Source organism: Heptranchias perlo, chromosome 1, assembly GCF_035084215.1.
Source record: "Heptranchias perlo isolate sHepPer1 chromosome 1, sHepPer1.hap1, whole genome shotgun sequence".
Classification (NCBI taxonomy): Eukaryota; Metazoa; Chordata; class Chondrichthyes; order Hexanchiformes; family Hexanchidae; genus Heptranchias; species Heptranchias perlo.
The window spans coordinates 139,867,553-140,155,910 of NC_090325.1; the positions used below are offsets into that span (position 1 = coordinate 139,867,553).

At 44.7% G+C, this 288,358-nt stretch overlaps 1 protein-coding gene and 1 long non-coding RNA gene across 5 annotated transcripts; one reads left to right on the forward strand and one right to left on the reverse strand.

Moving 5' to 3' along the window:
- Window positions 1-8,096: 8,096 nt before the first annotated feature.
- Window positions 8,097-184,157, reverse strand: trim2a (tripartite motif containing 2a). Of its 4 annotated transcripts, none has more exons than XM_067991851.1 (12): window positions 184,055-184,157; window positions 51,578-51,756; window positions 46,536-46,773; window positions 44,277-44,428; window positions 31,067-31,247; window positions 28,359-29,091; window positions 25,118-25,221; window positions 24,110-24,277; window positions 18,104-18,284; window positions 15,158-15,228; window positions 10,239-10,379; window positions 8,097-9,993 (listed from the first exon to the last, which is right to left on the reverse strand). In XM_067991851.1, the coding sequence occupies exons 2-12, from the start codon at window positions 51,709-51,711 to the stop codon at window positions 9,841-9,843; spliced, it is 2,256 nt and encodes a 751-aa protein (XP_067847952.1). In that variant the 5' UTR covers window positions 51,712-51,756; window positions 184,055-184,157; the 3' UTR covers window positions 8,097-9,840. The 4 variants fall into 4 exon arrangements, with proteins under 4 accessions (XP_067847952.1, XP_067847937.1, XP_067847961.1 ...); XM_067991836.1 differs by lacking the exon at window positions 184,055-184,157 and adding an exon at window positions 101,743-101,908; XM_067991860.1 differs by lacking the exon at window positions 184,055-184,157 and adding an exon at window positions 101,743-101,907 and having other exon boundaries at window positions 18,116-18,284.
- LOC137326601 (uncharacterized) lies at window positions 82,880-108,484 on the forward strand. The gene is made up of 3 exons (XR_010964233.1): window positions 82,880-83,467; window positions 107,088-107,205; window positions 108,194-108,484. It is a non-coding gene; the product is annotated as an uncharacterized lncRNA (long non-coding RNA).
- Window positions 184,158-288,358: the final 104,201 nt, after the last annotated feature.

Below are 288,358 nucleotides of genomic sequence, written 5' to 3' on the forward strand. Positions count from 1 at the left end.
TTGCACAGTGTTCAGTTCCATTCGCAACCCGTCAAATAATGAAGCAGTCCGAGCCCGCATGCAGCAAGACCTGGACAACATCCAGGCTTGGGCTCATGAGTGGCAAGTAACATTCACGCCAGACAATGACCTCCTGACTCCCCACTTGCTTGGATGAGTGCAGCTCCAACAACACTCAAAAAGCTTGACACCATCTAGGACAAAGCAGCCTGCTTGATTGGCACCCCATCCACCACCCTCAACATTCACTGCCTTCACCACCGGCACACAGTGGCTGCAGTGTATACCATCTACAGGATGCACTGCAGCAACTCGCCAGGGCTTCTTCAACAGCACCTCCTAAACCCCCAACCTCTCCCACCTAGGACAAGAGCAGCAGGCACATGGGAACAACACCACCTGCACGTTCCCCTCCAAGTCACACACCATCCCGACTTGGAAATATATCGCTGTTCCTTCATCGTCGCTGGGTCAAAATCCTGGAACTCCCCAACAGCACTGTGGGAAAACCTTCACCACCCGGACTGCACAGCTCACCACCACCTTCTCAAGGGCAATTAGGGATGGGCAATAAATGCTGGCCTCACCAGCGACGCCCACATCCCGTGAATGAATAAAAAAAAAATACCCAGCCTCTGACCTGCTCTTGTAGCCACAGTATTTATATGGCTGGTCCAGTTAAGTTTCTGGTCAATGGTGACCCCAGGATGTTGATGGTGGGGGATTCAGCCATGGTAATGCTGTTGAATGTCAAGGGGAGGTGGTTAGATTCTCTCTTGTTGGAGATGGTCATTGCCTCGCACTTATCTGGCACGAATGTTACTTGCCACTTATGAGCCCAAGCCTGGATGTTGTCCAGGTCTTGCTGCATGCGGGCTCAGAGTGCTTCATTATCTGAGGGGTTGCGAATGGAACTGAACACTGGGCAATCATCAGCGAACATCCCCATTTCTGACCTCATGATGGAGGGAAGGTCATTAATGAAGCAGCTGAAGATGGTTAGGCCTAGGAAACTGCCCTGAGGAAGTCCTGCAGCAATGTCCTGGGGCTGAGATGATTGGCCTCCAACAACCACTACCATCTTCCTTTGTGCTAGGTATGACTCCAGCCACTGGAGAGTTTTCCCCGATTCCCACTTCAATTGACTTCAATTTTACTAGGGCTCCTCAAAACATACCTCTTTGACCACGTCTTGTTATCTCCCCTCATTAGTCTCACTCTACTACGTAGCACCCACTTTTCCTGTCTTGGGAAATTTTTCTACATTAAAATGTACTATATAAATGCAAGTTGTGTTTGTGAAGGAACTTGGACCATTTACTACGTGATATAAATGCAAGTTGTTGGGAGCTGAGGGGAAGTCAGGAGATATCTCTCAAACTACTCACATATCTACCAGTAGCCAGCATCAGAGTTAGCTTAGCTCAGTGGCAGCACTCCAGCAGGTTGTGGGTTCAACCCTTAAACCTGGTCTTGACATCAATGCAAAACTGAGAGAGTGCTGCATGGTCAGATGTGGATGAAACATTAAACGAAGGTCCCATCAGCCTGTGAACATAAAAGATTCCATGGCAATTTTTTTGAATAAGAGCAGGGATTTCTCCTAGTATTGGCAAACATTCTTCCCTCTATAAGTACAACCAAAAAAGACTAACTGCTGGGTCTGGGACCTTGCTGGGTGCAACGTGGCTGCTGGGTATACCTACAAATATTCACTGACCATACTTCAAAAATTATTCATTGGCTGTGAAGCACTTTGGGACGGCCCATGGATGTGAAAGTTACAAGTTGTTTTATTTTTCTCTCTAGCCTGACAGCCTACATCATTATCTGAGGATGGTATCTGCTTGGGGAGAGGAGGAAGGAAACAATAAATAAAAACCTTGGGAAAATTCACCATCAACAGAGTGAATAATAATTATCCAATCCTGCATTCACGATACCCTCATAGGGATGTAATGAACTTACATGCCAACCAGCAGCCTTTGCTGACAAAAATCAGGGCAAACCAGTTCAGTCATGCCTCTAGTGCTGTTTCTATCAAAGTACAGCTACTGGTGTACCAGACTTGGTCACACACTCGTTTCCTTACTGCTTCTAGCTTTGCAGCAGAAATGGCAGATCCTGTAATTCTAGTCAGCAACTATAGCAAGAATGGGAATTCTACCTACAATATACAGAGGGTGCAGTTCCTGCCCTGCCCCTACAACCCTCTTACTAAACACTCTATTCCTCTGACTCTGGCTTCTTGTGCATCCCCCCTCATTTTACCACACCATTGGCAGCTGTGCTTTCAGCCACCTAAGCCCCATGTTCTGAAATTCACTCCTTGTACCTCTTTGCCTCTCCAGCATCTTCTCCTCCCAGTCAATCAGCGCTCCCTGTGAGTGCTACTCCTCACTGGGAATGTGTAGTCAGGGAAGCACTGGTAACAGAAAGTCAGTGATTAAAACTCCATGGTTCCATTTGAATATATATGAGTGGAGCTCTGCCTTGTCCACATTCTTACCAATGCAAGCACTAAGTAGATACAGAACTTATGCTTGCAATGGTTAAATAGAGCTGATGGTGCATTCTTCAATGCAAATATATTTTTCTTTCCACCCTCTTGCCTCTTTTCTTCCCTCCCTCTTCACTGATAGTTGTAGCTATCTCAGTGCTCCTCGAGGTAGAGAGGGTCACATCACAGCTGGATGAGGATTGTTCAAGTTTTTTTCCCCTTGTTTTCCCATCTCTCTAGCTATTGGGAGTTCTTCATTTGAGTATATTCTGGTTTAATATATTTTAATATTCGCCTGCCTCAGCAAGTTGGTTTGGCAGTCCATATGTTGCCTGCAGTCTCCAGCGAGTCAGATCTTTGTGTCCATGCAAAAAAAAAGTCCCTGCCCCTAGTGTAGAGGAGTACACAGGTCACACGTCATAAGTGGGAGGGCACAAGATTTCAATCTAATTTGCAAGACCCCTACCAAATGGAGGGGTTGGTAAAGCTGATTATACCAGCATTTTACTGCCCACCCTCAGCCAGTTTTCCATGCAACCCCGTGGTACACATGACATGTACAGTACTGAGCCCAACTCTGCTTAATAAGTGTCGGATCTTGCTTACTTCTTAAGTCTGGATTTTAACATGGACCCAGGAAGAGGGGTGTTTGTGCATGGGAAACCTGGAAGTAAGGGTTTCCCCGCAGATCCCACTGAATTTAACGGTAGGATCTGTTTTAAAGTTTTTCGGTTTCCTGCCCGTTAGCTAGCTTGATTAACAGGCTAGCTATCTGGCAGACGGGAAAGCAGCCATGGAGCAGATGGAAGGTAAATCGCAATTTGGATTTGGGGGGGGGGGGGGGGGGGTGGTGGTGGGAAGGAAGGAACAGTCGGAGAAGGTCAGGGGAGGGGGAAGGAAGGAACAGTCGGAGATGGGAGATGGAGGGGGAGGAAGGAACAGTCGGAGAAGGTCTGGCGGGGGGCCTCGGGATATGTCGGAGGGAAGCGGGCAACGCTGGGGGCGGTTAGTCAGACATGGTCGGGGTGGGGGGGCGCGGTCCTTGGGCAACGGATGTCATCGGGGTGGGGGGGCAGCCAATCACGGGGGTCTGATCATGGTATGTAAATTGTTGCGCCTCAATGAAACACTCCTGCTCCTCTTGGCCCACAAGCAGTGCAATAAAGGAACTCACCTCATGATCCGGCCCTTCTCGCCTCATTTTCACTGTCGAGATTCACGAGCTCCAGGAAACCCGCGCTGGAGGCATTAAATTTAAAGGTCGGTGAAAATCAATTTAAAAATGGACCTAACTGCCTTCTCATAAGGATGTTAATTGCTGCGATATCTACCCACCCACCTGAACTAATTCGGGTCCTAACTGCGGCGAGTAGGATACTCACACGCGTCCAAATGCACCTCAGTTCAGTGGGCGTGTTGGAACCGGGTTGCGGTTGATCTCGAAAAATCAATTAGTTTAACTACCCATCCGCCCCAAACCCACCTGTTCTTGAAGATTAGAATTCCGCCTATTCCTTCTCACACCACATACCAGTACATGGTAGCCAACTCTAGGGCTTTCCAACTGCCAGTCTTGTATCTGCTGCATCATGTAGCTTGCTCATTGACTTTCTTTCCCTTGATGGAAGAGCCTTTCAAGGTCTTCAATATTGAATATTCCGCACGAGAACATAATAGTCAATCTCAATCCTATCCTCAAGTAACATCCACACAATGTTCACCTCCATAAAAATCACTCAGGAGCAGTATCCCTGGCCATTTTTTCCTTCCTAACGCAGGGTACTGAGGCTAATTTTACGATCACCTTCACTAGGATCAGCTAACTCAACAGAGACCAGAGATCAAATCTGGAACCTTCTGTGTGCGGATTTACCTAACTCAGTGGATAAACGCGCAGCCATCATTGGAACCTCACTGGCACATTTTACATTATTCCTCTTAGAATTTGGTCTCCATTAGTTGCCAGTGACTCAGTCCTTATAAAAGCCATTTATATATCCAAATCACATGTCAAAGGGCTACCTAACATTCAATACTTTGTTACCAGTCTTTCCAGCTGAGCTTCAGAATACTTTAAAGCCATCCTCAATTAAAACCTCATGCACCTGTGGCCTTATGCACCATGTTTTGCTGTGGGTTCTACACAATCATCATAGATTGACTTTCATAAAGTATGCCCTGATGATACTTTACTTATTGAAGGGCTCTTGTACCACCTTGATTATTTATTCCTTACAAGCCTAAATTTGGAATCACACTTCATAATTGAGATCTTCAGTCGAATCTATTCAAATGCAGCTTTAAATCTGTTTATTTTTTTTCCGATGAATCCACAATTTAAAGAAGCTCCATGTTAATATGGATTATTTACAATAAATGAGGCTGAAAAGGCTAATAATGAGCCTCATATTACAAAAGCTTGAAGAAAATATATATATTACAAAAGCCTCCTAGAAGTGTTGGAAAGATAGTTGCAAGTAATCAGTAGGCAAATTGTAAAATGTCCAGAATAACCACAAGTTAATTTTAAGACTAAAGTAAATGGTTAGGATCGGGGATGTCTGGAAAAGAATATAGCAATTTGGCTAAAAAATTATGTCAAGACCAAGCCAGGCCCTGCTCCTCTCCTCCCATTTGTACCACATTAAAATACATTCAAGACAAAAAAAATGTTCAATATCTCACTGCCATCAATAACCTTTGCTGTAAAGTAATAATTTTGGTTTTAAGAGTTTATCTTTTTACTAGATATATAAGTAATCTTGTTAGCTTGCATCACATCCTACATCAGCTGGTCAGCTAACTCATATTCAGAAATACCATTACAGAAGTGCATTTTAAATAAGATACAAAAGGAGAAATGCAAATTGGAAAGCAAATAGCATTACCATGAAGCACTCTATCCATTTATAGTGGCAAAAAGCAGTTGAAGCAGATTTTTAAGAAGTTAATTCAACTGCGCCATTATAAAAAAATGACCTGAGCTAGCCATCTCTGAACTGGCACTTCCATGAATTAGGAGAAAGGAATGCTGAATTTAGCAACAAATCTCAGTGTAAGCAACCTGGATTCTCATTCAAACCCATCTTCCTTTCATTGGAAGAAGGTCATTCATGCTCAACCAAACTACTTAACAGCAAGGGTCTAGAGGCACACCTCCCATTAACCAATAAAAAAAGAACAAAAATCACACCAAGGCCAATAAACAAGGGTTGCAGTCAAGTTGAAATGATAGTCTAAGCTGAAATTCTAACAGCAACCCTCTGGATTCAACATACACTTTCAATTAATATGGGATAGTTTCAGAGAATGCAAGAAATAAAATCTGGATTTTACAGTTAGCCCTTTTAAGGGAATTTGTTTGAGGAAGTTGAGAAAATATTTAGGATAGCAGTAGTGGTACTTTAAACAAGCTGGTTGCATCTTCAGTGATAAACAATAAGGAAACAGCATCTGTCCAAATATCGCACAGTGCATAAAATAATCAGATTGCAGGTGAGCAGCAATTACAATCATAATTCAAATGTATTAAATATGGTGGCTCTATAAGCGAGGTTATAGGAACAATACTTTTATAGTTACATTTGGTAGAATCATATTGTATTTTACATTGAAAATTAAAGCTTTATTATGCCTAGAAAAAAAAAGTAGAGATTTAATTTTGTGTGCGTGCTACTGGAGCAGACCAAATATTCTGGGCCATTGATTTCTTCATACCTATTAATCAGTGCTTCAGTGTACCTAGCTAATGGAGAAAATAAAACTGAAGTGAGGAACGGTAACATCAGCAATTAATACCCACTTTCTTCTTCCAGTCATGGGAATATCCCACCATAACTTGTTGCTCTAATTCAAGAATTGTGTTCCAAAAGCAACATTATTTCATTTGTCTCCATATCAGACAAAAATTATTTTAAAACATTTCTAAAAAAACTTATAAAGACTGTAGACAAATAGTTGGGGGGGGAGGTGCATATTCCAGTAAATAAAGATGCGGCAGGAGATGATATTATTAAGGCTATAGATCCAGAGCACAACACTGCTACTATTTTTAAATCTAAAATGCACAAGAAAAACTGGCTAACTAAACTAACCAATACCACTCAAATTGGACAAGGCAGTGTGATTGCATATGTACATGTCTGAAGATGTTTGAATTAGTTTATGTCTGCAACTAAAATCCTGCAATTTCACAGGACTTTATTTTATTATCTCTTCCCCACCACCTTTTCAGTGGTGGAAAAATAGGTTTGTTTAATAAGACAACAGCAAGTGTGTCAGTGTTGGTTCAGTGGTATTACTCTCATCTGAGTCAGAAGATTGTAGGTTCAAACCCCCACTCTAGGATTTGAGCACATAATTTAAACTGACAGTGCAGTACTGAGGGAGTACTGCACTGTTGAAGGTGCTGTGTTTTGGATGAGACGTTAAATAGAGGTCCCATCTGCTTGTTCAGACAGATGGAAAAGATCGTATGGCACTATTCAAAAAAGAGCAAGGGATTCTCTGTCCTAGCCAACATTTGTCCTTCAAAAAACCCCACCAAAAAAATAGATCATCTGGTTATTTACCTCATTGTGGTTTGTGGGACCTTGTTATGTGCAAATAGGTGACTACATTTGCCATTAAATAACAATGACTACTCTTCAAAAGTAATTCATTGACTGAAGCACTTTGAGATGTCCTGTAGATGTGAAAGGTGGTATGTAAATATAAGTTCTTTTTGTTCAAGGGCGTAGACAGATCAAAACCACCCCACTGCAGAAAAACCATAAATTTATCAAGAAAAAAATTAAACGTCATTGCTAAACCATAATTGAGCTCCTTAATCTGATTTAAGCAGTGTATATTCTGCTCAATTCAGACAGAATCCTAAGGTTTTAAAAAAAATCAAATATTTACACAATACACACTTAAAAGTGCAAGACAGCAGTATTGTACTTGTCCCATTGATTCAGATCAAGTTTGCCTCAACACATTAACCAGAAAGAACAGGATCCAAAAAGTTTTAGCATGTAGTGTATTTTCATTAAGCTGAAGGACAGGAGCACAAAAAAAATCAAGTCAAACTCAAATTCTTTTTTGGAAGCAAATGCTAGACATTTAAAAGAACACAGTATATAGACATATTGAGTGCATGACTTTTTAATTTTTTCCCATGTGCTGTACACAAACAAGTTTTTTTTTTAAAACTGAATCACAACGATGGAATGTTTGTAACATTCAAATAATGCATAAGTTGTCCCTCAAACATTAGCAGAAGCATTTAACATGGAATTTACAACAAAAAATGCCCAAGTTGATAAACTGACTTTCAGTTTTGTTGCACACTCAATGCAGAATCCTCAAACTTATCTTGTGGTAAACTCTAATTATTTTTTTATGGTTTTTGACAGAAGAGTACATCTGTTAAGGCCATGCTGTTACACATCATGCCAATGTCAGTGGTGGGGGAGAGGGAGGAGAAAGGAGTCACTTAGTCACTTATTCCATTCTTTGAACCACAACATAAAATACAACTTAAGCACAACAAAAAGGAGCAAAAGAGGGCTTACATTGATACACAACACATCCAAGCTTCAGCTATTCAAAATACTACCTTTAGCACCACTTTTTATTTAGTGTTTTGAACATATTCCCCCAAACAATTTCTATGGGCACTTAGTTTCCCAAACATTTGGCAACAGAGGCATTTGTTAATACATTAGTGAGATAAAATATAAATAGTTTTGTTGAGCATTTTTACAGACAAAATAATAATGTTAAATTTACAGACTAGTGCAGCACTTTGTTCTTTATCCCTTCTCAGGAAAGATCAGTTACTTATTGGTCCAAATAAAGTATTGCTAATCTACACACATTACTAACAATTTACATTAACTTTGTTTCTTCTCCTCCCACATCCCCACATGAAAAAAAATGTGCACGACAGCAATTAAACAGTTCTAAAACAGCAGCCACAAGATTAAAAGAGGCTATATTTATGTGAAGTGTAAATCAGCTCTCAATTTTCAATATTTTAGTGCACTTCAAAAGATTGACAAATTTTCTCCAATTATGCAATCTTAGCACAAATTAGAATTATGATAAATAGATGCAAACTAAGTACCTGAGTAGACTGCAGGAAGAACTAGCAAATCATACAATAAATCTAGCAAATTCAATAAATAGCGGCAGTATGACATTTATCTTAACGAAGGTGTACACGTACTTTCATTATGCCTCCTTTTGCTCAGCAGGATTATACCTGTGCCCGATTTAATTTAGGATACACTAAATAACTCAAGGATATTATTAATGTTTCATTTCTTTCAAACTTTTTTTCTTACATCAAAAATGACAGATTGCACAGTTAACAGAGTAGCACATAGCATGCATCATGGACTTTGGTTAAAACTGGGAATCTTAATAAAACAACCAGTTACCTATATTTGATGCCACTATTCTAAAAGACGTCAAAAAATTAAAGCACGATATATACTAGGCTGTCGATTCCCTCATGAATTTGCTTCAGAATTGCATAATACCATTACACCCTGGTGCAAAACAAGTGGCATTATTCTGGAGTTAGTATAGTAATAGCTAGTCAAAGTATTTGATGGATTGCCCGCATTAATGTGATGCAACTGTCAATGTAAGAAAATGACAACGCATTCACTACAGACGTCCAGCGATTTACCCTCCTTATTAAAATACGAGGATTTAATTGTAAAAGCCAGTTGGAGAGTATATATAGTTATAAAAAATAAAATGTAGCTGTGAATGAGGGCATAGGCAGTCATTTAATCTAAGGATCAGAAAGACGTCCATAAAGCTCAAAACCAAATGCTCCATTTACTTGTGAATGTCACCCAGACCCCCCCTGCTGATTTCTGCCATTTGCTCATTTGCAACCACATACTTGAGATAGATATATATATCTATCTGAACATATGATGTGAAAGCTCTCCATACAGAATGAATGCAGTTTGTGTTTAATATGCCAGAACGTTTTATTCCTAAATTCATGAGCAGCTAGCTACATACTCCATTATTTATATCTGCATATTCAGACGTGCAATCGTCTGCTTATTAGTTTTATGATAACATTATTTGACTTCTGTGAAGCTGGAACATACAGCGTTATGAAGGGTAGAGGGAATCCTTGGGTATAAAATTGCGCATATTCTTCCACATGTACAGTTTACTTAAATAAACTGGGGGCAGGAAGAGGCGCCAAATAAAAACAATCTTCAAACAAGCAACTCCCATCCTAAAGGGAAAATGAACTAGTTCTTTAACGCAGTAACTCATCCGTTTCCAGTTCTATCAATGAGATTTGTAGATCCAAAGATCAGCTGCTACTGCAAATAGCGATAAACTTTAAAGCAGTGATTTCCAGAATCAGCTACCACCACATGACCGTCTGAAGTCAACGCCAGACCTTGAGGGCCATACAGAGGATCAGCAGAAGTGTTAATATAAGAGAGGAATGACCCACTTCCATCAAACACCTGTTTAAAAATAGAAACAAACCAGAATTGAAACCAAAACTTAAGTCTGAAGATCAATTTCAGTTTTTCTTCTGTATATTCAAAGCTGCAGAAATATGTATGTAGTCAATGGGAAGAATTTTTTGAATGATATAGTTCAATCTCTTTACCAATCATTTATGTAGCATCAATCATTAGCTGAAAAGCAAACTTACAAAAAAAGTGTGAGATGTGTGTCTTTGTTATTAAAACTTTATTTATATTACCTGTATACGACTGTTTCCCCAATCAGCAACTATAATATTTCCATTGGAATCCACTGCCACTCCTGTTGGAGCATTAAACTGACCATTTCCTTCTCCGTTAGATCCAAATTTTAACACAAACTCGCCATCAGTGTTAAACACCTATGTGTAAAATGAGAGTACATTGCACATATTAAAAATGCACCATTAATCTTAGATACTTTTCAGCTAATGCTTAGTGTTCAATAAAATTATTTTGTTTTTAAAAACTGAAAGAGAGAGTAACCAAATTAAAATCCTGGATGGGCTTTATTTTTATACATGCACAAATCTTTAATTCATTGCACAGTGAACTCAACCCACTGAAAGCCAAATGCAATTTTAAACCATATTAAAAACAAAGACAATCATTTTGTTTCCTTGATTATTTCCCCCCCAAATAACATTAGTTTAACTATGTTACAAGTATAGCATTAATGCAGTTTAACAGTGTGCAACAAAGTTATTTTTGTTCCCAGTGGCATAGTTTTGCAATGTGCTGCTGCAGAGCAAGAATAGAAATTTCCTTTAATGCCAATATCAGTATTTAATTTTTCCTTAATGTCACCTAACAGTGCCAGCTCAAAAATCAGGCAACATATGATCAGAAGGACAGGATGCAGGACGATAGCATTAATCTATACTAGCATTAATCTATTGCAATCAGACCAAAATTAAACCTGACTTAAGGAGCTTATGGTCAGAGTAAACAGATCAAAACATCCAGGTCCTTCAATATTTGAACAGGGCAGTTAAGTCAAATATTTCAGATATTTTAGTTGAGCATTCTACACTGGAACGAATCCCTGGGACATTTGTCATATGCAAATTTAGAAGCCTAGTGATCCTGACCTCATTTTAAAAAATCTCTAAAGAATTCCGATCTGAAATGTTCAAGTTAGAGGAGATACATACAGAATATGAAATGGGGATGAGTTTATTTCACAAGTGACCACGGTGGATATTCTCCTGTTCCCTACTCTATATTGTTGATATAATGGGTGAGGGAAAGTTTGTTATTTAAGTTTTATAATTTTAAAAGTCAGTTAATGGTACAGGGCACTTTAATACTTCCTGCTGTAAGACACAAGCAGCTCCCTTTCAAGGCATAACTGGCTGAAATCTTGGAGGGAGTGAAGTATCAAGATTTACATGAGCCTTTAGTTCCCAAATACTAATGTTTTCATGAATAAGTCCTAGAGAGATATAGTACATTGCGCTACACAGGGCTAAACAAAATTGTTCTTGCGAATGAAACAGTGCTAAAAATGTGGTACTACCAGTGTATGACACTGTAAATGGCAGGTTTAGAGCTGTAAATCAGATATTTTTTTTTATTTGTTCATGGGATGTGGGTGTCGCTAGCGAGGACAGCATTTATTGCCCATCCCTAATTGCCCTTGAGAAGGTGGTGGTGAGCCGCCTTCTTGAACCGCTGCAGTCCGTGTGGTGAAGGTTCTCCCACAGTGCTGTTAGGAAGGGAGTTCCAAGATTTTGATCCAGCGACGATGAAGGAACGGCGATATATTTCCAAGTCGGGATGGTGTGTGACTTGGAGGGGAACATGCAGGTGGTGTTGTTCCCATGTACCTGCTGCTCTTGTCCTTCTAGGTGGTAGAGGTCGGGTTCGGGAGGTGCTGTCGAAGAAGCTTTGGCGAGTTGCTGCAGTGCATCCTGTGGATGGTACACACTGCCACCACTGTGCGCCGGTGGTGGAGGGAGTGAATGTTTAGGGTGGTGGATGGGGTGCCAATCAAGCGGGCTGCTTTGTCCTGGATGGTGTCGAGCTTCTTGAGTGTTGTTGGAGCTGCACTCATCCAAGTAAGTGGAGAGTATTCCATCATACTCCTGACTTGCACCTCGTAGATGGTGGAAAGGCTTTGGGGAGTCAGGAGGTGAGTCACTCGCTGCAGAATACCCAGCCTCTGACCTGCTCTCGTAGCCACAGTATTTATATGGCTGGTCCAGTTAAGTTTCTGGTCAATGGTGACCCCCAGGATGTTGATGGTGGGGGATTCGGCAATGGTAATGCCGTTGAATGTCAAGGGGAGGTGGTTAGACTCTCTCTTGCTGGAGATGGTCATTGCCTGGCACTTGTCTGGCACGAATGTTACTTGCCACTCATGAGCCCAAGCCTGGATGTTGTCCAGGTCTTGCTGCATGCGAGCTCGGACTGCTTCATTATTTGAGGGGTTGCGAATGGAACTGAACACTGTGCAATCATCAGCGAACATCCCCATTTCTGACCTCATGATGGAGGGAAGGTCATTGATGAAGCAGCTGAAAATGGTTGGGCCTAGGACACTGCCCTGAGGAACTCCTGCAGCAATGCCCTGGGGCTGAGATGATTGGCCTCCAACAACTACTACCATCTTCCTTTGTGCTTGGTATGACTCCAGCCACTGGAGAGTTTTCCCCCTGATTCCCATTGACTTCAATTTTACTAGGGCTCCTTGGTGCCACACTTGGTCAACTGCTGCCTTGATGTCAAGGGCCGTCACTCTTACCTCACCTCTGGAATTCAGCTCTTTTGTCCTTGTTTGGACCAAGGCTGTAATGAGATCTGGAGCCGAGTGGTCCTGGTGGAACCCAAACTGAGCATCGGTGAGCAGGTTATTGGTGAGTAAGTGCCGCTTGATAGCACTGTTGACGACACCTTCCATCACTTTGCTGATGATTGAGAGTAGACTGATGGGGCGGTAATTGGCCAGATTGGATTTGTCCTGCTTTTTGTGGACAGGACATACCTGGGCAATTTTCCACATTGACGGGCAGATGCCAGTGTTGTAGCTGTACTGGAACAGCTTGGCTAGAGGCGCAGCTAGTTCTGGAGCACAAGTCTTCAGCACTACAGCTGGGATGTTGTCGGGGCCCATTGCCTTTGCTGTATCCAGTACACTCAGCCGTTTCTTGATATCACTTGGGAGTGAATCAAATTGGCTGAAGACTGGCGTCTGTGATGGTGAGGATATCGGGAGGAGGCCGAGATGGATCATCCACTCGGCACTTCTGGCTGAAGATGGTTGCAAACGCTTCAGCCTTGTCTTTTGCACTCACGTGCTGGACTCTGCCATCATTGAGGATGGGGAGGTTTGCACAGCCTCCTCCTCCCGTTAGTTGTTTAACTGTCCACCACCATTCACGACTGGACTTGGCAGGACTGCAGAGCTTTGATCTGATCCGTTGGTTGTGGAATCGCTAAGATCTGTCTATGGCATGTTGCTTCCGCTGTTTAGCATGCATGTAGTCCGGAGTTGTAGCTTCACCAGGTTGGCACCTCATTTTTTAGGTACGCCTGGTGCTGCTCCTGGCATGCTCTTCTACACTCCTCATTGAACCAGGGTTGATCCCCTGGCTTGTTGGTAATGGTAGAGTGAGGAATATGCCAGGCCATGAGGTTACAGATTGTCCTGGAATACAATTCTGCTGCTGCTGATGGCCCGCAGCACCTCATGGATGCCCAGTTTTGAGCTGCTAGATCTGTTCTGAATCTATCCCATTTAGCACGGTGGTAGTGCCACACAAACATGTTGGATGGTGTCCTCAGTGCGAAGACGGGACTTCGTCTCCACGAGGACTGTGCGGTGGTCACTCCTACCAATATTGTTATGGACAGATGCATTTGCGACAGGTAGATTGGTGAGGACGAGGTCAAGTAAGTTTTTCCCTCGTGTATATAGTATTTTAATCATGCTACTGTATGATACAATCTCATCTCACTCTGGATTGTGATAATGCCATATTATAGATACATCAAAGTCAATTATTGAAGATACTATTTAAATGTAACCTCACACAATTGATAGAGGTGTCCAAAATCAAGAGGGGTCTAGACAGAGTAGATAGAGAGAAACTCTTCCCATTGGCAGAAGGGTCAAGAACCAGAGGACACAGATTTAAGATGATTGTCAAAAGAGCCAAAGACGACATGAGGAAAAACTTTTTTACCCAGCGAGTGGTTGTGATCTGGAATGCACTGCCTGAAAGGGTGGTGGAGGCAGATTCAATTCTGGCTTTCAAAAGGGAATTGGATAAGTATTTGAAGGGAAAAAATTTGCAGGGCTACAGGGAAAGAGCAGGGCAGTGGGACTAACTGGATTTCTCTTGCAGAGAGCCGGGATGGGCTCGACGGGCCAAATGGCCTCCTTCTGCGCTGGAACCATTCTATGATTCTAATAATGATACATCACCTGTTAAAAGACAAGTACAGTGGCATTATCCCCAATTATTAAACTGAAAAAATGCAGCATATCTAAGGGACACAAAACAAGTCAGTGGAACCAGTGCCCTAAATCTAAAATGGCTCAAAATCAAGCTGGAAGAATAGAGATGGGGCTAGGTGCGGCAATGACTTCGCACACGGTCCTTTCAACTTTGGGACCTAAGTTTCAATCCAGCCCACAATGGTGGAATAAAATGCTCCCCCTTCTCTGTTGACTACAAGAATCAAAAGTATAGTAAGTGAGGATAGTCCTAATCCTTTCCTGGTATCTATGGATGCATAGTACTACAATGCCCATAATTCAGCACAAGTTGGCAATTTTACAGCCTGTAAGGACAGTTAGTATGAGAAATAGAATTTTAAAAACTGTAGTAGAAGTGCTCTGAAGTTGGGGTTAAGGTATGTTGCCAGTAAGTGACCACAGTGGCAAAAGATAGCAATGATATCCATCACCTCAATGAGCACAAAAATTCACAGGTCAATTTAGATCTTTGTGAATAATCCACCACAGCCAATTGAGGCCACTTTGGGTTTCCATTTCAGATAGGTGCTCACTCTTGTACCTAATGAAGTCTTCACTTTGCCAAGAAGCTCGATAGGAGAGAAAAGCATGTTGCATTTGCTCATTCTTAATGCAAGTTACGTATCACAGATTACCAACATGGAAAACTTTCTCTACCTTAACAGAATGGTTATGAAAATCAGTAACAATGATTTCATTATTGTTGTTGACTGCTGCAAAATGAGGACCTGGAAGAGAAAGGCAGAAAATTAGCAATATAGTCAATATGTTTTTAAGAATAATTTTTTAAAAAACATTGAACAATGTGTTTGGACTCTGAACACAAAATGTATTCTAACACCTTAACCACATGGTGCATTTTTTGAAACACTGGCTTGGGTAGGTATAAGAAAACCTATAATAACCAGATGAAAAACAAATTATTTTAGTACTAGTAACGTTGTATTCTATAAAATCTACATAGGAGGAACCAAAGCTGCATTTCCAACAATTTGCATTTTAACAAATTTAATTACAAAATAAAAAGCTCCTGATTTCTTTTAGAAAGGAATTAAAATCTTTTCCTGTTACTAAATCAAAAGAAAAGATTTAAGAGTTGCTGAAACTTGGAATGCTTTGTTACAGGGAGCAGTTGAGGCAAAGATCGTTACATTTTTTAAAGAGAAAGTGGATAAATATTTGAAAAAAATACAGCACTAAGGGGAGAAAGCAAAGGATTGGGATTAGTTTTTGATTGTCCTGGCAAAGAGCTGGTACAGACACAATGGGCCGAATAGCTTTGTTCTGTGATGTAAATTTTTACGGTTCTTTTAAGGCCTGGAAACTGTCAATTAGTAACCAAGGTCCATCTACTCTAATTAATGGGAATATAGCAGTACAAATTAGTTGATAGAGAAAGAGCAAGTAGCACTTCAAGTGAGGTCCAAATGCCAGCAACTTTTAACTTCAGCTTTTGACAGTGTAATTGTTATGGATTGGTATGGTTTCTGCCTGACCCCTTTCTCTTTTACATTTCATGAAACTTTTTAAGCTCATTCATTATTGAACAGGCCATTTAGCATCACTATGAATGTAGCTTCTGATCCTGGAAACAGAAACCCTGTCAGAGCTCTGCAGAATAGATGTGGCCTGTGCCAATAGGGCAACTGCAACATCAAAGAAGTTGAAGAATTCCAAATATGAGGTGTATATTTTTAAATGGGTCACATCGGTGAAAGATCTAGTGTAGCATTTAGTTTATCAGCACTTCATAGATGAGGCTTGTATGGAATGGCCAAAAAGACTTGTGTGGAATGTCAAAAAATGATTGGCAAGTGTGGACATGGTACTTTTGTGACAGAAATACTGGCAATATCATAAGCATCAAAAAATTACCAAATGTCAAAATTCACTTGACCTGAAGAATATTAGATCCTGTAGTATTACTATGTAGAGTAAATAATAGGCCATAATGAATTTCCTCTACATAATTTTTTTTAAAAATACTAGCCCAAAGAAAAGATTTTTGTCATAAATCATGCAGCACTGCTTCTCCTAATGGTGTCATCAGAAAACCTTTAAACCAAACCAAAATAACAAACCCACTTTTGGGGAGGAGAAGGAAAGTCATACCTCTATGTGCTGTTGTGAAACAAAAACAAATTAAACTTCAGTCAAGGTTCATATATTAATAAACCAAATCAAAGCTCAAGCTTCACTGATATAATTTCTCTCTGGTTACTGTTCTCTAATTCTCTTCGAGGGGTATCAGTTATTCTGAGTAGCCCTATGCTACTAACACTGAACTAGCTCGCTAGGTTCTTGCCCAGCAATCACAAAGCACCATTTCAGAAGTTTGACACCTCAAGATAAAATTGGTTAACTAGTTACTCTGTTCAGTAAAGTGCAAAAATGTTCAGGCAACTGTAATCATTCAATAAAGAAGATCAAGAAAAATAAATTAATATATATATATTTTATACAATGCATTGTTCTTAAGGTCAATATTCTGGATTGAAAGTTCAATTATTGAAAGTTCCCGACAACAACAAAAAATAATGACTACTATAACCTTTACAAAGGAAATGGTTATTGTGTTCAGAGTGTTTTTTTGCTGGGAAGGAAGGTCGAGAAGAATTTATTATTCAGTAAATGGTTTGGAGAATGCCCCCAGAATCACGACAAGCACATTGTAATTCTATATTTAAAAAACAAGGTCTAACATAACCAGATTAGCAATAGACACCACAAAATCTCAGTATAAATACAAAAAAAACAAGGGAAACATTCAAACAACAGGGAAAGAAGAGGGAGAGGCAGACGCAAGGGAGGTAGAGGCATGTGTTGGAATAGATTATGGAGCCTGTGTACTTTTTTTTAAAAAAAAGAGTAAAAATATTAATTAAATTAAAATAAGTGGATCTATAATAAATTTAAGCACATTTTGACGAGATAGTCACTATAAAACTACTTCAGATGCCAATCGCTGTTATAGTAATATATAAAGCTGCCACATTAGGCTACAGCATGATGGACTAGGATGAAGAGCATGCCGTTCCAGCATGGCGGCATGCTCTGGGATGAAGAGCATTCTGCCATCTAGACCCTTCATTCTCTAAGTGTACCACAACTGGAGGCACAGATCATAAGGATACCACTGCTATAGTTCACAATGGTTCCCCACATTGAGAGTTTGCAATTTCAACAGTATTAGAGGCATACACTAGCTACAGGGATGGATGGTCCCATGTTATGGGACTACAACCTGAACAATCAATTTGTAGAATGTCACAAGGAAGTTCACTTTAGAATAAAACACAAAATATAAGTTGACTAAGTAGGTGAGAGTTGAGCTCTAAATATGGGATTTTTTCCCTCTATTTGCTCTCCAGAACACAATTTTCTGTACTTTCGGTAGCTCTTAAATCGACATCTATCTTTTCTTGAATATATTCATCTTATACAGATGACAACTGGTAAAGTACATTTGGCAGGAATCATGCATTTATCATCTTGTTCAGGGCGAGAACAAGCATGCGTGCAATTTATGCAACAAGTTTTGAGCATGCTGAGTCTTCATGCAAATGTGTGCAGAAGAGGCAAGAAAGGGGGTTCAAGTATTACCATCAAGTGTACCTGCAAACTGCTTGTCACTGTTTCCTCGATTACCAAATTTCGTCACCAGCTTCCCGTTAGGCTGGAAAATGAACACGCAGCAAGCCTTGTTGTCCACCACAATTATATGACCATTCCGATCAACTGCTACGCCTTTTGGTCCCAAAAGTTTCCCAGAACCTAACTTGGTCTGTCAGGAGAGAACAGAATGTAACCATTTTAAAAGTAGTTTTACATTTTTATCCCCCATTTTTCCCCTCAGCCAAGGGGATGGGCAGGACCTCAATCTCCAGACTTCTTCTAATGCCCCTCTGCAGTCATTAGGATGCGTGCAAGAGCATCCTGGAAAGACTGATCCCTCAAATTTTGCTCCCAGCCCATAGCCTCTGGTTACCACCCTTCCACGGTGGCAAAGCTATACTGAGGAATTACATGGACACATCTACATTCTACTGCACTGGGGTTCCAGTATGGTGTACCACCTTAATGTCCTATTATGGTTTGTTTTAATTTTTGTCAATGGAGATATAGATAATAGTATTTTACTTTGACTAAGTTGAAGATTGCCAAATCAAAAGCAAAATACTGCGGATGCTGGAAGTCTGAAATAAAAACAGAAAATGCTGGAGAAGCTCAGCAAGTCAGGCAACATCTGTGGAGAAAGAAACAGAGTTAACGTTTCAGGTCGAAGACCTTTCATCAGAACTGGAAGATGTTAAAGAGTGAAAGTAGTACAAGCAAACCACTGTTTCACCTGGAAGGAGTGGTGGGAAGGGAGGAGGTGAAAGGGCAGGTGTTGCATCTCCTGCGCCCGCACGGGAAGGTGCAGTGGGGAGGTCAGTGTGTGTTGGAAGAGTGGACCAGGGTGTCGAGGAGGGAGCAGTCCCCTTGGAATGCTAAAAAGGGGAGGGGAAGATGTGTTTGGTGGTGGGATCGCGCTGGAGGTGGCAGAAATGGCGGAGGATCATACGTTGAATGTGGAGGCTGGTGGTGTGGAAGGTAAGGACAAGGGGGACCCTATCATGTTTCTGGGAGGGAGGGGAAGGGCAGGAAATAGGACGGACATGGTCACGGGTCCTATCAACTACAGTGGAGGGCAATCCTTGGTTGAAGAAAAAGGAAGACATATTGGAAGCACTGGTGTGAAGGTGGCATCGTCAGTGCAGATGCGATGGAGATGGAGAAACTGGTAGAAGGGTACAGTGTCCTTACAGGAAGCGGGGTGGGAGGAAACGTAATCAAGGTAGCTGTGGGAGTCGGTGGGCTTATAATAGATATTAGTTGACAGCCTGTTCCCAGAAATGGAGATAGATAAGTCGAGGAAAGGAAGGGAAGAGTCGGAGATGGACCATGTGAAGGTGAGGGAAGGGTGGAAATTGGAAGCAAAGTTGATGAAACTTTCGGGGCAAGAGCAGGAAACGGCACTGATACAGTCATCAATGTACCAGAAAAAGAGTAGGATTGGAACAAGGAATGTTCCACATATCCCACAAAAAGGCAGGCATAGCTGGGACCCATACGGGTTCACATAGCGACACCTTTTATTTGGAGGAAGTGAGTGGAGTCAAAGGAGAAGTTGTCCAACGTTAGAACAGGTTTCAGCCAGGCGGAGGAGGGTGGTGATGGATGGGGATTGGTTGGGCATCCATTCAAGGAAGAAGCAGAGGGCCCGCAGACTGTCCTGGTGGGGGATGGAGGTGTAGAGGGACTGGGCATCCATGATGAAAAGGACACGGTTAGGGCCAGGAAGCTAGAAACCGTTAAAGTGGCAGAGGGCATCAAAAGAGTCACGGATGCAGGTCAGAAGTGACTGGACAAGAGGAGAAAAAAGAGTTGAGATAGTAGGAAATAAGTTCCGTGGGACAAGAACAGGCTGAAACAATGGGTCTCCCGGGGCAGTCCTGTTTATGGCTCTTGGGAAGGAGGTAGAAGCGGGCTGTGCGGGGTTGGGGGACTATGAGGTTGGAGGCCGTGGGGGGGTTGGGGGGGGGGGGGGAAGATCTCCAGAGGAGATGAGGTCAGTGAGAGTCTGGGAAACTATGGCTTGATGTTCAGCCGTGGGGTCATGGTCCAGGGGGAGGTAGGAGGAGGTGTCAGAGAGTTGGCGTTCAGCCTCCACAAGGTAGAGGTCTGTTCTCCACACAACAACAGCACCGCCCTTGTCAGCAGGTTTAATGACAATGTCAGGGTTGGACCTGAGAGAACGGAGCGCAACAAGTTCAGAGGGAGGAAGGTTAGAGTGAGTGAGTGAGGGGAGTAGAGAAATTGAGATGGCCGATGTCACACCGGCAGTTTGCAATGAAAAGATCAAGAGAGGATAAGAGGTCAGAGGGAGGGGTCCAGGTGGGACGAGAATTCTGAAGACGGGAGAAAGGGTCTGCTGTGCGGGGAGGAAGAATCCTGGACAAAGAAGCGGGCGCGGAGGTGAAGGCGACGGAAGAAGAGCTCAGCATCGTGTCAAGCTTAAAATTCATTGAGGTGGGGGCGTAAAGGGATGAAGCCTTTGCTGAGGACTGATCGTTCAGGATCAGAAAGGGGAAGGTCAGAAGGGACAGTGAAAACATGATAAAAGGTGAACCCAACTCTCCCTCCAATCTCACCCTTTGTCGTGTTGCTTCTTCCTTGAACGGAGGCCCAACCAGTCCTCATCCACCATCACCCTCCTCCTCCACCTGGTTGAACTTGTTCTTACGTTGAACAACTTCTCCTTTGACTCCACTCACTTCCTCCAAATAAAAGGTGTCGCTATGGGAACCCGTATGGGTCCCAGCTGTGCCTTCCTTTTTGTGGGATACGTGGAACATTCCTTGTTCCAGTTCTACTCAGGTCCCCTCCCTCACCTCTTTTTCCGGTATATTGATGACTGTATCGGTGCCGTTTCCTGCTCTTGCCCTGAACTGGGAAATTTCATCAACCTTGCTTCCAATTTCCACCTTTCCCTCGCCTTTACATGGTCCATCTCAGATTCTTCTCTACCCTTCCTCGACTTCTCTATCTCCATTTCTGAGGATAGGCTGATAACCAATATCTACTATAAGCCCACCGACTCCCACAGCTACCTTGATTACACTTCCTCTCACCCCGCTTCCTGTAAGGACTCTATTCTCTTCTCCCAGTTTCTTCGTCTCCGTAGCATTTGCTCTGACGATGCCACCTTCACATCAGTGCTTCCAATATTTCTTCCTTTTTCCTCAACCAAGGATTGCCCTCTACTGTAGTTGACAGGGCCCTCGACCGGGTCCGTCCTATTTCCCGCACTTCTGCCCTCACCCCTTCCAGAACCATCATAGGATCCCCCTTGCCCTCACCTTCCACCCCACCAGCCTCCACATTTAACGTATCATCCTCCGCCATTTCCACCCCCTTTAGCGTGATCCCACCACCAAACACATCTTCCCCTCCCTTTTCAGCATTCCGAAGGGAATCGTTCCCTCCGTGACACCCTGGTCCACTCTTCCATCACCCCCAACACCCGCTCTCCTCCCCACGGCACCTTCCCGTGCGAGCGCAGGAGCTGCAACACCTTTCCTTTCACCTCCTCCCTTCCCACCGTCCAGGGCCCCAAACACCCCTTCCAGGTGAAACAGCGGTTTACTTGTACTTCTTTTAATTTAGTATACTGTATCCACTGCACACAATGCGGTCTCCTCTACATTGGGGAGACCAAATGGGCGATCGCTTTGCTGAACACCTCCTCTCTGTCCGCAAGTGTGACCCTGACCTGCCGGTCGCTTGCCATTTTAATTCCCCTTCCCACTCCTGCTCTGACCTCACTGTCCTTGACCTCTTACACTGTTCCAGTGAAGCTCAACGTAAGCTCGAGGAACAGCTCCTCATCTTTCGTTTAGGCACTTTACAACCGTCTGGACTCAACATTAATTTCAATAACTTCAGATCATAACCACTGCTCCCATTTTTTCGGATAGCAAGTGCTGGTAATGGTTCGGCTGTTGCCAATTACAGCTACTCCTGATCAATCTTTTGTTTCTTAACCTGTCCCATTACCACCTTCCTTGCCTTGAACCATCATCCCTTTTGTCATTTAATCACTTTTGCCCTCTACCCTATCACAGACCTTCCCTTTTGTTCTTTCCTCCCTCCCCCCTTTCCCTGGCCCTGTACTTGCTTAAAAACTTAAACTCTAACATCTTCCAGTTCTGACGAAAGGTCTTCGACCTGAAACGTTAACTCTGTTTCTTTCTCTGCAGATGTTGCCTGACTTGCTGAGCTTCTCCAGCATTTTCTGTTTTTATTTATTATTGAAGATTGCCAATGCAACTTGGCTATTTAAAACGATAATTTAACAATTTTAAGTTTTTAAAATCAGAATACACCAGTGCATCAAAATTTACCGAGAATGTGGAAAAAGTTTTTTTAAAAAAGCATTTTATGTGAAGCAAGTATTTTACGTTCAGGTTAGAATCATACAGTACAGAAGGAGGCCATTTGGCCCATCATGTCTGTGCCGGCTCTTTGAAAGAGCTTTCCAATTAGTCCCACTCCCCTGCTCTTTCCCCACAGCCCTGAAAATATTTCCTTTTCAAGTATTTATCCTATTCCCTTTTGAAAGTTACTATTGAATCTGCTTCCACCACCCTTTCAGAAAGTTTATTCCAGATCGTAACAATTTGCTGTGTAAAAAAAATGTTACGGTGTTAGATGTTCACAAACACCTCTAAATAACTTGCTTCTAATTTTTTTTCCAGGGAGGAAAAAGGGAGGACAAAAGGGTTGGGAAATCCAGCTCAAGACCACAAAGCTGGATAAGGTCTACCTGCACATACTCTTGATTGGGAAATTGTGCAATAAGATTTGAAGATGGATTTTTTTTGTTCAGAAGATAAGTAAATCTAAATTAAAATCAAAGGTTATGAAAGGTTAAGTTTTTAAAAAATCTCCAGCCAAAGCACTGGGGGGGAAAAAAAATTAACACTGTGGCCAGGATTTATTTGTCTCCACCTGAAGAATATTATGGACATCAGATGTCACTTGCATTCCGATTAAAGGGAGAGGAAATCATTTCCACTGGGTCTCCTGGAGATGTGGTCTTTTAACTTCTGAAGGCAGACAATGCAACATAAGCATTACAAGAATTGTGTGTGTGTTTGTAAGTGTGTGTGTACACGTGCGTGCGTGCTGGATACTGTAATCTTGCATATGTCCCTACACGTGTTTCTCCTATCTTCTGAAAGGCAGACTGATAAGCACCCTAGTGAGACAAGACCAATTGTAAATTAACAAACTAATTTATTTTATTTGAACATATATTAATGAACAGAACATATTCTTCTAGTGAAATACAATCTATTTCATATCACTCCTTGTAATATGGAAAATAAAAATGATGCCATTCTGTAAACGAGCTAAACTCACTTTACAAGCTAGCAATCCTTGAAACTAGCCTCTTTTATTGTAGGCTGCATGCATTCGTGCCTTGACTAGTGCTTCTTACAGTCTTCCTTTGGCTTCAGAAAAAGCAAGACCTCTCCACCTATTTCAAAACTCAAACCAGACTGCCTTTTTCCACCTCCCCCAACCAAGAGAGGCAGACAAAAGCCCAACCCCAACCCCTTTCTCAACTCTTGACGATTGCCTCCCCTCAGACTAAATTTAACTTCATAGCAGCACATTATAAATGAACCCAATATCCCTTCTCGGGCAAATGGGCAAAAATCTCAAAACAGGATACGTTTAAAGCTGATTTTTGCCATACGTCACTTAACAAACGAGAAATGTTCTCATATCATAGTGGACTGATTATGTACACTTAAAGCACATAGATTGCACCAATATCACCTATATGGTCAATAAATTACAATAACATTGTGCACAGCCCTTACAGGAATGGTCTTGATCAATGGATTCATTGAGATTTCATTTATAGTTATTATAGTAGTTTAAGGAACAATGAGCAAAAATATGACAAATATTCAAAATGTTTGGTCATATTTACACCCAAGCTTGCATATGACTCAGTTGATTATAACTGGCTAATTACAAAGACTACCTGCTCACCTTGAATTTCCCATCTGGTGAGAAAATGCTCACCCACTTGTTATCATAATCAGCTATGATGATGTCACCACTTGGGTGTACAGCTACTCCTGTTGGACGCTGCAGCTGCCCAGGAGATCGTCCACGTACACCAAACCGGTTTTTAAATTGTCCATCATTTGAGAAAATCTAGAAAATAAGTTTATTACATCTTGTACAATGCTGAAGTTATGAATCAAGATACAATATTTTGTCATTTGTAAAAGAGGAACATTTATTTCTTAAAAAAATACAGGACACAGTATCAGTCAAGCTGTGTGAAGAATGCAGAATGATAGTCTGTACCACTACAGAATGATAGTCTGTACCACTACAGAATGATAGTCTGTACCACTACAGAATGATAGTCTGTACCACTACAGAATGAAAATACACTTAGTGTAGCACATTCACAATTCTCAATCCAATTCATCAGTAAAGAGATTTGATGCATCAAACCATGACTGTCAGACTCTACTGTGCAACTGGGATATCATCAAAGTCACTTCTACCCATTGTTATTTCATTCAAAATGATAGATTTGAAAAATGTAAAAAAATACTACTTTTATTTAAATATTGCCAAATGTAGTACTTTCCAGATTAAGAATAACATTGGAATTATGCTTGAAATTTGCTTCCAAGTTACCATAACAATGTTATTGCTTGGATGCCCAGTTAGAAGGTAACCCTGTTTTATAGGACTTTGAGCCCAATTGTATAGTTCTACATGATTAATCCCACATTTATGGTTAATAATGTTTGTCAGCTTGAATAAATTGTGTTTCAGGACAGATGGTTATCCAGCATCTCAATCATCGCAGATGATTTTTTTAAAAATAGTAAAAATCATACTCATTTAGTAGTTCAGGAGAATTTATTGATGCAACCGTGTAATGGCAGCAGAAAGGAGCAGGACACACACCGTAAGGATGGAGGCAAGGGAAGGGGGGCTGATGATACCTTTTGAAATATATCCAAGTCTCCTTACCTGCACACATTGATTGTTACTGTCTGCAATCATGATCTTTCCATTGGTAGATGTTGCCACTCCCTGCAAATTGGTGAATTCCCCTTTATTTCTTCCCTTAGTACCTGCAATGAAACAAAATTTATTAAGTGTGCACAGCTTTATTTGAAAAGACAAATGCAGCATTACCTGGAGTCACAGTATATCATTAGCAAACATAATTTCTACCAAGATATTTGTAGTAGCAAAACAAAACAGAGAAGCACAGTCTTAGTGACTCCATAATTGTTATATCCCTCAGGTACAGACAGCATCTTAGCAACACATTAGCCAGGAAATTCCTTGCAGCTGCTCCCGTTCTGCTTGTATTACTTCACTGGAAGTGCAGTGGAAATTTTCAGCTGCACTTCCAGCAACATAACCCCAGCAGAGAGTTAGCAGCTCTGAGGAATTTCCCACTGTAGCAACAGCATCAGACCACACCATAAGGCTCCACAGGGCTGTATTTGGTACACTATCACTGAAGCAGGTACCTTCATTTAAACTGAATCTGAAGTATTGACACAGAAATCTGCTTTTATGAATGATACTGACATTTTTTAGCACCTTCATCATTGATTGAAACAATAGCTACTTATAAAAAGGGAGGTTTATTCAACTTAACATTGCATGGCACATGTTTTATGCAGTCAGATCAGAGCCAGGAGGCAATCTCTAGATATATACCAGCACAAAGCAATGTCGTGGGATCAGATCAGGATATGCACCTTACCCTCAGCTATGTAGCTACTAACCGATTTTAGAGAAGCAAAACAATTTTTAAAAAATATCTCTTTAAATTCTTGATGAATGAGCACATCAATTTCTGGTTTCAAAATAAAAATCAAATCTAAAATACAGTTTTTTGACAGATAAATTATAATAGTTCATAGATAAAGGGAGGATGTTCCCGATGGCTGGGGAATCCATAACCAGGGGTCACAGTCTCAGGATACGGGGTATGCCATTTAGAACCGAGATGAGGAGAAATTTCTTCACTCAGAGGGTGGTGAACCTGTGGAATTCTCTACCACAGAAGGCAGTGGAGGCCAAGTCATTAAATATATTCAAGAAGGAGATAGATATATTTCTTAATGCTAAAGGGATCAAGGGATATGGGGAAAAAGCGGGAACAGGGTACTGAGTTAGACGATCAGCCATGATCATTTTGAATGGTGGAGCAGGCCCGAAGAGCCGAATGGCCTACTCTTGCTCCTATTTTCTATGATTCTATGATAAAATCTAAAAACTTTTCAATTAAGTGGTTTAAACAGTTTAATTAATTTGCTGATGCTCATTGTCTGAAGTTATCTATTATTTATTTCACTTTGCAAATGTAATTCTGATGTCTTTATGTTTGCAATTCTTAATTTTATCTACCCACATTGTACTGATATTCCCTTCATTGAAAAGTTAATTTCTTACCCTGGTTACTATCACCATATATTTATATAGCGCCTTTAACATAAAGAACATCCCAAGGCATTTCCAATAGGCACAAGAAAAACTGATAGAGCCAGGAAGTGAGTGGTTAGGAGGGGTGATCTAAAGCTTCATCAAAAGAGATTCTTTTCGAGGAGGGAAGTGGAGAGGTGTAGGTTCGGATTTCCAGAGCATAGAACCCAGTCACTTGAAGGATCTGCTACCAATGGTGGGGCAATGGGAAGGGAGTTGCACAAAAGGCCAGAGTCAGAGTAATAAAGGGTTTGGGAGGGGCGATATAGGACTGGATGAAATTGCAGAAATGGGAGGGGGTGGGGGAGAAATTGGATATTGTTGCGTCTGTCTTTTGAATTAAAAAAATGAAGGTTGGGAAGATTCGGGTCACGATCTCTCACGCCTGATCTCCTCTGGAAGTGCGTCGGTGGCCACATTGAAAGCTGACTACTTCCAAGTGTACAGGGCACCCACCAGAAACAGGCATTAGGCACCTTTAAAAAGCAGATCAGCGTCCTATTGCCCGTTTAAGGACCCTGATACAAAATTGGTCATCAACAGGGCAGAGCATGCGCTGTGCATGCATCGCCCAGTTGTTCAGGGCCTTCAGCGGCCTAATCAGTGATACTTAGAGGAATAGCTGGAGCCGCCCACAAAAAGCTAAGTAATTTTCATTGCAGTTTAATTCCTGTGGAGCTAGCAGCTACCTATGGGCCGGCTTGACCGGAATTCACCGAACTGCATCAGGACGCCTGATTGGTGAGCGCAGCTCGCTAGTTTCATGCAATTTCCATTGGGCCAATGTCTCAGGTGTACGATCGCGCAGTCCATCTTGCAGCGCAAACTGGCATTATTCGAATTTCTCCCGCAGGCTGTAGTGAAGCCATGAGGGGATTTAAAAGGTACAGTCCAGACAATGGTTTTAAGTGATAGATGGATGGAAGTTGGTGCAGGACAGGATGTGTGCAGCAAGGTTTTCCACAAGTTGGGATTTATGGAGGAAGGGATGCTAGCAATGACAGCTGGTGGATCTTTTCGGCAGGTGAGGCACATAATATACATGCCTAGCCAAGCCAGCTTGTTACCATGGCAACGGGCCCTTCACACATGCGCAACGTCTTTGAACGCACGTGCTGCAAAATAGGAACGGAACCCCAGTCACCCAGAGAAGCTTAAAAGGGTAAAATAAATCCAAAGAGAATGCAGTTTTGCAAATGGTCATTCACCTGCAAGTTGCAGTTTTGCACATGGAATATTCTAAAACAGAAATTCCTTTTTTCATTTATGTGCCATTCTGCAGTTTAACAATTCTAGGTGAGGCAGCACTTCAATTTCCTCACCTGACAAGCTGCCTCTGGATGCTAGCAGGAGGGCATTACAGTAATTGAGTCTGAAGATGACAAAGGCATGTATAAGGGTGAGAGCAGCAAAGGGGTTGGAGATGGGGTGATGATGGAAGTGTCAAGAGAGAGTGTTTTTTTTAATATAAAAAGGTGGTGATAATATGGGGTTTTGAAGGAGAGGGGGGATGTGCCAGAGGAAAGAGAACTATTGACTATGTTAGCTAGCATGTGAGCCAGGAAGGGAGCTGGGTAGGAAGAAAATTAAAGAGAGCAACAAAATCTAGTAGCTTTCAGACATTTGTGTGTTCCAGGAAAGCACACTTTTTCCAAATTGCACAACATAAAACGGGCTCATCTTATTGGAATCCAGTAGTTTGGTACTAAACACTGGGTGGGGGGGGTGGGAAAGAAAGGGAAAGCATTTAAAAAAACAATCTACATACCAATTCTAAAGATTAAGTCATCTTCAATTGGATTCTCTTTTCTTTTTCCAGTGCTGTACATGCTAGCTGGTCGTTTTACAGCCTTCTGTTTCACATGTCCACTGCCAGGGGACTTCACACGTCGTTTGACTCCATCAGATGTTGGAGAAAGATCAGTGGGTTTGACAACCTTTAACTTAAATGGACTTCCCTTAATATGCTGATCATAAAGTCTGAGAGTAAGTGTAAAGTCACCCTCCTTCTGCTCTTTCTGAATGGTATAAAGGAAGTCATAGGTGCCATTTTTATTGTCAAGTATCTCCCCATCGACCACACTACCATCAGGAGATGCAATTTCGGCACTTAGACATGCATTTCCAGTTTTCACAAGTTCCCCATCTTTATCCTTTGTTGTTATAGTAACAGATGTGGGATGGCCAATCACGCACTGTCTCAGACCCTCACCTGTTGCAACAGTCTCATAGGCCACTGCATTTGTGGTGATTATGGTACCTAAATTGTGAATGGATTTCTTAAGTCCTTCAGTTTCCACCACAAACTCCAGCTGATCATTTTCTTGTGGTTGTAAAGGAAACTCCTGAACAGCTAGTTCATTCAACCGATCACCCATTTGCTTCTTAACTAAGAGAACTTCAGTTTCTGTCCCATGGTTTAGAGCTTGTTCAGTGAAGTTGCAACTACTCTTGATACTTTCCTGACCCTGCAGTAATGCATCCAGTTGTGCTTGAAGGACCTGTAACAAAAATTGAAAAAAAATATATCTACACACAGCTTTTATTTTGGAATGTCAACATTTGCTCAAAAGTCTCAGAAAATTGCATTTATTTCACTGAAGCAGTGAGTACAACCCACAAAACAAGGACTCTTAACTCCCACCCCACCACCATTGCAAACATTGATGCAAAGGTTACTGGCTAGTTGATAGTTAATGGATCAATTGAAAAAGGAAAATTATTGTTCAGATCTAACAAGGCAATACAACTCATATAAAGATAATATATAAATCAGGGTTCACAAACAACTAAGGGCTTGAGGACATCAGCACACCAACATATTACATAAGCACCATGCCACCTTCCATTAAGGCAAGTTTATAATAATGATATGCGATTTTTATTTCCACTTGAAAGTGTTGTCTTGACTCTCTCATGCCTAAAACTGGTTGTAGCCTATTTGATAGCGATGCCTTGGTTATTAAATTATTGAGTGTGAATGTGTTATTCATATTGTTGACTTAGAGATTCCCATCTTCCAGGGGGGTCACCAGTTGAAGAATACAGGTTACCAGATCTACCAAGAGTTTCAGAATTACTTCTATCAGAAGTAGGAGTTAGTTATTAATGAATTCTATAAACATTTTCATACTACACAGTATTGAGATCTCAAGATAAAGTTAAAAAGAATGCTGTACATCTGAAATACTGCATTTATGTAATACTTTTAATGCAAAACAAAAAATTCTAAGGTACTGCAGAGGCAAGGAAAGAGATATTAGGAAGGGTAATCAAAAGCTTGGTCAAAGAGGTGAGTTTTAAGAAGGGTCTTAAAGAAGAGTGAGGTAGAGAGGCAGAGAGGTTTAGAGAGGGGATTCCAGAGTGTGGGGCCTAGACGGCTGAAGGCACAGTGACACGATGAAGCACTACTGTAAGTGACTGGGATTGATTTTCCGCACATAATTTGTTTTATGTAACTATCCTCCACTTTCGCATTTTGCTGGAGAAATAATCTTGCTTTTATCGGGAGGCTGTGCAGTAGTTTCAGTCATGAGTTCTGTTTACTGTAGTTCGTAGAGACGCCATTTAAATAGACTGTTTGATGTAAAATAGGCTGTTTGCAGAAGGTTCTGCCGTATGTCCCGCCCCGCCTCCAACTCATTGGCTGACAATGGTGTCAATACACACTCCGTATATTTTTACTCTTGATGCAGAATAATTCAATTTAATTAATTTTTTAATTGAGCTACAGTAAATGTAGAGGACTGATGCTTCGAAGGGAGCCAAAGGCAGTGGAGAGAAACCACCTGCTGTAAAGGATGATGTTTCCTTATCAGCATTGGTATTCCTTTCCCTTGAATAATCTCTACCCAGTTTTGTCTTTAATATCTGTGATACAGGTTTTCTAGTCTCCCACACTAAGGGTGCATTTACACAACCATAACATCATTGTGAAGCACAAACTCTACAATGCAGTCTATCAGCTCACACTAGACTGAGGCAGTGTGACACTTCCTGGGGAAGAGAGACAGTTTGAACCTTTGCACCCGATTTCCACTCGAAGTTTAGCGTCAGTACAAAATAGTTTTGACTTCACACTGACCTAAACTTAAACTTAGTTATCAAGGATTCTCAATTTGCAAGACAAACATTCTTTACACACTTAAATGTCATGTTTCAATTGGGGTACATCCTTTGCCCTTCATGCTTGCTAGGTCCTCAACATAGCAACCATCTTGATATCACTGAAAACACAAGCTGCTATTACTTTGTAATAGTTACTATTATAGCGAGCAGTTACAATTGTGCTATTTCTACACAGTCCTGGTGAGACAACCATGACGTAGCCCATTTACTGCAGATATTTTCCTTCATCTGTATATAAACCAACCATGAGAAAATACTATTTATGAATGAATCAGTCTACTTAAGCAGTCGTAACATTTTGTGGCAAGTTACTCAAAATTAATTTGGCAAGTACTAAAGTTCTCTTACTTTTTGTTTAACACCATATGTGACCTCCAGTTCCATAAGTAGAACACTCTTCCGTACATTTAAAGTTTTTTGGAGCTCATCAAATGTAGCATGGATTTCTTCTTCAATGCTTACTTTCTCATTGGTCAAATCCTGCAAGATTTCGGACAGGAAACTGAGAGCAGAGTCCAGCTCAGGCAGCCTGTGAAAATATCAAATGTTATTTGTGGGTTCTATTCACCACTTTCCAAAATTATTAACAGAATAAATTGCGAGCCTTCAGCCACCTTTGAGCTGCACCTGAACAGGGTGGGACCAACGTCCTCGCTGGAAGAGTAACTAAAGCTGGAACAGAGAAAAAACCCAAAATGAAGCAGAAAGTAATTTAAAAAAAGGGGCAAGAGATGTGGGCAGGACAAAAACAAGAGAAACAAGTATGAAAGTAACAAAGAACAGCTCAGAAGGAGGGTGAAAAAAAATACTGGCAAAAATGTAGTCAGGATTGAATGGCAGGTATGTGAATGCACAAAGCATTCAAAAACAAAAGTGGAGCGTTAGAACCACAACTCTGGAGGGGTACAACAATAATAGTTATTACAGAGACTTGGCTTAGGTTTAGGCAGAACTGCGAATGTACATATTGAGGAAAGAAAGAGGGAGAAAATGGATAGTATCATAGTAGGTATAGCACAGGAGGAGGTCATTCAGCCCATCGTGCCTATGCTGACTCTTTGAAAGAGCTATCCAATTAGTCCCATTCCCCTGCTCTTTCCTCATAGCCCTGTACATTTTTCCCTTCAGGTATTTATCCAATTCCCTTTTGAAAGTTACTATTGAATCTGCTTCCACCACCCTTTCAGGCAGCGCACTCCAGATCATTACAACTCGCTGCGTAAAAAAATGTTTCCTCATGTCGCCTCTGGTTCTTTTGCCGATCACCTTAAATCTGTTTCCTTTGGTTACCGAGCCTTCTGCCACTGGAAACAGTTTCTCCTTATTTACTCTTATCAAAACCGCTCATGATTTTGAGCACCTCTAGCAAATCTCCCCTTAACCTTCTCTGTTCTAAGGAGAACCCAAGGCTCTCGATACAACTGAAGTCCCTCATCTTTGGTACCATTCTAGTAAGTCTCTTCTGCACCCTCTTGAAGGCCTTGACATCTTTTCTAAAGTGTGGTGCCCAAAACTGAACACAATACTCCAGCTGAGGCCTAACCAGTGTTTTATAAAGGTTTAGCATAACTATCTTGCTTTTGTACTCTAACATACACCCCCAGGTCTCTGTTCCTGCACCCCCTTTAAAATTGTACCATTTAGTTTATATTGCCTCTCCTCATTCTTCCTACCAAAATGTATCACTTCACACTTCTCGTGTTAAATTTCATCTGCCACGTGTCTGCGCATTTCACCAGTCTGTCTATGTCCTCCACATTGTTTACTACATTTCCGAGTTTTGTGTCATCTGCAAACTTTGAAATTATACCCTCCATGACTAAGTCCAGGTCATTAATATATATCAAGAGGAGCAATGATCCTAATAATGACCCCTAGGAAATACCACTGTATACTTCCCTCCAATCTGCAAAACAACTGTTCGCCACTACTCTTTTGCTTTCTGTCCTTTAACCAATTTTGTATCCATGCTGCCACTGACCCTTTAATCCTATGGGCTTTAATTTTGCTAACAAGTCTATTATGTGGTACTTTATCAAATGCCTTTTCAAAGTCCGTATACACAACATCAACCACACTGCCCTCATCAACCCTTTCCGTTACTTCATCAAAGAACTCAATCAACTTTGTCAAACACGATTTTCCTTTAACAAATCCGTGCTGACTTTCATTTATTAGCCCATATTTTTCCAAGTGCCAATTAATTTTGTCCCAGACTATTGTCTCTAAAAAATTTTCCCACCACTGACGTTAGGCTAATTGGCCTGTATATGCCGGGTTTATCCCTCTCCCCTTTTTTGAACAGGGGTGTAACATTTGCAAACCTCTGGTCCTCCTGCACTGTCCCCATATCTAAAGGAGGATTGGAAGATTGTGGCCAGAGCCTCTGCAATTTCCACCAGTACTTCCTCAGTAACTGAAGATGCATCCCATCTGGACCAGGTGACTTTTCTACTTTGAGTACTGCCAATCTTTTAAATACCTCCTCTATCTATTTTTATCCTACCCAGTATCGCTACTAGCTCCTCCTTTACTGCTACAATGGCAGCATCCTCTTCTCTAGTGAAGACAGATGCAAAGTATTCATTTATTACCTCAGCCACGCCCTCTGCCTCCACAAGACGATCTCCTTTTTTTGTCCCTAATCAGTCCCACCCTTCCTTTGACTACCCTTTTACTATTTATGTGTTTCCTGGTGTTAATAAAGGATTCTATCACAATACTAGAAGATAAGGATCTTCTCGGGTAGTTATGTTAACATAGATTTCATATTTATTATGAAGGGAAATAGTACAATCCTCAGTATACATCAGAGGCCACCTAACAATGGGAAGGAGATAGAGGTGGAGAACTGACATGACAGGCTGATTAGCCTCATTCTGGGCTGTAAACTTCTTTGGTTCAAAAGATACTAGTCATAACAGAAACCAAATAAATATTTTATACATTAAAGGAAATAAGCCAAATGCAAGGTGTGAAATTTGTTTTCAGCCGTGATTGGTGTTGGAGGCAGTGGCATATTGTTCTTTCAAGGTTTTTGTCACGTTTTGGGATTTTGTCACAAAAAATCTGCTGTAGCTGTTGAGACAAAGAGGAGTTTGTGTGTTAATGATCCAGGCAAAGAGGAGTTTGTGTGTTAATGACCCAGACAAAGAGGAGTTTGTGTGTTAATGACCCAGGCACTGAAAATGTGTTTCCAAATCAAATGGGGACAACAGTTAAATTCATTATCTCCTCCCCAGCCCTCTACAAATATTCTCACCTGTTATCGTTGGGATGACCTATTCGTCTCAGCACACTCACTTCTTGTAGTCAGGGGTTTGGGAAGGGAGCTCAGCCTGAGGGAAAACTCACTCATCTTAAACTCAAAGCAGGTTAGAACCAGTAGGCTGACCAGAAAAAGTTACGGTCAGCACTAAAATGGGATAGTATAGTGTGGTTTATTATTTTTCTTACTTATAAAAAGGGATGTGAAATTAAGTGAAGTGAGTAAGTTTTGGATTATAACGGGTACACTGTATGTTTACTTGATTTCTGTAAAATAAGCAGCTCAACAATTCATATCTGGATTCATCCCAGTATTTAGAGTCCACCTTCTAAAAGACTGGAGAAGCATATCAGAGGGGTGCATGTGAAAGACAATATCCAATTCAGATCACAAGGGGATTCTATTATTGTGCCCCTGATTATGCTATTGTATAATTAGATATTGAACGCAAGATGCAGGGATCGCTTAAGGGAATAACCAGGACCACTGAGCCTGACAGACTAGCTAAGGCAGACTTAAAATTTATAACATCCCCGTGTCAACCTTGGCTCAGTGGTAACACTCTCACCTGAGTCTGAAGGCCGTAGGTTCAAGTCCCACCCCAAGACTTGAGCACGTAATTTAGGCTGACACTTTAGTGCAGTACTGAGGGAGTCCTGCATCAGCAGAGGTGCTGTCTTTCAGATGAGATGTTAAACTGAGGCCCTGTTTGCCCTGGGTGTAAAAGGTCACACAGCACTATTCAAAGAAGAGCAGGGGAGTTCTCCCAGTGTCCTGGTCAACATTTATACCTCAACTAACACCAAAAACAGATTATCTGGTTATTTATCTCATTGCTATCTGTGGGACCTAGCTGTGCAGAGGTTGGATGCCACCTTTCTCCACATTACAACAGTGACTATATTTTAATGGCTGTGAAACACTTTGGGACATCTCAAGGCCAATGAAAGGCACTATATAAATGCAAATTCTTTCTTTCTTTCCTTCCATAGATGGAGATAGTTTAAGGGATGCTTGGAATGACAAAACCATTATTTTACAACTTGTTTTCTTCAACTAACAACAGAAAAGCAAATGCCAGGAAATTATTTCTATAGAACAGCAAAATGTATACATATTGACATCTATAGAAAACTCAGCTATTGGAAGCCTTAGTACATCTTTAATGAAGAAATCTTAACAGCCATTTGGTTTCTCTGCAGTAATATAACAAACTGGCTTGTACAGACAGATTATGCGGCATCTAATTGTATGCTGCACTACCACAGTTGGCTCCTGCGGTTTACCATCTAGTGAGTTGCTGACTGAAATAGTGTTGAGCAAAAACAAATTATTCCTTCAGAGGAAGGGAAATTGGAGGGGTGGTCAATCAAAGTCCTCCTTGTAACCTTTACGTAGCCAGAATGGAAGAAGCTAGGAAATACAGTCAACCTCCTTCTGGGCTAGGAATGGCATGCAATCCAAAAATCTAATCCAAGAAAGGACTAGGGAAAAAAAAATGGGGCAGGGGAAAAAATAACAGGACAAGGATTTTTGGAAAAAGGACAGAGTTATACTTAAGGATTAAGAAGATTATGGGAATAAATAATAGATATGATGGTATGAACAGAGATTTACGAACCAACACCTGGATCATAGTCGAACAAGTTACTCTTGCAATTTGGTATTGCATCACTGATGTTTTACTAGTTAGAATCAAATGTAAATAAAACACAATAGTCAGGGATGAGCAAAGGACATTCAGCCCTTCAAAGTTCATCCCTCTTGTATTGTCATTCTACCATCATGGCATTTAATTGAGTTTTGAAAAACCCCTGTGCTTTTACTTCCATTACCTTACTTGGTAGATTATACTAAATATTTATCCCACTTTGGGTAAAGAGGATCCCCCACTCAGTATTTATTATAAATTTACATTTCATTAAGTTCCATTTATGTTTTCTGGTCCTACTTTTGATTCACATTTGTAGTAATCTGGGTTCACTTTATCTATACAAATTGAACATTTCACAAAAAGAATGAATGGACAAACAAATTTACAATTGTATAGCACGCTTCACCTTTTTGTTGACAGCAATGCCACACAAAGAGCAATGAGATAAATGACCAGTTAATCCATTTTGGTACTGTTGGTTGAATGATAAAATATTGACCAGCACACAAGGCGAACTGTCCTGCTCTTTTGCAAATAGTGCCATGGGATCTTTTACATCCACCTCAGTCTTAACATCACATCTGAAAGATAGCACTGCCTCAATACGGCATTAAAGTGTCAGCCTAGATTATGTGCTCGAGTCTTGGAGTGGAACTTGAACACCTTCTGACTCAGAGGAAAGAGTGCTACATGGGGCCAAGGCAAGCTGATACTGTGCAGTGAAGTCGTTCCTAAACTCTAAAACTGCAACTTTAACCTTTCCTCATAACTCATCCTTTTTAAACCAGGGAACAGTCTTGTTGCTGTTCTCTGTACCTTTACCAAAGTGTATATTTTATTTTCATATATATATATATATATATATATATATATAAAAAAAAAATTTTGTTTGGTGATAACTAGAACTGAAACATGGGGATAAATTTTAACCCCCAAGACTGGGTGTGTTGGGGGCAGGTGGGAGGTTAAAGTAGCAGCTTTTTGAAGCAGGACCGCATCCCGGCTCCAACTCGCCCACTTCTGGGTTTAATCCAGGCAGGTTTATATGTGTGTGGATAGCAGACACCAGGAAGACCCGCCCCCCCCCCACTTAAAGCCAGTGAGCAGATACTTAAAAGGGCAATGTCTCTCATTGAAATACATGAGGTACTTAATATTTTGCATATTGGGACATTAAAATAAATTTAACCTTACCTATTCGGGTTAATACATCAAAAACATGTGCAATAGTTTATATTAGTTTTTAATTTTCCACATGAGCCTAACTGCATAGCTAATCTAAATCCCTTTTCCTATTGAGGAATAAAAACTCCATGGGAAAAGTGATCCATTAGTGGCTAACTAAAGAAGTTAAGGATTGTATTAGATCAAAAGAAGAGTAGTAGTAAGCCTCAGGATTGAGAAAGTTAGAAGCCAGCAAAGGATGACCAAAAAATTGATAGAACATAGAAACATTTTCTCCCTCTATGTAAATAGAATGAGAGTAAACTAGCAAGAAATATAAAAACAGATTGTAAGAGCTTCTACAAGTATGTAAAAAAAGAGTAGCGAATGTAAATGTGGGTCCCTTAGAGACTGAGACAGGAGAAATTATAATGGGGAATAAGGAAATGGCAGAGACGTTAAAAAATTATTTTGTATCTGTCTTCACAGTAGAAGACACAAAAAACGTACCAGAAATAGTGGGGAACCAAGGGTCTAATGAGTGTGAGGAACTTAAAGTAATTAATATTAGTAAAGAAAAAGTATCAGAGAAATTAATGGGACTAAAAGCCAACAAATCCCCTGGACCTGATGGCCTACATCCTAAGGTTTAAAAGAGGTGGCTGCAGAGATAGTGCATGCATTGGTTTTGATCTTCCAGAATTCCCTAGATCCTGGGACGGTCCCAGTGGATTGGAAGGTAGCAAATGTAACCCCGCTATTCAAGAAAGGAGGGAGAGAGAAAACAGGGAACTACAGGCCAGTTAGTCTGACATCAGTAGTCAGGAAAATATGGAATGTATTATTAAGGACATGGTAACGAGGCACTTAGAAAATCATAATATGATTAGGCAGAGTCAACATGGTTTTATGAGGGGAAATCGTCTTTGACAAATCTATTAGAGTTTTTTGATGATGTAACCAGCAGGGTAGATAAAGGGGAACCAGTTGATGTAGTATATTTGGATTTTCAAAAGGCATTCAATTAGGTGCCACATAAAAGGTTGTTACACAAGAAAAGGCCCAAGGGGTATATATTAGCACGGATAAAGGATTGGTTAACGGACAGAAAGAGAGTAGGAATAAATGGATCATTTTCAGGTTGGCAGGCTGTAACTAGTGGAGTACCTTGCTTGGGCCGCAGCTATTTACAATCTATATTAATGACTTAGATGAAGGGACTGAGTGTAATGTATCCAGGTTTGCTGACGATACAAAGCTAGGAAAGTAAGCTGTGAGGAGGACACAAAGAGTCTGCAAAAGGATATACACAAGTTAAGCGAGTGGACTAGAATGTGGCAGATGGAGTATAATGTGGGGAAATGTGAGGTTATTCACATTGGTAGGAAGAATAGAAAAACAGAATATTTTTTAAATGGTGGTGTTCAGAAGGATTTGGGTGTCCTTGTACACAAAACACAGAAAGTTAACATGCAGTTACAGCAAGCAATTAGGAAGGCAAATGGAATGTTGGCCTTTATTGCAAGGGGGTTGGAGTACAAGAGCAAGGAAGTCTTGCTGCAATTGTGCAGGACTTTGATGAAACCACTCCTGGCATACAGTGTACAATTTTGGTCTCCTTACCAAAGGAAGGATTTTAAAAAAAAAATTCATTCAAGGGATGTGGGTGTCGCTGGCAAGGCCAGCATTTATTGGCCATCCCTAATTGCCCTTGAGAAGGTGGTGGTGAGCTGCCTCTTGAACTGCTGCAGTCCGTGTGGTGAAGGTTCTCCCACAGTATTGTTAGGTAGGGAGTTCCAGGATTTTGACACAGTGACGATGAAGGAACGGCGATATATTTCCAAGTCAGGACGGTGTGTGACTTGGAGGGGAACGCGCAGGTGGTGGTGTGCTCATGTGCCTTGTCCTTCTAGGTGGTAGAGGTCGCGGATATACTTGCCTTATAGGCAGTGCAATGAAGGTTCACTAGGCTGATTCCTGGGATGACAGGTTGTCCTATGAGGAGAGATTGAATAGAATGGGCCTATACTGTCTGGAGTTTAGAAGAATGAGAGGTGATCTCATTGAAACATATAAGATTCTGAGAGGATTTGACAGGGTAGATGCCGAGAGGTTGTTTCCCTTGGCTGGAGAGTCTAAAACTAGGGGGCATAGTCTCAGGATAAGGGGTCAGCCATTTAGGACTGAGAGGAGGAGAAATTTCTTCACTCAGAGGGTTGTGAATCTTTGGACTTCTCTATCCCAAAGGGTTAAGGATGCTCAGTAGCTGAGTATATTCAAGACTGAGATAGATAGATTTTTGGACTCTAAGGGAGTCAAGGGATATAGGGACCCGGCGGGAAAGTGGAGTTGAGGTCAAAGATCAGCCATGATCTTATTGAATGGCAGAGCAGGTTCAAGGGGCCACGTGGCCTACTCCTGCTCCTATTTCTTATGTTCTTAAGTCTTTGGTATATTTTCTATATCTCCTGCTCTCCCTATTTTTGTGTCATCAGCACATTTGACCAGTTTACAATTGGTTTTAGTGTCGAAGTTATTTATGTAGATTATATACACAGTAGAGGTCCATGTACTAATCCTTACGAAACTCTACTTGATGTTTCAACCCAGTCTGACATTATACAAATACACAGTTTCTTATTTGTTTCAAGCCAATTTTAAAAAAATTTAGTCCCATACTCTAATCTAAATTCTTGTAAGTTTTAATTTAATTAGAAATCTCGCATGTAGAACTAAAGCTTTCTGAAAATGTGTTGCTTGGAAGCTTCCTGAAGTCAGCACTAACATATGAACCTCTTATTTTAAAGTGAATTTCATCACAAATCATTAGGGATTAGTGTCAGAAAGGACGATTAGAGTAGCCTTTTTGGCACGTAGAATAAAATTGCAATACAGTGGCAATGACTGAATAATGTTAGTCCTAAAAAAGGCAACCACTTCTTATAAAACCCTTTTTCCACTTCAGCTCAAACACAAAAATCAATACCTTCAACAAGAATATTATTACTTTCTGCTGAGAGACCTATGCTATCTATCACATTGACAGAGTTGCAGTATTTAGATTACAGTACATTTTGCATTAAGTGTGTCACTTAAATCCGTGTAGACTATGAACTAGACTAATAAAACAAAGAAGAACAATATAATCCACTGCTGTCAGAGCAATTCATAAATTGATCTTCACCACTCGCAACAAAATCACTAAATGCAAATACATTTATGTTGCAGGAAGTTAAAATACAGTCCATTCATCTGAGAATTGGGTTAAAATCCAGTGTAGACTAATAAAAATAAAGGGCTAGAAATTAGGCTGCCTAGCGCCCGTTGTTCCAGCGCTATGCAGCCTTCCAAAGTGCCAAGATGGCGTCTTGGCTGTGCACGCACATGACCAGCATGACGTGCGCCGGACGCCATCTTGGTACAGATAATAGCGCATGCGCAAATACTGAACACCGGTTGTATGTAAAGTAAGGAGAAAATGGATATAATCAGTGTGCAACTCTGATTTAAAGTGATAGACAACATTTTGGCACAACGCTCAACTCAATGCACAGTCTTAACCACGAGCATCTGAACATGTCTTAAGAGTGCCTGGAGGACCCCCCACCAATGCTACTTAAAGGCACCATGCAGGATTTACAGGTTAGTGGCTGGATTATTGCTTTTGACTGCTGATGCATTTGTAACTGTTTTTGGTGGTCTCCTAGACTTCAACACTGTGAAGCAGGGACATAGCCTAAAATTTAGAGCCAGGACGTGCAGGAGTGAAGCTGGGAAACACGTCTAGATGCAAAGGGTGGAAGGAGGTTGGAACACTCTTCTGCAAACAGCAGTTGATGCTAGCTCAATTGTGAATTCTAAATCTGAGATTGATAGATTTCTGTGAATCAAGGGTATAGGTTATTAAGGGATATGGGGCCATGGCAGGTATATGAGGTTAGGTCACAAATCAACCATGATCCCACTGAATGGCGGAAAAGGCTCGAGGGGCTAAATGCCACTGCCACTTACTGCCTCATGTTATGCGCCACCTTCTCCTGCAAGAAAGCAGGACGTGTGTCTGGGTAGTGTGCCTGTCATGGTTGAAGAGCTGCCAGTGTGTGTGGCCTGTGAGTTGTGGGTGGGCAGCTTGCAACAGTGTTAATGTGTAAGGGTAAGAGGAAGCAACTGATTGGAAGAGTGGAGTACTGACGGAAGGAGTTTGTTGGTAGGTGCGTGATGGGGGTGTAGTGTGTGGTGCAGTTGGTAGGAGACACCACTTGACAGTTGACCTCACACACCTTGACCACTCCTGTCAAAGCATTGAACTTCTTCCTGCACTGCATCCAAGTTCGTGGTGCCATGCACCTGGCGTTGACTTTTTCCTCCGCTGCCTCCCACTGCCTTTTGGGCATATGTCTGGAGGGCCTTTTGTTTCCTCCCCTCACCCCCATGATTTAGGATGTCTCTCCTTCTGTCCACCTCTTGTACCAAGGCCTCTAATGCATCATCCGAGAACCTTGGTGCACACTCTCTCACAGGCCTGGTACAAACTCAGATCAGCAGATTGGTGAGGTCTGGCATGCAGATTGGAGGATGTGGGATTTAGTAGTGTGCAACCTTTATACAATGATTTAACATAACTCATCAGTTTGTAAACAAAGGGACAGGAGCTGCACCTGTGTTTTACGTGCGAGATGTCTGATCTCTGTTCAAACTCCACGCAGACAGAAGACTGTTATTTTCAGCAAATAACAGGTACTGGCTACCTTTAAGAGATTTTAAAGAGTGACTGCCTTTAAGAGATTGGGGCTCCCCCTGCTGGTGGAAAGTGAGAATTGCATTAAATCTTCATACCAATGCTGATTTCCAACACTGCTTGAAGTCCACAGGCCAGACAAAAGTCTCATCCTGCCTGCGCAGGGGCCATTGGGCGTGGGTTAATAGCGGATCATGCTCCCGCGCCCAATAATAGGCCTTATCCAATTTTTTTTCCCCCCAATGTCTCCTCCATTGGGCAAGTGTCTTACTAGTTTGCTAGGGTTAAAAAATGTATAGCACAAACAGATCTACTAGTCTCAGAAAAGCAAAGAATGGCTGGTATGGGAGTGGCAATGAAATACTGGGTGCTTTTCTGAGGCTCGGATTAAAGCTAGTTGCAATGTAGTACAAGATGACCTTTGTGCTTGATGGCTGAAAAGGTTTGAAAATGTATTTGCCTTCAGACATCCCTCAGCTTAAAAAGAAAAAAAGCAAATCACAAGCAAATACATGATGGATGGGAAGAGTAAAAGGGTAGGGAAAAAAGGGAAGGGAAAACCAGAGAAGAGTGGGGAAAACCAAGTGAGCAGTACTGTTCCAATTGAAAATTGGATTGAAAATCCTGATTCTCTGGGATGTCCTCCTAAATTACTGGCGATTGTGTTTAAAGCTATCTTATTGGAAAGGCGAGGAGTGTTCAATTCCCAGTTTACAGTAGCAGGTGTTACTTTTCAAAACTAATGTTACATGACAACTCTTTCTAACATTATATGGCCTGGTCACAGCAGCACCAATAGGCCTAACGGGCGCTACAGGTAAACATGGACACTTTTGGATGGAAAAGTCTGATATAGAGGGTTTCCATTTATTTTAAAATACAATCCCACTCAGCAATATATATCATAGATTTCCAGCATTTGCATTTCTTTTCTTTTTATGTACAAAGAATGTATTTACAATTTCACTATAAATTAGTGAATAGTGAAAATTTCCCCCTATGATCACTACAGTTTTATGGGTCAAAAAGTGACATGATGCACCGCTAAGAGTTACTTACAAAAGATTACATCTTGGCTGTTCCTTGTGGCTTGGAATGACATTTTACGTTAAAATGATTGCAGATTTACAGCGTGCTAATTAGACAGTGGCTGTGTTGGTAAAATCACACATTTTTCAGCAATAGGCTATTACGCCAACCATTTTAAGATCTTCATATGAAGTATACACATGTGATGCCAGTGTCAAACAGCCTGGTAGTATCACTTGCTGTGGCTGTCATGGAGAAAGTGGATAACTTCTGGTACTGAACAGATGGCATGTCATGACCAGTGCTGAGGCAAATGTTTTGACACTAAATGATTAGTCAAATGTACAAAAAAACCACTTTCTAACTCCTTGCTTTCACTATCCTCTCTGTTCTCATATCAGAAAGAACAAATGAGTATGAACCAGCAAAGCTGACTGAATAATTGCTGAAGGAGTACATTTTGTGCACAAACTTTTCACTTCAAAAATCCGCAGCCAATGGCAAACATAGAAACGACCCAACATGTATTGAATGAATTCAGAATGCAGCAAGTTCTGTCCATGAAAGATGCATCTGTACGAAAGTAGAGTCTTTAGTACAACATCTGTTACCACACAAGACAAAGTTCAAACCATCAAAACCACAGTGGGTAGATTTCACAAAAAATACCTCCTTAATTCACATTTCTATTCATTGTGTAATGGTATGAGTGCAGCCAACAGCCAAGTACATGGTTATCTGACCATCTACGTATAATCAATTCAGCCTCTGCTGTTCTGATGGCAGCAGATAACTAGATTTTCCTGTGAGCTGCCATCGAGTCCCTGTTTAAAAGAAAAGGCACTTGAATGGATTCCCTCAGTTTTAACAATGGGAATCATTGGTCTCTGGTTTTGAACACATGTGGCAACATTAGGTCAGTAGCATATGGAGGTTGTGGGTCACCAATTGAGTGCCACTCTGGGCCGCTTGGAAAATTTAGAAGCAGCATATGGCTTCACTAAAGACAGAGCACATATGTACAATGATATACATCCTGGCTAATGCACTAGTGACATTCATAGCCTCTCTCTCTCGCCTTCCATGGTGAATTATTCTAGCTTCCACCTGCCCCGTGGGCAATACACACACCCTCAGAGAGGGAGGAAACAAAAACAAAAGCTGGAAATGCAAAGTAGCTTATTGAAATATTGATTAATGCTTCAGGTGTTTGACCACTGACCTTTTCCTTCGGATGTTGGCCGGCTGTGCATTTTCAACATTTCTCTTTTTATTTCATTCACTGCTTTCCTTTTTAATCCATGCAGATGGAAAGTTTCATCGCCATATACAGGGAAGCATTATTTGCATTGCACGTTCATCTTGAAGTACAGTCCATTCAATTTACTTCTGCTAAGAACTTGGCAGTATAAACAGCTTTATGAGGTGACTTGGCCTCATTTATCACAACAGATGCATTATGGGGATTGAGAACACCCAGCCTATGAAAAACTGCAGCATTTCCACCCATGTAGATCTATAGGGGTCTGAATAAAATCATTCCTCATTAGAGGAGGATTACAAATCTATCCTTGATAACCTAATATCTCAGTGTTGAAGAAGTTTGTTAACCCCTATTAGCCCACAGGACTAATAAATCATGTGCCATATACAATACTAATATTGTGGTGAACAATGTTCATGCTGCGTGCACATAGTAACTTACCTCTGTTTGACAGCCTCCAGTTGAGTCTGCAGGGAAGCTTTGTGCTGTTCTACCACATCCTTGAGGGGAACAGTTGGGTGCTCGGCATGTTCACCTTCTGTGCATTCATGACACATTGCTGTCTCACAGGACTGGCAGTAAAACTCCATCACCTAGAGAAAGACAGTAACAGATGTGTTATACATCTGGGGGGGGGGGGGTAAACACACATTGGTGTTTATTGTAGCACTTTCCAAAGCACTCATTTGCTTCCCAACTTTGCTGCAAATATACATATTTGATCCATTTACCCCCCAATTTAAAATTTCTCCATTCACAGTCTCTGCTCAAGAATCAAAACAAAAATTGCACATTTCCAGCGCCACCTTAACAGATTAACCAGTCAAATATTAAACATCCATTAAAATACACAAATTGGCCTCATTGTCTGACATTATAGCATGATTATTGGCCTACAGCAAGCTAAATATCAAAATGACCATGACCTACATTTTAATAAAAATTATCCACTATTTATTTATAAATACTATGGAGCCAAAGCTAATTCCCACCACTTTCCTTGATCTGGTTTCCAACACTGTCTCCCAACTGTACTTTCCTTCCCTTCTTGGTTTCCCCCACCACCACCCCCCTCCCAACCACAAGAGACAATAAATTTCTAATAAACATAAATGAATTAATGGCAGAATCATTTACAAAGATAATTTCCCCAATGGTGAATGACCTGATTGACACTCAGTCAAGTTTCACACCGGAATAATCACCATTTAGGTTGACCCACATGGATCTGTAAATATTTTTGGGAAGGGGGAGGATAGGGAGGGAAAAAATTCTTAAATAACGCACTTCCTTCCAATTTTCCTGCTCACATGGGCTTAAGGACAGCCAAGTGACCTGACCAACTTGATAATTACAGGTGAGAAAGGCCATTCAGCCCATCTTAATTCATTAATTCAGTTAGACCCTTTCTTAAGTGATTCCAAGGTTTTCAACTCTCACGGGAATGTTATTCAATGTGTGAATAACTTCCTGACTCGTGTTGCTTTGAAGCAAACTGTTTCCTCTAATTGTCCTTGACTTCTGCAGCCAAGATGGTGAACTCTGCATGATGCAGATTGTATATGTGTTGTTCCACAGTGAAGAATATCAGTTCGACAACACCCCAGCTTTTTGAAGTTAAAACTCCAATGTTTAAAGTTACTGTTGCTTAAATGAATAAAAGCTCAGTTAAGAAAAAACATCCTAATCTGCATCAAGTACAACACTCATTTCACAGCCATATCATTTTGTTAGGAATAAAAGGCATCATCCTGCCCAACAGTTTAATCTATAAGAGAAGGGGTTACTCCCTCAGCAGAATAAGCCAGTGAATAATTGACCCATACACACCAGGAAGGTCCCAGGTTGATTCATTACTGTGCCAGGTTAGTTGATCTCAGCCAGTTAAGATTGTTGTTATGGTAATTATGGTGCTACAATTGTCCTCAGTGGCCTCAAGTTTGGGGGATGCAGGAAAAAGGGATAGTGGGCAAAAAAATAGAAGCCGGGGTTCCCACCCCTAATCACCATCCAGTACATTGTCAGTTGTAGAGGACAGAATAAAGCTTGACTGTGATTCTCTATACAGTTGAATAACCTGATGACACACTACAAGGCTCACACAAGACTAATGGCTATTTGGGCAAGATCCCAGAGGGTGACCAGCACCTATAGAGTCACTGTTTTCAGGAGACAAGAGAGATATTTTATCCATTAGTAGGTGGTACATTCCCTACCATTTCCCCCCCCATAAAAACAATTGTTCATTCCATCCACTGAGGAACACTGCCTCTTAGCTGCATTACAGCACACAGCTGTCCCACTGATAACCTGGAATGAGAAAGCCTTCACAGAATGGAGAATGCAGTTAATAGAGAAAAGCAGACAGTAAAGAAAGTATGGTACAATTCTCACAATGTGCTTTAGAATAATTTTTATAGTTATAAGAGGTCTTGCAGCCTCATTTGCTTGAATTTTTTTCAAAACTGTTTATGAACAGCAAGTATAGGATATAACAATATAACACAAGTTATAAAGTAGATCTCTTCTTTGTGCATGAAAAAGTGAAGCAAGCCTACTAATCCAGTCCAGTTGATTGAACAATGCATCCAACTTGCCTTCGATATATCTAATCTAGCAACTCATTATCAAGAAAGAGTAAATAACCCTGATGAAAGCTGAAGCAGAGTAGAGCTGCATTTAATACCAAGACTAACTTACATTTCCATCGTGATTTGGGCAGGAAATGGGTTTCCCTGCTGCTACTGCTGTGACAGTCTCCAGAATGGAGGAGTCCTCGCAGTTGTTGTCTGGAGTCCGCTGAAGAACATCCATCAGGTTTGTAATGAAAAAGTTATTCTGTAGTGCAGAAACTCCCTTTTCAGGCAGGATAGAGGTCTGACGGCAGATTGGGCAGGAAAGAGTTAAACTGTAAGCAGGAATGTAGTTTTGTAGACACCTGATAAGGGAGAGAAAGAATCAAAAGTCATTTAACTCTCTTGATATGATTTTGAAATTAATAGACATTGGAAAGGAATTTCACCTCCAAAATTATCAAAAAAAACCTATAGTAAAACATACAATATTGTCACAGAAAAGCATATTGAAATGTCAAGTCTGTATTCCTGAATATTAATTCTTCTCACAACAGAATAGTCTTGCAAATTGCAACTATTCTGGGACCCCAAGTGTAATCATATGCATTTAACGACTATTCTCAATAAACAAGACAAGCCAGACAAAAGCTCCTACACTTCAAGACTGAGAAACCAGTTCAAACCAGTACCATTCCTTTGTTTTATAGTGCATGATCATTGATTTTGAACTAACCAGTAGCTTTCCTGCTACTAATAGCTATTTATCAAAAAATTATTGCTTGTTTCCAGCTACTTTTTCTAATCTTCAGATAGTGGCAGGTCTAACAACTGTGAACAAGTCCATTTTCCCCAGAAAGGATTACATGTAACACAGCTAGCTCTGAGACACATAACTAAATAGCCTATTTTAATTGGAGCAATAGGGGTGCCACTGAGTTGCCCCAGTGTCACCTGACAGAAATCAGCAACACAAGTGCCCCTTTTGAAGGGCACCACTAATACGATAGTCTAACGTGTGGTCCAATTAAACTGAAAGACGCTTAAAATAAAACGAAATCAGCATATTGTCATAATCAACTATGTAGTGTATGCCTTTTTTAATTGATCCATAAAGATGGCACTGGGTTGCCTCAGTCTCATCAACAGAGAAAAAAATTTGCACTTGCCCCTTTGTTTTAAGGATGCACAACTAACAAGAAAAATTGAAACAATAAAGTTCGATTTCAACTGAACCAAAGGAAACTTATAAAAATAAATCATAATATTATTCCATGTGTCTATTAGACGCTTTATTCCCTGCAGTGCCCACCGGTGGCAGAAGGCCTCAAGCATACCGGTGGACACTGTGTGCTCCCTCTCCAGAGCCAACCGGGTGCGGACAAGAGAGGCAAGCTGTCAGAGTGACCCTCCCCGAGGATTGCACTCATTCACTAAAAGACAAATGCCCAATTGATGAGTTCAATGTTCTTCTTTTAACTTAACATTGCAGAAAGCATTCATTTCAAATATTAGAATCTTGTTCAAGTTGTTTTAAAGAATCAAAAAAGCCAATCATTGATTTACATCTTCAGACCTAGCCTCGAGTGTAAAAGGCCCTATGGTGTCCTGATGGCAAGATTCAAGGATTTGCTGACATAATGTGAACTGGCCCAGTCTGAATTTGGAATTCGGATCTGTACTCATCCCTACTCAAAATTAGGAATTGTTTCTTCTTGGCTCATACAGCACAATAAAGTACTTTGATCCTTGGGAAACAATAGTTTCAAAACAGAGGCAATTATTCTGTGTTTTTATCAGTTAAAATTAAATAGAAAGAAAATAGCACACTGGTTCGTTACTGATGGCCTCATAAAATGTAGTGACAACAGTTTGGAGTAAACTTATTTTTATTTCAGAGCCCTTCAAATAAATCAATGTGCTTTTAGCCTGCTGATGCAATCTCAGTCAAAGTCAGTTTTACTAATACTGCCATGTATAAACCTGATCAGTTGCAAATCAGAAAATCATTCCCTCGTCCATGAAATGCCCCGTTGTTTTCAAATCAATTTTTAGATATGTACAATTTACTGAATCCTGGATCCTGGAGCAGGGACTCTGCAAGATTCTGTACTCTAATACACTGTACTGACACACAATTTTATAAAAATCCCAATATTTAATGCAAAAAATTGATCTTTTATTTTTCAGGTTTAGCTAATAGTTTAAAATGGATGCATAAGAAACACAGTATTACTAATTACCAAGAACACTGACTTGCAGTTTTGACGGAAAATTGGACAGAATCACAGAACACCGTTGCCAAAACACCAATAAACTCCCATAATTCCATGTAATAAAACTGGAATTTGAGACAGTTACCATAAACCCATGGAAGTAATTAAAAATGGGAAAAATATCATACAATCCCAAAAATAGTAAAAATCCCAAAATCCTGCGTAACAAAAATGGAACTTGATTTATTCAGTCATCGTAAAACAGTGACCCTGCTAATAATATATCTTTGAAAGCATTTTCCTTGACATTTCATGTAATAACTTATTACATACACTGTTAAGGAGAACCTTTTAGCTACAAAGACAACAAAAATCATCTAAGCACTCGCTAATTACCTACAAATAAGCAGGGCCTCGAGACAAAGGCGAGAGAGGGTGGGGGAGTGGGACTAGCTGGATTGCTCTTGTAGAGAGCCGGCACGGACTCGACGGGCCAAATGGCCTCCTTCTGTGCTGTAACCATTCTATGACAAGTAACACTGTTCAAACTTCACCATTGTGTGGCACCATGACATAGAAACTCGGCAGTGCAGTGCCCATTTTTCAGGTGCTAAATGGCCTCCGAAGCCTCCAATAAGGTGGGCAGGAAGTGCCTGCACTTTACGAGCTGGAAGTGCGCCACCTGCCATATTGGTAAAAGCCAAAAAAAATCAGTGTGCAGTGCCCACGCCTGAAACAGGCATTAGTTCCTTTTCATATGCAAATAAATGGCCTACCACCTGTTTGAGGCCCCCACTGCAAAATTGGTCTGCCCTGAGTGCTGGCTCCACTCAGGAAAACCAGGTCTATAACAGAGGTGCTCCTCCCAACCTCATATCCAAAGAAAGCGAGCTGCTGCTGGCTACTGCCCCACCCTCCACCATTGCCACCTGCGCTACCTCCCCCACCCCACAAATTGCACCTGTTACCTCCCCCTCCCACCTGATTACTTTACAACCTTCTGGACTCAATCAAAATATATGAGGTGCTTTTCCTTGAGCTTCAGTTCCAATGAAGCTCAACAGAAGCTCGAGGAACAGCACTTGTGTACGCGTGCGCTTCCCGAATGCAGAAGTCCCGCCTGCTCCAAATGTACCTCATTGAGGTACTTAAAGTACTTTATTTCTTACATAGTAGATAGTTAAAATGATTTTAAACTTACCTGGGTGGCTTTCCCACGGCTTCCAATTCACGCCTGGTGAAACCAGGCAAAAATAAAGTAAATAAATTAAATAAAAAACCATTGCAGAAAGTTAAAAAACAAAATAAACTTACCTTTCTACCGATGTCACCTGCACCCCCCGCTCCGATGTCCCCCTCTCTAATGTCCCTCTCAGCCCCCGACGTTTCCCTCTCTGATCTCCCCTCTCTCTTCCCCCACCGATCTTCAGCGCCCTCCACTCTCTGTTCCAGTGGCGGATGACGTCTCTCTCTCTTTCTTCCACCCCCCCCCACCACTCCGGCGTTACAGCTCCTGTCGGCAGCCAGCCTGTCAATCATGCTGGCTGCCGGGCAGGAAACCCAGAAAGAACTTTAATTGCCATCAATTATATCATGATCGCGTCGGAAAAGGTAAATTTAAAAAAAAATTCGGGTTTGCCATGCGCACCTTCACTCCCGCACCGCCATCCTGCCACCATTTCAAAATTGAGCCCCAGATCTCAATTTGCTTTTCAATAGTTTGAATTTGTGCCCCCTTGTCCTGCTGTTACAGTTTACTTTGCAGTCATGTTCAATATTATTTATTATCGTCTGCACCTCTATAAAGTCACCTCTCAATTTGTTGTAAGACTAGGTTTTTGTTCAATGGGCAGATTGGTACCTTTACTTAAGCCTTTATGTTTCAACCTTGCATTGTTCATGGGATTCTTCAATCTAATTTAAAACATAGTACTATAAAACTATAGAGTAGATCACGACAACAAAGTGCCAGTTTTATTTGTTTAACGGAGAAACTAAGTCTTGTCATTTCAGAGTTTTCCCTGAATGATTTCAATAAAGTCCAAGGTTGAAAACTCAGTTTTTGCAAAATAAAATACAATTTTATTGTGCAAGTAGTCAAATCTTGTGGCAATTCTAAGAGGTGTCTAAACCCAGTTTTTCAGCACCAGAAACTGCACTATGATTTTTAAGCACCAGTCTGTCACTTGGGTGGGTCTCAGTGGACTCAGTGCTGCTGAAGCAGAATCACGGACAGGAACTCGGCACTACGATTTTCAAGCTGAGTTTACACCTGAAACAGTGTAATTCACAGTTTAACAAAGACATTAATGTTTCGGTAGTGTTGGGGAGTCGTAGTTGCCATTGAGAAAGCAACCCGTGTACGTGTACAGGTTACTGGACTACATGCTTTAAAATAAAATGTCATCTTATGAACGAAGCACTCACAAGAGGTTGGCCCAGAGTTAAATATCCATAAATCCATGTTGATGTCAGCAGAACTGTCAAGAAGGAAACATTTAGCCATATCCTTTTTTTCCCGGAACCCAGACTCCAGACAGATATCTGACACCTTGTATTGAACCAGTTTAATGGAAGAAACAAGAGATTCATAGGTCACAAAGGTTCATTCATGAAATGAAGAGGAAGCCTTCATTACCCAGAACATTGCATTACATACATCGAGTTAACGATCCAGTAGAAGATGTTTTGTGCTACTCCCTCAGTAAAGACCTTACGTGCAACAACCGTTAATATCGGATTCCAAAAAATTCTCTGCTTAGAAAGCAAAAACCTAAAAGATCTGATTTTTGATAATTTTTTGCAAATTTTCTTTCATGTGCACCTGCAAAAAGGGACACCTAACTTTAAGACAGCACCTTAATTTCTAGAACTTTTTTGGTGCAATACAAAATATAAAAAAGAAGAGCCTTTGAGGAAATTTTTCAGTTAAGTGCAGAAGGGGGTTACCTACCTCTCACAAAAGGTGTGTAGACAAGGAAGAACTTTAGGAATTTTGTAACGATCCAGGCAAATGCTGCAGATCAGAAACTGTTTGTCAATCTGGCGTACCACAGGACTGGTAATGTTCGAGCTGTCACTGGCCATCCTAATGCACTGACATATGGGTCCAGTTTGCCCTCACCCAGCACACTGAAAGGGGAAAGAAAACAATAAACTTAAAAACGAACTTAAAAAGGTAAAACTAAATTAACTTGCAGCTCAATTCAAGTAACTGAAAATCTTGTCACAACTTCAATCCAAGTAAAATCTTAAATCTAACAGATAAAACCTATAATGATTTTAATGGATTTCTGATACAATTGTCTGATGTGGTATAGTCTGTAATATATTAACCACGGAGGGATAAAATCATCAGTGAATCACAGATGTCAGTCTACTACAACCAGCAGCTAACTAAAATACAGCTAAAAAGGTTATAAATATTAGAGAGACTGAGTGTTATGCCATCAGAATTTAATGTGATAAACAGTGGGATGTAGCAAATAATAAGAATGTAGATTAATGTAGAATATGAAGCAGTTTACATTTAAGTCCATATAGGACTAGAGAACAAATAGCCATTTGGCCCAATAAGTTTGTTTTCTTATTAGAATGGACAGCAGTCAACTCCTATTAGAGTTATCCTTTGATACCCTATTGTACAAAACATCAACATCATAAAAAACAGACTTGCTTTAACTTAAGCCTAGAGCCATCAGGTGTGGGTCTTGGATACAGAACAGTACTGCTGCTTTCCTGCGCAGTACCACTCAGTGGTAGAATAAGAACATAAGAAATAGGAGCAGGAGTAGGCCGTACGGCCCCTCAAGCCTGCTCCACCATTCAATAAGATGATGGCTGATCTTCAACCTCAACTCCACTTTCCCGCCCAATCCCCATATCCATTGATTCCCTTAGTGTTCAAAAATCTATCGATCTCAGTTTTGAATATACTCAACAACTATGCATCCACAGCCCTCTGGGTAAAGAATTCCAAAGATTCACATCCCTCTGAGTGAAGAAATTATTCCTCATCTCAGTCCTGAATAAATTATTCTGGGCACAATGATTTCTCTCATTTCTGCTCTTTTGTAATTTTTATTTAAAGGTAGCTGTCACGGGTACAGGCAGAAGCCTAGCAGGTCACCGGCCCACTCATTTGGGAAAGAAATGACGGATCGTGCAAGGAAATATTAAAAGTGAAGCGGCAAGTACAAACAAAATAACTCTCCCTCCCAAAAAAACTAACAACAACAACAACTTGCATTTATATACTGCCTTTAACGTAGTAAAACGTTCCAAGGCGCTTCACAGGAGCATTATCAAACAAAATGTGACACCGACCCACATAAGGAGATATTAGGACAGGTGACCAAAAGCTTGGTCAAAGAGGTAGGTTCTAAGGAGCATCCTGATGGAGGAGAGAGACTTAGAGAGGTGGAGAGGTTTATGGGGGGAATCCCAGAGCCTTGGACCTAGGCGGCTGAAGAAACAGGCACCAATGGTGGAGCGATTAAAATCAGGGACGCGCAAGAATTGGAGGAGCGCAGAGATCTCGGAGGGTTGTAGGGCTGGAGGAGGTTACAGAGATAGGGAGGGGCGAGGCCATGGAGGGATTTAAAACCAAGGATGAGAATTTTTAAATCGAGGCATTCCCGGACCAGGAGCCAATGTAGGTCAGCGAGCACAGAGGTGATGGGAGAACCGAAATTGGTGCGAGTTAGGATACGGGCAGCAGAGTTTTGGATGAGCTCATGTTTATGGATGATGGAAGATGGGAAGCCAGCAAGGAAAGCCTTGGAATAGTCAAGTCTAGAGGTAACAAAGGCTTGGATGAGAGTTTCAGTAGTAGATGAGCTGAGGCAGTGGCAGAGATGGGCGATGTTACGGAGGTGGAAGTAGGCGGTCTTGGTGATGGAGCTGATATGTGGTCAGGAGCTTATCTCAGGGTCAAATAGATTGTGGACGGTCTACAATTTTACACTATCCCAGAACAGAAATCTTTCAAGTTCCTTTTTGAGAGCCTCTACCCAATAAACAATGGCCTTCATTAAATTATGTTAATTAAATTATGGTCAACCACCATAAGTAAGAAGAATTTCTTTTTTTATGTTTATTTAGCTCAGATAAATTGTACATCATGGCATCTGGTCCTAGATCTTACATTCTTTCCAAAAAAATCTTTCATTTTTTCTGCTTCTGGCATTTTAAAATCTTGAATGATAACTGTTCTCACTACTATTTCTCCAAATTGAATAATCCTACCTCCCAGATATCAACCTTGGCTCAGTAGTAGCACTCGCCTCTGAATCAGAAAATCATGGGGTTCAAACCACACTCCAGAGACTTGAGCACCTAATCTAGACTGACATTCCAGTGCAGTGCTGAGGGAATGCTGCACTGTCAAAGGTTCTGTCTTTCGGATGAGACATCAAACCAAGGACCTGTCTGCCCTTTCAGATGAGTGTAAAAGATCTCATGGCACTTTTTGAAGAAGAGTACAGGAGTTCTCCCAATTCCTGGTGAACATTTATCCCTCAACCAACACACACTGGTCATTTATCTCATTGCTGCTTGTGGGACCTTGCTGTGCACAAATCAGCTACCGCATTTCCCTATATTACAACAGTAACGACATTTTATAAATCCTTTGTTGGCTGTGAAATGTGAGACTGCATCTGGAGTATTGTGTGCAGTTTTGGTCTCCTTATCTGAGGAAGGATGTCCTTGCCATGGAGGGAGTGCAATGAAGGTTTACCAGGCTGATTCCTAGGATGGCAGGACTGACGTATGAGGAGAGATTGGATCAACTAGGCCTGTATTCACTAGAGTTTAGAGGAATGAGAGGTGATCTCATCGAAACATATAAAATTCTAACAGGACTAGACAGACTAGATGCAGGGAGGATGTTCCCGATGGCTGGGGAGTCCAGAACCAGGGGTCACAGTCTCAGGATACGGGGTATGCCATTTAGAACCGAGATGAGGAGAAATGTCTTCACTCAGAGGGTGGTGAACCTATGGAATTCTCTACCACAGATGGCAGTGGAGGCCAAGTCATTAGATGTGTTCAAGAAGGAGATAGATATATTTCTTAATGCTAAAGGGATCAAGGGATATGGGGAAAAAGCGGGAACAGGGTACTGAGTTAGACGATCAGCCATGAACATTTTGAATGGCGGAGCAAGCCCGAAGGGCCGAATGACCTACTCTTGCTCCTATTTTCTATGTTTCTATAAAACATATAAAATTCTGACAGGGCTAGACAGGATGCAGGGAGGATGTTTCCCCTGGCTGGGGGGGTCCACAACGAGGGGTCACAGTCTCAGGATATGGGGTAAGACATTTAGGACTGAGATGAGGAGAAATTTCTTCACTCAGAGGGTGGTGAACCTGTGGAATTCTCTACCACAGAAAGCTGTGGAGGCCAAGTCACTGAATATATTTAAGAAGGAGCTAGATAGATTTCTAGACACAAAAGGCATCAAGAGGTATGGGGAGAGAGCAGGAATATTGTACTGAGATAGAGGATCAGCCATGATCATATTGAATGGCAGAGCAGGCTCGAAGGGCCGAATGGCCTACTCCTGCTCCTATTTTCTATGAAATACTTTGGGATGCCCTGAGGTGGTGACAGGCTCCATATAAATGCAATTTCTTTCTTTCCTCTTTGATTGTTCTGAGTATGGAAATCATCTGTGCTGTGCTCTTCTGCGCTACTTATTTCTCACTCTGGTCCATAAACCGGAACAGTCCACATAGTTACCACAACAAATACTGTGCCTTTAAGAGTTTAATCATCACAGGCTGAACTTTCCTCCATTCACCAATTTTAGACATGGATATAAAAGGGAAACGCCACTTTATACTTGCAGCTACTTTTTTGCTAAAATTAGCAAATGAAGGAAAATATCCTTCTCCATCTTTTTGGAGGAACAGACCAAAACTTGAGTTTTTGGTTTCTTCCAACATATCTTAATATTTTGTTTAGTAATTTAATAATAAGCATCTCACACTGAAGGGAGATTTTCAAAGATAGTCACCTTATTACTATCATTTTTGATATAAGCCCTTTGATGTTCTCTATGGAAACTAGTATTTAAAAATTAAATGTCTCTGGATCTCTATCTTTTTAAAAAGAAAAGTTATATTAAATTCATTGTGATCATTCTCTTCGTCATTCGTCAATGTAATGATCTTGGAACTGGCAAATAACTGGAAATACAATGGAATTAAACAACATGTGCATTTGCCTCCATGCTCATATTGATTTAGAATTTAACTCATTGTCTTCTAAAGACTACCCAGGCCAATGGAAAAGGCTTACTAAGGGATTATTACTGAGGCTGTGCATAAGGATTAGGAATTGGCACCACACTAGTAGTATGTAGTGAAGAAATTAGATAACCACAATCAGTGTCACAATAACAATTCTGATTTAATATTTAGTCATAATACAAAAAGAAAACTGATTTAATTTCCGAATAGATTAAGAGGGTAATAAATGAAATCTTCTGATTCAGCATGACATACAAAACACACCAAGCTACACTCCGTTCCCAGTTTACCCTCTATCCGGCCTCCCACCCTGTGCAAAATAATATGCAGGAACTGTGCTGGAGAGCTAGCTGTGATTTATTATTCACCAATAATAGCTCAGACCCACCCACAATCTCACAGAAATGTATATTCTTTAAGGAAGAGTCCGATACTCTGCATTCATCAAACAAACTGATAAGACTTACAGCTATACTCTTTTAGATAGCCACTAGATAGTCAAAAGATCTTGCTTCTAACTATTGTGGAGTTTAATTTTTTTTTCAGGCAATAGCATGCAGCTTACTATCTGAAGTATAATCCTACCATAGTACAGCCATTCTTAGAGCAAAGACATGTCTTGCTACACGTAGTGATGCTCCATGTAGAGAATAGAGAAAGAAGGAAAAAAAACAATGGAAACAGAAAAGTGGTGACCCTATTATCTGCTATAGCAATAACATTTCTAGGTCAGTAACAAGCATTATTTCACTGGCTGGGGAAGACCCAGCAGAACTGAAACAAAATCAATCTTTATTTAGTGCATGTTTCTTGCTCTGTGCTAGGAGATTGCAGCAAATCATGCAAAGGATGCTGGGATCGGGATGCAGCAGTCTGCTGCAATAAGATTTGCTGGTTTGCTGTAAATCATCAATCAGCAGTCTTAAAGGCCCACTGAGTCACTGAATTTGATCAGTGGGGTGCGATTATGGGATAAGCGAGTGAAGCTCATATGGACATAGCTGCTACGGTACACCAGGCATACTATGATTGAAAATCTACATAAATAACTCACACAAAAAAAAACTAATGAGTTCAAGAGAACAATAGGGAAGTGCTATTTTTAATATTTGCTATGGCTAACACAGACAAATGAGGTTATCCAGAAAGGCTCCTCACAAGAAAGGAGGTTCATTGTATGGCTGTTAATGAACAATGTATTGTGGTGACCTATTTTGAATCCTAATCTGTTTATATCATCATGAAATGTTCAATATGCCAAACCATTCTTACATAATGTATATCCTCTTTTGTGTCCTTTTTTTGCTAGTCAAAGCAGTGCTACCAACCTGTTGAATTATTACATCTAACCCAAGTATGATAGGCTCTTTAAGCAATCTTTGCGATAATCATTTGGAAATATTAACATATAATGAACTTTGACCCTTGGAGTTAGCTCTTTGGTTTTTACAGTTTATTCAACCCTGTTTCTCATTTCTGAAACTTCGCTTTCTTTCAGAATATTCTCTCTTTTTCATTTTCTTAGATTTGTTTTCCTTTATTTCAGTTTTGGTTTTCTTCCTATTTTGACTGGTTCTGTAAAGCTAAATGCCATTCATTTGGCTGGAAAACAGCCTGTGATAAAGGTTCTACTCCATAACATTAGAAAATAAACACTAACATGATAAGTAAGTATCTGACAATGTGGATTCTTGTATAACTGTATATGAATCAAACAAAATATATTACACGCACACACACTCTGTAATCTAACACTGCTGTTCCACATATCCACTCCATCACCAAGTCCACCTACTTCCACTTCTGTAACATCACCACTCTCCGCCCCTGCCTCAGCCCATCTTCTGCTGAAACCCTCATCCATGCCTTTGTTACCTCTAGACTCGACTATTCCAATGCTTTCCGGCCGGCCTCCCATCTTCCATCCTCCATAAACTTGAGCTCATCCAAAACTCTGCTGCTGTATCCTAACTCGCACCAAGTCCCGTTCACCCATCACCCCTGTGTTCGCTGACCTTCATTGGCTCCCTATTCGGGAACGTCTCGATTTTAAAATTCTCATCCTTGTTTTCAAATCCCTCCATGGCCTCGCCCCTCCCTATCTCTGTAATCTCCTCCAGCCCTACAACCCTCTGAGATCTCTGCGCTCCTCCAATTCTTGCCTCTTGCGCAGCCCTGATTTTAATCGCTCCACCATTGGTGGCTGTGCCTCCGGCTGCCTGGGCCCTAAACTCTGGAATTCCCTCCCTAAACCTCTCTGTCTCTCTATCTCTCTCTCCTCCTTTAAGACACTCCTTAAAACCTACCTCTTTGACCAAGCTTTTGGTCACCTGTCCTAATATCTCCTTATGTGGCTTGGTGTCAAATTTTGTTTGATAACACTCCTGTGAAGCGCCTTGGGACATTTTACTATGTTACAGGCGCTATATAAATGCAAGTTGTTGTTGTTTCTGAACGGCTCTACTCATCGCAGCAGGAGGAGAAAAATCAGTGTTAAAGCGGCAGCTTTAGAGAAAGAACTGGCACTGAACGTGCACTAATGTTAACTGTGTAAAAATATCACAGGAACAGTAGTATACATTAGGATGAGCTTCTGATGGGGAAGGTCATTTTTTGATGCTTCAATTATTAACAAGCTGAATGAGTACAAAATCATTGCGAGGCCAGCCTGTGATGGGACTTGATTATTTTATTCTCTCTCACATTACAGTCCCCCCGCCACACCCACCCCCCCCCCCCCCCCAAACTAATAAAAGGACTCCACTTAGTTCTATTTGTTTCTCTCTAATGCCCTCTCCATTCTAACAATAACAGTTTTCAGCTCCTTTACAACTCCAACACGCTACAGAAACACACTGCTCTGTTCGAAGTCGACTCCTCATCGTTCTTTCAATTGCCTCCATCACACATCTCTACATCTGTGTTACATTGATCATTACTATCCCAATGATCTGTTCCACCAGTTGCTGTATACACTGAAACTGTTCGCATTCCCTGTGATCTGTTCAGTCAGATAGAACACAGTGTGTGATCTCTGTGGTTCAGCTTTGACAGACTATTACCATGGCAACTCACATGCTTGTTGGGAAAGGCGCAACTGCTGTTACATCATCAGGCAATACTGCTTTGTTCAATAAGATTAATTACTTTAACCAGCGTTCCCTTCTTAATAGGTTCCAAAACATGTATACCACTCTAAATCAATACCAGACTTTCATTTGGTACTGGTTACATTCAGGCAATTTTCCAAAGTATTTCTAAATTTAAAATTGAAGCTTCTTCAAACTAATGCAAAGAGATACACAGCCATGAATTATGGAAATTCAATGGGGAGTTCTATCAGGCCTCATGAAAAAAAAGTTAAAAATTACAGCTACAGAAAGCATTTTTTATGTTCCTTTTCCTGGAAGTATATTGATATTTGCAAAGTAGAAGGGTTTTATTGTGAGCTTTTTAACGTTTGTTTATAACAACTGCCTCTAATATTATGATTCATTACATCACAAAGGAGGGAAAGTGTGTGACTATTGCGTGTGTTTCACAGAGCGTTTGGGTTTATTAAAAGCAAATCATTGTGCTCTGTTGGATCTTAAAGCTACCAACACTAGTTTTTGTAAATCTGTGATTTTTTTTCATGCCTCCAAATATCCCTTGTCTATGAAGATGGGTAGATCATTTGCTCTCAGATCTCCACCATTGCTGCTTGGGTGGCACACAAGAACACTGAGATTTTTCCATCCCTTCCCTTAGGGAAGCGCTTTGTATATCTGCCCTTCACAGTCAGGTTAAGAACGGCAACTTTGCTGAGTGAGTGATGATGGGGAAGAATTGTCTCCTACCTACAACATGCTGGTACACTAGCCAGCAGTACTTGAGCACTGCCTTGGTCTTCTGTTCTATCCATACACACGTTACTGTGCATGCTCTTTATTAATTCTACAGATTGAAACTTAGATATTTGATTTACTTTTTGTAATGTGCTATTTTTACAGTAATTGCATAACATTTAAGAGCTATAAGGGTTTTTAACATCTCCCAACGGCTACATGGCAGACAACTGTAGAATATGCCAAATATTCAAGGACAGATACAGGTCTTGAAACTACATTCTGATATTAGCACATAAATGCTTAATATATTAATATTAAACCCTTTTGGCCACTACTGTAATATTTAATACAAGCACTTCCTCTTTCAACTTGGAGAATGGGTTGGATCTGGATGCGTAGACGCCGATTTGCATTAAACACTGGGGAAACAGGACTGATATGCAGTCAGACCCAAGGCTGACAAAGAGCAGATCTGCTCATTTCTATCCAGGCAGGTAGGTCAACAATTTCTTCGTGTCAAGTACTTAGCAATTTTTAAAAAAATAAAATAAACATTGTTGCAGCTGCAAGCATTTATCTTTATAAAAAAGTGACAACGGGCTTGAAATTAGGCTGTGGGATACTAGTGAGATAGAGAGCAGTTAACCTATTTATTTTAATTTAGTTAATACCTCTGTTATAACAGTGGAGGAAAAAAAATTATTTAAATGCATTATATGTTTGCAAGTAGTATCTTACGGTATAATTTCAAGGACCCATGAGATTTTGCCATGATTGGAGAAGGAAGCATATCAAACCAATATCATGAAAACATGTTTGTAACAAGATGAAAAATGGAAAAAAAATCAATTTTTTGTAAATTCATGGCAGAGCTAAAATGTATTAACAAGAGCATAAATAAAATGAACAGATTTAAAATAAAATCTGGCTAATCAATATATGGATTATAAGAATTTCAACAGCTAAGTAAGCAAATAATCTGTAATTATAGAATTTTTATTGTGCATTTTTATCCCATGTTTCATTCTGTTATGACTCCATTTTTCACACTAGGGCCATAATCATTCTTTACCAATATCAACTTGCTGTTGCTTGAACAGGGAGGCCGCAAGCTCTTTACCGGAGATCTTACTGATGGCAAGTTTTTAAAAAGAAAATGAAGTAAAATCTGCTATTAAAGTAAAGAGACACCACCCAGTTTTCCATTTGAAAATATAATTTTAAAAGTGTGAAAAGGAGGATTTCACCAATGAAGCTAGTAAATGGTTCAGTAAAGTTTTTTTAAGTCATTTTCAGTGATTTTAAATCAGGTTACTCACAGGTGGACACTCCTATTAAAAATGCTTATTTTTTCAGCTGTAATAATAAAACTGCAGCATGTCACCACTCTTAAATACATCAATGAATATTTTTCTAACGGAATGAAAAATAAATAAATGATTACATTCTGTTAGGCTGCCTGATTGCGCTGATTCATGGAAGATTTTACATTTGTGATTATGCAAATACGTTTTATCAGAAACTTGAACTGCAACCTAACCAGGGTAATTTCGAGCACATTTTGGGCGCAATTTCCCGATTGCGCCCAAAGTCTTGAAAATAATAGGGTAGATAGAGAGAAACTATTTCCTCTGGTAGGGGAATCCAGACCAAGAAGGCATAATCTTAAAATTAGAGCTAGGCCATTCAGTAGTGAAATCAGGAAGCACTTTTTCACACAAGGGGTAATGGAAATCTGGAACTCACTCCCCAAAAGGCTGTGGATGATGAGTCAATCGAAATTTTCAAGACTGAGATCGAAAGCGATGTAGATAAATATTTGAAAAAGAATAATTTGAAAGATTATGGGGAAAGGGCAGGGGAATGGAACTAAGTGGCTGCTCTTTCAGAATGCAGGGCACAGGCTTGATGGGCCAAATGGCATCCTTCTGCTGTAAATGTCTACAGTGGTAACTTTCAACATCGGTAAAAAACTGCCAATATCAGATCAGTCGCTTCTCCAAGACTCACAAAGTCATGGCCTTCCCTGCCCTAATCTCCCCCCTTCCCTACCTCGAGCCCGTCCCAAAACACCCTGCCTGATACTTACCTAGAAGCCGGTGTGTGGAGAAGGATCCCTCCAATCTTCGCCTCCCTGCAGCTGCTCTCCACCCTCTTCCCACCCATTTTGGGCAGGATGTGGAGCAATGGCATTTAAATGAGGCCCAGGAGTTAATATACCCTAGGCCTGAATCTTAGGCCAGCAAGTGCGTTTCACACTTAAAATCAACTCCTGAGTTTCTGAACTCAGCTGGGTCATTAATGGGGAGGAGTGGGGAGCTGGGGGTTAGTAAGATCTTCCCCACATGGAGGGAAAGAAAATAAAAATGTAATACAGAATCAAAATGTAATGAAGAAATCAAGGAGAGAGTTATCCAATGTTACTTGCACACAAATCCTATCTCAAGAATGCCATAGGCAGAGGCTTAGAAGATGGATAGCAGCTTGCTATCTTTGCTAGGGAATGGTTCATTACAGAGGGAAGAAGACTGTTTTAAAAAAGGGCAAATATGAACATGAACTTTCTATTTTGGATGCTAGCTCTGTGAATATTAAAATATGGCTTTGTGAGTCTGCTGACTGACATACTTATCTACTTACACAGATGGTACAGGAAACAACTAATCTCCTAGTGACAAAGTAATTGTCTAATTCTCCTAGGATTAGGGCCAAATTGATGAAATTTTCTGATGCAATGGATTATTCTCTAAATATTATCTGGTACTGTGAAAAGCTTAATGGCAAAAATGGTTATTATCAAATTGATATTTCCTTATATATGGAGTTACCTAATGAAGCTGGGATAATTTTCTATGTTCTAACTCATACAAATCAAGTGTTTCAAATGGTAGCAATGTCGAACAGACTCCTTTCTTAACCTTAGACCTCGAGTATAAAGATTAGACCAACGGCATGAGTTGAAATAGAGCTTGTTCTATGTGACTGCTAATTACAAAAATAAACACTCAAATCGTAATACATTCCTATCAACTTGAATACAGACAACAATCCCGCAGTCATTCTTTTGTTCTACATCATGAGGCTGAAATTCCTTGGGACACAATCCTGACCAATGGATCCTCTAAGGAATATCAGTCCCCATGTTCTTTCAGGTTCCGAGCTAATATGAAGAACACTTCCCAAGCAAATGGTTCATAAGGAACAAAGAGTAGTGAAAGAAATAGTCTCCATCTTAGAATACATGAAATCACCTCATAACACCATTTGTGACTCTGTGGCCCGGTACCAGTAGCTTTATAGGCTGACCAATTTCGGGAAGAGGACCTGAACCAGGCATTAGGCTCCTTATCTGCATATGCAAAAATGCCTAATGCCCGTTTCAGGTGAGGGCCCTAGACGTCTCTTTTTCTGCCTTCACCAATATGGCAGGCAGTGCACTTCTGGCACGAAATACACATGCACATATCTCCTGCCATATTTGACACTGTAAAACGGGCGTGGCATCAACCAATTCTATTTTATCAAATCCAAACTGAGGGTGCCGATTAAAACTGGACACTAAACCAGTGTTTCATATATTCCACCAAGAAAACAGAATACTATTACAAATCAAAAAGACAAGATTATATGAAAACTTCACAAAATCTTAAATGGGGGGGGGGGGAAATCATGCTGTGTGATATTAGTAATGAATGTGTTAAATAATTTGTGCGAAATTCATTTGTCCACTTTAACAAAGACGCTAACCAAACAGTTTTATGCCTTCAGTAAGACAACAAACAAAGGAAATTCATATAAATCTGTTAATATATTGATTTATAATACTGCACAGTACAATTTCATACCCAAAGTATACATTCCTTAAAGCAGTCAAAACTCAGATCATGTTTGATAGCATCACAAGCGTGATGGGAGAAAGAGAAAGAGTTTGCCCAGTGGGAAGGGGCTGGATTTAGGTCGGATGCCCGTTTTACATCCCTCGTGATTGTATGCTCCAAACGAAGCGTAAAATCGGGCGGGATAAAAGGGGCTTCCGACCCGAACACACCCCATTCCTGTTGAGCTGGTTAGGTTAAAATTACCCTCAGAATGTCTACCAGCTCTCCTGTGCATTACCTTCTATTACTGTATTAATTATTAACAGATTAAAGAATCAGTATGTGCACTTTGGGACAGAACATACATTATCAGCCACATCTTTTCTGTCCGCACAATGCTGCTGGCTGCCCGTTCTTGCCAGAATGAGGTCTTGGCCTCATTTGCATTCTGTTGGCAACCTGTGGGTGCCAAATGGGTGCCCTGTTGCAGCTCACCAGTCCTGAGAGGGCAGGAATTCTGCCAGCACCCACGATGAGACATCCAATAGTCAGAGCGTAATTGGGTTGGGGGAGGCAATCTTGGAGAGGGGCACACAGATGGGCTGGATGTGGACCGGAGTTTTTTTTGTGTGCCCAGGAGAAGCACTCCTGCTCCTTCAGGCCTCACCAAAAAAAAACATTTCCTGGGTCGTTTTGCGAGCGGCCACCAGAGGCAATCAATAAGTAAAGTGGAACTGACAGGATCTATGGTGGGTAACATGATCCCGCCTGTCCTGGAAGAAGCACCCAATCCTTGATTGGAAATTTTGGACCCCATGGGGGTAATTTTAACTCCCACGAATGGGTGGGTTCAGAGCGGGTGGGCAGTAAAAATTGTTTGTTTTGGAATGGGACTGCATCCCGGCTCCAACGCGCCCATCTCCGGGTTTAACCCAGGCGCATTTGGATGCGTGCGCAACAGAAACCCGGAAGTCCCATCCCCACTTAAAGCCGGCGGGCTGATATTTAAAGGGGCAATGTACCCCATTGCGATAGTCGAGGTACTTAATTTTTTGTGTATTAGAAATGTCAAACAAATTTAACCGTACTTGTTCTGGTTTCCCATCGCTTCTGATTCACGTCAGGTGAAAGCAGGCAGGAAGGGCTGGATCCATGAGGTGAGTGCCTTTATTGCACTGCTTGTGGGCCCAGAGGAGCAGGAATTCTTCAGGGCCCAACAAGCTCAACTGGCGTGATCGGACCCTCGCAATCAGCCGACGACCCCCACCTCCGATGATGGTGGACCCACCCCCACGATCTTCTCCAAGGCACACCCGATGCTGTCCATGTCCCCACACCACCCCTCCCTTCCCCACACCGATTTCTTCCACGGCCCATGATCTCTCTTGCCCCCTCCCTCCCCTCAGATCCGTGGCTCCTTTCCCTTCCGACTGGAGCCAGCCTGTCAATCTGGCTACCTGGTGCGTGGAAAACCCGGAAGCAAAAATACTAACCTTCAATTGAGTTGCAATCGCAGTTTGCGATGGACTCACTTGACTTCCGGGTTCCCCATGTGAATATCCACGCACGCGCTGGGTTCCCCACTCCGAGCTAAAATCTTGCCACATGTATTTCCCTGCTGAAAAATCTGGGACTTGCTTAGATAGAAATTATTACCCAAGACTATACCCTGCTATGCGTTGATGCTCCAACTTAGTACATTGGCAGCCGTGGCTCTGTGGTAGCACTCTCGCCTCTGAGTCAAGTTTGCGGGTTCAAGCCCCACGCCAGAGACTTGAGCACATAATCTAGGCCGACACTCCAGTGCAGTACTGAGGGAGTGCTACACTGTCAGAGATGCCGTCTTTAGGAAGCGATATTAAACAGAGGCCTTGACTGCCCTCTCAGATGGACGTTACGGATCCCATGGCACTATTTCGAAGAAGAGCAGGGGAGTTCTCCTCGGTGTCCTGACCAATATTTACCCCTCATCAAATATTACTAAAACTGTTTATCTGGTCATTATCTCATTGCTGTTTGTGGGAGCTTGCTGTGTGCAAATTGGTTGCTGCATTTCCGTACATTACAACAGTGACTATACTTCAAAAGTACTTCATTGGTTGTAAAGTGCTTTGGGACATACTGAGGTCATGAAAGGTACTCCATAAATGCAAGTTTGTTCTTTCTTTACACCTCCAATAGAACAATAAATGTTGATACAGTTCTTTTCTACATCAGCATACATTGGATTTTTGAGAATTAAAGGGGCATTGTCTTCCTGAAAAAGAATTTCGCAAACGTTTTACCATTTGTTTGTAGACCCCCACATAATGCAATGGCGTAAGTCAAATCAATTGCAGAACTTGCACATGATCGCACTGTGACAAAAATGGTGCATGGTTCTTTTTCCTCCTTATAGACGTTTCCCAAATTTTCAATGAAAATGGTGCCTATTTCGTAGCTGGACCACTATTTAAGGCAGCTGTACCACCACTCCCACCCCCCATCCCCACCAATCTCACCTTTTCAATGAAAGAAATTATTTTTCACGGGAATAATCGAGGAGAACAGTAATTAAGTTATCTTTCACCTTTTCCAGCCTCAGCTGTACTGTTTCCCAGAATCTATCAGTTCAGTCGTCTGCAATATCCACAAAAAAAGGCTCTTACCAGCTGTTCACTCTGACTGTAAAAATGTTCATCTAAACTTGACAGAATTCCCATCCCTGTGCAATACCAGTAAAGGACAGATTTCTTGCGTGTCTGTAATTATTACTATCACAAATTGCAAAAATAATATTGTAGGAACACTTAACCAAAGCTCAAGGTAATTTCAATTTTTTTCAGAGATCTTGGAGTTCAATTTTGCATTTGGATTATCTGAGCTGAGAAGAGTTAACCTTTTAAGTGTTACAGTATTTTTATTTGCATCACATTAATGAATGAGATTTAAATAGATCACTTTTTAAACTGTACAATATTCCATGCAGTAATAGTGCTTTCATTGTGTTTTAGGTATTCAGCACATCTTATAGTGTCAAAGCTGTAAGAAATTCCATAGTTTCTAGCATGGTGAGTTCCCATCTCAGTCAGGCTATCAATTATAAGTGGGAGAGAAAAAAATGGAGGGAAAGTTGCCCTAGGTCACTGTTGCACACACCTGCCAGTAGTTGGCTCAAGAGCAGCTTTGGTAGAGGCCTGGGCAGTTCATCCTCACAGCCGCATAATGGTGCATGGCTTGGAGAGGATAAAAAATTGAAGTCAACATTGAGGTTTTTGAAATTTTGATGAAGTAAATAGGAAATGTAAAAAAGTTATTTTTTAAAGTTATTTTGAATACATTGCCAAATGCATGGAATAGATGTGACATCAGTAGAGGTATCTGTGCACTATTGATAGTGTTAGTACCATTCAATACTCCTCTCCATTCTAGAATGCATTCTCCAAAACACAATGCCCAGGTATTAGGAAGCTAATACATCGACTAACATTAATTTTATCACCCAATTAGCAGAGTGCAAAATTACACTTTAAACGATTAGGGTGCTGGTAGCAGTTTTAGCTCTGTATTCCTTATTTTCCCAATGTAGGATTAACATGAACTGAAAGCATCAATCTGCCAATAAATTAGGGAGTCGATTGCATAAACTTCAATAAAGTACATGTTATCTGTACGATACAGGCACTATAAGTTAATAATGAACTAAGTTATATTAGGTGAACTGTAGCCAAATACTAATGAGATCAGTTAAGGCACACAAGACTGTTTATTTAAGCAGGATAATTGAAATACCCAAGGTCAGCACATACCTCCCTCATCTTGACCTGATATTGTATGCCTTGTTTATTAAAGTAGGATAAGTGATTCCAAGACTGGCATTTGAGACACTATCGGTATGACTTGAAAACACGCATTGTGATCCTTATGGTGTAAACCCCATAAAGCAGAGCACAGCTACAACTGGACACACAAACCTTCTGTGAACTTTGGCTTGTTTAACAGCGATTTGGTGCACTGAAAGCTCTGTGGCGCCCATAAACCAAGTATGCAAAATTTGTGTGCCGTATTGCATGCTGCATAGCCTTATAATTAAGGGCCACCTTACCATCAGTGAAGAAAAGACCCACACACTGCTATGGACGAGGAAGAATTCCAATAGTCTATGTGTGTGGCACCCCAGCATGAACCACATTGATTTGTGACATTATCATTGAACAACATTTCAAATGATTGTATTTATGTTGCCAGTTACCTAAGTTCACCATTTTGTTTCATTAATTCTGATTTAGCAATCTCACCTACTGGAAACTACTGTCAACTAACATTGGACTTAAAATTACATTGTGTAAACATTAGTAGACAAACTTGATGTGTTTATTTTAAACAAATTAACACCATCTTTAAAATAGAGGCAAAAAGAATTGCTTATGAATGCCTTGTTTCACATGCTAATCTTCATAGTATAATTTCATGGCCTTTAGCCATAAAGTATGACTGTACCTACATAGAATGATTACACAGGATTACAATTATATCACTAACTGCAATGCAGAATGAATCAAAATGACTGGAGAACAGTATAACAATGTGCCTTTTCATTCACATGCTATGGTTCAAAATTTTATTCAATTAAAGTAATTAATGAAAAAATACACAAAATTAAATGTCTTCATTCAAAAAAATCTTAGTGAATATTTGTATTAATGTCTTGCTCTGTGAAACCCTTGTAGTTCTTCTAACCTGAGTGTTCCTGATTGTGACTCTCATGATTCCTCTGTGGCAGCAGTACCAATTGAGGAAGGAGTCACATCCAAATGGGGATGTGCATTTTGTGTGTGTAAATGATGGAGATAAATGCCACTTTCCAATATTTTTGCCTCAGGGGAAGTAATGCCTTGAACCATTCTAGGGAGGGTTCATTGTCTTCTATGCAGGATTCCAAACAAGTTGCTTGGACTAGCCATTACCACAGGCAAATCATTAACATAAGACCCAGCACCATGTCTTCCCAACTTTTGCAAATTAATGTTATGCAGCTGCTCAAAACTATCGCCCACTAGGCTGAGGCCAGACTGAATGGCCTTCCTAACCTTCTGTGCTAGATGTTGCAATTGACAATTACTACACCTTGCATTTATACAGTGCCTTTAATGTAGTAAAATGTCTCAAGGTGCTTCACGGGGACGTTTTCTAACAAAATTTGACATTGAGCCACATAAGGAGATACTAGGACAGGTAACCAAAAGAGTTACCTCTTTTAAACTTACCTGTTTTAAGGAGCATCTTAAAGGAAGAGAGAGAGGTAGAGCAGCAGAGAGGTTTAGGGAGAGAATTCCAAAGCTTAGGGCCTAGGCAGCTGAAGGTGGAGCGATTAAAATTGGGAATGCGCAAGAGGTAAGAATCGGAGGAGTGCAGAGATCTCGGAGGGCTGTAGGGGGTTAGAGATAGGGAAGGGCGAGGCCATGGAGGGATTTGAAAACAATGATGAGAATTTTAAAACAGAGGCGTTGCTGGACGAGAAGCCAAGTTAGGTCAGCGAGCACAGGAGTGATGGGTGAACGGGACTTGGTGCGAGTTAGGATACAGGCAGTTTTGGATGAGCTCAAGTTTATGGAGGATGGAAGAAGAGAGGACAGCCAGGAGAGCCTTGGAATAGTCGAATCTAGAGGTAACAAATGCATGGATGAGGGTTTCGGCAGCAAATGAGGTGAGGAGGGGTGAAGACGGGCGATGTTATGGAGGTGGAAGTAGGCAGTCTTGGTGATGGAGCGGTTAATGGGGTCAGAAGCTCATCTTGGGGTCAAATAGGACGCCAAGGTCCAGACAGCCAAGGTTGCGAACGGTCTGGTTCAGCCTCAAACAGTGGTCAGGGAGAAGGTTGGAGTTGTGGCGAGGGAATGGTGTTTGCAGCGGGGACCAAAGTCAATGGCTTTGGTCTTCCCAATATTTAGTTGGAGGAAATATTTGCTCTTCGGACAAGCAGTGTGACAAATCAGAGGCAGTGGAGGAGTTGTGAGTGGTAGAGGTCAGGTAGAGCTGGGTATCATCAGCGTACATGTGGAATCTGACGTTGTGGTTTCGGATGATGTCGCTGAGGGGCAGCAAGTAGATGTGAAATAGGAGGGGACCAAGGATAGATCCTTGGGGGACTCCAGAGGTAACGGTGCGGGAGCAGGAAGAGAAGTCTTTTCAGGTGATTCTCTAGCTACAACTGGATAGATAAGAATGGAGCCAGGCGAGCACAATCCCACCCAGCTGGGCGACTGAGGAGAGGCATTGGAGGAGGATGGTGTGGTCAACCATGTCAATGGCTGCAGACAGGTCAAGAAGGATGAGGAGGGATACTTTACCATGGTCACAGTCACATGGGATGCCATTTGTGACTTTGATAAGGGCCGTTTCAGAACTGTGGCAATGCTGGAAACCTGATTGGAGGGATTCAAACATGGAGTTGTGGGAAAGAAGGGCACAGATTTGGGAGGCGACAACATGTTCAAGGACTTTGGAGAGGAAAGGGAGGTTGGAGATGAAGCAGTAGTTTGCAAGGATAGAGAGGTCTAGGGTGGGTTTTTTGAGGAGGTGGGGTGATGACGGCAGATTTGATGGGGAGTGGGGGGGGCGGGGGGAGGAGGACAGTACCTGAGGAGAGGGAACCATTATCAAGATCAGCTAACATGGGGACCAAGAAGGGAAGTTGGGTGGTCAGTAGTTTGGTGGGAATAGGGTCAAAGGAGCAGGAGGTGGGTCTCATGGTCAAGATGAGGTCGGAAAGGGAAAAAGGGGAGACAGGAGCGAAACGAGAGAAAGATGCGAGTTCAGGGCTAGGGCATGGGGGAACCTTAGGGGAAGCTTGAGTTGGTGGGATAGGGGAAGGGAGGGAAGCGGCAGAGGCAGTTAAGTGATGGTCTCAATCTTAGTGACAAAGAAGTCCATGAGCTTCTCGCATTTGTTGGAGGTGAGGGTGGAGGGGGCAGGGAGATATCTCTAATATCTGCAAGCCCTGCCCTTGAAATTGCTTATTGAGTTGATCCCCACATCATTTACAGCTTCAGATCGGTCAGTTTGCAACTCAGCCCTTATGCTACTTAATTTACATAACATTGAGGGCTCGATTCAAGGTACCATGTAAGTTGGCAGTCCCTCCATAATTGGTAAGAATCCAATGAATCTGTAGTTCAGCACATCATGAATCTCAGAGATTTTGATAAACTCCAATGACCAAAAGAAGTGATCATATAATATTACTGCTCCTACACTTTTGCCTTGAAGGTGTATTGCCTGTCTGCCATACCCTTCTGCACCTTGTAATCAGGGCTTTCTTTGAGCTGCACAACTCACAAGTGTAGCACTGAGTTATCAAAATAACCTTGCCACATGGCATTTTTGGAGAAGAAAAAAAAAAGTCCTCAAGTGCCTCAAGCCTGCAATGGCTCCAAACTAAAATGAAGTTTCTTGAATTCAATTTCCTCCTTCACAGCGGCTGTGATCTCTGTCCTGCACCGACAACATCACCTGGAGGCTGGAGGTGATGTGATACACTCCACTCCAAATAAAAGACTTTTCTTCTCTCTACAGATGAACCAGGATAATTTGGGGTTCAAAAGTAAACAGCACAACAAGAGAGAGTCTAACCATCTCCCCTTGACATTCAACGGCATTACCATCGCCGAATCCCCCACCATCAACATCCTGGGGGTCACCATTGACCAGAAACTTAACTGGACCAGCCATATAAATACTGTGGCTACGAGAGCAGGTCAGAGGCTGGGTATTCTGCGGCGAGTGACTCACCTCCTGACTCCCCAAAGCCTTTCCACCATCTACAAGGCACAAGTCAGGACTGTGATGGAATACTCTCCACTTGCCTGGATGAGTGCAGCTCCAACAACACTCAAGAAGCTCGACACCATCCAAGATAAAGCAGCCCGCTTGATTGGCACCCCATCCACCACCCTAAACATTCACTCCCTTCACCACCGGCGCACTGTGGCTGCAGTGTGCACCATCCACAGGATGCACTGCAGCAACTCGCCAAGGCTTCTTCGACAGCACCTCCCAAACCCGCGATCTCTACCACCTAGAAGGACAAGGGCAGCAGGCGCATGGGAACAACACCACCTGCACGTTCCCCTCCAAGTCACACACCATCCTGACTTGGAAATATATCGCCGTTCCTTCATTGTCGCTGGGTCAAAATCCTGGAACTCCCTTCCTAACAGCACTGTGGGAGAACCGTCACCACACGGACTGCAGCGGTTCAAGAAGGCGGCTCACCACCACCTTCTCGAGGGCAATTAGGGATGGGCAATAAATGCCGGCCTTGCCAGCGACGCCCACATCCCGTGAACGAATAAAAAAAAATAAAAAAAATGTTATTGGTGGGTGTTGGTGTAGCAGCAGGAGAGTACCTGGATTTGAAAACATTCTGGGTTCTTTACAAAAAGGTAATTAAAAGCTTAATTGGTGGGTATCCATAATAGTGGTCATTAACTACAGAGCAACCATTTCAAGTATTTATCTTCCAGGAGCTCCTCATGCTTCCCTCTTCTGTTAAACAATGCCAATACATTGCCCTTATCAGGTAATAATTAAAAAATGTTTTAAAACTGATTGTCCAGGACATCATTCTTTAATGTCTGGAGCCTATCACACTTTATGTTGTTTCAATAATAAAATGTTCTTGTGGACTGACTTAGCAGCATTCAGCATTGAATGGCGAATGATACATTGTGTTGAAAGTATCCCTTCTTTTTATTGTGCTTAACATAAAAGTGACCTAAGGTCATACATTATACTGTTTGGGGTAAACTACTTGTTTACAATTGTAATCTAGAACTAATATTTTGAAATAAAATGGACAATAGACTAAGAAATCTCAACTGCTTATCAACAAAGCTTGAGTTTAACTGATGTGCAGTCAATGCCAATCAGTTTTAAAACACCATTTAAAAAAGACTGTTAAAATGGTGGGAGTACAGCTTGGTATCTTGTGGTTGAAAGCACATTTACCGTTCAGTTATACTAGAGCCTGGCTGCCTGCCATTAGTGTATTGTTTTTTTTAAATCAGTGATTGGAATAAATGTATTTAAACAGAGGGATATGATTTCAGTTGTGTTTGCATGATGATTGCCACATATTGCTGTTCTTGCAAAAATATCAGTGGCAGTTTCTTCTGGTCAAGATCAGAAATTAAATTAAACTTATATAAGAATCAGCTCTTGTCCTTTATATTCGACAAGTGTCGATGTGTTTGGGAGAACGGTAGAAACAATGAATTCGTGCATGCGACAAAGTGAAGGATCATAAAAGCCTCCACAATATGGGCCCAGTGAGAGCAGTGAACAGGCAGCCATTATAGTGACAGTGGATGATATTCATTTCTCTGTGCAGGACAGTAGTCTGGCAGCTGGAGTTGTACGACTGCATATATGGGATAGAACACTTTAGATACCGTAGCAGAGCAACCCTTTTATTAATTTGTGCTCCTTTTTATATGGCATATATAATCATACATTACCCACATATATAACAAGGAACATGACTAACAGTGTGCACTTTCCAACTGCACTGTAAAAGTTAAAGCAACTATGGGGATTTAGGAGTCTCTGCCCAGTACACTGAATAAATAGTAAAAATGAGTCATTGAATGCAGTATCTAGAATTACTGACCAAACATCTTGCCTGAGCTGTTTTCAGTTTCTGGGTTTTGTTTGAATTGGTACTTTTTGTACTATGGTACTGAGATGTCAATGACAAAAGGAAACCTGGCAGTGTCACCCCAAACAACTGGAACACTGAAGTCCCAAGCATATTTGAAATCAAGGCTTTCTTTTGAGCTGCTCAACTGACTAGCGTAACACTCAGTTGTTATCAAAATGCAGACAATGTCCTTGTCACATGGCATTTGTGAGAGAAGAAGAAAAAATGTGTGTCCTCAAGTAAATCTCTTCCCGAGTCTAAACTGCAGATTATGCTGAAGGCAGACAGTGAGCCACAAGGCAACAAATTATATCAACTCCAGCCATAAAGGAAAGGGAGAGCTTTGAACATTTAATAAGAAAAAATGTTAGACTGACTTTACATTACTTCTGATTTACCAAGACCTTAAAACCGTTACTGTTTCTGATCCCATCATTAATTTGAAACCTATATAAACTACCCTCTTTCGAACTCATTCCCATTTACACATACATATTCTGAGCACGTCTCTCAAAGGCAATTTATTGTATCAAAGTCTGCTGCTTTATAACTAGTTGCAAGCCTCAGAGCAGAATAGGGTGAAAAAAAGCATAATCCTGAGCTCACATATAATAAATTATATTCAATTACAAATGTGGTCACAAAAAAGTAAATTACAGCACTAAGTTTACATTTCATCATAACCCATTTTCACAGTATAGACTATTGCACCCATTGCAATTCTGTTATGATTGTGAAGCAACAAAATTCTCAAGGTCCACAGCTGTCCCTTCTACAATTAAAAACGTTGGTAGGTTATTGTTCCTAGAAATGTTGGAAATAATCTAAAACACCTGCCAATGACCTGAAAAAATTCAAATAGTCTTCACCGCCAAGGTGCCCATGGAATGCCCAGCAGGCGTCTGCAGCTCATTTGCCTCATTTAAATGAGGCCTGAGGCCCAATATCAGGTGGGCCTCAAGCCTACCCGTTCCAGGGCAGGGTTCACTCTCTGCACCCAGTTCGTGCCGGCTTCCAATTTCTAGACCATAGATTGGATTTCAACTGCATCTTTCATTTAAATAGAAAAGCACAATTTCAAATCTTGCATTTTAAGTGATCAGTGCTCTGATTTTTCTAACTTGAAATCAGCTTTGGTTCTAGTGGATATTCATTTTGGGTTTGAGAAGATTCTGGACTAGGAGGGAGCCCATGTAATCCATCAAACCATGGTAATTGGCATCTTACAAAAAGAATATTTCAATGTGCTCCAGATCTGATTCCAGCTAAACAGAGGCCAAATGCCATTTTGCATTCTGAAAACACACAGAAAATTGGAGTATGGAACTTGTCCCCATTTTGCATCCGATGAAACTATGGAGTAATGCTGGGCAACCAAGTATGGCAAGCCTGAACCCGCAGCCTCACAAGAGTGCAGTCATCAACACAATGCAGGAGTCTGCTCAGTGAAAGGAAAGCTGGAAGTTGTACAGAGACTGAAAGCAGCCATTATTCCCTTGATCTTTAACATCCATCAATGAATTTAGCAAGCCACTTTTGAAGTGGAGATCAGTTAGCTTCGACCCTTAATCCAACAAAATTATTATGCAAATAATGATAAATAAAAAGAAAGTCAAAAGTATGCACTGCACCTGTACAGAAAGATCTATATCCTCAGGTTTGTAAATGTTAGTGAAAAACACAAAATTACACAAAGTGATGTTAATAGATGATAAATATGATCATATTTATTAACATTTCAAAGTCCTTTCTTTGTGAATTTTTGTGCTCATCAATCGAATGTTGTCATTCAGTGTCATGTCAAGCATAGCACAGTTTGATTCAAAGTAAAGCTCCTTTTAATGTGTCCTAACATCTGTCTTAACTCCAACATCAAAATGAACACCCTTTATGCACCAGTATGAATTTTTCCACTTCCCTCACCAACAATCCCTATCAGAATTCTTGAGATTGCCAATTTTGTACTAATCTGCATCAAATTGTACAATTCACAGGAACTGGATTGAGACTCCCCAAAGTAATTTCACAGTGGACCCTTACAGCCAGCAGAGATTCAAACCTAGGTCCCAGAGGGGAAAGGACATGTGCTAACCTACGAACTGGTTATCTTGAATTCTGGAGGAATTATGTTCCTGAACAAAGTCCATCAAAGCAGTTTATTCATTTGGAGAAACCACAAAAAATATTGCCTCTAAGTCACTGGAGAAGCAGAGCCACAGGAGAGTAGCCAGATCATGATAAACGGGTAAATATAACGACAGTGATATTCTGCCAGTGAACTTATTACAAACACTTAGTTGAACATCGTGTAAATGAAGTTCCATATCTGATTTCGGAGGGGAGGAGGAGAAGGAAAAAGAGGAAGCAGAGGGGAAAGTTCTTCTAACTTGCAGTTATAGAATGATGTGTATCACAGAAAGAAAGAAAGACTTGCATTTACATAGCGCCTTTCACAACTTCAGGACGTCCCAAAGCAGTTTACAGCCAATGAAGTACTTTTGAAGTGTAGTCACTGTTGTAATGTAGGAGACACAGCAGCCAATTTGCAAGGTCCCACAAATGGCAATGTGATAATAACCAGGTAATCTGTTTTTAGTAATGTTGGTTGAGGGATAAATATTGGTCTGGACACTGAGGAGAATTCGCCTACTTTTCTTCAATCGTGCCATGGGATCTTTTACATCCACCTGAGAGGGTGGATTGTCAATCCAATTTTAGGGAAGATTCTATGTCACATCTAAAAATTTGGGCTCTGAGTCTAAAAAGAAAGTCGACAAACTTCTTTGCTTTCCATATGCATTCAGCCTTCAGTTGAAGCCAAGTGTTGTTAGTTCCAGTCTCCATAGCTATGCATTCAAAAGGTGTTTGAACAAACCTAGTGCACAAACACACTGTATGGTCTGATCTGGAGCCTAGCTGCTTAAATTCCAGTGTTCCCATAATTACTGAGAGTGACAGATTATTAGTCATCCACTAACAGGTTGGAGACGCTTTAAAAGCAGAACATTACAGCAGAATGCATGATAATAGACAGGAAAAATATGAGCATTCTCTATGAGGATGTGGTTACCACCGAACTGCAATTTTCAGGGCATAGGGCGTATTTCAGATGTGGTATTAGTAGTTAGTGGTGTATGCTACTCGTGATCAAGCCGAACAATTGTTCTTCTCTACTATTTAGGAAATAGTTTCATTATTTCTTGAAGTGTTTTTACTCTAGCCACCACAAAAAGAAAACACAATACAGAGAAAAATATCCAGAAAACATTGAAGAAAAAAATCAGATCATAATCTGGATGCACTGAAAGCTTTTTAGACTCAGAACTAGGCACTGACTTTGAAGATCCTTTTTTTAAAAACTGTTTATCTACCATGTTTGGGGTTTTCTCCAAAGTGCAATTTAATCTCTCACTGCAGAAGGATTTCCTTCTCTGTAAGATCCCATAGGAGCCCAGAACAACTATTTGTCAATGACAGGGAAAGGGGAGAATTATCAGTTTGACTCAAAGTAATGCTTTTGAGTCAACAGTAAACAGTGCAACCTTCAAAAAAAAAGGTGCAGAGTCATTTAGGTGCTCATCCTTGAATACTGGCAACAATAATTTTTAGGCGATTATGTCCTAGGCCCAGTTATAGTCCAGTTTTTGTGTTGATGTGATGTAGTATTTGCACAGCATCGAAAAAAGGGAGAAAGGCTTAGACCGACAGGCTAGTTAGCCTAAACTCGGTGGTGGGCAAATTATTAATCGTCATTTAGAAAGGCGCAGATTAATCAGGGACAGTCCGCATGGATTTGTTAAGGGAAGGTCGTGTCTGACTAACTTGATTGCATTTTTTGAGGCGGCAACTAGGAGGGTCGATGAGGGTAGCACGTTTGATGTAGTCTACGTGGATTTTAGCAAGGCTTTTGACAAGGTCCCACATGGCAGACTGGTCAGAAAAGTAAAAGCCCATGGGATCCAAGGGAAAGTGACAAATTGGATCCAAAACTGGCTCAGTGGCAGGAAGCAAAGGGTAATGGTCTACAGGTGTTTTTGTGACTGGAAGGCTGTTTCCAGTGAGGTGCCGCAGAGCTCAGTTCTAAATGTTTTCACTCAGAGGGTGGTGGGGGTCTGGAACTCAGTGCCTGAAAAGGTGATAGAGGCAGAAACCTTCGTTGAATTTAAAAAGTGGATATGCACTTGAAGTGGTATATATAAATGATTTAGACTTTAGGGGGATTGATTAAGAAGTTTGCAGATGACATGAAAATTGGCCGTATGGTTGATAGTGAGGAAGAAAGCTGTAGACTGCAGAAAGATATCAATGGACTGGTCAGGTGGGCAGAAAAGTGGCAAATGGAATTCAATCCGGAGAAGTGTGAGGTAATGCATTTGGGGAGGGCAAACAAGGCAAGAATACACAATAAATGGGAGGATGCTAAAAGGTGAGCAGGAAATGAGGGACCATGGAGTGCAGGACAGGTAGATAAGGTGGTTAAGAAGGCATACGGGATACTTTCCTTTATTAGCCAAGGCATAGACTATAAGAGCAGGGAGGTTATGCTAGAACTGTATAAAACACTAGTTTGACCACAGCTTGAGTACTGCGTACAGTTCTGATCACCACATTACTGGAAAGATGTAAATGCACTAGAGAGGGTACAGAGGAGATTTAGGAGGATGTTACCAGGACTGGAGAATTTTAGCTGTGAGAAAAGATTGGAGAGGCTGGGATTGTTTTCTTTGGAATAGAGAAGGCTGAGGGGAGATTTAATAGAGGTGTATAAAATTCTGAGGGGCCTAGATAGAGTGGCTAGGAAGGACCTATTTCCCTTAACAGAGGGGTCAGTGACCAGGGGGCATAAATTTAAAGTAATTGGTAGAAAGATTAGACAGGAGTTGAGGAGAATTTTTTTCACTCAAAGGGTGGTGGGGGTCTGGAACTCATTGCCTGAAAGGATGGTAGAGGCAGAAACCCTCATCGCATTTAAAAAGTACTTGAATATGCACTTGAAGTGCCATAACCTACAATGCTGCAGACCAAGAGCTGGAAAACGTGATTAGGCTGGATAGCTCTTTTTTGGCTGGCACAGACACGATGGGCCAAATGGCCTCCTTCTGTGCTGTAAATTTCTATGATTCTATGAATAACTGTGGATTCAAGTTATCGAACCAGTGGCAAATCAAATTCTAGCAAGTTGAATTCAAGAGAGTTGTGTCACACTGCTTCGCAATGACTATGGTGTAACTGCAGCTCAAGAACAGTAGAATGCAGATTTGTGCTCACCATTCCCCACTGTCTAAATTTCTGAACCAGTGGTGCAGTCATTACTGGCAGAGGCCTAGGAGCCTACAAGCCAGTATGGTGGCTGGCACGGAGAAAGAATAAACTATGAAATAATATATGCTTCATGAAAGACAACTATTTTGCCAGAGTGAAGTTACAAGGGTAAGTTTTCTGAGACTTCACCCGCCCACAATATGTATCAGTAAAATTGCGAGCAGCATTTTAGCGGTGAGGGAGGTGTCCCACCCTGGCCAAAGACTGGGAACATATACCATACAACATCCAGGCAAGAGAAAATCCTATAGAATGTCATAAGCACACTATGGACACTTCCCATCATGCTTTATCTAGTGGTAGTGCAGTTTGCAGAACCAAACCAGAGACCTGAGTGAACTATTCTCAATGGTAACTAGATAATTTTGTGGCAGACAATATTCTGTAAAACATTCCTAGTTCACGTTCTTTTCCCAACTTTTTGTTTAAATTTTTCCTCCATTTTTATCCCTCTTCTCATGAAGGCTGTGACTTCTTCTAGGGTGAGAGTCTACAGCTCTCAGTAATTCTCTGGGACAATGTCCACGTGTTTTTTCTTAAGTGTTATTGTAGACATTCAGTGTTAGAAGGCCATTCACCTGTGTAGGATATGAGGGGCACCACATCTTCTTCTCCCCTTTCAGCAGGGGTCATTCATTATTGATCAAAAGTGGGACCCCTGGCTGATTTCTCCACCTCCTAGTCCAATGATGTTGATCTTAATCTTTGCACTTCTGCCCCTGGCTTGTGTCTAGTTTACTAGAATCATAGAAAGGTTGCAGCACAGATGGAGGCCATTCGGCCCACGAGTCCACGCTGGCTCTATTCAAGAGCAATCCAGCTAGTCCCATTCCCCCGCCCTTTCCTCGTAGCCCTGCAAATTTTTTCCTTTCAAGTACTTATCCAGTTCCTTTTTGAAGGCCATGATTGAATCTGCCTCCACCTCCTCTGGCAGTGCATTCTAGATCCTAACCACTCGCTGTGTAAAAAAAGTTTTTCTTCATGTCAGCTTTGGTTCTTTTGCCGATCACCTTAAATCTATGTCCTCTGGTTCTTGACCTTTCCGCCAATGGGAACAGTTTCTCTCTATCTACTCTGTCTAGACCCTTCATGATTCTGAATACCTCTATCAAATCTCCTCTCAACTGTCTCTGTTCCAAAGAGAACAACCCCAGCTTTTCCAGTCTATCCATGTAACTAAAGTCCCCAACAATGTAACTCCAATTTGGATCAATACAGGTTTTGTCACTTATCGCTACAGCTAATAGGAGAAAAGATCCTCACAAGTGTTGGTTAACTTTGATTTTGTTAACAAAATACATACTACACAAGGCCCTGGCCTTGGTTATTCTTCACTCAATTGTATGTAGCCCTGAGGAAACCTAGAAGAAGCAAAATCTGATGGATGATAAATGAGATTGCTGGCTTTGTAAAACAGAAAATAACTGATGCTGTAAATAAACAATTAGCTCATTCATGCACTGACCCTGTAAGTGTGCTTTAGGAAAGCTCTGGTTACTTGTGGGACCATCTTTGATGAAAGTAAAACTGTATTTACAGTCTAGTTTAGATTTATTAATTTCTTGAGGATTGTAATTTGGGTATTTGTGTTAAATTGCTAACAAAGATGCCGAACACTGACAAGCACTTATGCCCATTTATTCTTCTAGGAGAATGAACACAAGTCCCAGTCAGAAATCCGAGGCAATCCCAATTGGATTAATTTCGTTAGGCAGAGCCAAAAGTGTTCTTTATTTTGGGCTCAGAATGATTGCACAGAATAGCAGAATTCTCCGATGCAGAAGAAATCTGGTCTCATTCAATTGTACCATTGATTTTTGTGCTAATTTCCAGTTTGGATACAACTCTCAGTACACTGGGCTTGGGTCAGTTCATATTAAGCTGATATCTGATATCAAAATAGAGGTCAGATCTTTTGTTCCTGCTGGTACAAAGCTTACATCAAACGCACAGGACCAGTGGATTAATATGACCCTATTACTGCCAGAGACGTTTGGCTAACATCCGCAATAACATTAGGAGTCACTAACTGGCACAATTGTAAATGTGTCAGTGGCACTATTCTCTGCAGCCCAAGGAAGTGGCATAACAGTCACAGTCAGGAATTTGAAACACATTGGGGGAGAAATTCAAATTATGGCTGCCCGTTTTGTGCAAGTAAAATGGGCGTGAAGCCTCCAAATTACATGTTGGGTTCTGATCTGGACCAGACAGGCACGGGTGATTCCAGGGTGCCCACCTAAAACAGGCGTTAAGCTCCTTAAATATGCAAATCGGGGTCCTATGCCAGTTCTAAGACGGCAAATGCAGAATTCAGATACAAATGAGCAGCGCTTGCGCTGTAAATGCTCCGCCTAGTCTACCAGGTCTTGAGCAGTAGAACCAGCGTCCTTAAAGGCATATGTTCTGCTTGGTTTACCAGGTCTTGAGCAGCAGAACCAGCATCCTTAAAATTAAACTGTAGGACCAGTGTCTTTAAAGGCACATGCACCACCTATTGTATTAGGTTTTGAGCAGCATAACTAGAGTCCTTAAAATCACATGCTCCATCTAGTTTACCAGGTCTTGAGCAGCAGAATCAGCATTCTTAAAGGCACATGCTCCACCTAGTTGTACTAGGTTTTGAGCAGCATATCCAACGTCCTTAAAGGCACATGCTCCGCCTAGTTTCCCACGTCTTGAGCACCAGAAGTCGTGTTCTTAAAGACACATGCTCCACCTAGTTCTACTAAGTCTTGAGCGGGATAACCAGAGTCCTTAAAGGCGCATGCTCTACCTAGTTTCCCACATCTTGAGCACCAGAAGTAGTGTTCTTAAAGACACATGCTCCACCTAGTTCTACTAAGTCTTGAGCGGAATAACCAGGGTCCTTGAAGGCACATGCTCCACCTAGTTGTAACAGGTCTAGAGCCGGATAACCAGCATCCTTAAAGGCATATGCTCCGCCTAGTTTCAGTTTTTATTTTTGGAGAAGTAGGAGTGTTCCTCCTATGCCCACAAAGAAACCCCAGCCCGCTGCCGCTGTGTTTGAGCCCCCCACCCCAGGGTTGCTGCCCACCTCAGGCCCAACCTGCCAGCCGGCTCATCGTGAAAGCCGGCCAATTACCCACCTCCCCAGACTGATGAGCTGCAGCGGGATGTCCATACGGCGCCCGCAGCTCGCTGGTAACATTTGAACGAGGCCAGTAGCCAAATTTGGCTTCAGTCTCAGGCAACACAGACTGGCACGCTAAGCGGTCGCCCCCCAACCCCCACCCCCGACTTCGTGCTCGTTTTGGGTGCACGTTGAATATCTCCTCCACTCACTTTTAAACCCACTTTGAACCATTTCAGTTCTACTGTCTGCTGCAGAAATGATTGGAGCGCAAATCTGCCAACATAATAGGATGGCCCTTGTTTGACCAATTCATCTCACATCAGAAGATCATTACTGACTATGTGTGTTATCACAGGCACTGTTTCCACAAATAAAACAGAAATTTTAACTCGAAGGATGGTAATTGGAGGTCATTTTCTTTTTAATTACGAAAAGGTTAATGACAACCTAGGGGGAAGATTTCCTCTGCATGCTATGTGCAATGAAAGTGACACTTCAATTAAATTGGGTTTACAATTTTGATACACATAGCAAACAAAGAAAATCCCCCCTCGTGCCAAACTTTGTTTTAACATGGCTTAATGTGACAAAAAAATGTATTGTCCAACATGATTAACAGCCAATGTTGTCTGAGTTATCACAAAACAGGAATAATAAATGGACAAGTAGTATGTATATGCATGTATAGGCCTGTACATATAGATAGATACTTGTTGGTACTTAAGTGCATGTTTGTGGTTAATTATTTTTACATGTAGAGAAGGATATGTCAAGGCTTTATCGTTGGTTTAACTTTAACTATGTATGAAAACAATCCTCACCTTTTCCTGGCAGACTCTTGAATAGACATAGGCAAGACACGCGTACTGTAGAAAAATAAAGCAAGTGGTAGTATTTCCAGCACCTCTCTTATTCCCCAATAATTCCATAAAGAATCACTTGAAACTTGCTTCTACTTTGCAGGATTTTCCAAAGAATATGAAGTTGGCAGTTTTTGTTTTAAAATACACAAATGCTGGAAAATATGAAACAAATTGAGTCTTCCTAGGTTTAGTGATACTCAGTCGAAGTTAATTTACTGTTGAAGTGACGTGACTCACTGACCTGCTCAAATAACAATCCCCTCCTTCAGAATGTACCTCGTGATTAAAGGCTGTTGACAGTCCTGGTGAGCCCCTAAAATACAGGCCAATGGCAGTCCACGTCTGACTAAACACGTAGCCTACTGACTGTGTGGAGCTCGACGAGGTTCAAAAACAAGTCAGGACGAGAGCTCTGTGCAGCTGGTTCACAGGACACAATGTGCACAGGCCAGCTGTATTGTGATGCGAACCCTGGAGCTCCTTGGGGAAATCTAAAGTTATTTCTAATCCAAAACTTTAAATAACTGAGATTTCCAGTCATTTTAATAGTGCAATTAGTAACACATGGTTACTGAGAAATGTTATAGTTGGTAGAGGATTGTGCTTGATCAGGACTTCTACAAACAGCAAGTAAAAATAGCCACTTGGCAGAAGTTCCCTCTACAGCTCATTTAACCATTCACTCAGACAGTCAAGTTAACAGAAAACACTCATCAACAACATATTTTACACAATGATTACGAGGTCGATTTTAACTCCTAGTGCGAGTCAGTTTCCGACCCACAACATGAGACCATGGTGATTCCAACCGCCGGGCTTCATTATCATGCTGCCACTCCATTTCCGCCCATTCCGATTTTAACCTGCTCGACTGAAGCATATTTAGAGAAGGATTCTGTTCCGGGCGGAAAGTGAGCGGGAAGCAGCTGCCAGCCTGCGAAAATTGGACGCCCATGGCCATCTGCTGGCATGCAGGTAGGTGTGGGGAAAAGGGTATTGCAGGAGAGAATAGGGGGGCATCTGGGACAGGGGAGGCCTAAACCTTCCTTGTGGGGCCTGGCAAAGCACGTCTGCTCCCTCTGGCATCACAAAGGAAAGTAAAAAAACTTATCTTTTAGGGCCTCTTCATGTCCCGATCCTTTTCTGACTTGATTTCAGCCTGGCAGGAAAGCTGCAGCAGCTTCTCCGCTCAGGCCTGAATCAAAATGGCGTTGGTGTCCAATTGATATCATTGTATCCTGATTAGCATATTTAAAGAAGCACCCCGTCGACTACAAGCAGATGCCCACCTGCTCAGAAGAGCAGGTTAAAATCGGACACGATGGGATCCAAGAGGTTTTCGGGCAAGTAAGTAACCCGGGGCATTTTAACTGCCCACCCACCCAGTTTCTGCCGAGTGGGTAGGGTTAAAATCTCCCCGCACATATCTAAAATGTTTTGATGTCTCTCTAGGTGCAATGTGGCTGTAGATTGACTTATGTTTATTGCACTGAGCATTATGAACAGTGAACATTTTATGCTTGGGACTCTGATTCTAAATCTAAGGGGTTGAAATCATGCTTTGTGAAACTAGTAATGAATTAATTACTGCATTCATATAAAATTCCTTTGTCTGCTATTATAATGAAGATGTTAATCCAATCATTTCAAGTTGTGATTTCAACCCCAAGCGTTTTGTGAGAATCATGAATTTTATATGGTGTGAGTAAGGGAAGTAGATGCATCCTTGGATTGAATCTATCAGAGAATACAGTTGCTACAGAGATTCACCAGTTATGCATACAACACAGAGTGATGCAAGGTTCTAATTAATCCACTAGTTTATTTTTAAAGAAATCCTGAAGTATGTTATACGTTGAGTGATAATGAACTGCAATAATATTAATGATGATTGCACACCCTAGGATGTGGGGGCGAATTTTCAAGCTGCCAGGCATAAAAGTACCTTGGGCAATTTTAAGGCATCCGAGCACCGCCTAGCTGCTAATGTTGCATATCCGATCCACTGCCTTTTAACTTACCGCAGATGTTAATGGAAATTATCAAAATTTATTGCTCTAACAAGTAAAAACAAGTTACTGGATCTAATCAATGATGTGACAAGTAATGCAGGTGGCAATAAGGGGTGCAAAATTACTGTAGAGTCCATGGGCCCGATATTACCATGGCGGCGGGTTCGCGGCAAGGGGTCTACTGGGCGCGTGGGTAACGCACCCGGTGAAATCAGTCAGCTCCGCGCGCAATTACAGGATAATTGGAGCCACTTACCTTTGGTTCCGGGTTTCCCGCTAAGCTGTGCGTCAGCAGGACTGCGCATGCACAGTAAGGTCTGACAGCTGGAGGAGCTCTATTTAAAGGGGCAGTCCACCAATGCTCCTCCTGCTGCAAACAATGAATGCGACACCATGGAGCACTCCAGGGGGAAGGCTGCCCCATGTTTCCCTCCTCCTCCTCACTCCAGCTGCTGCTGGATGGGGTGAGGAGGAGGAGGGAAACATTGTTCCCATCGGATGGGAGGAAGTGCCCTCCCTCCACTGCGAGGAAGGCATGGTTGGAGGTGGCAGAGGAGGTCAGCAGCTGCGGCAACGTTGCACGAACCTGGGTCCAGCGCCGCAAGAGATTTAATGATCTAACCAGGTCAGGCAAAGTGAGTATACTTACGCATTCTCACACACTCCGTCTTCCACATCACCTCCACCACCACATAACTCCTTCTGCACTGCCACCACAACGTTCTCGCATCACTCCTCACATCCACTCAACCATCATCCTCACCTTGCCTGCACTTACTCACCGCTCCAGTTCCCATTCGAACACTACCATGCAACCCACTCCTCATACAATATCATGGCTATGTTGCACACGCACCCTCCCATGCATCTCCCTCACGCTCAACCCACCCACACCAATGCATGCAGCGTCTCACCATGCAAGCATCACTCAATCACGCCTCTGTGTTCTGCCTCGATAGGAGAAGAGATGCAAGAACGCCCGGGAGAGGGCACGGACTGGAGGGGGCCCGCCACACCAGGTGGTGCTAACGGACGTGGAGCAGCAGGCGTTAGAGATCAGCCGCACGCTGGAGTGCCTGTCCGTGGCGGATGCCGAGGCTGGGGCTGCAAAAACGGCCGGTGACAGAAAGCTAACACTCAGCACACATGATAGCGAATGATCTTAGCATCACTTGGCATCTGCCGCACCTCAACATCTGTCCACATGCCTAATATTGCTTTCTGTTCTCTTGCAGGGCCGTCTGCGAGTGCTCAGGCCTGAATCAAAATGGCGTCGGTGTCCAATTGATATCATTGTATCCTGATTAGCATATTTAAAGAAGCACCCCGTCGACTACAAGCAGATGCCCACCTGCTCAGAAGAGCAGGTTAAAATTGGACATGATGGGATCCAAGTGGAGGGCGATTCCTCAGAGGACCTGCCGGCCTCTGAGGGTCCATCGTCATATCCGAGCCATGCATCCACCAGCGCAGATACGCACACGTCGGTGGGTCCCCATCCTCACTTAGTTGGGCTTGCACATGGTGAATCACTACGCACGTGAGCACGAGCAGACCCTGGTGGCAGGGGCAGCCGTGCAGAGTTCGTGTCGGTGGGAGCACTCTTCTCCAGGCTCAGCTCAGCTGGACCTAGATGCTGAACCCTGGGGGCCAGCCGTGAAAAGGAGAGTCGTCGAGGGGCAGCAGCACATTGCCGAGGTGCTGGAACAGGTGCCACGCACACTCTCCACAATCGCACAGGTGATGGAGGAGTCCAACTCCTGCATGAGGGGAATGGTGGCACAGGTACAGGAGGGTATCTGCGAGATAGTGTCGCGGGTCGGTGCGGGAATGTCTGCGAATGGAGGAAAGGCTAGCCTCCCTCAAGCGTCAAGCACGGCTCAACAATGAGTCTATCCAGGCCCTGACAATGGCCGTTCGGACTCAGGGTGAGCAACATTCTGCCGCCTTAAACAGGCTGACAGATACTTTACAGGTGGCCTTTCAAGGCCTCACACAGGTCCTCCATACTGCCGTCTAGCAGGGTGGAAGGAGTGATGTGGGCCTGCGCCACGAGAGGGATGATGGTGAAAAGGGACATGGAAGTGGGGACGCCACTCAAAGTGCTCCCACGTCTCACCCATTGCCCCCCTCTCAACCAGTACCTGCAATGCTGCCCCCTCTATAGGTGGCCGAGACTGCCCCTGCACAGGTGCAGGTGGAGTAGTCTTTGGAGGGACCCTCACGGGCACCGAAACCCAGAGGGCATCGGCCCAAAGCATCTAATCGGTCAGGGCATGAACAAGAGCAACCTGCCACTACCTCTGCTGAAGCCACAGGGGTAGCACCACGTAGGGGTTCCCGGAAGCGCAAGGCGAAGGTGTTTTGAGCACAAAGGGAATGCACAAGGGTGTATGACGATCTGTCATGTTTTTTATTTATATTTGTTTAGTTCACATCCACAATAAACCCCATTGTTATCACCACTACTGCCACGTCTTGCCCATTCTTGACTGGCTTGTGCAATAGGTCCCCTTCGTGGGGCTCACCATGAAGACGAACACCTAGTCCCACTCATTGGGTCATACTACAGTAGGTGCAGGTGTAGTTGCACCACTGTTCTATGCAGAGGGCAGGGGAGGGGGCTGGTATGGCCGCTCCTCTGTTCAGGTGATGAGGACTGGACTCTTCTGACAGTCTGATGTTAGGAGAACCGTTCACATATCAGTGACTCCCTGGCCTCACAAGCAGCCAGGTGAGCCGCTGTTCTGCCCATGGGTCGTTCCTCCTCCTCCTCCTCCTCGTCCTCAATATGGGTGGCAGATGTGGATGGAGCCTCCTCCAGCGGCACCCCTCTCTGTTGTGCCATGTTGTGCAGGTGGAAGTGCCACAGCACTGTGTTGTGGAGCTCCACGTGTCAGGGGCGGACGGCGTGGCCGGCGAGGCTGGTGATGCTGTTCGTCCTCTGAGGAGGTCATGACTGCAACTACGGCGGCCCCCACCCGAAAGGTGTATGTCTGAGGGGGTCCGCAAGGTAGGTAAGTGTGTCCTCACACCGGGGTTGAGGTTCCAGGTCGGTGAATTTTCTTGTTAGGAGGAGGGTGGTGGAGGCCAAACTTTGTCCAAAGTGACGGAGTGGCCTCCTGCAATGGTTAAGGGTCTCTCCCTAGCCTCCACCTGTCGGATGGACCTTTGCAGCTGCCACAGGCTGCTGGCTGCAACACGTCCGTTTCAACTAGGAGTGTTTCCCCCAGTACGGGAAACAGTCTATGTCAATTGCAAAATCCCATCCTTCCTAATATAACAGGTCAATCAGGTTTGTAAACGACCTGAAATACCAAGATAAATACTTTAAGTGGCACCCCGCTGGCTTTAATTGCTGGCGGGAGTTCCACATGCGGGGGCTGGGCGCGCACGTCGGCGCGTCTGTGGGAAACCCGGAAGTGGGCGGGTTGAAGCCGGGCTCCCAACCCGCCCCGGGAATCCCCGATTTTCGGAGCCCCCCCACCGCCAGGAACGCACCCAATGGCGGGTGCTAAAATCGACCCCCATGTCTTCATGAAGCTGAACTCCTTGTACAAAAAAAAAAGCAGTGCATAAGACTCACTCATACTTTTTTTACACCACAATGTCATTAGCCACAACAAAAGGCTGTTAAGATGTCTGGAGCTGTCACTATACATAAAGTTAACACATTTCCAGATTGATAAGAAATGTTGAGAATTGCAGAAAGTGAATCAACAACTTAAACCGTGGATTCAAATTTAAGATATCACACAGTGAAATACTTTGGGCAGTCACTTGCCACACAAAGATACTGCATTAATTAAATGTTTTAATGTTCTAGGTGAGAAGGCCAGCACATCTTCTGAATCTTCTCATCCTGATTAGGGTACAGTTTTTTTTTGACTCTTAAATAAGAAATAAGAGGAGCTGCCATTAAAGGAAGCGGGAAGCACTGCGAAGATTTCCAGTGAAATTTTTATAAAGGGCTCAGAAAAGGCTGAGGCCTACTTTAGTTAAGAGATGGGGGCAGAAGAGGTGGAGAGGTGGCCACTAACATGTTCTCTCCCTCCAACAGGGCCTTCAGCAGCCTTCTAGTTGCCATTCTAGTCAGTACCATCAGTCCTCTTCAGGTGATATTTGGGGTTGGCAGTACAGCGACAGGAACACAGGAAAATCGGCCAGTTTCCCTAGCTCCGTTCTCCATCGTCATTTACATGCAGGGAGGTCGTCAAGGATTGGGTGGCCGAGATCCCTGGGAGGATAAGAAAACTAGTGATCAAAGGTTCTAGAGTCAGGGATCCAATGGGATCCACCCCATTTTCCCTCCTTCTCTGCCACTATACCACCCGATAGTGGTGGAAAATCCATCCTGATGTGTGTGCAAAGAGAGACACACCACATATTCACATCTACAATTTTTGCTAAAATTAGCTAATGGAGGCAAATATGTCCAAATGTTGTAGCAATATTTGTATAGTCTTCTATATCAGATTTTCCAATAATATGTGCCTTTCACGACTTTGGGACATCTCAAAGTGCTTCACAGCCAATGAATTACACTTTGAAGTGTAGTTACTATTCTAATGTAGGCAAACTCCACACCCAATTTGTACACAGCAAGATCCCACAAACAGCAATGAGATAAATGACCAAATAAACTGTTTTAATGATGTTGGTTGAGGAATAAGTGTTGGTCAGGACACCAGGAGAACTCCTCTGCTCTTCTTCAAATAACGCCATGGGATCTTTTATGTCCACCTGAGATGGGGCCTCAGTTTAACATCTCATCCAAAGGACGGCACCTTTGACAGTGTAGTACTCCCTTCAGTAATACACTGAAGTGTCAGCCTAGGTTATGTGCTCAAGTCCATATGGTAGCTGATGCATATAAATAATTTTTAGCTCTTTGTCTACTGAAAAAGTCTTACTATGAAAAAAAATGCAGTTCATGATTGGTTAAAGTCAACTAATTAAAATATCGTAGTAACTTCTCATCTTCAGCGCTCCCGATTCACCACTCAGGAATTCAGGCATGTGGCCCCTGTGATTTTCCATTAATTAAATTTAATGGATGGGAAGCTTTGTGCCAGGAGTGCTGAAGACTGGATTTATCCCATTTGTTCTTATCTCCACTGATGATTCTTCCACATGTAGTTTGTTAGAACTGAATTCAAAAGTCATTGACATCTCAGGTGAGGAGACTGAGAATGAGGAGGATTACCAAGAGACATCTGGTGAAATCATCCCCAAAAACAGAGGATCAATGGTCCAGGCCCAAGAGTGTACCACTTTAAGGTGGGGGAACTGCATCTGTGAAAGATTCTCTAAAAGGCCATCTTTGCATTCCACAATACCAGCCGGAAGGTCAACCAAAGCAGATCCAGGAGACACATCAGCGACATTCTCCAGGTGCTGGCCCTTCAAACATCCCCAGCACGGGCAGAAAGCGTGCTGGAGGAAGATATTCAGCTGCTTACATCCAGTTATTCAAATGATCCACAGCACAGTGTAGTCTGGTAATGCGAGATGATGTTGCATAATACTATGCAATTTGAGTGGGTGCAGTTGAGGTAATCTGCTCATTACACTGCGAGAACCAGCGGCTCTGCTCCCCACAGCTGCAGGATATTTCCATTCAGAGAAATGCAATCTGCAGGGTTGTGAGCACAGTATCAAGCCCTTCTGAGGCTGATGTGACCCCAAACCCAGACTATGACCCTGGCTTGTGCCAGATTTCAGCAGCCAGTCCCTTGGAGTATCTGTAAAAAGAGAAAATCTACATAGTTTTAGAACATAAACCTTGTTACAATTCATTGCATTCTATAGTAAAATTCCTTCATTAACTTGTCTGTTAATTTTACACATTTTTACAGTAATAAACTTAAATTGTTAATTTCAAACAATGTGAATACGCTTTTATGTTTTACATTTATTCTCTTTCACTTAGTAGTGTAGTAGACAAGTTAACTATAATTTTCAGAATAAACCTTTTGAGGTACAAGAAAAAAATAATTACCTTTGTAATTTTCCACAGTCATTTGATGAAACAATTTCTGCTAATTATTTTGACTGGTCTCTTCTTTTCTCGTTAAGCCAGTTCTCCAATCCCATTTAATGAACATATTTGAAAGCTGCAGCATGGTCCCTACTTAACCATAATTGACTTTGATGTAATCAACTTTCCTCTCAAAGTACTGCATTGGGAACAAGTCAAGCCAGGTGTTGTTATGGTCTTCTTACTACAATACAGACTGGACACACTGAAGAATGCAAATAAGCAGTTCCATAGGTTAATTATTTTTGAAAACCTCCTTAATAACATCTTGCCATTTTACTTCTCCTGATTTCTGAGGTAGTACCATTTCATTTGATTTTATGAATAAATTTGGGCATTTTGATCTGCAGTTATTTGCTGATAAGATTAACTCTGAGCAGTCTAGCTAGAATTCAAAATGCTCAGTGCGTCAATTTAAATTGAATTAGGCTGGCTGGGTTTTCCTTGGTCTCTTAAATACATATTTTACAATTTCTTTCCAAATGTCTCCAACAAATTTTTCCATCACATTGAATCCATTTCAAATGGTACAGAGATGGAGCCACATATAGTTTGAGTTAATTTATTTATTTGCTTCTCAATATGCATATTTATAACAATCTTTAATTGCATACAAGAAAAGAATTTGACGGATGGTTTTGAAAGATTTGACCTGTAGTTATTGAATATTCTCCCCTTCCATCTCCCTCTAAATTTTCCTTTGTTTTGTTATTGATTCTTCTATTTTCATATTTTTATCTTCTGCATTTTTTTCTTTCTCCCTATTTCTTTCCTTACTCTTAGGATTGTTTCTTTTTCTACTTTCCTCACTTACAACAATCAAGAGTAGCTGAGGGAGGCCCTTCAGCCCATCTGGCTCAGGCTTTCTTAGAAACCTACAGTCCCTCCATCAGAACATCCAAGTGCTTCCTGAATGATTCCAGTGTTTTTGCCTCCACTACCCTACGCAGATCAGTCCAGGTATTAATCACTCTTTGTGTGAAGAAATGCTCCCTGACACCAGTTCTGAACTTGCCTTTTACTAATTTGTACCTATATTGGCCTATATTTGTGGTTCAACTTGAAATAATGTTCCAAAACAATCATCTGAAAAGGTGACCCACTTACATTTCAATTCTGCTTCCAAATCATTTATATAGATTAGAAACAGTAGCACAGATGCCTGGGGCATTCAGTGCATCTCCCAAGCCTGTCATCATTCCCCTAACCAGTACCCGCTGCTTCCTCTCTTTCAGCTTTTCATAGGGGATTTTATTGAAGGCTTTTTGGGAATCTAGACACATTACATTATAGGGCTTTCCAATGTCCACTTGGGATATCATTTCTCAACAAATCAAGGAGGTTGGTCAGGCAAAATCTTCCTCCTCTGAAATCACATTGGCTAAATCTGTTTTGTCACCTTTGTTTTTTTTTCCAAAATAGATATGTTGGCCAATCTCCAATCCTGTATTTATTAGGGGTGATTCTGCAATCCGTCACTCCCAGCAGGGAGCGGCACTTGAATAGGGCACATCTTAGGAAATTACAGGCATGCAGCCTGTGATTTTCTGGGTTTTTTTATTCGTTCATGGGATGTGGGCGTCGCTGGTGAGGCCAGCATTTATTGCCCATCTCTAATTGCCCTTGAGAAGGTGGTGGTGAGCCGCCTTCTTGAACCGCTGCAGTCCATGTGGTGAAGGTTCTCCCACAGTGCTGTTAGGTAGGGAGTTCCAGGATTTTGACCCAGCGACGATGAAGGAACGGCGATATATTTCCAAGTCGGGATGGTGTGTGACTTGGAGGGGAACGTGCAGGTGGTGTTGTTCCCATGTACCTGCTGCTCTTGTCCTTCTAGGTGGTAGAGGTCGTGGGTTTGGGAGGTGCTGTCAAAGAAGCCTTGGCGAGTTGCTGCAGTGCATCCTGTGGATGGTACACACTGCAGCCACTGTGCGCCGGTGGTGAAGGGAGTGAATGTTTATGGTTATTAAATTAAATTAATGAATCAGAATCCCAGGCTGGGTGCCTGCAATTTCTAGAGATGCAATGTTTGGAAGTGCTGCTCCGTGTTGGGACTGCTGGATCATGACTCATCACCACCTATTGGGCTAGAAATTCATTTTGGTCCGTTTTTGGTCATGGAATGTACCCAGGGAGCGTGTGCCAGAAGTTGGAGGCCTGAGGCGTGACCGAAATTGAGCCTCGGGCCTCATCAACATATTTCCGATGAGCTGCGGACAACAATCAGATGTGCAAAGACAGCTCACCGGTTTGAAAAGAATCAATTTGGGCCAGCTGCCTCACTGGCAACGGGCCCCAGGTAACTACTGGGAGGGTGGGGAGGAGAACGTGTAAGTAAGTTAAAAAGAAAATACTTGGTGACAACCTCCAACGGTCCTCTAAATGCTGGTTAGATTGTTGAAGAACCCAAAAACATGCCCAGTGCAAGTCTCTGTGCCAGCAGAGTACAGTTGGAAAATTTACCTGATGCTATCTAGGCTCAGCCACATAGATTCTTACCAGGGTTGCAAGGGTTATTATTACCAGTAAGGTTTAAAGGGAGAACCAGAAACCAACACTGACAAAGAAAAATAGGCCCGAGAGGCAAAAAGGAGGAAAGAAACAGAGGCCCAGCAGGGAAAAGCAGAGACTGGACGCTCTCAGTGGATGTACAATGGAAAACATGCAGGCTTATTTTAAATGGGCTTTGGCAGACAGCATTTGATCTTATATCTGCATACTCAGTACAAGCATCAGCCACTACAGTGTAGTGCCTGCTTCAAATGAAGTGTAAAGTCAAAAGTAATCATTTGCTCAACATGATCTTTTGTGTGTGGGGGATGTGAAAAAGTAGTTTTAAAAAAAAATGCAGCTCAGTCTTTAACAAAACGAGTGCTCTTACTCTTCTACTGGATATTTGATACTCTAAAAAGGAAGACTATTTCTTTCTCAGAATCACTCATTCTCAGAGCTTACTTGGTTTAGTAAACAGCTCCAAATGATGACGTTGTAACAGAAAGCTTTTCTGCTGATTTAACACCCAAAGGGGGTGATTTTCACCTTCACTGCTTGGGCGCTGACCGGCAGAGTAAATCGGCCGCCTGTTATAGAACCCATCCAATTTCAAGGGGAGTGAAAAATCGGGCAGGTTCTCTAACGAGCGGGCGATCTGGTCCACCAGCTTACTGCCCAAGTGGTGAAGAGAAAATTATACCCAAAGGCTCAATTTGCAGCACCAAAGAATATGAACAAAATAACAATGAGAGACTCTTCAGGAGGTTGTTATATCAGTGACGAGCAGATAAGCCTTTAAAAAAAGTACACAAAGTACACACACTGGATTATCACTGACCCAGCTGGAGATGGTGGTGCGGAAAGCGTCTTAAAATATAGGTCTTCTGAGTGCCCCGCCCTACACACTAACTTATTTGTGGTTTCTGAGAATCCAGCGTAAATGCTGCAGTAAGTCTCTATCTGCTCACTGCAGAACTGCTGCTCCCTGCTTTATAGGCATTTATTTCAAGTCCTCTGAACAATTTAATAATGGAAAGGAAAGAGAGAGAGAAAGATGACGAAATCTGATAACCCCCTTGTATGCCTAGAATAAAGGAATCCGGTAACTTTAAGAGCTATTTGTTTGAACAATTTCAATGTTTTTCAATATATTTCATTCTTATCATCAATAACAAAAATACAAATAAAATGATATTGTGCTTTTGCTGCAATTATTTCCATCATTGACAGTAAGACATCTGTCAGAGAGGAACTTTGTAAACTTAACAATAAGCATAGTAGCTACTGAAAGAAATCCCTTAAATAGCAACGGTATCATTGACAACCAAACTGCAGTTTTCATTCAGATATTACGAAGTACGCCAGATCTGTCTGTGACATACTGGAGATTTTGTATAAAATAGTACACTACTAAACACAAATTATAGTAGGTGCTTGCTGTATATATCTGTAGTACATGTATAGCAGCCATATTATGAGGGTTGCACACTCACTTGTCTACCTGAGGTTTCCGCCCCTGCCACAGCACAAACAGCCCTTATCAAAGTCACAATGGCATCCTATGTGACTGTGGTGAAATATCCCTCCTCATCCTTCTCGACCGGTCTGCAGCCTTTGACATGGTTGACCACACCATCCTCCTCCAATACCTCTCCTCCGTCATCCAGCTGGGTGGGACTGCGCTCACCTGGTTCCATTCTTATCTATCCAGTCGTAGCCAGAGAATCACCTGCAATGGCTTCTCTTCCCGCTCCCGCACCATTACCTCTGGAGTCCCCCAAGGATCTATCCTTGGCCCCCTCCTATTTCTCATCTACATGCTGCCCCTCGGTGACATCATCCGAAAACACGTCAGATTCCACATGGACGCTGACGACACCCAGCTCTACCTCACCACCACCTCTTTTGACCCTTCCACTGATTTGTCACGTTGCTTGTCCGATATCCAGTATTGAATGAGTGGAAATTTCCTCCAAATAAATATCAGGAAGACCGAAGCAATTGTCTTCGGTCCCCGCCACAAACTCCGTTCGTTAGCCACCGACTCCATCCCTTTCCCTGGCGACAGTCTGAGGCTCAAACAGACTGTTCTCAACCACCACGTCCTATTTGACCCTGAGATGAGCTTCCATATCCACTCCATCACTAAGACCGCCTACTTCCACCTCCGTAACATCGTCCGTCTCCGCCCCTGCCTCAGCCCATCTGCTGCTGAAACCCTCAGCCACGCCTTTGTTACCTCTAGACTTGACTATTCCAATGCTCTCCTTGCCGGCCTCCCACCCCTCATAAACTTGAGCTCATCCAAAACTCGCTGCTCGTATCCTAATTCACACCAGGTTCAGCTGTCCCATCACCCGTGCTCACTGACCTACATCACCTCCCGGTCCAGCAACACCTCGAATTTAAAATAGTCATCCTCATGTTCAAATCCCGATACGGCCTCGCCCCTCTCTATCTCTGCCTCCTCCAGCCCTGCGACGCTCCGCGATCACTGCACTCCTCCAATTCTGGCTTCCTCCGCATCCCCAATTTCCTTTGCTTCACCATTGGCAGCCGTGCCTTCAGCTACCTAGGTCCTAAGCTCTGGAATTCCCTCCCTAAACTTCTCCACCTCTCTCTCCTCCTTTAAGTCACCCCTCGATGACCTAGTAGCTCTTTATGTGGCTCGGTGTCAAATTGGGTCTAATAACACACCTGTGAAGTGTCATGAGACGTTTTACTACATGAAGGGCGCTATATAAATGCGAGTTGTTGTTGTTATGTGCTATAGAGATGTAAGTTGTTGTCACCTGCTAAGAAATTCTTTGGGGCAGCAGGTGACCTCCACCACTGTCTAACCACCTCCACTTGACATTCAACAGCATTACCATTGACAAATACCCCACCAGAAACTTAACTGGATCAGCCACATAAATACTGTGGCTACAAGAGCAGGTCAGAGGCTGGGTGTTCTGTGGCGAGTGACTCACCTCCTGACTCCCCAAAGCCTTTCCACCATCTACAAGGCACAAGTCAGGAGTGTGATGGAATACTCTCCACTTGCCTGGATGAGTGCAGCTCCAACAACACTCAAGAAGCTCGACACCATCCAGGATAAAGCAGCCCGCTTAATTGGCACCCCATCCACCACCCTAAACATTCATTCCCTTCACCACCGGCGCACCGTGGCTGCAGTGTGTACCATTCACAGGATGCACTGCAGCAACTCGCCAAGGCTTCTTCGACAGCACCTCTATCACCTAGAAGGACAAGGACAGCAGGCACATGGGAACACCACCACCTGCATGTTCCCCTCCAAGTCACACACCATTCTGACTTGGAAATATATCTCCGTTCCTTCATCGTCGCTGGGTCAAAATCCTGGAACTCCCTACCTAACAGCACTGTGGGAGAACCCTCACCATATGGACTGCAGCGGTTCAAGAAGGCGGCTCACCACCACCTTCTCAAGGGCAATTAGGGATGGGCAATAAATGCTGGCCTTGCCAGCAACGCCCACGTCCCATGAATGAATGAATTAAAAAAAACTCCTGCATGGGAGCTGCACTGGAAGGGCTGAGGATTTTCAGCCCATTGTGTCCCAGAGAATTGACTTTAAGAGTCTCTTCCTCACCTTCAAATGCCATATGGCCTCACCCCTCCCAATCGCCACTATTTCCTCCAGGCATTTGTCACTGACAGCATTCTATAATGCCAACCCACTCCTTGTTCCCTGCTTTCTCCGTTCCAGCATCAGTAACCTTTTATCAGCCAATATGACCTTATCCCCTGGACCTCCCTCCTCAGCATCTCCACCCTGTCACCTGCTTCCTGCATTCAAAAGCCTTTTAAGGATCCTTCCCTTCACCCATTTTTTTGCCCCTTCCAATCACTTTCTTCTCTCTCCTTTTGTTATTCATTACCCATTAAATGATCCAAGATAAACACTATTTATAATGGATCTGCACAGTGTTGGTATAAGAGATGTGTGTTGTTTATATGGGGGTGTATACCACTTGTACAGCTGCTGCATCCATCTGAGACACAAGGCAGACAAACAAATCTCCATCATGAACACAGCTTGGGCTGTTTTCAGACATTTGATCCTTTGCTATTATGGTCCTGCAACTCACCCATGTCACAGCACAAAGGTGTGTCAGTCTAAATCTGCAGGGTTTTTTTTTTGAAGTTGGTGATGAACTGCTGGAAGTTGTGCTACAACATATTTACACACAAACACAAATGTCCTAATTTCCATTCTTTGCTGGCATAGAAAGTAGCACAGACAGGGGCCATTTTATTATTAGAATGAAGGATAAATGAAGCAAAAGATGCGAGAGTATTGTTTGTATCACTGCCACTTCCAGCAGAGGTTGTGAAGATGGGGCACATATCCCAGACACCACAAGTAGAAGGAAACAATTTCTCTTCCTTATCGGAGTGACCTACCCAGACACTAACACCAGTAAATACCTCGGTGTACTGCTTTTTTGTTTAAAAGAATTCCATATTTTGTACCATTAATATGCCAGAGCTTTTCATGGTTGAACTACAGTGGCAGAAAAGGCTGGTTTGTAGCACTGTATTTTGTAAACTGCTGAACAAGACACTACTGTGCTAGCCCGCTCCCCCTCCCCCCTAACACCACCACTCAGAATCCGTACCAGTTTTCAAACATTCAAAGCCAGATGAAATCACCTGAGAAGTCACTTGTGCCCCCTTGAACTAGAGCCCAGTGTTTCTACTTGAACAAAAGCATCCCCAGGGCAGCATAATCCCCTTCATTCTGGTCTGTGTGATTTGCTTCCCATTTTATCCAATCACTGCAAGGTCACACCAGGCCAGCTCTGTGTGAACAAAGAGCTTGTGAAAGGAATGCAACACAATGGTGACCTCAATACTGTACCAGGAACAAATGTGTTTTTTAAAAAAAAAACACAATCAAGAAAATGGATTTTCAACGTCGGCAGTGTTGTGTGGAGAATTTTTCAAAAAACATGGAGGGCTGAAGAAGTGCTTTCATTGAAATAAACATTTAGGCCACAGTCGAGAAGGTTCAGATGGTTTTAAATCTGAAAACCAACCAAATTATCTTACCCTGAAAATATTCTGCTGTTCCAACATATATCAATGTATTCTCCTGTAAGTACCATGTGACAAAACAGAACAGTGATTTCATGTATTTGTCTGACACATACAAAGACCCTCATCTCCATGTTTAGGGGTCTCCAAACTACTGAGAAATCGAGAGGTAGAATTCCTGTTTGCCCCATATGGGCTGTGTACTCTCTCCCCATAGAGACACACCTCACTTACCTACATCTAGAAAGCTTGTGCACAGATTGGCAATGGGCTTAGGCATCCCAAGTGTGCACAGAGGTACTGCCGAAGTTTAACAAGCTACAACTGCATTGGTCAGCTTCCCCTGCTTTACCAGCCAAGACCACTCTACCGATTGGGGCGTTGGCTTGCAGGGTTATTTATTTGGAGGTTATTTAGGGCCTGGTCATAATAATCCCAACCCAGTGACAGGTCTGCGCCTCCAAGTACCATTAGTGAGCCAGGCTGGCTCATCAACCAACAGTGCCCTGCAGTACTGCAAATCTGCATGGTTCAAGTATTGAATCACCGAGTCTACTGCAGAAGGTTGACCTCATTCTGAATTTCCATCACCAGGCCCCCTCAATCTCAAAGAGACCCTGCTTACCTCCCTCCTCCAAGGAGGATAGTCAATAGCTGGTTGCTGGACAACTGACAAGTGTGGGTTTGAGCAGTCATGCTGTTCATCTAAGTATTATTTATGACTATAATAATAAAGCAAAAGTTTCCTACAAAAAAGTTGCAAATGGATGACGTCTGTATTGTAATCAGAAATAAACCGAAAATTGTCACCTCTCATCTTCCAATTTTCAGATTTGATAAGGATCCGTACAAATGTGTAACACCCCTTTTTTCTGTATGTGCCCTGATCATTTGTTCAATGACATATTCCTGCAGGACACTGCTGGATACCCCAGGTCTGTTTTTGGAATCCATAATGTAATACCCCGAAATTGCTGGGTTCTCGCTACACTGCCAGAGGTGGGGCCACCGTCTGCCAACTGTCCCAACCATTGACCCCAATCCAAATCTTGAGGGTGGGTCATTTTAATATTTGGAGTGGATGGCCCCACACGTGTAGAGCACAACAGGAGCGTCTGCTCCTTGTTGCCAGCGAAAAATTGGAGTGAAATCCTCCCAACCCTTTAGGGGGATGTCCAACATTCTTCATGGGTCGAAAACACAAGAAAAAGAAAACTTCTTTCTCCACAGGGCATCAGAGAGGATCCTCTGGGATCGACTACCATCGCTCCTTTACTAGGCTCACAAAGGAACCCAGCTCTCAGGAGGCAAGAATCTGCTGGGCCTAAGAGGGGCGAGCTGGGCAGCATTCCCAAAGTAGCCCGTGAACACCCCAAGATATTCCTCCAAACAGCTGCCAGGACACAGGAGGAGTGGGCAGAACATGCACCACTTCCCCCATCCCCATCAAGATTTTTGATGGAGGGAAAATGGGGCAGAAATCCATATGGATTCAGGTTCTGCCCCAAATTCAAGCTGCCCTCTGGGTGATGCACCCAATTTTTACCTTCCCCAAATTCAGGAATTTTGAGCTCTATTGGTTTTTCACTATACATTGAAACTGTCATTATCAGATCACAACCAAATCAGACAAAGGGGAAGCAGATCAAGAAGAATGTATCAGCATCTATGATACAGTACCGTACCCAACGTGATGGCCAAAATCAACTTAAGGAAAAAGTGATCTCACAACCAGTGTGATAACATGTCTCACAGGGCCACACAGAATTTTCACAATATGCCATAGTGATATGTGTCAGATATCATCAGTCACTTGTTGTCTTGTGAGATGGAGCTAAGCTTCCGGCAAACCAAATAACCAAGCTACGGGTTACTTTAAAATTACTGTGTATACATGTAGTTTAAATAAGTGAAAGCTCTCACATTGCTCAGCAATATTATTTATTAATAATAATAATAATCCAATTAATATCTTGTGAGCGTAACACAGTGATGCAAACATCCAGCTTTGTTGCTCATGCATTAGTGCATTTTATTTGCCTAAATGTCATATTCCAGCAATAGCCCATGGTTAGGGCAAGTGATTTGGCATGGAACGACATCCATGATCTTCCATACTGCCTAAATACTGCAATTTTACATACGAAATCTCAGAGGAAGTGAAAATGTCAGTGTTTGATTGGAGTTAAGTGAAAGTCCTACCCATGGCAATCTTCCATTGATCATTGAATGGGGGATAATAAAATCTATTTATAATTGCTGTAGGTAAGAAAGATATATAGGTTACTGAAGAACACCCGTACAAGAACAGTGCTAGTGAGAAAAAACTGCATTAATAGCTACAAATTTCAAAGCAAGTTACAGTGCTCTGAAAACTGTACAAATGCTTTGATGATGTAATAAGGCACTATATAAATGTAAGTACTTCTTTCTTATTTGGTTGCTCCTAATTGTGGTATTGTTCTCATTAAGACATTTGATATTTACTACATTTTGTTCAATAAGTTACCATTTGGAACCCTTTCATTATTCAAACCTCCCTCTACTAATCAAACTCAATGTTTGTGTCATAGTACGCATAGAAAGTACAGTCCCAACATTCCAGGTTCCCAACTACTGCTTGGACAATGGGAATGCTACAGTATTTCACTGCGTCCCTGTCTGTGGACATTAGAAAACTGACATGCTCTTAAACAAGCTAGTTTGAATATTTGCTCACTACAATGATATACACAGTTAGAAATACAACTTCTGCATCTTTATTTTCAATCCTTTCCTGCCATCTTCAAGCTTAGCCTTAAAATCCTTTCCTGCCTCAACCCCAACATTCATACACACACTTTGGGTCGGCCATTTACATTCCTCTAGAAGCAGCCTGAAATATTTCCAATAATAATTGGCAATATGAAAAGCTGTGAGGTGAGCGTGAACAGATGACATCACCACATCAGATTACTGTGTAATTTTCTTACTCGCAAGCAAACAAAATACAGTCCATTAGGGGCTTCATGAACTTTGTGAAACAGCTTCCTGACGGGTTCAGTGAAGGTGAATAATCGAGTGTGTCTCCAGTATGCGCCTAATTGATGGATACTATACACCATTTATATATTGTTACATCTTTCTACAGCTCTTGAAAGAAAAGTTCGAATAGCTGGCAATTAGAATTGGTTTTAATGTTAGCATATATTATTTAAAATTTCAATTCATTTTATAAATGTTTATGAATGATAAACCAGATTAGCTAAAATTGCAAATTTATATAGCAGCTCTGTAATAAGACTTAACAATAAAATACAATAAAAATCATATGTAAATATTAAGAGGAAAACAATGTCAGCAAATAATGTCGTTAATTACCATAATTATTTTGTCATAATAAGGCAAAACGAGTTACGTTTGTGCTCAGTAGAATGATTGCTTGTACCAAACCTGTTTTTATGGTTAAATTGAATTATTGGCTTTTTATTCTTCCTAGTCTTCACTGAAACTTTTTGACAAAAATACTACAGGCAACCCAGTATTTGATGAAAGGTTAGATTAGAAATATGCTTAATACTAAATAACATGCCAGCACCAAAACCTGAAGATAAAATTAAAGATCCATCAGCTTCTCAGCTTTCAATAATTTACTTCTTACTCACATGTCCAGCATGATTGTTTTTTTCATGTACTACACAACCCAAAGAAACATAATCTTCACTGTGTGAAACCCTCTTTCTACTCAGCACTCGGACCTTCCATTTCGACACAGATGTCAAGCTGCTGGGTCCAGAGTGACGCTCCGACAACTAAACAACCCTTTCACAGCACAGCAAGAGCAGGGGAGCAGTCAGAGAGGCGCAATTATCCAATGACTGGGCGCTTGAGCCCTCCTGGCTGTTGTAAGCTCATGCGTAGTGTTCCTGTTCAGGGAAAGAGGGTGGAGCTAGTACGTTAAAGCAGAGGTTACAGACAGCAGGAACTTACAAATCATTAGCTTAGCTGAGCAAAGGCAGCGGTCTGCACAGGGAAACGCAGCAATACAAGCACAAAATTACACAGCAAGCTAAAAAAAGATCCTTGTACTCCAGCAATAAAGAACCCCGAATCGTAGCACTGGTGGGCAAGGTGGCTAGCTAGCTCAAAAGGAAGGAGAAGCAGCCTTCCCACCCAGAAGGTCATGGTGAGTTTGAGTTTCAGGGAGCTGCCCTGCCCCCTCACTCAAAATGTGGCAGCTTTCATTAGGAGAGTTTCATCGGTGCTCTGCCAGAACACTAAATGGAGAAATGCACAGCAGGGGGGGGGCGGTGGAAGTGTAGGAGGGGCAGAAGCTATTTAATCCCGTATGAATGCCCTTTTTGTCAGGCATTGCCAAGCAATTTTAGCACTAGTCTGTGATCTAGCTAATCCTGTGCTCCTGTCTGAGGATGGAGTGTATACTCACATGGGAGATTCAGTCTAAATAAAACAATTAGCAATAACCAAAGGTTATCACTGGACAGAACTTCTGAACGCAATTTATTACTTGAAGTGGACATGTACTGTGTAAACAATTTTTGTGTAAACAAGAATAATGAAGGGGTGATTGACAGGTCACCAATTCCAATAACACAAAGATCTAAAAATCTTGCAAGAACTCCACAACATGCATTCTTGCTTTTTAAAAAACTGCTACTTTTGCATATGGGGAGATCAGTGGGAGACATCACAAGCCCTGTTCTTCTCTCTATTTAGGCTTTACAGTGGGGCTTCTCTCACACTTGGACCAGATATTAGAAGCTAGCTCTTCAAATGACTCTGCTGGTTAAGTAGCTGAGCCATACAGACACAAGGATCCAGGTTTGATCGTTAGTCTGTGTTAAACTGAGTTGGATTAGACAGGGGGGAATTACCCTAGGTTCCCACTCGTGATTATTATCCAGTGACCTGAAGAGTGGTGAGGGCAGGATCAGGCTTAGCTGTGAGGCTCCTCCCACAATCAAACAGCCTGCCAACACTCACTGTCTAGGCTCTTACATAAAGAATAGCCACAGAAGGTGACCAGCACTCATTGAAATGTACCCCAACAAGATAACAAACACCTGCAGGGGAAAAGGAGGAGCCAAGAATAACAAATTGGTGGAAAAGAAAGGAAAGATTTTTTTTGGAACACATAACAGTAGCTACACAGATCTCCTATCAAGTTATTCATTCAATTTTTAAAAATCCAGCAATACTCAAGTTCTATAAATGCTACTGCAGGCAGGCCTTTCAAATCTTTGAAAAGCAACGATATGTATTAGAAATAATTCAAAAAAGCCAAAAATAAAGAATGAAAAAAAATCAAGTCTCCCTAGGCCACCCTTGCACATTTGTAAACAATTTTACAACACCAAGTTATAGTCCAGCAATTTTATTTTAAATTCACAAGCTTTCAGAGGCTACCTCCTTCCTCAGGTGAACGATGTGGAAATGAAATCCTCGAAATGAAGTCGCATTTATAATTCACAGAACAATGCTTGGTGAGTACAGACAGTTTTTTCAACTGCCCGTTGCCAAGGCAATCAGTGTGCAGACAGACAGGTGTTACCTGCCAGGTCTCACAGAATATACAAATCACCAAAAAAAAACAAACAAAAAAAAACAGAGATAGAGAGGTAGAAACATAGAAAAGACAGCAACTGACCCGTTATATTAAAAACAGATAACATTTGTTCGCTGGTGGGGTAACGTGTAGCGTGACATGAACCCAAGATCCCGGTTGAGGCCGTCCTCATGGGTGCGGAACTTGGCAATCAATTTCTGCTCGACGATTTTGCGTTGTCGTGTGTCTTGAAGGCCGCCTTGGAGTATGCTTACCCGAAGGTCGGTGGCTGAATGTCCTTGACTGCTGAAGTGTTCCCCGACTGGGAGGGAACCCTCCTGTTTGGCGATTGTTGCGCGGTGTCCGTTCATCCGTTGTCGCAGTGTCTGCATGGTCTCGCCAATGTACCATGCTCTGGGGCATCCTTTCCTGCAACGTATGAGGTAGACAACGTTGGCCGAGTCACAGGAGTATGAACCATGCACCTGGTGGGTGGTGTCCTCTCGTGTGATGGTGGTATCTGTGTCGATGATCTGGCATGTCTTGCAGAGGTTACCGCGGCAGGGTTGCGTGGTGTCGTGGACGCTGTTCTCTTGAAAGCTAGGTAATTTGCTGCGAACGATGGTCTGTTTGAGGTTGGGTGGCTGTTTAAAGGCGAGTAGTGGAGGTGTGGGGATGGCCATAGCGAGGTGTTCGTCGTCATTGATGACATGTTGAAGGCTGCGGAGAACATGGCGTAGTTTCTCCGCTCCGGGGAAGTACTGGACGACAAAGGGTACTCTGTTGGTTGCGTCCCGTGTTAGTCTCCTGAGGAGGTCTATGCGATTTTTTGCTGTGGCCCGTCGGAACTGTCGATCGATGAGTCGAGCGTCATATCCCGTTCTTACTAGGGCGTCTTTCAGCGTCTGTAGGTGTCCATCGCGTTCCTCCTCGTCTGAGCAGACCCTGTGTATTCGCAGGGCCTGTCCATAGGGGATGGCCTCTTTGACGTGGTTAGGGTGGAAGCTGGAAAAGTGGAGCATCGTGAGGTTGTCCGTGGGCTTGCGGTAGAGTGAGGTGCTGAGGTGCCCGTCTTTGATGGAGATTCGTGTGTCCAAGAAAGAAACTGATTCTGAGGAGTAGTCCATGGTGAGCTTGATGGTGGGATGGAACTTGTTGATGTTATCGTGTAGTCTCTTCAGTGATTCTTCGCCGTGGGTCCATAGAAAGAAAATGTCGTCGATGTATCTGGTGTATAGTGTTGGTTGGAGGTCTTGTGCAGTGAAGAAGTCCCGCTCGAACTTGTGCATGAAAATGTTGGCGTATTGGGGTGCGAATTTGGTCCCCATGGCTGTTCCGTGTGTTTGGGTAAAGAACTGGTTATTGAAGGTGAAGACATTGTGATCCAGGATGAAGCGGATGAGTTGTAGGATGGCGTCCGGAGATTGGCTGTTGTTGGTGTTGAGTATTGATGCTGTCGCAGCGATGCCGTCATCGTGGGGGATACTGGTGTAGAGTGCCGAGACGTCCATCGTGGTGAGAAGTGTTCCTGGTTCAACTGGTCCGTGGGTACTGAGTTTTTGTAGGAAGTCTGTAGTGTCGCGACAGAAGCTGGGGGTTCCCTGTACGATGGGTTTCAGGATGCCCTCGATGTATCCAGAGAGGTTCTCACACAGGGTTCCGTTGCCTGATACGATAGGACGTCCGGGTGTGTTGGCTTTGTGTATCTTTGGGAGGCAGTAGAAGTCTCCCACGCGGGGAGTACGTGGGATGAGAGTGCGTAGGATGCTTTGAAGGTCTGGATCGAAGGTCTTGATCAGTTTGTTGAGCTGGTGGGTGTGTTCTTTGGTCGGGTCTGTGGGTAACCGTCTGTAGTGTTCCTGGTTGTCCAGTTGTCGGTATGCTCCTTTCCTGCAACGTATACCTCATACGTTGCAGGAAAGGATGCCCCAGAGCATGGTACATTGGCGAGACCATGCAGACACTGCGACAACGGATGAACGGACACCGCGCAACAATCGCCAAACAGGAGGGTTCCCTCCCAGTCGGGGAACACTTCAGCAGTCAAGGACATTCAGCCACCGACCTTCGGGTAAGCATACTCCAAGGCGGCCTTCGAGACACACGACAACGCAAAATCGTCGAGCAGAAATTGATTGCCAAGTTCCGCACCCATGAGGACGGCCTCAACCGGGATCTTGGGTTCATGTCACGCTACACGTTACCCCACCAGCGAACAAATGTTATCTGTTTTTAATATAACGGGTCAGTTGCTGTCTTTTCTATGTTTCTACCTCTCTATCTCTGTTTTTTATTGTTTGTTGTTTTTTTTGGTGATTTGTATATTCTGTGAGACCTGGCAGGTAACACCTGTCTGTCTGCACACTGATTGCCTTGGCAATGGGCAGTTGAAAAAACTGTCTGGACTCACCAAGCATTATTCTGTGAATTATAAATGCGACTTCATTTCGAGGATTTCATTTCCACATCGTTCACCTGAGGAAGGAGGTAGCCTCTGAAAGCTTGTGAATTTAAAATAAAATTGCTGGACTATAACTTGGTGTTGTAAAATTGTTTACAATTGTCAACCCCAGTCTATCACCGACATCGCCACATCATGACCCTTGCACATGTCCTGGTGGTGAGCTAAAGAACTGTTATTGGTCAGAGCCTGGGAACCTTTTGTGCAACTGCCAAGTATGGTGTGTATTATGGAGTGATCAAACAATGGGCACCAAAAATACATTTAAAATTGGTGGGTGAGAATAAGAGAAATAAATACAAAGAAAGTTGTCACCATTTTTTGAAATAAATATATTTTAATCACAATGTGTAGAGAAGTAGTAGCTGAAGTGAGAAGGTGCCATCACAAACCAATAAGAAAATATACTGTGAAAAGTACATGGTTACTATCAGGATTATAACAGGTGCTACAGCCATTTTCGGAACATTATCAGATCCATACTTAATAGCCCAGATTTTGCAAAGCCGCACCCCACTGGCACAGCCTCAGAGACAGTGGTTGGAGACCGTACAATCTGGTGTGCGAGATCATGTGACCTATTCACTGTACACCCATTGTTCCAATGTTATGATGAGTGATTAATGAGACCATTGCTACCAACACTTAAATTATGGCCCGGAATTTTCTCTGAAAATTTTTTTTTTATTTGTTCATGGGTTGTGGGTGTCGCTGGCAAGGCCAGCATTTATTGCCCATCCCCAACTACCCTTGAGAAGGTGGTGGTGAGCCGCCTTCTTGAACCGCTGCAGTCCGTGTGGTGAAGGTTCTCCCACAGTGCTGTTAGGTAGGGTGTTCCAGGATTTTGACCCAGCGACGATGAAGGAACGGGGTTCCAGATCTTTCTGTTCCAGAGAATTTATTATTTATTACTATTCTAACTAACACTTCCTGGTTCTGTGTCTGCGCAGCTTGTTAACGATGCTTCAATCTGATTGGTTAAGGGGATACACAGTTCCTTGCTCCGCTCATACAGCTCATAGATGCCCGGGAGAGGACGTTACACTTTCTCGGCTCCCCATTGCAGGAAGTTGACGTCAAAAGCCCGTGGATAGTTTGTGGGTAAGTTTAAATCTAATGAGTGGTGGGCACCATTCGTTCACTGCTCAGTACAAAATCCAGGCTATTAAAACCTAATGTTAAACTTTGGGCATCCAAATTATACATCTTCGAGCAAGGCTTCACCACAGCTCCAGCCTCACTCATAAAATCTGGGAGCATGGGTTTTCTCCCACACCAATACTTTTGATCATTATATTGGTTTCTGATGGCTTTGCCATTGAAAAGAGGTGAGCATGGGTATTCCTTTGGGGGTTCTGAATATGCTGTACTTTTGAGATGAGGATGAGGAATTTGTGATGAACCAACAAATGACCCCTGAGGTATTTTGGCCACATCTGTCACTACCTTGAGAGCTGTACCTGGACTTGTCAAAGGATACCTGTCTTTGCCATGCCTACTTCACAAGACAGGCTGCCACAGAGTTGTGCCACCTGCTGTACAATGTTCTGCACACAACATCTGGATCAAAGACAGCTCTTCTCATTGAGTTAAAGATTGCCACTGCACGAAGCTTTCATGCTACGAGATCTTTCCACCACTCCTACTCTTCCTGGCCCCACAAAAATCATTTTCTCACCTGCCTTTGAGGGCCTCCACGTCTTAGCTGACAGGTTCCACTGGGTGGAGTGTCCATGGTGGATACTCCACTCAGTAGGCCGTAAAAATGGCTTTGGGGCCCCAACTACATAATAGTACCCTGCTTTAAATGTATTCACGAAGCTCCTGCCTGAGTAAGGTGAGCGCCTCAGCGCCTATTAAACCAGCGGAAGGAAGATGGAGGTGGGGCGGCAAACCAGCGGTAAGTACTGCCCGGTTTCCGCCGGACGAAGGGAGTTAAAATCACTCCATAGTTCCATCAAATGAAATAGGACCATGGTTCACTTATCAAAGCCTCAAGCCTGTCTGTAGCAGATGGTGTCATTTTATACTTTCCTGTTGTAGAAAGATTCTGCTCTTACTGGGATGCTTTGTTCCTTTCGACTTTCAGAGCAAACTTGGTGAAAACAACTGGGATCCGCTAGATAAGCCAATCAACCACTGCGAACTGCTGAACAGAGGAGATGTCATTGTTCATTGGGAAACCTGCCAGATGCTCAGTCACAGATTCGATTCAGCTAAACAAACACAATGTGCCCTCTCAGTGTTTTCACTAATGCATTGTCCTGTTTGTTAAAAAAAAAATCAGACAATTCTCCTTGTAGGACACTCTACATCTCTGAAAGAAGGAAATCGTACCTTCCTAAAGTCTTGAGATTATTTTCCCACTCGGTGATATGATTATTGTAGTAAAATTAAAAATTTGAATTTTCTGCACTTCATGAGGTTTTCTATATTTGTTATTTATTTTTAAATAGTACTTGAGTATTCACTATCCTTCACAAAATTACATGTATAATAATGTAAGAATTACAGAATAAGAAAAGGCCATTTCTTCCACAGACGTACAATTTGTTCCATCATAAGAGCCTACACAGCCCGCTTTGATTCACAAGGAAAGGTTCTGCCAAGTTTCTCCGTCTAAAAATATACTTAAAATTAGTGGACAGGAAGAAGAGAAATAAAGTAAACAAATTACAAAATGAAATTGTCACCATTTTTGAAATAAAAGTAATTTAATTAGCACGTTTAGAGAAATAGTGGCTTAGGTGAGAAAAAGCCATCTCAAACCAGTACAAAAACAAACATAGTGAAAAATACACAGTTACTGTTCGGATTACAGTAGGTGCTGCAGCCATGTTGTACATCATTGCCTTCCCTGGCATAACTTTTCCAAACTCTCAGCAGCTCAGGAATCCTCCTTAATTAAGACTTATTGCACCATCTCCTGCTCTAAATCATTCCTTTCCAGCATCTCAAAACTTTGCAAACATTCCTTCCCTTGGTCCTCTCTCCATCCTACAATCACAGGCTTTTAATAGATAGATAAGTCACCTGGTCCGGATGGGATGCATCCTAGGTTGCTGAGGGAAGTAAGGGTGGAAATTGCAGAGGTGCTGGCCATACTCTTCCAATCTTCCTTAGATATGGGGGTGGTGCCAGAGGACTGGAGAATTGCAAATGTTGCACTATTGTTTCAAAAAAGGGAGTAAGGATAAACCCAGCAACTACAGGCCAGTCAGTTTAACCTCGGTGGTGGAGAGGATTTTAGAAACGATAATCCAGGACAAAATTAATAGTCACTTGGACAAGTGTGAATTAATAAAGGAAAGCCAGCACGGATTGTTAAAGGCAACTTGTGTTTAACTAACTTGATTGAGTTTTTTAATGAGGTAACAGAGAGGGTCGATGAGGTCAATGCGGTTGATGTTGGGTAATCGACTTTCAAAAGGCGTTTGATAAAGTGTCACATTATAGGCTTGTCATCAAGATTGAAGCCCATGGAATAAAAGGGCCAGTGGCAGCATGGATACAAAATTTGCTAAGTGATAGGAAACAGATAGTGAATGATTTTTCGGACTGGAGGAAGGTATACAACGGTTCCCCAGGGGTCGGTACTAGGACCTCTGCTTTTTTTGATATATATGAATTAATGACTTGGACATGGGTGTACAGGGCACAATTTCAAAACTTGCAGATGACACAAAATTTGAAAGTGTAGTAAACAGTGAGGAGAATACTGATAGACTTCAAAAGGACATAGACAGGCTGGTAGAATGGGCAGATACATAGCAGATGAAATTTAATGCAGAGAATTGCAAAGTGATACATTTTGGCAGGAAGAATGAGGAGAGGCAACATAAACTAAATAGTATAATTCTGAAGGGGGTGCAGGAACAGAGACCTGGGGGTATATGTGCACAAATCTTTGAAGGTGGCAGGACAGGTTGAGAAAATGATTTAAAAAACATATGGGATCCTGGGCTTTATAAATAGAGGCATAGAGTAGAAAAGCAAGGAAGTTATGTTGAACCTTTATAAAACACTGGTGCGGCCACAACTGGAATATTGTGTCCAATTCTGGGAACTGCACTTTAAGAAGGATGTGAAGGCCTTAGAGAGGGTGCAGAAAAGATTTACCAGAATGGTTCCAGGGATGAGGGACTTCAGTTACATGGATAGACTGGAGAAGTTGGGTTGTTCTCCTTGGAGCAGAGAGGGTTAAGAGAAGATTTGACAGAAGTGTTCAAAATCATGAAGAGTTTAGATAAAGTAAATAAAGAGAAACTGTTCCCATTGGCAGAAGGATCGAAAACCAAGAGGACACAGATTTAAGGTGATTGGTAAAAGAACCAAAGGCGACATGAGGAAATACTTTTTTATGCAGCAGGTAGTTATAATCTGGAATGCGCTGCCTGAAAGGGTGGTGGAAGCAGATTATACCTTGGCTTTCAAAAAGAAATTGGATAAACACTTGAAGGGAAAAAATTTCCAGAGCTATGGAGAAAGAGCAGGGAATGGGACTAACTGGATTGCTCTAATAAAGAGGCAGCATGGGCTCGATGGGCCGAATGGCCTCCTTCAGTGCTGTGACCGTTCTATGATTCTATAAGGCACAAGCTTGACATCACTACTTTCTGATTTATATCAGGGGCGGAGGAATTTCATCCAGGCTTCTTCCTCTCCTCCACCATAACGGGGTTTCTGCCAAAGCTACGGTGAGGAAGCAAGAGACGGTCAAAGGAAATTCAACCCCAATGTCTTGTCAACCTTGGTGGTGTCTTGAGCCATGGGTCTTGGCTCTACCTACCTCCCTCAAAAAATAGTTCAATTTTGTACTTGCCAATTTCTATCTATATTTATCTTAACCACCTTCAGCACATCCTTAACTAATTATTTTTTAAAGGAATTAATCAACACAGCATTAACTAGCTTTGCTGGAAGCCTGTTTCACATACGCTGTGGGGAAACAATTCCTATTCTCAAGTCTAGTTTGAGGCTTGATAATTTGATACTCTTGTTCTTTATTTCCAATCCCACGGTCCAAGTTAAATAATCTGTTATCGTCTACATTATTTCTATTGGGCATCTGTAAGTAATTTTTCTCCCATTTAAAAAAGAGAACAAAAATCTCCATCTATTGGTTTTCTCCATGCCACACACCCTGACTTCATTCAGGACACTACGCAGACAAGCTGCTCCCAGTGCCACTCTTCCAGGGTTTGAAAAATCCCAAAGAACTGGCTGCATTAACATCTGTAGAACAGACATAATGTTGGATGAAAACTGACAAGTGGCACTGCTGAGAGAATAGCACAGCTTCTGTTATAGATTTTGTTAAATATTCCTTTCCATTTTTCTTTCAATCAATTTTCTCCCCCTCCTTCCACCCCTCCTGCAGGCATTGGCTCATTTACTGGGGTATGGTTCCACAGTGGACAGGTATCTCACTAAGGTGGCCAGTTTTCAGATCTGAGTCTAGACAATAAGTGACAGCTGATGTCATTCATGAATCAGCGGCAAGAGTGGTGCAGGTGACTGACTCTTTGGTGTTTGCTCTTTTCCTGCAGGACAATATCGGGCCTCCACTTGATGCCTCCCCGTGATGGTACACAAAAATTGGAAGCTTACAACTTGGGGCTCAAGGGTGGCAGCACAACAACAATGTTTTCTTACTTCATGTTTTACAGCCCTGAAACATCGATATGTTGTTCTGGCCACACAAGAATTGTTAGGAGCATATTTATCAAAATAAAATTAGAGAACTGTGCAGAACTATAGAATATTTCCTTCCAATTTTGTCCTTCCTATTTTCCTGAAGACAGTAGTTCATGCTGAGGTATGGATTCCGTGGGCACTGGAGCCCTCCAGTTGCTTGTCTAAGTTGCCATTCTTCAGTTGTGAATCTAGACTGTACGTGCTGGCTGAGCACAATCCTGTCCTCGTCCAAATTTCCACAGATACTCATTTTCCAGCTGAGATGACTGGATGGCAATCAGGAGCAGGAACCACAACTTACTTTCTCCTTTTTAGCTAAGAGACTATGGGAGTATTTATAATCCAACCCAATGGGCAGGGAAACAGGCGGCTACAGGTTGGACACCTGTTTTATACCCTGCCTGATTTTACTCTCCATTGACCTGAATGGAGAGTTAGATTGGGGCAGGGTGTCAAATGGGTAGTGAACCCAAACCTGCCTGGCAGCTTAAGTTAAAATTACCCCCTATAGCTCAGGCATCTGGGTCTTTTGGCCAAAGAAGAAAATCAGGCAAGGAGGAGCACACGCCTTAACCTGATTTTCTGTCCGTTCATTTAAATGAATGGAAAATCATCTGGACTCCCTTATGGGCGCATGCAAAAAATCCCCGCCCCACCCCCCACTCACTTTTCCTGTTTTGGTTACACCCAGGCAGTCCAATAGCCCAGGCGCAGAAACTGAAAAAATTGTCCTTATGACCCCAGTTGTAGTCCCCCTACTACCTTAGCTAACTCAACACAAACTGGGGGTCAGAGCTGAAATCTTCCTGGTCTGTATGGCACAGTATGACACCATGAAGTGGATTTACCCACTGGTCCATCAGAGGAGACACAGAACATTTTTTTAATCAAAACATTCTTGGAATAAAACAAGGAAATGTAAGGTGATTAGATTAACGATCTGGGCACAGAAGTGGTCCTGCATTCCTGAACTGCGCAGTCTTTACAGTTCTGCACAGTTCTCTAATTTTACTTTGACTCTGTAGTACAAGGGATGTCACCTTTGACTTCTAGTGGCTAAAATATTTAACGAGACAAAGGTAACATAACATGGCCAATGCAGAGTGCCATTGATTCCAGGCACATGAGAATTCCATCTTCAGTCGGGGTGAGCACAGCTAGTCTTGTTGGAGCAAAATGGTTTTGTTTTTGTAATTTGTGAACCTGCCTTTGCAGACAACTCCAATCTTGAGAGTAAATGGCCAAAACCACTATCTGGCCCAGCATGTACCTGTGGTTTTATCTCTCTCTCTCTCTCTTTCTCTCTCTGTCTTTGTTCCTGTGTATAATTATGTTTTTATTTCTCTCTCTCCCATTGTCTAGCTACAGTTTTGTATCTCTCTACCTGTTCCTGTGTATATATGTGCCATTATTTCTCTCTCTTCCATTGTATACCTGTGTCTTCATCAGTCAGTCTCCTATTGCGAATCTCTCTACCTCTCACTCTCTCTATATATCTGTGCTTTTCTCTCTCCCACTTTGTCTATATCTGTGTTTCTACCTCAGTCTCTGTAGTTCTCTTTTGTCGTGTTGTATATGTATGGCTATGAAACTGTCAGTGTGTATGTAATTGGCAGTGTGTGCGGGGTTGGGGGTATTTGTGTGTGACTGGTGTGTGTGTATGAGTATGTGAGTTGGAGTGTGTGTGTGTGACTGGTGTGTGTGTATGAGTATATGAGTTTGTGTGTGTGTGTGACTGGTGTGTGTGTATGAGTATATGAGTTGGAGTGTGTGTGTGTGACTGGTGTGTGTGTATGAGTATATGAGTTTGTGTGTGTGTGTATGAGTATATGAGTTGGAGTGTGTGTGTGTGACTGGTGTGTGTGTATGAGTATATGAGTTTGTGTGTGTGTGTGTGACTGGTGTGTGTGTATGAGTATATGAGTTTGTGTGTGTGTGTGACTGGTGTGTGTGTATGAGTATATGAGTTTGTGTGTGTGTGTGACTGGTGTGTGTGTATGAGTATATGAGTTGGAGTGTGTGTGTGTGACTGGTGTGTGTGTATGAGTATATGAGTTTGTGTGTGTGTGTGACTGGTGTGTGTGTATGAGTATGTGAGTTGGAGTGTGTGTGTGTGACTGGTGTGTGTGTATGAGTATATGAGTTTGTGTGTGTGTGTGACTGGTGTGTGTGTATGAGTATATGAGTTGGAGTGTGTGTGTGTGACTGGTGTGTGTGTATGAGTATATGAGTTTGTGTGTGTGTGTGACTGGTGTGTGTGTATGAGTATGTGAGTTGGAGTGTGTGTGTGTGACTGGTGTGTGTGTATGAGTATGTGAGTTTGTGTGTGTGTGTGATTGACAATGTGTATGGTTGGGAGTGTGCGTGTGTGACTGGTTTGTGTGTGTGAGCGATTGGGAGTTTGTGTGTGGGTGGTTGGGAATGTGTGTGATGAGTATGTGAGTCTGTGACTGCACGTATGTGTGTGATTGAGAATGTGTGTGTGTGACTGTTGTGTGTGTTTGTGTGTGTGTGTATGAGTGTGTGAGTTTGTGTGTGTGCGAGAGAGAGAGAGATTAAGAATGTGCGTGAAGTTGGAGCAAGAGGGAGAGGTTGAGAGAGCCTCAAACCTGGAACTTATGATTAGTGTTATTTTAGCACCAATGACAAAATTCAGACTTTGGAGTTTATGCGAAGCAGGGAGTTGTATGTTAACAGTTACAGCTTTTTATAAAAAATCATGTTTTGGGTTATATCTGAGTTTAATGACCTGCATGTCTTCCAGATGGAGCAGATCCTGACACTGTTTTATTTACTGAATGAAAGCTAATCATTAAAATTCCAACAAGAACGGCTTTGTTCACACAAAAAGACTAAGATAAATAAAGATGATATATAAACAAAAATGTTTTCTAATCAGTGTTTGTACAGAAACTACTGGAGAGGAGTGGGAAATTTGGGGAGGGGAAGAGATTAAAACCAGCACAGTCAGAGAATTTAGAAGCACAAACTGCAAAAGAATATTTTAAATTCGCATCAGGTGCTTTTAAACCCTATCCATTTTTGCTCCATGCAAACATCATTTAAGATGAACCTGTATGTGTAAAGAATTTGACAGCTCAACAAAGAATTTAAGCTTCACAATTTCCTTGACTTTTCCAATTATCTGCCCATTCAGCTCTAGTCAGACTCCCTTGGCCCCAACCTATTGTTTTGCTTGATAGATTAATACACACACACTTCTTCCTTTCTCTCAAATTAGGCACCCTCAGAACCTCTACTGTTTTTTCCTGCTGTAGAAAGTGACCAAATGTTTAAATTCTCTATTAATTTACAGGCTTGGCCTTTCAGCTGGATGGCTCCATAATACTGCCTGGACCCACTTTCTCCTTCCTGGCCGTACTCTCATTGCATCTCCTTCCTATTCCAGCTCCTGCCACTTCTCTTTCCTTACTCCACTCTCCCTAAATCCTGTGTTTTCCATCCTGGCCCTCCTCTCCTTAGCATCTAGCTTCTCCTTCCTGGCCCTGCTCTCTCTAGATGCTGACTTTTCCTTCTTGGTGCCCCTCTTCGCAAAGACTACTGCTCTGATCCCCGTTCTCCTGCAACACCGGCTGTTTCTTCCTCCGCTCATTTTACCTGTTCGAATTTTTGGGATTGGAAAGGGCTGCTATCGGCCGATTTAGAATTTATCCATCAATAGCAGCCCTTTCCAAACCTACTAAATATAAAAATAGAATCACCGAATCTTACAGCACAGAAGGAGGCCTTTCGGCCCATCGTGCCTGTGCTGGCTCTTTGAAAGATTTACCCAATTATTCCCACTCCCCTGCTTTTTCCCCAAAGCCCTGCAAATTTTTCCTTTTCAAGTATTTAACCAATTCCCTTTCGAAAGTTACTATTGAATCTACTTCCACCACCCTTTCAAGCAGTGCAGTCCCGATCATAATAACTCGCTGCGTAAAAAAATGTCTCCTCATCTTTCCTCTGGTTCTTTAGCCAATTATCTTAAATCTATGTGCTCTGGTTATCGACCTTCTTGCCAGTGGAAACAATTTCTCCTTATTTACTCCATCAAAACTCTTCATAATTTTCAACGCCTCAATTAAATCACCCCTTAACCTTCTCTGCTCTAAGAAGAACAATCCCAGCTTCTCTAATCTCTCCACATAACTGAAGTCCCTCAAACAGATCAAATTCGTTGAGGGAGGAATAGAAGCCAATTTTGTAACATTGCAAATTTGCAACAAGAAATGTGAATTTCTGACACGACTGATCCTGCTCAGACCCTGGCTGAAGGAAGAATATTAAAAAGTCAGCAAAAGAAACTGATTAGAAATTCACATCCAAGTCCATTGAACTCATCTGTGCAGTGAGCAGGGGCTTAGAATAAATGGTTCAGTAGTCAGGTCACAATCACTGAATGCCTGAAAATGCTCAGTGTAATTTTCACAATCAAAGCCAATCAACTGCAACCCACTTCTTGATTTATACAAAGCTATGTGTAACAGTAGGGCTGTAATCAAGTTGAGGAAATTGTTCCCAGCTCCTGAAGGGTGCTACAGTGAAAATGGTGAGAGGCTGCATTGAAATTAAAATACTGCAGCAGCAGACATGTGAGAAAGACGTGGGTGGGATCGTGTCGCTGCTGTATTTTGTAAAAGGATTCAGAAGTGGGGACCAACCGTGAACTGAGCTCTGTAATTATATATTTTTTTAAACTGGGAAAGAAAGAACCCAATCTCCTTACAGAGTCTCCACCACTTTTCAGATAAAACAGATGGGAACACTAGGACGAGATTACTGCAGAATACTTTGACTTATATGCTCACTATATGCAGTATGAGTTCTGGCATTTTATTGAATTTTAACCACATTGTATAATCACTGACTCTGAAATCATCTGAAAGGAAAGATATTTGCGGGGATTTAAATTCTGTGGAATTTTTTTCTCCACAGAATCAACAAAATTAATATGATGTCAGGGGGGAAATGTTGTTATACAGACTGGTACAGAAGAATTGTATCACTGCTGCACAGGTTCGATTTGGGGGCCCTACATTTTATGAGACAATGATAATAAATTCTACCTGCTTAACCTGAATCTGCTCGGGGTCCCTGACTGGCTCAGGGCCCTGTGTAATTGGTTGGTGCTACCTCCACCCCTGCTGCTGCTGCAGCCGTACATGTTAATATTAGGACCTGAATACCGAAGAAAAAAGCGGAACAACCATCAATAAAACCCAATAAACGAGCTATTCTACCCTCCCTTCCCCACATTTCCCTGCATTGGTGTAGGTGCAGCACACTACCCAGCAACCACCAGGCCAGGATCAGAGGAAAGAACACTCAAAACATTCATGTACTGCAATGACCTGTGATATCAATGCTTTGTAAACGTTCTCCACACAGTGCAGGCCTCAGTTAATAAAATAGCTCAGTGATGGCAGCATGGCTCTCTTTTATCCCCATCAAAATAAATAACAATATATAAACAGGATCCCTATCTTTAATGAGGCACATGGTTCACAACAACCTTTAGCCACAATTAAACTTTTAAAAAAATGTCAGTTGTTTACAGTGGAGGATAATCATCCTTTTAAAAGAGCGCTGTCTTCATGAAAAAGCGTTTGGGAAACCTTTTTCCATTTGTTTACAAAAGCAAGTCATGATTCATGTCATTGTGAATGATGTCGTTGGGACAAAAATGACACAGGTCCGTTCTCTCTCCACAAGGACACTGCCTCTTTAATTATCAGTAGATTGTTTAGCTTCCTTCCTAAATGTTCTGGAACAAAGAGGGAGGTGCAACACGTCAGCATGCCAGATGGACATAGAAACAGAAATTTGCATATTTATCCCACACTGCTCAGTGACATATTGCTCTGCTTAAATACATGTTACCTACCACAGCACAGTGGGTAGCTATTAGTGTCTTACCCTACCGGCATCAACAGCAATAGTGAGGTTCCACCCAGAGTCCATACTGAGGTAAGCCCACAATGTCAGAAAGGTCAATACAGATCAGTGGGCTTTATTAATCATCCACAGTAAGCCCCTCCTATTCTTCCTTCCTCACCCCACCCTATAGTCTGGTGTGCTGCAGCTTTAATACAGCTAACAGCTGCAGCTGGAAAAGTTAGCTTTTGTTTTAGAATCTCATTTCTATTAAAAAGGACATCAAAAGGCAATCCACAGTCAATGAGACAATGCCTGCTAGCTCAAAGAAAGATGCCAGTGTGCTTTGATCCCCCAGAATAATAAGTCTATGGTGAACAACTAGCCATCACCCCATGCTGGCTAAAAATAATGGATAGTCACAATCTCATTGAGGGTAGATTCATTATATTTTTCACCCGTTATATTGCACAAACTAGTTTCTTTTTATATAAAAAAATCACCATTAGGAGTGTTACATTGTTTTTTTTCCTTTTTTTGTAACTTTTCCTTTGGATTCAAATTTAGCTAAACAGCAATTACCAGTCTCCAAGTCTTTTTGTCCAAAGTTTGATCACCCACGTTTTTGGATAACGTGTATAGAGTATGATGTGGAGATGCCGGTGATGGACTGGGGTGGACAAATGTAAGGAATCTTACAACACCAGGTTATAGTCCAACAATTTTATTTTAAAATCACAAGCTTTCGGAGGCTTTCTCCTTTGTCAGGTGAGTGAGTGAGTAAGCAGTCACTTCCTTAGCAACCTCCATTCTAGAATATTCCTTTTATTGGTGTTGAATCTGAGATTGGTGAGCCCTTTGATTGTGTTCTGTGCCATAATATTTATGCACAGGACATAGACAAATAATAAGCAGACATATCAGAAATTTCTCAGTCGGAAGGGTTTTCTACCCAGTAAACATTAAGTAAATAGTACCCATTTCATTCTTTCAGATGTTGACTGATATATTGCTCTATTCCAGCTTTTATTATGTTTATATTTCTGAAATGCGATGATGAACCATCTTCACCTCCCCCCTCTCCTTATACAAATCTCTTTTTCTGGGGAGAGGGAGCTTGGGTGGAAACCAATTGGAAAGGTACCATTCCCAAATATATTCTGTAGGCAGTTGCTTTCCTGATTCCTTCTCAACTTCCCTGTTAAATGGAAACTCTTTAATAAAACCTTTGAAAGAGGCTGGGTGCTTAGCCTTAGCACCAGGTGAATGCCCAGCTGCTCTTTGCCAAATGAGGGTTAAAGCACTCATTAAAATTTAATGAGTTTGTGGAACTATTAATTATGCCTGCTACTGAAGTGTGAGTGCACCTTGCCACTGCTTGCCCATTCCTAGTTCCTTTCAATGGGTCCTCATTCAGCATTGATCAGATAATGGTGTTTTTGTTGTTGTTAATTGTTAATTCCTGTCTCATTCCATCCTCGTATACACTTTATTATTTTTTTCTTGTCACTTCAATTTAATTGTGCATCAAGCAACATAAAAAGCAGCATAAATGCAAGCCTCTTCCCCAGATTTCTTCAAAAATAATGCTTCTGACTATTTAGGGATTGCTGCATTTTGTAAGATTTCTAAAATTAGGCTTTTGCTCAATGAATGAAGCTCGCCTGCGCATTCTAATCATTATGCAGCAACTAGAAATTGACTCATTCTGGCTATTGTCAACCTCTTCTGGGGTCTGAGGCATTGTTTGTAACCCTGCCTATGTGGTGTCCATTTACGAAGTATTATACATAAGCCACAGCCTCTTCTATCTGTTCTGGTGCCATTTTCCCCAAAAATGCAAGTTTTTTTTTGGAGGGACGTTGGGCCTCATCTTAGTCTCTATCTTTAACCAGATGGCCAGGCAGATGAACTGATATTTTTTACTCAGCTAATTGAGAGATGCACAGTGCAGCAGACCATGGAGCTGTTTCAGATACTAATGCTCAACATTGATCTTCATCCAGTCGGAAGACTGAAGCCCCCCCAGGCATCCTGTGGCAGTTTAAAATAAAATGAGAGAAATATATGAAAGAGACTTGCATTTATATAGCACTTTATCACATCTCAAGAAAAGTCTCCACTTACAATGAATTACTTTAAAATGTAGCAGTAGCTGTTACATCGGCAAATATAACAGCCGTTTTGCAAAATCATCAGTGAAATCAATGACCAATTAGTTTACTTTTGATGGTGTTCGCTGAGGGAGGAATGCAAGTCAGGACATCAGGAGAACAACCTGCTCTTCTTTGAGCAGTACTATAGGATCATTAGTATTCACCCGATTCACTGGAATCAGCAGACTTACCCTCAAATTAACATCTCATTCAAAAGACAGCATCTCAAACAAAGTAGTACTCCCTCAGTGCCAGCCAAGATTATGTGTTCCAGTTCCGGAATGGGGCTTGAAACCATAATCTTCTGACTCAAAGGCAAGAGTGTTGCCCACTGAGCCATACTGACACATTGAGAAATCTAGGTGAAGGGCCAAGACCAATAGAACAGGACACCAGTGGGAGAGAAGAACAGATAAACAAGGAAGTAGTGGTTAGATGATGTCAAGCTTGGGATTTAAAAGCCTATAGTTAGTCGACGAAAGGGAGGTAAGGAGTCCTACAATTTTGAGATCCTGAGAAAAAAAGAGCTTTTGCTACAGCCACTGAAGCATTTCAGGCTAGCAGCTCCATTCATTTATCAGAACAACAACAACAACTTGCATTTATATAGCGTCTTTAATGTAGTAAATGTCCTAAGGTGCATTATCAAACAAAATTTGACACTGAGCCACATAAGGAGATATTAGTACAGATGACCAAGAGCTTGGTCAAAGAGATAGATTTTAAGGAGCGTCTTAAAGGAGGAGAGAGAGAGGTAGAGAGGCAGAGAAGTTTAGGGAGGGAATTCCAGACATTAGGTCCTAGGCAGCTGGAGGCACGGCTGCCAATGGTGGAGCGATTAAAATCGGGGATGCGCAAGAGGCCAGAACTGGAGGAGCGCAGAGATCTCAAAGGGTGTCGGGCTGGAGGATGTTTCAGAGATGGGGAGGGGTGAGGCCGTTGAGGAAATTGAAAACAAGGATGAGAATTTAAAATCGAGGTGTTGCCAGACTAGAAGCCAATGTAGGTCAGTGAGCACAGGGGTGATGGGTGAACAGCTCCAATCAGCTATTATATTACTTATCAAAATACCAATCAAACATCTAGTAGCTCCACGCGAGAGATGCTAATCCATCAGTGACAGGGAGGTATCCAGTCTCTGACTAGAAAACACCCCGAAAACACTTTGATTATTGAGGTGGCAACCTGGCGAAGCTACAACTCAGGACTACATGCACGCTAAACAGCGGAAGCAACATGCTATAGACAGAGCTAAGCAATTCCACAACTAACAGATCAGATCAAAGCTCTGCAGTCCTGCCACATCCAGTCATGAATGGTGGTGGACAATTAAACAACTAATGGGAGGAGGAGGCTCCATGAACTAGCTGCGCCTCCAGCCAAGCTGTTCCAGTACAGCTACAAAACTGGCATCTGCCCGCCAATGTGGAATTTGCCCAGGTATGTCCTGTCCACAAAAAGCAGGACAAATCCAATCCAGCCAATTACCGCCCCATCAGTCTACTCTCAATCATCAGCAAAGTGATGGAAGGTGTCGTTGACAGTGCTATCAGGCAGAACTTACTCACCAATAACCTGCTGACCGATGCTCAGTTTGGGTTCCATCAGGACCACTCGGTTCCAGACCTCATTACAGCCTTGGTCCAAACATGGACAAAAGAGCTGAATTCCAGAAGTGAGGTGAGAGTGACTGCCCTTGATATTAAGTCAGCATTTGACCGAGTGTGGCACCAAGGAGTCCTAGTAAAATTGAAGTCAATGGGAAACAGGGGGAAAACTCTCCAGTGGCTGGAGTCATACCTAGCACAAAGGAAGATGGTAGTGGTTGTTGGAGGCCAATCATCTCAGCCCCAGGACATTGCTGCAAGAGTTCCTCAGGGCAGTGTCCTAGGCCCAACCATCTTCAGCTGCTTCATCAATGACCTTCCCACCATCATAAGGTCAGAAATGGGGATGTTCCCTGATGATAATAGAGTGTTCAGTTCTATTTGCTCCCCTTCAGATAATGAAGCAGTCCGTGCCCGCATGCAGCAAGATCTGGACAACATCCAGGCTTGGGCTGATAAGTGGCAAGTAACATTCGTGCCAGACAAGTGCCAGGCAATGACCATCTCAAACAAGAGAAAGTCTAACCACCTCCCCTTGTCATTCAGCTGCATTAACATCGCCGAATTTCCCCACCATCAACATCCTGGGGGTCACCACTGACCAGAAACTTAACTGGATCAGCCTTATAAATACTGTGGCTACAAGAGCAGGTCAGAGGCTGGGAATTCTGCGGTGAGTGACTCACCTCCTGACTCCCCAAAGCCTTTCCACCATCTACAAGGCACAAGTCAGGAGTGTGATGGAATACTCTCCACTTGCCTGGATAAGTGCAGTTCCAAAAACACTTAATAAGCTCAACACCATCCAGGACAAAGCAGCCTGCTTGATTGGCACCCCATCCACCACCCTAAACATTCACTCCCTTCATCACCGGCGCACCGTGGCTGCAGTGTGTGCCATCTACAGGATGCACTGCAGCAACTCGCCAAGGCTTCTTTGACAGCACCTCCCAAACCCACGTCCTCTACCACCTAGAAGGACAAGGGCAGCAGGCACATGGGAACAACAAGACCTGCACGTTCCCCTCCAAGTCACACACCATCCCGACTTGGAAATATATCACCGTTCCTTCATCGTCGCTGGGTCAAAATCCTGGAACTCCCTTCCTAACAGCACTGTGGGAGAACTTTCACCACACGGACTGCAGCGGTTCAAGAAGGCGGCTCACCACCACCTTCTCAAGGGCATTTAGTGATGGGCAATAAATGCTGGCTTTGCCAGCGATGCCCACATCCCAGGAACAAATTTTTAAAAATTATATAATTACATCTTTGTTTGTTTACAAAACTCAGATCAGCTATTAAATATTTTATACTTTTACAATATGGGGGGCACAGATGGTCACAATAAAATGTAAGTGCGGGTGTGCCTCCTGTGTGAACTTGGCATTAGGAAGATGACGGGTAAGAAATTGATTTTTATACATTCCCTTTACTAAATTAACATGCAGCCTGTGAACTCGGGAGAGAGTGGCTGCATCTGCTTAACCATTTCAATTATAGATGCCCGGGGAATTACAGAACTCTGCAGATTTACTCATTAGACATTTATTCTGCTGTATTCTCCTTATTAAATTTTAAATAAATAGATTTGCAACATACTGGCAGTTCTGAGAGAACTAAGAACAAAGTATTGCCACAGCGTCAATGCTCCTTCACATAGTATATCAAAGGCATCAAAATTCACCCCTACGGAGCCTGGGAGTTACACACCCAGTCACCGTTCGATCCTGTTCTTTTTGTGATCATTTATAAATAATTGTTCACTCTGGTTTATCTTGCATTTGCAGCCAACACAAGTTAAGGTGCTTTAAGAACATAAGAACATAATAAATAGGAGCAGGAGTAGGCCATACAGCCTCTCGGGCCTGCTCTGCCATTCAATAAGATCATGACTGATCTTTTCCCTCATCTCCACTTTCCTGCCCTATCCCCTATCCTTTGATTCCTTTAGTGTCCAAAAATCTATCGCTCTCAGTTTTGAATATACTCAACGACTGAGCATCCACAGCCCTCTGGGGTATAGAATTCCAAAAATTCACAACCCTCTGAGTGAAGAAATGTTTGCTCGTCTCGGTCCTAAATGGCTGCCCCTGCCACTTTTACGTGGATAGGCTGGTTTCAGGACAGCGGTGCTATCCCGGCCTCCTGCCACCACTCTCTCCAATGCACTTTTCCAGCAGGTGCCATACAAGAGCCAGAAACAGAGCCAGCAAATCCAGTAGCAGTTCACACAACCAACAAAAGAAATGGCCATTTGCTGCCCCTGGGACAAGGTATGTCGGCACTTTCGTATTTCAAAAGTGAAGCCAGACCAGTCATGACTATTCTACAAACCAATTATGCCAGAAAACATCCACACGCAGTTGACAGGGCTCCCTGATGGCTCGGTGGGTAAATGTGCTGCACGGTGTAGTGATGAGTCAGACTGATTGGGAAAGACTTTGGTTTGATCCCCATTCGGTGCTGAGTTAACTGATCCCTGCCAGAGCAGAAGTTGGGGTGTTATAATCGACCTCATTGGTTCCTACACTCGTGATCCCTGCTGAAAAGTGCATGTTGGGGAATATTGGGTGAGGATAGGATTAGCCCTCGCTATTTTGCCTGCCAGGGTTGCAATGTACATCAACACTCAATGGGGGGAAAATTCAACTTCGGCAGGGGCACAAATCATTCCTTTCTGTTCATGGTCATTGGGGCGTTGGTGGATCGGCTGCCCATCAGACACCTTGCCCGATTTTCGGCCGTTGTGTTTAACAGGCTGCCAAACTGCTACCACCTGTTTTGCACCGCTGCTGAAGTTGAATTTTACCACCCTCTCTACCCCCCACTTCCTGTGTCTACAAGGTGGTTAGCAGATCTGATATGACATCTTCCCATAACAACAACCTGTACAGTGCCTTTCACTTACACGTAGTCTATGAGTGAAAGTAGCTCCGGCTCAGAACAAAGGAGAAAATCTGGAAATAAAAAACTGGTGTCTGTAAAAGTGACCACGAAGCTGTCCGAATATTGTAAAAAAAACAATTGGTTTTCTAATGTCCTTTAGGGAAGGACACCTGTTGTCCTTACTCAGTCTGGCCTAAATGTGACTCCGGTCCCACACAAATGTTGTTGATTCAACTGCCCTCTGAAGTGGCCTTGCAACCAATCATTGTATCAGGGATGAGCAATAGATGCCAGCCTTGCCAATGGCGCCCAAGGATGAATAATGAACAATAAGAGAAACGGTGTTGCTCAGCTATTCTGGGCAGGTAAACTGGAAAATACTTTGACATACAAGGAAATAGAACAGAAGTGGATAATATTCAAAACAGTGATCAATAGAGTTCAGAATCTAAAAAGCAAGACAAACTTGCTAATAATGAAACACCATGGATGAATAAAGAGATAAGGGTAAAATTGAAACTAAAAAAAGGCATGCTGTAAGTATATAGACAATAAAGGAGAGGATGACAAAAGGGAATTCGAAGAGGAACATAGGATCATAGGATTATAGGACCAGGAGTAGGCCATTCAGCCCCTCATGCCTGCTCCGCCATTTGATAAGATCATGGCTGATCTGTGATCTAACTCCATATACCTGCCTTTGGCCCATATCCCTTAATATCTCTGGTTGCCAAAAAGCTATCTATCTCACATTTAAATTTAGCAATTGAGCTAGTATCAATTGCCATTTGTGGAAGAGAGTTCCAAACTTCTACCACCCTTTGTGTGTAGAAATGTTTTCTAATCTCACTCCTGAAAGGTCTGGCTCTAATTTTTAGACTGTGCCCCCTACTCCTAAAATCCCCAACCAGCGGAAATAGTTTCTCTCTATCCACCCTATCTGTTCCCCTTAATATCTTATAAACTTCGATCAGATCACCCCTTAACCTTCGAAACTCCAGAGAATACAACCCCAATTTGTGTAATCTCTCCTCGTAACTTAACCCTTGAAGTCCGGGTATCATTCTAGTAAACCTACGCTGCACTCCCTCCAAGGCCAATATGTCCTTCCGAAGGTGCGGTGCCCAGAACTGCTTACAGTACTCCAGGTGCGGTCTAACCAGGGTTTTGTATAGCTGCAGCATAACTTCTGCCCCATTGTACTCTAGTCCTCTCGATATAAAGGCCAGCATTCCGTTAGCCTTATTGATTATTTTCTGCACCTGTTCATGACACTTCAATGATCTATGTACCTGAACCCCTAAGTCCCTTTGGACATCCACTGTTTTTAACTTTTTACCATTTAGAAAGTACCCCGTTCTATCCTTTTTTGATCCAAAGTGGATGACCTCACATTTGTCTGCATTGAATTCCATTTGCCACAGTTTTGCCCATTCACCTAATCTATCAATATCGCTTTGTAATTTTATGTTTTCATCTGCACTGCTTACAATGCCACCAATCTTTGTGTCATCGGCAAACTTAGATATGAGACTTTCTATGCCTTCATCTAAGTCGTTAATAAATATTGTGAATAATTGAGGCCGCAAGACAGATCCCTGCGGGACTCCACTAGTCACATCCTGCCAATGTGAGTACCTTCCCATTATCCCTACTCTCTGTCGCCTTTTGCTCAGCCAACTTCGTAACCAAGTCCGTACTTTTCCCTCAATTCCACGGGCTTCTATCTTAGCTAACAGTCTCTTATGTGGGACCTACTCAAATGACTTCTGGAAGTCCATATAAATAACATCCATTGACATTCCCCTGTCCACTACTTTAGTCACGTCTTCAAAAAATTCAATCAGGTTTGTCAGGCACGACCTACCTTTCACAAATCCATGCTGGCTCTCTCTGATTAACTGAAAATTTTCGAGGTGTTCAATCACCCTATCCTTAATTATAGACTCCAGCAATTCCCCACAGAGGTTAGGAAAGAAGTCAAAAAAACAATTGGGAAAGCAAAGGGGAATTCTGAGGTTAAATTAACAAGGAATATAAAAAAGAAATAGTAAAGTATTCTACAAACACATAAATACCAACAGAAAAATCAGAATATGGATCAGGCCACTAAGGGATGCACAAGTTAAACTCACAGGTAACAACAGCGAAATGGCAGAAATATTGAATAATTACTTTGCCTCCGTATTTGACAGGGAGACTAACAAGGTGGGAAGAACATTAGAAGAAGAGATCGAAAAAGATATTAAAACATTTAAGATAGAAAGGGGGGAGATAATTGGTAAACTAATTAAACTTAGGGAGGATAAAACCCCTGGTCCAGATGGATTGCATCCATGAATTTTAAAAGTAGTTAGGGAGGAGATAGCAGAGGTACTATTACACATATATATATAAAAATTCACTAGAAAAGGGAATCGTGCCAGAGGACTGGTGGACAGCTAATGTTATTCCCATATTTAAAAAGGGAGATAGAACAAGTCCAGGAATAGAAAAGTTAGCTTAACGTCGGTGGTAGGAAAGATAATGGAATCTTCACTCAAAGATGTAATAGAAAGACATCTAGAGAACAATGAGCACGGATTTCAGAAGAGAAAGTCATGCTTGACCAACCTTATTGAATTCTTTGAAGAAGTAATAGAAAGAATAGACTTGGCTAATGCAGTAGATATAATATATTTGGATTTTCAAAAGGCCTTCAATAAGGTACCACATTGTAGACTCATGGCTGAGGTCAGAGCACGTGGCGTTTTTTTTTAATTCGTTCATGAGATGTGCGCATCGCTGGCAAGGCCAGCATTTATTGCCCATCCCTAAGGTGGTGGTGAGCCGCCATCTTGAATCGCTGCAGTCCGTGTGGTGAAGGTTCTCCCACAGTGCTGTTAGGTAGCGAGTTCCAGGATTTTGACCCAGCGATGATGAAGGAACAGCGATATATTTCCAAGTCGGGATGGTGTGTGACTTGGAGGGGAACGTGCAGTTGGTGGTGTTCCCAGGTGCCTGCTGCCCTTGTCCTTCTAGGTGGTAGAGGTTGCAGGTTTTAGGAGGTGCTGTTTGTGGGGGAGTCCAAAACTGGAGGTCATAAATATAAAATAGTAGCTAATAAATCCAATAGGTAATTCAGGAGAAACTTCTTTACCAAAAGAGTGGTTAGAATGTGGAATGCGCTATCCCAAGGAGTAGTTGAGGCAAATAGAATAGATGTATTTAAGGGGAAGCTGGATAAAGCATATGAGGGAGAAAGGAATAGAAGGATATGTTGATGGGGTTAGATGAAGTAGGGAGGGAGGAAGCTCATGTGGAGCATAAACACAGGCATAGACCAGTTGGGTCGAATGGCCTGTTTCTGTGCTGTAGTTTCGATGTAACTTGATGTAACTCGATGAAGCCTCCTGCCGACCCATTACAATCTAGCCTCATTTAAAAGAGTTCCTGGGTGACTCTCACTCCATGTGTTCTTTTTCCTTTGTTTTTCTCTAATAGTCTTGAACACTTTCAGTATTTGTGAAAGGTCTTGGGTCAAAATATTTAAAAATATTTTAAACATCTCAAATTCTCAATAAAAAATCTTTACCTCTATTTTTTTTTAAGTTTTGTATTTTTATTTTTATTTTTCCCCATCAATTTTCCCCATCCTTTCCTAAAGGCTTTACTTGTGTTGGTGTCTGGTTTCACAGGTGCTGGGTCCCCTCCTTTACTTGTGTTGGTGTCTGGTTTCACAGGTGCTGGGTCCCCTCCTTTACTTGTGTTGGTGTCTGGTTTCACAGGTGCTGGGTCCCCTCCTTTACTTGTGTTGGTGTATAGTTTCACAGGTGCTGGGTCCCCTCCTTTACTTGTGTTGGTGTCTGGTTTCACAGGTGCTGGGTCCCCTCCTTTACTTGTGTTGGTGTATAGTTTCACAGGTGCTGGGTCCCCTCCTTTACTTGTGTTGGTGTCTGGTTTCACAGGTGCTGGGTCCCCTCCTTTACTTGTGTTGGTGTCTGGTTTCACAGGTGCTGGGTCCCCTCCTTTACTTGTGTTGGTGTATAGTTTCACAGGTGCTGGGTCCCCTCCTTTACTTGTGTTGGTGTCTGGTTTCACAGGTGCTGGGTCCCCTCCTTTACTTGTGTTGGTGTATGGTTTCACAGGTGCTGGGTCCCCTCCTTTACTTGTGTTGGTGTCTGGTTTCACAGGTGCTGGGTCCCCTCCTTTACTTCTTAACAAATGCATTTTGCTGAATTTCAGTGTCTTTAACATCACTTTTCAAACGGTCCAGTGGGTGGCAATATTCAAACAAGACAACCAAGAAGTCTGTGCCACCCTCTTTAGAACCATAGAAGCTTACAGCTCAGAAGGAGGCCATTCGGCCCATCGTGTCTGTGCTGCCTTGTTCCTAGAGCAATCTCAAACTGATCCCAAAGCCCTGTACCTTCCTCTGCTTCAAATATTTAGCCAATTTCCTGTTAAAAGATGCAATGGTCGCTGCTTCAACTATTCCCTGTGACAAACCATTCCGTGCTTCAACAACTCTCTATGTAAAGAACTTTCTCTTAACCTCTCGCCTCACTCTTTCAGTGACAATTTTGAATTGACGTCCCCTGATCACTCACTCCCAGCCACAGAAAATAGTCTTTCCCCATTCACTCTATCAAAACTCTTCATAATTTTAAAAACCTCTATAATCTCTTCTTAGTCGTCTTTGCTGCAGTGGAAATAGTCCCAGTATCTGAAGTCTCTGCTCATGACGCTGGTTTCCCATCCTTCACATCATGCTGGTCAATCTACGCTGTAAACTCTCTATGGTTTTAATGACCTTTCTGCAATGGGGTTGCCAAAACTGTGCACAGTACTCTAACTGTGGCCTAACCAATGTTTTGTATAAATTCATAATGACTTCTTTATTCTTGGATTCTCTGTCCCTATTTATAGAACCCAAAATGCAGCTGGCCCTTTTTATGGCTTTATCTACCTACACTTGCACTTTCAAAGAATTACATATTTAAACCCTTAGGTCTTTTTTTTATCCTTGGCCTTCAGTGTCTTTTCATTAAGTGTGTACTCCCATTCCTTGTTTTTCCTTCCAAATTGCATTACCTCACACTTATCCGCTGTAAATTGCAACTGTTATATGTCTGCTCATTCCGTTAACCTGTCCTAAATTCTTTTACAGTCCTCACATTGTTTGCTAAGCCTCCTACTTTTGTGTTGTCAGCAATTTTAGGATTGTGTTCCCTACACCCAAATCCTCTATATGTACCAAGAACAAAAGTAGACCAAGCACTGACCCCTGGAATGTACCAGTTCCAACCCTTCTCCAGTCCCTGCAACACCCATTTACCCTAACTCTTTATTCCCCGTCCATTAACCAACTTTCTATCCATGCTGCTACATTTCCTCTTATACCATACATCTGATTTTCTAACAAGCCTCTTATGAAGCACCTTATCGAAAGTCTTATGAAAATCCATATGAACTACATCAGCCGCATTCAATCTTTATCTATCCAATCAGTCACTTTTTTGAAAAAAAATCTGTTAACTTTGTCAAATATGATCTGCCTTTAATAAATCCATGCTGGCCATCCTTGATTAAACCATGCATTTCTAAATGCTTAGTAATTTTATCTTAAATTATGGATTCTAAGAGTTTGCCCACAACTGATGTTAGATTAAATAAAGCTGTTACTACTTCATATATTCATGATCTGAACCCCCTGCACTCAGCCCTCTCAATCCCATAAAATGTGGATTGTAAAGAATTTGGTGGTTTTACAGTGTTTTATCTCAATCCAGAACAAGGGGGCACTTGTTATCTTAAAATAAAACTAGGCTATTTAGGAATAAAATCAGGAAGCACATTTTCACGCGAAAAGGTAGTGGGAATCTGGAACTCGCTCTCCCAAAAGGTTGTGGATGCTGGGTCAATTGAGATTTTCATGACTGAGATTAATGGATTTTTGTTAAGTAAGGGTATCAAGGGATACGAAACAGAGGTGGATAAATGAAGTTGAGGTACAGACAAGCCATAATGGAATGGTGGAACAGTTTCGAGAGGCTGACCGGCCTACTTCTGTCTCTGTGTTCAATGTATGCAATTTGGGGTTTGATTCTGACAACTTGTTTGCAAATAGCATTACTGGATTTCAGAGGAGGTTAGCATGATTGGACCTGTCATCTATGTCTAGGTGTTTAAGATGAATTGCGTCCATCCAGAATGGGCATGCAGAAGTCACTGAAATCCTCGGGGAGCCACTTTGACCATTAGCAGTATCACTTTGGTGATCTCTGAGGTACAGAGATGTGTGTGCATCAGCCAAAACAGAAGCCTGAGTGGCAGCTGCACTAACATGCTCTGAGACTGTCAAGTGTCCAGCTGCTGAGTGCACAGCAAAACCCTATCAGGAAATGTTCATTTTCTAAAAATATCTCAACTGAAGCTGCACCAACACCTGAGCCTTTTTTTGTGAAATGGTTACTTTATGTGGGAAGCCTTAAAAATTTATAACCAGCTCCCTTAATGGCTTAATCAGTGGGCAAATATGCTAGATGATGTGGTACTAACCCAAAGATCAGGCCTAATCTCAACCAGGGCAGCAGTTGGGCCATTATAATTGGCCTCACTACCCCTGGACAAGGCAGGGGGAAAAAATCAGCCAGGGTTCCCAATCCTAATTGCCTTCCAGTGATTCCTACAAAAAACATTTCTGCAGTCATTGTTGGACATATTAAGGGTTAATAATTGAAGAGCTGGAGAGTTAAGGGTTAATAATCGAACTAACTTGTATAGCTCACTGAAAGCATCAGGCATTCTAAGATAAACAGGAAACCAGTAGAAGACTGGGAGAAGAGACAGGGCCTACTTCAAAGGTCTAATAACGATCTACAAGGGATGCTTGTAAAGAGATAGGGGGTAATTTTAACCCTCAAGAACGGGTGGGTTGGAGGTGGGTGGGAGTTCAAAATAGTTGTTTTTTGGGCTGCGACCGCAACCCTGCTTTATTTCTGGGTTTAACGTCGGTGCGTAAAAGTACAGGCTTCCCAATGGGAATGCAAAGTCCGAGAATTTTGCGGTTGTGACCCAAAAAAATGACTATTTTCAACTTCCACCAGCCCCCAACCCACCCGTTCTTGGGGTTTAAAATCCCAAATGTGAGACTCAACATTGTGTGTGGCCATCTATTCAATTGTGGGTGGGATCATGAATCCTGGCTGACTATTCCCTCCTTACCTCAAGGACACAAAGACTTGCCTCATCTATATGGCTCAATTTCATACTGGGCAGCGCATATAGCAACTTGGCCATTAAGGTAGCTAATAATCAATAATGATAATCATCTATGGGACGAAACAAGAACATAGCATATACTAACCCCACCATTTACCAGTAATCAGCTGTTGACTATCACTGAGTAAAACTGCAGTGGTTATGTCCCAGTCATTAATCCCTCAGTGTGACTATCATTTCACATCATCAATGTCCACCACAACAGTCACTAGTACAAAATGCAGACCCAACACTAAATAAAGCATCCTCTGAACTTTACAGTACCTATTTATTATAGAAATAATAGATACTCTGGTGTGATGTCAAGGCTTTAATCTAGTCTTGAGGCCCAGATGATTATAAATCACTTCTCAGCTTCTGACTCTTTCCTTAGTCAACCATGTCTTTGTATCCTCTCCACAGCTCCTGCCTCTATCTTACATTAGAAATGTCTCTTTATACTTTCCCCACCTCCTATCACTTCCTTACCTTCGATATATCTCTTTATCCCATCCTCAGCACCTGCCTTTTTTAAATGTTCCCAGGCCATTAACAGTTTGTTAGTCAAACCCATCAGCCGATTGCACAAGAGGACCACATAGGGTTGGATTTTCATCCATTTGGTCAGCCATTTTTTGGCATACCCTGGACGGCCAATGGAAGAAAATCCCAGTACCAGGTCTCCACCACAAAAACTTTCCAGGTGCCTTTTCCTCTGGTCCTGTTGGGAGTGGACATCTTGGGCTGCTGCAACCTTGCCCCACGGCACGTAAATTACAGCAGGTGGATGGGGTTTGATGCGGGGCCACATTTCTCTCAGTTACCACCTGATTGCCGCCAGCAGTAGAGAACACCTCAGGGAAAGAGGCATTGGGGCCTGCTTGTGGTCAGCCAGAGATGCCCCAAACCTGAAGGTCATAGGAACCCATTAAGTATTATTTTTATGAGTATTATTTTATGGTTTTGTAATTTTTTGTAAGGTTTCCTTGAGGTTTTTTAAACTTTCTTTAAAATTTATTTAAGTTTTTTTAAGGATTTTAAATTACTTTGAAGTATTTCTAAGGTATTTTTACCATATTTTAAGTTTTGAGATTACAGGCTGGGCCATGGGAATCAACGGGGTTTTCATTAGACCTCCCCTGTTCCTCCACTTTGAGGAGAAAGAGGAGAAGGAGGATCAGGAGATTCTTCACAGAGATGCCAGGCAGCTTCCAACCCCTACACACTGGTACCCAATCCTCCATGTCTGCAAATGCAGGTGGACTACTTCATTACTCTCAGCAATGCTTCAACTGAGTTGCCGAACAGCTGCAGTCACACCTCATAAGGGAGACCTAATATCTGAGATCACTGCCAAATGAGTCCTGTCATCACGTCCCCTGTTGGCAATAAACTGAATTCAGTCGCTGGCTAACATGAAGCTCTCCTCTACAACTTCCAAGCCTTTTGGAGATTAGTCTGCTAGTCCTGCAGGCATTCCTCCACCTTGCACCAAATTATTCTGCATATATCCTTCAGTGACAAAAACATCTCACTGACAAGCAATCTGACAACCTTTTTACTGTTTAAGGCCATTGAGGTTCTCCTTGGTGCCTACTCTTGTGCCTGTTCAATGATAGCCTCCTACTTGCCCTACAGTGGCAGAAGGTTCTGAGGTGTTCGATTAATGATTTGCAGCAGGCGCCAAGAGTGATTGAGATGATGCATCCTTGACTTTGGTTGTTGACTGTTTCCCCTTTAAGCAGAAAGTAGAGAATGTGAAAGCACTCTGCATGCCTTCTCATGAAATGCAACCCAGGTTTCAGAAGACTTCCTTTAATTGGGGAGGTGGGGGGGGGGGTGAGATAGCACTCTGCCAAGTCCACCTCTCCATGAGCTTGGATCATGCCTTCGTGTGATTCCTTTACTCAGGGCCAAAAAGCTGGGTTGTACTTTGCTGGATTATAGGCAGTAACACCTTTATATTTGTGGTTTCAGTGCCCTGAGAAAGCAGCAGCCAGAGGCCCCTCGAGCCTGCTCCACCATTCAATAAGATCATGGCTGCTCTTCGACCTCAACTCCACTCTTCCACCCGATCTCCATATCCCTTGATTCCCGAGCATCCACAGCCCTCTGGGGTACAGAATTCCAAATATTCACCATCCTCTGAATAAAGAAATTCCTCCTCATCTCAGTCCTAAATGTCCGAACCCCTTATCCTGAGATTATGTCCCCTAATTCTAGACTCTCCAGCCAGGGGAAACATCCTTTCAGCATCTACCTTGTCAAGTCCTCTTAGAATCTTATATGTTTCAATGAGATCATCTCTCATTCTTCTAAACTCCAGAGAGTATAGGTCCAATCTACTCAATTACATTGAGCCACATTGTTACAGACACAAAATGGCTGCTTTGAGTCTTTCTGCTGCTGTAATAGTACTGGGCTTCCCTCCTCTAGGGCAGGCTGCCTACAGAGGGTGCTCATATGTCTGGAAGCCGCCATGAATATATAACCAAGGTCCACTGAGGAAAATTGGGCTGGTTGTCAGCATCATAACACCAGCGGGTTGAAGAAGAGTTCTAGTGCAGTGCCAGTGGTAAACCTCCTGATGAGGAGAATCTATTATTGATATTCTTTTGTAATTTTTACGTTAATTACACAGAAGTTTAATTTCTTTATCATTATAAAATCCAGTCTTGTTACGATGAGTAAAATCAGACATTTTTGAAAAGTGTTCTTTTTTTTAAAACTGCATTAGTGATGGTTTTCAGCAGCAATTACTAGAAACCAGATAAGCCCTTTGGCAATTGAAAAACTCCTCTGTGTAGTCTGTCCGGTGCGAGAGGTGGACAGACTACACAGAGGAGTTTTTCAATTGCCAAAGGGCTTATCTGGTTTCTAGTAATTGCTGCTGAAAACCATCACTAATGCAGTTTTAAAAAAAAGAACACTTTTCAAAACACTTTTATTCTTTAATACTGACTTTTAATTTCGCTCTCAAAATAGTGACTTTAAAAACCATGCAAATCAATGGCATAGGCAACAAATTTAGAATAGTGCAGACTCATTCCAAAAGCTGCCCTGCGCCTGCAGCCACTGGCAGCACCTTTCGAGGGAGGGTTCAGAGCAATGCTAACTTGGACCATATCCAAATTTTACCTTAAAAATGGTGCATTCGCTTTTTTTATTTCCCAATTAATAATTTTTTAAACTAAAAGACCAGGATAAATAAGTGACATTTGAATTTATCTATATTCATCATAACAACCAAATGATCACTGTTAACTGAAGAATTACTGTCCTTCCCTCACAGAGCACTCGTTCCCTCTCACAGGGGCCCCCTTCACCTATAACCAGTCCGCCAATTCACAGAGGTACTCTCTCCCTCTAATCCCCACTGCAAGGAGACACTCTCCCCCTCCTATCCCCAGTGCAAGGAGACACTCTCCCCCTCTAATCCCCACTGCAAGGAGACACTCTCCCCCTCCTATCCCCAGTGCAAGGACACACTCTCCCCCTCCTATCCCCAGTGCAAGGACACACTCTCCCCCTCCTATCCCCAGTGCAAGGAGACACTCTCCCCCTCTAATCCCCAGTGCAAGGACACACTCTCCCCCTCCTATCCCCAGTGCAAGGACACACTCTCCCCCTCCTATCCCCAGTGCAAGGAGACACTCTCCCCCTCTAATCCCCAGTGCAAGGACACACTCTCCCCCTCTAATCCCCAGTGCAAGGACACACACTCCCCCTCTAATCCCCAGTGCAAGGACACACTCTCCCCCTCTAATCCCCAGTGCAAGGACACACACTCCCCCTCTAATCCCCAGTGTAAGGAGACACTCTCCCCCTCCTATCCCCAGTGCAAGGAGACACTCTCCCCCTCTAATCCCCAGTGCAAGGACACACTCTCCCCCTCTAATCCCCAGTGCAAGGAGACACTCTCCCCCTCTAATCCCCAGTGCAAGGACACACTCTCCCCCTCCTATCCCCAGTGCAAGGAGACACTCTCCCCCTCTAATCCCCAGTGCAAGGACACACTCTCCCCCTCTAATCCCCAGTGCAAGGACACACACTCCCCCTCTAATCCCCAGTGCAAGGACACACTCTCCCCCTCTAATCCCCAGTGCAAGGACACACACTCCCCCTCTAATCCCCAGTGCAAGGACACACACTCCCCCTCTAATCCCCAGTGCAAGGACACACACTCCCCCTCTAATCCCCAGTGCAAGGACACACACTCCCCCTCTAATCCCCAGTGCAAGGACACACACTCCCCCTCTAATCCCCAGTGCAAGGACACACTCTCCCCCTCTAATCCCCAGTGCAAGGAGACACTCTCCCCCTCTAATCCCCAGTGCAAGGAGACACTCTCCCCCTCTAATCCCCAGTGCAAGGACACACTCTCCCCCTCTAATCCCCAGTGTAAGGAGTCACTCTCCCCCTCTAATCCCCAGTGCAAGGAGACACTCTCCCCCTCTAATCCCCAGTGTAAGGAGTCACTCTCCCCCTCTAATCCCCAGTGCAAGGAGACACTCTCCCCCTCTAATCCCCAGTGTAAGGAGGCACTCTCCCCTCTAACCCCCAGTATAAGGAGACACTCTCCCCGTCTAACCCCCCAATGTAAGGAGACATTCTCGCACTCTAACACCACAGTGTAAGGAGACACTCTCCCCCTCTAAAACTGCCAGGGTAAGGAGACTCTCTCTTGCTCTAACCCCCCAGTATATGGAGACACTCTCGCCTCCCCTCTAAAACTGCCAGTGTAAGGAGACACACTCCCGCGCTAACCCCGCCCCCCCCCAGTATACGGAGACACTGGCCCCTCCAACACCCCAATGCAAGGAGACACTCTCCCCCTGTAAACACTCCAGTGTAAGGAGACACTCTCCCCCTCTAAACACTCCAGTGTAAGGAGACACTCTCCCCCTCTAAACACTCCAGTGTAAGGAGACACTCTCCCCCTCTAAACACTCCAGTGTAAGGAGACACTCTCCCTCTATCATCCGTGAATGTAAGGAGACACTCACCCCTTTTAACCCCCAGTGTAAGGAGACACTCTCCCCTTTTAACCCCCAGTGTAAGGAGACACTCTCCCCTTTTAACCCCCAGTGTAAGGAGACACTCTCCCCTTTTAACCCCCAGTGTAAGGAGACACTCTCCCCTTTTAACCCCCAGTGTAAGGAGACACTCTCCCCTTTTAACCCCCAGTGTAAGGAGACACTCTCCCCTTTTAACCCCCAGTGTAAGGAGACACTCTCCCCTTTTAACCCCCAGTGTAAGGAGACACTCTCCCCCTCTAAACACTCCAGTGTAAAGAGACACTCTCCCCCTGTAAACACTCCAGTGTAAGGAGACACTCTCCCTCTATCATCCGTGAATGTAAGGAGACACTCACCCCTTTTAACCCCCAAATGTAGGGAGACATTCTCCCCTCTGAACCCAATGTAAGGCGACACGCTCCACCTCTGACCCCCAGTGCAAGGAGACACTCTCCCCCTCTAATCCCCAAATGTAAGGAGAAAGTTTTCCGTTCTAACCCCTTCTCATCCCGAGTGTAAGGAGAAACTCTGGCCCACTAACCCCCAAATGCAACGAGAAACTCTCCCCTTCTAACCCCCTGTGTAAGGAGACACTCTCCCTCTATCATCCATGAATGTAAGGAGACACTCTCCCCTTTTAACCCCCAAATGTAGGAAGAGTGGCAGGGGGATGGGAACCTGAGCGGGGAGTCAGAAGGGAGTAAAGTTGAGAGCAGCAAGAGAAGGGAAGACCCAGGGGAAATTTACAATACAAATAGTACAAACAGTTGTTCAAGAACAAGTGAAAGGGAAAAGCGTAGAGCAGCAGGAAGTGTACTTTAGACACTACAGATAAAGTAAAAACTAGAAAGTGTAAGGCGATTAACCCAGCATCAAAGCTGAAGGACAGGCTAGGGTGTGTGGCCCAACTAAGAGTTCTATATACAATTGCACGGAGTATAAGGAATAAATTAAATGAACTACAGGTTCAAATTCAAATTGGAGGGTATGACATGATAGCTATTACTGAGACATGGCTGCAGGATGGTCAGGATTGGGAACTAAATATACAGGGTTATAAGGTCTACAGGAGAGATAGGGAAAATGGATGAGGGGGAGGAGTAGCCTTAATGATTAGAGATGAAATCACTTCAATGATAAAGGGGGATATAACGAGAGGTAAGCAGCCAACAGAGACCTTATGGATTGAATTGAGAAATAGGAAAGGATCTAAGACTATAGTGGGAGTTGTATATAGGAGCCCTGCCAGCAGCTCTGAAGTGCTAGATTGCATAAATTCAGAGATCAGACAAGCGTGTAAGAAAGGCATAGTGGTCTTAATGGGGGACTTTAACCTTCACATAGATTGGGAAAAGCAGACTAGCAACTGTCAGAAAGGTAGCGAATTTCTTGAGTGTGTCCGGGATAGTTTTCTGCAGCAGTATGTCCTGGAGGCAACAAGGGGGCAAGCCATACTAGATTTAGTAATGAGTAATGAACCAGATTTAGTTAACGGCTTAACTGTGTGTGAACATCTATCCAATAGTGATCATAACATGATCGAGTTCAATGTAGTGTTTGAAAGGGTAAAAAGTGAATCAGCTGCTAAGATTCTAGACTTGGGCAAGGCCGACTTCAATGGGATGAGACAGAGACTGTCCACAGTAAACTGGGCAAATCTGTTAATGGGTAAAACGACTGATGATCAGTGGGAAATGTTTAAAGAAACATTTAATGTGATACAGAACCGGTTTATACCCCTGAGGGGCAAGAACTCTACTTGCCAAAAAAAAACAGCCATGGACAATTAAAGAGGTAAAGAACAGTATAAGACATAAGGAAAGGGCAGACAAAAAGGCAAAAAATGGCACAGATCCTGGTGAATGGGAAAGATACAAAGATCAACAAAGGGTCACAAAACAGATAATAAGGGCTACAAAAAGAGAATATGAAAAGAAACTCGCAAGGGATATCAAAACCAATACGAAGAACTTTTATAGTTATATTAGGAAAAAGAGGGTGGTCAGGAGCAGTGTTGGCCCCTTAAAAACTGAAAGTGGGGATATTGTCATTGACAATGGGGAAATGGCGGACATGTTGAACAATTACTTTGCGTCAGTATTTACAGTCGAAAAAGAGGATAGCATGCCGGAAATCCCAAGAAAACCTTTATTGAATCGGGGACAGGGACTCGATAAAATTAACATAAGTAAAGCAACAGTAATGAAGAAAATAATAGCACTAAAGAGTGACAAATCCCCAGGACCAGATGGTTTCCATCCCAGGGTTTTAAAGGAAGTAGGTGAGCACATTGCGGATGCCCTAACTATAATCTTTCAAAGTTCTCTAGATTCAGGAACTGTCCCTCTAGATTGGAAAATTGCACATGTCACTCCGCTTTTTAAGAAAGGAGAGAGGGAAACCGGGGAATTACAGACCAGTTAGCCTAACATCTGTTGTGGGGAAAATGCTGGAGTCTATAATTAAGGATAGGGTGACTGAACACCTCGAGAATTTTCAGTTAATCAGAGAGAGCCAGCATGGATTTGTGAAAGGTAGGTCGTGCCTGACAAACCTGATTGAATTTTTTGAAGACGTGACTAAAGTAGTGGACAGGGGAATGTCAATGGATGTTATTTATATGGACTTCCAGAAGGCATTTGATAAGGTCCCACATAAGAGACTGTTAGCAAAGATAAAAGCCCATGGAATCTAGGGAAAAGTACGGACTTGGTTAGGAAATTGGCTGAGCAAAAGGCGACAGAGAGTAGGGATAATGGGAAGGTACTCACATTGGCAGGATGTGACTAGTGGTGTCCCACAGGGATCTGTCTTGGGGCCTCAATTATTCACAATATTTATTAACGACTTAGATGAAGGCATAGAAAGTCTCATATCTAAGTTTGCCGATAACACAAAGATTGGTGGCATTGTAAGCAGTGCAGATGAAAACATAAAATTACAAAGCGATATTGATAGATTAGGTGAATGGGCAAAACTGTGGCAAATGGAATTCAATGTAGACAAATGTGAAGTCATCCACTTTGGATCAAAAAAGGATAGAACAGGGTACTTTCTAAATGGTAAAAAGTTAAAAACAGTGGATGTCCAAAGGGACTTAGGGGTTCAGGTACATAGATCATTGAAGTGTCATGAACAGGTGCAGAAAATAATCAATAAGGCAAATGGAATGCTGGCCTTTATATCGAGAGGACTAGAGTACAAGGGGGCAGAAGTTATGCTGCAGCTATACAAAACCCTGGTTAGACCGCTCCTGGAGTACTGTGAGCAGTTCTGGGCACTGTACCTTCAGAAGGACACATTGGCCTTGGAGGGAGTGCAGCGTAGGTTTACTAAAATGATACCCGGACTTCAAGGGTTAAGTTACGAGGAGGGATTACATAAATTGGGGTTGTATTCTCTAGAGTTTCGAAGGTTAAGGGGTGATCTGATTGAAGTTTATAAGATATTAAGGGGAACAGATAGGGTGGATAGAGAGAAACTATTTCCTCTGGTTGGGGATTTTAAGAGTCGGGGGCACAGTCTAAAAATTAGAGCCAGACCTTTCAGGAGTGAGATTAGAAAACATTTCTACACACAAAGGGTTGTAGAAGTTTGGAACTCTCTTCCGCAAATGGCAATTGATACTAGCTCAATTGCTAAATTTAAATCTGAGATAGACAGCTTTTTGGCAACCTAAGGTATTAAGAGATATGGGCCAAAGGCAGGTATATGGAGTTAGATCACAGATCAGCCATGATCTTATCAAATGGCGGAGCAGGCACGAGGGGCTGAATGGCCTACTCCTGTTCCTATGTTCCTATGACATTCTTCCCCTCTAATCCTCCATTGGAAGGAGACACTCTCCCCCGCTAATCCTCCATTGGAAGGAGACACTCTCCCCTTCCGACCCCCAAGATAAGGAGACACTCTCCCCCTCTAACCTCCCCTTCCCTCCCATTAAGGAGACACTCTCCCCCTCTAACCTCCACTTCCCTCCCAGTAAGGAGACACTCTCCCCCTCTAACCTCCCAGTAAGGGGAAACTCAACCCTCTAACTCCCAGTCTAAGGGGAAACTCACCACCTCTTATTCCCATTATAAGGCAACACTCTCCCCCTCTAAACCACCCTTTAAGGAGGCACTCTGCCCACTAACCCCCCAGTGTAAGGAGACACTCTTCCCCTCTGATCCCCAGAATAAGGAGACACTTTACCCCACTAATCCCTAGTGTAAGGATGCAGTCGCCCCCTCTAACCCCCTAATGTAAGGAGACACTCTTCTCCTCTAAACCAGCAGTTGAAGGAAACACACTCTCCCCCAACCCCCAGTGTAAGGAGTCACTCTCATTATCCAACCCCCAGTGTAAGGAGACACTCTCACCCTCCGACCCCCAGTGTAAGGAGACACTCTCACCCTCCGACCCCCAGTGTAAGGAGACACTCTTCCCCTCCAAATCCCAGCGCAAGCAGACACAATCTCCCACTTAAACCGCCAATGTAAGGAGACAGGCTCCCTCTAACCCCTGATATAAGGAGACACTTTCCCCGTGTAACCCCCCAGTGCAAGGCAAAACTCTCCCCCTCTATCCTCCCAGTGCAAGGAGACACTCTCCCCCTCCAAAACCCCAGTGTAAGGAGACACTCTCCCTCTCTAACCCCTTCAAATCTAAAGACACATTCTCTTCTCGAATCCCCAGTGTAAGGAGACCCCCTCCCCTTCTAAACCCCAGTGTAAGGAGGCACACATCCCCGCTAATCCCCAGTGCAAGGAGACACTCTCCCCCTCTAACCCCCAGTGTAAGGAGTCACTCTCCCCCTCTAACCCCCAGTGTAAGGAGACACTCTCCCCCTCTAATCCCCAGTGTAAGGAGACACTCTCCCCCTCTAACCCCCAGTGAAAGGAGATACTCTCCCCCTCTAAACCCCAGTGTAAGGAGACACTCTCCCCCTCTAACCCCCAGTGAAAGGAGATACTCTCCCCCTCTAAACCCCAGTGTAAGGAGATACTCTCCCCCTCTAATCCCCAGTGAAAGGAGATACTCTCCCCCTCTAATCCCCAGTGTAAGGAGACACTCTCCCCCTCTAAACCCCAGTGTAAGGAGACACTCTCCCCCTCTAAACCCCAGTGTAAGGAGTCACTCTCCCCCTCTAACCCCCAGTGTAAGGAGACACTCTCCCCCTCTAATCCCCAGTGTAAGGAGACACTCTCCCCCTCTAATCCCCAGTGTAAGGAGACACTCTCCCCCTCTAACCCCCAGTGTAAGGAGATACTCTCCCCCTCTAATCCCCAGTGTAAGGAGACACTCTCCCCCTCTAACCCCCAGTGAAAGGAGATACTCTCCCCCTCTAAACCCCAGTGTAAGGAGACACTCTCCCCCTCTAACCCCCAGTGAAAGGAGATACTCTCCCCCTCTAAACCCCAGTGTAAGGAGATACTCTCCCCCTCTAATCCCCAGTGAAAGGAGATACTCTCCCCCTCTAACCCCCAGTGAAAGGAGATACTCTCCCCCTCTAAACCCCAGTGTAAGGAGATACTCTCCCCCTCTAAACCCCAGTGTAAGGAGATACTCTCCCCCTCTAATCCCCAGTGTAAGGAGACACTCTCCCCCTCTAACCCCCAGTGAAAGGAGATACTCTCCCCCTCTAAACCCCAGTGTAAGGAGATACTCTCCCCCTCTAACCCCCAGTGAAAGGAGATACTCTCCCCCTCTAAACCCCAGTGTAAGGAGATACTCTCCCCCTCTAAACCCCAGTGTAAGGAGATACTCTCCCCCTCTAAACCCCAGTGTAAGGAGATACTCTCCCCCTCTAAACCCCAGTGTAAGGAGATACTCTCCCCCTCTAATCCCCAGTGTAAGGAGACACTCTCCCCCTCTAACCCCCAGTGAAAGGAGATACTCTCCCCCTCTAAACCCCAGTGTAAGGAGACACTCTCCCCCTCTAATCCCCAGTGTAAGGAGATACTCTCCCCCTCTAACCCCCAGTGAAAGGAGATACTCTCCCCCTCTAAACCCCAGTGTAAGGAGATACTCTCCCCCTCTAAACCCCAGTGTAAGGAGATACTCTCCCCCTCTAATCCCCAGTGTAAGGAGACACTCTCCCTCTCGAACCTCCAGTGTAAGGAGACACTCTCCCCCTCTAAACCCCAGTGTAAGGAGACACTCTCCCCCTCTAAACCCCAGTGTAAGGAGATACTCTCCCTCTCTAACACCTTCAAATCTAAGGAGACATTCTCTTCTCGAACCCCCAGTCTGTGCAAAAGACAAGGCTGAAGCGTTTGCAACCACCTTCAGCTAGAAGTGCCGAGTGGATGATCCATCTCGGCCTCCTCCCGATATCCCCACCATCACAGAAGCCAGTCTTCAGCCAATTCAATTCACTGCACGTGATATCAAGAAACGGCTGAGTGCACTGGATACAGCAGAGGCTATGGGCCCCGACAACATCCCGGCTGTAGTCCTGAAGCCTTGTGCTCCAGGACTAGCTCCGCCTCTAGCCAAACTGTTCCAGCTCAGCGACAACACTGACATCTACCCGACAATGTGGAAAATTGTCCAGGTATGTCCTGTCCACAAAAAGTGAGAGTGACTACCCTTGACATCAAGGCAGCATTTGACCGAGTGTGGCACCAAGGAGCCCTAGTAAAATTGAAGTCAATGGGAATCAGGGGAAAAACTCTCCAGTGGCTGGAGTCATACCAAGCACAAAGGAAGATGGTAGTGGTTGTTGGAGGCCAATCATCTCAGCCCCAGGACATTGCTGCAGGAGTTTTTCAGGGTTGTGTCCTCGGCCCAACCATCTTCAGCTGCTTCATCAATGACCTTCCCTCCATCATAAGGTCAGAAATGGGGATGTTCGCTGATGATTGCACAGTGTTCAGTTTCATTCGCAACCCCTCAAATAATGAAGCAGTCCGAGCCTGCATGCAGCAAGACCTGGACAACATCCAGGCTTGGGCTCATAAGTGGCAAGTAACATTCGCGCCAGATAAGTGCCAGGCAATGACCATCTCCAACAAGAGAGAGTCTAACCACCTCCCCTTGACATTCAACGGCATTACCATTGCCGAATCCCCCACCATCAACATCCTGGGGGTCACCATTGACCAGAAACTTAACTGGACCAGCCATATAAATACTGTGGCTACGAGAGCAGGTCAGAGGCTGGGTATTCTGCGGCGAGTGACTCACCTCCTGACTCCCCAAAGCCTTTCCACCATCTACAAGGCACAAGTCAGGAGTGTGATGGAATACTCTCCACTTGCCTGGATGAGTGCAGCTCCAACAACACTCAAGAAGCTCGACACCATCCAAGATAAAGCAGCCCGCTTGATTGGCACCCCATCCACCACCCTAAACATTCACTCCCTTCACCACCGGCGCACTGTGGCTGCAGTGTGCACCATCCACAGGATGCACTGCAGCAACTCGCCAAGGCTTCTTCGACAGCACCTCCCAAACCCGCGACCTCTACCACCTAGAAGGACAAGAGCAGCAGGCGCATGGGAACAACACCACCTGCACGTTCCCCTCCAAGTCACACACCATCCCGACTTGGAAATATATCGCCGTTCCTTCATTGTCGCTGGGTCAAAATCCTGGAACTCCCTTCCTAACAGCACTGTGGGAGAACCGTCACCACACGGACTGCAGCGGTTCAAGAAGGCGGCTCACCACCACCTTCTCGAGGGCAATTAGGGATGGGCAATAAATGCCGGCCTTGCCAGCGACGCCCACATCCCGTGAACGAATAAAAAAAAAAAAAATTCTTACCACTCTCTGGGTAAATCCTAATAGTTCACTGGTTTAGACCTCTGTGCCTTCCTTGCTTCCTTTCTTTGAAACCTTATTTAAAATATACCTCGTTATTTATTTGTAATTACAGTGACCCAATTGGACACAATGGGCACAATTTTGTGTCGCTCCACGCCCATTTGGTCTTAAAAATAGGGGCGGTAGTGGAACCAAATTTACTCGACCGGTGACACCTACTTACCGCCAGGTTGCCGTCTGTCCCGATTTGTTGGGCGGACCTCCATTCTGACAGCTGGAGCACCCGTCATAAACAGGCGAGATGTTCATAGATATATGCAAATTGGGGTCAGATGAGGCAGTTAAGACTCCTGACGCCATTTTTGTCTTGGCCCACCTACTGCCACCTGATCCTGCTCCCGCCCACCATCTATGGACAGTACACGTCAGGAGGCAACCATTTCCAGCAATTGCTAAAGGGATCCTCAGCTGCAGTCAGGCAAAGCTAGACGGAGGCTTGAGAAACATTTTTATGGCACTTGCTTGTGGGTTTGAGCGTTAAATACTTTCAAATTTATTTTATTATTTGCTGCTTTAGGTTCTGTACACATGTTGCCTACTGCTCTAAACTGCTGCTTCTTTTCATTACTGATGCTAATACCCCTCCCCTTTAAAGTGCTGCTACAGGCTCTTTACATTCGGCCGCCCCGCCCAATTTTCCACCTCCAGATCGGTGAACTGCCCATTGGGGAGGGCATTTGTGCTGGCAGCTCAATGACCACATTCTAATTAGGACCAAAATCGATCAATTCCCACGCTGCCATGTATACCCTGCCCACCGAAAATCACCCCAATACTCCAAGTATGATCTCGCTAGTGCCTTATCGTTGGTCAGTTTACCTACTTGAATTTGTACTTCATGCATGTTATTTGTCTTGGCAAATGCTGCGAAACAATTTTGTTACATATTCAGTCTGGCTGTAAATATCTTTTCAGCAGTGTCAGTCACTCCTGTGAGTACTCTGAGCATCTTATTGTTACGGGAGTTGACAACACTGATCTATATCTACTTGTAAAATAGTGTAACAATAAGTACTATCCTTTTGCGACCTGAATAGAATAATCGCCCCGTTTGTGCTTGCACTTCTTCAATCCAAAGGCAGTTTGAGCAAACACTTGGTGAGACAAGGCTTGATACGAATCGATAAATTGTTTTGTTCCACAATGAGTGGGCAGACAGAGCAACAGTTAGGATCAGAGTCACATAGTTCAATCAATACAACTTGTCTTTGTGCAATGGTACAAAATAATGACAACGCCAGGCTTCCCCACAGCAGTGAGTCAGGCTTAACTTAAACAAAATGATTTCTGACTGCTCTCTCCAGCACTGCAACCTTCTCACAACCTGCTGCCTGATTGCCTCACAGCATTCTGTTTCAAAAACCTGACTTACTGCCTGTGTTTGTTTCTCTTTATTTAACGTCCTCTGTTCAGACAGACAGCGATCAAAGACTTTCCAATTCAATGGGTGTAAGGTATTCTTTTGATTTTTTGACAAGCTTATAATTTTCTAATCATTTACAGTCTTTGGGGAAAACAACTTACATTAGCAATTAACCACCTTTTGTCTAAGTGCCTTTTTAAAATAAATTGTGAGAATACACTCTGCTTTCAACTCCCAACACCACCACCAACAACAACAACAACAATTTGCATTTAACATAGTAAAACGTCCACAGGCACTTCACAGGAGCATTATCAAGCAAAATTTGACGCTGAGCCACATTAGGAGGTTTAGTACAGGTGACCAAAAGCTTGGTCAAAGAGGTAGGTTTTAAGGTAGTGAGGTGGAGAGGTTTAGGGAGGGAATTCCAGAGCTTAGGGCCTAGGCTCTCCTCCGTCATCCAGCTGGGTGGGACTGCGCTCACCTGGTTCCATTCTTATCTATCCAGTCGTAGCCAGAGAATCACCTGCAATGACTTCTCTTCCCGCTCCCACACTGTTACCTCTGGAGTCCCCCCAAGGATCTATCCTTGGCCCCCTCCTATTTCTCATCCAGATCCTGCCCCTCATCCGAAAATACAATTTCAGGTTCCACATGTATGCTGATGACACCCAGCTGTACCTCATAACCACCTCCCTCGACCCCTCCACTCTCTCTCATTTGTCATATCGCTTTTCTGACATCTAGTACTGGATGAGCAAAAATTTCCTCCAACTAAATAAAGGGAAGACCGAAGCCATTGTCTTTGGTCCCTGCCGCAAACTGTGTTCCCTAGCCATCGATTCCATCCCTCTCCTTGGCCACTGTCTAAGGCTGAACCAGACCGTTCGCAACCTTGGCATCTTGTTTGAACCTGAGATGAGCTTCCGACCATATATCCGCTCCATCACCAAGACCGCCTACTTCTACCTCCATAACATCGCCTGTCTCCGCCCCTGCCTCAGCTCATCTACTGCTGAAACTCTCATCCATGCCTCCAGACTGGACTATTCCAATGCTCTCCCGGCCGGCCTCCCCTCTTCCACCACCCATAAACTTCAGCACATCCAAAACTCTGCTGCCCATATCCTAACGCACACCATGTCCCGTTCTCCCATCACCCCCGTGCTTGCTGACCTACATTGGAGGAACGCCTCAAATTTAAAATTCTCATCCTTGTTTTCAAATCCCTCCATGGCTTCGCCCCTCCCTATCTCTGTAACCTCCTCCAGCCCTATAACCCTTCGAGATCTCTACGCTCCTCAAATTCTTGCCTTTTGCGCATCCCCGATTCGATTCGCTCCACCATTGGCGGCCGTGCCTTCAGCTGCCTAAGCCCTAAGCTCTGGATTTCCCTCCCTAAACCTCTCCGCCTCTCTAACTCTCTCTCCTCCTTTAAGATCCGAGTTAAAACCTACCTTTTGACAAAGCTTTTGGTCATTTGTCGTAATATCTTCTTATGTGGCTCGGTGTCAAATTTTGTTTGATAACACACCTGTGAAGCGCTTTGGGATGTTTTACTACATTAAAGGCGCTATATAAATGTGAGTTGTTGTTGTAGTAGTAGTAGTAGTAGTAGTAGTGGTAGTAGTAGTAGCAGGCAGCTGAAGAGACAAGAATTGGAGGAGCGCTCAGTTCTCGAGGGCTGTAGGACTGGAGGAGGTTAAAGAGATAGGGAGGGGCGAGGCCATGGAGGGATTTGTAAACAAGGATGAGAATTTTAAAATCGAGGTATTCCTGGACCGTGAGCCAATGTAGGTCAGCGAACACAGGGGTGATGGGAGAACGGTTCTTGGTGCGAGTTAGGATACGGGCAGCAGAGTTTTGGATGACGTCAAGGGTGGAAGGTCGGAGGCCGGCCAGGAGAGCATTGGAATAGTCAAGTCTGGAGGTAACAAAGACATGGACGATGGTTTGATCAGTAGATGAGGTGAGGCAGGGGCGGAGATGGGCGATGTTACGGAGGTAGAAGTAGGCGGTCTTGGTGAGGAAGCAGATATGTGATCGGAAGCTTATCTCTGGGTCAAATAGGATGCCAAGGTTGCCAATGGTCTGGTTCAGCCTCAGACACTCAGATAGTGGTCAGAAAGAGGCATGGAGGCGGTGGCTAGGGAATGGAGTTTGTGGCGGGGACCAAAGATACTGGTTCCAGTCTTCCCAATATTTAGTTGGAGGAAATGTTTGCTCATCCAGTGTGACAAATGAGAGACAGTGGAGGGGTCGAGGGAGGTGGTGGTGAGGTAGAGCGTCAGCATACATGTGGAATCTGACGACGTGTTTTTGGATGATGACGCTGAGGGGCAGCATGTAGATGAGAAATAGCAGGGGGCTATGGATAGATCCTTGGGGGGCTCCAGAGGTAACAGTACGGGAGCGGGAAGAGAAGCCATTGCAGGAGATTCTCTGGCTACGACTGGATAGATAAGAATAGAACCAGGTGAGCGCAGTCCCACCCAGCTGGATGATGTTGGAGATGAATGGTGTGATCAACAGAGTCAAAGGCTGCAGACAGGTCGTGAAGGATAAGGAGGGATAGTTTACCACGGTCACAGTCACATAGGATGTCATTTGTGACTTTGATAAGGGCAGTTTCAGTACTGTGGCAGGGGTGGAAACCTGATTGGAGGGATTCAAACATGGCGTTGTGGGAAAGATGGGCATGGATTTGGGAGGCGACAACACGTTGAAGGACTTTGGAGAGGAAAGGGAGGTTAGAGATGGGGCAGTAGTTTGCAGGGTCAGAGGGTTCAAGGATGGGTTTTTTGAGAAGGGGTGTGATGACGGCAGATTTGATGGGGAGGGGGACAGTACCTGAGGAGAGGGAACTGTTAGCCATATCAGCTAACATGGGGGCCAAGAACAGAAGTTGGATGATCTGCAGTTTGGTGGGAATTGGATCGAGGCAGCAGATGAGTCTCATGGTCAAGATGAGCTTGGAGAGGGCATGAGGGGAGATAGGAGAGAAACTCGAGAAAGATGCGAGTCCAGTGCTAGGGCAGTGGGGATCGTTTGGGGAAGTTTGGCTTGGTGGGCTAGGGGAAGGGAGGGAAGCGGCAGAGGCAGCTGAATGGATGGTCTCAATCTTAGTGACAAAGAAGTCCATGAGCTCCTCGCACTTTTTGTTGGAGGTGAAGCTGGAGGGGGCAGGGGAGAGGGGTTTAAGAAGATGGTTTGTCGTGAAGAGATGCCGGGGATTATCTTTGCATTCCAGGATGATCCTGGAATAGTGAGCAGTTTTGGCGGAGGCGAGCAGGCCTGATAGTGCTTTATGTGGTCAAGCCAGATCTGGCGATGAATGGCTAAACCAGTTGTCCGCCATAAATGTTCAAGTCTGCGTCCCTTGGATTTAGGGGAGCGGAGATGACGGCCATACTGGGGGAATGACCAGGATGAGAGAGACCATTAAAAGAAACTCATTTTTCAAAACTTTTCTGTGGAAATATAGTCATAAAATCTCAAAATGTGACAATTTTATTGAACAAAATAATCTCTGCTGTGCTATTTTTGTAAGTAATTGGTATTTCCTTAATTTTTTCAATATTAGATGCCATTTCACATTCTTCTCAGTTGATAAGTGGCTGAAAATCATAGGGGTGATTTTAAACCCCAAGAACGGGTGGGTTGGGGGCGGGTGAGAGTTGAAAATAGTTGTTTTTTGGGTCGCGACCGCAACCCGGTTTTATTTCTGGGTTTAACGTCGGCGCGTAAAAGTACAGGCTTCCCACTGGGAATGCAAAGTCCGAAAATTTTGCGGTCACGACCCAAAAAAACAACTATTTTCAACTCCCACACACCCGCAACTCTCCCGTTCTTGGGGTTTAAAATCGCCCCCTTTATGTCTCCTAGAGCATTCCAATTTCCTGCATTACTTTGCTCCATCTGCAAGGTTAGAATCCACTTATAATAAGGTCAAGGTCACTGTTCAGATTAGAAAAAACAGCTCCCAGCACCAATCTTTGCATGAATCCAATGGTCATGACTGCCCAATTAAAGCTATAATCATTGATAATTATTCTTGGATTTCTATTATCTACCGATTAATAACCTAATTTGTCTTGGACCCCAGGAGCTTTCAATTTAATCACAAGTCTTCTGAGGGGGATCTTATCAAATATTTTCTAAAAATAAAGATATGTGGGCCTAGATTTTAACTTGGAGCTGGGAACTCAGTGGGTGGGTGGATTTGTGCGGGGGGCCCCGGAAGTCAAGCAAGCGGATGGGCCTACTGCGCACAAGAATGATGCGGCTTAAAGTCCACTATTTAAAGGGTCAGTCCAAGAATGGATTTTAAAGGAGAAAAGAGAAATGGAGTACAGGAAAGCAAAGGCTTCCCCCGGATTTAAGGATGCCTCCCTGGATGTACTGCTGGCTGCAGTGAGAACCAGGGGGGAGGTAATGTTTCCAATGGATGGCAGGAAGAAACCTGGCTCTGTCACCAAAAATGCTTGGCTGGAGGTGGCAGAAGAGGTGAGCAGCAGGAACATGGCGCCCTGATCTTGGGTTCAGTGCAGGAAGTGGTTTATTGACCTAACCAGGTCAGGAAAAGTTGCTGATTCACCCATATCCTGTCACATCCACCCCCCCACCATCACTCTTTGTTGGTACGTCTACCCCATCACATAACTGCTCACACCCACTTAAGTGTCAGCAGCAGCAACCATCCTTCACTTTCTGTGCACTTCCTCAACTGCCCATTTATTCACCCACCACTGCCACTCACCCCAATCCTAATGCAATGTGATATATCTATCTGATACTCACCCTCTGAAGCATCTCTTTCATGGTCAGCCTCACCGAAAGCAATATATTCATAGGGTGAATACGTCATCTTTAGTCACTCACAGATCTGTTCTTTCTCCCATTGTAGGAGAAGACAGCACAAAACGCAAGGGTGAGGAGCAGAATTGGAGGTGGCCCACCACATAGTGGTGGTGACAGATGAAGGGGGCGGGAGGCTATGGAAATAAGTCGGACTGTCACATGCCTATCCATCGAAAATGAAGAGACTGGCAACCCGCAGATGGCTGGTGACAGAACTTTAACATCTTTCACACACATAATGAATTGATTTTCTCAATGACGTAACTGTGCCAGATCTCGGTATGGTCATTGGTAAGTTTGTCACTTTTGCAATGAATCATTAATATTGCTTTCCGTTGTCTTCCAGGGCCTTCACGAGGAATCAGCAGAAATGGAAGAAAGCGATTCCTCAGAGGAGCTGATTCCTTCTGAGGGTGCACCGTCACAGGACATACAGCCATGCGCCAGCGCAGATACTCACACTTCTGTGGGTCCTGTTAGACAGTTTGTTAGGTTGTCACCTGGTGATTCATCATTCACAAGTGAGCACCAGCAGACACTGGTGGCAGGGACATCTGTGGAGAGTCTGCGTCAGGGGGGCGCACTCCTCTCCAAACTCTACTTAGCTGGACAAAGATGCTGAACCCCGGGGTCCATCGTTGAGAAGGAGAATGATAGAGGTGCAGCAGCAACTTTACGAGGTAATGGAAAAAGTGCCACGCACACTCTCCACTAGCAGAGAGGATGGAGGAGTCCAACTCCATCGCTAGTGGATTGGTGGCGCAGGTAAGTGCGAGAATGTCTGCAATGGAGAGAATGGAGTCTCCAATGAGCTTCAAACACGGCTTTCAAATGAGTCCATGCAGGCCACGACAACGGCCGTGCGGACGCTGGATGTCAACATGTCTGCTGCCTTAACCAGGCAGACAGATACGTTACACTTGCCTTATAACGCGGCACATCTGCTCACCAACCTGCTGGCCAGTAGATGGGAGTGATGATGCGATGGCCCGGGAGAGGAATGATGGCGAAAGGGGACGTGGAAGTGGGGGCTCCACTCAAAGTTCTCCCATGTCTCACCCGTTGCCCTTTTCTCAACCAGTGCCTGCAATGCTGCCTCTTCTCCAGATGGCCGAGTCTCCCCCAGCACATGTGCAGGTGGAGCAATCTTTGGTGGGGCCCTCACAGGCTCCAAAACCCAGAGGTCATAGCCCGAGAGCACCTCAGCAGTCAGGGCAGGGATATGAGCAACCTGTCAAAACCTCTGCTGAAGCCACAGAGGATGCACCACATAGAAGCGGTAGAAAGAGAAAGGCTAAGTATTGTAATTCACCAAGGGGATGTATAAAGATGTTTAAGAATCTGTCATGTTGTTAGTTTATATATTTTTTTGTTATGACATGTTAAATTTAATCATTAACACCGCCACTGCCACGTCTTGGCCATTATTGAGTCCCTTTCATGTGCTTCATCATGAATACCATGACATGATGCCACCCATTGGGCGCATGTGCAATGGGTGTAGGTGTGGCTGAAGGACCGTTTTGTGCTAAGGGAGGGGAGTGGGGTTGGTGGTGGTGGTTGTTCCAGGTGGCCTGAGTATTTCAAAGTCTTCAATTTGCACATCTCATGATGAGAGCCTGTTAGAGATGAAGGCATCGCTGGCATCACGGGCAGCAATGGGCATGGTTGGTCTGGTGATGGGTTCCCCATCTTCATTTTCTTCCTCCTCAGATGTACTCTGGAATAGATCTATTGCGCGCCCACCCCCACCCCGATCTTGTCAGTTTGAGGGGCTCCAAAATGTAGGTAAATTTGTCTGAACACAAGAATTCTCAGTCACAACAAAAAAATTTCAGCCTAAACACAAAGAACTCCCAACCGAACGTTTGTCTGAGAGAACTGAGTGCCCAGCTGCAATACCTCACCTTTTATTGCGATGTGTCAATCATTGGTTAAAGGGCCAAATGAGCTTTGGCTGCAACTCGCCTCCATTACAATGGCATGTTTCAGAAGCCACGGGAGACACGTTCAGGACTAGTTAAATCTGTTTCTGTTGCAAAATCCACAAGTATCTAAAATGTTTCAACTACCTGAATTGGCCTTTTAAATATCAGCCCGCTGGCTTTAAGTGGGGACAGGACTTCCGGGTTTCTGTTGTGCGCGGGCATCCTAACGAACCTGGGTTAAACCTGGAAGTGGGTGAGTTGGAGCCGGGATGCGGTCCCGCTCCAAAAATCTGTTACTTTGTCCTCCCACCCGCCCCCAACCCACCCGTTCTTGAGGGTTAAAATTACCCCCTTGAAATCCAATATACTCTATCAACTCTAATAAATTTGTACCCATACCCGACCTGTCATAGGTGCAAATTTACTTGAACATTTTGCCCATAATTTTACTGCTCCCTTTATAATAGACTCCAAAGCTTGTTCCAGTTAAATTTTGACAAAACTGTAACTGTCAGGGGAAGTTATAAGCTGCTCCACATGACGAGAACGGGCAGGCACACAGTTAGAATAGCTGTACAAAGATTTACTGCTTTGTTCCTGTACAATCCCCACCCACCACCACCTTAACTGAGCCCTTTGTTTAGGTGGCCATGGGTGCCCTGCTCAGTAAAACCTCTAAGTCAAGTCAAAAACTTTCCTTAATGGGGCCAGGAGGAGCAGGGGTACTTCTCTGGGCCCCATAAGGTATCTCTGGACCTCTGCTGCCCCCAGCTCCTCATACCCGTGAAACGGCCCCGATTTCTTCCCCCGTGACTTACCCTGGTGCCAGCGGGAAGCTCCCAGGCCCTGTGATTTTCACCTGCTCAAAGCCGGCCAGTTGCCACTTTCTGCCTGCTTTGGCGGTCAGTTGGCCAGTGAGATACAAATGAGGCACGGGAGTTAGAATAGTCTGGGCCTCAAACTGATGATGCGGGCAGGTTTAATGGTCACCCCCCCACTGCCTGCCTGAAACCCGCTCCCAGTTAAAATCCCCCCCTCCCCATCCTTTTGGGCTTCTGCTAACACCTGTGTGCCTCTGGTCTCCCAAATGCCACCTCAGGCTGAGTCACGAGGTATCAAACTTTGGCATGCTGTTTGACCCCAAATTAACTTCCTCCCCCACAATCACTACAGTACCAAAACTGTTTACTTCCATCTCCAGGAGTATTGTTGTCCTCTGCTCCTCCCTCTCTCCCACTGCTGCTGAAACTCTAGTCCATGTCTATGTCACCTTGAGGCTCAACTTCTCCAATGCTCCTATAGCTGGCTTCTTGCCCAGATCCTCCATTTAATTCAGAATACTGAGGCCCATGTGCTCCCTGCACAGTCTCGCACTCAACATCCCGCTCTCCTTAAATAAGATCCACTGGCTCCCCTTCAAATCTGCCCACAGCTCAGTCCACCCTACCGTTGCAACCTCCTCCAGCCATATATCCTCTGCTCCTCTGATACTGGACTGCTCCTTGTTCCCCACTCTTTCTGTTCTACCATCAATGGCCATTGCTTCAGCCACTACACCTCTGCCCTTGGGAGCTTCCTCCTTAGATTTCTCTGCCTTGCTACCTCCTTTCTCTGCTTCCAAAAACTTCAAAACCCTCTTCCTTGATTGTGCCTCTGGGCCCTGCACGAACTCTTTCCCCGTTCCCTTTTTCCCTTCTGCTCCGTGTCCGCTATTTTTCCTTCTCCTTGTAAAGTACTTTAGAGGTGCGTTTCTGTTCATAATGAGCACTATAGAAATGTAATTTGTTATTGTTGCTATTAAAGTTATGATTAAGCCTATGATTCTCAGGATCAATCTTTGAACATGTTGTTAAAGACCAGAATCACACCAACAATGCTCTAATTCTCATGGTCCACTCTCATGTCTAATGAGCTTCTCAAACTTCCCACCACTGAGCTATCTGTTTCTATCCTCATTTCCTCCTGGATTCATTCTATTTGGGCCTGTTGTTTTCTCAGCCTTCAAATATAACACTTTTTTATGCCAATTTTCTCCTATCCCCTCCCTCCTGAAGTCATTGAACTCCTCGTTGAGGCACGATTCCACAGGTAGCAGCAACCCTTTGGATCTTGAATGTGGCCAATCATCAAATATGACACTAGATAATGAGTGTCCATAGGCTATTCAATCATGGTGAGCATCGCAGTTGCGCCCAGTCCCAATCCTTGCCTAATGTCCACCCATGTGCACATTGCAGCAGAGATCACTGGATAGTTAATTTTTTTCTCACTCTCTAGCTCACAGGTGTTGATACCAATTGTAATACTCTTACCCACGCCTCTGCTGAGACCAGTGAGTTCAACATATTCAGGGGATCAAACCTGGGACCCTCCTGGTGTCTATTGCTCAGTACAACACCAGGTAGCGAATTTACCCTCCAGTCCATCAAAGGAGCTCAGCTTCGTATTTCGTAAATTGGTTCTGTCGCACTACTCTCTCATTAACTCAAAAAGCTGTCTCTTGACACTTGTAATTTTTGACCCACATGTTGATGATTTGTCCCAAGTTCAAAATAACAACGTCAAAAAGTAGTGGCGGAGATAATCACATTATTTTTTTTAAGCCTTTTGTCTGTAGAGAGAGAAAGCATCAGCGATGTCATGAGAAAAAAAATCACTGGTTCACACAGTCCTGCAACACAATACAGTGACCTTGATCTGCTCGATCAATACAGCCTGCAGCAGTGTGCTTGTAGAAAAACTCAATAGCAGATCATTAACTGTTACCTAAACTGATATCATCACAAAGAGATGAAATGCTGACCTCTTTCCCAGTGTGAGCCTGTGCAAATGGCTTTCATGGGATTATACTAGCGTATCTCTAAATATTACAAACCAACAGAGCCCACCTTTCAAATCAGAATGAGCTGCAAGGCTAAGTACAGAATGGCTGTGTTGCTGCAGGGAGATGGGGAGCTTGCTTCATCAAAGTAATTGTTAATAGAAAGGTGCTACTGGAAACCTTGATTTGATTCAATGGTTCAGATATAAATATCTTTCCTCTGGTTCTTTTTAATAAATTTATTCATTTTTTTGTATTCAGTTAGGTGAGGTTTTGGGCTCAATTTTGAAATGGTGGCGGGGGGAGGGGTGGTGAAGGTGCATGTGGCAAACCCGAATAAACAAAACTTACCGTTTCCCACAAGATCGCATTGTAATTGATGGTGATTAACGTGCTCTCCGGGTTTCGCGCCTGGCAGCCAGCCTGATTGACAGGCCGTCAGGAGCTGCAACGCGAGGCAGGGGGAGAGAAAGAAAGAGAGCGAGACGTCATCCAGCGCTGGAACGGAAGATCGGGGTTGGGGGGGGGAGTGGAAGATCAAGGGGGTGATGAAAGGGAGATCGGGGAGGGTGAAAAGGGAGAGATCGGGAGGGCATCGGGGGGGGCGGTGAAGAGGGGGAGATCGGGGACATCAGGGGGTGAAGAAGGGGAGATCGGGGGACATCAGGGGGTGAAGAGGGGAAGATCGGGGGGACATTGGGAGTGAAGAGGGGGAGATCGGGGACATCAGGGGGTGAAGAAGGGGAGATCGGGGGAGGACATTGGGAGTGAAGAGGGGGAGATCGGGGGGACATTGGGAGTGAAGAGGGGGAGATCGGGGGAATATTGGGGGGTGAAGAAGGGGAGATCGGGGGACATCGGGGGGTGAAGAAGAGGAGATCGGGGGGACATCAGGGGGTGAAGAGGGGGAGATCGGGGGGACATTGGGAGTGAAAAGGGGGAGATCGGGGACATCAGGGGGTGAAGAAGGGGAGATCGGGGGACATCAGGGGGTGAAGAGGGGGAGATCGGGGGGACATTGGGAGTGAAGAGGGGGAGATCGGGGACATCAGGGGGTGAAGAAGGGGAGATCGGGGGAGGACATTGGGAGTGAAGAGGGGGAGATCGGGGGGACATTGGGAGTGAAGAGGGGGAGATCGGGGGAATATTGGGGGGTGAAGAAGGGGAGATCGGGGGACATCGGGGGGTGAAGAAGAGGAGATCGGGGGGACATCAGGGGGTGAAGAGGGGGAGATCGGGGGGACATTGGGAGTGAAAAGGGGGAGATCGGGGACATCAGGGGGTGAAGAAGGGGAGATCGGGGGACATCAGGGGGTGAAGAGGGGGAGATCGGGGGGACATTGGGAGTGAAGAGGGGGAGATCGGGGACATCAGGGGGTGAAGAAGGGGAGATCGGGGGAGGACATTGGGAGTGAAGAGGGGGAGATCGGGGGGACATTGGGAGTGAAGAGGGGGAGATCGGGGGGACATCAGGGGGTGAAGAAGGGGAGATCGGTGGGGACATTGGGAGTGAAGAGGGGGAGATCGGGGGAATATTGGGGGGTGAAGAAGGGGAGATCGGGGGACATCGGGGGGTGAAGAAGAGGAGATCGGGGGGACATTGGGGGGTGAAGAAGGGGAGATCGGGGGACATCGGGGGGTGAAGAAGAGGAGATCGGGGGGACATAAGGAGAGTGAAGAAGGGGAGATCGGAGGGACATCGGGGGGGTGATGAATTGGAGATCGGGGGGCATCGTGGGGGGTGAAGACGAGGAGATTGGGGGACATCGGGGGGGTGAAGAAGGGGAGGTAGGGGGGTGAAGAGGGGGAGATCGGGTTGGGTGAAGAGGGGGAGATCGGGGGGACACGGGGGGTGAAGAAGGGGAGATTGGGGGGACATTGGGGGGTGAAGAAGGGGAGATCGGGGGGACATCGGGGGGGAGTGAAGAGGGGGAGATCGGGGGGGACATCGGGGAGGTGAAGGGGGAGATCGGGGGGTGAAAAAGGGGAGATTGGGGGGACATCGGGGGGGTGAAGAGGGGGAGATCAGGAGGGGACATCGGGGAGTGAAGAAGGGGAGATCGGGGGGGGGGGACATCAGACATCGGAGCAGGGTGGAAAGGTAGGTTGATTTTGTGTTTTAACTTCGTGTAATGGTTTTTAATTTAATTTATTTTGTTTCTTTTTGCCTGATCTGGCCCTTCACGCCTGGTTTCACTCTTTAACTATCATCCGGCCGGCTTTAATTGCCGGTGAGACTTCCAGATTCGGGACGCCCACGCGCACACTGGTGCGTCTGCGGGGAACTCGGACATCGACGGGTTGGAGCCGGGCTCTGAACCTGAATGGGATTTCCCCGATTTTCGGAGCCCCCCCGCCCCCAATGCACCCGCAATTTCCCAGAAAAATCGAGCCCAATAGTGTTTGCAAATAAATTTGTTTTTCCCTGCTCTGTGAGGTTAATGATACTACTGAGTACTGCCTGGTCAGGTGTAGCATAGGTTAGCTGCAGTACGGAGCTCCATCTGGGTTATCCCAACAACTTGCCGTAATTCGTTTTTTACTGCAGTAGTATGATATCTCTGCTTTCCATACATAATTTAGCACTAATCAGAAACACCATACCCATATGGTGTCCCTGATTAGGAGCTGAATTATGAGCAGTTTGGTGCTTTGTGACCTTTCATCCACTGGGAGTTGGGTTGAAACTGCCGAATCTAAATTTACTTATTTTACTTGGGACCTTTAAGAGCCATCAGAGAGTGAGCAGACTTTCAGCCCATCTGTCTTAGCTTGGTTACATCCAAACCAGATGGTAGAAGAGAAATGATCTAACTTCTGCACCACCCATGCCATTAATTTGTTGTCTTTTCCTTCACATTTCATAAAAGTTAACTTCAACAAGGTAGCTGTTTTTTAAAATTGTGAGTATGCCATTAGGCAGCTAAACCATGTCTGGGTAGTTTTCCATTTGAGCACTGGATAGAGCCCTATGTGGCAGTCAGGTAGCCCTCTTGTATAAGGAGAAAGAAACACTGACGGGATCATTGCTACCCAAGTTGACTACTGCTGCTGTCAGTTGACCAAATAATGTAATCAACAACAGGCCAAGAGACTCCAGCCTATGCATGAGTCGCCCAGTCAATGGTCAAATGTTCATTTTCAATCCATCTCTTCCCCTTCTGATATGGCTGAACTTGGCCTGAATCAGACAATACAGCGTAACCGTACATCTATTGAACCTTGTACATGTACCACCACATTATTCAGGAACTTATGCAAATTAGAGCGTTTTTAGATCAGCCTGCATATTCAAGAGGTTGTTTGCATGTCCACTTGTTTTTTTTTTAAACTTTAATAAAAATAAGCTGAATCTGAAAAAGTTCAGATAGATTCAGTTTCATCAATCCCCTTGCAACACCGCCATTGTGGTTCACTGATAGCCTAGATCATCCAGTCCTCCCACTTGAAAGAGGAAGCATAGTTGTAGGTACCAACAGTGAGGGAATGGCAGAAAAAATTGGAAGATGGTGAAGCTTGGTAGCAGTTTGGCCACCTAAATGCTCAGTCACAAGAGACACGAGCCTGGAGAGACCAAAAGGAAAAAAAAGAAGGGAGAAAATCAGAGGTTTAGGGACTCCCAAAAATCTTGCAAAAATACCTTGCAAGATGGAAACTGTACTGGGCTAATCACTTGGAGAGTATGCAATATCAGTTTTGTAATACAGCAACCATTGAGATTTTATGATCTCAAATCTGAGAACATCCTTTAAGTGAAATGTTTAGGAAGCTAATAAAGTAAAATATATGAAAAACATTATATATATATATATATATATATATAAGAGAGAGAGAGAAAGACAGAGAGAGAGAGAGGAGAGACACAGCAAAAATTATCCATTTTGCCTAAAGATTATAGATAGAAAAAGGGGATGAAGAAGAAATCTAAGATTGATAAAATTTTCACAATCTATGAAGAGAAACTATCCAGTTATAATAACTGCATTTTACAATTACATTTTTATTTACTATGATTAGACAGTACAACAGGAACACGCGAGTATATTTAATGAAGAAAAAAATTTCACATTTCAGACAATCTTTGCTGTAACATCTAATATCATTTCAGTGAACACAACCGTTCAGTTTTATGTAAAGCCTCTTATCATTGTACTGCACGACAACATTTCAAAACAACATCAATGAACATGAAGGAAATGAGCGTCAGCACTGACCGTGGGCTATCAGTATGGATTATACAGCAATGCACAAACCTCACCCATCTGTCGTGACAGATTTTAAATGATGATCTGGATTTGCTTTGATGTAAGCATTCTTGCTCACGGCTGTTTGACCCTATGTGACACACAGGGGCAGCTGCTTCTCGGCCATCAGCAGGAAAGCACAACTGAAAGGTGTCTCTTGTCATAAAAAATAACGCAATAAAAATGGAAGCATCTACTAACCCCATCCTCCAAACAGCATGGACCAAGCCTGTGTGTATCCGCAACCTCCTCTGCATCCCTTTCTCTGAGCGCAGCAGAGAGCTGCTGATCGCTTATTCGAAACACGTCTTACCAATCATCTGTATTGTTGTACTGTGCTAACCGAACTAAAAGCCAGGGCTGAAAGGCAGGGCTTTTTTTCTAAATAAACTCTTATATTTTCTAATATTAGCTGACACCACCCCTTTGTTTTATTAACTCCTTCCTACTTCTAGGTAATCTTTGTAAAACTTGACTGCTTTATACCTCTCAGTGCTCTGCAGTCTTCTTCTGACCAGTGATGAAGGAGGGCAGCATGGTCCAAATACTGACTATTAGTAGCATTAAAAAGAGCAATGGATTCTGAAAACCACTTAAAACCCAATCGCCTTCTGTCTAGTTTTCCACTTAAAAAAAAAATACACATTCTAGTCAACTGCCACATCCTACATAACCACTTCACGGCTCATTTGCCAATTTTTTCCCATGATCTCACTACAAAACATCTGCCTGGCCAGACTGAACTGCACAGGAACCCCCCCCCCCCTTCACCCCCCCCCCCCCAAAACAAAACATTAGCAGTCTGAATGCATTAAACAGTCCAGCGTACTTACATTTAGAAATGTACTAGTGAAAGTTGTGCACTGATCCAGCAAAAGCTAATTACAAAAGGAAAAAAAGGAAAGAGAGAGAGTTGTAAGTCTGTCTTTCAGCACGAGAGCACAACAAAGCTGCTTCCTGAAATCTACTGTTTTCCATATGCTCGGTCCCCATGTGTATCATGGAGCAGCTGCCAGCTTTAATATCCACGTCATGATGCTTCTTGGAGGGGGGGAGGGAGCAGAGATAATGAAAACGAAATTACCTGCATAGTAAAGAAGATGGAAGGTTACCTGGGGGAGAGAAGTCCAATCACTTCAACTGAAATGTGCACCAATACTTCTTCAACTGTTGAATGAATATTGCACCGCACAAATCGGTGTCAGAAATCTGCAGTTTATTTTTACAATGTTGAAGATCACTTACTAATGTCCTACATTTGTAATGTCGGTTGGTTTGGCCCATTTTCAGTAAGGACACTGGCGACTGACTGTCCTCCAATTCAGCTGTGGAGTGGAAGACTCCATTTATGTGCAAGAGGGGTTTCTGAAACCATTACTAGATAATGCAGCAACAATATAGCTAAAAAAAATGACTTATTAATATTCACCCCATTTCCTACTGAAGAACCTGTCTTTTCAGAACAGTTGCCATAGAAACTATGGGCAGCTAGTTGCTCCTCAGTTAGGCTGTTTCCATGGCAATTACACATGCATCCGTTTAACAGGGCGACAAAAAGGCCTTCCCTCCTATGGGTGCATTTTATTTTCTTTACAAGGAAGAAAATATGGGAAATATGCCTACTTAATCTGACTAAAAGTAGGAACGACATGTGATTTGAATATGTAGCTATCTCTGTATCAGAATTCTAAACATTACAGGATGAAGGATGAAGAAAAAAGCTATCAGAGTCACAGAGAATGTACATCAGACAAACAGTATATATAATTATATCCATGATTTCTCTCTGCAAGTATGACTGACCTTGTACAAAAATATGTTTGGCATCAAAGGATCTGATGTGATGCAGAGTGGCATTCGGAGTATTACCATTGCAATCACACAATAAGAGTTACTGAAAGCTGCATTATAATGATAATTGGAGCATGTTTAATTTCCAGTAAAGTCAGCTATGCTGTAAATCTGAGTAATAATAGAAGACCTCTATTAACATCAAATGCAATGAAATGGAGGAAACTTCCCCAACCCAACAATACTAAAGCATTGGGAACCTTGTGATGAAGATTTCAGTTCCACCAGAAAGGGAAATCCTTCAATTAAGAATTGATGATGAAAAGCAAATTTTCTCATCCTACACTTGAGTTGTTATTATTTAATATAGGTTTTAGTCATAACAAAATGGCAATCAAACACCAGTATTGAAGAGGTATGGTGCAAACACACATACATAGGATTGACAGGCTTGAAATCTCCTCAGGCTGCAATGACTTATAAGGTCGAATGCAAATTAAAAGCATTTGCTTTTCTCACATCAAAGAGCTTTTAACATCTTTTCTTTGTCAGTTAGAATTAAAAGCAGCTAACCCTAGACTTCAGTATCTTCCTCATCTCTATCCCTTCTTCCAGCCTCTCTTTGTCTTATAAAGATAAACATACTGTCCTTCTGTCCCTTTTACTCATTTAGAGGACTGATGGAAGTAAAGAAGTCCATCACAAGATTTACAGAAATTATAAGAACATAAGAATATAAGAAATGGGAGCAGGAGTAGGCCATATGGCCCCTCGAGCCTGCTCCACCATTCAATAAGATCATGGCTGATCTTCGGCCTCAACTCCACTTTCCCGCCCTATCCCCATATCCCTTGATTCCCTTAGTATCCAAAAATCTATCGATCTGTCTTGAATATACTCAACAACTGAGCATCCACAGCCCTCTGGGGTAGAGAATTCCAAAGATTCACAACCCTCTGAGGTAAGAAATTTTTCCTCATCTCAGTCCTAAATGGCCAACCTCTTATCCTGAGACTATGCCCCCTAGTTCTAGGCTCTCCATCCAGGGGAAACCACCTCTCAGCATCTACCCTGTCAGGCCTTCTAAGAATTTTATACGTTTCAATGAGATCACCACTCATTCTTCTAAACTCCAGAAATTATAGGCCCATTCTACTCAATCTCTCCTCATAGGACAACCCTCTCATCCCAGGAATCAATCTAGTGAACCTTCATTGCACCCCCTATAAGGCAAGAATATCCTTCCCTAGGTAAGGAGACCAAAACTCTACACAGTGCTTCAGATGAGGTCTCACCAGAGCCCTATATAATTGCAGCAAAACCTCCTTACTCTTATGCTCCAACCCCCTTGCAATAAAGGCTAACATACTATTTGCTTTCCTAATTGCTTGCTGTACCTGCATGTTTAATTTTCTGTGACTCGTGTACAAGGACACCCAAATCCCTTTGAATACCAACATTTACTGGTCTCTCACCTTTTAAAAAATATTCTGCTTTTCTATTTTTCCTTCCAAAGTGGATAATTTCACATTTCCCCACATCATACTCCATCTGCCACCTTCTTGAGCTTAACCTGTCTATATCCCTTTGCAGCCTGTTTGCGTCCTCCTCGTAGCTTACCTTCCCACCTAGCTTTGTATCGTCAGCAAACTTGGATACGTTACACTCGGTCCCCTCATCTAAGTCATTGATAGAGATTGCAAATAGCTGAGGCCCAAGCACTGAACCTTGCGGCACCCCACTAGTTACAACCTGCCAATCCGAAAATGACCCGTTTATTCCTACTCTCTGTTTTCTGTCCATTAACCAATCCTCAATCCATGCTAATATATTACCCCCAATCCCATGAGCCCTAATCTTGTGTAACAACCTCTAGTATGGCACCTTATCGAATGCCTTTTGAAAATCCTAATATACTACATCCTCTGGATCCCCCTTCTCTACCCTGCTAGTTACACCCTCAAAAAACCCTAATAGATTTGTCAAACACAATTTCCCTTTCATTAAACTGTGTTGACTCTTTATTCTTTCCCTGCCCTTATTTTATTTTAACTTTAATTTTACTTTTTTTCTAGCTAATATACTCTATTTTATTTTAACTTCCCAGTGGAGAAAATGGTAGAGTCCCATTCCCCCCCGCCCCCACACAAAAACCCACTTTCCCTGGCTGCTCTCACACACCTCCAAGTAACTGGTTTCAGAGCAACACTGGATAAAGCCTGGGAGCAGGTCACCCTACCACTTCTCTTGATCAAGGTTGATGCAGGGCAAGAGGAGACCAAGAAACAACAACAACTTGCATTTATCTAACATCTTTAACATAGTAAAACGTCCCAAGGCACTTCACAGGAGTGTTGTCAAACAAAATTTGACACCGAGCCACATAAAGAGATAAAAGGACAGGGTGACTAAAAGCTTGGTCAAAGAGGTAGGTTTTAAGGAGCGTCTTAAAGGAGGAGAGAGAGGTAGAGAGGCAAAGAGGTTTAGGGAGGGAATTCCAGAGCTTGGGTCTAGGCACCTGGAGGCATGGCGGTCAATGGTGGAGCGATTAAAATCGGGGATGCGCAAGAGGCAAGATGGGAGGCCGGCGAGGAGAGCATTGGAATAGTCAAGTCTGGAGGTAACAAAGTCTTGGATGAGGGTTTCAGCAGCAGATGAGCTGAGGCAGGGATGGATTCGGGCGATGTTAAGGAGGTGAAAGTAGGCCGTCTTGGTCTTGGAGCAGAAATGTGGACGGAAGCTCATCTCAGGGTCAAATAGGATGTCAAGGCTGCGAACAGTCTGGTTCAGCCTCAGATAGTGGCGAGGGAGAGGGATGGAGTCGGTGTTTAGGGAACGGAGTTTGAGGCGGGGACCAAAGACAATGGCTTCGGTCTTCCCAATATTTAGCTGAAGGAAATTTTTGATCATCGACGGACAAGCAGTGTGACAAGTCAGTGGCAGTGGAGGGGTCAAGGGAGGTGGTGGTGAGATAGAGCTGAGTTTCGTCACTGTACATGTGGAATCTGACGTTGTGTTTTTGGATGATGTTGCCGAGGGGCACCGTGTAAATGAGAAATAGGAGGGGGGCCAAGGATAAATCCTTGGGGGACTCCAGAGGTAATGGCGTGGGAGCAGGATCAGAAGCCATTGCAGGTGATTCCCTGGCTACAACTGCATAGATGTGAATGGAACCAGGTGAGCGCAGTCCCACCCAGCTGGACAACGGAGGAGAGGCGTTGGAGGAGGATGGTGTGGTCAACCGTGTCAAAGGCTGCAGAGAGGTAGAGAAGGATGAGGAGGGATAGTTTACCATGGTCACAGTCACATAGGATGTCATTTGTGACTTTGATAAGGGCCATTTCAGTACTGTGGCAGGGGCAGAAACCTGATTGGACGGGTTCAACCATGGAGTTGCGGGAAAGATGGCCACGGATTTTCGAGGTGACATCACGTTGAAGGACTTTGGAGAGGAAAGGGAGGTTAGAAATGGGACGGTAGTTTGCAAGGACACAGGGGTCAAGGGTGGGTTTTTTGAGGAGGGGATGATGATGGCAGATTTGAAGGGGAGGGGGACAGTACCTGAGGAGAGGGAACCATTAACAATATCAGCTAACATGGGGCCTAGGAAGGGAAGTTGGGTGGCCAGCAGTTTGGTGGGAATAGGGTCGAGGGAGCAGGAGGTGGGTCTTATGGTCAAGATGAGCTTGGAGAGAACATGAGGGGAGATAGGAGAGAAACTAGAGAAAGATGCGAGTTCAGTGCTAGGACAGGGGGGAATCTTTAGGGAAAGTTTGGCTTGGCGGGCTAGGGGAAGGGAGGGAAACGGCAGAGGCAGCTGAATGTATGGTCTCAATCTTAGTGACAAAGATGTCCATGAAATCCTCGCACTTGTTGTTGGAGGTGAAGGTGGAGAAGGCAGAGGAGAGGGGTTTATGAAGATGGTTTGTAGTAGAGAAGCTGGGGGTTATCTTCACATTGATCCTGAGACGGTGAGCAGTTTTGGCGAAGGAGAGCAGGACACGATAGTGCTTTATGTAGTCTAGCCAGATCTGGTGATGAATGGCGAAACCAGTTGTCCACTATAAACGTTCAAATCTGTAGTCCCTTGGATTTAAGGGAGCGGAGATGAAGACCATACCAGAGGGAATGACCAGGGTGAGAGAGAGTAATGGTTTTAATGGGGACAAGGGAATCAAAGGTGAAGGTGACGGTGTGATTGAGCAGATTGGTAGTTGCAGAAATGTCATGGTAAATGGAGGGCCAAAGGTTAGACAGTTGGGAATTTGAAAGTGCTGTTGTAAGTGACTTGGGGGAGAGCTTTTTCCAAGGGGCTAACACAGAAGGAAGTGGGGTTGAGAGGGGGAAGGGGATGTGGGTGGAGAGGGATACAAGGAAGTGATCAGAGATGGCCTTATCCCTGATTGGCACGAGGGGAGTAGAGAGGCCACGTGAGATGGCAAGATCAAGGGGGTGGCCGTGAATATGGGTAGGGGAGTTTATATGGAGGGAGAGATTAAGGGAGGATAGAAGGACAGTGAACTCAGAGGAGAGAAAGCATGATGAGTTGAGGTGGATGTTGAAATCACTGAAGATGAGAAGTCGCTCGGGGCAGAGGCTAGGGGCGGGAAGCAGTAAAGATACCTCGGTGAGAAACTTGGTGAGGTACTTGGGTGGGTGGTAGAGAACAAGGATTTTAATGGAGATGAGAGGGGTGAAATAAGGTGAGATGCTCAAAGGAGGAGAAGGTGCTAGAGGAATAGGGGGACAGACCAAGGTGTGATTTGGTGATAAGGGCCACACCGCCACCGCGGCGGGCTGGACGGGGCAAGTGGTAGAAGATATAGCCAGGCAGGGAGGCTTCATTAACGGAAAAGGTGTCATCACCCGTCAGCCAGGTTTCCGTCAAGGCCATGATGTCAATGCAATCATCCACAATAAGCTCATGGATGGAAAGGGCCTTGGTCACTAATGAATGGACATTCTGGAGGGAGATGCGGAGAGGGGCGGTGATAGCTGATCCGCTGGCAGAGTCCACAGGGTCAGCGCTTGGAGGGGTGAGTGGGACAGGAAGGATATTGGCAAGATTAGCCCCTAGTGGGCACGCTGGGGTGAAAGTCAGTGAGAGGGCAGGGTGGGGCAGTTGGGGTGGCTGCTCGTAAGGAGGCGCCGATGAGTGCATCGATGGGCCTTTCAGAGGATGCCAAGAGAGGCACAGAGGGAAGCTGCAGGCTTATCTAAGAGGGAGTAAAGCCTGGGAGGTGGCAGGAGAGTAGGAAGGTGGATGAGTGCTGAAGGGTTGGGGTAGGGATTTTGGGGGGGAGGTGAGAGTACCTGAGAGGGGAGAAATGAAAGCGGGCATGATGAGTGGGGCCCAGGAGGGGTAAAGAGAAAAGAAAAGAAAAAGTGAAAGAAGGGGAAATGGAAGCGATGGGCTCGGTCCGGAGCGGCATCCAAAACATGCACATGAATGGACACAGGGAAACTCAAGTTACATAGGCATGGTTACATAGGAAGATTGGGATAGATATGCTCTGGTAATAAACAGGGAATAGAGAGGAGACAACAGGAGGGAGTCCAAGGTTAAAGTCAGAGGTCCAGTGCTGGGATAAGGTTGACGTAGATAAGGTGGAGTCAGCCTGGAGCACCGACGCACTGATGTCCAGGTTCAGAGACAAGTGTGGAGTGCGAGTGAATCCAGAAGCTATTTGAAGGGTAGAGTATCAGAGGACGTACTGCTGGTGGCATTGCCGTAGGAATGAAGAGTCAGGAAGTGTGCAGAATTGATCGCGGGGCAGAAAACCGGTGGCGAAGTTGGCGGTCATTATAAGATCCAGAAGCGGCAGAGAAAAGGACTACGGTCCAGCAGAAAAGGAAAGCGAGAGGAACAAAAGTGAAAGGAAGGTTTACCAACAACAAAAATAAGAGGTACCACTCCCAAACATCTCTACTCAAATCTTATTTTGTACGTGTCAAAAAATAGACTACAAATATTAGCCTCAGAATGTTTAACACAATCATTTTGTCTGCTATTTTAACAAAGGAATTAACCCATTTAAAATAAACAGGTTAATTCCCCCATTAAAATGACAGGTATAGGAACTGCATATGAGTGCATCAAGCATTCATACACTGATGTTCACATAATGTAATTTGAAGATAAATGAGTTAATGACACAAACCTTCTCAAGAGATGTAAGGTTAGCGATACATATTTGTAAAAGATTGTCCCTAGCATGTATCAATTAATTATTAAGAGTAGTTAAGAGGGTTAATATACTTATGTTATTCACAAATCTGTTTTTTAGATTAGACATTAAACAGAGGTGCCATCTGCCTGTTTAGGTGGATGTAAAAGATCCCAAGGCACTATTTGAAGAAAAGCAGGGGGAGTTCTCCCCAGTGTGCTGGCCAACATTTATCCCTCAACCAACATCACTAAAACAGATTATCTTGTTATTTATCTCGTTGTTTGTGGGATCTTGCTGTGTACAAATTGGCTGTTGTGTTTACCTACATTAGAATAGTGACTACACGTCCAAAGTAATTCATTGGCTGTGTGGTGCTTTGAGATGTCCTGAGGATGTGGGAGGTGCTATATGAATGCAGGTTAGTTTATTCAAATCAACACCACATGTTACATTGAAGGTCTTATTCCATGATTTTGCACTCCCAGTGGGGAGCTGCGTCGGTAGGGGGTATATTGTAGGATATTGCAGGTGCATAGGCCATGATTTTAATTGATGGAAAATCATGGGTTATGCACCCATGGTTTGCTGCAATGCATTCCCTGTGCATGTGGCTCCCTATTGGGAGCACAGGATTGCGGAATTTGCCCTTAATTCGCCGTAAAAGGTCAAATATCTAATCTAGGCCTGTTGAATAGCAATGGAATTTTATATCTGATAATATCAGTTCTCTTTTCTTTGTACAGATCTATCACAGATGAAGGGTGAAGTTTAACCATTGCAAAACCTCAAATTTTTCTCCCTAAGTTTAAAATGATAAACATGGCTGTTCGCTGTCATATTGTACAAAGCAGTGCAGTGTGTGTCTGATATAATCCCAGATTGACACAAATGTGATTCAATTTAATTAATAATGAGAACAATCACGAGGCCAGTACATAAAAAACAAAGTGTTTCAAATGCATTCGCCCCCTAAAGGGTGATAGCCTCTGCCAGCAGATCAGAAAGCTTAACTGCCAAATGAGTGAGGACACTTCAAAGTTCCTGGAACAAATCCTGTAAAATGCATCGGAAATACAATCAAATTTTACCACATTTTAATAAGGATCAAACAGGAACATATGGAAAATCAATATTTTCCTGTTTTCACCCCTCCTTTCCTGAAAGCAGTGATTTGTTGCCGGGGTATGGTCGGATATACAGCAGCAGCAGCAGCTCTCTGGTATGTGAGGCAAGTGGCCATTCATCATGGATGAATACAGAATACAACTCACAATGCACTGCATGGTGGAAGCAGATTCAATAGTGACTTTCAAATGGGAATTGGGTATATGCTGGAAAAGAAAAAAAAATTGCTGGGCTATGGGGAAAGGGCGGGGGAGTGGGACTAATTGGGTAGCTCTTTCAAAAAGCCGATGGGCTGAAAGGTCTCCTTCTGTGCTGCAAGATTCTATGATTCTATGAGCAGACATTTATACACTCTCTGAAATTAATTCTCGTCTTAAGACTTTATGACTGCTGGATACACAGAGATTGAAAAGGTCACGGATGCCGGGGATGATAGTGTTGTGAGACTAGGGTACAGCTTGTTTTGTCAGCATCAGCCTGTGGGAAATTAAATGTGTGGCTGTGGAATGAGTGTGACTGGGCTGTGATAGACTCCCCTATACGTGTGACTGCTATGCATATTTTAGGGAAAGTGGCATAAACACTTATTTGCGCTACTATAAGCTTACTGTATACTCAGTTCAGAACTGGATACCAGGTGGGCCATCCAAGTCAGTTCCAGTCAGTCACACTGCATTCATTTAATATTTTGTGCCGTAGCAAAATACAGATTACAGCAAACTCCCTCTGATTGTTGGTCGTCTGCCACATATCCTATATATCTACAGTGATGAAATCATCCACAGTGAAGGGTTCACATAGAGGGAAGGTTTCATGCACCAAGTGCAAATATCAGGCTCATAATATTACAGAGGCGCCGTGACATAACCTGCTTTATCTTCAAGGCACAAACTCAGTGCAAGATTGATTTTGAAACCTTTTGAACTCAGCCTCATATTTTGGGGATTTCCTCCCAGCTGCTGCCGTTCCGCCCTCTGTAAGTTTGCGGGAAGTGTGGGTGAAACCCTGACCACGCAGGTAAACGGAGTTTCTGCCACACTAAGTTACGGCAATGGAGCGGGAGCAGCTCCGAGAAAGCCCCCGGCCGCTGTTTCAAACAGACCATGGCTCCAGCACGGCATGTTTTATCCTTTTAACTTAATTCCATTAGTGCTACCATTTGGTTAAGAAGGGAGAAATCAGCTCCTGATAATTACCACTGACTCCTGCTGGAAATGCACACGAGTGGATATTGGGTCAAGATAAGCTTGGGCTCGGCTGTGAGATCTCCTCTAGTTGAATAACCTGCCAACATTGCACTCTCTGGGCTCAGAACTGTAGACAAGTCAATGCCTTGAAGAGGAGGCGAGGGAAGAAAATTGGCAAAAAATGGAGGAAGTAAAGAAACGGTGGCAATGAGGTCAAACAGTTTAACTATCAGTCAAAGATGGAATCCCGGGGGTCGATGTTAACTGTTCCTGCCAGGTGGGAAATAGGCAACAGCAAGTCTCCCGCCCATTTTACACCCGCCCGACTTTCCTATGGAAAATAATATTGGACGAGGTACAAAAAGAGGCAGCTGACCCACTGCAGCCTGTTTCCCACCTGGCTGGAACAGTTAAAATCGATCGCCCTGGACTTCAAGGATAAAGCAGCTTGTCACATTGATGTAATATTGTGGGCATAAATTCTCCACTCTACCCGAGTGAAACACACCACAAACAAAATCCACATCAATTTCAACTGTGAATGTGTAAATACTTAATGCCACATACAGGAAAGTTGATTAAATTAATATAGCAGTCGCAAAAGCCAGGAAAAAAATTGAATAAATTATTTCAAAGTGTTCTTGAAGTAAGAATTTTAAAAGATTTGATCCTGCAGAGGGGAAAATGTGTTGAATGTATTATTTATATCCATCACAAAGACTACTTTTAGTGGCAAAAAAGTGTTAGATTTTTAATGCCCTCTTTTCAAACTCAATGGCCACTGCTCCAGGATCCATAGGTTTACAATGTCCCACTGTCCGATCTCTGATGAGGTTACACAAGATCTAGAAATTGTCGCACTCACACACTCACACACACACACACTCACACACACACATCTCTTTCTCACGGCCCAGTGACTTCTCTGAAGACGCTGAGTAATATTTGGCATGACAAGATATAAAGGAGGGAATGCACTTAGGAACAGCAATCTTATAGATGCACACAGTCCGAATTAGGACTGGGAGTGAAACTCTACCTCATATCAGCCGTTGATCCCTAGCAAGTTGAACAATGTGCATTTAAATGGATTTTCTGATTTTCAGCTGGCTAACGGTTAATGCCCATATTCTTCAGAGAGGCTGTAGAAGGATTGTTTTTTTAGACAATAACCACAACTCAGATAAGACTGCAATGCGCGGTTTTTCCTCAGCCTGCATCACGCTCTGTGAGTATTTGTGCAGTGTTGCAAAAATGCCAGTGCAGTCTCTGCGACCTGTGTAATTATTTACAAATAAGTGACCCAAGGTATGCATGCACATGCCCCTGTGTATAATGTTCAGCAACATCGCCTTGTCGGATGATGTGCTTTTGAGAAGTCCTTTGAAATTAAAATAACCTTGGTACAACAGTTGGACCAAATTAGTGAGATTATAAGTTACTATCGTCCTCACACTATCACCTGATCAGAATTGCAGTGCAAATGTATGTATCGTTACATATTTGCAGAGTGACACCAAAACAACAGCACTTACACCATTAATTGTGCAGTAATCTTTGATCTATCCTTGGCCCCTTCCTATTTCTCATCTACTTGCTGCCCATCGGCGACATTATCCGAAAACACAACGCCAGCTTCCACACGTACGCTGACAACACCCAGCTCTACTTCACCACCACCTCTCTCAACTCCTCCACAGTCTCTGATTTGTCGCACTGTTTGTCTGACATCCAGTATTGAATGAGCAGAAATTTCCTCCAGTTAAATATTGGGAAGGCCGAAGCCATTATATTCAGTCTCTGCCACAAACTCCGTTTCCTACCCACCAACTGCATCCCTCTCCCTGACCACTGTCTAAGACTGAACCAAACTGTTCGCAACCTTGGCGTCCTGTTTGACCCTGAGATGAGCTTCTGACCACATATCCCCTTCCTCACCAAGACCGCCTACTTCTACCTCTGTAACATCGCCCATCTCCATCCCTGCCTCAGCTCATCTGCTGCTAAAACCCTCATCCATGCCTTTGTTACCTCTATACGTGACTATTCCAATGCTGTCCTGGCTGTCCTTCCACCTTGCACCCTCTGTAAACGTGAGCTCATCCAAAACTCTGCTGCCCATATCCTAACTCGCACCAAGTCCCGTTCACCCATCACCCCTGTGCTCGCTGACCGACATTGGCTCCTGGTCCGGCAACGCCTCGATTTTAAAATTCTCATCCTTGTTTTCAAATCCCTCCATGCCTCGCCTCTCCCTATCTCTGTAACCTCTTCCAGCCCAACAACCCTCCAAGATCTCTGCATTCTTCCTATTCTGGCCTCATGAACATTCCCAATTTGCATTGCTCCACCATTGGTGGCCATGCCTACAGCTGCCTAGAGCCTAAACTCCGGAATTTCCTTCTTAAATCTCTCCACCTCTCTCTCCTCCTTTAAGACGCTCCTTAAAACCCACCTCTGTGACCAAGTTTGTCCTAATATGTGGCTCAGTGTCAAATTTTGTTTGATAACACTCCTGTAAAGCGCCTTGGGAACTATTACTACGTTAAAGGCACTATATAAGTGCAAGATGTGGTTGTTGTAAACAATGGCACTTACACCATTAATTGTGAGGAAAACAATGGCACTTACACCATTAATTGTGAGGAAACTAATGGCATTTACACCATTAATTGTGAGGAAACTAATGGCATTTACACCATTAAATTGTGAGGAAAACAATGGCACTTACACCATTAAATTGTGAGGAAAGTAATGGCACTTACACCATTAGTTGTGAGGAAAATAATGACACTTAGCAGCCAATTTACCACCTTCTCACAACCGACGAGCTGTAACAGGGCACCTGCTTGACGCTCACAGCTCGCTGGAGGCATATAAATGAGGCTCAGGCCTCAAAATGGCTCGGGCCTCACGCCGGCAAGAGCAGACGGGCGGTGGGCACTCTTAGCCTGCCGTCGGTCCGTTCTCCGCCTGAAGTTAAAGTTGGCCCTTAGATGTCAGGACATTCCTTCCTGAGTCAAAGTATCAGAAGTACATTCCTATGCAGACACCCCAACTGCTTGATAGAAAAATCATAGAACATCCAAACTACAGAGTTAATCCAGAAAGTAAACCTACAATTTCTAATGAAAGATGTCCTGGCCCTCAACACACTACAATAATCTTCCTCACTTGTAGGTTTAAGGTCTGCAGCCAGTAGAGATTTTGCAGGTTTGTTACAGGGTGGTGAATGGAACCAATTCCCTTGGAATGCAGTGGAGCTGGAAAGTGCCATCAAATTCAAGAGGGAACTGTCAAATATTTGGCAGAGAAAGTGATATAGGTGTATGAGGAATAGAGTGGTGTATGGTATTTTTCAAACTTGGGATAGGCCAAATGGACCCCAATGGTCTCATGATTCGGTATATTCCAATGCGTTAATTCCTTCAAACTTTTACAATTTGAGGCTCATTTTAACCTTTTACAGCCTCTTTTATAAAAAGTTATTTTAAATATCTCTGACATTGCCATTAGGCTATTTGTATCTTATGTAGATTCCCAGGACAGGATAATTCTTATTAAAATTCTATTTGAATAGATTGTACTGAAGACCTCTAGGGGTTATGAAGAATGAGTTTTCAATTCTATGTTGAATTTAGTCTAGTTGTACTATTAGCAAGGCAAAAAATATGATAATAGATACCAGGAGATAAAGGTGGTATCTTAAGATCCCTTCAATTTCAAAAGTTGGGGTCTGCCAATTGACTTCTGTATAACTGCATAAAATACTAGTTAGACCACAGCTAGAGTACTGCGTACAGTTCTGGTCACCACATTACAGAAAAGATGCACTAGAGAAGGTACAGAGGAGATTTACGAGGATGTTGCCAGGTCTGGAGTATTTTAGCTATGAGGAAAGATTGGATAGGCTGGGTTTGTTTTCTTTGGAACAAAGGAGGAGGCTGAGGGGTGATTGAATTGAGGTGTATAAAATTATGAAGGGCCTAGATAGAGTGGAGAGGAAGGACCTGTTTCCCTTAGCAGAGAGGTCAAAAACCAGGGAGCATAGATTTAAAGTAATTGGTAGAAGGATTAAAGGGGAGTTGAGGAGAAATGTTTCACCCAGAGGGTGGTGGGGATCTGGAACTCACTGCCTGAAAGCGTGGTAGAGGCAGAAACCCTCATCACATTTAAGAAGTACTTGGATACACACTTGAAATGCCACAACCTACAATGCTACAGCACTGTGGGAGAACCGTCACCACACGGACTGCAGCGGTTCAAGAAGGCGGCTCACCACCACCTTCTCGAGGGCAATTAGGGATGGGCAATAAATGCTGGCCTCGCCAGCGACACCCACATCCCGTGAACGAATAAAAAAAAAAGAACAAGAACTGGAAAGTGGGATTAGGCTGGATGGCTCTTTTTTGGCCAGCAGAGATACGATGGGCCAAATGGCCTCCTTCTGTGCCGTAAATTTCCATGATTCTATGATTCAGTGGGCTCTGCTAGGCCTATGCACACCTATGTTCCTATGTTTCTGTGTTGCTGCATTTCTGGTGACTAAATTCTCACGAAATAATCAGAAACAAGTGCACACACACACACATTTATATAAGCGTATGTCCACAACCAATGGGTATTACCACATTTTAGTGTTCTGCTCTCCATCCTAGGATTCTTAGGCTGCAACTGCTCTCACTGTTGTCGAATGTGGGGTGGTTTTACACTCATGGAAGGACTAAGCTGAGGCTTGCAAAACTTACAGGAATCAACCACAACCTTGAGAAGTAGCAAGTGAAAGAAGACATTCACCTTTGATCTTTGACCTGGATTTGAACTTTAGGTCCTAAAGTGAATAGCAGCTGGTATCAGTTGCTAAATCCATGAGCTAGCCTTTCAATTGAAAGCAAAGTAGAACAATAGTTCACTCACAGCCAGACTGTCATCGTAACCCAGTGACAACAATATTCCCAGCATGCTATTTCTTTGTCAGGTTAACAATTTCTTTATGGTTACTTTGTCTTTTGAGGACTTTGTCCAGCAGTCAAAGACCTCTTACCTCTCCATTGTTGTATAAATCTCTCTAATCTTTTGCTGTCCCAGTAATACTTGACATTCCAGCTGAGCAGCTCAGAAAGGTTACAAGCTGATGTTACCAATGGGCTGGATTTTGCTGTGAAAATATCGGCGAGGCTAACAGGGCTCACCGTTATTTTTGTGCGAATCGAACAGCAGCTTCTGGCGACAGCACATGCACAGTTAGAGGTGGAAATCCGGAAGTTGCTGTACCAGATGCCCTGCTCCGCCATAAGCTCCGCGAAGATGGTATCTCGCCGTCTGGCTCCCCATTCAAATGAATGGAACAGCGTAAAGTCGTAGATATGGAATAACCTCGCCAGAAAAAATTAGGGCTTGTCCATTCTGATGCAAGTACCCTTTTAACAGTGTGGTAAGTCTTAATGACTGCAAACAACCTCTCTGGTACTGAAAATTAACCTTAACAAGTGTGGAGTCTCATTCCTTCAGATTTTAATTGTTGGACATTTAAAAACAAATTTAAATACATTTTTATTTTTTAACTTTTTCTTTCTGACTCTGTTATTTTTACTCTTAATTCAATCTTTCTTACCCTCTCTTTATTTCACTTTGTGTACCTACTTTGACATTGAATTCACTATTCGAACTTGCACTTCCTGGTTCTGACTCTGTGCTGTTATTAACAGTGCTTCAATCTAATTGGTTAAGGAGATACCCAGTTGCTTGCCCTGTTCACGCAGGTTCCAGATGCCCTGTAGAGAGCACCATTCTTTTTGGCTCTCTAATTTACAGGAAGTTACCGTGCAGACATTCATAGAAAGTCAATGGGCAGGTGCAAGTCTAACAAATGGTGGCTGCACTTGTTCGTCGCTCAAAATAACATCCGGCCCAATGTTTTTTTTACAGTGAGCCCCACATCTGTAAAGACACTAAAGAAAAGAGTAGTTGTATTTTGTGTTGTTATTTGTTAAGTTGTGTTAACATAGAACATAAAATGAACATCACTGTAAAGTGGGATAGTCAGTATTTTCCTGAGGGTGGGTAATCAGAATATTCACGCATCACATGAAGTCACATTTTCACAATGCAATGATTTTTTTTCCCACATGAATTGTATCATCAATGTGCATGTTTACAAAATAATATGGAATAGGTTTGTCAACTACTTTTCTGGGGTGGTAATGCCCCTACAACACAAGCAGAGGATTAAGCAAGACATGGCACAGAGGAGTACTCCAAAAATACACTCGGATTGTCTAAACACTATGGGGTAAATTGTATAATTTATCACTCTTGGCTTGCACTATTTTCCACTTGTTAACATCAATTAATATTAATGGTTGGAAAATAATGCAGGTCTCAAATTGGGCAAGGAGACCACCATTTCAGAATTCCAAATGTGGGTTCCCATTCATGTAAAACTGCACCAGGAGCAATAAATCGTAGCATCTGCCCTATATGTTCAAGCTTGCTTCCAGTTCGGCCCAACTGAGGACCTCTTTAGAAAACACTTTAATACATGATGAGGCATCAGTGGCGACAGAGCATTTGTGAACCTTTTGACTGCAGGACTGTCATTTTTGAAAGTTATGAAGGACCGGAAAGACAAAGCAGCAGCTCAGAAGCTGTTGTCAAATAGCGATAATGGGCTCCACCTGTACAGCACTGAGGAATTGAGGATAGTGTATCAGCTTTTATCCTTCAGATCAGGTCACCTATTCTTTACTCTCTACTACAGTACAAATCCCTATCCATTATTACTTAACTCTGAGCTAACACCAATCCTGTACAACTAGAAGCATGAGCACTGTCAGCAAAAGTCTGACAGAGGAAACTTCAAAATGCATTAAAAAAAATTGAAGCATCGTGAAAAAAAATAAACCAGAGAAAAAGTGTTACTTTAACTGAAAATTTCTTTTAGTGTTTTATAAAATTATTGTTTAGTATTATTGAACGTAAGAATATTTTTCATACTGTATGATGTTGCATAAAAGCAAATTTAAATACAGTTCTGTAACAGCCATGAAATGGCAATCAGATTAATTCCCAGCGCGTTAACAAACAGGAAAGCATAGATTGAAGTGTCTATTTTAAAACACACACATCACAAATATACACTTTCCTGAAAAGTAAAAATTTGCAGGGCTATGGGGAAAGAACAGGGGCGTGGAACTAATTGGATACCTCTTTCAAAGAGCCAACACAGGCACGATGGGCCGAATGGTCTCCTTCACTGCTGTAAGATTCTATGTTTCGATGATTCTTAGGCACATTAACCTTTGAACAGTTCAAGTGGATTAGTTGGAGTCAGGGCTCTTTGGACTCAGCCCATATTTTGAGTTAATTGACAATAAAATAAATAAAACCTGCTAGTTATAAAATAAAACTGATGCCTTATTGCTTTTTGCAAGTCAAAGTTAAGTGCAAAATTATTTAACACAGCTAAACAGCACAAATGACATCAGTAACATAATCATAAATAGAATATAAGGGACTGCAGGAAGGAATAGAAATGGTGCTGCTCTGAGGTGAAAAGATCCTGGTCACATATCAAATTTTTTAACAACACCGTCAGCGAGATTCAGTAGAAGTTGATGAGTCTCTTTTGCATTTATTGAAGTTCCCTTTTTTTTTACTGGGCTAATATTCCCCTTTATTCCAAAGCTCTCCTGGCCGGCCTCTCATCTTCCACCCTCCATAAACTTGAACTTATCCAAAACTCTGCTGCCTGTATCCTAACTCGCACCAAGTCCCTTTCACCCAACACCCCTGTGGTCGCTGACCTACATTGGCTCCCGGTCCACCAACAACTTGAATTTAAAAATTCTCATCCTTGTTTTCAAATCCTTCTATGGCCTTGCCCATCCCAATCTCTGTAACCTCCTCCACCCCTACAACCCTGTGAGAACTCTGCGTTCCTCCAATTCTGGACTTTTGTGCATCCCTGACTTCCTTCACCCCATCATTGGCGGCTGTGCCTTCAGCTGTCTGGGCCAGAAGCTCTGAAATTCCCTCCGTTAACCTCTCCGCCTCTCTACCTCTCTCTCCTCCTTTAAGACGCTCCTTAAAACCTACCTCTTTGACCAAGCTTTTGGTGCCCTGTCCTAATGTCTCATTCTTCGGTTTGGCGTCAATTTTTTGTTTGATTATGTTGGGACATTTTACTATGTAAAAGACACTATATAAATACAAGTTTTTGTTGTTGTAAATGTCAGATAGAGGCAGCCCTGCTGATGCAGCATTCTGAAGTACAAATGAAGCAGTCATTACTCAAACCTTCTCTTCAATAGAAAGGAGCACAGAAACACTGATGATGGTTATTTTAGTGTAAACACTGTGACATACGGCAGAACGCACAAAAATAATGGCACTGGTTATCGCAAACAGCCCATGCTACGTACTATCAGACTGTAGGTGCACACAAATACTTCACATTTTGTAACTTCTATGGGTTTTTCTCCAAACAATAGAGGATAAGAATTCCAGAATGGCACTCCTGAGGTGTGCAGTTTGACATTTGCATGATGCATTATGCATGACTGTTTCTGCTAATAACTCCTGATTTGTCCCCTGAATACAGGGGGTTGCCTATAAGAGCTCCCACGCACAAGACAAGATTTTTGAGTGCAACAGCAGTGATTTAAAGGGCTGCAGTAGTGAAGTGCTGATGGTTTTTTTTGCCATACTGCAACCAGAAATGATACTATGGAATTTGAAGTTAAAATAAATTGATAGCTTGTTGACCAGACAGCAGGATAATGATTGCACAAACAAGCAAAGTGATTGCAGTTTAACCCAGATTAAAAGGAGTGATAAATCATGAGGTTGCATCTATGGGTCATGTAAGGCGTTTACATTGCAATGATTCTGAGTGTTCGGCATATTTTAATTGCCTGAGATCACATGCTTGCATTTTGTACTGAACGCAGATTATTTTTAGGTCTGAAACATAAGCCAGCTGAGATTTTGTGAAGAATTAACCTTGGTAGGTTACAAATGGTGTGGTAAGCAAGCTTCAGAAAAAAAGTCTTATTTTTTTAAAGAATTTTTCACAAGACCTGCGTTAATTAAAGAAATAAAAGAAACATTTTGAATGAACCATTTCATATGAACTGAGAGGAAGGAAATGAAAGATTCCTATTATTTCTACCAATGCCGGGTTCCTGAAAGCGCACAGGCATAGTTGCAGATAGTGTTTTTGAGGCGCTGATGTGTGCAATAAAGAAAAGGAGGCACTCGAGGGCACCCCCTCCCCAGAGCAGAGGCATCTGAAATGCCGAGCAGGCATTAGATAACAGGGTGATTTGTCTCTGCAACATCCAGGCCTGCAGCAGCAGCTGGCATTCCACACCAGATTCTGAGGCGAGGGTTCCTGTCAGGTGCGGGCTTGTGCCAGCGGCATGAGAGGGCCAGACAAGTGTCCTCAACCCACTAATCCAGGCAGGGTCAGGTCAGGTGTGTTGAGCCCGAATAGCACCCCAGTCGGCTGGGGAGGGAAATATTGGGTCCCTCCCCTTGAGGGGAAGAATTGGAGGAAAGATCAGGGAGAGAAGCCCATATTTGCCATCTCCAAAACAGGGCAGGGCAATGGGCACAGTAATGAGTGAATAATAGTCAATGTGATTTTCAATCACCACAGACACTGCAGCAAACACAAGGGGCTCGATTTTAGGGTCGGGTTACCTGCGGGTTTCCAGCGGGGGGGCCCCGAAAATCCCGATCTCCGATCACGTGACCGGATTCGGACGAAATCCCGGCCACTTCCGGGTACCGCGCTGACGTGCGGGGCTGCGCGCGAAAGCCCCGCTGGTGGGAATCCCGCAGGCAATTAAAGCCAGCGGGGTTCCACTTGAGAGCACTTAACTTGCTCGTTGTGGTCAGTTAATGAGCTGAAGCAGCTGTCAAAAGAGGAAGTGTGGGATTTTACGTTCAAAGCAGTCAGTTTCACACACTGGGGGAAACAGGACCCTTCAAACCAGGCGTGTTGCAGCCAGCAGCCTGTGGCAGGTGCCAAGGTGCGCTCCACGGGGGAGCGCCCTCACCCACGCAGGAGGCCACCGCGTCACATAGGGCAACCCCTGCCCCCCACCACCCCCCGGCCAAGCCAGAGGACAGACCGACACGAAACCGCAGCCCCAGTCCGAGGACCCACACACCTACCCTGCACAACCCCTCAGACCAACACCTGCCAGTTGGGTGGTGTGTGGACACCCTCGGAGGACGAAGAGCATGACCAGCACCAGCAGCCTCGCAGTCCACGCTGTCCGCCGCAGAGACGTGGATCCCCCCAACACGGTGTGGTTGCACGCCCACCTGCACAGCAGGAGGGAGGGCTACCGCAGAGAGAGACGCGTCGCAGAGGGCACTACCCTCGGCACAGGGTCCACAGACCGAGGCGCAGCTCCCCGGACCTCTCCGAGCAGCAGTGCACAGGGAGGCGCAGATTCGCTCGACATGTAGTCGTGGAGATCTGCAGCCTCTTTCATGCCGAGCTGCTCCTGGCTGGCCCCAGCACCAACTGCTTACCTGTCGCTGGCAAAGTCACCACTGCCCTCCACACCTTCTCCTCCGCATCCTTCCAGGGTGCAGCCGGCAACACCGCCGATGTCTCTCAGTTGTCTGCGCGGACGAGCCCTGCAAATACACCTGCACCTACTCTGCAGTAACACGATGGGTGGCATCAGTGGTGGGTCCTCATAGTGATACCCAGGAGCGGGCATTATTGGACACAATGGACAGGATTCGCGGAGACATGGCAGTGGTGGTGTCAATATAATGTGTGCTGTTTGTGGCTCTGAAATTCAATATGGGTAACACCCATGACAAACCCTCAGACACCCTTGTGCACCCCCTTCATGCTCACGACACGTTTGCCTTACCCTGCCTACTGCACATATGTGATGCATGCCCTGTGGCTGCAGCACAGGTGGTGGCAGGTTGAGTGAGGCTGGCCGTGAGGGAGATGCACGAGAGGGTGAGTATGGGATGGAGCCATGAGATTGTATGAGGATTGGGTCGCGTGTTAGTGGCAGGATGAGTACTGGCGAGGTGAGTAGGTGGAGGTAAGATGAGGATGGGTTGTGAGTGGGCATGAAGGGTGATGTGACAGAATAGTGTTGGCGGTGCCGAAGGAGATTTGGGGTGGGGGCAGTGTTGTGGCAGACGGAGTGTAGGGGAAAGACTTCGTGTTCTCACTGTGGCTGACCTACTGCGGTCATTGCAGCGCCTCCTGCACTGTATGCAGGTGGGCGATATGTTGGTGGCGCAGGTGACCCCCTCTGCCACCTCGAGCCAGGCCTTCTTGGTGGCAGAGGCAGGCCGCTTCCTCCCGCCCGCCGGGGGGAAGATCTGTGTCCTCCCCCTCCTCCTCACCCCATCTGATGATACCTGGGGTGAGGCATCATTAAACTGGGAGCAGCCTTCCCCCTGGGCTGCTCCATGCTGCAATTTGTCCCATTGGTTGCAGCATCTGTCAGTGGAGGACTGCCCCTTTAACTAGAGAGCCTCCAGCTGACAGATCGTACTGCGCATGCGCAGCCCGACCGACGCGCAGGCCAGCGCCGTGGACCCCGGAGGAGCAGGTAATTGGATCCTATTAGTGGATTGCCTGCTACGATCGCGTGGGCAACCCACTAATTTCGCCGTTCGCGTTTTCGACGCTCCCGGAGGACCACCCGCTGGGAACCCGCAGGCCTGCTAAATTCGAGCCCAAGGTTTAAAGAACTTTACAAGCTGCCCAAAAAATAGCCTAAGCCAAAATACTTAATAAAAAAATAAATACAATGCTGTAAGCCATATTTCCCAAAAGGGAAAACAGCACAGAAGTAAAACAGACTGAAAGGAGCAGGCAGTAATAAAGCTAGAAGAAAAATATACTTTAAATAAAATTCAGTCCAAGCTGGTCCCTGCAGTATTTTTCAGGCTTTGTGCAATTGCTTACCTCAGGATTGGTGTAATGTAGTAAGGGGACAGGCAGGCTGCCGGCTACTCCGGCCAAGCAAACAAAAAAAAATGATTGTCATCCAAAGTCTTTCTCTGACTCCTCCAGTGGCAGACGATGCTGCAGCAACTCTCTTCCCTATTCAGGGATAGGTGTCTGCTGTCCTACTGCTGCACGCCCCCTTTTATTTCTCAAGTTTAGGCCCCAAAATTCAAATGTAAGAAACATAAGAACATAAGAAATAGGAGCAGGAGTAGGCCAATCGGCCCCTCGAGCCTGCTCCGCCATTCAATAAGATCATGGCTGATCTGATCCTAACCTCAAATCTAAATTCATGTCCAATTTCCTGCCCGCTCCCCGTAACCCCTAATTCCCTTTACTTCTAGGAGGGGCGTGATGTTTCAGAGAAGAAGTTTGGGGAAGAGGAGAATGTCGCTATCATACTGCCCTGGCTCCCAAGGTGGTGCTGGGAACAGTGAGATACTGTGTGACCCCAAAAACTTAACAGTAACCAGCCGCACGTTTGAAAAACAGACTTTTGCTGCCCGGTTTAAATTTATAAAAGAAAAAGTGCAGCCAGCTGAAAAAAAAAATCAGACTGTCCAGCTGAAAACGTTAGAAATGAATCCTACTGGGAACAGAAGCATGTCTGGCTTTACTGGGAGTGGAAGTGACAATTGCCACTATGGCTTAGTGTGCCTGAATTATTAAGCATTGTACCCCCCCCTCCATTCCCCCCCAACCCCCCTCCCCCCCACATCTCACCATTAACAACGCCACTGTGTCAGCTTGTCAGCTGAGTCAAGAGGTGATGGCTTCAAGCTGAACTCCAAAAGCACATAATCTAGGCTGACACTTCAGTGCAATACTGAGGGGGAGTGTTCCATTGTCAGAGCTGCAGATGAGACATTAAATCGAGGCCCAGTCTATCTGTTAAGATCCATGTAAAAGATCCCATGGCGTTATTCAAAGAAGAGCAGAGGAGTTCTCCCTGTATCCTGGTCAACATTCCCTCCTCAACCAACACCACCAAAAACAGATTAGCTCATCATTCTTCTCATTTGCTGTTTGTGAAACCTTGTGTGAAAATTGGCTGCCATGTTTGCCTGCATAATAACAGTGACTGAACTTCAAAAGTAATTCCTTGGATTTAAAGTGCTTTGAGATATCCTGAGGATGTAATAAGGCTCAAAATAAATGCAAGTTCTTTCTTATCTTTCATCGGAGATTCATTAGTAATAATAATATTTGTAATGATATAACACTATCACACCAAACTGCTTCTTGTTCCAGTTTTCCTTCTCTGGGCAAGAAATTGAGCGTTTGAATTCTGATCCCTTCCCTGTCCAAGGATTGGCCAGTAGAGTTACCAATCAATCAAGCCACTACCCCTCTGCCAACTATCCCTGTTGCTTTCAAAATAAATTGAGTCATTTCGACACAATGGGCCTGGACGGGTTTCTGATGTGAAGACCAGCAACATTCCATAGACAGGCCGATCTGGTTCTTATATACAGCTCCCCCTCTTTGCAGGTTCTTGCTGCAAAGGCAATTTTTAAACCTTTGTGAACTCAATTTAACACATGATCGAACATCCCAAAACATGACACTCACTATCTGTCTCATTCATTGATTAGAATCTTTCTTTTGCTTACTTTCTCTCACTGCCCACTCTCTCTCTCATGTATATCTGTAATCTTTCTCCCCATTCTTGTCAGCTTGCTGTCTGCAATCTCACTTATTTTCCATATGCTCTTCCTCTCTACCTTAACAAGTCAGGGTCACTTCATTATATCTTGGTGGTGGTTTGATAGCTTGACACTTACTCAAATACCTCTTACATCATTAATCCTGCAACACTCCTAAAACAGTGGATATATATGGTTGGAGCAAAAAGAGAAGAGTATAAAAGGATCATTAAGACCCCAATATCTAGAGAAAACTATTTTTATAAGCAATTAGTCTAAAAACTTAATGGAAACAGCACCTTAGAGACTGCCGGTAACCTGGCCTCATATTTGATTTCTCAGCACTGGTCTCAGTGGGATGGCTATAACATTCCTGGCTGAGCTAGTTGGGCAAACTACCCCACTGAAGGTATTGAATCAGTAATCATCACTAGTTAATAGTGAAGAAAAATCAATCTGAAAAAGCCAAAGTGAGCAACAAAACCAAGCAGAAAGTGGAAGAATGACATTCACCTCATTCGCTGCTCCAGACAGTGACCCAGATGGTGACTCTCCAAGTGCCTGCTTGTCCATCATAGCTTGATTGATAAAGCACAACACATCCTGACCTACTTCCTGGGAACTGTGAATAAAACATTAACCATCAGCTGAATGGAAAGTCCTAAATTGCATGAGACTGATGAAAATATCAAGATTAGTGGAACTGAAGGCTTTTTGAGGCCATTAACTGCTTTTATAGCACACTCCACACACAGCAACATACATAGCACCACCAAGACTTAAAACATCCTCGATCGGTAGGCCCCACATGCCATAGAGGTCAAAAGCCTCTTAGGGTTGCCTTAGATTTTAGCATAATCCTGAGGAACAGAGGATGAGAGTAACCACTGACAGCTGCGGGTCCCTGGTCATCCATGGCTAATACCTTCTTAATGCTAATTCAAGATTGGATATTTACTGGAAGACAGTTCAACCCAGGAAACAGTAAGTCTCCTCAGACAAGGATTTCAGTCAGTCATTATGTTAAAGAGATCTTTTCACTGTTATAAAACACCAGTTGTAGTAACACATTTTCATGCAGCCAAATCTTTCCCTACAACTCCCTACAATATAATGCTGGGAAAATTTGAATCAAAAATGAAAGGAATTAGTGTAAAGGAATACCATTTTAACCTTTGGAATGGTGCACAATTCCTGCTCCAGATTTTTGGAATAGCCTTAAGAAAAGGGATTAAAGGGGGAATTTTACAACTTTGGGTTCCAGGAAGGGAGCCTCAAATATCAGAAAATTGGGCACAATTTTCGAACTATTCGATTATATAATTGGAAAATCAGTCACAGCACCTGCCCAAATTTTCAGTAGTCACTGCTGGCAGACAAGGATTCCCCTGGGAGTGCAAAGTTGGAACATTACCCCTTAGAACATCATAATGGCTCAGTGGATAAATGCACCACCTGACCCATACCGGCCAGCAAAGTCCCAGGTTTGATCTCTGGGGGGATATTTTAACCCCCAAGTACGGGTGGGTTGGGGGCGGGCGGGTAGTTAAAACAATTGATTTTTCGAGCGCAACTGCAACCCGGCTCCAACACGCCCACTTCCAACTTTAATGGAGGAGCGATTGGATCCATGCGAGTAAACTACTCGCCGCAGTCGGTCCCCTAATTAGTGAAGGTGGGCGGGTAGTTATCGGAGCAATTAACGTCCTTATGAGACATTAATTAGGTCTTTCTAAATTGAATTTTACTGACCTTCAAATTTAATGTCTCCAGCATGGGTTTCCCAGGGCTGGTGAATCTCACCAGTGAAATGTGCTTTCGTTGTACTGCTTGTGGGCTAGGAGGAGCAGGAATGTTTCCTCCAGGCCCAACAAGCTTGCCTGCTGCGATCGGACTCCTACAATCGGCCAACACCCACCCCCCACTGCGATGTCCAAATCCCTCCCGATGTCCGAGATGCCCTCCGATGTCCGAGAGACCCCCAATATCCCGAGGCCTCCCACCAATGTCCAAGACCCCCCCCGACGTCTGACCCGCCCCCCCGATGTCTGACCCCCCCTCCACAGTGTCTGGGAGCCCCCCCCCCCCAATGTCGAGACCCCCCCAACAATGGTCGACTTCTCACGTCCCCCACGATGGACGACTTCTCACCTCCCCAATAATCTCTGACTGCTCACCCCCCATGATCCCCCCCAACCCCCAAAGATGCCAATCTCTCTCTGACCGCCCCCCCTCTCATCCAGCCCCCAAGGATCATGATCTCTCCCCGACAGCCAGCCGCGAAATCTGGAAGTAAAATTTTTATCCTTCAATCAGGTTGTGATCACAGATTCCGACCCATCAGCTTCACTTCCAGGGCCGATAAACTCCCACTGCCCCCCTCCCCCCACCCCCCGCTCTCTTCCTGGCCCCAAGTTAAAATCCAGGCCTTGGCTTCTGCTGAGTTACCTGATCTCAGTCAAGTGGTAGTGCAGTGTTATAATAGTCCTCAGTGACCTGGGGTGAAGGTGGGGAAACATCACTCCTGATTACTGTCCAGTGACCTCTGCTGGAAACTGCATGTGTTAGCATTGAGTGAGAGCATGTTTGGGTTTAGCTGTAGCGCCCTCCATGAATGAATAGTTTGCTAACACTCGACCGGCTAGACATAAAGAATGACCACTTTGTCCTTGTACCAGCATGCAGCCGGCACCCATGAAATTTCCCGACCGAGAGTCATCACCTTGGAGGGGAGAAAAAGGAATTAAATTGAGGGGGAAAAATATTTATTTTTTCTTAAAGTGATTGCATCACCTCACTGGGGAGTTTCTGAGCAGCTGGAATACTCCATGTTGTCTCATTACATTGGTTTACACTGAAGAAGGTCTGTAGTATTGTAAACTTTCTCCAAAAGATTTTTTTTAACATTTTAGATTAGTTTTTTCCACATAATAAATTATTAGCAGCAGATGTGATTTGTAACGTGAAAAGATTGTCCTGCTGACACTGATGATGTCAGGCCCAGCTCTCTATCTCCTTCTTGAATACATCTAATAACTTGGCCTCCACTGCCTTCTGTGGTAATGAATTCCACAGGATCACCACCCTCTGAGTGAAGAAATTTCTCCTCATCTCGGTTCTAAATGGCATACCCTGTATCCTGAGACTGTGACCCCTGGTTCTAGACTCCCCAGCCATCAGGAACATCCTCCCTGCATCTAGTCTGTCTAGTCCTGTTAGAATTTTATATGTTTCGATGAGATCACCTCTCATTCTTCTAAACTCTAGTGAATATAGGCCTAGTCGACCCAACCTCTCCTCATACGTCAGTCCTGCCATCCCAGGAATCAGTCTGGTAAACCTTCGTTGCACTCCCTCCATGGCAAGGACATCCTTCCTCAGATAAGGAGACCAAAACTGCACACAATACTCCATATGTGGTCTCACCAAGGCCCTGTATAACTGCAGTAAGACATCCCTGCTCCTGCACTAAAATCTTCTTGCAATGAAGGCCAACATACCATTCACCTTCCTAACTGCTTGCTGCACCTGAATCCTCACTTTCAGCAACTGGTGTACAAGGACATCCAGGTCTCGTTGCACCTCACCTTTTCCCAATCTATCACCATTCAGATAATAATATGCCTTTCTGTTTCTACAACCAAAGCGGATAACCTCACATTTATCCACGTTATACTGCATCTGCCATGTTCTTGCTCACTCACCCAACTTGTCTAAATCACTTTGGAGCCTCTTTGCAACCTCCTCACAGCTCACATTCCACCCCAGCTTTGTGTCGTCTGCAAACTTGGAAATGTTACATTTAGTTCCCTCATCCAAATCATTGATGTATATTGTGAATAGCTGGGGCCCAAGCACTGATCCCTGCGGTACCCCACTAGTCACTGCCTGCCACCTGGAAAAAGACCCGTTATATTCCCCCCAATCCCATGTGCTTTAATTTTGCAAACTAACCTCTTGTGTGGGACTTTATCAAAAGCCTTGTGAAAATCCAAATACACCACATCCACTGTTTCTCCCCTGTCTATTCTACTAGGCTACATTCTCAAAAAACTCCAGTAGATTTGTTAAGCATGATTTCCCTTTCATAAACCCATGCTGACTTTGTCCAATCCCGTTAATGCCCTCCAAGTGTTCTGTTATCACATCTTTTATAATACTCTAGCATTTTCCCCACTATTGATGTTAGGCTAACTGGTCTGTAATTCCTTGTTTTTTCTCTCCCTCCTTTTTTAAATGGTGGGGTTACATTTGCCACCCTCCAATCTGTAGGAACGGTTCCAGAGTCTATAGAATTTTGGAAGATGATCACCAATGTATCCACTATTTCCAGGGCCACTTCTTTTAGTACTCTGGGATGTAGATTATCAGGTCCTGGGGATTTGTCAGCCTTTAGCCCCATTAATTTCCCTAGCACCATTTTCTTACTAATACTGGTTTCCTTCAGTTCCTCCCTCTGACCAGACCCTTGGTTCCCTAACATTTCTGGGAGGTTATTTGTGCCTTCCTTCGTGAAAGAATGTGTTTAATTGTTCTGCCATTTCTTTGTTCCCTATTATAATTTCCCCCATTTCTGACTGTAAGGAACCTATGTTTGTCTTCACTAATCTTTTTCTCTTGACATATTTATAGAAGCTTTTAGAGTCAGTTTTTATGTTCCCTGCTAGTTTACTCTCATACTCTATTTTTCCCATCTTAATCAATCTCTTTGTCCTCCTTTGCTGAATTCTGAACTGCTCCCAATCCTCAGGCTTGCCGCTTTTTCTGGCAATTTTATATGTCTCCACTTTGGATCTAATACTATCCCTAATTTCTTTTGTAAGCCACGGTTGAGTCACCTTTCCTGTTTTATTTTTGCGCCAGACAGGAATGAATAATTGTGTAATTCCTGTACACGTTCTTTAAATATTAGCCATTGCCTATCCATCGTCATCCCTTTTAGTAAAGTTCCCCAATCTGTCATAGCCAACTCGCACCTCATACTTTCGTAATGTCCTTTATTGAGATTCAGGACCCTAGTTTCGGATCGACTACTTCACTCTCAACCTTAATGAGGAATTCTATCATGTTATGGTCGCTCTTCCCTAAGGGACCCCACACAACAAGATTGTTAATTAATCCTTTCTCATTGCACAATACCCAATCTAGGATCGCCTGTTCTCTAGTTGGTTCCTCAACGTATTGGTCTAGAAAACCATCACACACTCCAGGAATTCCTCCCCCACAGTATTATTGCTAATTTGGTTTGACCAATCTATATGTAGATTAAAGTCACCAATGATTATAGTTGTACCCTTCTTGCATGAGTCTCTAATTTCCTGTTTAATGCCCTCCCCTACATCTCCACTACTGTTTGGGGGCCAATAGACAACCTCCACCAACGTTTTCTGCCCCTTGGTGTTTCTTAGCTCCACCCATACAGATTCCACATCGTGATTTTCCGAGCTAATATCCTTCCTCACTATTGCATTGATTTCCTCCTTTACTAACAACGCTACCTCACCTCCTTTCCCTTTTTGCCTGTCCTTCCTAAATATTGAATATCCCTGGATGTTCAGTTCCCATCCTTGGTCACCCTGCAGCCATGTCTCCGTAATCGCAAATATAACATAACCATTAATATCTATCTGCACTGTTAATTCATCTACTTTATTGTGAACGCTCCGCGCATTAAGACACGTCTTTTTGAGATTGCTAGTCATCTTAGTTTTATTTTGCACTATGGCCCTATTTGTTTTTCGCCCTTGTTTTCTCTGCCTTCCACTATTGCTTCTTCCCTTTCTGTCTTTTGTTTCTATCCTTGTTTCCCCCTCCTCTGTCTCCCTGCTCAGGTTCCCATCCCCCTGCCATTCTAGTTTAAACCTTCCCCAACAGCACTAGCAAACACCCCTGCGAGGACATCGGTCCCCGGCCTGCTTGTGTGTAACCTATCCCGCTTGTACAGATCCCACCTTCCCGAGAACCGATCCCAATGTCCCAGGAATCTAAATCCCTCCGTCGTACACTATCCCTACAGCCACGCATTCATCCTGTCTATTCTCCTGTTCCTATACTCACTAGCACGTGGCACTGGTAGTAATCCTGAGATCACTACCTTTGAGGTCCTGCTTTTTAATTTATCTCCTAACTCCTTAAATTCACCTTGCAGGACCTCATCCCTTTTTTTACCTATGTCGTTGGTACCGATATGGACCACGACTACTGGCTGTTCACCCTCCCCCTCCAGAATGCCCTGCAGCCGCTCCGTGACATCCTTGAGGCAACCTAGCACCAGGGAGGCACGTTTGCAGCCACAGAAACACCTATCTGTTCCCCTTACAATTGAATCCCCTAACAATATAGCCCTGCCACTCTTATTCCTCCTCTCCTGTGCAGCAGAGCCACCCTTGGTGCCACGAACTTGGCTCTTGCTACTCTCCCCTGAGAAGCCATCTCCCCCAACAGTATCTAAAGCAGAATATCTGTTTGAGAGGGAGATGGCCCCAGGGGACTCCTGCTCTACCTGCCTAGTCCTTTTACTCTGCCAGGCGGCCACCCATTTCCTTTCTGCCTGCGTAATCTTTACCTGCGGTGTGACCACCTCACTGAACGTGCTATCCACGATAATCTCAGCATCATGGATGCTCCACAGTGAATCTACCCGCAGCTCCAGCTCCGAAATGCGATTAGTCAGTAGCTGCAGGTGGACACACTTCCTGCACACATGGTCGCCAGGGATACAGGTGGTGTCCATGACTTCCCACATAGCACAGGAGGAGCATATCACGGGTGTGAGCTCTGCTGCCATGACTTGCCTTAGATTAAGCTCATTAGTTACTCACTTAAGGAGTTTACTCCTTTAAATTACTCGTAATTTAGAGAATGTTAACTACACTAGGGACCTTGATTCACTAAAAAACGTTACTTGCTATAAGACCTGCAGACCTTCCCTTTCTTTTTACTTTAGTTACTGCACTGTAGAATAGTAGAAATACCCACCTGAACCTACTTACCAATCAGCTGCCTCCCCTGCGTCGCGTCACTCTTTCATTGGTGACCTCATCTCTGGAACTCTGCCGCTGGTCCCAGCTCAGCTCTCCCACTCTCGGGCCCTCCTTTATCCCCCTCCGATCTCACTCAGCTCAGCTCTCCCACTCTCGGGCCCTCCTTTATCCCCCTCCGATCTCACTCAGCTCAGCTCTCCCACTCTCGGGCCCTCCTTTATCCCCCTCCGATCTCACTCAGCTCAGCTCTCCCACTCTCGGGCCCTCCTTTATCCCCCTCCGATCTCACTCAGCTCAGCTCTCCCACTCTCGGGCCCTCCTTTATCCCCCTCCGATCTCACTCAGCTCAGCTCTCCCACTCTCGGGCCCTCCTTTATCCCCCTCCGATCTCACTCAGCTCAGCTCTCCCACTCTCGGGCCCTCCTTCATCCCCCTCCGATCTCACTCAGCTCAGCTCTCCCACTCTCGGGCCCTCCTTTATCCCCCTCCGATCTCACTCAGCTCAGCTCTCCCACTCTCGGGCCCTCCTTCATCCCCCTCCGATCTCACTCAGCTCAGCTCTCCCACTCTCGGGCCCTCCTTTATCCCCCTCCGATCTCACTCAGCTCAGCTCTCCCTCTCTCGGGCCCTCCTTCATCCCCCTCCGATCTCACTCAGCTCAGCTCTCCCACTCTCGGGCCCTCCTTTATCCCCCTCCGATCTCCCTTAGCTCAGCTCTCCCACTCTCGGGCCCTCCTTTATCCCCCTCCGATCTCCCTTAGCTCAGCTCTCCCACTCTCGGGCCCTCCTTTATCCCCCTCCGATCTCACTCAGCTCAGCTCTCCCACTCTCGGGCCCTCCTTTATCCCCCTCCGATCTCACTCAGCTCAGCTCTCCCACTCTCGGGCCCTCCTTTATCCCCCTCCGATCTCACTCAGCTCAGCTCTCCCGCTCTCGGGCCCTCCTTCATCCCCCTCCGATCTCACTCAGCTCAGCTCTCCCACTCTCGGGCCCTCCTTTATCCCCCTCCGATCTCACTCAGCTCAGCTCTCCCGCTCTCGGGCCCTCCTTCATCCCCCTCCGATCTCACTCAGCTCAGCTCTCCCACTCTCGGGCCCTCCTTTATCCCCCTCCGATCTCACTCAGCTCAGCTCTCCCGCTCTCGGGCCCTCCTTTATCCCCCTCCGATCTCACTCAGCTCAGCTCTCCCACTCTCGGGCCCTCCTTTATCCCCCTCCGATCTCACTCAGCTCAGCTCTCCCACTCTCGGGCCCTCCTTTATCCCCCTCCGATCTCACTCAGCTCAGCTCTCCCACTCTCGGGCCCTCCTTCATCCCCCTCCGATCTCACTCAGCTCAGCTCTCCCACTCTCGGGCCCTCCTTCATCCCCCTCCGATCTCACTCAGCTCAGCTCTCCCTGTCTCGGGCCCTCCTTCATCCCCCTCCGATCTCACTCAGCTCAGCTCTCGGGCCCTCCTTTATCCCCCTCCGATCTCACTCAGCTCAGCTCTCCCACTCTCGGGCCCTCCTTTATTCCCCTCCGATCTCACTCAGCTCAGCTCTCCCACTCTCGGGCCCTCCTTTATCCCCCTCCGATCTCACTCAGCTCAGCTCTCGGGCCCTCCTTTATCCCCCTCCGATCTCACTCAGCTCAGCTCTCCTGCTCTCGGGCCCTCCTTTACCATCCTCCTCCAACGCCTCTCCTCCGTCGTCCAGTTGGGTGGGACTGCGCTCGCCTGGTTCCAGTTTTATCTATCCAATCGTCGCCAGCGAATCACCTGCAATGGCTTCTCTTCCCGCTCCCGCACCGTTACCTCTGGAGTTCCCCAAGGATCTATCCTTGGCCCCCTCCTATTTCTCATCTACATGCTGCCCCTCGGCGACATCATCTGAAAACGCAACATCAGATTCCACATGTATACTGACGACACCCAGTTCTACCTCACAGCCACCTCCCTCAACCCCTCCACTGTCTCTCATTTTTCACATTGCTTGTCTGACATCCAGTACTGGATGAGCAAAAATTTCCTCCAACCAAATATTGGGAAGACCAAAGCCATTTCCTTTGGTCCCTGCTACAAACTCCGTTCCCTGGCCACCCGACTCCATCTCTCTCCCTGGCCACTATCTGAGGTGAATGAGACCATTCGCAACCTTGGTGTCCTATTTGATCCTGAGATGAGCTTCCAACCACATATCCGCTCCACCACCAAAACTGCCTACTTCCACCTCCGTAATATCGCCCGCCTCCGCCCCTGCCTCAGCTAATCTGCTGCTGAAACTCTCATCCACAAGTTCCAGAACTAGCTGCACGTCTAGCCGAGCTGTTCCACTACAGCTACAACACTGGCATCTACTTGACAATGTGGAAAATTGCCCAAGGTATGTGTGTCCACAAAAAGCAGGACAAATCCAATCCGGCCAATTACCGTCCCATCAGTCGACTCTCAATCATCAGCAAAGTGATGGAAGGTGTCGTCGACAGTGCTATCAAGCGGCAATTACTCACCAATAACCTGCTCACCGATGCTCAGTTTGGGTCCTGCCAGGGGAACCTTCACCAGACGGACTGCAGCGGTTCAAGGCAGCGGCTCACCATCACCTTCTCAAGGGCAATTAGGGATGGGCAATAAATGCTGGCCTCGCCAGCGAACGCCCACATCCCATGAATGAATAAAAAAAACAGCTGCCACCCCCTACCACTCTCCTCTCATTCTATCTAATAATAAGTGACTGTTGCAAGGTCATCGGTTCACACTTTCTCTCACAAACACAATGATTTCTGGTCTTCAGAAATTTGACAGCTGTTAAAGATGTGGCCTAAAGACTACAGGCTACAGCTCGCCTTTGGATATCAGCTAGGTGATGGTTCCATAGTAATATTCTACATGAAGTATTCTGAATATGTGATTCTCACTGTGGCAACTGTAGTCCTCACTTTTGTAGATTGGTGCTCTTTGACTCACTCTCACAAGATAGATATAGACGAGGAAGGCCACCTTAGCTCACCTATTCCAGAAGGAACCTTCGGTCCTCTACCCCCCCCATCACAGCATCAGCTATTTCTTAAATGATTCAGGGCTTTTTGCCCCACATCCCTGTCTGGAAGTTCATTCATGTGCTGATTACTCTGTGTGTAAAGAAAACTTTTCTAACATCAGTCTTAAGTTTGCCTTTTGCCCATCTGAGGCTTTGCCTCCTTGTCTTATCTTCATTATTTACCTTGTTAGCCATGGCTCAGTGGTAGCACTCTTACCTGAGTCAGAAGGTTGTGGGTTCAAGCCCCACTCCAGAGACTTGAGCACAAAATCCTGTGTTGCACTGTCAGAGGTTGAGACGTTAAACCAAGGCTCCATCTATCCTCTCAGGTGGATGTAAAAGATCCCAAGGCAGTATTTTGAAGAAGAGCAGGGGAGTTCTGCCTGATGTCCTGGCCAATATTTATCCCTCAACCAACATTACTAAAAACAGATTATCTGGTCATTATCTCGTTGCTGTTTGTGTGACCTTGCTGTGTGCAAATTGGCTGCTGCGTTTCCTACATTACAACAGTGGCTACATTTCAAAAAGTACCTCATTGGCTGTAAAGTGCTTTGAGACGTCCTGAGATCGTGAAAGGTGCTATATAAATGCAAGTCTTTCGTTCTTTATTCCGACAGCAAAGTGATATAAGCAGTTACACGGCAGATACAGTAGGTAGTACGTCATTGTTATGGTTTAGGTTCACTGAGCTTGGGAGATTCATCACTCTGTAAAGTTTTAAAGAATCTCTTCCAGCTGTGATAAATGACTTAACTTAAAGGGTTTATAAAATTCATTTTAAAATTGAATAAAGTGTAACATAAATTTAGTGAATGCATGTAGCTCAGATTTTTGTTCGGTTAAGGAACGGAGTCCCTGATCTACTTGATCCTGTGTACACCCTGCCTTCAGTTAAACTAAAGGTTCAAACATGATCATGAGCCTCCTGCAAGCACCATTATGTAAATCACCATTCCAACTCTATCATCAAGAGCCTAATGAATAAAATGTGTCATTTATTTTTTAATCGGTTAGAAATAGAGTTTAGTTTTATTTGGCACATTGTCACTGCTCTCATTAACAATTGTAAACAATTTTACAACACCAAGTTATAGTCCAACGATTTTATTTTTAATCCCACAAGCTTTCGGAGGCTTCCCCCTTCCTCAGGCGGTGTGGAAATGACATTTTCGAATCCTTCGCATTTTAAAATCACAGAACAATGCCTGGTGATTACTGCCCGTTGCCAAGGCAATCACAGTGAGCAGACAGAAAGGTGTCACCTAAAAAGGTCACCGAATATACAAACCCCCCCAAAAAAAGAGAGAGAGATAAGGAAGACAGTCAATGACCCGTTATATTAAAAACAGATAACATTTGTTCGCTGGTGGGGTTACGTGTAGCGTGACATGAACCCAAGATCCCGGTTGAGGCCGTCCTCATGGGTGCGGAACTTGGCTATCAATTTCTGCTCGACGATTTTGCGTTGTCGTGTGTCTCGAAGGCCGCCTTGGAGAACGCTTACCCGAAGGTCGGTGGCTGAATGTCCATGACTGCTGAAGTGTTCCCCGACTGGGAGGGAACCCTCCTGTTTGGCGATTGTTGCGCGGTGTCCGTTCATCCGTTGTCGCAGCGTCTGCATGGTCTCGCCAATGTACCATGCTCTGGGGCATCCTTTCCTGCAACGTATGAGGTAGACAACGTTGGCCGAGTCATAGGAGTATGAACCGTGCACCTGGTGGGTGGTGTCCTCTAGTGTGATGGTGGTATCTGTGTCGATGATCTGGCATGTCTTGCAGAGGTTACCGTGGCAGGGTTGTGTGGTGTCGTGGACGCTGTTCTCCTGAAGGCTGGGTAATTTGCTGCGAACGATGGTTTGTTTGAGGTTGGGTGGCTGTTTAAAACATCGTTGTATATTCAGTGGCCTTTTAGATGACACCTTTCTGTCTGCTCACTGTGATTGCCTTGGCAACGGGCAGTAATCACCAGGCATTGTTCTGTGATTTTAAAATGCGAAGGATTCGAAAATGTCATTTCCACACCACCTGAGGAAGGGGGAAGCCTCCGAAAGCTTGTGGGATTAAAAATAAAATTGTTGGACTATAACTTGGTGTTGTAAAATTGTTTACAACACCAAGTTATAGTCCATCACCGGCATCTCCACCTCATTAACAATGTCACATTAAGTCGTAAAGCTCCCGTAAGTGTGAGCATAATACAATTGTTTCTAATTCCCCTCTGTTCATCAGATCAAATCTCAAAGATCTAAAATTATTATTTGATTGTAATAATGACTGAGTCAGTTACCTTTTTCAGTGCAGTTGGGGTCACTGAACCTGCAAGCTTCATAAATACTGCAATAACATTCTCTCCAGTGCGGGAGACAGAGGATCTCTGCTGGTGCTGTTTGTATGAATTCAATGTCTGGCTATGAAGCACTCTTCACAGAGAGTAACACTCAATCTAAACCTGTTATCCTCCTCACTCCTGGGCTATATAATAAACAAAATCAACATAAGCAAGAAGAAACGCTGTCTATGTCTCTGGATATTGCATTGCCCCACCCTAACTTCAGCCTGCAGGAAATGTATGAATTATTCAAAACAGCAGAGGGAGCTTCTCTCCTACAAACAGGAGACCTCACTGATGCTGTCTGCTCTTGCAGCTTGAAAAGACTCGATAGACATGGAATCATAGAATTATACAGCACAGGAGGAGGCCTGTGCTGGCTCTTTGAAAGAGCTATCCAATTAATCCCACTCCTCTGCTCTTTCGCCATAGCCCTGCAATTTTTTCCTTTTCAAGTATATATCCAATTCCCTTCTGAAAGTTACTATTGAATCTGCTTCCACCACCTTTTCAGGCTGTGCATTCCAGATCATAACAACTCGCTGTGTAAAAAAAATTCTCCTAATTTCCTCTCTGGTTCTTTCGCCAATTATCTTAAATTTGTGTCCTCTGATTACCAGTGGAAACAGTTTCTCCCTAACTACTCTATCAAAACCTTTCATAATTTTGAACACTTCTATTAAATCTCCTCTTAACCTTCTCTGCTCTAAGGAGAACAATCCCAAATTCTCCAGTCTCTCCACGTAACTGAAGTCCCTCATCCCTGGTACCATTCTAGTAAATCTTCTCTGCACCCTCTCTAAGGCCTTGACATCCTAGACGAGAAGCATCTCATGCAAACCATCCCCCTTGCCTAAAAGCACAGCCTGAAGTCACTTCTTCCTGATTGACAACTCTTCTCCTTGCCTTTCAAAGACATTGTTTTCTTAAAATTTAGTTCTGAATTGTTATTCACCTTTCACCATATATTGACTGCTTTTTCTGACTTCCTTAAGGTCTCTGATTACATATCTGGAGCCACACACAACACCGTTTGGAAATCTAATATGTACCATTATGCAAAGCCATATGTCTCTCATCCAATTTCTGCCATTACATTGCCCAAGGTCCTTAGGAGTTGAGTCTAGATTCCCATTGGAAATAAGTTAATTAGTTTTTATGATATACAAATGTATATATAGATATTTACAAATGTTTTTATATTCAATTTATTTTGGTCAAAAATATAATTTTTTGCATTTCTTAATCCTTCTGATAGAGTACAATCTCGTGTTGCATGTTTTCACATGAATGACTTCTGTAGATATCCCATTATAAATCTGATTTTCTGAACATGCTCTGGGACAGCGAATGTAATATTGTGGAGAATGGATGGTCATTGTCCTGTGGGTTTAGTTGTATGCCAACTCCTTTCCCTCAGAGTCTGCCCCTCCTTAGATATTGATAACCTTTTATTAAAAAAACTAGCAAAAAGTATTCTCTGTTCACAAATACAAGGTCAAACATTTTCTCCAAAAGTGTTGCTCTGTTGCATTATTTAATTGATTTTCTTCAAAGGCAAGCTGTTTTTGCATATTCAATTGTGAAACAGTGGAAAACATCATCCTTTTACACAGCAGCAACTGGGGTGTATCCTTAATTAAAAATTATTATTCATAATAAAAATATTCATTTAGCATTATATAGCAATGGTGAAAAGCCTATTAGCACTGAGACTGAGTGTAAATATAAATTGGCTTTGATTTTCAGGCCAGAATTGGAGGAGTGCAGAGATTGCTGGGGTGTAGGGCTGGAGGAGGTGACAGACATAGGGAGGGGTGAGGCCATGAAGGGATTTGAAAACAAGGATTAGAATTTTAAAATCGAGGCATTGCCGGACAGGGAGCCTAAGTAGGTCAATTTACGACAGGCAAAAATGGCTGTACTTTAATTCTCTAGAAATAACTTCTGCCTGAATACAACCCTTACGTTTCCTTTCTAATTAATTCATGTGAAAGAAACGCCATTTATTTAACTCGATGTAACTCCACCATACCCACTTATACTGCCTGCTAATATACGTGCACATGGACTCATTTGCAAATATCCATTCTCTTGTATGATAAAGGTAGGCCTGCATCATGGTATCCCATGTTCAGATGCACAGATACCAGATCGACTATCTCCACTCTTGCTTGATTCCTTGATTGAGTGGTTAGAATGTGGAACCTGCTACCACATGGAGTAGTTGAGGCGAATAGCATAGACACATTTAAGGGGAAACTAGATAAGTACATAAGGGAGAAAAGAATTGAAGGGTATATTGATAGAGTGAGGCGAAGTAAGGTGAGAGGAGGCTCGTGTGGAGCATAAACCCTGGCATAGACCTGTTGGGCCGAATGGCCTGTTTCTATGCTGTAAATTCAATGTAATTCTGTTTGTTTTGTGCAGGTCATCAAGTTCTCCCCTTTAACCGTGGTTAAAATGCTTCACTTGGTGACCTGCGCAAGAAAGTAGGTGTCAGTCTTGGCTCAGTGGCTCAAAAGATCCCACAGGATTTTTAAAGTGTAGTCACTGTTTTAATATAAAGAAAAATGGCAGCCAATCTGTACACAACAAGGTGCCAAAAACAGCAATGAGATTGATGACCAGGTCATCTGTTTTAGTGATGTTGGTTGAGGGATAAATGTTGGCCAGGACACCAGGGAGAAATCCCCAACTCTTCTTGAAGTAGTGCTGTGGGATCTTTTATGCCCACCTGAGAGGGCAGACCTCGGTTTAAAGCCACATCTGAAAGATGGCACCTCTGACAGTGCAGCACTCCCTCAGTACTGCACTGAAATGTCAGCCTAGATCTCTGGATTAGGGCTTGGACCCACAACCTTCTGACTCAAATAGCTAGAACAGTTGGGCAACCGATGCACTCCGCTGGTCAATTGTCCAAAAGTTAAAATCTACCCCAGTTTCTTTAATATAGAGATACGTCCCAAGGCACTTCATAGAAGCATAATTAGGCAAAAATGGACACTGAGCCAAAGAATGAGATAAAAGGAGGGGTGACTAAAAGTTTGGTCAAAGGAGTGGGTTCTAAGGAGGGTCTTAAAGGAAGAGAGGGATTTGGTGAGGCAGAAAGGTTTAGGGAGGGCATTCAAGAGGCCAGAGTCGGCAGAACGCAGAGTTCTTGGAGGGTTGTAGGGCTGGAGATGGTTACAGAGATAGGGAGGTAACTCATTCAAATTAAAATGGCAGAAGTTGGACGTAGGTATGAAGTTTAAATGCAAAATTACTGATTTGCAACTTGCAACTTCCTGGCAACACCACCGTGAAATGGTTTTATCTTTCCATGGAGCTGCCTGCTTCCTAAAGGATGAAAGATTATGCATCTATATGGTGATTTTCAAGTCCTCTGGACATCCCAAATTGCTTCACAGCCAATGAATCCAAAAGACAGCACCTCTGACAGTGCAGCACTCCCTCAATACTGCACTAAAGAGTCAGCCTAGATTATGTGCTCAAGTCTCTGGTGGGCGGCTTGAACTCATAACCTTTTGACTCAGAGGTAAGCGTGATACGACTGAACCAAGGCTGAAACTCAATTGTGGCATTGCTCGTAACCTATATTTCATGGTTATGACATCATCACATGAACATAGACCAATCCAGCAGCTTTTTTAAAAGTTACTCTTTCACTAAATTTAGTCAGGAAAATAATACTTACTCAAACATGACAGCACTGCCAGTAAGTGGCCCTTCCTGTTCCTTTTCTGAATCAAAGGACTGAAGAACTGTAACTAAAATGCTCCTATTTTTTAATGTCAATCCTTTGCCAGCTAAAAAAGAAAGTTGTAAAGGTGACTGGTATTTTTTGTACACAATCTACCACAATGTCGTACAATGCAGGAAGCAGAAACACTGGCACTCAAAGCAGCTCCATTGCACTTTGCCCTTTTGAAAGAACTTGTTTGCTGTAAACCACAAGGTCATCAATTAAATGCATAAGAAAATGCCAAAATACCGTGTTATGTTTGTAGTGGGCAAACAGTACTCAGTGTCCTCTTTACAACACTGATATATACAGCAGTCTACGACATTTTTATTTCATTTTTTAAAATGTTCATATCTAGACTTTCAATTGCTAAATATTTTATTACTTTTCTGGTCTGGATTTGCTTCATGAAAAAATGATTTTTTTTAAAAACTGAACATGTCGCCCTCTGGTGGCAAACATTAAATTGGCTCATAAACCAGATTAATTTAAAAAACATAACTCATTCAAGTAGGAACCAATTCACATTGAAATAATGGGAGTGAGGTTGGGATTAGTATGTCTGCTACAACAGTCAACCAAGAGGAACTAGAAGATGAACTTTAGGAGCGCTGTGCAGCACAGCTAACCTCAATTTTGACTTAAATTCAAAATTAAGTCCTTATCCGATTTAAATACCAGCAACAGGAAGTACTTTTCTATAAAATCGATTTCCAAATAAGATGTCAGTGTTCCTGATTCTATTAGCTTCAGGAGCTTCGTGAAGTCTTACTGCCAAAAAGAGATCTCAGGTCAAGTTGGCCCATTGCTCGGATCCCTCATTTGTGCCAGCAAAAGACTAGGTGCCAACTCCCACACTTTAGGCGGCAAACTTGCTAGTTATTTTTGATAGCAAATATACCTCCACCTACTTAAAATAATCTGTAATCCACATCACTCTGAGTAAACATATCTCCAAGCATGTAAATAGACTTATAGTTCATGGGGGTGAATTACTCCACCAGTTCGGCATAATCGGGGCAAATAATTTTGTGTGGCCGGAAAATGGGGCTGTTATTTTTGCTTTACAGCTGTTTCAGTCAGTTTTCCGTCACAAAATTGCTCTTTCTGAATTCCCTTGTGGTTTTTGGCCCATTCCGCGATCCACCCGTCGAGTCCTGAGTGCTCTCATTTGAATATATTATACTGAGTAGCCCTGCAGTTCCAGTTGTCTACTTTTACACTCGCAAAGGACTAGGGCTAACTTAGACTGATCAGCTGAGACAGGTGGAAGTGAGCAGTTCCTGAGCCTGAAGAGTGTGAAGAATTTCACTAGTGATTCCTGCAGAACACTTTTTGCAGCAATTCTTTTTTTTAACCATTCCCCCTATACAGACCTGGATTTGCTTCTGTTTCTGACAGGGTGACACCACCAGGAAATTTCAAATGCAATTTCCATTGCATTTCTGAATCTAAATGGTTGACATGGATTCAAAACAGTAAGGGCCCCAGCACTGGTCCATCAATGCCGCAACTTCCACATTCTGAATGGTGTCAGGATCACTTATCATTACATAGAGCTGCATTGTGCAGCTTTGCTGATGTGCTGGGCATTGCAGCAATCATATATTACAACAACAGCAACTTGCATTTATATAGCGCCTTTAAGGTAGTAAAATGTCCCAAGGTGCTTCACAGGAGCGTAATCAGACAAAAATGGACACCAAGCCACATGCGATATTAGGACAGGTGACCAAAAGCTTGGTCATAGAGGTAGGTTTTAAGGAGCGTCTTAAAGGAGGAGAGAGAGGTAGACAGGCAGAGAGGTTTAGGGAGGGAATTCCAGAGCTTAGGGCCTAGGCAGCTGAAGCCAATGGCAGAGCGAGGAAAATCGGGGATACGCAAGAGGCCAGAATTGGAGGAGCGCAGAGTTCTCGAAGGGTTGTAGGGCTGGAGACAGGGAGGGGCGAGGCAATGGAAGGATTTGAAAACAAGGATGAGAATTTTAAAATCGAGGTGTTGCCAGCCCGGGAGCCAATGTAGGTCAGTGAGTACAGGGGTCAAGCAGCTGAAAAACAACAAGGCCCCAGGCGCAAATGGAATCCCCGCTGAAGTACTAAAATACGGCAGAAAGGCACTCTTGACACGAATATACGACCTTATCACCCTTGTCTGGAAGGAAGAGAGCATGCCGGGAGATCTCAGAGACGCCGTAATTGTGACCATCTTCAAGAAAGGAGATAGGTCCGACTGCGGAAATTACAGAGGAATTTCCCTACTGTCCGCCACGGAAAAGGTCATTGTGAGAATCCTCCTCAACCGACTCCTTCCAGTGACCGAAGAGCTCCTCCCTGAGTCTCAATGCGGCTTCCGCCTGTCAAGAGGCACAATGGACATGATCTTTAGCGCACGACAAGTCCAGAAAAAGTGCAGGGAGCAGCATCAACCTCTGTACACGGCCTTCTTCGATCTCGCAAAGGCCTTCGATTCTGTCAACTGTGAGGGATTGTGGAGCATCTTCCTCAAATTCGGCTGCCCGCAGAAATTCGTCACCATTCTCCGCCTGCTCCACGATGACATGCAAGCCGTGATCCTCACCAACGGATCCACTACAGACCCAATACGAGTGCAAACTGGGGTCAAGCAGGGCTGCGTCATTGCACCAATACTCTTCTCCATCTTCCTCACTGCAACACTCCACCCCATCACCATGAAGCTCGCCACCGGAGTGGAGCTAACCTACAGGACAAGTGGGAAACTGTTCAACCTTCGACGCCTCCAGGTCAGAACCAAGACCACCCCAACTTCTGTCATCGTGCTGCAGTACGCAGCTGATGCTTGCGTGTGCGCACACTCAGAGGCCGAGCTACAAACCATCGTCGACGCATTCACCGAGGCGTATGAGAGAATGGGCCTCAGGCTAAACATCTGGAAAACAAAGGTCCTCTACCAGCCCGCTCCTGCCACACAACACTGTCCCCCGACCATCAAGATCCACGGTGAGCCTCTGGACAGTGTGGATCACTTCCCACACCTCAGGAGCCTCCTCGACAATGAAATTCAACATCGACTCCAATGTGCCAGTGTAGCCTTCAGACGCCTGAGGAACAGAGTGTTCGAAGACCGAGACCTCAAATCCAGCACCAAGCTCATGGTCTACAGAACAGCCGCGGTCCCCGCCCTCCTGTACGCATCAGAAACATGGACAATGTACAGCAGACACCTCAAATCCCTGGAGAGATATCACCAACGTTGCCTCCGCAAAATCCTGTAAATCCACTGGCAGGATAGGCGTACCAACGTGAGCGTTCTCTCCCAGGCTAACATCCCCAGTATCGAGGCACTGGTAAGGGTCAACCAGCTGCGATGAGCGAGCCACATTGTCCACATGCCCGACACAAGATTCCCTAAACAAGTGCTCTACTCCGAGCACCGCAATGGCAGGTGACCGCCAGGAGGGCAGAAGAAATGCTATAAGGACACTCTCAAAGCCTCCCTAAAAAAATGCAACATCCCCACCAACACATGGGAATCACTTGCCCTAGAACGCCCAAACTGGAGAAGAACCATCCGCGATGGCGCCAATCACCTCGAGCGTCACCGAGTGCAGCATGTGGAGGCCAAGTGTAAGCAGCGGAAAGAGCGCGCAGAATCCAGAGCGTCTCACCCACCCGCCTTATTAAACACTACCTGCCCCACCTGTGGCAGAGTCTGTGGCTCCAGGATTGGACTACTCAGACACCACAGAGCCCACCCTCCCGGAGTGGAAGCATGTCATCCTCGACCCTGAGGGACTGTCAAAGAAGAAGAAGAAGATGGGTGAACAAGACTTGGTGCGAGTTAGGATACGGGCAGCAGAGTTTTGGATGAGCTCAAGTTTATGGAGGGTGTAAGGTGGGAGGCTGGCCTGGAGAGCATTGGAATAGTTGAGTCTGGAGGTAAAAAAGAGATGGATGAGGGTTTCAACAGCAGATGAGGTGAGGCAGGGACGGAGACAGGCGATGTTATGGAGGTGGAAGTGGATGGTCTTGGTGATGGAGCGGATATGTGGTTGGAAGCTCAGCTCGGGGTCAAATAGGACTCCAAGGTTGTGAACAGTCTGGTTCAGCCTCAGGCAGTGGCCAGAGAGAAGGATGGCATCAGTGGCTAGGGAGCAGAGGGACCCAAGACAATGGCTTCGGTCTTCCCAATATTTAATTGTTACATTTCCTAATTGGACTCTACACCATTCCCAATTTAACTTTTCATCCTCACTCTGGCCTGACAATCTGCAGCAAACCGCTAGAGTTATTTTTGTTCTTGTTACATTAAAACATCCATCCAAAGTGGCTTGTTAGATAGGTTTCCACATTCTATAGCACCTCGTTCCTTTACCTCTCAGGTATCGCTGACATTAAAGCTACTTTCCCATCTATTGTATCCTTCCTGAACACTCTATACAATTTATGCTATCTTCAGCTCCATCTTCTGGGGTAATCCATGTTTCTCATTATTCCTATTGCATCATAGTTTCCTTCTGCTACAACAGAATCAAGTTACAGATTTTATTACAACTGCTTCTAGCATTCACACATGTGCATCTTAGTAAAGACTTGTTTTTTCTTTTTGTTTGCCTTCGTTGGCTGCTTATAGCTATTTGAGAGGTGATGATAGACCACACAAAGGGCAGTGAGACAAATGTTACTCCAGCCATCCCTTTAACTTGAACACTCTGTCCACCAGATGTTTGTGAAGTTTCCAAGTGTGGGCGCCACAGATCATTTTCTGTGAATTGGCCATCCTTTAATTTAACAAGGTACCCGTCTCCATGTTGAGAGAAGGGGAATTCTCACCAAAGAGCTAAGTACTTCACCGTTTTGTTATAACATTTTCATAAACAAATAATCAAAAAAAAATTGAATGAAGCAGTCAAGAAGATTTAGATTCATGTTGTCAAGTGCTAAAATTCAATAAAATCCAGTCGGGCCAGAGATGTCATGGGAAAGAAATACTACCTGCTTTATTCTGCATATTTCTCAGTGTCTCTTTTTGTCTTCCGATTTCATACAATAGTTTAGATACAGATCAGCCATGATCTAATTGAATGCTCACACAGGCTCGAGGGCCTGAATGGCCTACTGCTGTTCCTATGTTTCTATGTAGTGATTTCTGATTGGTCATGATTTTTTTTAATTGAATCATTTTCTCTTCATTTTGAAGTAAAATTAGTACTAATTTTCTCAAAGCATTATAGGGCACTAAAAAAGCTTACGTCATTTTTAATATCTGTCATTTTTGCCTTACTGCTGGCCAGGTTTCCACTTCATTGACTATTGACTCACCCCCTCAATTCCTCCCCAACACACAGAGCAGTTAAAACAACTTTCCAAACTATCTGTAGCAACCCCCATCTCCTGCTTAAGTGTGCAGAAAAGGATTTCTGCACAGCATCAAAACCCAATTATTTAGCCATTTTTTGGGAGGGAGGGGGCAGGGAAGAAATCAGGTTTGGATGCAAACTTTAATCAAGGGTTATCACAATCATCCACCACAGTTGGCTAAAGCCTTCTGCCACATCCATAACTTAGGCCTACTCAGGGTCATAGAATCATAGAAATTTATGGCACAGAAGGAGGCCATTCAGCCCATCGTGTCTGTGCTGGCCGAAAAAGAGCTATCCAACCTAATCCCACTTTCCAGCTCTTGGTCCGTAGCCTTGTAGGTCATGGCACTTCAAGTGCACATCCAAGTACTGTTTAAATGCGATGAGGGTTTCTGCCTCTGAGTTGGTTTAAAAATACATAGAATCTCCACTAGTGCATTCTTGTCATTTTGCAATGCTATTAATCAGGATAACTGCAGTGATTGCTCTCTTTCTCCACCTTAAGAAGAAACTCAATGAAGGAGCAAGAGGTTAGTCAAATGTATATACGCAGGTAGATGGATTTACAGATACAAGGATTAAAAGATAAATTAGCTTGCCATCTGTGAAGAAGTTTAGAGTGAACAGGATAGTTGCTATAGTGATCTGTGGACTCCAGATGTGGGCGCTGCTTCAGCCAGTCCCATTGCTACAGCTGCCTTTGTAATTCTTTTAGGCGCAGGGTCCATCCAATATTCTGGCAGAGAGTGGTTGTATTACTCAGAGCATAAAGTGTAGTCAGGAGGTGGCTGAGGCTTTCAATATACTTCCACATTTGAATCGTGTCTCCAAAAAGATCATAAAGCAAAGTATGTTGTTTTTACTCATTCTCGGGATGTGGGCATCGCTGGCAAGGCTGGCATTTATTGCCCATTCTTAGTTGTCCTGAGAACGTGGTGATGGGCCACCTTCTCGAACCATCGGCAGCGGTTTGATACAGCCGAGTGGCTTGCTAAGCCACTTCATAAGGCATTTAAGAGTAAACCACATTGGTGTGGGACTGGATTTACATATAGACCAGACCAGGTAAGGACGGTAGGTTTCCTTCCCTAAAGGACATTAGTAAATCAGTTAGGTTTATACGACAATCTGATAGCTTCATGGTCACTTTTTTACTGGTGCAGCTTTTTATTTCCAGATTTTTAAAAAACTGAATTCAAATTCTCAGATGGTGGAAATTTGGAACAAAAGCAGAAAACATTTGAGACACTTAGCAGGTCAGGCAGCAATTGTCAAGAGAACACAAGTCAATTGACATTTCAGGTATAAATCCTTCCTCAGAACTATTGAAGAAAGGCTTATACCTGGAACACCAACAGACGCTGCCTGACCTGCTGAGTGTCTCCAGCATTATCTGATTTTGTTTCAACAATTACCAAGACAACAGAAGATTTACAATATTTCCAAAAGTGCAGGGTGCACTCAACCTTGCACACATAAAAGTACAATCCTCTGGTCTCCATCAACTGTTAGGGACTGCATTCATTAAACATGCAGTAGTTCATGATACAGAGAATGATACATTATTACAACATGTTCAGGGCCATTGCAGAATTCCTTTATTCTAAACAGTTCATGTGTACTAGCATTTTTCGAGGAGGATAACCATGTGCTGGGATGGTCCAGGTGACAAGAATTTGGGCTGAAAGAACGTCTTATGATACAGGTGTAAAACCCACTGAGTGAAGTGGAACAAAGCTGCAAATCGGCAGGTTTGATCAGCAGATCAACTGTGGGCTATATCTTTGGAATATTGAAGCAGAGCTGGAGGTGTCTGGATGATGCCTATCAAATCAACCAGTGACCATCCATATCATGTTACAAATCTGGCAATAAGCAGAAGCACTCAACCTCCCGATGATTTAGCACGTTTATTCAGTGAGTAGCCAAGCCATAGAGATCAAAGGACACAGGCTCAATTTCTAGCCTGTGCTGAATTAGCAAATCTCAGCTAATGGGTGGTAGGGACACTACATTTGGCCTGAGTGCCCTTAAGTTAGTAAGGGGAAAGTTGGCCAGCATTCACACTCCTAACTACCATCCTATGACCCCTGCTGGAAGTGTACATCTATGGACTTTACATGAGGACAGGATAAGGCTCGTCTTTCTTCTCCCCACAGTCAAATAGCCTGTTAATACTCAGTTTCCAGGTTCACACATGAGCAATGACCACTTGGCACCCATAAAACTGCACCCCCACAAGGAGGCGATATCTTCAGATGAAGAAAAGGAGGGAAGAAAATTGGCAGGAGAAGAGAAAAACACAAAAAATGAGATATGAAAGTGAAGTTCCAAGACCCATACTGCAGCTCTTCACCAAGGTTAAAAAATGTAAAAGAAAAGTTAAGGTAAATCAGAAGTGGTGATTAGGTGTCACCAAGCTTAGGTTTTAAAACTCTAATGATTATTAGAGGGAGGAAAGACTGAGAGAGATAAGGAGTTCCGTAATTAGAGCTCCTAGAAAAAAATGAGCTCGAGTAGGAGACTGATTCTAAAACATCGAGGAAGAGCATGTAGGACAGTGTATTTGTTGCTTAGGAGGAACAAGAGATGAAAGTTCAGTGGAGAGCTGATTATGGTAGTGTCACTAAAATGGGGACAAGAAAGTTTTCCATGGAAAAATAAGTTGAAGGTTAATGATGAGAGAACGATCGCTTCTGAGACAAGCTCTTTCTCAAACAATCCAATCGGAACTGGCAAACTTGGTCCTTGAGTGAAGACAGAAAGCAAATTCCAGCTGAATTGGTTAAAGGGCATGAGGGAGGCTTTGAACTGGGTGTTCAAGCACCCGTCATGCATGTCAAACTAGAAGAGGACAGACGCGATGGGCATCTGTCTATATGTACATAGATGCCATGGATATATATGTGGGGTGAGAGGAGTATTGAGAGTTAAATAGTAAAGCACTTGCAAGCATTATTGGCTGTAGGTGAAAGGACCTTGTGCCAGACCTATCAACATTTGTAATGATTTAAGCTCAGGCCTCTTCTTTGGGATTCTAGCAGTCTATTTTTATAAGCTGATGAGGAAACTTTTGAGGCTTGGCACGACAGCTGTTGGAAGCCACTACCTGGAGAATGGGTATGAACCCACCTGCTCATATATCCAGGGTTTGGTGCCTGCCATGACGTTCTGCAGAGAGGTATGCAGCTGCTGCTGAAACTCTACATCTCCAACTGGTGGAACTACCAATCAGTGGGGTACGGTGTGTGCCATGCATATGCCCAGAATGGGGGCAATGCACTCACACATGGAACTGAGTTAACCCTCAATAGTAGACTTGGTAATCTATATCGGAGATAAATAGTTCAGCAGTACTTCAGGGCACTGTTGATGATTAACCAGCCAGTTTGGCACACTGGGAACAGAGGCCCCTTGTACTCAGCTCCAAATATCCCTGCAAGTCAATGTCTTAAAAGATAGGGTGGCAGGCTAGCTTGAGAAGCAGCAGGAAGCTTACCACTACTCTGTGCTGGTAGACAGCATGGGGGTGAATAAAACATGTGCTGACCTGTGCCGGCCTGAGGTCCGAGTTTTGGGCCTCATTTAAATGCTGCCAGTGAGCGGTGGGCGCCAAATGGGGGTCTTGCTGCAGTTCGCAGGTCGGGGAGGCAGGAAATTAGCAATTTCTCACATGGAGCCAGCCAGCAGATTAGGTCTGGGGGTGGGGGGGGGGCGCAGGGAGGGATATCATCGTGGGGGATAGAGCCTCGAGCATGCTGGCAGTTTATATGTGGGCTCAGGAGGAACATTTCTGCTTCTCCTGGGCTCACAACAATAAAAATTGAAATTTTCTTGGGCCTTTATTTGAGCGGCCTCCAGCCATTTATACCTAAACTTTGCATTCGGGGTCCTAGGACCCCGATTTGCATATTTAAGGAGCCTAACGCCTAGTTCAAGTGGACACTCTGGATGTCTACAAGTTGCCCCTGCCTATAAGGTGTCCAGTGCACTTCCAGTCAAGACCGGGCACAACTGATCACGACACAAAATTCAGAAGCCTAATGACCGTTTTACAGGCGCAAAATGGGTGGCTGCAATATGAATTTCTCCCTCCATGTTTTTAACTGGTTAAACTCAAGCAGGATATTTATGTTTCTTAAGCCTTGGCCTAAGCTTTGTGGAATTAGGTAACTGAGATGTATTTCTATGTGTGTGTTCTCCATATTAGGGAAACAAAAACTCTCCTAACTGAATTGATTTCTTAGTAGTTTGGTTGGGAGCCCAGTGATGGGTTTCCAAACATGTCAATCATCTGACCAAAAACAGAGTTTCTATAAACATCAGGCCCCACATGAAGCCAGCTAGTTTTAAATGGCATTGTGATGGTGCTGAAAACACAATTTCTTTGTGATTGAACCAGTATAAAAAGTATAGTGGCAGCAATTGACCTGTGTTTATAGGTTTCCCTGAATTTTGTAGTAACAGTGTTGGATTTTAACACAGGAAATAAAACATCAAAACACCAGGGACTTAGCGGCTCAACACTTGCTACTAGATTGCAATAAAGCTGCATGTTTACCATAGCATGTGTGTGTATACCACGATTTAAACTACTTGTTCTAAGGATAAAAACAGAAAATCCTGGGAACACTCAGCAGGTCTAGCAGCTTCTGTGGAGAGAGAAACAGATTTAATGTTTCAGGTCAATGACCTTTCATCAGAACCGGCAGATGTTGAATAAGTTCCGCTCTTCTCTCCGATGGGTCATCTCTAACATCTGCCGGTTCTGATGAAAGGTCATTGACCTGAAACATTAACTCTGTTTCTCTCTCCACAAATGCTACCTGACCCACTGCGTGTTTCCAGCATTTTCTGTTTTTATTTCAGATTTCCAGCATCCACAGTAATTTGCTTTTGTTCCAAGGATAGTTATTTATTTGTTGGATATTAAATGCATAATCAATGTAGATTTTGTATTTTTATTTTGCAAAATATATCAATTTAATTGTTTCCAAAGCTTCTGGGTGTATTTCTACTTATGGATACAAAAAAGAAAGAATTTAAAAGAAAGACACTGGATAAAACCCCTAGTACACGGACAAAACCTGATCGGGGATTTATCTTTAAAACAAATTAGATAGACACAAACTAAGTGAAGGAAGTGGAACATGGAGCAGGCAAATCAGGTCATTTCGTCATTCATTTTACGCAGGTACTTTAACAGTGAAGGGCAGTGCTATTAATATTCCACTTTGTGACCTCTCCGATTTATAAAGAGACTCTGCAGTAGCAAATGAATCCCCATTTGTCAATCTTAATTGTACCCAGGATACTTTAATTAGATCTGTGCTTTGTCATTTTATATTTTAAAAAAAGGTTGCACCCCCCACTTTATGCCCTGGACCAGTCAGACAGGTTACTATGCCCCTGCTAACACTGACCTTGAAATGGGCACTAGGAGGCACACTTCAGCAGCATATATCTGATAGTATCTCCTCCCTCGAGTGAAGCCCTTTGACTCTGTTCATCAATTTGTCTGGGTGCAATAGCCCATTTATGTTGCGCGGATGACTGCGGGAGGGCAAAAGTAAATTGTTGACATATGGATGTCGCCCTACTTGCTGCTGAGCCGTTTTGCTGTTGCAGAAATCATTTTTTAAGAAAAAAAATCTGCTTGTGTGTGTGAAAGAGAGAGAGGGAGAGAAAGCGCAGCAGTGGCTCCCACAGGCAGTTTTAAAAATTTTTCACAAATACTTTGTTAGGCTCGAGAAACCCCAGGTAGTTGGGCAGCTGTGTGTAGAGGGGCAGGAGCACGTCAGCCGTTCAATGTGGCAGCGGCAGTTTTCTAATGCTCATTCCCTTGGACACCCCAATGCACTGCAGGTTTTACACTGAGTTTTATACTGTGAGTTTTACACTGCAGGTTTTACACTGTGAGTTTTACACTAGAGGTTTTATGCTGCGAGTTTTACATTGCAGGTTTCACCCTGTGAGTTTTACATTGCGGGTTTCACCCTGTGAGTTTTATATTGCGGGTTTCACCCTGTGAGTTTTACATTGCAGGTTTCACCCTGCAGGTTTTATACTGAGTTTGCTGTTGACTTCAGTAGTGCCTTGGAGAGCAAGTTTGCAAATGTGTGAATGAGCTGCAAAAGGGGTTGAGAGTAGGGATTTAGCATGTGGGAAGATGACAGTTCTGGAACCAATCATTGCATCAATGCACCACAGGGTCATAGTCATCTGATTGGAGCCCCTTTTGAACATATATTGAATTGGATCAGGTTAGATTGTGAGTTAAATAGTTGCATTCCATACAAAACAGGCCTTTTTTAAAATAAAATATCAGTTTTGTTCTAATTTTTTTTTTATTCGTTCACGGGATGTGGGCGTCGCTGGCAAGGCCGGCATTTATTGCCCATCCCTAATTGCCCTCGAGAAGGTGGTGGTGAGCCGCCTTCTTGAACCGCTGCAGTCCGTGTGGTGACGGTTCTCCCACAGTGCTGTTAGGAAGGGAGTTCCAGGATTTTGACCCAGCGACAATGAAGGAACGGCGATATATTTCCAAGTCGGGATGGTGTGTGACTTGGAGGGGAACATGCAGGTGGTGTTGTTCCCATGCGCCTGCTGCCCTTGTCCTTCTAGGTGGTAGAGGTCGCGGGTTTGGGAGGTGCTGTCGAAGAAGCCTTGGCGAGTTGCTGCAGTGCATCCTGTGGATGGTGCACACTGCAGCCACAGTGCGCCGGTGGTGAAGGGAGTGAATGTTTAGGTTGGTGGATGGGGTGCCAATCAAGCGGGCTGCTTTATCTTGGATGGTGTCGAGCTTCTTGAGTGTTGTTGGAGCTGCACTCATCCAGGCAAGTGGAGAGTATTCCATCACACTCCTGACTTGTGCCTTGTAGATGGTGGAAAGGCTTTGGGGAGTCAGGAGGTGAGTCACTCGCCGCAGAATACTCAGCCTCTGACCTGCTCTCGTAGCCACAGTATTTATATGGCTGGTCCAGTTTAGTTTCTGGTCAATGGTGACCCCCAGGATGTTGATGGTGCGGGATTCGGCGATGGTAATGCCGTTGAATGTCAAAGGGAGGTGGTTAGACTCTCTCTTGTTGGAGATGGTCATTGCCTGGCACTTATCTGGCGCGAATGTTACTTGCCACTTATGAGCCCAAGCCTGGATTGGGTTGGCAGTGGAAAGCAGATTATTTTATATGGACAATGGTCAGCCCCAAATGTGCAGAATTTTCCAGGATGGGGATACCTGTATCCTTTGCTGTTCACACCACTCATAAATGATACAAAGGAGAGTTCTTCAGAGAACCACAAGGATCATGACAGCTTTTCCAATCCAAAAGGACACATAGGGCTCGATTTTAAAAGTAAAAAACTGGTGGGTTGGGGGACATTGAAAATTGTCACCATTTCAGACCCGCCCCCTACCCGCCTCCAACCAACCCATTTCCAGTTTTCACTGAGGCGGTCAAGGGCGGGCGGCCAACCCACTCCCAGGAGGCGGGTTGGGCCTTAAAACCTTTCAAGGAGGCTTCAGGCTTCCATTTTTCACTAATTCCATATTTCAACCCCAGGGGGCCGGGATTCCCGACCTTCTGTTTTACGCCTCATGAAAGGAGGTGAGAAGGCCCGAGACTAACAGGTAGGGGCCTAGAAGGGCACAGCTTGTGGGGCCGAAGGAGCAGGCGTGCTTCCCCCAGGACTGACAAACCTACCTGCACTGACCCGTGGACCCCCAACCCCCGATCACGGACCCCCGACCCTGACCTCCCCGACCACAATCCTCCCCCTCTGACCTTGACCCCGATCCTCCGACCCCGACCCCAATCCTCCCCCTCCGACCCCCGATCCTCCGACCCCAATCCTCCCCCTCCGACCCCCGATCCTCCGACCCCAATCCTCCCCCTCCGACCCCCAATCCTCCGATCCCGATCCTCCCCCTCCGACCCCCGATCCTCCGACCCCAATCCTGCCCCTCCGACCCCCGATCCTCCGACCCCAATCCTCCCCCTCCGACCCCCGATCCTCTGACCCCAACCCCGATCCTCCGACCCCGACCCCAATCCTTCCCCTCCGACCCCCAATCCTCCGACCCCAATCCTGCCCCTCCGACCCCCGATCCTCCGACCCCAATCCTCCCCCTCCGACCCCCGATCCTCTGACCCCAACCCCGATCCTCCGACCCCGACCCCAATCCTTCCCCTCCGACCCCCAATCCTCCGACCCCAATCCTCCCCCTCCGACCCCCGATCCTCCGACCCCAATCCTCCCCCTCCGACCCCCAATCCTCCGACCCCAATCCTGCCCCTCCGACCCCTGATCCTCCGACCCCAATCCTGCCCCTCCGACCCCTGATCCTCCGACCCCAATCCTCCCCCTCCGACCCCCGATCCTCCGACCCCAATCCTGCCCCTCCGACCCCCGATCCTCCGACCCCAATCCTCCCCCTCCGACCCCCGATCCTCCGACCCCAATCCTGCCCCTCCGACCCCTGATCCTCCGACCCCAACCATGATCCTCCGACCCCGATCCCGATCCTCCCCCTCCGACCCCTGATCCTCCGACCCCAATCCTCCCCCTCCGACCCCTGATCCTCCAACCCCAATCCTCCCCCTCCGACCCCTGATCCTCCAACCCCAATCCTCCCCCTCCGACCCCTGATCCTCCGACCCCAATCCTCCCCCTCCGACCCCTGATCCTCCGACCCCAATCCTCCCCCTCCGACCCCTGATCCTCCGACCCCAACCACGATCTTCCGACCCCGACCACGATCCTCCGACCCCGATCCCGATCCTCCGACCCTGACCCCTATCCTCTGACCCCGACCCTGACCCCGATTCCCCAACCCCGATCCTCCGACCCCGATCCTCCAACCCCGATCCTCCGACCCCGACCCCAACTCCGACCCCTCCCCGATCTTCTGACCCCAACCCCGATCCTCTGATCCTGACCCCGATCCTCAACCCCGATCCTCTGACCCCAACTCTGATCCTGACCCCAATCCTCCAACCCCAACCCCGATCCCCCGACCCATACCGTGATCCTCTGACCCCGACCCCGATCCCTGACCCCGATCCCCGACCCCAGTCTTCCAACCCCAACCCCGATCCTCCCACCCCGATCCTCCGACCCCGATCCTCCCACCCCGATCCTCCCACCCCGAATCCCCGACCCCGAATCCCCGACCCCGAACCCCCAACCCCGGTCCTCCCCCTCAACGATCGCAGACCCCCACGATGACCCCTGATCCCGCCTCCCGACGTGACTGAACCTCGATCCTATCCCCCATGACTGGCGACCCGCGTAACCACCTCTACCCACCCATGCCCCTTGCCCACCCATGCCCCTTGCCCACCCATGCCTCTTGCCCGCCCATGTTCCTTGCAAACCCGTACCCCCATGCCCATCCTTGCCCCTCCCCCATCCATACAAACTAAGACTTACCTGCAGACGTCCTCTCCTTGGCTGGTCTCCCGTCCGACTGAGACCAGCCTGTCAATCAGTTGGTCAGTCGGACGAGAAACCGACAAAGAAAAAGTCGTCCTTATGTCAAAATCCTAAGGACGTGCGGGAAACCCGTACTAATGGGTTTCCCAACCCCAAATTAACCCCCCTGCTCCCTTCCCGGCTCCATTTTAAAATTGAGCCCATAGAGTCATTCGGCCCGACGGTCTATGCCGGTGTTTATGCTCCACCTGATCTTCCTCCCGTTCCTCTTCATCTAAACCTATCAGCATATCCTTCTATTCCTTTCTTCCTCATGTTTATCCAGCTTCCCCTTAAATGCATCTATTCTATTTGCCTCATCTACTCCTTGTAGTAGTGTGTTCCACATTCTTACCATTCTTTGGGTAAAGAAGTTTCTCCTGAATTCCCAATTGGAATTATTAGCGACTATCTTATATTTATGGCCCCTAGTTCTAGTCTCCCGCACAAGTGGAAACATTTTCTCTATGTCTACCCTATCAAACCCTTTCATAATCTTAAAGACCTCTATCAGGTCACCCCTCAGCCATCTCTTTTCTAGAGAAAAGAGCCCCAGCCTATTCATCCTTTCCTGATAAGGACATCCTCTCAGTTCTGGTATCATCCTAATGAATCTTTTTTGTACCTTCTCCAGTGCCTCTATATCCTTTCTATAGTATGGAGATCAGAACTGTGCACAGTATTCCAAGTGTGGTCTAACCAAGGTTCTATACAAGATTAACATAACTTCTCTGCTTTTCAATTCCACCCCTTTAGAAATGAACCCCAGTGCTTGGTTTGCTTTTTTATGGCCTTATTAGCCTGCGTCACTACTTTTAGTGGTTTGTGTATCTGTGCCCCTAGACCCTAGATCCCTTTTTCTTCTACCCCATTTAGACTCTTATTATCCAGGCAGTATGTGGCCTCCTTATTTGTCCTACCAAAATCCACCACCTCACACTTATCTATATTGAAATTCATTTGACAATTACACACCAATTCTGCAAGTTTATTAATGTCTTCTTGTATTTTGTTGCATTCTTCCTTTGTGTTAACTACACTCCCCAATTTAGTGTTGTCTGCAAATTTTGAAATTGTACTTCCGATTCCTGAGTCCGAATCATTAATGTAAATTGTGAACAACAGTAGTCCCAGCACCAATCCCTGTGGAACACCACTTCCCACCTATTGCCAGTCTGAGTAGCTACCCTCTGTTTTCTGTTTTTTAGCCAGCTTGCTATCCATTCTGCTACTTGTCCCCTGACTCCACATGCTCTAACCTTAGTCAGGAGTCTTCTATGCAGTATCTTACTGAAAGTCTTTTGAAAATCCAAATATATTACATCTACTACATCACCCTTGTCTACTCTTTCTGTTACTTCTTTAAAGAATTCAGTAAGGTTGGTCAAGCAGACCTTCCCTTCTGAAATCTGTGCTGACTATTCTTTATTATATTTTCAGTTTCTAGATGTTTTTCTATTACATCTTTGAGGAAAGATTCCATTAACTTTCCTACCACTGATGTTAAGTTAATTGGTCTATAATTCCCTGGACTTGTTCTATCTCCCTTTTTAAATATAGGAATCACATTAGCTGTCCGCCAATCCTCTGGCACTATTGCCTTTTCTAATGAATTTTTATATATACGTAATATTGTCTCCACTATCTCTTCCCTAACTTCTTTTAATATGCGCGGATACTAGATACATATCAAGTAGTCTGGGACCAGTTCTTAGGCTCACACTAAATGCAATCTTTCCCCCATCCAAACACCCAAATCATTTATAAGGAGGAGAATGCGGGCCAGCAACAGTGATTCACCCGTAGGCAGGCAAAGACAATGGGCCAACCAACATGAGTATTAGCAGGCAGGACCCTTTCCTTCCTGTCAAACTGTATCTTAGAGACCAAGAACAAATGATTTCAACCTTAAACTCTCAAGTCTCCCAGTGCAAGATCAACCATGCCAAGATACATTAATACATCAATGTACTCCTCCTGCAAGCATTAGGCGATCAACATGATAATGGATTCATAAAGTACACCTTCAAATGTAAAGATTTGAAAATTAATTTTAAAAATGTGTGAAAAAAACTCCAGGAAAAGGAGAAAAATAGTGTGTGATTATTCAGCGTTCATTGAATGTACCTATGATGTTGTTATCAACATCTAATTCAAACTGTGAGAGCAAAAATAGAGAATATGCAAGTTAAATGAACAAAACCTGAAGAGAGACTACAGATCAGAAGAAAGGGGCTGAAATCGGTCTTCAGCGAATCACTACCCTGCTTCACACTGTGCCCGGTTTTCTTTTCCAAATGGGAAAGGGAGGTGTAAAACGGGCTGCCAATTGGTTACTGCCTGTTTTGTGCTTTTTCTGAAGAAAAAATTCACCCCTAATTTATTTTTCTGCGTAAAATGGACTCCAAACAAAATCAATTGATGCTGCATCACTAACTGTAATCAATATCTGGTTAAGAACAGGATTGGAGGTTATAAGGATAGACATGTTGATCAAATACTCAGTGGTATATGTGCTGCTCAGACCATGGAAATGCCACCTGTGGAAGGTATCTGGCCAGAGGCAAGTAATGTAGCTTGGAATGTTGAACTGATATTCTGGGGTTTTTATTTGATTACCTTAAAGATTCAAGTAGAACATCTATCTTCTGGAAATCATAGAATCAGAGAAGTTTACAACATGGAAACAGGCCCTTCGGCCCAACATGTCCATGTCGCCCAGTTTATACCACTAAGCTAGTCCCAATTGATAGAATCATAGTTTTACCTATCGTTCTTCAGCCCTTTCAAGAGATTAAATAAGTTGATTGGAGTCCATGATAGTACCAATTGTACACCTTCGGTTGAAAGAATCATATTCAACAACAACTTGCATTTATATAGTGCTGTTAACATAGAAAACATCTCAAGCTGCTCCACAGAGGAGAAACAGAGGTTGATCAGTAATGGAAGAGTTAGGAGAGCTGACCAAAAGCATAGTCAAAAAGATGGGTTTTAAGGAGACTTTCAAATGCAGGGACAAAGATAGCAAGGCAGAGGGGTTTGGGAACAGAGTTCTAGAGAGAGAGGTTAAAATAGCTGAAAGCTCTACCACTGACGGTGGAGAAGAGAAATACATAAAAGGCCAGAGCTGAAGGACTAGAGAACAGGGCTAGGATTTAGGGCTGGGGAGATTGCAGAGGTAGGGGATGGGGCAAGTCCAAGGAAGATAAATGAGGACTCAACAAAATGATCTTTTGTGGTTTCAGATCTTAAACTCTAGTTGCAGGTTCCCACATCCCACCAAGCTATATTAGTACCAGTTAGTCAGGGAACTGAATCAGAAAAGGATAATTTAAGAATCTTCTCTGCTGCTGAATTTTGCTAAGTGACCAGTGGGGGCAATGTATAAGCAGCATATAATGTTACAAACATTTATTTTTAATTCCAACAAAATAGATCAGAAATACAGAAAGAAATTTCAAAAGTCAAAAACTATTTTTACAAATCAAATTCATTTTAACAGATTTTAAAAGAAAACTATAAACAAGTTATGAAGGGTTGGATTAAGTGGTGGCAGGAAGAGGAAAATGAGTTGGGGAGGTATACCGCCAAGTCGCCACTCATAGCAATTGTCCTCAGAGTGTGCTGTGGACAGCTCACAGCGCACTGAGCCCTGCCCACCACATTTTAATGATGTTTAAATCTCTGACCACTGCATTTTCCCTCCCTTAAAGCCTGTGGCCTGCCTCCCGAAATGAACACTGACATAAAAGAGGCGTTCAGAGTTTCTAAGTGGCTGTCCAAGGGTGAAAATGGAGTTAAAGGCCACCTTCAGAAATGACTTTGGAGTTTGTTGCTGAACACATGTTTTTTTTTCTCTAGTTTCTGCAACTGCTCTTTTGCTGATGGGTTCAGTATTTCATCTGGTGCCTTTTCTGTGTAGTTTCAGCAGGACTTTGTGATCTTGGTGTTTCCTTTGGGGATGCCCTTTTCCTCCGCTATGAAAAGGAAGAGAGTAGGATCTTGGAGTCCAGGCTGATCTGGCATAATCAGTGGCATCTGGTCCTCACCTGCAGGTACCTGCACTGATGTGTGGGTGGTCATATCTCAACCTCAGTGCTTGAGAAGGCTGTGCATCAGCGTGAGTGGGTTGTCAACTTGAACAGAATAGCTGGGTTTCACTAGGTGCATGGTGCAGTTGACCACAGCCATGTCTCCAAACATGCTCCTTTCAAGAAATTTCTCAACAGGGAAAGACTTCATTCCACTAATGGAAGTACCTCATTCTGCAAATGAATACTCACTATCCAAGGAGCTGCCATGACCTATTTACTTTAAAAAAAAGTCTGCAATCACACCACTATTCATAGGTGAAAGGCAGGTATCTGTATGGGTGATTGGTGATCATGGCTACCCTCTGCAGCCATGGCTGATGACACCAGTTAGGACAGGTGTGAGTAGCTGACCTTAATATCAAGGCAGCATTTGACTGAGCATGGCACCAAGGAGTTCTATTGAAGCAGAGGTCAAAGGGGATCAATGAGAAAATTCTTCAGTGGCTGAGTCATACCAAGTCATGGGAAGGTTCTGTCTTGTCCAATTAATGTCAATAGAATGTTGAACTACATCGTGAAAACAATGGAATACAAGTCAGAGGAAGTCGTGATCAAATTGTATCGTGCTTTGGTCAGACCACACCTTGAGTGTGGTTAAATGTTGCCGAGAAACAAGGGAGACACTCAAATGTTGGAGGCAGTGCACAGAAGAGCCCACTAGACTGATCCCTAGTGACAAGGAAAGACTGGATAGACTTGGGCTTTTTAGCCTGGAAAGGAGGCATCTGAGAGGTGATCATATAGCGGTATACATGATAGCAAATTATATAGAAAAGGACAATCCTGAATACTACTTTAAATTAAATAGTGGAAGTCGGACAAGTGAACACAGTTCAAACTAGAAAAAACTAACGTTAGGGCTGATATCAGAAAATTCTTCTTCATGCAGACAGTGAGCTACTCTTGGAATGGATTTCTGAGCAGTGTGGTGGAAGCAAAAACCCTGGAATCATTTAAGAAACAATTAGATGCAGAAATGTGGGGAGTGTTGGGTTTTCTGGATAGATGAATTAAGATGGACTGAATGGCCTTTCTCATCCATAAATACCTTATGACTTGTGAGAATAAATAAATAAAGGAGGGCCCCCAAGGAGCACCAATACAATGAGGCTCACGGTACTATCAAGATTATCATTGAACAGACCATAGGGATAAAGGGATTATGAAGACACCCTCCAGATGCCTTAATGGATCTGGTTAAGTGATCCAGTACAGTACAATGAGAGTCTCTCGCATCATTATGGTTTGTTGTATGCTGCAGAAGTTTGCCAGTCACAAGGGACTGCTGATTATTGCCCTTGAGGAGAAGAGGAAGGTGACCAAACCCAATAAGGTTAGTAGGCAGCCAAGGCCCTGATTGAGCAAGAGATCACACAGGAGAACCTTTGTCAGCTGCCAGACATCAGTGGGCAGTGCTCATAAGGGACATCTTCAGTTAAATAATCTGGTGCCCACTGCGAAACTAGTCTTGCTTTCATGGACCCACATTTGAGCGTACATCGAATCATTCATGTGCTGATGTTCCTTTCCACTGCAAAACTACTAATGTTACCATTTTGGATATATTCTGCAAATCTCCACCTTTCCATAAATGAACCTTCACATCCACAGACATGTGTGTATCCTACTGTTTTTTGCCACTATGTCTTCCTTTGGTGCCAGACGCTATGAGCTCTTTCAAATCTCATCTTCTACTTCTCCTTGTTGCTCCCTCAGTAGCAGGAGATTCTTAAGTGGCTGGCTAGTGCCTTGCAGCAATAGACACTGAGGCTTGAGGTGGCTCTCATCTCAGGACATGCTGAGTCCTGACTGCTGTTGCAAGGGCTACTCTCTGCCACATGAGCAAGCATCTGAAGAGGCTGGTGGGAGATCACACGTGTGGCACTATCTAATGAGAGAGCTTCATCATCATGCATGTGCACAGGTGCCAGGCCATTAGTACTGGCCTTTGCTTGGGCACTGATCAGCAAAAAAGCAGATCGAATGGTACCAATCAGGTCATTGAAGCCTTGAGCTACAGCCCTCTCCACTCTGGCACCCAAGGCTGCAGTCACAGATGTCATGCAAAAGCTGCAACTGTCCTTACGTCCTCTGTTGGGGATTCCTGTGCTGCAAATCATTCCAGAGTTGCCACACGGAAAGTGCTCTGGGGGCAGGGGTAAGGGGCAATTTCAATGTCCACCACCAAGAATGGCTCAGTAGTACCACCACTGGCTGAGTCCTGAGGGACATAGCTGCCAGGCTAGGCTTGTGGTATATGCGAGGGAACCAACATGAGGGAATAACCTATTTGACCTGGTCCTCACCAATCTACCTGTCATAGATGCGTCTGTCCTGACATAATTGGAAGGAGTGACCACCACACAGTCCTTGTGGAGACCAAGTCCCATCTTCACACTGATAACACCCTATATGGTATTGCATGGCACTACCACCGTGCTATATGGGATAAATTAAGAGCAGATCTAGTAGCTCAAAATTGGGAATCCATGAGGTGCTGTAAACCATCAACAGCAGCAGAATTGTATAGAACCACAATCTGAACCTCATGGCCCAGCATATCCATCACTCCTCCATGACCATCAAGCCAGATGACCAATCCTGATTCAATGAACAGTGTACATGAACAGAAGACCATGCCGAGAGTAGCACGAGGCATAGCTGAAAATGAGGTGCCAACCTGATAAAGCTACAACACAGTGAAAGCAGCATGCTGTAGACAGAACTAAGCGATCCCACAACAAACGGATCAGGTCAAAGCTCTGCAGTCCTACCACATCTAGATGTGAATGGTGGTGGACAATTAAGCAATTAACAGGAGGAGGAGACTCCATAAACATTCCCATCCTCAACGATGGTGGAGCCCAGCACATGAGTGCAAAAGCCAAAGCAAAAGCGTTCGCAACTATCTTCAGCCAGAAGTGCCGAGTGGATGATCCTTCTCGGCCTCCTCATAACAGGCTGTGAGTGAAGGAACAGTTGCAGGGGAAGGAAGAGGACTTGAGGGATCTCACTGTGCCTTGTGAATTTTTCAGGTAGTTGGTACATGGCATTCAACAGGGAGGGTAATATGTTTCTAACACTACATTGGTTCAAGTTGTGATTGCCTTTCTTTACCTTGGATAGCCTGACGAGGTCATTGAATTTCTTCCAGCATTGAGTAGCCATTTGGGGATTGCTGGAGGTGGCAGTCACTTCCTTCCACTGGGCCTGTGCCATGCCTTTGTTTCAGCTCAGTCCCTTATTTGCCTTATTTCAGAAGATAACGTCTCTACAGAGGAGTCAGAAAACCTGGGGACTTTGGGTTCTGATGCAGCCATCTTACACATGCTTCCCTTTCACAGAACTCCAATATATCGAAAATGACTGGCTTACCACTCTAATGCTGGTGCACTCTCACCTAACGAAGGAGAAAGCCTCCGAAAGCTTGTGATTTTCAAATAAAACAGTTGGACTATAACCTGGTGTTATAAGATTCCTTACATTTGTCAACCCCAGTCCATCACCGGCATCTCCATATCACAGTAACTATCAGTGTCCAGTAACTATCAGTGTCCAGTAACTATCAGTGTCCTGTAATTATCAGTGTCCAGTAACTATCAGTGTCCTGTAATTATCAGTGTCCAGTAACTAGCAGTGTCCAGTAATTATCAGTGTCCAGTAACTATCAGTGTCCAGTAACTATCAGTGTCCAGTAACTAGCAGTGTCCTGTAACTATCAGTGTCCTGTAACTATCAGTGTCCTGTAATTATCAGTGTCCAGTAACTATCAGTGTCCTGTAACTATCAGTGTCCTGTAATTATCAGTGTCCAGTAACTATCAGTGTCCTGTAACTATCAGTGTCCAGTAATTATCAGTGTCCAGTAACTATCAGTGTATGGCCGTATTTTGCACTCCAGTATTTCAGTGGAATGGAAGCAGTCAGGTTAGCATGGTACACCAGCATTATACTGAGAAATCTTAGTGAAAGGCCAAGGCCCATGGTATGGGACATTACCAAAGCTGAAACAAATAGTATAAATCAAGAAGCAGTGTTTAGGATACCAAGCTTTGGTTTTAAAACCCTATAGATTATTGGAGCAAGGGAAGACTAAGCGAGGCAAGGATATCTACAGTTCTGATGACTAGAGAACAGCAGCATGTATGAAGCTATTGTTCGGTGACACTTCTACATGATGCTGACAGCAGGACACTGGCCAAGGCACAAGAGCAGAGGCTGCCTGTGTATAATGCATCAATTGTCTATGCTGTGTCTACAAAACAAGATCTATGGCAGGGTGTGGAGCTTCTTGCTTTTCAAAGATGTTGTGCAAAGAATGCATTGGGTCTCAGTTGGCAAGACAAAATGATGAATTAATGAGAGAGTGGCTTGTGCGCAGAAAATTACAATGGAAAAAAGATTGTGATGAACAGAGCTTGTGTACCCTTGGAAAGTGATGGAAAAACCCATGTGGAATGCCAAAGCCAAAATGGTGGGACATTCATAGGAAAACCCTTAATGGAAGAGTGGTAGCCACAGACAATTGCAGGAGCTAGTAAAGAGCGAATGTGATGATGGAATCTTGCTGTGTCTTTGGCCAACGTGGTTATGATGACTGACTGATTCTGAAATAAAAATCAGTCAGTTGAGACACCTCATCCAGAGAAAGTAACCATTTTTAAAAAATCTGCACTGGCCCATTTAAATAAAAATAGTGAGGTAGAAATTCCAGCCTATTTAGGATATGGAATTAGTGCAATCTTCCAATGGAAAATTCCAATGGCCGATGGGCGGGGGGCGGAGGGCGGGGGGAAGAGGGTGGTGCGGCCACTTCTACTGCCTGTGCCTCCTCCAACATGACAACAACAACTTGCAGTTCTATAGTGCCTTTAACGTAGTAATAATTCCCAATGCGCTTCACAGGAGAATTATCAAACAAAATTTGACATTGAGCCACGTAAGGAGATATTAGACTGGTGACCAAAAGCTTGATCAAAGGGGTAGGTTTTAAGAAGAGCCTTTAAGGAGAAGAGAGAAGTAGAGAGATGGATGTGTTTAGGGAGGAATTCCACAGCTTAGGGCCTCGGCAGCTGAAAGCACTGCCACCAATGGTGGAGCGGTGAAAATCGGGGATGCGCAAGAGGCCAGAATTGGAGGAATGCAGAGATAAGAACATAAGAAATAGGAGCAGGAGTAGGGCATACGGCCCCTTGAGCTTGTTCTGCCATTCACTAAGATCATGACTGATCTTCTACCTCAACTCCACTTTCCCGCCCGATCCCATATCCCTTGATTTCCTCAGTGTCCAAAAATCTATTGATCTCAGTCTTGAAAATACTGAACTGAACATCCACAGTCCTCTGGGGTAGAGAATTCCAAAGATTCACAGCCCTCTGAGTGAAGAAATTCCTCCTCATCTCATTTCTAAATGGCCAACCCCTTATCTTGAGACTATGACCCCTAGGTCTACACTCTCCAGCCAGTGAAAACAGCCTCTTAGCATCTACCCTGTCACGTCCTCTAAGAATTTTATACATTCCAATAAGATCCCATCTCATTCTTCTAAACTCCAGAAAATATGGGTCCATTCTACTCAATCTCTCCTCAGAGGGCAACCCTCTCATCCCAGGATCTTGGAGGGTTGTATGGTTGAAGGTGGTTACAGAGATAGGGAGGGGCGGGGCCACGGACAGATTTGAAAACAAGGATGAGGATTTTAAAATCGAGGCATTGCCGGACAGGGAGCCAATGTAGTTTAGCGAGCACAGGGGCGATGGGTGAATGGGACTTACGGACATGCGAACAATGATGGACAGGAAAAGATCCTCTGGTCCATCCAGCCTGTCCCACATAATCGTGATACTTTGTGTATCACAATATATACACTTCCCACCCCACACCATGTGATCTCCTGGGAGAGGCAAAAACCAGATAAAAAACCCTGGTCAATTTGGGGAAAGAAATCTAGGAAATTCCTCTCCAACCCCTTTGATAATCAAAACTAATCCAGGAGATCACACTGGTCCTGAGAATTTTTACCTTTTGTAAGAGGAGATCTCTGTCCCAGCCAGAAACGGGTCCAGTTCCCGCTTGAGGGAATTCAGTGAATCGGCGTCCACCGCAAGAAGCGGCTGCCTGTTCCAGAGGTCCACTATTCTCTGGGAAAAGATCCACCTCCTTCTAGAACTAGGGGACATGGTCTCAGGATAAGGGGTCGGACATTTAGGACTGAGATGAGGAGGAATTTCTTCACTCATGGGGTCGTGACTCTTTGGAATTCTCTACCCCAGTGGGCTGCGGATGCTCTGTCGTTGAGTATATTCAAGACTGAGATTGATAGAATTTTGGACTCCAAGGGAATCAAGGGATATGGGGATCAGATAGGAAAGTGGAGTTGAGGTCAAAGATCAGCCTTGATCTTTTGAATGGTGGAGCAGGATTGAGTGGTAGTATGGACTATTCCTGCTCTTATTTCTTATGTTTTTTATGTTTCTCCTAACATCTAACCTAGATCTGGCTATATACAACTTAAAATTTGGACCCCTGGTCCTCCCTAACGTATTTAATTGGAACAAACTGTCAACTGGAACACCATCTATTCCTTTCATCGTTTATAAACCTCGATCAGATCACCCCTAAGTCTAGGCGTCTCTAAAGTGTAGAGTCCCATCTCCTTTAGCCTATCTTGATAACTTAAGGTGCTTTAAGCGGGAATTGGTCGATTGGCCCTCCTCTGCCCCCCTTTCCAAAGCCTCAATATCACCCACCATATGAGGCGACCAAAACTGGACACAGTATTCCAAATGAGGACCCACCAAGGTCTTGTACAAGGACAAAATAGTATGCATTGTCTTACAGCCAATTGTGCTATAAATCCCACCAGTTCCACAGTGTATGGCCAAACTGTATGCCTAGAATCGGCCCCATAATGCTCTATCCCAATAGCAATTGGTCTTAGAGAGATAACTTGCCCCAGAGTGTGGCTCAGCGTGAAAAATCTTCCAATTGGGAGACTTGGGCCAAATCGGCCTGCACCCTCTTCCCCCTCTGATAGAGTGGATAAGGTGCCACTCTGAATCTCATCGCCCCCTCATAGTGGGCACCCCAGCAGCACCATGAATGGTGTGGGCATCCATCTCGATTATTCAAATGGCATCACCTCTGGGATTTTGGATGTGGTCAGGGCAAGGGCAGGTGGGCAGGCAGAGCAGGACTTCCAGAATTTCTCCACTAGTGTATAAAACTACTGACCAGGTCTTACTACTGTGAGAGAAATGGGGGGTTAAATTGCATAGCCCATGAAAACGGGCGCGGGGAGTGCGGTATGCAATTAACCCCCGCCTGGTCATTGCGATGCAGGCAGCACATTACATTCGTGCTGTCTGCTGTTTTAAACGATTGCTGCATGCAGCCTGGACTACCTGCACTGTTGATACGCTTCACGCATCAGCAGGGGGCCCCAATATCCCAAGTGGCTCGCACTTCTTAAAGGCAACCTGCACCTCTTAAAGGGGAGGTGCATTGTGGCTGCAAGAGGTGGTGGGAGTCGTTTATGAAGTGATTCAGTGCTGTAATTCTTTAAAGACTAGCAGCATCTGTGAGAGAGCATGCACCAAGGTTCTCTGATGATGCACTGGAGGCCATGGTGCAAGAGATGGAGAGAAGGAGAGTATCCTGTATCCGCAGGGGGGGCAGGAAGCCCTCCAGACAAATGCTCGAGGCAGTGGGAGGAAGTAGCAGAGGAGGTAAATGCCAGGAGCATAGCTCCAAGAACATGGATGCAGTGCAGGAAGAAGTTCAATGATTTAACATGAGTTGTTAAGGTGAGTGAGTTCAAGTTTTAAGTGGCATCTCCTACCAATTGCACCCCTAGCCTCATCCACTGCTCAATGCACTACACCCCCCTCACCCACCTACCAACAATCTCTTTCAGTCAGTTCAACCGTTCAAATCACGTGCTTTATCTCACCCTCACACACTTAGCACTGTTGCAAGCCTTACACCCACAACTCACAGGTCACACACACTGGCAGCTATTCAACCATGACAGCCACATCACCCAAACATCTTGCAGGACACTGACTGACACACTTCTTTCTTTCCTGCAGGAGAAGGTGGTGCATAACAGGAGGCAGCAAGTGACAGTGGCTCCATGGAACATGAACCTGCTGTCCTCCCTCAGGATGACAGCATTCCTGCTTCTACTCCTCCCACTCCACCAGTGCCCTTGCTGTTGCCTGTCAGCCAGCCAGCCCACACCCTGTAGAGCATTGAAACTTTATCAAAGTATAGGAAACCTCCAAAAGCACGTACAACTGCACCAGCAGCCAGAGGAAATAATCCAGCAACTAACCTGTAACTCCTGCATGATCTTTTTAAATACCATTGGAGGTCTTTCATGCCCTTTAAGTCATGTTCAGCTATGTGAGGTTAAGACACACAGGTTAGATGGAGTGTGGAGTTCCAAAATAGCAGCGGTCCCTTTAAATCAGCATGGTGCATTGATTCGTGTCATAATCTCCCTTCTCTGGATGTTGCTGGCGGCCATTAGGTGTGACCGCAAACCCCTTTCCCAAGATGGTGTCCTGTACACTTCCCGTCGGATTTCACCCCCATGGTGTCTGTAAGGGATTTAATTTTTGAGGCATGGTGGGGTGGGGGAAGGAGGTGGAACTAAAAACAAATTAAGCAGTAATGAGTCTTTCTCAACTTTGTCATTCAACAGACAAAAACATTGTTACTTTATTCTGAACAGTAAATACTAAAGATTGCAGAATGCAGCATAGACAAGTGGGACTCGTCTCTAATGGTGTAGTGAAAAATGTGCACAATTCAAAGCTTTTGTTTCAGTACCTTCAGCTTTTCAAGAGTTAATTTAATAGATACCAAAATTTGCATACATTTGTTATCTAAATTTCAGTTTGACTTTTCCTTCTTCCTCACTGAAGCACACAACAAAGCAGCTTTCATCAGCTGGATCTCCAAAGAAAACCCATACGTCAAGGAATAATGCTTATTTTGCACTGTAATGGATGTGTTCTGTTCAAATTAAAAAAAACATAAATCTAACAAGAGAATTGAGACAGAGAAATCTGGTCAGGTCACATGGGGTTCCACACCCTGCCACAAATATTGTTTTGTAGACACAGCATAGACAATTGATGCATTATTACACAATCAGTCTGGTGCCAAAATTGTACAAAGAAAAATAAGTGGGTGGGGGAGGAGGTGGTTTTTGCCAGCTGAACAATCACTATTGTGTCAATTGAGACACAGGCTATACCTTTTATCTTTTATTGTCTTCTGCACAATAATAACAATTTAATTCATTAGAGCTTTTGAAGAGCGGACACGGTTTGATTCAAAAACATACCTGTGGTACTGCTGTCCCTTTCCTCTGCTTTATCAACAATGCCTTACTGTACTGCTGCCGGGTGTTTGTTACTCCCACATACTGTGGTGGAACGGTGACTTTCACACCCAGTTTTTCTCACGCCTAAACTTACAATTTTGGAGGCGCAATGCCTGAGGTGGTGGACCTGCGAGTGGTGCTTTGATATTTTCCTACGGGGTGAAAGGGCAACAAAATAAGGCCGCGGTCACTTTTGGCTCGGTGCAAGTGTGCATCAAACTGAGAGTGACAGGGCAAGACTCTTTGACAAAAATGCACATTATGGAAAATTGGCCCCATTAATAACTGCAGTCAAGTCCTGAATAGACTGGTCAACTACAATCAGGCCAGGCCAAGTGAAATTCCCTCTAGGAGGCCGTCTCATTTCACCGGGACTTGGCACTAGTGCAATGTAATTACAGTACAACGTGAAGCCAGGTTGAAGGGTTGTTGAGGTGACTGCGGCTCAGTGGTAGCTCTCTCGCCTCTGAGTCAGAAGGTTGTGGGATCAGGTTCCACTCCAGAGACTTGAGCACAAAATCTAGGCTGACACTCCACTGCGGTACTGAGGCAACGCTGCACTGTCAGAGGTGCTGTCTTTCGGATGAGATGTTAAACCGAGGCCCCATCTGCCCACTCAGGTGGATGTAAAAGATCCCATGGCACTATACGAAGAAGAGCAGGTGAGTTCTCCCTGGTGTCCTGGCCATAACTTATCCCTCTACCAACATCACCATAACAGATTATCTGGTCATTATCACATTGCTGTTGTTGGCATTTTGCTGTGCTCAGATTTGCTGCCGCGTTTCCTGTTACAACAGTGACTACACTTCAAAAGTACTTCATTGTCTGTAAAGCGCTTTGGGGTGTCATGGGGTTGTGAAAGGCGTTATATAAATGCAACTCTCTCTCTCTATACATTAAATGGTAGATTTTATGAATTTGCGCTCCTGATATAGAGCTTCGCGTGGAGGTCGTCTTTTGGGGGTGCACTGATCTTCCCTCCTGAATTCCTACCAGCACGTGAAATCCCACGCCTGGAGTGAAAATTCATACAATCTACCTAATATACTTACTGCAGTGTCTGAACGCGCCCATTCTCTTTCTCCCAACATTACAAATGGACACTGGGAAACAAAGATCTGCGTGCATGTGTAAGCACACACGCATAGAGCTTGCTGCTGGAGGGTATAGTGAGATCCGCAATATAACTCCAGGGATGCTAGCTGCCCTTTGCACTTTACAACTACCAGTCTCAGACCAGTAGGGCAGTGTATCATAGGAACATAGGAACAGGAGTAGGCCATTCAGCCCCTCGTGCCTGCTCCGCCATTTGATAAGATCATGGCTGATCTGTGATCTAACTCCATATACCTGCCTTTGGCCCATATCCCTTATTACCTTTGGTTGTCAAAAAGCTATCTATCTCAGATTTAAATTTAGCAATTGAGCTAGTATCAATTGCCGTTTGCGGAAGAGAGTTCCAAACTTCTACCACCCTTTGTGTGCAGAAATGTTTTCTAATCTCACTCCTGAAAGGTCTGGCTCTAATTTTTAGACTGTGCCCCCTACTCCTAAAATCCCCAACCAGCGGAAATAGTTTCTCTCTATCCACCCTATCTGTTCCCCTTAATATCTTATAAACTTCGATCAGATCACCCCTTAATCTTCGAAACTCTAGAGAATACAACCCCAATTTGTGTAATCTCTCCTCGTAACTTAACCCTTGAAGTCTGGGTATCATTCTAGTAAACCTATGCTGCACTACCTCCAAGGCCAATATGTCCTTCCAAAGGTGCGGTGCCCAGAACTGCTCACAGTACTCCAGGTACGGTCTGACCAGGGTTTTGTATAGCTGCAGCATAACTTCTGCCCCCTTGTACTCTAGTCCTCGAGATGTAAAGGCCAGCATTCCATTAGCCTTCTTGATTATTTTCTGCACCTGTTCATGACACTTCAATGATCTATGTACCTGAACCTTAAAAAGGCAAATCGCATCCTACTAACCTGTTTGCGACCAATATTGGCAGAGCTAGTCATCTGTCCACTCTCTAGGCTGGAGAAGAATGATGAGAAATTAAATTGCTAGCAATCCTTGTGAATTTGAGAGACAAGATTTCCAACTTAAAGTAAATGAATTCCAGTCTGTTGAAAAAAATACTTGTCTTCAGCTACTCCAGTTTCATAACTCTGTTTCTTTCTTTTCAAAACACAGGGTACATGGTATATTTGTTTGTTGGAATGGAGCCAGAGAATCAATTATAAAATGCAATCTTGTGTATAATCATTGAAAATTATGTACAAGTCCCAACCACAAGAACAACCGTAATAACAGGATGTTTGACCAAGCAGAATCATCAAAACAAAATCAAAACTGTTGAAATTAAACACCCCGGCATTAATTAAAACATTTTCTTTAAAAACTGCCGACTCTGCTAATAAAGAACTGCCTTGTGAAATGTTGTGGTAATTGAAGCAAAATCTAGGTCGGTGACACTAGATAGGGTAGATTTCACAAGGCAAGATTCCCACTGTGGAGCCTTACCATGCCAAGTTTACCTTTGGGTTGGTGCACCAATCCCCCGTGCCATTGAATGCCCAAGGGTGACAATATTCCCCAACTCTCCACATGGTGAATTCCAGTTCGCAGTTGTCCCCTCATTGGAGAGTGCAAATCAAAGGCCAAATACTCTCCACCAATCTTGTACATCTCCCAGCAACCAGATAGTGATATTAGTAGAGGCCTAGAAGCTGCTTGTCAACATATGTCACATGGAGACCTGCAGTAGAACAAATTGGGGTTGGGTGGGGTGGGGAGAGCGCACTGCGGAACGGGGTGGGCAGTGTGGGCATGGGGTGTAACATTTCCTACAGAGCCTGGAGCAGCAGCGTTCACTGAACACCAGAGCGTTAGTGCTGTGCGTGCTCTGAACTCGCTAGTGTTAGCACTGTGTGTTCTCTGAACTCGCTAGTGTTAGCACTGTGTGTTCTCTGAACTCGCTAGTGTTAGCACTGTGTGTTCTCTGAACTCGCTAGTGTTAGCACTGTGTGTTCTCTGAACTCGCTAGTGTTAGCACTGTGTGTTCTCTGAACTCTAGAATGTTTGCACCGTGTGTTCTCTGAACTCAGTAGTATTAGCACTGTGTGTTCTCTGAACTCCAGAGTGTTAGCACTGTGCATTTTCTGAACCCGGTAGTGTTAGCGCTCTACGTTCTCTGAACTTGGCAGTGTTGGCGCTGTGCATTATCTGAAATCCAGAGTGCTAGTGCTGTGCGTTCTCTGAACTTGGTAGTGTTAGCGCTGTGCAAACTCTGAACTCTCCCGGTGGAGAGAAATCTAGAACACTAAAGAGAAAAGACAAGGAAGCAGTGCAGGAAAGTGATTGGGATAAGGATAACCAGATTGTGTCAGGAAGGGGCAGAGCATACAAACAAAAGAGCACACTAAGAAATAGGGTCCGGGTAAGAAAAAATGGTAATAAGACAAATATAGTACAAAAGTACATAGTACAAAAAAATGTTAAGATGTTTAAAAATGTTAAAAAGACAAATCTAAAGGCACTGAGCGCTAAATTGGGCCGTGTAGTGCCCGTTGTTTTGGCGCGACATGGCTTCTTCGACATCCAAGATGGCGTCTTGGATGCGCACACACGTTTCCAGCGTCACGTGCGCCAGACGCCATTTTGGTATGGGGTTAGCGCAGGCGCAGATAACGAACGCTGGAATCATTTAAAGTAGGGAGAAAATGGCTTCAATCAGTGTACAATGCTGATTTAAAGTGATAGACACCATTTTGGGACTTAATGCTCAACTCAACGCACAGTCTTAACCCCGACCATCTGAACGTGTCTTACAGTGCCTGGAGGACCCCCCACCAGCGCTATTTAAAGGGACCATGCAGGATTTACAGGTTAGTGGCTGGATTATTGCTTCTGGCTGCCGAGACATTTGTAACTATTTTTGGAGGTCTGCTACACTTGAATACTAGGACGCAGGGACATAGCCTAGCATTTAGAGCCAGGACGTGCAGGAGTGAAGTTAGGAAATGCTTCTACGTGCAAAGGGTGGAAGAAGTTTGGAACGGTCTTCTGCAAACGGCAATTAATGCTAGCTCAATTGAGAATTCTAAATCTGAGATTGATAGATTTCTGTGAACCAAGGGTATTAAGGGTTATGGGACTAAGGCGGGCATATGGAGTTAGGTCGCATGTCCACCCTGATCTGATCAAATGGTGGAACAGGGTCGAGGGGCAAAATGCCACCGCCACTTGCTGCCTCCTGATAAGTGCCAGCTTCTCCTGCAAGGAAGCGGGACGTGTGTCTGGGTGATGTGCCTGTCATGATTTAATAGTGTGTGTGGCCTGTGAGTTGTGGGTGGGTGGCTTGCAACGGTGGTAATGTGTGAGGGTGAGAGGGTTCAGTACTGATGGAAAGAGGTTGTTGGTATGTGAGTGATGGGGGGTGTAGTGCATGGAGTAATGGATGCGGCTAGTGGTGCAGTTGGTAGGAGACGCCCCTTGACAGTTGACCTCACTCACCTTGACCACTCATGTCAAAGCGTTGAACTTCTTCCTGCACTGCATCCATGTTCATGATGCTGTGCGCCTGGCATTGACTTCATCCCCTACTTCCACCCACTACCTTTTGGGTGTATATCTCTGGAGGCCCTCTTGCTTCCCCTCTACCCCCCCCCCCCCAACCGCGGATATAGGATGTCCCTCCTCCTGTCCACATCTTGCACCAAGGCCTCAGGTGCATCAGCAGAGAACCTCGGTGCACGGACTCTCAGATTGGCAGATCGGTGAGGTCTGGCATGCAGATTGGAGGATGTGGGATTTAGTGGTGTGCAACCTTTATGCAATATTTTAACATAACTCATCAGTATGTAAAAATAGGGATGGGACCTGCATCTGTGCTTTACGTGTGCGATGTCTGATCTCCGTTCCGACTCCGTGCAAACAGCAGGCTGTTATATTCAGCAAATAACAGGTACCAGCTACCTTTAAGAGATTTCTAACAGACAGCCTGCCTTTAAGAGATTGGAGCTCCCCCTGCTGATGGAAAGTGCGAATTACATGGAATCCTTGCTCAATGCTGATTTCCAACACAGATTGCAGGTGAGTCCTCAGGCCTGACAAAAATCTCGTCCTGCCTGTGCAGGGACCATTGGACGCGGGGTAATAGCAGATCATGCTACTTCCGCCCAAAAACAGGCCCTATCCAATTTTTCTCCCACTGTATCTGAATGCACGAAGCATTCGTAATAAGGTGGACAAATTAACAGCACAATTAGATGTAAACGGATATGATATAATTGCAATTACAGGGACATGGCTGCAGGGTGACCAAGGCTGGGAGCTGAATATCCAAGGGTATTCGATATTTAGGGAGGACAGGCATAAAGGAAAAGGAGGTGGGGTGGTGTTTTTAGTAAAGGATGAAATCAGAGCAATAATGAGAAAGGATATTGGCTCAGAAAATCATGATGTAGAATCAGTCTGGGTGGAGTTAAGATGCACCAAGTGAGAAAACACTGGTGGGAATTGTCTATAGGCCTCCAAACAGTAGTGGTAATGTAGGGGATGGCATCAAACAGGAAATTAAAGATGCATGTAACAAGGGTATTACAGTAATCATGGGTGACTTTAATCTACATATAGACTGGCCAAACCAAATTAGCAATAATACTGTGGAGAATGAATTCCTGGAGTGTGTACGAGATGGTTTTTTAGACCAGTACGTTCGGAGCCAACTAGGGAACAGGCTATCCTAGGTTGGGTGTTATGCAATAAGAAGGGGTTAATTAATAATCTTGTTGTATGGGGTCCTTTAGGGAAGAGTGACCATAACATGATAGAATTCTTCATTAAGATGGAAAGTGAAGTAGTCCAATCCGAAACTAGAGTCCTAAATCTAAACAAAGAAAACTACGAAGGTATGAGGAGTGAATTGGCTATGATAGATTGGGAAGCTTCATTAAAAGGCATGATGGTGGATAGGCAATGGCTAACATTTAAGGAACAAATGCATGAATTGCAACAATTATACATTCCTTTCTGGTGCAAAAACACAAAAGGAAAAACGGCCCAACCATAGCTAACAAAAGAAATTAAGGATAGTATTAGATCCAAAGAGGAGTCATATAAAGTTGCCAGAAAAAGTAGCAAGCCTGAGGATTGGGAGCAGTTTAGAATTCAGCAAAAAAGGACCAAGAGATTGATTATGAGGGGAAAAATAGAGTATGAGAGTAAACTTTCAAGGAACATAAAAGCAGATTGTAAAAGCTTCTACAAGTATGTAAAAAGAAAAAGATTAGTGAAGACAAATGTAGGTCCCTTACAGTCAGAATCGAGAGAATTTATAATGGGGAACAAGGAAATGGCAGAGCAATTAAACAAATACTTTGGTTCTGTCTTCACGGAAGAGGATACAAATAACTTCCCAGAAATGCTAGGGAACCAAGGTTCTAGTGAGAAGGAGGAATTAAAGGAAATTAATATTAGTAAAAAAAAGTACTGGAGAAATTAATGGAACTGAAAGCCGATAAATCCCCAGGGCCTGATAATCAGCATCCCAGAGTACTAAAAGAGGTAGCCATGGAAATAGTGGATGCATTAATTGTCATCTTCCAAAGTTATATAGATTATGGAACAGTTCCTGCAGATTGGAGGGTGGCAAATGTAACCCCACTATTTAAAAAAGGAGGGAGAGAGAAAACAGGGAACTACAGACCAGTTAGCCTGACATCAGTAATAGGGAAAATGCTAGAGTCTATTATAAAGGATGTGATAACAGGACACTTAGAAAATATTAATGGGATTAGACAAAGTTAACATGGATTTATGAAAGGGAAATCATGTTGACAAACCTACTGGAATTTTTTGAGGATGTAATTGATAGAATAGATAAGGGAGAACCAGTGGATGTGGTGTATTTGGATTTTCAGAAGGCCTTTGATGAAATCCCACATAAGAGGTTAGTGTGTAAAATTAAAGCACATGGGATTGGCAGTAATATACTGGCATGGATTGAAAATTGGTTAACAGACAGGAAACAGACAGTAGGAATAAATGGGCCTTTTTCGGGGTGGCAGGCAGTGACTAGTGGGGTACCGTAGGGATCAGTGCGTGGGCCCCAGCTATTCACAATCTATATTTGGATGAGGGAACGAAACGTGATATTTCCAAGTTTGCTGATGACACAAAACTAGGTGGGATTGTGAGTTGTGAGGAGGATGCAAAGAGGCTTCAAGGCGATTTAGACAAGTTGAGTGAGTGGGCAAATACATGGCAGATGCAGTATGACGTGGGTAAATGTGAAGTTATCCACTTTGGAAGGAAAAACAGAAAGTCAGAATATTATTTAAATGGTGCGAGAGCGGGAAATGTTGATGTACAAAGGGACCTGGGTGTTCTTGTACACCAGTCTCTGAAAGCAAACATGCAGGTGCAAACATGCTGTTAGTTCTCTGAACTCGCTGAAAATCCAGAGTATTATCACTGTGCATTCCCTGAACTCCACCATGTTAGCACTGTGCATTCTCTTGACTCAGTAATGTTAGCGCTGTGCTTTCTACGAACTCAGTAGTGTTAGCGCTGTGTGTTCTCTGAACTCGGTAGTGTTATCGCTGTGCGTGCTCTGAACTCGGTAGTGTTAGCGCTGTGCATTCTCTGAACTACAGAGTGTTAGTGCTGTGTGTTCTCTGAACTTGGTAGTGTTAGCACTGAGCGTTCTCTGAACTCGGTAGTGTTAGCGCTGTGCATTCTCTGAACTCGGTAGTGTTAGCGCTGTGCATTCTCCGAACTCAGTAGTGTTAGCGCTGTGCATTCTCTGAACTCGGTAGTGTTAGCGCTGTGCATTCTCTGAACTCGGTAGTGTTAGCGCTGTGCATTCTCCGAACTCAGTAGTGTTAGCGCTGTGCGTTCTCTGAACTCGGTAGTGTTAGCGCTGTGCGCTCACTGAACTCGGTAGTGTTAGCGCTGTGCATTCTCTGAACTCGGTAGTGTTAGCGATAAGCATTCTATGAACTTGGTACTATTAGCGTGTGCCTTCTCTGAACTCGGTAGTATTAGTGCTGTGCATTCTCTGAACTCCAGAGTGTTAGCGCTATGCGTTCTTGTAACTCGGTAATGTCAGCGCTGTGCGTTCTCTGAACCTGGTAGTGTTAGCACTGTGTGTACTCTGAATTCAGTAGTGTTAGCACTGTGTGTACTCTGAATTCAGTAGTGTTAGCGCTGTGTGTACTCTGAACTCCAGAGATATAGCGCTGTGCGTTCCCTGAACTTCTGCGTGTCAGCGCTGTGCGTTCTCTGAACTCCATAGTGTCAGCGATGTGTGTTCTCTGAACACGGTGGTGTTAGCGTTATGCGTACTCAGATCTTCAGGGTGTTACTGCTGTGTGTTCTCTGAACTCCAGAGTGATCGTGCCGTACGTTCTCTGAGCACCAGACATTTAATGCTGTGCGTTCACTGAACTCGGTGTTGTTAGTGCTCTGCCTTCTCTGAAACCCAGAGGGTTGGCACTGTGCGTTTTCTGAACCCGGTAGCGTCAGTGCTGTACATTCTCTAAAATCTGGAGTGTTAATACTGTGCGTTCTCTGAACTCAGAGGTGTTGGCACTGTGCATTACCTGAACTCCAGAGATTTAGTGCTGTGCGTTCTCTGAACTCGGTGGTGTTAGTGCTGTGCATTCTCTGAATTTGGTACTATTAGCATGTGCCTTCTCTGAACTCGGTAGTGTTAATGCTGTGCATTCTCTGAACTCCTGAGTGTTAGCACTGTGTGTTCTCTGAACTCCAGAGTGTCAGCGCTATGCGTTCTTGTAACTCAGTAGTGTTAGCACTGTGTGTTCTCTGAACTGGGGAGTACTAGCGCTGTACATTCTCTAAACTCGGTAGTGTCAGCGCTGTACATTCTCTGAACTCCAGAGCGTTAGTGCTGTACATTTTCTAAACTCGGTAGTGTCAGCGCTGTACATTCTCTGAACTCGGTAGTGTTAGCGCTGTACATTCTCTGAACTCCAGAGCGTTAGTGCTGTACATTTTCTAAACTCGGTAGTGTCAGCGCTGTGCGTTCTTGTAACTCGGTAGTGTCAGCGCTGCGCTTTCTCTGAACCTGGTAGTGTTAGTGCAGTGCGTTCTCTGAACCAGGTAGTCTTAGCGCTGTGTGTTCTCTGAACTCGGTAGTGTAAATAGTGTGCATTCCCTGAACTCGGTAGTGTTAGTGCTCTGCGTTCTCTGATCTCGTTAGTGTTAGCGCTGTGCGTTCTCTGAACTCGTTAGTGTTAGTGCTCTGCGTTCTCTGAAATCAGTAGTGTTAGTGCTCTGCGTTCTCTGAAATCAGTAGTGTTAGTGCTGAGCATTCTCTGAAATCAGTAGTGTTAGTGCTGTGCGTTCTCTGAAATCAGTCGTGTTAGTGCTGAGCGTTCTCTGAAATCAGTAGTGTTAGTGCTGAGGCGTTCTTTGAAATCAGTAGTGTTAGTGCTGTGCATTCTCTGAAATCAGTAGTGTTAGTGCTGTGCGTTCTCTGAAATCAGTAGTGTTAGTGCTGTGCGTTCTCTGAAATCAGTCGTGTTAGTGCTGAGCGTTCTCTGAACTCAGTAGTGTTAGTGCTCTGCGTTATAGAATCATAGAATCATAGAAGTTTACAACATGGAAACAGGCCCTTCGGCCCAACATGTCCATGTCGCCCAGTTTATACCACTAAGCTAGTCCCAATTGCCTGCACTTGGCCCATATCCCTCTATACCCATCTTACCCATGTAACTGTCCAAATGCTTTTTAAAAGACAAAATTGTACCCGCCTCTACTACTGCCTCTGGCAGCTCATTCCAGACACTCACCACCTTTTGAGTGAAAAAATTGCCCCTCTGGACCCTTTTGTATCTCTCCCCTCTCACCTTAAATCTATGCCCCCTCGTTATAGACTCCCCTACCTTTGGGAAAAGATTTTGACGATCTACCTTATCTATGCCCCTCATTATTTTATAGACTTCTATAAGATCACCCCGAAACCTCCTACTCTCCAGGGAAAAAAGTCTCAGCCTATCCAACCTCTCCTTATAAGTCAAACCATCAAGTCCCGGTAGCATCCTAGTAAATCTTTTCTGCACTCTTTCTAGTTTAATAATATCCTTTCTATAATAGGGTGACCAGAACTGTACACAGTATTCCAAGTGTGGCCTTACTAATGTCTTGTACAACTTCAACAAGACATCCCAACTGCTGTATTCAATGTTCTGACCAATGAAACCAAGCATGCTGAATGCCTTCTTCACCACCCTATCCACCTGTGACTCCACTTTCAAGGAGCTATGAACCTGTACTCCTAGATCTCTTTGTTCTATAACTCTCCCCAACGCCCTACCATTAACGGAGTAGGTCCTGGCCCAATTTGATCTACCAAAATGCATCACCTCACATTTATCTAAATTAAACTCCATCTGCCATTCATCGGCCCACTGGCCCAATTTATCAAGATCCCGTTGCAATCCTAGATAACCTTCTTCACTGTCCACAATGCCACCAATCTTGGTGTCATCTGCAAACTTACTAACCATGCCTCCTAAATTCTCATCCAAATCATTAATATAAATAACAAATAACAGCGGACCCAGCACCGATCCCTGAGGCACACCGTTGGTCACAGGCCTCCAGTTTGAAAAACAACCCTCCACAACCACCCTCTGTCTTCTGCCGTCAATCCAATGTTGTATCCAATTGGCTACCTCACCTTGGATCCCGTGAGATTTAACCTTATGTAACAACCTACCATGCGGTACCTTGTCAAAGGCTTTGCTGAAGTCCATGTAGACCACGTCTACTGCACAGCCCTCATCTATCTTCTTGGTTACCCCTTCAAAAAACTCAATCAAATTTGTGAGACATGATTTTCCTCTCACAAAACCATGCTGACTGTTCCTAATCAGTCCCTGCCTCTCCAAATGCCCGTAGATCCTGTCTCTCAGAATACCCTCTAACAACTTACCCACTACAGATGTCAGGCTCACCGGTCTGTAGTTCCCAGGCTTTTCCCCGCCGCCCTTCTTAAACAAAGGCACAACATTTGCTACCCTCCAATCTTCAGGCACCTCACCTGTAGCTGTCATGATTGAAATATCTCTGCTAGGGGACCCGCAATTTCCTCCCTAACCTCCCATAACGTCCTGGGATACATTTCATCAGGTCCCGGAGATTTATGTACCTTGATGCGCATTAAGATTTCCAGCACCTCCCTCTCTGTAATATGCACACTCCTCAAGACATCACTATTTATTTCCCCAAGTTCCCTAACATCCATGCCTTTCTCAACCGTAAATACCGATGCGAAATAGTCATTTAGGATCTCACCCATCTCTTGTGGTTCCGCACATAGATGACCTTGTTGATCCTTAAGTGGCCCTACTCTTTCCCTAGTTACTCTTTTGCCCTTTATGTATTTGTAGAAGCTTTTTGGATTCACCTTTGCCTTATCTGCCAAAGCAATCTCATATCCCCTTTTTGCCCTCCTGATTTCTCTCTTAACTCTACTCCGGCAATCTCTATACTCTTCAAGGGATCCACTTGATCCCAGCTGCCTATGCATGTCATATGCCTCCTTCTTCTTTCTGACTAGGGCCTCAATCTCCAGAGTCATCCAAGGTTCCCTACTTCTACCAGCCTTGCCCTTCACTTTATAAGGAATGTGCTTACCCTGAACCCTGGTTAACACACTTTTGAAGGCCTCCCACTTACCAGACGTCCCTTTGCCTGCCAACAGACTCTCCCAATCAACTTCTGAAAGTTCCTGTCTAATACCATCAAAATTGGCCTTTCCCCAATTTAGAATTTTAACTTTTGGGCCAGACCTATCATTCTCCATAGCTAGCCTAAAACTAATGGAATTATGATCACTGGTCCCAAAGTGATCCCTCACTAACACTTCTGTCACCTGCCCTTCCTTATTTCCCAAGAGGAGGTCAAGTTTTGCCCCCTCTCTAGTCGGGCCATCCACATACTGAATGAGAAATTCCTCCTGAATACACTCAACAAATTTCTCTCCATCCAAGCCCCTAATGCTATGGCTGTCCCAGTCAATGTTGGGAAAGTTAAAGTCCCCTACTATTACCACCCTATTTTTCTTGCAGCTGTCTGTAATCTCCTTACATATTTGCTCCTCAATTTCCCGTTGACTATTTGGGGGTCTGTAGTACAATCCTATCAAAGTGATCTCTCCCTTCTTATTTTTCAGTTCTACCCATATGGACTCCGTGGGCGAACCCTCGGATATATCCTCTCTCACTACTGCCGTGATGTTCTCCCTAATCAAGAACGCAACTCCCCCTCCTCTCTTACCTCCTGCTCTATCTTTCCTATAGCATCTGTACCCTGGAACATTGAGCTGCCAGTCCTGCCCCTCCCTTAGCCATGTTTCAGTAATAGCTATAACATCCCAGTCCCATGTGCCCATCCATGCCCTGAGTTCATCTGCCTTGCCCATCAGACTTCTTGCATTGAAATAAATGCAGTTTAATCTAGACTTCCCTTGGTCTTTGCCCTGCTTTCTCAGACCATCTGTCCGGTCATGTTTTGTACACTCTCCCTTACTGCCTTTTGTTTCTGTCACCACTTTACTTCCCACTGACTTCCTGCATTGGTTCCCATCCCCCTGCCACATTAGTTTAAACGCTCCCCAACAGCACTAGCAAACACTCCCCCTAGGACATTGGTTCCAGTCCTGCCCAGATGCAGACCGTCCAATTTGTACTGGTCCCACCTCCCCCAGAACCGGTTTCAATGTCCCAGGAATTTGAATCCCTCCCTCTTGCACCATCTCTCAAGCCACGTATTCATCCTAGCTATCCTGTCATTCCTACTCTGACTAGCCCGTGGCACTGGTAGCAATCCTGAGATTACTACCTTTGAGGTCCTACTTTTTAGTTTAACTCCTAACTCCCTAAATTCAGCTTGTAGGACCTCATCCCGTTTTTTACCTATATCGTCGGTACCTATATGCACCACGACAACTGGCTGTTCACCCTCCCCCTCCAGAATGTTCTGCAGCCGCTCCGAGACATCCCTGAAGCCTTGCACCAGGGAGGCAACATACCATCCTGGAGTCTCGGTTGCGTCCGCAGAAACGCCTGTCTATTCCCCTTACAATCGAGTCCCCTATCACTATAGCTCTGCCACTCTTTTTCCTGCCCTCCTGTGCAGCAGAGCCAGCCACGGTGCCATGAACCTGGCCGCTACCACCTTCCCCTGGTGAGCCAACACCCCCAACAGTATCCAAAACGTTCTCTGAAATCAGTAGTGTTAGTGCTGTGCATTCTCTGAAATCAGTAGTGTTAGTGCTGTGCATTCTCTGAAATCAGCAGTGTTAGTGCTGAACATTCTCTGAAATCAGTAGTGTTAGTGCTGTGCATTCTCTGAAATCAGTCGTGTTAGTGCTGTGCGTTCTCTGAAATCAGTAGTGTTAGTGCTGAGCATTCTCTGAAATCAGTAGTGTTAGTGCTGTGCGTTCTCAGAAATCAGTAGTGTTAGTGCTGTGCGTTCTCTGAAATCAGTCGTGTTAGTGCTGTGCGTTCTCTGAAATCAGTAGTGTTAGTGCTGAGCATTCTCTGAAATCAGTAGTGTTAGTGCTGAGCGTTCTCTGAAATCAGTAGTGTTAGTGCTGTGCGTTCTCTGAAATCAGTAGTGTTAGTGCTGAGCGTTCTTTGAAATCAGTAGTGTTAGTGCTGAACGTTCTCTGAAATCAGTTGTGTTAGTGCTGAGCATTCTCTGAAATCAGTAGTGTTAGTGCTGTGCATTCTCTGAAATCAGTAGTGTTAGTGCTGATCGTTCTCTGAATTCAGTAGTGTTAGTGCTGAGCATTCCCTGAAATCAGTAGTGTTAGTGCTGTGCATTCTCTGAAATCATTAGTGTTAGTGCTGTGCGTTCTCTGAAATCAGTAGTGTTAGTGCTGAGCATTCCCTGAAATCAGTAGTGTTAGTGCTGTGCGTTCTCTGAAATCAGTAGTGTTAGTGCTGAGCATTCTCTGAAATCAGTAGTGTTAGTGCTGAGCGTTCTTTGAAATCAGTAGTGCTGAGTGCACTGGATACAGCAAAGGCTATGGGCCCCGACAACATCCCAGCTGTAGTGCTGAAGACTTGTGCTCCAGAACAAGCTGTGCCTCTAGCCAAGCTGTTCCAGTACAGCTGCAACACTGGCATCCACCCGACAATGTGGAAAATTGCCCAGGTATGTCCTGTCCACAAAAAGCAGGACAAATCCAATCCGGCCAATTACCGCCCCATCAGTCTACTCTCAATCATCAGCAAAGTGATGGAAGGTGTCGTCGACAGTGCTATCAAGCGGCACTTACTCACCAATAACCTGCTCACCGATGCTCAGTTTGGGTTCCGCCAGGACCACTCGGCTCCAGACCTCATTACAGCCTTGGTCCAAACATGGACAAAAGAGCTGAATTCCAGAGGTGAGGTGAGAGTGACTGCCCTTGACATCAAGGCAGCATTTGACCGAGTGTGGCACCAAGGAGCCCTAGTAAAATTGAAGTCAATGGGAATCAGGGGGAAAACTCTCCAGTGGCTGGAATCATACCTAGCACAAAGGAAGATGGTAGTGGTTGTTGGAGGCCAATCATCTCAGCCCCAGGGCATTGCTGCAGGAGTTCCTCAGGGCAGTGTCCTAGGCCCAACCATCTTCAGCTGCTTCATCAATGACCTTCCCTCCATCATAAGTTCAGAAATGGGGATGTTCGCTGATGACTGCACAGTGTTCAGTTCCATTCGCAACCCCTCAGATAATGAAGCAGTCCGAGCCTGCATGCAGCAAGACCTGGACAACATCCAGGCTTGGGCTCATAAGTGGCAAGTAACATTCGCGCCAGATAAGTGCCAGGCAATGACCATCTCCAACAAGAGAGAGTCTAACCACCTCCCCTTGACATTCAACGGCATTACCATCGCCGAATCCCCCACCATCAACATCCTGGGGGTCACCATTGACCAGAAACTTAACTGGACCAGCCATATAAATACCGTGGCTACGAGAGCAGGTCAGAGGCTGAGTATTCTGCGGCGAGTGACTCACCTCCTGACTCCCCAAAGCCTTTCCACCATCTACAAGGCACAAGTCAGGAGTGTGATGGAATACTCTCCACTTGCCTGGATGAGTGCAGCTCCAACAACACTCAAGAAGCTCGACACCATCCAAGATAAAGCAGCCCGCTTGATTGGCACCCCATCCACCACTCTAAACATTCACTCCCTTCACCACTGGCGCACTGTGGCTGCAGTGTGTACCATCCACAGGATGCACTGCAGCAACTCGCCAAGGCTTCTTCGACAGCACCTCCCAAACCCGCGACCTCTACCACCTAGAAGGACAAGAGCAGCAGGCACATGGGAAAAACACCACCTGCACGATCCCCTCCAAGTCACACACCATCCCGACTTGGAAATATATCGCCGTTCCTTCATTGTCGCTGGGTCAAAATCCTGGAACTCCCTTCCTAACAGCACTGTGGGAGAACCGTCACCACACGGACTGCAGCGGTTCAAGAAGGCGGCTCACCACCACCTTCTCGAGGGCAATTAGGGATGGGCAATAAATGCCGGCCTTGCCAGCGACGCCCACATCCCGTGAACAAATTTAAAATAAAAAAATCAGTGGTGTTAGTGCTGAACGTTCTCTGAAATCAGTAGTGTTAGTGCTGAGCGTTCTCTGAAATCAGTAGTGTTAGTGCTGAACGTTCTCTGAAATCAGTAGTGTTAGTGCTGTGCGTTCTCTGAAATCAGTAGTGTTAGTGCTGAGCGTTCTCTGAAATCAGTAGTGTTAGTGCTGTGCGTTCTCTGAAATCAGTAGTGTTAGTGCTGTGCGTTCTCTGAAATCAGTAGTGTTAGTGCTGTGCGTTCTCTGAAATCAGTAGTGTTAGTGCTGTGCGTTCTCTGAAATCAGTAGTGTTAGTGCTGAACGTTCTCTGAAATCAGTAGTGTTAGTGCTGTGCGTTCTTTGAAATCAGTAGTGTTAGTGCTGAGCGTTCTCTGAAATCAGTAGTGTTAGTGCTGTGCGTTCTCTGAAATCAGTAGTGTTAGTGCTGAACGTTCTCTGAAATCAGTAGTGTTAGTGCTGTGCGTTCTTTGAAATCAGTAGTGTTAGTGCTGTGCGTTCTCTGAAATCAGTAGTGTTAGTGCTGAACGTTCTCTGAAATCAGTGGTGTTAGTGCTGAACGTTCTCTGAAATCAGTAGTGTTAGTGCTGAGCGTTCTCTGAAATCAGTAGTGTTAGTGCTGTGCGTTCTTTGAAATCAGTAGTGTTAGTGCTGAGCGTTCTCTGAAATCAGTAGTGTTAGTGCTGAGCGTTCTTTGAAATCAGTAGTGTTAGTGCTGTGCGTTCTTTGAAATCAGTAGTGTTAGTGCTGAGCGTTCTCTGAAATCAGTAGTGTTAGTGCTGTGCGTTCTTTGAAATCAGTAGTGTTAGTGCTGTGCGTTCTTTGAAATCAGTAGTGTTAGTGCTGAGCGTTCTCTGAAATCAGTAGTGTTAGTGCTGTGCGTTCTTTGAAATCAGTAGTGTTAGTGCTGTGCGTTCTCTGAAATCAGTAGTGTTAGTGCTCAGGCGTTCTTTGAAATCAGTAGTGTTAGTGCTGAACGTTCTCTGAAATCAGTAGTGTTAGTGCTCAGGCGTTCTTTGAAATCAGTAGTGTTAGTGCAGTGCGTTCTCTGAAATCAGTAGTGTTAGTGCTGAGCGTTCTCTGAAATCAGTAGTGTTAGTGCTGTGCGTTCTCTGAACCCGATAGTGCTATTGCTGTGCGTTTTCTGAAATCAGTAGTGTTAGTGCTGTGCGTTCTTTGAAATCAGTAGTGTTAGTGCTGAGCGTTCTTTGAAATCAGTAGTGTTCGTGCTGAGCGTTCTCTGAAATCAGTAGTGTTAGTGCTCAGGCGTTCTTTGAAATCAGTAGTGTTAGTGCTGTGCGTTCTCTGAAATCAGTCGTGTTAGTGCTCAGGCGTTCTTTGAAATCAGTAGTGTTAGTGCTGTGCGTTCTCTGAACCCGATAGTGCTATTGCTGTGCGTTTTCTGAATTCAGTAGTGTTAGTGCTGTGCGTTCTTTGAAATCAGTAGTGTTAGTGCTGAGCGTTCTCTGAAATCAGTAGTGTCAGCGCTGTGCTTTCTCTGAACTCAGTACTGTTAGCGCTGTGTGTTCTCTGCACTCAATAGTGTCAGCGCTGTGCTTTCTCTGAGCTCAGTAGTGTTAGCGCTGTGCCTTCTCTGAACTCAGTAGTGTTAGCGTAGTGCGTTCTCTGGACTCGGCAGTGTCAGCGCTGTGCATTCTATGAACTCGGTAGCATTAATGCTGTGCATTCTGTGAATTCGAGAGTGTTATCACTGTGCATTCTCTGAACTCGGTAGTGTTAGTGCTGTGCATTCCCTGAACTCCTGAGCGTTAGCGCTGTGCGTTCTTTGAAATCTGTTGTGTTAACACCGTATGTTCTCTGAACTCCAGAGTGTTAGTGCTGTGCGTTCTCTGAACTCCTGAGTGTCAGCACTGCGTGTTCTCTGAACTCCCAAGTGTTAGTACTGTGTGTTCTCTGAACCAGGTAGTGTCAGCGCTGTGCATTCACTGAATTTGGTACTATTAGCGTGTGCCTTCTCTGAACCCGGTAGTGTAAGTGCTGTGCGTTCCCTGAACTCCTGAGTGTTAGCACTGTGTGTTCTCTGAACTCGGTAGTGTCAGTGCTGTGCATTCTCTGAACTCCAGAGTGTTAGTGCTGTGTGTTCTCTGAACTCCAGACTGTTGGTGGTGTGCATTCTCTGAACTCGGTTGTGTTAGCGCTGTATGTTCTTGTAACTCGGTAATGTCAGCGCTATCTGTTCTCTAAACCTGGTAGTGTTAGTGCTGTGCATTCTCTGAACCTGTAGCGTTAGCACTGAGCGTTCTCTGAGCTCGGTAGTGTTAGCGTTGTGCGTTCTCTGAGCTCGGTAGTGTTAGTGCTGTGCGTTCTCTGATCTCAGTAGTGTTAGCGTTGTGCGTTCTCTGAACTCGGTAGTGTTAGTGCTGTGCTTTCTCTGAACTCAGTAGTGATAGCGCTGTGCGTTGTCTGAACTCCGTAGTGATAGCACTGTGCGTTGTCTGAACTCGGTAGTGATAGCACTGTGCTTTGTCTGAACTCGGTAGTGATAGCGCTGTGCTTTGTCTGAACTCGGTAGTGATAGCACTGTGCGTTGTCTGAACTCTGTAGTGATAGCACTGTGCGTTCTTGTAACTCGGTAGTGTTAGTGCTGTGCGTTCTCTGAACTCGGTAGTGTTAGCACTGTGCATTCCCTGCACTCCACAGTACTAGTGCTGTGTGTTCTCTGAACTCGGTCGTGTAAATACTGTGCATTCTCTGAACTCGGTAGTGTTAGTGCTGAGCATTCTCCGAACTCAGTAGTGTTAGTGCTGTGCGTTCTTTGAAATGAGTAGTGTTAGTGCTGTGCGTTCTCTGAAATCTGTCGTGTTAGTGCTGTGTGTTCTCTGAAATCTGTAGTGTGCGTGCTGTGCGTTCTCTGAACCCGATAGTGTTAGTGCTGTGCGTTCTGTGAACTCAGTAGTGTTAGCACTGTGCATTCTCTGAACTCAGTAGTGTTAGCGCTGTGTGTTCTCTGCACTCAATAGTGTTAGTGTTGTGCATTCTCTGAACTCTGTAGTGTTAGCGCTGTGCATTCTCTGAACTCAGTAGTGTTAGCGTAGTGCGTTCTCTGGACTCGGCAGTGTCAGCGCTGTGCATTCTATGAACTCGGTAGTATTAATGCTGTGCATTCTGTGAATTCGAGAGTGTTATCACTGTGCATTCTCTGAACTCGGTAGTGTTAGTGCTGTGCATTCCCTGAACTCCTGAGCGTTAGCGCTGTGCGTTCTTTGAAATCTGTTGTGTTAACGCCGTATGTTCTCTGAACTCCAGAGTGTTTAATGCTGTGTGTTCTTTGAACTCAAGAGTGTTAGCACTGTGTGTTCTCTGAACCAGGTAGTGTCAGCGCTGTGCAGTCACTGAATTTGGTACTATTAGCGTGTGCCTTCTCTGAACTCGGTAGTGTAAGGGCTGTGCGTTCCCTGAACTCCTGATTGTTAGCACTGTGTGTTCTCTTAACTCGGTAGTGTCAGCACTGTGCATTCTCTGAACTCCAGAGTGTTAGTGCTGTGTGTTCTCTGAACTCCAGACTGTTGGTGGTGTGCATTCTCTGAACTCGGTAGTGTTAGCGCTGTATGTTCTTGTAACTCGGTAATGTCAGCGCTATCTGTTCTCTAAACCTGGTAGTGTTCGTGCTGTGCATTCTCTGAACCCGGTGGCGTTAGCACTGAGCGTTCTCTGAACTCAGTAGTGTTAGCGCTGTGTGTTCTCTGATCTCGGTAGTGTTAGTGCTGTGCATTCTCTGAGCTCGGTAGTGTTAGCGTTGTGCGTTCTCTGAGCTCGGTAGTGTTAGCGTTGTGCGTTCTCTGAGCTCGGTAGTGTCAGCGCTGTGCGTTCTCTGATCTCGGTAGTGTCAGCGCTGTGCGTTCTCTGGACTCGGCAGTGTCAGCGCTGTGCATTCTATGAACTCGGTAGCATTAATGCTGTGCATTCTGTGAATTCGAGAGTGTTATCACTGTGCATTCTCTGAACTCGGTAGTGTTAGTGCTGTGCATTCCCTGAACTCCTGAGCGTTAGCGCTGTGCGTTCTTTGAAATCTGTTGTGTTAACGCCGTATGTTCTCTGAACTCCAGAGTGTTTAATGCTGTGTGTTCTTTGAACTCAAGAGTGTTAGCACTGTGTGTTCTCTGAACCAGGTAGTGTCAGCGCTGTGCAGTCACTGAATTTGGTACTATTAGCGTGTGCCTTCTCTGAACTCGGTAGTGTAAGGGCTGTGCGTTCCCTGAACTCCTGATTGTTAGCACTGTGTGTTCTCTTAACTCGGTAGTGTCAGCACTGTGCATTCTCTGAACTCCAGAGTGTTAGTGCTGTGTGTTCTCTGAACTCCAGACTGTTGGTGGTGTGCATTCTCTGAACTCGGTAGTGTTAGCGCTGTATGTTCTTGTAACTCGGTAATGTCAGCGCTATCTGTTCTCTAAACCTGGTAGTGTTCGTGCTGTGCATTCTCTGAACCCGGTGGCGTTAGCACTGAGCGTTCTCTGAACTCAGTAGTGTTAGCGCTGTGTGTTCTCTGATCTCGGTAGTGTTAGTGCTGTGCATTCTCTGAGCTCGGTAGTGTTAGCGTTGTGCGTTCTCTGAGCTCGGTAGTGTTAGCGTTGTGCGTTCTCTGAGCTCGGTAGTGTCAGCGCTGTGCGTTCTCTGATCTCGGTAGTGTCAGCGCTGTGCGTTCTCTGATCTCGGTAGTGTCAGCGCTGTGTGTTCTCTGATCTCGGTAGTGTCAGCGCTGTGTGTTCTCTGATCTCGGTAGTGTTAGCGCTGTGTGTTCTCTGATCTCAGTAGTGTTAGCGCTGTGTGTTCTCTGCCTCAATAGTGTTAGCATTGTGCATTCTCTGAACTTTGTAGTGTTAGCGTAGTGCATTCTCTGAACACAGCAGTGTCAGCGCTGTGCATTCTATGAACTCGGTAGTATTAATGCTGTGCATTCTGTGAATTCGAGAGTGTTATCGCTGTGCGTTCTCTTAACTCGGTGGTGTCAGCGCTGTGCATTCTCTGAACTCCAGAGTGTTAGTGCTGTGTGTTCTCTGAACTCCAGACTGTTGGTGGAGTGTATTCTCTGAACCCGGTAGTGTTAGCGCTGAGCGTTCTCTGAACTCAGTAGTGTTAGTGCTGTGCGTTCTCTGAACTCTGTAGTGTTAGCATAGTGCGTTCTCTGAACTCTGTCGTGTTAGCGCTCTGGATTGTCCAAACTCCTGAATGTTCTCTCTGTGCGTTCTCTGAGCTCGGTAGTGTTAGTGTTGTGCGTTCTCTGAACTCCAGAAAGTTAGCTCCGTACGTTCTCTGATCTCGAGGGTGTTAGCACCATACATTCCCTGATCTCTAGAGTTTTAGGGCCAAGCATTGTCTGAACTCGGTTGTGTTAGCGCTGTGTGTGCTCTGAGCTCGGTCGTGATAGCGCTATACATTCACTGAGCTCCTGAGTGTGTACTCAATAGTGTTAACGCTGTGAGCACTCTGAAAATTATAGTATTAGCGCTGTGCATCCTCCGAACTCCAGAATGTAAGAGCTGTGTGTTCTCTGAACTTGGTAGAGTTAGCGCCGTGCGTTCTCTGAGCTCCTGAGAGTTAGTGAAATGCATTCTCCGAGATCCAGAGAGCGCGTACTGAGCATTCTCTCAATTTGGTTGTGTTAGCGCTGTGCCTTTTCTGAACTCCAGGGTCTTATCGTGCGTTCTATGAACTCCAGAATGTAATAGCTGTGCGTTCTCTGAAACCTGTAGCGTTAGCGTTAGCACTGTGCGATGTATGAAGACAGTAGTGAAAGCACTGTGCGATGTCTGAACACAGTAGTGATAGCACTGTGCGATGTCTGATCCCCGTAGTGATAGCACTGTGCGTTGTCTGAACTCCGTAGTGATAGCACTGTCTGTTGTCTGAACTCGGTAGTGATAGCACTGTGCGATGTCTGAACTCCGTAGTGATAGCACTGTGCGTTGTCTGAACTCTGTAGTGAAAGCACTGTGCGTTGTCTGAACTCTGTAGTGAAAGCACTGTGCGTTGTCTGAACTCCGTAGTGAAAGCACTGTGCGTTGTCTGAACTCTGTAGTGATAGCACTGTGCATTGTCTGAACTCCGTAGTGATAGCACTGTCTGTTGTCTGAACTCGGTAGTGATAGCACTGTGCGTTGTCTGAACTCCGTAGTGATAGCACTGTGCGTTGTCTGAACTCTGTAGTGAAAGCACTGTGCGTTGTCTGAACTCTGTAGTGAAAGCACTGTGCGTTGTCTGAACTCCGCAGTGAAAGCACTGTGCGTTGTCTGAACTCTGTAGTGACAGCACTGTGCGTTGTCTGAACTCCTTAGTGATAGCACTGTGCATTGTCTGAACTCGGTAGTGATAGCGCTGTGCGTTGTCTGAACTCTGTAGTGATAGCACTGTGTGTTGTCTGAACTCTGTAGTGATAGCACTGTGCGTTGTCTGAACTCTGTCGTGATAGCACTGTGCGTTGTCTGAACTCTGTAGTGATAGCACTGTGCGTTGTCTGAACTCTGTAGTGATAGCACTGTGCATTGTCTGAACTCTGTAGTGATAGCACTGTGCGTTGTCTGAACTCCGTAGTGATAGCGCTGTGCGTTGTCTGAACTCTGTAGTGATAGCACTGTGCGTTGTCTGAACTCTGTAGTGATAGCACTGTGCGTTGTCTGAACTCTGTAGTGATAGCACTGTGCGTTGTTTGAACTCTGTAGTGATAGCACTGTGCGTTGTCTGAACTCCGTAGTGATAGCACTGTCTGTTGTCTGAACTCGGTAGTGATAGCACTGTGTGTTGTCTGAACTCCGTAGTGATAGCACTGTGCATTGTCTGAACTCTGTAGTGATAGCACTGTGCGTTGTCTGAACTCTGTAGTGATAGCACTGTCTGTTGTCTGAACTCTGTAGTGATAGCACTGTGTGTTGTCTGAACTCTGTAGTGATAGCGCTGTGCTTTGTCTGATCCCCGTAGTGATAGCACTGTGCGTTGTCTGAACTCTGTAGTGTTAGCACTGTGCGTTGTCTGAACTCCGTAGTGAAAGCACTGTGCGTTGTCTGAACTCCGTAGTGATAGCGCTGTGCATTGTCTGAACTCGGTAGTGATAGCACTGTGCGTTGTCTGAACTCCTTAGTGATAGCACTGTGCATTGTCTGAACTCGGTAGTGATAGCGCTGTGCGTTGTCTGAACTCCTTAGTGATAGCACTATGCATTGTCTGAACTCGGTAGTTATAGCGCTGTGCGTTGTCTGAACTCCTTAGTGATAGCACTGTGCATTGTCTGAACTCGGTAGTTATAGCGCTGTGCGTTGTCTGAACTCCGTAGTGATAGCGCTGTGCGTTGTCTGAACACCGTAGTGTTAGCGCTGTGCGTTGTCTGAACTCCTTCGTGATTGCACTGTCTGTTGTCTGAACTCGGCAGTGTTAGCGCTCTGCGTTGTCTGAACTCCATAGTGATAGCACTGTCTGTTGTCTGAACTCTGTAGTGATAGCACTGTCTGTTGTCTGAACTCTGTAGTGATAGCGCTGTGCTATGTCTGAATTCTGTAGTGATAGCACTGTGCGTTGTCTGAACTCCGTAGTGATAGCACTGTCTGTTGTCTGAACTCGGTAGTGATAGCGCTGTGCATTGTCTGAACTCCGTAGTGACAGCACTGTCTGTTGTCTGAACTCGGTAGTGATAGCGCTGTGCGTTGTCTGAATTCCGTAGTGTTAACGCTGTGGGTTGTCTGAACTCCGTAGTGTTAGCGCTGTGCATTGTCTGAACTCGGTAGTTATAGCGCTGTGCATTGTCTGAACTCGGTAGTTATAGCGCTGTGCATTGTCTGAACTCGGTAGTTATAGCGCTGTGCTTTGTCTGATCCCCGTAGTGTTAACGCTGTGCGTTGTCTGAACTCCGTAGTGTTAGCGCTTTGAGTTGTCTGAACTCCGTAGTGTTAGCGCTGTGCATTGACTGAACTCGGTAGTTATAGCGCTGTGCATTGTCTGAACTCGGTAGTTATAGCGCTGTGCTTTGTCTGATCCCCGTAGTGTTAATGCTGTGCGTTGTCTGAACTCCGTAGTGTTAGCGCTTTGAGTTGTCTGAACTCCGTAGTGATAGCACTGTGCATTGTCTGAACTCGGTAGTGATAGCGCTGTGCGTTGTCTGAACTCCTTAGTGATAGCACTGTGCATTGTCTGAACTCGGTAGTGATAGCGCTGTGCATTGTCTGAACTCCGTAGTGATAGCGCTGTGCGTTGTCTGAACACCGTAGTGATCGCGCTGTGCGTTGTCTGAATTCCTTAGTGATAGCGCTGTGCGTTGTCTGAACTCCTTAGTGATAGCACTGTGCATTGTCTGAACTCGGTAGTGATAGCGCTGTGCGTTGTCTGAACTCCTTAGTGATAGCACTGTGCATTGTCTGAACTCGGTAGTTATAGCGCTGTGCGTTGTCTGAACTCCTTAGTGATAGCACTGTGGATTGTCTGAACTCGTTAGTGATAGCGCTGTGCGTTGTCTGAACTCCGGAGTGATAGCGCTGTGCGTTGTCTGAACTCCTTAGTGATAGCACTGTGCGTTGTCTGAACTCTGTAGTGATAGCACTGTCTGTTGTCTGAACTCGGTAGTGATAGCGCTGTGCATTGTCTGAACTCCGTAGTGATAGCACTGTCTGTTGTCTGAACTCGGTAGTGATAGCACTGTGCATTGTCTGAACTCTGTAGTGATAGCGCTGTGCATTGTCTGAACTCTGTAGTGATAGCACTGTGCGTTGTCTGAACTCTGTCGTGATAGCGCTGTGCTTTGTCTGAACTCTGTAGTGATAGCACTGTGCGTTGTCTGAACTCTGTAGTGATAGCGCTGTGCATTGTCTGAACTCTGTCGTGACAGCACTGTGCGTTGTCTGAACTCTGTAGTGATAGCGCTGTGCTTTGTCTGAACTCCGTAGTGAAAGTACTGTGCGTTGTCTGAACTCCGTAGTGAAAGCACTGTGCGTTGTCTGAACTCCGTAGTGATAGCGCTGTGCTTTGTCTGATCCCCGTAGTGATAGCACTGTGCGTTGTCTGAACTCGGTAGTGATAGCACTGTGCGTTGTCTGAACTCCGTAGTGTTCGCGCTGTGCATTGTCTGAACTCGGTAGTGATAGCACTGTGCGTTGTCTGAACTCTGTAGTGATAGCGCGGTGCGTTGTCTGAACTCCGTAGTGATAGCGCTGTGCGTTGTCTGAACACCGTAGTGTTAGCGCTGTGCGTTGTCTGAACTCCTTAGTGATAGCACTGTCTGTTGTCTGAACTCGGCAGTGTTAGCGCTATGCGTTGTCTGAACTCCATAGTGATAGCACTGTCTGTTGTCTGAACTCTGTAGTGATAGCACTGTGAGTTGTCTGAACTCTGTAGTGATAGCACTGTGCGTTGTCTGAACTCCGTAGTGACAGCACTGTCTGTTGTCTGAACTCGGTAGTGATAGCACTGTGTGTTGTCTGAACTCGGTAGTTATAGCGCTGTGCGTTGTCTGAACTCCGTAGTGTTAACGCTGTGCGTTGTCTGAACTCCGTAGTGTTAGCGCTGTGCATTGTCTGAACTCGGTAGTTATAGCGCTGTGCAATGTCTGAACTCGGTAGTTATCGCGCTGTGCTTTGTCTGATCCCCGTAGTGTTAACGCTGTGCGTTGTCTGAACTCCGTAGTGTTAGCGCTGTGCGTTGTCTAAACTCCGTAGTGTTAGCGCTGTGCATTGTCTGAACTCGGTAGTGATAGCGCTGTGCGTTGTCTGAACTCGGTAGTGATAGCGCTGTGCATTGTCTGAACTCGGTAGTGATAGCGCTGTGCGTTGTCTGAACACCGTAGTGATAGCGCTGTGCATTGTCTGAACTCCGTAGTGATAGCGCTGTGCGTTGTCTGAACTCCGTAGTGATAGCACTGTGCATTGTCTGAACTCGGTAGTGATAGCGCTGTGCATTGTCTGAACTCGGTAGTGATAGCGCTGTGCGTTGTCTGAACTCCTTAGTGATAGCGCTGTGCATTGTCTGAACTCGGTACTTACAGCACTGTCTGTTGTCTGAACTCGGTAGTGATAGCACTGTGGGTTGTCTGAACTCGGTAGTTATAGCGCTGTGCATTGTCTGAACTCGGTAGTGATAGCGCTGTGCATTGTCTGAACTCGGTAGTTATAGCGCTGTGCATTGTCTGAACTCGGTAGTGATAGCGCTGTGCTTTGTCTGATCCCCGTAGTGTTAACGCTGTGCGTTGTCTGAACTCCGTAGTGTTAGCGCTGTGCGTTGTCTGAACTCCGTAGTGTTAGCGCTGTGCATTGTCTGAACTCGGTAGTGATAGCGCTGTGCGTTGTCTGAACTCGGTAGTGATAGCGCTGTGCGTTGTCTGAACTCCGTAGTGTTAGCACTGTGCGTTGTCTGAACTCCGTAGTGTTAGCACTGTGCATTGTCTGAACTCGGTAGTGTTAACGCTGTGCTTTGTCTGAACTCGGTAGTGTTAACGCTGTGCGTTGTCTGAACTCCGTAGTGATCGCGCTGTGCGTTGTCTGAACTCCGTAGTGATCGCGCTGTGCGTTGTCTGAACTCCGTAGTGATAGCACTGTGCATTGTCTGAACTCGGTAGTGATAGCGCTGTGCATTGTCTGAACTCCGTAGTGATAGCGCTGTGCATTGTCTGAACTCGGTAGTGATAGCGCTGTGCATTGTCTGAACTCCGTAGTGATCGCGCTGTGCGTTGTCTGAACACCGTAGTGATAGCGCTGTGCGTTGTCTGAACTCCTTAGTGATAGCGCTGTGCGTTGTCTGAACTCCTTAGTGATAGCACTGTGCATTGTCTGAACTCGGTAGTGATAGCGCTGTGCGTTGTCTGAACTCCTTAGTGATAGCGCTGTGCATTGTCTGAACTCGGTAGTTATAGCGCTGTGCGTTGTCTGAACTCTGTAGTGATAGCGCTGTGCTTTGTCTGATCCCCGTAGTGATAGCACTGTGCGTTGTCTGAACTCCGTAGTGAAAGCACTGTGCGTTGTCTGAACTCCGTAGTGAAAGCACTGTGCGTTGTCTGAACTCCGTAGTGATAGCGCTGTGCTTTGTCTGATCCCCGTAGTGATAGCACTGTGCGTTGTCTGAACTCGGTAGTGATAGCACTGTGCGTTGTCTGAACTCCGTAGTGTTCGCGCTGTGCATTGTCTGAACTCGGTAGTGATAGCACTGTGCGTTGTCTGAACTCTGTAGTAATAGCGCGGTGCGTTGTCTGAACTCCGTAGTGATAGCGCTGTGCGTTGTCTGAACACCGTAGTGTTAGCACTGTGCGTTGTCTGAACTCCTTAGTGATAGCACTGTCTGTTGTCTGAACTCGGCAGTGTTAGCGCTGTGCGTTGTCTGAACTCCATAGTGATAGCACTGTCTGTTGTCTGAACTCTGTAGTGATAGCACTGTGAGTTGTCTGAACTCTGTAGTGTTAGCGCTGTGCATTGTCTGAACTCGGTAGTTATCGCGCTGTGCTTTGTCTGATCCCCGTAGTGTTAACGCTGTGCGTTGTCTGAACTCCGTAGTGTTAGCGCTGTGCGTTGTCTGAACTCCGTAGTGTTAGCACTGTGCATTGTCTGAACTCGGTAGTGATAGCGCTGTGCATTGTCTGAACTCGGTAGTGATAGCGCTGTGCGTTGCCTGAACACCGTAGTGATAGCGCTGTGCATTGTCTGAACTCCGTAGTGATAGCGCTGTGCGTTGTCTGAACTCCTTAGTGATAGCGCTGTGCGTTGTCTGAACTCCTTAGTGATAGCACTGTGCATTGTCTGAACTCGGTAGTGATAGCGCTGTGCGTTGTCTGAACTCCTTAGTGATAGCGCTGTGCATTGTCTGAACTCGGTAGTTATAGCGCTGTGCGTTGTCTGAACTCTGTAGTGATAGCGCTGTGCTTTGTCTGATCCCCGTAGTGATAGCACTGTGCGTTGTCTGAACTCCGTAGTGAAAGCACTGTGCGTTGTCTGAACTCCGTAGTGAAAGCACTGTGCGTTGTCTGAACTCCGTAGTGATAGCGCTGTGCTTTGTCTGATCCCCGTAGTGATAGCACTGTGCGTTGTCTGAACTCGGTAGTGATAGCACTGTGCGTTGTCTGAACTCCGTAGTGTTCGCGCTGTGCATTGTCTGAACTCGGTAGTGATAGCACTGTGCGTTGTCTGAACTCTGTAGTAATAGCGCGGTGCGTTGTCTGAACTCCGTAGTGATAGCGCTGTGCGTTGTCTGAACACCGTAGTGTTAGCACTGTGCGTTGTCTGAACTCCTTAGTGATAGCACTGTCTGTTGTCTGAACTCGGCAGTGTTAGCGCTGTGCGTTGTCTGAACTCCATAGTGATAGCACTGTCTGTTGTCTGAACTCTGTAGTGATAGCACTGTGAGTTGTCTGAACTCTGTAGTGTTAGCGCTGTGCATTGTCTGAACTCGGTAGTTATCGCGCTGTGCTTTGTCTGATCCCCGTAGTGTTAACGCTGTGCGTTGTCTGAACTCCGTAGTGTTAGCGCTGTGCGTTGTCTGAACTCCGTAGTGTTAGCACTGTGCATTGTCTGAACTCGGTAGTGATAGCGCTGTGCATTGTCTGAACTCGGTAGTGATAGCGCTGTGCGTTGCCTGAACACCGTAGTGATAGCGCTGTGCATTGTCTGAACTCCGTAGTGATAGCGCTGTGCGTTGTCTGAACTCCGTAGTGATAGCACTGTGCATTGTCTGAACTCGGTAGTGATAGCGCTGTGCTTTGTCTGAACTCGGTAGTGATAGCGCTGTGCGTTGTCTGAACTCCTTCGTGATAGCGCTGTGCATTGTCTGAACTCGGTACTTATAGCACTGTCTGTTGTCTGAACTCGGTAGTGATAGCACTGTGGGTTGTCTGAACTCGGTAGTTATAGCGCTGTGCATTGTCTGAACTCGGTAGTGATAGCGCTGTGCATTGTCTGAACTCGGTAGTGATAGCGCTGTGCTTTGTCTGATCCCTGTAGTGTTAACGCTGTGCGTTGTCTGAACTCCGTAGTGTTAGCGCTGTGCGTTGTCTGAACTCCGTAGTGTTAGCGCTGTGCATTGTCTGAACTCGGTAGTGATAGCGCTGTGAGTTGTCTGAACACCGTAGTGTTAACGCTGTGCGTTGTCTGAACTCCGTAGTGTTAGCACTGTGCGTTGTCTGAACTCCGTAGTGTTAGCACTGTACATTGTCTGAACTCGGTAGTGATAGCGCTGTGCATTGTCTGAACTCGGTAGTGATAGCGCTGCGCGTTGTCTGAACACCGTAGTGTTAACGCTGTGCGTTGTCTGAACTCCGTAGTGTTAGCACTGTGCGTTGTCTGAACTCGGTAGTGATAGCACTGTGCATTGTCTGAACTCGGTAGTGATAGCACTGTGCATTGTCTGAACTCGGTAGTGATAGCACTGTGCATTGTCTGAACTCGGTAGTGATAGCACTGTGCATTGTCTGAACTCGGTAGTGATAGCACTGTGCGTTGTCTGAACTCGGTAGTGATAGCGCTGTGCATTGTCTGAACTCCGTAGTGATAGCGCTGTGCGTTGTCTGAACTCCGTAGTGATAGCACTGTGCATTGTCTGAACTCGGTAGTGATAGCGCTGTGCATTGTCTGAACTCCGTAGTGATCGCGCTGTGCGTTGTCTGAACACCGTAGTGATAGCGCTGTGCGTTGTCTGAACTCCTTAGTGATAGCGCTGTGCGTTGTCTGAACTCCTTAGTGATAGCACTGTGCATTGTCTGAACTCGGTAGTGATAGCGCTGTGCGTTGTCTGAACTCCTTAGTGATAGCGCTGTGCATTGTCTGAACTCGGTAGTTATAGCGCTGTGCGTTGTCTGAACTCCTTAGTGATAGCGCTGTGCATTGTCTGAACTCGGTAGTTATAGCGCTGTGCATTGTCTGAACTCCTTGGTGATAGCGCTGTGCATTGTCTGAACTCGGTAGTTATAGCGCTGTGCATTGTCTGAACTCCTTAATGATAGCACTGTGCGTTGTCTGAACTCCTTAGTGATAGCACTGTGCATTGTCTGAACTCGGTCGTGATAGCGCTGTGCCTTGTCTGAACTCGGTAGTGTTAGCGCTGTGCGTTGTCTGAACTCCGTCGTGATAGCACTGTGTGTTGTCTGAACTCCGTAGTGTTAGCGCTGTGCGTTGTCTGAACTCCGTAGTGATAGCGCTGTGCGTTGTCTGAACTCCGTAGTGATAGCGCTGTGCGTTGTCTGAACACCGTAGTGTTAGCGCTGTGCGTTGTCTGAACTCCTTAGTGATAGCACTGTGCGTTGTCTGAACTCGGTAGTGATAGCACTGTGCGTTGTCTGAGCTCCGTAGTGATAGCGCTGTGCGTTGTCTGAACTCCGTAGTGATAGCACTGTGCGTTGTCTGAACTCGGTAGTGATAGCGCTGTGCGTTGTCTGAACTCCTTAGTGATAGCACTGTGCGTTGTCTGAACTCGGTCGTGTTAGCGCTGTGCGTTGTCTGAACTCCTTAGTGATAGCACCGTGCATTGTCTGAACTCCGTAATGATACCACTGTGCGTTGTCTGAACTCGGTAGTGATAGCGCTGTGCATTGTCTGAACTCTGTAGTGATAGCACTGTGCGTTGTCTGAACTCTGTGGTGATAGCACTGTGTGTTGTCTGAACTCTGTAGTGATAGCGCTGTGCTTTGTCTGATCCCCGTAGTGATAGCACTGTGCATTGTCTGAACTCGGTAGTGATAGCACTGTGCGGTGTCTGAACTCTGTCGTGATAGCGCGGTGCGTTGTCTGAACTCCGTAGTGTTAGCGCTGTGCATTGTCTGAACTCGGTAGTGATAGCGCTGTGCATTGTCTGAACTCCGTAGTGATAGCACTGTGCGTTGTCTGAACTCGGTAGTGATAGCACTGTGCATTGTCTGAACTCTGTCGTGATAGCGCGGTGCGTTGTCTGAACTCCGTAGTGTTAGCGCTGTGCATTGTCTGAACACCGTAGTGATAGCGCTGTGCATTGTCTGAACTCCGTAGTGATAGCACTGTGCGTTGTCTGAACTCCGTAGTGATAGCACTGTGCATTGTCTGAACTCGGTAGTGATAGCGCTGTGCATTGTCTGAACTCGGTAGTGATAGCGCTGTGCGTTGTCTGAACTCCTTCGTGATAGCGCTGTGCATTGTCTGAACTCGGTACTTATAGCACTGTCTGTTGTCTGAACTCGGTAGTGATAGCACTGTGGGTTGTCTGAACTCGGTAGTTATAGCGCTGTGCATTGTCTGAACTCGGTAGTGATAGCGCTGTGCATTGTCTGAACTCGGTAGTGATAGCGCTGTGCTTTGTCTGATCCCTGTAGTGTTAACGCTGTGCGTTGTCTGAACTCCGTAGTGTTAGCGCTGTGCGTTGTCTGAACTCCGTAGTGTTAGCGCTGTGCATTGTCTGAACTCGGTAGTGATAGCGCTGTGAGTTGTCTGAACACCGTAGTGTTAACGCTGTGCGTTGTCTGAACTCCGTAGTGTTAGCACTGTGCGTTGTCTGAACTCCGTAGTGTTAGCACTGTGCATTGTCTGAACTCGGTAGTGATAGCGCTGTGCATTGTCTGAACTCGGTAGTGATAGCGCTGTGCGTTGTCTGAACACCGTAGTGTTAACGCTGTGCGTTGTCTGAACTCCGTAGTGTTAGCACTGTGCGTTGTCTGAACTCGGTAGTGATAGCACTGTGCATTGTCTGAACTCGGTAGTGATAGCACTGTGCATTGTCTGAACTCGGTAGTGATAGCACTGTGCATTGTCTGAACTCGGTAGTGATAGCACTGTGCATTGTCTGAACTCGGTAGTGATAGCGCTGTGCGTTGTCTGAACTCCGTAGTGATAGCGCTGTGCGTTGTCTGAACTCCGTAGTGATAGCGCTGTGCGTTGTCTGAACTCCGTAGTGATAGCACTGTGCATTGTCTGAACTCCGTAGTGATCGCGCTGTGCGTTGTCTGAACACCGTAGTGATAGCGCTGTGCGTTGTCTGAACTCCTTAGTGATAGCGCTGTGCGTTGTCTGAACTCCTTAGTGATAGCACTGTGCATTGTCTGAACTCGGTAGTGATAGCGCTGTGCGTTGTCTGAACTCCTTAGTGATAGCGCTGTGCATTGTCTGAACTCGGTAGTTATAGCGCTGTGCGTTGTCTGAACTCCTTAGTGATAGCGCTGTGCATTGTCTGAACTCGGTAGTTATAGCGCTGTGCATTGTCTGAACTCCTTAATGATAGCACTGTGCGTTGTCTGAACTCCTTAGTGATAGCACTGTGCATTGTCTGAACTCGGTCGTGATAGCGCTGTGCGTTGTCTGAACTCGGTAGTGTTAGCGCTGTGCGTTGTCTGAACTCCGTCGTGATAGCACTGTGTGTTGTCTGAACTCCGTAGTGTTAGCGCTGTGCGTTGTCTGAACTCGGTAGTGATAGCACTGTGCGTTGTCTGAACTCCGTAGTGATAGCGCTGTGCGTTGTCTGAACTCCGTAGTGATAGCGCTGTGCATTGTCTGAACACCGTAGTGTTAGCGCTGTGCGTTGTCTGAACTCCTTAGTGATAGCACTGTGCGTTGTCTGAACTCGGTTGTGATAGCACTGTGCGTTGTCTGAACTCCGTAGTGATAGCGCTGTGCGTTGTCTGAACTCCGTAGTGATAGCACTGTGCGTTGTCTGAACTCGGTCGTGATAGCGCTGTGCGTTGTCTGAACTCCTTAGTGATAGCACTGTGCGTTGTCTGAACTCGGTCGTGTTAGCGCTGTGCGTTGTCTGAACTCCTTAGTGATAGCACCGTGCATTGTCTGAACTCTGTAGTGATAGCACTGTGCGTTGTCTGAACTCCGTAATGATACCACTGTGCGTTGTCTGAACTCGGTAGTGATAGCGCTGTGCATTGTCTGAACTCTGTAGTGATAGCACTGTGCGTTGTCTGAACTCGGTCGTGATACCGCTGTGCATTTCTGAACTCTGTAGTGATAGCACTGTGCGTTGTCTGAACTCTGTGGTGATAGCACTGTGTGTTGTCTGAACTCTGTAGTGATAGCGCTGTGCTTTGTCTGATCCCCGTAGTGATAGCACTGTGCATTGTCTGAACTCGGTAGTGATAGCACTGTGCGGTGTCTGAACTCTGTCGTGATAGCGCGGTGCGTTGTCTGAACTCCGTAGTGTTAGCGCTGTGCATTGTCTGAACTCGGTAGTGATAGCGCTGTGCGTTGTCTGAACACCGTAGTGTTAGCGCTGTGCGTTGTCTGAACTCCTTAGTGATAGCACTGTGCGTTGTCTGAGCTCCGTAGTGATAGCGCTGTGCGTTGTCTGAACTCCGTAGTGATAGCACTGTGCGTTGTCTGAACTCGGTAGTGATAGCGCTGTGCGTTGTCTGAACTCCTTAGTGATAGCACTGTGCGTTGTCTGAACTCGGTCGTGTTAGCGCTGTGCGTTGTCTGAACTCCTTAGTGATAGCACCGTGCATTGTCTGAACTCCGTAATGATACCACTGTGCGTTGTCTGAACTCGGTAGTGATAGCGCTGTGCATTGTCTGAACTCTGTAGTGATAGCACTGTGCGTTGTCTGAACTCTGTGGTGATAGCACTGTGTGTTGTCTGAACTCTGTAGTGATAGCGCTGTGCTTTGTCTGATCCCCGTAGTGATAGCACTGTGCATTGTCTGAACTCGGTAGTGATAGCACTGTGCGGTGTCTGAACTCTGTCGTGATAGCGTGGTGCGTTGTCTGAACTCCGTAGTGTTAGCGCTGTGCATTGTCTGAACTCGGTAGTGATAGCGCTGTGCATTGTCTGAACTCCGTAGTGATAGCACTGTGCGTTGTCTGAACTCGGTAGTGATAGCACTGTGCATTGTCTGAACTCTGTCGTGATAGCGCGGTGCGTTGTCTGAACTCCGTAGTGTTAGCGCTGTGCATTGTCTGAACACCGTAGTGATAGCGCTGTGCATTGTCTGAACTCCGTAGTGATAGCACTGTGCGTTGTCTGAACTCCGTAGTGATAGCACTGTGCATTGTCTGAACTCGGTAGTGATAGCGCTGTGCATTGTCTGAACTCGGTAGTGATAGCGCTGTGCGTTGTCTGAACTCCTTCGTGATAGCGCTGTGCATTGTCTGAACTCGGTACTTATAGCACTGTCTGTTGTCTGAACTCGGTAGTGATAGCACTGTGGGTTGTCTGAACTCGGTAGTTATAGCGCTGTGCATTGTCTGAACTCGGTAGTGATAGCGCTGTGCATTGTCTGAACTCGGTAGTGATAGCGCTGTGCTTTGTCTGATCCCTGTAGTGTTAACGCTGTGCGTTGTCTGAACTCCGTAGTGTTAGCGCTGTGCGTTGTCTGAACTCCGTAGTGTTAGCGCTGTGCATTGTCTGAACTCGGTAGTGATAGCGCTGTGAGTTGTCTGAACACCGTAGTGTTAACGCTGTGCGTTGTCTGAACTCCGTAGTGTTAGCACTGTGCGTTGTCTGAACTCCGTAGTGTTAGCACTGTGCATTGTCTGAACTCGGTAGTGATAGCGCTGTGCATTGTCTGAACTCGGTAGTGATAGCGCTGTGCGTTGTCTGAACACCGTAGTGTTAACGCTGTGCGTTGTCTGAACTCCGTAGTGTTAGCACTGTGCGTTGTCTGAACTCGGTAGTGATAGCACTGTGCATTGTCTGAACTCGGTAGTGATAGCACTGTGCATTGTCTGAACTCGGTAGTGATAGCACTGTGCATTGTCTGAACTCGGTAGTGATAGCACTGTGCATTGTCTGAACTCGGTAGTGATAGCGCTGTGCGTTGTCTGAACTCCGTAGTGATAGCGCTGTGCGTTGTCTGAACTCCGTAGTGATAGCGCTGTGCGTTGTCTGAACTCCGTAGTGATAGCACTGTGCATTGTCTGAACTCCGTAGTGATCGCGCTGTGCGTTGTCTGAACACCGTAGTGATAGCGCTGTGCGTTGTCTGAACTCCTTAGTGATAGCGCTGTGCGTTGTCTGAACTCCTTAGTGATAGCACTGTGCATTGTCTGAACTCGGTAGTGATAGCGCTGTGCGTTGTCTGAACTCCTTAGTGATAGCGCTGTGCATTGTCTGAACTCGGTAGTTATAGCGCTGTGCGTTGTCTGAACTCCTTAGTGATAGCGCTGTGCATTGTCTGAACTCGGTAGTTATAGCGCTGTGCATTGTCTGAACTCCTTAATGATAGCACTGTGCGTTGTCTGAACTCCTTAGTGATAGCACTGTGCATTGTCTGAACTCGGTCGTGATAGCGCTGTGCGTTGTCTGAACTCGGTAGTGTTAGCGCTGTGCGTTGTCTGAACTCCGTCGTGATAGCACTGTGTGTTGTCTGAACTCCGTAGTGTTAGCACTGTGCGTTGTCTGAACTCGGTAGTGATAGCACTGTGCGTTGTCTGAACTCCGTAGTGATAGCGCTGTGCGTTGTCTGAACTCCGTAGTGATAGCGCTGTGCATTGTCTGAACACCGTAGTGTTAGCGCTGTGCGTTGTCTGAACTCCTTAGTGATAGCACTGTGCGTTGTCTGAACTCGGTTGTGATAGCACTGTGCGTTGTCTGAACTCCGTAGTGATAGCGCTGTGCATTGTCTGAACTCCGTAGTGATAGCACTGTGCGTTGTCTGAACTCGGTCGTGATAGCGCTGTGCGTTGTCTGAACTCCTTAGTGATAGCACTGTGCGTTGTCTGAACTCGGTCGTGTTAGCGCTGTGCGTTGTCTGAACTCCTTAGTGATAGCACCGTGCATTGTCTGAACTCTGTAGTGATAGCACTGTGCGTTGTCTGAACTCCGTAATGATACCACTGTGCGTTGTCTGAACTCGGTAGTGATAGCGCTGTGCATTGTCTGAACTCTGTAGTGATAGCACTGTGCGTTGTCTGAACTCGGTCGTGATACCGCTGTGCATTTCTGAACTCTGTAGTGATAGCACTGTGCGTTGTCTGAACTCTGTGGTGATAGCACTGTGTGTTGTCTGAACTCTGTAGTGATAGCGCTGTGCTTTGTCTGATCCCCGTAGTGATAGCACTGTGCATTGTCTGAACTCGGTAGTGATAGCACTGTGCGGTGTCTGAACTCTGTCGTGATAGCGCGGTGCGTTGTCTGAACTCCGTAGTGTTAGCGCTGTGCATTGTCTGAACTCGGTAGTGATAGCGCTGTGCGTTGTCTGAACACCGTAGTGTTAGCGCTGTGCGTTGTCTGAACTCCTTAGTGATAGCACTGTGCTTTGTCTGAACTCGGCAGTGTTAGCGCTGTGCGTTGTCTGAACTCCTTAGTGTTAGCGCTGTGCGTTGTCTGAACTCGGTAGTGATCGCACTGTGCATTGTCTGAACGCGGTAGTGATAGCGCTGTGTGTTGTCTGAACTCCGTAGTGATAGCGCGGTGCGTTGTCTGAACTCCGTAGTGTTAACGCTGTGCGTTGTCTGAACTCCGTAGTGTTAGCGCTGTGCATTGTTTGAACCCGGTAGTTATAGCGCTGTGCATTGTCTGAACTCGGTAGTTATAGCGCTGTGCATTGTCTGAACTCGGTAGTGATAGCGCTGTGCTTTGTCTGATCCCCGTAGTGTTAACGCTGTGCGTTGTCTGAACTCCGTAGTGTTAGCGCTGTGCATTGTCTGAACTCCGTAGTGTTAGCGCTGTGCATTGTCTGAACTCGGTAGTGATAGCGCTGTGCGTCGTCTGAACACCGTAGTGTTAACGCTGTGCGTTGTCTGAACTCCGTAGTGTTAGCACTGTGCGTTGTCTGAACTCGGTTGTGATAGCACTGTGCGTTGTCTGAACTCGGTAGTGATAGCGCTGTGCGTTGTCTGAACTCCTTAGTGATAGCACTGTGCGTTGTCTGAACTCGGTCGTGTTAGCGCTGTGCGTTGTCTGAACTCCTTAGTGATAGCACCGTGCATTGTCTGAACTCTGTAGTGATAGCACTGTGCGTTGTCTGAACTCCGTAATGATACCACTGTGCGTTGTCTGAACTCGGTAGTGATAGCGCTGTGCATTGTCTGAACTCTGTAGTGATAGCACTGTGCGTTGTCTGAACTCGGTCGTGATACCGCTGTGCATTTCTGAACTCTGTAGTGATAGCACTGTGCGTTGTCTGAACTCTGTGGTGATAGCACTGTGTGTTGTCTGAACTCTGTAGTGATAGCGCTGTGCTTTGTCTGATCCCCGTAGTGATAGCACTGTGCATTGTCTGAACTCGGTAGTGATAGCACTGTGCGGTGTCTGAACTCTGTCGTGATAGCGCGGTGCGTTGTCTGAACTCCGTAGTGTTAGCGCTGTGCATTGTCTGAACTCGGTAGTGATAGCGCTGTGCGTTGTCTGAACACCGTAGTGTTAGCGCTGTGCGTTGTCTGAACTCCTTAGTGATAGCACTGTGCTTTGTCTGAACTCGGCAGTGTTAGCGCTGTGCGTTGTCTGAACTCCTTAGTGTTAGCGCTGTGCGTTGTCTGAACTCGGTAGTGATCGCACTGTGCATTGTCTGAACGCGGTAGTGATAGCGCTGTGTGTTGTCTGAACTCCGTAGTGATAGCGCGGTGCGTTGTCTGAACTCCGTAGTGTTAACGCTGTGCGTTGTCTGAACTCCGTAGTGTTAGCGCTGTGCATTGTTTGAACCCGGTAGTTATAGCGCTGTGCATTGTCTGAACTCGGTAGTTATAGCGCTGTGCATTGTCTGAACTCGGTAGTGATAGCGCTGTGCTTTGTCTGATCCCCGTAGTGTTAACGCTGTGCGTTGTCTGAACTCCGTAGTGTTAGCGCTGTGCATTGTCTGAACTCCGTAGTGTTAGCGCTGTGCATTGTCTGAACTCGGTAGTGATAGCGCTGTGCGTCGTCTGAACACCGTAGTGTTAACGCTGTGCGTTGTCTGAACTCCGTAGTGTTAGCACTGTGCGTTGTCTGAACTCCGTAGTGTTAGCACTGTGCATTGTCTGAACTCGGTAGTGATAGCGCTGTGCATTGTCTGAACTCGGTAGTGATAGCGCTGTGCGTTGTATGAACACCGTAGTGTTAACGCTGTGCGTTGTCTGAACTCCGTATGTTAGCACTGTGCGTTGTCTGAACTCCGTAGTGTTAGCGCTGTGCATTGTCTGAACTCGGTAGTGATAGCACTGTGCATTGTCTGAACTCGGTAGTGATAGCACTGTGCATTGTCTGAACTCGGTAGTGTTAGCACTGTGCGTTGTCTGAACTCCGTAGTGTTAGCGCTGTGCATTGTCTGAACTCGGTCGTGATAGCGCTGTGCATTGTCTGAACTCCGTAGTGATAGCGCTGTGCGTTGTCTGAACTCCGTAGTGATAGCGCTGTGCGTTGTCTGAACTCCTTCGTGATAGCACTGTGCATTGTCTGAACTCGGTAGTGATCGCGCTGTGCGTTGTCTGAACTCCTTAGTGATAGCGCTGTGCATTGTCTGAACTCGGTAGTTATAGCGCTGTGCGTTGTCTGAACTCCTTAGTGATAGCGCTGTGCATTGTCTGAACTCGGTAGTTATAGCACTGTGCGTTGTCTGAACTCCTTAGTGATAGCACTGTGCATTGTCTGAACTCGGTAGTGATAGCGCTGTGCGTTGTCTGAACTCGGTAGTGATAGCACTGTGTGTTGTCTGAACTCCGTAGTGTTAGAGCTGTGCGTTGTCTGAACTCGGTAGTGATAGCACTGTGCGTTGTCTGAACTCCGTAGTGATCGCGCTGTGCGTTGTCTGAACTCCGTAGTAATAGCGCTGTGCGTTGTCTGAACACCGTAGTGTTAGCGCTGTGCGTTGTCTGAACTCCTTAGTGATAGCACTGTGCGTTGTCTGAACTCGGTAGTGTTAGCGCTGTGCGTTGTCTGAACTCCTTAGTGATAGCACCGTGCATTGTCTGAACTCTGTAGTGATAGCACTGTGCGTTGTCTGAACTCGGTAGTGTTAGCGCTGTGCGTTGTCTGAACTCCTTAGTGATAGCACCGTGCATTGTCTGAACTCTGTAGTGATAGCACTGTGCGTTGTCTGAACTCCGTAGTGATACCACTGTGCATTTCTGAACTCTGTAGTGATAGCACTGTGCGTTGTCTGAACTCTGTATTGATAGCACTGTGTGTTGTCTGAACTCTGTAGTGATAGCGCTGTGCTTTGTCTGATCCCCGTAGTGATAGCACTGTGCATTGTCTGAACTCGGTAGTGATAGCACTGTGCGTTGTCTGAACTCTGTCGTGATAGCGCGGTGCGTTGTCTGAACTCCGTAGTGTTAGCGCTGTGCATTGTCTGAACTCGGTAGTGATAGCGCTGTGCGTTGTCTGAACACCGTAGTGTTAGCGCTGTGCGTTGTCTGAACTCCTTAGTGATAGCACTGTGCTTTGTCTGAACTCGGCAGTGTTAGCGCTGTGCGTTGTCTGAACTCCTTAGTGTTAGCGCTGTGCGTTGTCTGAACTCGGTAGTGATCGCAATGTGCATTGTCTGAACTCGGTAGTGATAGCGCTGTGTGTTGTCTGAACTCCGTAGTGATAGCGCGGTGCGTTTTCTGAACTCCGTAGTGTTAACGCTGTGCGTTGTCTGAACTCCGTAGTGTTAGCGCTGTGCATTGTTTGAACTCGGTAGTTATAGCGCTGTGCATTGTCTGAACTCGGTAGTGATAGCGCTGTGCTTTGTCTGATCCCCGTAGTGTTAACGCTGTGCGTTGTCTGAACTCCGTAGTGTTAGCGCTGTGCGTTGTCTGAACTCCGTAGTGTTAGCGCTGTGCATTGTCTGAACTCGGTAGTGATAGCACTGTGCATTGTCTGAACACCGTAGTGATAGCACTGTGCATTGTCTGAACTCGGTAGTGATAGCGCTGTGCATTGTCTGAACTCCGTAGTGATAGCGCTGTGCGTTGTCTGAACTCCGTAGTGATAGCACTGTGCATTGTCTGAACTCGGTAGTGATAGCGCTGTGCGTTGTCTGAACACCGTAGTGATAGCGCTGTGCGTTGTCTGAACTCCTTAGTAATAGCGCTGTGCGTTGTCTGAACTCCTTGGTGATAGCACTGTGCATTGTCTGAACTCCGTAGTGATAGCGCTGTGCATTGTCTGAACTCGGTAGTTATAGCACTGTGCGTTGTCTGAACTCCTTAGTGATAGCACTGTGCATTGTCTGAACTCGGTAGTGATAGCGCTGTGCGTTGTCTGAACTCGGTAGTGATAGCACTGTGTGTTGTCTGAACTCCGTAGTGTTAGTGCTGTGCGTTGTCTGAACTCGGTAGTGATAGCACTGTGCGTTGTCTGAACTCCGTAGTGATCGCGCTGTGCGTTGTCTGAACTCCTTAGTGATAGCACTGTGCGTTGTCTGAACTCGGTAGTGATAGCGCTGTGCGTTGTCTGAACTCCTTAGTGATAGCACTGTGCGTTGTCTGAACTCGGTAGTGTTAGCACTGTGCGTTGTCTGAACTCGGTAGTGATAGCGCTGTGCGTTGTCTGAACTCCTTAGTGATAGCACTGTGCGTTGTCTGAACTCGGTAGTGTTAGCACTGTGCGTTGTCTGAACTCGGTAGTGATAGCGCTGTGCGTTGTCTGAACTCCTTAGTGATAGCACTGTGCGTTGTCTGAACTCGGTAGTGATAGCACTGTGCGTTGTCTGAACTCCTTGGTGATAGCACTGTGCATTGTCTGAACTCTGTAGTGATAGCGCTGTGCGTTGTCTGAACTCTGTAGTGATAGCGCTGTGCGTTGTCTGAACTCCTTAGTGACAGCACTGTGCATTGTCTGAACTCTGTAGTGATAGCACTGTGCGTTGTCTGAACTCCTTAGTGATAGCACTGTGCATTGTCTGAACTCGGTAGTGATAGCGCTGTGCGTTGTCTGAACTCTGTAGTGATAGCGCTGTGCGTTGTCTGAACTCCTTAGTGATAGCACTGTGCATTGTCTGAACTCTGTAGTGATAGCACTGTGCGTTGTCTGAACTCCGTAGTGATAGCACTGTCTGTTGTCTGAACTCGGTAGTGATAGCACTGTGTGTTGTCTGAACTCCGTAGTGATAGCACTGTGCATTGTCTGAACTCTGTAGTGATAGCACTGTGCGTTGTCTGAACTCTGTAGTGATAGCACTGTCTGTTGTCTGAACTCTGTAGTGATAGCACTGTGTGTTGTCTGAACTCTGTAGTGATAGCGCTGTGCGTTGTCTGAACTCTGTAGTGATAGCACTGTGCGTTGTTTGAACTCTGTAGTGATAGCACTGTGCGTTGTCTGAACTCCGTAGTGATAGCACTGTCTGTTGTCTGAACTCGGTAGTGATAGCACTGTGTGTTGTCTGAACTCCGTAGTGATAGCACTGTGCATTGTCTGAACTCTGTAGTGATAGCACTGTGCGTTGTCTGAACTCTGTAGTGATAGCACTGTCTGTTGTCTGAACTCTGTAGTGATAGCACTGTGTGTTGTCTGAACTCTGTAGTGATAGCGCTGTGCTTTGTCTGATCCCCGTAGTGATAGCACTGTGCGTTGTCTGAACTCTGTAGTGTTAGCACTGTGCGTTGTCTGAACTCCGTAGTGTTAGCGCTGTGCATTGTCTGAACTCGGTAGTGATAGCGCTGTGCTTTGTCTGATCCCCGTAGTGTTAACGCTGTGCGTTGTCTGAACTCCGTAGTGTTAGCGCTGTGCGTTGTCTGAACTCCGTAGTGTTAGCGCTGTGCATTGTCTGAACTCGGTAGTGATAGCACTGTGCATTGTCTGAACACCGTAGTGATAGCACTGTGCATTGTCTGAACTCGGTAGTGATAGCGCTGTGCATTGTCTGAACTCCGTAGTGATAGCGCTGTGCGTTGTCTGAACTCCGTAGTGATAGCACTGTGCATTGTCTGAACTCGGTAGTGATAGCGCTGTGCGTTGTCTGAACACCGTAGTGATAGCGCTGTGCGTTGTCTGAACTCCTTAGTAATAGCGCTGTGCGTTGTCTGAACTCCTTGGTGATAGCACTGTGCATTGTCTGAACTCCGTAGTGATAGCGCTGTGCATTGTCTGAACTCGGTAGTTATAGCACTGTGCGTTGTCTGAACTCCTTAGTGATAGCACTGTGCATTGTCTGAACTCGGTAGTGATAGCGCTGTGCGTTGTCTGAACTCGGTAGTGATAGCACTGTGTGTTGTCTGAACTCCGTAGTGTTAGTGCTGTGCGTTGTCTGAACTCGGTAGTGATAGCACTGTGCGTTGTCTGAACTCCGTAGTGATCGCGCTGTGCGTTGTCTGAACTCCTTAGTGATAGCACTGTGCGTTGTCTGAACTCGGTAGTGATAGCGCTGTGCGTTGTCTGAACTCCTTAGTGATAGCACTGTGCGTTGTCTGAACTCGGTAGTGTTAGCACTGTGCGTTGTCTGAACTCGGTAGTGATAGCGCTGTGCGTTGTCTGAACTCCTTAGTGATAGCACTGTGCGTTGTCTGAACTCGGTAGTGTTAGCACTGTGCGTTGTCTGAACTCGGTAGTGATAGCGCTGTGCGTTGTCTGAACTCCTTAGTGATAGCACTGTGCGTTGTCTGAACTCGGTAGTGATAGCACTGTGCGTTGTCTGAACTCCTTGGTGATAGCACTGTGCATTGTCTGAACTCTGTAGTGATAGCGCTGTGCGTTGTCTGAACTCTGTAGTGATAGCGCTGTGCGTTGTCTGAACTCCTTAGTGATAGCACTGTGCATTGTCTGAACTCTGTAGTGATAGCACTGTGCGTTGTCTGAACTCCTTAGTGATAGCACTGTGCATTGTCTGAACTCGGTAGTGATAGCGCTGTGCGTTGTCTGAACTCTGTAGTGATAGCGCTGTGCGTTGTCTGAACTCCTTAGTGATAGCACTGTGCATTGTCTGAACTCTGTAGTGATAGCACTGTGCGTTGTCTGAACTCCGTAGTGATAGCACTGTCTGTTGTCTGAACTCGGTAGTGATAGCACTGTGTGTTGTCTGAACTCCGTAGTGATAGCACTGTGCATTGTCTGAACTCTGTAGTGATAGCACTGTGCGTTGTCTGAACTCTGTAGTGATAGCACTGTCTGTTGTCTGAACTCTGTAGTGATAGCACTGTGTGTTGTCTGAACTCTGTAGTGATAGCGCTGTGCTTTGTCTGAACTCTGTAGTGATAGCACTGTGCGTTGTTTGAACTCTGTAGTGATAGCACTGTGCGTTGTCTGAACTCCGTAGTGAAAGCACTGTGCGTTGTCTGAACTCCGTAGTGATAGCGCTGTGCATTGTCTGAACTCGGTAGTGATAGCACTGTGCGTTGTCTGAACTCCTTAGTGATAGCACTGTGCATTGTCTGAACTCGGTAGTGATAGCGCTGTGCGTTGTCTGAACTCCTTAGTGATAGCACTGTGCATTGTCTGAACTCGGTAGGTATAGCGCTGTGCGTTGTCTGAACTCCTTAGTGATAGCACTGTGCATTGTCTGAACTCGGTAGTTATAGCGCTGTGCGTTGTCTGAACTCCGTAGTGATAGCGCTGTGCGTTGTCTGAACACCGTAGTGTTAGCGCTGTGCGTTGTCTGAACTCCTTCGTGATTGCACTGTCTGTTGTCTGAACTCGGCAGTGTTAGCGCTCTGCGTTGTCTGAACTCCATAGTGATAGCACTGTCTGTTGTCTGAACTCTGTAGTGATAGCACTGTCTGTTGTCTGAACTCTGTAGTGATAGCGCTGTGCTATGTCTGAATTCTGTAGTGATAGCACTGTGCGTTGTCTGAACTCCGTAGTGATAGCACTGTCTGTTGTCTGAACTCGGTAGTGATAGCGCTGTGCATTGTCTGAACTCCGTAGTGATAGCACTGTCTGTTGTCTGAACTCGGTAGTGATAGCGCTGTGCGTTGTCTGAACTCCGTAGTGTTAACGCTGTGGGTTGTCTGAACTCCGTAGTGTTAGCGCTGTGCATTGTCTGAACTCGGTAGTTATAGCGCTGTGCATTGTCTGAACTCGGTAGTTATAGCGCTGTGCATTGTCTGAACTCGGTAGTTATAGCGCTGTGCTTTGTCTGATCCCCGTAGTGTTAACGCTGTGCGTTGTCTGAACTCCGTAGTGTTAGCGCTTTGAGTTGTCTGAACTCCGTAGTGTTAGCGCTGTGCATTGTCTGAACTCGGTAGTTATAGCGCTGTGCATTGTCTGAACTCGGTAGTTATAGCGCTGTGCTTTGTCTGATCCCCGTAGTGTTAATGCTGTGCGTTGTCTGAACTCCGTAGTGTTAGCGCTTTGAGTTGTCTGAACTCCGTAGTGATAGCACTGTGCATTGTCTGAACTCGGTAGTGATAGCGCTGTGCGTTGTCTGAACTCCTTAGTGATAGCACTGTGCATTGTCTGAACTCGGTAGTGATAGCGCTGTGCATTGTCTGAACTGCGTAGTGATAGCGCTGTGCGTTGTCTGAACACCGTAGTGATCGCGCTGTGCGTTGTCTGAATTCCTTAGTGATAGCGCTGTGCGTTGTCTGAACTCCTTAGTGATAGCACTGTGCATTGTCTGAACTCGGTAGTGATAGCGCTGTGCGTTGTCTGAACTCCTTAGTGATAGCACTGTGCATTGTCTGAACTCGGTAGTTATAGCGCTGTGCGTTGTCTGAACTCCTTAGTGATAGCACTGTGGATTGTCTGAACTCGTTAGTGATAGCGCTGTGCGTTGTCTGAACTCGGTAGTGATAGCACTGTCTGTTGTCTGAACTCCTTAGTGATAGCACTGTGCATTGTCTGAACTCTGTAGTGATAGCACTGTGCGTTGTCTGAACTCCGTAGTGATAGCACTGTCTGTTGTCTGAACTCGGTAGTGATAGCACTGTGTGTTGTCTGAACTCCGTAGTGATAGCACTGTGCATTGTCTGAACTCTGTAGTGATAGCACTGTGCGTTGTCTGAACTCTGTAGTGATAGCACTGTCTGTTGTCTGAACTCTGTAGTGATAGCACTGTGTGTTGTCTGAACTCTGTAGTGATAGCGCTGTGCGTTGTCTGAACTCTGTAGTGATAGCACTGTGCGTTGTTTGAACTCTGTAGTGATAGCACTGTGCGTTGTCTGAACTCCGTAGTGATAGCACTGTCTGTTGTCTGAACTCGGTAGTGATAGCACTGTGTGTTGTCTGAACTCCGTAGTGATAGCACTGTGCATTGTCTGAACTCTGTAGTGATAGCACTGTGCGTTGTCTGAACTCTGTAGTGATAGCACTGTCTGTTGTCTGAACTCTGTAGTGATAGCACTGTGTGTTGTCTGAACTCTGTAGTGATAGCGCTGTGCTTTGTCTGATCCCCGTAGTGATAGCACTGTGCGTTGTCTGAACTCTGTAGTGTTAGCACTGTGCGTTGTCTGAACTCCGTAGTGTTAGCGCTGTGCATTGTCTGAACTCGGTAGTGATAGCGCTGTGCTTTGTCTGATCCCCGTAGTGTTAACGCTGTGCGTTGTCTGAACTCTGTAGTGTTAGCGCTGTGCGTTGTCTGAACTCCGTAGTGTTAGCGCTGTGCATTGTCTGAACTCGGTAGTGATAGCACTGTGCATTGTCTGAACACCGTAGTGATAGCACTGTGCATTGTCTGAACTCGGTAGTGATAGCGCTGTGCATTGTCTGAACTCCGTAGTGATAGCGCGGTGCATTGTCTGAACTCGGTAGTGATAGCGCTGTGCGTTGTCTGAACACCGTAGTGATAGCGCTGTGCGTTGTCTGAACTCCTTAGTAATAGCGCTGTGCGTTGTCTGAACTCCTTGGTGATAGCACTGTGCATTGTCTGAACTCCGTAGTGATAGCGCTGTGCATTGTCTGAACTCGGTAGTTATAGCACTGTGCGTTGTCTGAACTCCTTAGTGATAGCACTGTGCATTGTCTGAACTCGGTAGTGATAGCGCTGTGCGTTGTCTGAACTCGGTAGTGATAGCACTGTGTGTTGTCTGAACTCCGTAGTGTTAGTGCTGTGCGTTGTCTGAACTCGGTAGTGATAGCACTGTGCGTTGTCTGAACTCCGTAGTGATCGCGCTGTGCGTTGTCTGAACTCCTTAGTGATAGCACTGTGCGTTGTCTGAACTCGGTAGTGATAGCGCTGTGCGTTGTCTGAACTCCTTAGTGATAGCACTGTGCGTTGTCTGAACTCGGTAGTGTTAGCACTGTGCGTTGTCTGAACTCGGTAGTGATAGCGCTGTGCGTTGTCTGAACTCCTTAGTGATAGCACTGTGCGTTGTCTGAACTCGGTAGTGTTAGCACTGTGCGTTGTCTGAACTCGGTAGTGATAGCGCTGTGCGTTGTCTGAACTCCTTAGTGATAGCACTGTGCGTTGTCTGAACTCGGTAGTGATAGCACTGTGCGTTGTCTGAACTCCTTGGTGATAGCACTGTGCATTGTCTGAACTCTGTAGTGATAGCGCTGTGCGTTGTCTGAACTCTGTAGTGATAGCGCTGTGCGTTGTCTGAACTCCTTAGTGATAGCACTGTGCATTGTCTGAACTCTGTAGTGATAGCACTGTGCGTTGTCTGAACTCCTTAGTGATAGCACTGTGCATTGTCTGAACTCGGTAGTGATAGCGCTGTGCGTTGTCTGAACTCTGTAGTGATAGCGCTGTGCGTTGTCTGAACTCCTTAGTGATAGCACTGTGCATTGTCTGAACTCTGTAGTGATAGCACTGTGCGTTGTCTGAACTCCGTAGTGATAGCACTGTCTGTTGTCTGAACTCGGTAGTGATAGCACTGTGTGTTGTCTGAACTCCGTAGTGATAGCACTGTGCATTGTCTGAACTCTGTAGTGATAGCACTGTGCGTTGTCTGAACTCTGTAGTGATAGCACTGTCTGTTGTCTGAACTCTGTAGTGATAGCACTGTGTGTTGTCTGAACTCTGTAGTGATAGCGCTGTGCGTTGTCTGAACTCTGTAGTGATAGCACTGTGCGTTGTTTGAACTCTGTAGTGATAGCACTGTGCGTTGTCTGAACTCCGTAGTGATAGCACTGTCTGTTGTCTGAACTCGGTAGTGATAGCACTGTGTGTTGTCTGAACTCCGTAGTGATAGCACTGTGCATTGTCTGAACTCTGTAGTGATAGCACTGTGCGTTGTCTGAACTCTGTAGTGATAGCACTGTCTGTTGTCTGAACTCTGTAGTGATAGCACTGTGTGTTGTCTGAACTCTGTAGTGATAGCGCTGTGCTTTGTCTGATCCCCGTAGTGATAGCACTGTGCGTTGTCTGAACTCTGTAGTGTTAGCACTGTGCGTTGTCTGAACTCCGTAGTGAAAGCACTGTGCGTTGTCTGAACTCCGTAGTGATAGCGCTGTGCATTGTCTGAACTCGGTAGTGATAGCACTGTGCGTTGTCTGAACTCCTTAGTGATAGCACTGTGCATTGTCTGAACTCGGTAGTGATAGCGCTGTGCGTTGTCTGAACTCCTTAGTGATAGCACTGTGCATTGTCTGAACTCGGTAGGTATAGCGCTGTGCGTTGTCTGAACTCCTTAGTGATAGCACTGTGCATTGTCTGAACTCGGTAGTTATAGCGCTGTGCGTTGTCTGAACTCCGTAGTGATAGCGCTGTGCGTTGTCTGAACACCGTAGTGTTAGCGCTGTGCGTTGTCTGAACTCCTTCGTGATTGCACTGTCTGTTGTCTGAACTCGGCAGTGTTAGCGCTCTGCGTTGTCTGAACTCCATAGTGATAGCACTGTCTGTTGTCTGAACTCTGTAGTGATAGCACTGTCTGTTGTCTGAACTCTGTAGTGATAGCGCTGTGCTATGTCTGAATTCTGTAGTGATAGCACTGTGCGTTGTCTGAACTCCGTAGTGATAGCACTGTCTGTTGTCTGAACTCGGTAGTGATAGCGCTGTGCATTGTCTGAACTCCGTAGTGATAGCACTGTCTGTTGTCTGAACTCGGTAGTGATAGCGCTGTGCGTTGTCTGAACTCCGTAGTGTTAACGCTGTGGGTTGTCTGAACTCCGTAGTGTTAGCGCTGTGCATTGTCTGAACTCGGTAGTTATAGCGCTGTGCATTGTCTGAACTCGGTAGTTATAGCGCTGTGCATTGTCTGAACTCGGTAGTTATAGCGCTGTGCTTTGTCTGATCCCCGTAGTGTTAACGCTGTGCGTTGTCTGAACTCCGTAGTGTTAGCGCTTTGAGTTGTCTGAACTCCGTAGTGTTAGCGCTGTGCATTGTCTGAACTCGGTAGTTATAGCGCTGTGCATTGTCTGAACTCGGTAGTTATAGCGCTGTGCTTTGTCTGATCCCCGTAGTGTTAATGCTGTGCGTTGTCTGAACTCCGTAGTGTTAGCGCTTTGAGTTGTCTGAACTCCGTAGTGATAGCACTGTGCATTGTCTGAACTCGGTAGTGATAGCGCTGTGCGTTGTCTGAACTCCTTAGTGATAGCACTGTGCATTGTCTGAACTCGGTAGTGATAGCGCTGTGCATTGTCTGAACTCCGTAGTGATAGCGCTGTGCGTTGTCTGAACACCGTAGTGATCGCGCTGTGCGTTGTCTGAATTCCTTAGTGATAGCGCTGTGCGTTGTCTGAACTCCTTAGTGATAGCACTGTGCATTGTCTGAACTCGGTAGTGATAGCGCTGTGCGTTGTCTGAACTCCTTAGTGATAGCACTGTGCATTGTCTGAACTCGGTAGTTATAGCGCTGTGCGTTGTCTGAACTCGGTAGTGATAGCACTGTGCGTTGTCTGAACTCCGGAGTGATAGCGCTGTGCGTTGTCTGAACTCCTTAGTGATAGCACTGTGCGTTGTCTGAACTCTGTAGTGATAGCACTGTCTGTTGTCTGAACTCGGTAGTGATAGCGCTGTGCATTGTCTGAACTCCGTAGTGATAGCACTGTCTGTTGTCTGAACTCGGTAGTGATAGCACTGTGCATTGTCTGAACTCTGTAGTGATAGCACTGTGCATTGTCTGAACTCTGTAGTGATAGCACTGTGCGTTTTCTGAACTCTGTCGTGATAGCGCTGTGCTTTGTCTGAACTCTGTAGTGATAGCACTGTGCGTTGTCTGAACTCTGTAGTGATAGCGCTGTGCATTGTCTGAACTCTGTCGTGACAGCACTGTGCGTTGTCTGAACTCTGTAGTGATAGCGCTGTGCTTTGTCTGAACTCCGTAGTGAAAGTACTGTGCGTTGTCTGAACTCCGTAGTGAAAGCACTGTGCGTTGTCTAAACTCCGTAGTGATAGCGCTGTGCTTTGTCTGATCCCCGTAGTGATAGCACTGTGCGTTGTCTGAACTCGGTAGTGATAGCACTGTGCGTTGTCTGAACTCCGTAGTGTTCGCGCTGTGCATTGTCTGAACTCGGTAGTGATAGCACTGTGCGTTGTCTGAACTCTGTAGTGATAGCGCGGTGCGTTGTCTGAACTCCGTAGTGATAGCGCTGTGCGTTGTCTGAACACCGTAGTGTTAGCGCTGTGCGTTGTCTGAACTCCTTAGTGATAGCACTGTCTGTTGTCTGAACTCGGCAGTGTTAGCGCTATGCGTTGTCTGAACTCCATAGTGATAGCACTGTCTGTTGTCTGAACTCTGTAGTGATAGCACTGTGAGTTGTCTGAACTCTGTAGTGATAGCACTGTGCGTTGTCTGAACTCCGTAGTGACAGCACTGTCTGTTGTCTGAACTCGGTAGTGATAGCACTGTGTGTTGTCTGAACTCGGTAGTTATAGCGCTGTGCGTTGTCTGAACTCCGTAGTGTTAACGCTGTGCGTTGTCTGAACTCCGTAGTGTTAGCGCTGTGCATTGTCTGAACTCGGTAGTTATAGCGCTGTGCAATGTCTGAACTCGGTAGTTATCGCGCTGTGCTTTGTCTGATCCCCGTAGTGTTAACGCTGTGCGTTGTCTGAACTCCGTAGTGTTAGCGCTGTGCGTTGTCTGAACTCCGTAGTGTTAGCGCTGTGCATTGTCTGAACTCGGTAGTGATAGCGCTGTGCGTTGTCTGAACTCGGTAGTGATAGCGCTGTGCATTGTCTGAACTCGGTAGTGATAGCGCTGTGCGTTGTCTGAACACCGTAGTGATAGCGCTGTGCATTGTCTGAACTCCGTAGTGATAGCGCTGTGCGTTGTCTGAACTCCGTAGTGATAGCACTGTGCATTGTCTGAACTCGGTAGTGATAGCGCTGTGCATTGTCTGAACTCGGTAGTGATAGCGCTGTGCGTTGTCTGAACTCCTTAGTGATAGCGCTGTGCATTGTCTGAACTCGGTACTTATAGCACTGTCTGTTGTCTGAACTCGGTAGTGATAGCACTGTGGGTTGTCTGAACTCGGTAGTTATAGCGCTGTGCATTGTCTGAACTCGGTAGTGATAGCGCTGTGCATTGTCTGAACTCGGTAGTTATAGCGCTGTGCATTGTCTGAACTCGGTAGTGATAGCGCTGTGCTTTGTCTGATCCCCGTAGTGTTAACGCTGTGCGTTGTCTGAACTCCGTAGTGTTAGCGCTGTGCGTTGTCTGAACTCCGTAGTGTTAGCGCTGTGCATTGTCTGAACTCGGTAGTGATAGCGCTGTGCGTTGTCTGAACTCGGTAGTGATAGCGCTGTGCGTTGTCTGAACTCCGTAGTGTTAGCACTGTGCGTTGTCTGAACTCCGTAGTGTTAGCACTGTGCATTGTCTGAACTCGGTAGTGATAGCACTGTGCATTGTCTGAACTCGGTAGTGATAGCACTGTGCATTGTCTGAACTCGGTAGTGTTAACGCTGTGCGTTGTCTGAACTCCGTAGTGATAGCGCTGTGCGTTGTCTGAACTCCGTAGTGATAGCGCTGTGCATTGTCTGAACTCGGTAGTGATAGCGCTGTGCATTGTCTGAACTCCGTAGTGATAGCGCTGTGCATTGTCTGAACTCGGTAGTGATAGCGCTGTGCATTGTCTGAACTCCGTAGTGATCGCGCTGTGCGTTGTCTGAACACCGTAGTGATAGCGCTGTGCGTTGTCTGAACTCCTTAGTGATAGCGCTGTGCGTTGTCTGAACTCCTTAGTGATAGCACTGTGCATTGTCTGAACTCGGTAGTGATAGCGCTGTGCGTTGTCTGAACTCCTTAGTGATAGCGCTGTGCATTGTCTGAACTCGGTAGTTATAGCGCTGTGCGTTGTCTGAACTCTGTAGTGATAGCGCTGTGCTTTGTCTGATCCCCGTAGTGATAGCACTGTGCGTTGTCTGAACTCCGTAGTGAAAGCACTGTGCGTTGTCTGAACTCCGTAGTGAAAGCACTGTGCGTTGTCTGAACTCCGTAGTGATAGCACTGTGCTTTGTCTGATCCCCGTAGTGATAGCACTGTGCGTTGTCTGAACTCGGTAGTGATAGCACTGTGCGTTGTCTGAACTCCGTAGTGTTCGCGCTGTGCATTGTCTGAACTCGGTAGTGATAGCACTGTGCGTTGTCTGAACTCTGTAGTGATAGCGCGGTGCGTTGTCTGAACTCCGTAGTGATAGCGCTGTGCGTTGTCTGAACACCGTAGTGTTAGCACTGTGCGTTGTCTGAACTCCTTAGTGATAGCACTGTCTGTTGTCTGAACTCGGCAGTGTTAGCGCTGTGCGTTGTCTGAACTCCATAGTGATAGCACTGTCTGTTGTCTGAACTCTGTAGTGATAGCACTGTGAGTTGTCTGAACTCTATAGTGTTAGCGCTGTGCATTGTCTGAACTCGGTAGTTATCGCGCTGTGCTTTGTCTGATCCCCGTAGTGTTAACGCTGTGCGTTGTCTGAACTCCGTAGTGTTAGCGCTGTGCGTTGTCTGAACTCCGTAGTGTTAGCACTGTGCATTGTCTGAACTCGGTAGTGATAGCGCTGTGCATTGTCTGAACTCGGTAGTGATAGCGCTGTGCGTTGCCTGAACACCGTAGTGATAGCGCTGTGCATTGTCTGAACTCCGTAGTGATAGCGCTGTGCGTTGTCTGAACTCCGTAGTGTTAGCGCTGTGCATTGTTTGAACTCGGTAGTTATAGCGCTGTGCATTGTCTGAACTCGGTAGTGATAGCGCTGTGCTTTGTCTGATCCCCGTAGTGTTAACGCTGTGCGTTGTCTGAACTCCGTAGTGTTAGCGCTGTGCGTTGTCTGAACTCCGTAGTGTTAGCGCTGTGCATTGTCTGAACTCGGTAGTGATAGCACTGTGCATTGTCTGAACACCGTAGTGATAGCACTGTGCATTGTCTGAACTCGGTAGTGATAGCGCTGTGCATTGTCTGAACTCCGTAGTGATAGCGCTGTGCGTTGTCTGAACTCCGTAGTGATAGCACTGTGCATTGTCTGAACTCGGTAGTGATAGCGCTGTGCGTTGTCTGAACACCGTAGTGATAGCGCTGTGCGTTGTCTGAACTCCTTAGTAATAGCGCTGTGCGTTGTCTGAACTCCTTGGTGATAGCACTGTGCATTGTCTGAACTCCGTAGTGATAGCGCTGTGCATTGTCTGAACTCGGTAGTTATAGCACTGTGCGTTGTCTGAACTCCTTAGTGATAGCACTGTGCATTGTCTGAACTCGGTAGTGATAGCGCTGTGCGTTGTCTGAACTCGGTAGTGATAGCACTGTGTGTTGTCTGAACTCCGTAGTGTTAGTGCTGTGCGTTGTCTGAACTCGGTAGTGATAGCACTGTGCGTTGTCTGAACTCCGTAGTGATCGCGCTGTGCGTTGTCTGAACTCCTTAGTGATAGCACTGTGCGTTGTCTGAACTCGGTAGTGATAGCGCTGTGCGTTGTCTGAACTCCTTAGTGATAGCACTGTGCGTTGTCTGAACTCGGTAGTGTTAGCACTGTGCGTTGTCTGAACTCGGTAGTGATAGCGCTGTGCGTTGTCTGAACTCCTTAGTGATAGCACTGTGCGTTGTCTGAACTCGGTAGTGTTAGCACTGTGCGTTGTCTGAACTCGGTAGTGATAGCGCTGTGCGTTGTCTGAACTCCTTAGTGATAGCACTGTGCGTTGTCTGAACTCGGTAGTGATAGCACTGTGCGTTGTCTGAACTCCTTGGTGATAGCACTGTGCATTGTCTGAACTCTGTAGTGATAGCGCTGTGCGTTGTCTGAACTCTGTAGTGATAGCGCTGTGCGTTGTCTGAACTCCTTAGTGATAGCACTGTGCATTGTCTGAACTCTGTAGTGATAGCACTGTGCGTTGTCTGAACTCCTTAGTGATAGCACTGTGCATTGTCTGAACTCGGTAGTGATAGCGCTGTGCGTTGTCTGAACTCTGTAGTGATAGCGCTGTGCGTTGTCTGAACTCCTTAGTGATAGCACTGTGCATTGTCTGAACTCTGTAGTGATAGCACTGTGCGTTGTCTGAACTCCGTAGTGATAGCACTGTCTGTTGTCTGAACTCGGTAGTGATAGCACTGTGTGTTGTCTGAACTCCGTAGTGATAGCACTGTGCATTGTCTGAACTCTGTAGTGATAGCACTGTGCGTTGTCTGAACTCTGTAGTGATAGCACTGTCTGTTGTCTGAACTCTGTAGTGATAGCACTGTGTGTTGTCTGAACTCTGTAGTGATAGCGCTGTGCGTTGTCTGAACTCTGTAGTGATAGCACTGTGCGTTGTTTGAACTCTGTAGTGATAGCACTGTGCGTTGTCTGAACTCCGTAGTGATAGCACTGTCTGTTGTCTGAACTCGGTAGTGATAGCACTGTGTGTTGTCTGAACTCCGTAGTGATAGCACTGTGCATTGTCTGAACTCTGTAGTGATAGCACTGTGCGTTGTCTGAACTCTGTAGTGATAGCACTGTCTGTTGTCTGAACTCTGTAGTGATAGCACTGTGTGTTGTCTGAACTCTGTAGTGATAGCGCTGTGCTTTGTCTGATCCCCGTAGTGATAGCACTGTGCGTTGTCTGAACTCTGTAGTGTTAGCACTGTGCGTTGTCTGAACTCCGTAGTGAAAGCACTGTGCGTTGTCTGAACTCCGTAGTGATAGCGCTGTGCATTGTCTGAACTCGGTAGTGATAGCACTGTGCGTTGTCTGAACTCCTTAGTGATAGCACTGTGCATTGTCTGAACTCGGTAGTGATAGCGCTGTGCGTTGTCTGAACTCCTTAGTGATAGCACTGTGCATTGTCTGAACTCGGTAGTTATAGCGCTGTGCGTTGTCTGAACTCCTTAGTGATAGCACTGTGCATTGTCTGAACTCGGTAGTTATAGCGCTGTGCGTTGTCTGAACTCCGTAGTGATAGCGCTGTGCGTTGTCTGAACACCGTAGTGTTAGCGCTGTGCGTTGTCTGAACTCCTTCGTGATTGCACTGTCTGTTGTCTGAACTCGGCAGTGTTAGCGCTCTGCGTTGTCTGAACTCCATAGTGATAGCACTGTCTGTTGTCTGAACTCTGTAGTGATAGCACTGTCTGTTGTCTGAACTCTGTAGTGATAGCGCTGTGCTATGTCTGAATTCTGTAGTGATAGCACTGTGCGTTGTCTGAACTCCGTAGTGATAGCACTGTCTGTTGTCTGAACTCGGTAGTGATAGCGCTGTGCATTGTCTGAACTCCGTAGTGATAGCACTGTCTGTTGTCTGAACTCGGTAGTGATAGCGCTGTGCGTTGTCTGAACTCCGTAGTGTTAACGCTGTGGGTTGTCTGAACTCCGTAGTGTTAGCGCTGTGCATTGTCTGAACTCGGTAGTTATAGCGCTGTGCATTGTCTGAACTCGGTAGTTATAGCGCTGTGCATTGTCTGAACTCGGTAGTTATAGCGCTGTGCTTTGTCTGATCCCCGTAGTGTTAACGCTGTGCGTTGTCTGAACTCCGTAGTGTTAGCGCTTTGAGTTGTCTGAACTCCGTAGTGTTAGCGCTGTGCATTGTCTGAACTCGGTAGTTATAGCGCTGTGCATTGTCTGAACTCGGTAGTTATAGCGCTGTGCTTTGTCTGATCCCCGTAGTGTTAATGCTGTGCGTTGTCTGAACTCCGTAGTGTTAGCGCTTTGAGTTGTCTGAACTCCGTAGTGATAGCACTGTGCATTGTCTGAACTCGGTAGTGATAGCGCTGTGCGTTGTCTGAACTCCTTAGTGATAGCACTGTGCATTGTCTGAACTCGGTAGTGATAGCGCTGTGCATTGTCTGAACTCCGTAGTGATAGCGCTGTGCGTTGTCTGAACACCGTAGTGATCGCGCTGTGCGTTGTCTGAATTCCTTAGTGATAGCGCTGTGCGTTGTCTGAACTCCTTAGTGATAGCACTGTGCATTGTCTGAACTCGGTAGTGATAGCGCTGTGCGTTGTCTGAACTCCTTAGTGATAGCACTGTGCATTGTCTGAACTCGGTAGTTATAGCGCTGTGCGTTGTCTGAACTCCTTAGTGATAGCACTGTGGATTGTCTGAACTCGTTAGTGATAGCGCTGTGCGTTGTCTGAACTCGGTAGTGATAGCACTGTGCGTTGTCTGAACTCCGGAGTGATAGCGCTGTGCGTTGTCTGAACTCCTTAGTGATAGCACTGTGCGTTGTCTGAACTCTGTAGTGATAGCACTGTCTGTTGTCTGAACTCGGTAGTGATAGCGCTGTGCATTGTCTGAACTCCGTAGTGATAGCACTGTCTGTTGTCTGAACTCGGTAGTGATAGCACTGTGCATTGTCTGAACTCTGTAGTGATAGCGCTGTGCATTGTCTGAACTCTGTAGTGATAGCACTGTGCGTTGTCTGAACTCTGTCGTGATAGCGCTGTGCTTTGTCTGAACTCTGTAGTGATAGCACTGTGCGTTGTCTGAACTCTGTAGTGATAGCGCTGTGCATTGTCTGAACTCTGTCGTGACAGCACTGTGCGTTGTCTGAACTCTGTAGTGATAGCGCTGTGCTTTGTCTGAACTCCGTAGTGAAAGTACTGTGCGTTGTCTGAACTCCGTAGTGAAAGCACTGTGCGTTGTCTGAACTCCGTAGTGATAGCGCTGTGCTTTGTCTGATCCCCGTAGTGATAGCACTGTGCGTTGTCTGAACTCAGTAGTGATAGCACTGTGCGTTGTCTGAACTCCGTAGTGTTCGCGCTGTGCATTGTCTGAACTCGGTAGTGATAGCACTGTGCGTTGTCTGAACTCTGTAGTGATAGCGCGGTGCGTTGTCTGAACTCCGTAGTGATAGCGCTGTGCGTTGTCTGAACACCGTAGTGTTAGCGCTGTGCGTTGTCTGAACTCCTTAGTGATAGCACTGTCTGTTGTCTGAACTCGGCAGTGTTAGCGCTATGCGTTGTCTGAACTCCATAGTGATAGCACTGTCTGTTGTCTGAACTCTGTAGTGATAGCACTGTGAGTTGTCTGAACTCTGTAGTGATAGCACTGTGCGTTGTCTGAACTCCGTAGTGACAGCACTGTCTGTTGTCTGAACTCGGTAGTGATAGCACTGTGTGTTGTCTGAACTCGGTAGTTATAGCGCTGTGCGTTGTCTGAACTCCGTAGTGTTAACGCTGTGCGTTGTCTGAACTCCGTAGTGTTAGCGCTGTGCATTGTCTGAACTCGGTAGTTATAGCGCTGTGCAATGTCTGAACTCGGTAGTTATCGCGCTGTGCTTTGTCTGATCCCCGTAGTGTTAACGCTGTGCGTTGTCTGAACTCCGTAGTGTTAGCGCTGTGCGTTGTCTGAACTCCGTAGTGTTAGCGCTGTGCATTGTCTGAACTCGGTAGTGATAGCGCTGTGCGTTGTCTGAACTCGGTAGTGATAGCGCTGTGCATTGTCTGAACTCGGTAGTGATAGCGCTGTGCGTTGTCTGAACACCGTAGTGATAGCGCTGTGCATTGTCTGAACTCCGTAGTGATAGCGCTGTGCGTTGTCTGAACTCCGTAGTGATAGCACTGTGCATTGTCTGAACTCGGTAGTGATAGCGCTGTGCATTGTCTGAACTCGGTAGTGATAGCGCTGTGCGTTGTCTGAACTCCTTAGTGATAGCGCTGTGCATTGTCTGAACTCGGTACTTATAGCACTGTCTGTTGTCTGAACTCGGTAGTGATAGCACTGTGGGTTGTCTGAACTCGGTAGTTATAGCGCTGTGCATTGTCTGAACTCGGTAGTGATAGCGCTGTGCATTGTCTGAACTCGGTAGTTATAGCGCTGTGCATTGTCTGAACTCGGTAGTGATAGCGCTGTGCTTTGTCTGATCCCCGTAGTGTTAACGCTGTGCGTTGTCTGAACTCCGTAGTGTTAGCGCTGTGCGTTGTCTGAACTCCGTAGTGTTAGCGCTGTGCATTGTCTGAACTCGGTAGTGATAGCGCTGTGCGTTGTCTGAACTCGGTAGTGATAGCGCTGTGCGTTGTCTGAACTCCGTAGTGTTAGCACTGTGCGTTGTCTGAACTCCGTAGTGTTAGCACTGTGCATTGTCTGAACTCGGTAGTGATAGCACTGTGCATTGTCTGAACTCGGTAGTGATAGCACTGTGCATTGTCTGAACTCGGTAGTGTTAACGCTGTGCGTTGTCTGAACTCCGTAGTGATAGCGCTGTGCGTTGTCTGAACTCCGTAGTGATAGCGCTGTGCATTGTCTGAACTCGGTAGTGATAGCGCTGTGCATTGTCTGAACTCCGTAGTGATAGCGCTGTGCATTGTCTGAACTCGGTAGTGATAGCGCTGTGCATTGTCTGAACTCCGTAGTGATCGCGCTGTGCGTTGTCTGAACACCGTAGTGATAGCGCTGTGCGTTGTCTGAACTCCTTAGTGATAGCGCTGTGCGTTGTCTGAACTCCTTAGTGATAGCACTGTGCATTGTCTGAACTCGGTAGTGATAGCGCTGTGCGTTGTCTGAACTCCTTAGTGATAGCGCTGTGCATTGTCTGAACTCGGTAGTTATAGCGCTGTGCGTTGTCTGAACTCTGTAGTGATAGCGCTGTGCTTTGTCTGATCCCCGTAGTGATAGCACTGTGCGTTGTCTGAACTCCGTAGTGAAAGCACTGTGCGTTGTCTGAACTCCGTAGTGAAAGCACTGTGCGTTGTCTGAACTCCGTAGTGATAGCGCTGTGCTTTGTCTGATCCCCGTAGTGATAGCACTGTGCGTTGTCTGAACTCGGTAGTGATAGCACTGTGCGTTGTCTGAACTCCGTAGTGTTCGCGCTGTGCATTGTCTGAACTCGGTAATGATAGCACTGTGCGTTGTCTGAACTCTGTAGTGATAGCGCGGTGCGTTGTCTGAACTCCGTAGTGATAGCGCTGTGCGTTGTCTGAACACCGTAGTGTTAGCACTGTGCGTTGTCTGAACTCCTTAGTGATAGCACTGTCTGTTGTCTGAACTCGGCAGTGTTAGCGCTGTGCGTTGTCTGAACTCCATAGTGATAGCACTGTCTGTTGTCTGAACTCTGTAGTGATAGCACTGTGAGTTGTCTGAACTCTGTAGTGTTAGCGCTGTGCATTGTCTGAACTCGGTACTTATCGCGCTGTGCTTTGTCTGATCCCCGTAGTGTTAACGCTGTGCGTTGTCTGAACTCCGTAGTGTTAGCGCTGTGCGTTGTCTGAACTCCGTAGTGTTAGCACTGTGCATTGTCTGAACTCGGTAGTGATAGCGCTGTGCATTGTCTGAACTCGGTAGTGATAGCGCTGTGCGTTGCCTGAACACCGTAGTGATAGCGCTGTGCATTGTCTGAAATCCGTAGTGATAGCGCTGTGCGTTGTCTGAACTCCGTAGTGATAGCACTGTGCATTGTCTGAACTCGGTAGTGATAGCGCTGTGCTTTGTCTGAACTCGGTAGTGATAGCGCTGTGCGTTGTCTGAACTCCTTCGTGATAGCGCTGTGCATTGTCTGAACTCGGTACTTATAGCACTGTCTGTTGTCTGAACTCGGTAGTGATAGCACTGTGGGTTGTCTGAACTCGGTAGTTATAGCGCTGTGCATTGTCTGAACTCGGTAGTGATAGCGCTGTGCATTGTCTGAACTCGGTAGTGATAGCGCTGTGCTTTGTCTGATCCCTGTAGTGTTAACGCTGTGCGTTGTCTGAACTCCGTAGTGTTAGCGCTGTGCGTTGTCTGAACTCCGTAGTGTTAGCGCTGTGCATTGTCTGAACTCGGTAGTGATAGCGCTGTGAGTTGTCTGAACACCGTAGTGTTAACGCTGTGCGTTGTCTGAACTCCGTAGTGTTAGCACTGTGCGTTGTCTGAACTCCGTAGTGTTAGCACTGTGCATTGTCTGAACTCGGTAGTGATAGCGCTGTGCATTGTCTGAACTCGGTAGTGATAGCGCTGCGCGTTGTCTGAACACCGTAGTGTTAACGCTGTGCGTTGTCTGAACTCCGTAGTGTTAGCACTGTGCGTTGTCTGAACTCGGTAGTGATAGCACTGTGCATTGTCTGAACTCGGTAGTGATAGCACTGTGCATTGTCTGAACTCGGTAGTGATAGCACTGTGCATTGTCTGAACTCGGTAGTGATAGCACTGTGCATTGTCTGAACTCGGTAGTGATAGCGTTGTGCGTTGTCTGAACTCCGTAGTGATAGCACTGTGCATTGTCTGAACTCGGTAGTGATAGCGCTGTGCATTGTCTGAACTCCGTAGTGATAGCGCTGTGCGTTGTCTGAACTCCGTAGTGATAGCACTGTGCATTGTCTGAACTCGGTAGTGATAGCGCTGTGCATTGTCTGAACTCCGTAGTGATCGCGCTGTGCGTTGTCTGAACACCGTAGTGATAGCGCTGTGCGTTGTCTGAACTCCTTAGTGATAGCGCTGTGCGTTGTCTGAACTCCTTAGTGATAGCACTGTGCATTGTCTGAACTCGGTAGTGATAGCGCTGTGCGTTGTCTGAACTCCTTAGTGATAGCGCTGTGCATTGTCTGAACTCGGTAGTTATAGCGCTGTGCGTTGTCTGAACTCCTTAGTGATAGCGCTGTGCATTGTCTGAACTCGGTAGTTATAGCGCTGTGCATTGTCTGAACTCCTTGGTGATAGCGCTGTGCATTGTCTGAACTCGGTAGTTATAGCGCTGTGCATTGTCTGAACTCCTTAATGATAGCACTGTGCGTTGTCTGAACTCCTTAGTGATAGCACTGTGCATTGTCTGAACTCGGTCGTGATAGCGCTGTGCGTTGTCTGAACTCGGTAGTGTTAGCGCTGTGCGTTGTCTGAACTCCGTCGTGATAGCACTGTGTGTTGTCTGAACTCCGTAGTGTTAGCGCTGTGCGTTGTCTGAACTCGGTAGTGATAGCACTGTGCGTTGTCTGAACTCCGTAGTGATAGCGCTGTGCGTTGTCTGAACTCCGTAGTGATAGCGCTGTGCGTTGTCTGAACACCGTAGTGTTAGCGCTGTGCGTTGTCTGAACTCCTTAGTGATAGCACTGTGCGTTGTCTGAACTCGGTAGTGATAGCACTGTGCGTTGTCTGAACTCCGTAGTGATAGCGCTGTGCGTTGTCTGAACTCCGTAGTGATAGCACTGTGCGTTGTCTGAACTCGGTAGTGATAGCGCTGTGCGTTGTCTGAACTCCTTAGTGATAGCACTGTGCGTTGTCTGAACTCGGTCGTGTTAGCGCTGTGCGTTGTCTGAACTCCTTAGTGATAGCACCGTGCATTGTCTGAACTCCGTAATGATACCACTGTGCGTTGTCTGAACTCGGTAGTGATAGCGCTGTGCATTGTCTGAACTCTGTAGTGATAGCACTGTGCGTTGTCTGAACTCTGTGGTGATAGCACTGTGTGTTGTCTGAACTCTGTAGTGATAGCGCTGTGCTTTGTCTGATCCCCGTAGTGATAGCACTGTGCATTGTCTGAACTCGGTAGTGATAGCACTGTGCGGTGTCTGAACTCTGTCGTGATAGCGCGGTGCGTTGTCTGAACTCCGTAGTGTTAGCGCTGTGCATTGTCTGAACTCGGTAGTGATAGCGCTGTGCATTGTCTGAACTCCGTAGTGATAGCACTGTGCGTTGTCTGAACTCGGTAGTGATAGCACTGTGCATTGTCTGAACTCTGTCGTGATAGCGCGGTGCGTTGTCTGAACTCCGTAGTGTTAGCGCTGTGCGTTGTCTGAACTCCGTAGTGATAGCACTGTGCGTTGTCTGAACTCCGTAGTGATAGCACTGTGCATTGTCTGAACTCCGTAGTGATAGCACTGTGCGTTGTCTGAACTCCGTAGTGATAGCACTGTGCATTGTCTGAACT

Coding starts and splice junctions, on each gene's coding strand:
- trim2a (XM_067991851.1), bottom strand. CDS start 51,711: ATGGCCAGTGACAGCTCGAACATTACCAGTCCTGTGGTACGCCAGATT. Junction 10,380..15,157: donor TTCATAACCATTCTGTTAAG/GTAGAGAAAGTT, acceptor TTTTACACATAG/GTGTTTAACACTGATGGCGA. Junction 9,994..10,238: donor GGGGAAACAGTCGTATACAG/GTAATATAAATA, acceptor ATTTTTAAACAG/GTGTTTGATGGAAGTGGGTC.